The 221,454-nt window shown below is 43.0% G+C and overlaps 3 protein-coding genes, 1 long non-coding RNA gene and 1 pseudogene across 15 annotated transcripts; 3 read left to right on the top strand and 2 right to left on the bottom strand.

The window, feature by feature from the left end:
• The first annotated feature begins 269 nt into the window (after positions 1 to 269).
• On the top strand, positions 270 to 5,055 carry LOC149124927 (uncharacterized). The gene is made up of 3 exons (XM_089301757.1): positions 270 to 584; positions 2,099 to 2,168; positions 4,788 to 5,055. Exons 1-3 carry the CDS (start codon positions 326 to 328, stop codon positions 5,053 to 5,055), a joined length of 597 nt encoding a protein of 198 aa, XP_089157883.1. The 5' UTR covers positions 270 to 325.
• Positions 5,056 to 5,187: 132 nt separating this feature from the next.
• Positions 5,188 to 85,442, top strand: LOC103346717 (putative ATP-dependent RNA helicase DDX60). Its single transcript, XM_089301756.1, is given in 35 exon segments — positions 5,188 to 5,226; positions 5,313 to 5,654; positions 7,197 to 7,313; positions 9,227 to 9,397; positions 10,812 to 10,970; positions 13,531 to 13,672; positions 16,023 to 16,178; positions 17,628 to 17,730; positions 24,645 to 24,760; positions 27,612 to 27,778; positions 30,232 to 30,484; positions 31,505 to 31,668; positions 35,215 to 35,370; positions 36,476 to 36,625; positions 37,738 to 37,857; positions 38,740 to 38,835; positions 45,814 to 45,929; positions 47,357 to 47,496; positions 50,831 to 50,940; positions 51,036 to 51,140; positions 52,689 to 52,814; positions 54,077 to 54,204; positions 56,437 to 56,589; positions 58,504 to 58,648; positions 61,287 to 61,439; positions 64,486 to 64,590; positions 65,911 to 66,111; positions 66,682 to 66,786; positions 66,926 to 67,070; positions 69,743 to 69,864; positions 74,526 to 74,673; positions 78,442 to 78,584; positions 80,586 to 80,737; positions 83,413 to 83,475; positions 83,573 to 85,442. Coding segments are annotated over 35 exon segments (4,914 nt in total). The 3' UTR covers positions 83,676 to 85,442.
• A 995-nt stretch (positions 85,443 to 86,437) lies between these two features.
• LOC103346716 (annexin A10) lies at positions 86,438 to 161,188 on the bottom strand. The gene is made up of 12 exons (XM_089302166.1): positions 160,981 to 161,188; positions 138,212 to 138,293; positions 129,628 to 129,722; positions 110,317 to 110,430; positions 108,388 to 108,478; positions 106,993 to 107,072; positions 101,214 to 101,267; positions 101,027 to 101,120; positions 95,971 to 96,066; positions 92,772 to 92,830; positions 90,042 to 90,164; positions 86,438 to 87,911 (listed from the first exon to the last, which is right to left on the bottom strand). Exons 1-12 carry the CDS (start codon positions 160,996 to 160,998, stop codon positions 87,843 to 87,845), a joined length of 975 nt encoding a protein of 324 aa, XP_089158292.1. The 5' UTR covers positions 160,999 to 161,188; the 3' UTR covers positions 86,438 to 87,842.
• A 16,940-nt stretch (positions 161,189 to 178,128) lies between these two features.
• Positions 178,129 to 179,464, bottom strand: LOC149124926 (protein phosphatase 1 regulatory subunit 14B pseudogene; annotated as a pseudogene). Its single transcript, XR_016211733.1, has one exon. The product of XR_016211733.1 is annotated as a protein phosphatase 1 regulatory subunit 14B pseudogene (transcript).
• An 8,505-nt stretch (positions 179,465 to 187,969) lies between these two features.
• On the top strand, positions 187,970 to 221,001 carry LOC149124925 (uncharacterized). 11 transcript variants are annotated; one of them, XR_016211724.1, is made up of 5 exons: positions 187,997 to 188,108; positions 197,833 to 199,784; positions 217,414 to 217,602; positions 218,968 to 219,120; positions 220,867 to 221,001. It is a non-coding gene; the product is annotated as an uncharacterized LOC149124925 (long non-coding RNA). The 11 variants fall into 11 exon arrangements; XR_016211728.1 differs by lacking the exon at positions 197,833 to 199,784 and having other exon boundaries at positions 187,970 to 188,108; positions 217,491 to 217,602; XR_016211731.1 differs by lacking the exon at positions 197,833 to 199,784 and having other exon boundaries at positions 187,988 to 188,006; positions 217,491 to 217,602.
• Positions 221,002 to 221,454: the final 453 nt, after the last annotated feature.

The following is a 221,454-nucleotide window of genomic DNA, read 5'->3' as shown; positions in this document are numbered from 1 at the left end:
ACTGCTTTCCCAGGCCATAGCAGAGAGCTGGATCAGAAGTGGAGCAGCTGGGGCTTGAACCAGCACCCATATGGGATGCTGGCACTGCAGGCGGCAGCTTAACTTGCTATGCCACAGTGCCTTCCCCACACCATTTTCTTTTGAATGACTTGCAGCAAACATATTTGGGGGAAGGATTGTGAAAAATATACTCTTGGGTAAATACGAACTGGGAAGATTTAGAGAGAGAAGTAATAAAGCAGATGTTACTGTTGAATGAGTGAACTATCGTGATATCTTATTTTTAAAAAATGGGTAATGCTTAATAGGTTTGCTTTTATAGATCATGGCTACTGCACCTGCTGTGGCAGGTGAAAAGTCAAGCTCCAGTGACAGTGACAGTGACACTGAAAATGATAGCTCTGAAGCCAGTGAGACCACGGAGAGCGTGTCCTCTTTTGATCAATTTGAAGAAGAAGATGACCTGAGCGCAGAAGGCATCGTAGAAGAGCCAACTTCCATGCAACTGCAGTTTGAAATCAATGAAGAGACACCTCCAGGAGCTGAAGCTACAGTTGAGAACAGCTGTCAGTTGGGAGAATCAGGTGAGGGATTACCCATGCATGTGAGTTTCTTTCATGCTTCTCCTCTTCTTTGGGAAAAGATTTATTTATTTATTTATTTCCAAGGTAGAATGACACAACAGAGAAGAAGAGATACAGAGGGTGGAAGATGGGGAAAAGGAGAGGGGAGAGAGAGAGATTGATCAATCTTTCTTTCGCTAGTTCACTCCCCAAATGGCCTCAATAGGCAGGACTAAGCCAGGAGTCAGGAACTCCCTCTGGGTCTCCCACGTGGGTGCAGGGGGCCTAAGCACTTGGACCACCCTCTGCTGCTTTCCCAGGAGCATTGTCAGGGAGCTGGATGGGAAGTGGAGCAGCCGGGACTCGAACTGATGCCTAGATGGCATGCTAGTGTTGCAGGCTGGGACTTTAGCCCACTGCGTCACAGCGCGGCACCGTGGCAGAACTTTTGAAGGTAGATGTAGATATTTAGAAATTTATTTTATTTATTTATTATTATTATATTAGATATATTATTATATTTTTATATATATTATATTATTATATATATATATAATATATATAATATATATAAAATATATATATTATATATATTATATTATATATAATATATAATATATAATATATATTATATATTATTTATATTTAGAAATTTATTTATTTATTTATGCTGGGAGCTGGGAACTTAGTGTGGGTCTCCCGTGTGGGTGGCAGGGAGCCAGCTACTTGAGCCATCACCACTGCCTCCCAGGGTGTGCTTTAGCAGGAAGCTAGAATTGGTAGCTGAAACCAGGACTCAAATCCAGGCACTCGCATGTAGGTTATAGGCATCCTAACAGGCCAAATGCTTTCCTTTAATTAAAAGATGTTTATTTAACATCTCTCTCTCTCTCTCTCTCTCTGTGTCTCTCCATATAAAATATTCACATGAATTAACTTTGGAAGTGGCACATTGCTCAAGTTTTGTTTACATTTGTATTTTGCAGATTTCTTAAAGATTTATGTATATCATAAAATTCATTTGTGACTGAGAATTTATGAAAAAGCTAATTTCAAAACTGTATGATTTGGCTGCCCTGGCCCACAATCATTCTGTTTAGTGAGTGGGGTAGGCAGGCTGTCATTATGGAGACAGCGATGTGTCTTTCACATTCTTAGGAACGTTCCATTGATGTGTTTGCAGCTTTGCATAAAATACAAATTTAGTCAAAGTCATCAGCAGAAGTTGTCTTTTAAAACTGAATATGAGAGGGTGGTGTTGTGTCACAGCAGGTTAAGCTGCTGCCTGCAATGCCAGCATCCCCTGTGAGCACCAGTTCGAGTCCTGGCTGCTCCACTTCCAATCCAGCTCCCTGCAAATGTGCCGGGGAAAGCAATGGAAGATGGCCCAGATGTTTGGGCCCCTGCTATCATGTGGGAGACCTAAGCAGAGTTCTGGGCTCCTGGGTCGATCTCTCCCTCCCTCTCTGTTGCTCTGCCTTACAAATAAATCTTTAAAAAAATGAATATTAAACCTCTGTTATTTATTTTGAAAGGATTAACTGAATGTGGGGAAATTCTAAAGAAACTCTCCAGGTACCTTTGGGCCCACCTGTCAAAATCCGAGTAAGTATAACACAAATAGTTCAAAGTCACACATCACGACATGTTATTTCCCTCTGCATGGCATATTTTTTTTTAAATTTTCTTCCTGCTAAGTTGTTTTGTATAACCTTCCAATGGGGTAAAAAGTTAATGTTATTAAAAATAGAGAAATCTTTCCTTGGGAAATGTTATGGTCTAAGTCATTCGGTAGCCAGGAGTAAGTTATTGAAGAATTTGAAGAGGGGTATAAGTGGAGAAAAGACTCAATTTTCTTTTAATACTGCACAATAATAAAGTAGCTGTTTAACTAACATTGTATTCCATTTAAAACATTGCGCAAGTTTCATGAAACTGACTTTGGCACAAGTTGACCACTGGTTAAACATTCTATAATATCAGCAACGATGACTGCACCACGCCAGTGTGTTGTGTTGTTTTCCTGACAACCATTTGTGTGTGCTTGCTAATGTGCTAGGGACTTTGCACACCACAGTGAAGAGAGTAAAAATGTTCCTGCCACTGGTGGTTTATTGAGTCTAATCTTGGCATTTGGTGCCTCATTCCAATTTTCTCAATTAATTTACAATAGAATAAGTTTAGAATCAAAATGGAATTTATAATACTACAATACCAATTGTATTCAACTACAAAGTAAAATAAAAACTCAAAACATTCTTTATAACAAGCATATTTTAAGTATAGATTATGGCCTAAGCATATTTTGGTTCTAACCACTCATGTTTATCTCATTAATCCTCACAGCAATTGTTTGAAGGATTAGCTGTTCTGAATTCTTTTTTTTTTTTTTTTGCAAGTCAAGAAACTGTAGCACAGGATAGACAAGCAATTTGTCTAAAGTCACGTAGGAGCAGGCTTAGAATCCAGAGCATTTGGTCTTAGCCAAAACATTATGTGTTGAAATTTGCGGAAAGTGAATTCTGAAAGAATACATAGAGTTAACATTTTCCTACTGTGTTTGAGTTTTTAGTTTGAGAGGAGCAGGATGGAAAAGAGAGGGAGAGAGGGAGAGAAGGAGAGAGGGAGGGGGAAGGGGAGAGAGAGAGAGTTAGTTTCCACCTGCTGGTTCAGTCTTCAAATGCCTGGGACTGCCGGGCTGGGCTTGGTCAATGCTGGGAGCTGGGAACTTAGTGTGGGTCTCCCGTGTGGGTGGCAGGGAGCCAGCTACTTGAGCCATCACCACTGCCTCCCAGGGTGTGCTTTAGCAGGAAGCTGGAATTGGTAGCTGAAACCAGGACTCAAATCCAGGCACTCGCATGTAGGTTATAGGCATCCTAACAGGCCAAATGCTTTCCTTTAATTAAAAGGAATTATATCTAGTAACAACTCACGTCCTAGCAGTTCTTGTTTTTATACACCACCAGATGTAGCTGGAATAACTTCTGATACCTGCTAAGGCCTGTGTAGCTCTATGATGACTTTGGAAACTGCTTGGTGCTACCCTATAACTTGCAACTCAGTAATTCCATTTGCCTGAGTTCAGTCGAGTGGGCATTGAGGAAACCTGTGTTTCAGGAAGCTACAAGAATAGTCCTTGCAGCACAGTTTGCAGTATCAAAAAATGCATAGAAACAAGTCAGATGCCCATGGGAAGGAGGACACAGAATCAGTTATGATGTACACATCACAGTGCAGTAGTTCAAGCATAGCATCCTATAACCACATGCGGGATTTTAATCGTAATTAGTACTTGAGTTAAACAAAGAAATTTCAGAAAAGGCGTGGGATGCCTTTCTGATAAAAATTACAAATTAGGCATAATATACATCGTAAGAACTTAAAAAGTGAAGTGAGACTGAGTAAAATTGAATTCAAGGCAGTGGCAGCCTCTGAGGGGAGAGGCTGGGTAATGAGCTTTGGAAATGACTCACTGGGAAGATATAAGTTATGAAAAATCTTGGGCACCGGGTTCTAGTCCTGATTGCCTCTCTTCCAGTCCAGCTCTCTGCTGTAGCCCGGGAGTGCAGTGGAGGATGGCCCAAGTGCTTGGGCCCTGCACCCGCATGGGAGACCAGGAAGAAGCACCTGGCTCCTGGCTTCGGATCAGCGCAGCACCGGCCGTAGTGGCCATTTGGGGAGTGAACCAACGGAAGGAGGACCTTTCTCTTTGTCTCTCTCTCTCTCACTAACTCTACCTGTCAAAAAAATTTAAAAAAAAAAAAAAAGAAAAATCTTTTTGTTGCTGGGTTGAGTGAAGACGTCACAGATGTTGATTGTACATTAGCTTAAAAAGCAAATAACTGAACTGAATAAATAAACAGCATATAACTGAACAAGGATAATGACTGATTTAGTGTTTCACATTTGAAGTACATAACAGTAAGCCTGTCAATCTAAAATGTATGTGGAGATGAATTTTTTTTGCATAAATTTAAGCATACGCGTACACTGAAGTGAGTTGCAGTTCCACTCTTAGGATGTCAGGCTCCAACCAGGGGCTTATTCTATTATCAAAATCATGGCAATGCCCTGGAAAACTGTTAAAGATAACAGAAATCTGTGCTTAGTTTTTTCTTTAAATTTCTTAGACTGGAAGAAGAGTTGCCCACCCAATCAAACTGTAGGTTTTCTCTGAGGCTGCTGCTCTGTCCACAGTCTCCGCCTGTTCTGTATTTTATTCAGGAGGGTCAGCTTGCTGAAAGACTTCATTGAATCTGAATTTTTTTTGATTGATGGAGATTCCTTACTCCTCACTTGTGCTCTCCATGTGAACCTCAAGATGGGGCAAACCCTCCACTTCTTCTACATTATGGAGCGGTTTCTGCATGATTTCATTCAAAAGGAAGCCAGATTTGTAATCGTCTTTTTTAAGGTAACAGATATTTCGTTCTCCGTTCTCATCTTGGAAAATAGAGTCAATCATTTCGAAACGTGGCCCATCATTACTTAACTATTAGCTATATTGCTTCTTCAGTCTGTAACTAGAGGCTCTGCTGAAAGGGCTAATAGTAAATGTTGTACAGAGGAGAATGGCCACTGAGTGTGTTCTTATCTACTTACACTTGTAGAGGCTGCGTAGAACATGTTTAATCATCTTAGCTCTTTCTATCATGTTAGCACAGTAACTCCCATAAGCTTCACAAAAATAACTAGACACTCATTTTTTATCTCTAATACTAACACTTGTTTCCTTTTTTTTTTTTACAGGATGCAGAAAATATATATTTTAACTGCCCTCATTTTCTGGCCCTTCGTACTGCCCTGATTCAACATTTAGAATACAATACTGATGTCACTGTTCATACCGAGTTTTCCAATTGTTTGTCTCCAGAATGGAACACATTTCTTGAGGAATGCTACCCGCATTTCTTGGTCGTCTCAGACGAAGGAATCACCGCTCGACAAACAGATTTTTTAAACATTTTTATCATTCATGCTCTTCAGAAGAAAATCAATATAGTACAGCCCTTGGGGCTAGAGTCGGATGTCCTTAGAATTTATGGATATCATACCTCAAGTCGCTTTGAGCACAGACAATTCTTTGAAATGGTAAGTCAAGTTGAACTGCCTAAGAAGAAGTGAGCTGTGTAAATATGGAAGAAACAACCCTGATAATGTGAGTCCTTGTTCAAGAGGTTGGGCCTAGGAAGGCTCTGAAGGAATCTTTTAACGTGGAAAGCAGGAAGGTTTTGCTCTGGCTTTACAAGTCAGGTTAGTAGAAGTGAGTTCTGAGTTTTGGCAAAGAGAGGAATTGTTGTTGGGGATGAAGCCTTTGGGTGATTCGGTGAGATGAGGAAGAAGGGTGTGGGCCAAGTTCAAGGGCAAGAGGCAATGGAGGCCAGCGCCACAGCTCACTAGGCTAATCCTCTGCCTGCGGTGCTGGCACCCCACGTTCTAGTCCCGGTCAGGGCCCCGCATTCTGTCCCGATTGCCCCTCTTCCGGGCCAGCTCTCTGCTGTGGCCCCGAGTGCAGTGGAGGATGACCCAAGTGCTTGGGCCCTGCACCGGCACGGGAGACCAGGAGAAGCACCTGGCTCCTGGCTTTGGATCAGTGCAGTGCGCCGGCCGCAGTGGCCATTGTGGGGTGAACCAATGGAAAAGGAAGACCTTTCTCAGTGGACAGTGAGAGAGAGAGAGAGAAAAAAAGAAAGAAGAAATGGAGGGGAGGAACCCAGAGAAACCAGACATGAGAGCACCAAGGTGGGAAATTCTGTTTCTTCTGCATAAATTATACAAATATGTGTGCACGTGACAGCTCATAGGGACACACACTCAGATGTGTACTTGTTTGAATATGTATTACCTAGGAGAGTTCTTAAAAATGTTCGTGGAAAATGGAATTAAAGATGCTAAGTTTGGTGCAAAAAATCGAACATGCATAGTTTTTTTTAATAATTTTTTTGTTTTTGTAATATGGACAAATTTTATCTATACAGTTTTAGAGTATAGTGATACTTCCCACCCTCTCCTCCCTCATGCCCATGCTCCCACACCCCCCCTTCCTTTGTTATTTTTTTTTCTTTTAAAGATTTTTATTTATTTATTTGACAGAGTCAGAGAGAGCAGACAGAGAGGGAGAAACAGAGGGAAAGATCTTCCATCCACCAGTTCTCTTTCCAATTGGCTGCAGCTGCTGGAGCTGAGCTGATCTGAAGCTAGAATGCAATCCAGATCTCCCACATGGGAGGTGGGAGCCCAGTTCCCTGAGCTGTCGCTGGTTTCCCAGGGTGTGCATTAGCAGGAAGCTGGAGTTAGGAACTGGAGCTGGGAATCAGATCCAAGCATTCCCGTGTGGGATGTGGGTGTCAGTCTCAAGGCTCAGTGCTCATACCATTTGGTACTTTTTAAATAGTTGCTTTTATGGAACTAGGTAGAAGTGTTTTTTTTTGTTGTTGTTGTTGTTGTTAGATTGCAATGTCCTCAGCATTAGTTCAAGAAGACATAATGGAAGTTTATTTGATTTGAATTGATGGCTTTCTTTTTGTTTTCCTGTAGCCAAATAAACATGACTTTCCACCTTGTATTTAGTTTAACTAGAGGTTTGTGATGTGTACACATACGTGTTTTTTTTTTTTGTATCTGTGTGTGTAGCATGAGAAACAGCTGCGACATGCCTTACATGCCCATGTGGTTTTCCAAAAGTCACAGGAAGCAAGAATATCTGTGTGTGGTCATTTGAAACTAAATGTGGAAGACCTGCAGAAAGAGGTAATGACTATGCTCCTAAAACTAAAGTTCAGCGTGTAGGAAATATACCTTTGATGGCTATTGCTTCTAGCAAACAGCCCTGTCCTACACTCACCTTCACGCCCCCTGACTCCCTAGCCTTCCATCTCTGGGAAGTGTTCTCTTGCAAGCCGCATTCCTCTGAGGCAGAAAGGGTCTTGCTAAATTGTTATCAAAACATCCTGAAGTTGGTTAAAAATATTTTCTACAAAATACTTTGTATGCAATGTGTGGTGATACTGGCCAGAGGCCAGTGCTGTGATAATGTTAACGATCCCAGGGCTTACTCTTGTGATGGGTGAGGTGGCTCTTGTGGGTGCTGGTTTCCTGGAAGACGGGAATTGTTCAGATCTTGAAAGGAAAGGGATCTTTGAGGTTAGCAAATGCAAGGAAGCCATTGGCCTTTGGGAACGTCTCCGGAAGGTAACCTAAGCCAGTGGTTACTCTGTACTTCTGATTTCCTGAATCATGCCATCTCACGTGGTTCCACAGTCCATAGAACAGTGTTTTTGGAAGACTAGGCATGACGTGGTGATGAGACGGGGTTCACCTGACTGTGGAGTCAGTACACGTATGAGCATCCAGATATTTAGTGTCCCCTATTCTAAGGTGAACTAAAAGTCCCCACCTCATTGGAATCTTCTCTCCATTCTCCCTGCATTCGCTCTCTCACTTAACCATACAGCAATATTTGTGACACGGATGCATCGTTCCACATGTCGTGCTAGGTGCTGGACTTACAGTGGCGGACAAGACCGAAAGGGGTCTTGTTTTCATAGGAATTTTAACCTATGTGAGCCAAGTAACCAACTGTAACGTTGCACGGAGAAAGATGCAGGTGATTCCTTGAGCAGCTGTGAGAAGGGGAGGGACTCTTAAGCTGCAGCGGAGCGTTCACTGTGGCTCTAGCTATGGTTTTTATTCATGTCCTCACTCTCATTCCTGTTTTACATAGGTGGGGTTTTTTAACAGCCTGTGCTCAAGCGTTACCCTGTCCTTCTCTCCTTCCCAAACCTGTAGCCCTTCCTGGGGCTCAGTGGCCCTCCCCCACTCCTTAGGCCCCCAGGAGCACACAGAGAAGAAATAGGGCTGCCAGTTTCATCCTCTGAGTTCCTCTGATTTCAAAGGGCAGCCTATGTGTGCTGATGCTCTCGGGCTCGGAACTCCCTGGGGGTGCTCTTTTCAGTCTTAGTGTAAAGCCTCTGTGAGACCCGACATAGCATGTAGACACTGAACTGACGTCTTTAAGTGAAAGAATTGAGACCAGGTGACTTGTTCAATGACTGTTTCAAGCTTTTAGGAGGTGTTGCGTCTCCTGGTTCAAATCCTGATGCCTCACCACGGACTCAGATAAACGTCTTCAGTCTCCATCGCCCCCGTCTGCTCCTGTCCGCATCTCTTGCTGAGCGCTATGATTTATCGCGCCTTTGCAACTTTCCCCAAAATACAAGGGTTCTCGTGATCACGCCTTTGGTAGCAGTCGTTCGTATCAGTTTATGGGAGTAGAGCTGTTGATCGTTAGCAGTGTGTATGCCATGCATCTCAGTGTCTTCACTGGCCCCTGGGAAGTGTCTGGGCTGACAACACTGAAGAATCCACAGGTTAATCATACAGAGACCTGTGGATTTGCCATGGCCTGTAGATCAGCAGGAGAAAGTTGTTCATATTAAAATGGCACTTAGGGCCTTATGAAATACCGGCTCAGCATCATTTTCCAAATTCCGCAGGCCTATCTTATATGTTTTTCTTTAAGTTTTTGAAAGATAAAATTTCAGTATTTTTCTAGAATTAATTACTATGTCAGCTTTGAATCTTGTTTCTTGGAATCACTGTTTTTTTTGTTTTGTTTTGTTTTTTTGTTTTTTTTTTTTTTTTGACAAAGTGTTCTATTTCAGGTGCATCAAACCCTGTCCTTGCTTCAGGACCTGTGGCCACAAGGAGCTGAAATCCGAGGTGTTGTCTGCTCCGTTTCATGCTCGGTGGCACTAAAGCTCTACAAAAAAATGTTACTAGATTTAGAAGACCGTGGAAACCCAAACACATACACAGAAAACTGTGATACACAGGTGAGACTCCTTCAAAACCAATGAGCCCGTCTCATGCCACTTTTGATGATGTGACAGCGCTTGTGGGTGGTGGCCCTATGCATAAGCTCAAGGTCAAACAGAAAATACGACGTGTGGATCACATGTTTGCTGGCTAAGCATGGAGATATCATTATGATCTCATTCTTATGAAAGCTGGCAAGATTCTTTATAAGATAGTTGAGATGAATCTGTCACTTCTTTCATCTCTGATCACAGGACAAATATCTTCTGTCCCCTGGCTCAGAGCTGGTCATCATTGCTGCTTGCAATCTCCTGGGCCAGTTTCAACACATACGTGGTGACATTGCACAGAAGTTAGCATTTGTCAAAGCGATAGGCAGTGGGACCTGACGATGAGCCCACTGTCCACTTTGTGGCTCAGCATCACGTTTTCTGTAATGATAAGGTTGCTCCTATTTGTAACAGTAGTGAGCTAGTAGAGTCTGAATTACTTGTCAATCCTTGCTGTAGTGGGCATACAGTCACCGACTTTTTACTGTTCTTGGTGGTCTACTACATGGTAAGTAAAAGTCAAGCAGCTACTCGGGGGCAGAGCTGGGATGCAACCCATTTTTTCCTTTTCTGTTCTGCTACGTTGCTTTACCGTATAGAGCACAGCCGTGCTCAGCCCTGGTTCTACATAGGAACAGGTGTGACAAGAAGCAGCTTTTCTGCAACCCCTGGTACTTCTGCTCTTGAGGACATGAATAACTGGCTGCTGGACATGTCCTTAAACAGAGGCCATCCCCTACCATTTTATCAAATGCAAGGTTTAGATACAGTGAATTTCGGAACTCCATGTATTAGGCAAAGCTTTCACTCCTAGGCAACACAGCTAGTTGTGTTGTTTTTCATCCATCACATGCTTAGTAGAATTTTTCTAGAGATAAAATTACCCCCAAAAGAATTAAATTGTCACATGGGAGAATTTTGGGTAAGGTGCCTTAAAATACTGTTACTGCATGTCTGAATTTTTTCAAGAAAATTTGACTTCTTGTTTGTATTTTTCTCTTTAAAATTTTTTCTTTCTTTGTTTTTATTTATTTGAAAGGGAGAGCAGAGAGAGAACAAGAACAAGTGCAAGCGAGCCCATCTGCCAATTAATTTCTCAAATGCCCACCACAGCAGGACTGGGCCAGGCTGAAGCCAGGGCTCTGATCTCAGTGTGGTTCTCCCAGCTGAGTGGCAGTCATCACCTGGGGTCTTAACGTTAGGAGGTTGGGCGTTAGCAGGAAGTTGGTCTTGGAAGCAAAGCTGGGACTCCATCCTAGACACCTGTTATGGGATGTAGGTGTCCAAGCAGACTCAACCCGTGCACCAAAGGCCCACCTTTGTATCTGAGTTTTTATGTTGCCTGTGCAAGTGGACATTTTAAAAATTCATGTTTTTCCAGGATTTGAAGGAGGCACCCACACTCAGTGAAGCAGCAGACCTGTGCCGAATGTACTGTCTCAGTGTGATTTTCCTTCAGCATTTACCTCTGATCCAAAGAGCTAAGAGTAGAATCATTACTCATAAATGGGATGCAACACTTTCTCCATTTCTAAGAATGGTAAGTGAACCACCTGGAAATTCATAAGCGCTCAAAATTCAATAAGGCAAAACTTGGACGGTGCAATCCTGTGTCTCTACTGATACTGTTTTGCTTTCTATAGTCATCTTTTTTTTTTTTATTTTATTTTTTTATTTTTTGACAGGCAGAGTGGACAGTGAGAGAGAGAGACAGAGAGAAAGGTCTTCCTTTTTTGCCGTTGGTTCACCCTCCAATGGCTGCCACGGCCGGCGCGCTGCAGCCGGTGCACCACGCTGATCCGATGGCAGGAGCCAGGAGCCAGGTGCTTTTCCTGGTCTCCCATGGGGTGCAGGGCCCAAGCACCTGGGCCATCCTCCACTGCACTCCCTGGCCACAGCAGAGAGCTGGCCTGGAAGAGGGGCAACCGGGACAGAATCCGGCGCCCCGACCAGGACTAGAACCCGGTGTACCGGCGCCGCAAGGCGGAGGATTAGCCTAGTGAGCCTCGGCGCCGGCCCTTTATAGTCATCTTAAAAGGTTCTTTGTTTCCTGTATCCAGCTTCAACATGGCTACCAACAAACAATGCATGTTTCCTTGAAAAACTGAGTCCTAGATAAAAGCACTCCATACAAAAATGTAGTCCTCCCTAGTATAAAACAACCCCCACACTGAAGAAAACAACTCTAATGAGTATTATATAAATAGTGAAGTAATGAATAAAGAGTTTACATTCATTGCGTTTCACACTTTGTAGCCAGTTGAAACAGAGACGACAGGAATACAAAAGTCCTTTGTAAGTTCTTAGGAAATTTAGGAAAATTTGAAAACCTTGGTTTTTTGTACTTAGCACAGTTTGATGCTTTTATGTAGTTAGTTGTGATCTCACTTCTTTTTTTTTATTTTTATTTTTATTTTTTATTTTTATTTTTTGACAGGCAGAGTGGACAGTGAGAGAGAGAGACAGAGAGAAAGGTCTTCCTTTGCCGTTGGTTCACCCTCCAATGGCCGCCGTGGCTGGCGCACTGCGGCCGGTGCACCGCGCTGATCCAAAGGCAGGAGCCAGGTGCTTCTCCTGGTCTCCCATGGGGTGCAGGGCCCAAGCACCTGGGCCATCCTCCACTGCCTTCCCGGGCCACAGCAGAGAGCTGGCCTGGAAGAGGGGCAACCGGGACTAGAACCCGGTGTGCTGGCGCCGCTAGGCAGAGGATTAGCCTAGTGAGCCGCGGTGCCGGCCGATCTCGCTTCTTTTTTAAGATTTATTTTATTTCTTTGAAAGACAGAATTACAGAGAGAGGTAGAGACACAGAGAGAGGTCTTCTATCCACTGGTTCACTCCCCAAATGGCCGCAGAGAGAGAGAGAGAGAGAGAGAGAGAGAGATCTTTCTTCTACAGGCTCACTCCCCAAATGGTTACAATGGTGGGGGCTGGCCCAGACTGAAGCCAGGAGCTTCTTCTGGGTCTCCCACGTGGGTTCAAGGGCCAAAGACTTGGGCCATCTTCTACTGCTTTCCCAGGCCATAACAAAGAGCTGGATTGGAAGAGCAGCAACCGGGACTCGAACAGGTGCCCATATGGGATGCCGGTGCTTCAAGCCAGGGCTTTAACCCACTGCGCCACAGTGTGTCGGCCCTTAAGCCATCTTCCACTGCTTTCCCAGGTGCATCAGCAGGGAACTGGATTGGAGAAAGAGTGTCTGAGACTTCAACCAGCACCCATATGGGATGCCTAGTAAAGGCCCCATAGACCTAACTCTTGAAATGATACCATAAACAACTTTTAATTGTAAATCTGTAGTAAAGCAGTTAAATGCCCACTACTTTTATATATTTATTAGTTCTAATCAATGAGGAAGTATTTATTGAAATTATGATTGGGATGAGTTCAGAAGAAAAAATTAATGTTAGCACTGAAAAATACCTCAAAGGTTATACACGGTTATTTCAAAAAGTTCATGGAAAGGGGCTGGCACTGTGGTGTAGCAGGTAAAGCTGCCACCTGCAGTGCCAGCATCCCATATGGATGCCGGTTCAAGTCCTGGCTGCTCCACTTCCAATCCAGCTCTCTGCTGTGGCCTGGGAAAGCAGTAGAAGATGACCCAAGTCCTTGGGCCCCTGCACCCACGTGGGAGACCTGAAAGAAGTTCCTGGCTCCTGGATTGGTGCAGCTCCAGCCATTGTGACCATCTGGGGAGTGACCCAGTGGATGGAAGACCTCTCTCTCTCTCTCTCTCTCTCTCTGCTTCTGCCTCTCTGTAACTCTGCCTTTCAAATAAATAAATAAATATTTTAGTATATGTGCTGCTGAAGCGAGCACAATAAATAAATATTTTTTAAAAATTTCATGGAACTACAAGGTATCGTGAATTTCCACAAACTTTTTGCAGACCCCTTGGATATTGCCCTTGTTATTTTGCAATGGGATGGACCGGAAGAAGGTAACTGGCTCTAAGCTCTTGGTCTTCACTGTATGTCCTTTGTCTTTGTACAAGGAGTAGATGATGCTCAGGGAAACTTAATTGACACAGTCACATTTTTGGAAGATTTTATATCATTAACACCTGTTCCTCTCTCTCTTTTGTCCTTTTGTATTTTTTCCAGCTAAAACAATGTGAATTTCTCATCCTAAAACAATTAAAAGTTACAAATAATTGGAGTGTGGATTTCACCGGCCTCCCTGACTTAACTGATAATATTTTATGGAAAAATATTGCTTATTATTATGAAATTGAGTATCACAGAGGTATGTTTTAAATAGCTGTTCATTAAATAGTTTTTTAAATTCATTGTCCATGCCTGAATGAGAATTGTATCTAATAAATAATGACAGTGGGTTAGTCATGCATCAATTAGGTTGAATTACATAAAAAGTTTCTCTGAAGATATGTTTTTTTTAAAAAGATGTATTTATTTGAAAGTCAGAGTTATAGAGGGAGAGAAAGAGGGAGAGAGAGAAAGAGAACATTTTCTATCCACTGGTTCCCTGGTTCCCTCCCCAGATGCCTGCAATGGCCAGGTCTGGGCCAGGCTGAAGCCCAGAGCAAGGAGCTTCTTCTGGATCTCCCGTGTGGGTGGAAGGGGCCCAAGGACTTGGGTCATCTTATATTGCTTCTCCCAGGCCAGTATCAGGGAGCTGGATTGGCAGTGGAGCAGCTGGGGCTTGAACTGGCGCCCATATGGGATGCTGGCCAACCACCCTGAAGATATTTTCTGTGGGATGCTGGCCAACCACCCTGAAGATATTTTCTGTGGAAAGTCTGTATTTTCTTTCTTTCTTTCTTTCTTTCTTTCTTTCTTTCTTTCTTTCTTTCTTTCTTTCTTTCTTTCTTTCTTTCTTTTTTTTTCTTTTTTCTTTTTGACAGGCAGAGTGGATAGTGAGAGAGAGAGACAGGTCTTCCTTTGCTATTGGTTCACCCTCCAATGGCTGCCACGGCTGGCGCTGTGGCCGGCACACCGCACTAATCCGAAGGCAGGATCCAGGTGCTTCTCCTGGTCTCCCATGGGGTGCAGAGCCCAAGCACTTGGTCCATCCTCCACTGCCTTCCCTGGCCACAGGCAGAGAGCTGGCCTGGAAGAGGGGCAACCGGGAAAGAATCCGGCGCCCCGACCAGGACTAGAACCCGGTGTGCCGGCGCCACTAGGTGGAGGATTAGCCTAGTGAGCTGCGGGCGCCGGCCTGGAAAGTCTGTATTTTCACAAGGTTCAGTTGAGAGGTCTTTATAAGAGGTTTTTTTTTTTTTTTTTTTTTTTTTTTTTTTTTTTTTTTTTGAATAATTATGGGGTAATTGATTAGTTACTTGGGGAAAAAAAGGAAGATAAATGGAAAGGAACTACGGAGTTGTAATTTATTCTGTGTCTTCCATATGAGGTGCTTCAAAGTGTTCATGGATAATGGAATTAAATGCCACATCTTCTTTCTTATGTGGAAGGAAAAGAAAAAAGAGACTATCTGAACTTAGAATAGTGACCAGTAGTGCTTGGAGGGGATGGAGGGAGGGAATTAGAGGGAGGTTGGCTATAGGGTCTAAAACCCCACTAGACAGAAGTAACTGGTCCTAGTGTTGCACAGCACAGGGAGAGACCGTAGCCCATAATAATGCATTGCACAGTGTGGAGAGGAGCTGGAGGTGGGCATGCTGATTTCCCGATTTGATTAGCTTTCACTGTTGAAATATTGCACCATGCACCATAATGGTGTGCAAGTATTGCATGTTAATTAAAAATGCAAGAAGTAAAGTATAATAAAATAAGTTGATTTTGGTATAAAAATTTCTGGAATCTCCAAAAACTTTGTGGAAAATGAGTATGAAGAACACCTTATGCATAGATTTCAATTTTTTTTGCACCAGAATCAAATTTTAATTCCATTTTTCCATGCAGTTTTTGAAGAACCCTCCTACACCAGATTTTGTGTATGTGTTGGAAAATGACAATGTAGCTTTGCTGCTGGCTGCTTCAGATAAGATGTTGTTCCCATGGAAACTGAAGTGGCGTACCAGCTTGGAGCATTTTCTGAAGGATGCTCACTCATGTGTGCATGTGAGAGCGAGAGCGAGAGAGAGAGAGAGTGTGTGTGTGTCTTCCATATGCTGGATCACTCTCCAAATAGCCACAATGGTTAGGGCTGGGCCCAGCCAAAGTCAGGAGCTTGGAGCTCCACCTGGATCTCCCATGCAGGTGGCAGGGGCCCAAGCACTTGGACCATCATCTGCTCTTTCTCAGGAGTGTTAGCAGGAGGCTGGATGGGAAGCAGAGCAGCCGGAACTCCTACTAGTGCTCCAATATGGGATGCCAGTATCACAGGTGTCCAGGATGGGATGCCAGTATTACAAGTGGCAGCTTGACCCACTGTGCCACAATGCTGCTCCCTGCTTTTTTTTGTGGCAGAAAAATATAACAATAGCAGTATCAATTTTATTTTTGCTCTAGCAGTCTTCAAATATTGAGTACGTAATGAAAACATCATATTCTGTCCTGCATTAAGCATCTAACATTAGAAGCTAGTAACTATAAACTTGAATAACTCAGACACCTGTAACACATAAATTCAGACTTTGATTATGAATTGGAATCTGTTACCTTCTCCTCCCTAGGACTGGACTTGGAATTGGGTGACGCTCTGATGCACGCATATCACAAGCTGTGGAACACAACGTTAGCTTTGTCAGAGGGTGGTGACTTTGGAGACTCCATGCCCGTGAGGACAACTTCCAGACTGTTCCTTACACAGAAGGAAACATTGCCTAAAGGTGCTGGCAGTTTGCTAGAAAAGATTTGCTTGTTATTTGAAAGACAAAATGGCACAGAGAGAGAGAGAGGGAGAGGAGAGAGATCTTCCATCTGCTTTTTCACTTTCCAAATGGCTGCAACCACTGGGCTGGTCCAGGCTGAAGCGAGGAGTCAGAAACTCCATCCAGGTCTCCAACTGAGGTGACAGGGACCAAGCACTTGGGACATCTTCTGTTACTTTTCCAAGAGCATTAGCAGGGAGCTGGATCAGAAGTGGAGCAGCTGGAACAGCACTCATGAGATGCTGATGTTGCAAACAGCTTTAACTTGTTGCACCACAGTGCCAGCCCCAGTAGTTTTTTAAAAGTGAATCTCATTCCAGATGGAAAGAGATTAGCAGTGCAATCCTTGTTTAGAAAATAGGTCTGGTCTTTATAAGTTTTGCCTTTTGGCTGGGATAGTCATACTGAATAGCTTCTACTCCTCTAGCAACTCCTTTGCCTTGCGATTGTTTTTATTTATTTTTCTAGTTGGTTTCCCAATCAACCTTGCTGGTGGTATTATCAATCTCATTTTAGAGGTAAGATCTTGGGAAGGTTGTTGTAGATCACACAGCAAATTCATGGAAGAGAGAGGATTTGAATCCGTGTCTGTCTGTCTCCGTAGTCAGGTACAGAAAACGTTGTCATAGCTTTACTACTTTTTTTTACCAAAGGCAACTTTTTCCCTAAAGCTCTATGAAGAAGTAGCTTAAATTTAAATAGGTCTTAAGGTGTTGTGATTGACACATCAGATGAGTCCATTCATGCAGAAAAAGGTTTGGGAGTTGAATGAAATATACAAGAGTTCTTTTGAATTTTCGCTAGCCCAAGATGTGGAAATAAATTAATGCATTTTGTTGGTACCGATGTTTAAATTTAAAACATTTTTATTAAACAAATTTATTTCTCTTGGTTTGACCTATGGAAAAATAAGCAGAGATCTTTCTGTGGTCTAGAATAAATATTTGTCTTTTCTAGGTTACATAGTGATTCTTTGACTCTTAAAATAAATTCTACCTAACTCCATTCAGATATGAGGAGCTTTCAAAAAAATTAATGGAAAATGAGTATTAGGGAAAAACTATGTGGGATTTCAAACAACTTTGCACCAAAATGAACTTATCTTTTAGTATCCTCACACTTTAAATAGTTAATGGAAAATGGAATTTTAAAACAAACTTACATTTTGCAAGATTTTGAAATCTACACCTATGAGTATTTACATTTGTGGCTTAATATGTGGAACAGAAATGTGATTTGAACGTCTACTTTGTAGAAATTCTATTCAGTTTCTATTTATTTGGTAATGAGAGATTACTTAGATTACTTAGGCTTAGTTTTGCTATTGCAGAAATGCCTGCATCAGAATGGTGAATTTTAATTAGAGTTTAGTGTTCAAATATCAATTGTATTTCTGAATATTGCCAGGATCAAATCAAGAAATTCCCAAGCTTGGACTAATTCCTCTGAAATCCGAGGTTATAGAAGATTACGCTGGAGATATTTGGTCCGAACTACCTTTTGTAAGCAGGTATTTATCTTGCTTGTAATAGCTCTGTGGCTGTAACCAAATATCTTTTTTTTAAACTTTTATTTAATGAATATAAATTTCCAAAGTACAGCTTATGGATTACAATGCCAAATATCTTTGAGTATGGTGGACTGCATCTATTGTATGTGGTGAAAATTCACATTGAGAGATACTTTTTTTTCAACTTGATTGATTGGTATGATTTTAAAAACATTTATGTGTTTGCTTTAAATGACTCTACACCGCTTACATATCTTTACCTTTTTCTCCATAATAATGTCAGCATAATTAATAGTATAATGAAAGCAGTGGGTTGTTGAGGTGTGGCTGTAGCAAGACCATAAAAATTCAAGGCCTGATGTTGGATACATCATCTATGTGGATCTTAAAGTCAGCAAAAATGATCAGTGAGAACAAGGAGGTGACAAAGAGAATTGTTGGGTGGCTGGGTTCAGGTTCTTATCTGTAATGCAAGAAAGAATTTGATCTTTAGATGTGAGTAAAGGTTGGCAGAGGAATAAGATTGATTATCCATAAAGTGAAAGTACACACTCAACAGGAAGCGCAGGTGTACCTGAGAGTGAGCTGCACCCAGCCAGGTTTGAGTTACCTCTTTTAGATGAACTTGAGAGATGGGAAGGATAGAATATTCTTAGGAGGTGTTATGTGGGGCAGGGTTTTCCAGGGGTAGGGGGAGAGTCAATATTTGGGCACCTCCCATTTACTTGCCTTTTTAGGAAGTCTTGGAAGAGTCTGGTGTCAGGCACGTGGAGGGAGTGAAGTGTCAGCAGTGATGTCATTGTAACTGGTTGTGGGTATGGTCAGCAGTCATAGGTTCCGGGCAGTTCTGTGGTGATTGTGATTTTGGTTACGTTAGCCGCAGCACAAAAGGGGAGGGATTTGGGGAGTAGGTGAGGTCCTGGGGGAGGGGCTGGTGGCGCCTGTGACAAGGTGATTCAGCAGAGAAGGTTGTTGGAGTTTTTTTAAATTAATTTATTTATTTGAAAGGCAGAGTTACAGAGAGGCAGAGGCAGAGGGGAAGAGAGAGAGAGAGAGAGAGAGAGAGAGAGAGAGAGGTCTTCCATCTGCTGGTTCCCTCCCCAGATGACTGCAATGGGTGGAATTTCACCAATCTGAAGCCAGAAGCCAGGAGTTTCTTCCAGGTCTCCCACGCGGGTACAGGGACCCAAGCACTTGAGCCATCCTCCACTGCTTTCCCAGGCCACAGCAGAGAGCTGGATCAGAAGTGGAGCTGGGAATGGAACCAGCGCCCTTATGGGATGCCGGTGCTGCAGATGGTGGCTTTACCTGCTATGCCACAGCGCTGGCCAGGATTATTGGAGTTAACATAAAGTAAGGTTGCTCCACACCTTTATTTGCTAGAATTGTCAGTGTCACATTGGAGGCATAGGTTTCCGTGTTGTAGAAGTGGGGACGGTGTTCTTGAGACAGCAGTTAAGTGTACTAAAGGCTCGAGAGTAAGAGGATAATTGGTTGAAAAATTAGCCAAACTAGGCCGGCGCCGCAGCTCACTAGGCTAATCCTCTGCCTAGCGGCGCCGGCACACCGGGTTCTAGTCCCGGTCAGGGCGCCGGATTCTGTCCCGGTTGCCCCTCTTCCAGGCCAGCTCTCTGCTGTGGCCAGGGAGTGCAGTGGAGGATGGCCCAAGTGCTTGGGCCCTGCACCCTATGGGAGACCAGGAAAAGCACCTGGCTCCTGGCTCCTACCATCGGATCAGCGCGGTGCGCCGGCCGCGGCGGCCATTGGAGGGTGAACCAACGGCAAAAGGAAGACCTTTCTCTCTGTCTCTCTCTCTCACTGTCCACTCTACCTGTCAAAAAAAAAAAAATTAGCCAAACTGAAGAGATAACAAAGGAAGCAGAAAAAATTCCAAATGTAAATGTGTATATGGCAGACAGAATAAAGCAAATCCTTGTGAAAGTAGCAAATTACTTTGCAAATGGTATGTTTTAAAATATCTATATTTATAAAAAATCAAACTCTCTCTGTACATAACACCATGCCATAAGTCAAATCTTGGTGGTCAGAAATCTAAATGTGAAAGACAACAGTCACATTTTCAGAAGACAATACAGGAAAATATCTTTATGGTGCCAGAGTAGAGACGTCATGGCCTTCAAAGACAGTATAAAACTCCAAGTCATTAGGAAAATAAGGATACATATGACATTATAAAAATCAATAATAACAAAACAGATTTTGGAAGTCATTTAGAAGGTATATAAGCATCACAGGGTTAGCATAAAAGATTTAGGATAAAGATGTCCTAGAACTCACGAGAAAGACAGGAATGAGACAGTAGAGAAATAGGAATAGGGAGAAATAGGTCATTAATAGAGAAGCTAGTGGGGAATGGCCCGTAAAACTGTAAAAAGATATCTAAAGGTCCTTGTGCATCTAAGAAATGAAAATTAAAGCTACAGCGAGGCCCTATTCAACACTCTTCCTTTTGATAAAATTTATGACTAAGTAAGGCCAAAGTTGTGAGGCAGTGGGCACGCTGGTGGCAGAAACAGAACCAGTAAAAGCTACACAGGTTCAAGATGTGCTGTGTCCGCAACCTGCAGCTTCCCTGGAGAAACTCTGATGTTTGAGTGAGGTGAGTTTGCATCAGTGTCACTGCAGGATTGTTTATATAGATGCAAGCCATCTGTAGGACAAGGAAAAGAATATTGTGGAACAGAATATAAACTAAAAAATATTTGTTGAGAGGCGGACACAGACACACAGAGAAAGAAACAGAGAGAGACTCTCTCTCTCTCTCTCTCACACACATACACACACACACACACACACACACACAGCTCTCCTCTATTGAGTCACTCCCCAGATGCCTGCAATAACTGGGTTTGGACTGGGCTGCTGCCCATCCAGTGTCTGCATTTACAGGAAGCCAGAGTCAGGAGCTGGAGCCAGGAATCGAATCCGGGTATTTCCAATGTGGGTGTTTTAACCGCTGGGCTAAATGCCTGCCCCAGTAGTGGGATATTCTTACAATGCAGTACTCCACAGTAAAAATAAATAACTGCATACACATACATATACACACAGCCATGCACACATCCACACGGGTGAATTTCCAAACCACACTGCTTATGCAACTAAGTAAGTTAGAGAGTGTTGTGACTCTCATATCATTTATGGGCACGCTACTTGTTTTTTTTTTGTTGTTTGTTTTTTTTTTTTTTTTTTTTTTTTGACAGGCAGAGTGGATAGTGAGAGAGAGAGACAGAGAGAAAGGTCTTTTCTTCCTTTTGCCATTGGTTCACCCTCCAATGGCCACCACAGCTGGCGTGCTGCGGCCAGCGCACCGCGCTGATCCGAAGGCAGGAGCCAGGTGCTTCTCCTGGTCTCCCATGGGGTGCAGAGCCCAAGCACTTGGGCCATCCTCCACTGCCTTCCCAGGCCACAGCAGAGAGCTGGCCTGGAAGAGGGGCAACCGGGAAAGAACCCGGCGCCCTGACCGGACTGGAACCTGGTGTGCTGGCGCCACTAGGCAGAGGATTAGCCTATTGAGCCGCGGTGCCGGCCAGGGGCACACTACTTGTAATGTATGCACATTTATATCGTGCATGGGCATGATATACATATAAGGAAGAAGCTGCTTCTTAGAAGAGAGAATGAGGGGTAGTCTTTGATGCAGCAGCTTAACACACCACTTGGGATGCCTGCAATCAGAGTGCCTGGTTCAAGGGTCAGCCACGGCACTTCCAATCCTGCTTCCTGCTACTGTGCATCCTGGGAGACCGCAGATGATGGTTAAGGTCCATGAGTCCCTGCCACCCACTTGGGAGACCTGGATGGAGTTCTGGCTCCTTGCTTTGGCCTGGCCCAGCCCTGGCTGTGTGGGCATTTGAGGAGCAAACCAGTGGATAGAAGATTGTTTTCTATCTCTGTCTCTTGTCTCTGTCTCTCGCTCTCTGATTCTTTCAAGGCAAAAAAAAAAAAAAAAAGACAAACATAAAAAAAGAGAAGAATGGAATTTCTGAGAAATATATAGGGGGCTTCAAATATATCTACAGTGGTTTATTTTTTCTTTCTTCATTTGACAGATAGGGTTAGACAATGAGAGAGAGAGACAGAGAGAAAGGTCTTCCTTCCGTTGTTTCTCTCCCCAAATGGCCGCTATGGCCAGAGCTGTGCCCGATCCGAAGCCAGGAGCCAGGTGCTTCCTCCTGGTCTCCCACGCGGGTGCAGGGGCCCAAACACTTGGGCCATCCTCCACTGCCTTCCTGCGCCACAGCAGAGAGCTGGACTGGAAGAGGAGCAACTGAGACTAGAACCTGGCGCCCATATTGGATGCCGGTGCCACATGCGGAGGATTAACTAAGTGAGCCACAGCGCCAACCCTTATTTTTTTTTAAATCAATGAAATCTGAAACAAACCTGGAAAAAAATTATCAGTTATCAAAATGAGTTGCCATTTCCTTGGTCAACCAATCTCATGACTTGAGGATGAACTGTCACAAGTATCAAATTCTTAACTCCAGCTACCAGATAAGAATTGGCTGAAAATACTGTGACTCATGTATTTTTTTTTAAGATTTATTTATTTATTTGAATGGCAGAATTACAGAGAGGCAGAGGCAGAGAGAGAGAGAGAGAGAGAGAGAGAGGTCTTCCGTCCACTGGTTCACTCCCTAGATGGCTGCAAATGGCCAGAGCTGGGCTGATCTGATGCCAGGAGCCAGAAGCTTCTTCCAGGTCTCCCATGCAGGTGCAGGGGCCCAAGCACTTGGGCCATCTTCCACTGCTTTCCAGGGCCACAGCAGAGAGCTGGGTCGGAAGTGGAGCAGCTGGGTCTCACACCGGCGCCATTATGGGATGCTGGCCCTGCAGGCGGCGGCTTTACCCGCTGCCCCACGGCACTGACCCCGTGACTCGTATCTTGAATCTGCTCTCAGTTGCTGTCTCCTGGGCCCTGTAAACTCACTGTGTGCAATGCCAGTGCCCACTCACCTCACAGGCACCTGGAGGTCTCTCCGTGCATCTCCATCATTCTCTCTTCTCTTCCCATGTTTTTCTCATCATCCTTGGCGATGTCCTTGACTTCCCTTTCTGTTTCTCATCTAATCTGGCAGCGAAATCTGTTCCTGTTCCTGCAAGATGCTTCCAGAGCCTGGCCTTCCTTGCTCACCCTGTAGCTGTGCGATCGGCCCCCCATCACCCCAAGTGATCTCTTCACAGTGGTGTCCAAACATGCACTGCGGGGAGAGATCAGTTTGTTTCTCCCTGCTCAAACCTACTAAGGAGCCTGACTCCCTCAGATGGAAAGGACTCCAGGATCTGATGCTCTGTCCTCTGTCTTACTCTCCCTGCCCCCTTAACCTCATTTGAGCCTAATCTGTCCCCCTCTGAGTACTCCTCCAGGCTGGCCTCCCGCTGTTTCTTGTACACAATTGCTCTCCCAGCTCACAGCCTTTCTATTTTTTTTTAAGATTTATTTTATTTATATGAAAGACAGAGTCACAGAGAGGTAGAGCCAGAGAGAAAGAGAGGGAGGGAGGGAGGGAGGGAGAGAGAGAGAGAGAGGCCCTCCATCTGATGGTTCACCTCCAAAGGACTGCAACAGCCAGAGCTGAGCTGATGTGGAGGCAGGAGCCAGGAGCCTCCCATGGGTCTCCCATGCAGGCACAGGGGCCCAAGCACCTGGGCCATCCTCCACTGCTCTCCCAGGCCACAGCAGAGAAGTGGATCGGAAGTGGAGCAGCCAGGACTTGAACCGGCCCCCATATGGGATGCTGGCACTGCGCCACTGCGTTGGCCCCCTCACAGCCTTTCTGCCTGTGTTTCTGTTGGTTGGCAATGTTCTGAGCCAGACAACTTTGTACCCTCTGCTCCCATAGCTTCTCAGCCAGGCATTCTTCACCACTCTGCTTAAAGTGGCACCTTCTCCTCCTCCTCCTCCTCTGTCTCTCTGTGTGATTTTTAATCTGTATCATGCACCATCTACCATAGTGTGTATTTTACCTTTGTATTTCTTTATTGTCTGTCAGTCTCTGTGAATATATGAACTCTGTAAAGGACTCATGTGTGGCCTAGTGTTTAACATGCTCCTGTGCTTCTAGGAGCACCTAGATTCACTTCCTGGCTCTGTTCCCGATTCTGGTGCCATGTTCCCGTGCACCCTGAAAGACAGCAGTGATGGTTCAGGTAGTTGAATTCCTGATACCCATGTGGGAGGCTGGATTAAATTCCTGGCTCCCAGCTTTAGCCCAGGCCAGCCCCAGCCAGTAGGGAGTAACCAGCGGTGGGCACATTGTCTGTCTGTCTCTCTGCCTTTCAAATAAAATAAATAAATAAACACTCATTGAAGAGATTTTTATTCTATTTTGTACGCCGATATGTTCTTAGCATCCATAAGAGTTTCTGGCATATAATTAGGACTTAATGGATGTCTTATGAATGAATGCATGGTAGATTCATGGTTATCATTTATTCTCTAATATTTTCTCTATGTTTGAAATATTACACAAATACACATACATACACACAAATAAAAGCGCTGCTTTTTTAAAAAAGATTTATTTATTTATTTGAAAGTTAGAGAGGGAGACACACACACACACACACAGAGAAAGAGAGAGAGAGAGAGAGGTCTTCCTTCTGCTAATTCACCCCCCAAATGCCTGCAACACCAGGGGTTGGCCAGGTGGAAGCAAGGCGTCTGGAATCCAATCCAGGTCTCCCACATGGTTGCAGATATCCAAGTATACTTGACCCATCATCAGCTGCCTTCCATTGTGGGTTAGCAGGAAATTGCAATCAGAATGGGAGCTGGGACACAAACCGAGGTGCCTGGGTATGGGATACAAGCATCTCAAGTGGGGTCTTAATTGAACACTGACCTACACATGTGTTTTCTAAATTATACTCCCTCCCTCCCACCGCAGTGATGACCCAGCTATCACCTGTCTTTCTAAGAAGAGAGAGTTTGATGAGCTCATACATTGGCATTCCTCTCGACCTCTAAGTGATGATTTTGAAAGGACAAGAAGCAGCGATAGTGGTGAGTATAATTCATACTAGGGAATGTTTCCAGCAGTTTTCTTATTTAAACAAGCATCATGTGTAGAAGGGAAAAATTACTCATCTGGGGATAGTGACGTCTCACTTACAGTCTCCTCTCTCTCTACCACTGTATGCACTCCCAGTGGCTTGCAGATACAGAAATGGGCAAAAGCTAGTTTCTGTAGGATGAACAATTCTCATAAATCCATTGAGGGGAAAAAAGTCATTGTGTGCAGCCAAGTCATTGTGCCTAGCTTTCTAATTTTCTTAGATTGTTACAACAGTTACTTTATATGTTATTGTTGAAATTCCTTTTGTTCTTTGCTGGTTTGCATAAAAGTCCCCACTATATTGTTTCACAGGACCTGGTGTTTATACTAATCAGGCACATAGTGTTGTAATTGCCAAAATTAATAATTGTATTTATTACTTGTTATAAAACAATGGTTCATAATTGTATTCATTAATAAAAAATATTTAAATCACCAAAGAATTATTTCGGGTGGTAAGACACCATGAACCAATATAGTTTGTAAACTTGTCTTCTTGGATTTCAAACTGGTGAGGAAAATGGATAGAGGTGTGTATACACAGATACATACAGAGAAAAAGACCAATGACGCATAAGTACGATTCCTCAGGGCGTGGACACTAGCGGCCTGACTGGTGCTGCCAATCTCTGGATGTATTCAGTGTCTGAATTCAGGCGTGCCCTGTCCCTGTCCTTGGCTCTGTGCTGGGCTCTGGACTTGGTCTTGTAGCACTCCTAGGGCAGAGGGAGAGGCGGGATGAGAGCAGCCATGAGAGAGGTCCTTACTGAAAATTCTAGGGAGTGGTACAGTCGGGAGCAAAAGGCAGGGAGGGAGGTGTCCAGGTGTCCGCCGGGAGGACTGGGGGCGACTCTAGCCACACCGGAACCATGCGGAGAGTCCTGCTGGAAGTGGGGCAGGCTGTGACCGGAAGTGAGGCGGGCTGTGACCGGAAGTGGGAAGGGCTGGTGACCGAAGCAGCCCGAGAGCCCCAGTGACCTCAGACAAGTCGGTGAGGCGCTAGGGGTTTCGTCTTTCCCAGAACCAAAGAGCAAGGGGAGGCTGCTTAAACGTCTGCCCGGGTGAGCCCGGCGCTCAGGTACGTGTTTAAGGGGAAGGATTTTTGCTTCCACCTTCGTCGTGCGCTCCGTGGCTGGGTGGCCCGCTGGGGCCTTGAGCAGCTGGAACTGCGTTCCTGGCTTCTGGCATCTTCCGTTCAGTTCTCGTAGCGCGGTCCCAGGAACGGCCTCAGAGCAGTCGGGGAGTTAGAGGGAGAGCGGAGCTGGGGTTTGAACTGGACGTGCCCGCTTAATGCAGTGATGATGCTGAGGGCGTGGGGCTGCCTTCCGACGGTGGTTCTCAGCGGGGTTGGTTGCTGGGGCCCGGTTGGACCCCCGTTGCTCTGTAGCTTCCTGGCTCAGCTGCCCTGCAGCCCTCCTCCACCTGAGCTCCGTTCCCTGCCTCGACCCTCAGCACGGCCTGAACCATGGGGCTGCCCAATCTGGGCGTGATGCAGAGTAAACCTTTTTTCTTCCTGAAGTTAGTTTTCTTTTTAAAGATTTATTTATGTATTTGAAAGGCAGAGTTGGAGCGAGGAGAGGCAGAGAGAGAGAGAGAGAGAGAGAGAGAGAGAGGGAGAGGGGTCTTCCGTCCGCTGGTTCACTCCCCAGGTGACTGCAGTGGCTGGAGCTGCACGGATCCGAAGCCGGGAGCCAGGAGCTTCTTCCAGGGCTCCCACGTGGGTGCAGAGGCCCTCTGAAGTTAGTTTTCTCAGGTATTTTGTTCTAATGATAAAAAGCTGGTGAAAACACCTGGTCAGGCCTCTAATTTTCTTCAGGACGTGGTATATGTAGTAGGTGTGGATGGGTGAGTTGCTGACACTCACCCTGAGGCCATGGGTGTTGCCAGCGATAAACGCCTTTGAGTTCAGCGCTGCCGCAGGCTTAGAGTGGTCTGGGAACTGGTGACATCTTGTTTCCAGAGTCCATTCTCTCCTAGAGCAAGAATCTGGCTGAGTGGTTGTAGCCAAATGTTTCTGGCCAAATTTGGGTATAGTTTTTAGAAACTCTGTTTCCGAGTTCATGCAGTGCTCATGTGCTTCGTTTTTGATCCTGTGTCCAGAGACAGCAACCATGTCCAAGAGCAGGTGTTTTCTTTTGTGGCTTTGATGCGCTGTAGGATGAGCAGGTCATATCTCACCCTCGACTTACTCTATGGGATGCACCCATAATGCTTAGTAGTTGTAATAAAATGAATAAGTAAATAACTGATGTGATTTTTAAAAAGATGTGTTTTATTGTTTTGAAAGCAGAGTTACTGGGGGGGGGGGGTGGGTGGGATCTTCCATCTGCTGTTTTTTTCTGCGAATGGCCACAACGGCTGGGCTGGGGCAGGCCAAAGCCAGGAGCCTGCAACTCCACCAGGATCTCCCTCATGGGTGGCAGGGGCCCAAGTACTTGGACTGTCTTCAGCTGCCTTCCCAGGTGTATTAGCAGGAAGCGGGATCAGAAGTGGAACTGCCAGGACTTGTACTGGTGCTCATATGGGATGCTGGTGTTGCAAGCAGTGGATTAACTAACTCTGAGTCACAATGCCAGCCCCAAGAACAGATGTTAATTTGGATCATCTCATGATATTTAAATATGGTTCAATAATTTTACATTTCCACATCTCAATCTCTGTAATAGTAATAGCCTCTAATTAGAATATTATGAATTTCTCAGGGGATTTGTCAAAGCCTTTCTCATGAATGCTCTAGGAATGCAACTTTTATATATCAACAGTAGAGTCATGATATTTTAATAACTTTATTTCCCTCAGCTAAATCCAAAGATGCCAAAGAAAGAAGAGATACACAGAAACTGTATCATTTTTATCATGTGTTTGGAAGGTCTTTGGTAGGAAGTAACAGATCAGTAAGGATTACAAAAGTGGGCTCGCTGCCATCTCCAGCAAATTCTTCTGGGCAGAAGAAAAGACAACATCAGGTGCGTTCTTGGGCTAGCGGAGCTCATTGCTGTGGGGGCTTGAGACTCTACTCCCACCCTGTGAGACCTGCGTTAACTTTACTCAGCATGGCAACACTGGTAATCTCATGTTATTGGAGAAAAAAAATTATTTTGTTTAAAAAGTACTCCCAAGTACTAACCATGAATTATAACAGATAAAGGACCTTATTCTCCTTTTAGAACACTGGGAAAATGAAGGGAGGTGTAACGAAGAAAACAAAATCCTAATGGGACCATCATAGAATTGAGCACTGGGAATGCTTTGGTGAATTCCCTCAGTCACACTTCTCTCCAGTGTTATTAAACATCTTTTGCAACATAATTTTGTGGATGGATACTCCTCCATAATATGGCAATGTCGTGGTTTGTTTAGTTACTTCTTTGTTGGAATATAGAAAAACAAGTAAGGAAAAGAAAAGAAAAATCCACATTCTCACGTCCCACAAGTAACTGTATGACTATTTTGGCATAAACCTGTGCAGTCCTATATTGTCTGTTGTTTTTTCTATATGTATTCCACATCTACTAATAGTATAGCTGACTTCTTTCTGTATCATTAAATATACAATAAATTCACAATAGTATGTTATTTCCCAAATTTTAAGCAACTTTAATAGAAAAATCCAGCACACACACACACACAGCTAATTCAGGCTATTCAGAAAGGTACTTAAAGTGTGAAAAATAACTAACATTTTACCTTCTTCAAAGACCTGGTCCTATTAACTTTGGTGAACATCCTTCCAAATACTTACAGTCTATACACACTTACTAACATGCACAGTTTTACAGTTTACATATGGCTTTATACTTTTTTTCCCCATTAAACAGTGTGCTTTCTAAAACTTTTTATTGCAATGAGTGAACAATAAACTTTCCCTTTTAATATTTGCATAATATTCCATGTTTATTTTTCTTTGTTTCCTTTTTAATCTTTAATATGTGTGCATTATTTTATTGTTATAACCCTGGTGCTCTTTTCTGTTTAACCACAGAGATACCCAGTATCATTCTGTGAGTGTGCCTGCTTTTTTGTTTAACATCATCTCAACAAGAGATTTTGATTGCAAATTCAAATACCAGTGATATGAGTATTAGTCTATTTGTGTTTCTTCCCCTGTGACTTTCTGTTTTATCTCCTTTACTATTTGCCATTGTTATTATTATTTTGCTTATTGACTGCTAAACCCTATGATGAGGGAACTTCAGAAAGTCCGTGGGAGAGTGGGCCTTTGGCACAGTACTAAAGTTGCTGCTTGGGATGCCTGCATCCCATGTTGGAGTGCTTGGTTCAAGTTCTGACTTCTCTGCTCCTCATCCAGCTTCCTGATAGCGCACACCCTGGGAAGCAGCAGAGGATGACTCAAACACTGGGGTCCATGCCACTCAAATAGAAGACCCCAGCCCAGCCCAGCCCAGCCCTGACTATTGTGGGCATTTGGGGAGTGGACCAGCAGATGGGAGATCTCTTTTCATCTTTCTATCTTTCTATCTTTCTGCCTTTCAAATAAAGTTTGAATTAATAGATATTGAAAAGTTTATGTTCAAATAAAATTAGATAACTTTATTTCAGTGCAAAAATTTTGAAATCCAAGCATTTTTTAAAAAATAATATACATTTTGGTGCATTTCTGAAGCCCCCTCTGTATTTGCTTAAAAAATTTTTCTTAGTGCTCATTTTTGGTGCTTTAGGAAGTGCAGTCGTCGGGCTGTTATCCTGTAGACCGTACTCTGCAAGCATACTTTCTCCTCTTGCGTAGGGTGTGCACTCCCCTGAGGAGCTGGTGTCATTTGCTAGTGCTCAGATATTCTTAGATGGCCTGTATTTCCATACTGGGGGTGGAAGGCTGGGCTAAGTAAAGATGTGCCCGGAGAACTGGACAAGAGAGTTAGCCAGAGAATGGCCATGGTGGCATTTTCCATTGCAAGCAGTATTCCAGCTATTGCAATTTTAGGTCTGATTTTTATCTATTCATAACTGCTTTTATCATATCCTGTTCTCTTGGCTACCACTGCACAAGAGTTGTATTTGATTTCTATACAGTGCAATGTGTCACACCCCAGGGAGTTTTTGTAATTTTACCAGTTGGTCTGGTCATATAAAAGATACTTATCCTAATTGGACCTTTGCTGGGTGTTTCTTGGACTCAGCACAGATCTGGACTGCCTAAACACTGGCTTTCAGTATAATGGACTAAGGGGTTAGCAGCTGAGAAGATAGAGAAAAGGAATAGCCAATTACCATCTTTGTGTATAAAAAAAGATATTTACATTTAATTCTTTGTAACACCAAAGGTCCAATTTGATGTCCTTAAGTGCTCTGAATGCTAAACTAATAGTCCGAGATATTAAATATTTCCTTCCAAATATAAAAAGTATTAATCTGGAAACAATTGCTTTTATGTTTATTTAATTTTATTTCTATTTTTTAGAAGAAAAATGCAGAAAAACTTATTGAAGAAAATCAAAAGAGACAACTAGCTAAACTAGAGAAAAAGGAGGAAGAGAGATGGAATAATTTGTCTCTCTCTATTGAAAAAGAAATTCAAGAGAATCTTCACTCTGGAATCAAAAGACTAGAAGATTTTCTCCAGATATGTGCTGTTAAATCTGTAAAATTTATTGCAGAAATGGTTGGATTGGATGCCTGTTTCAAATTATGGAAAGAATGCTGTCTAAAACCAGGTATATAAGGACATCAATTCTAGAAGTTTCTTGAAATCAGAGATTAATAAGGACAGCAAAAGAGCTGGCATTGATTCTTCTGTGATTATGGAACTCTTGTGAAGTCTTAGAAGGATTTCCTCTTGTTGGATCCACAGTTGTTTGTGTGTGAAAGGCATTGGTGGAAAGAGTCAATTCAAAAGTCAATGCAGCAGACAGTTCTTCATAGCCAGCTATTGGCCAAATACCACACACACACACACACACACACACACACACACAAAATTGTTAAATTCTCACAATTCTTTGGGATAGGCTTCCTATCTTGATATAATACGTAAAGCCCTAGGAGAACCAATTATGTGCCTGAATGTCAGTGACACAGCAACATTTTTAATGAAAAGTTTACTTCAATCTATATGCACAAATTGAATAAGTAATAAATTGGGATATAATCACAGTGTCATGGCTGAAGGCCCAAGAATGAGCAATTTTGATTGGAGATAAGATAAAAAATATTTATCTCTTAATTGTGGTCACAGAAAAGTAATTATTAGAAGAGTAATAAAAGAGTATAGAATGGTCATGTTCTTAGGAAATTATTGTATCATTTTATGTAGATTATTTTGTTTAATCTTGATAATAGCCATGTGAGGTGAGCCCTGTGGTTAATATCTCCATTATACAGAGAAAGAAAACAAGGCTGAGAGAAGTAATTTGCCATGTTTCTATGTCAGAAAAGGCACGTTAAGTTTGCATTTAAGGTATGTGATGAATTTTGTGAATATGTGCCCTGTAGTTTTTGTCAAAGCAGGCTTCCTGTTTTTCGCTTGCTAAGTCTAGCAGCACTTTTAGAATCTAGGAGCCCACACTTTTAATTGTCATGCAGAACTGGGAGTTGTGAGTTCTTTGATTATTGTGAGTGGTTCATGTGAATATGCTTTCTTTAAAATCTTAAAATTAAGTCAGCGCTGGGGTAGAGTGTGGGTTGTTATCACTCTCTTGCTTCACTTAGGTCGTGCAATTATTTTACTTCAACAGAAGCAGAATCCAAAGATATAAATGTGGTAATTCAGATGATGAAGAGAATTCACATACTGCACGAGAAGTACTCAGAATTGTTACAGAATACACACAGGCAAAAATTAGCCAAATATCTAAAATATATCGGGTTTGACAACTTGGCACACACGTTATGTCCTCAGGTAAATGCCACGGAAGATACTACTTGACATTTGTGTGAGTGTGTGTGTGTGTATGTGTGTGTCTGTGAAATATTTTATGGGATATATTGAGAATCAATACCTGTCACCAGAACTGTATATTCTGAATATATTGAGAATCAGTATACATTAGATTAAGCTAATAGTTCACAGTTAACCATGCATTATACTGTATAGACACAGGTCTAATGTTTATGACTGTGTATTTTTCTAGGATTCATAGTTATCCACACAGCCGACTTCCCATCTTACCCAGGATGCCAGGGCTATACGTGTCAGGTCCCTAGTTACCTCTGTTACTAGTTCCAACAGATTCTGTTGAGTACAGAGAACTACATTTGCTGCGGAGTTTTGCGGCAGCTGTTTTCGGTAGTTCATCCCCTCAGCTCATAGCCGGGCTGCTGCTTTTCCCTGTGCCTGTGCCAGATGAATGCAACGCTGTGGCGAGTCTTCACTGGAGACCATCTAGTATTGTGTAGCCTTTCTTCCACTCTTCTCCCTACCCAGGAAGCCACTAAGACATGTCCTTATTTCTCTCCTTTTTTTAAATTTTAATGTATACAAATTTTGTGTATTTCATATATACGGATTAGGAACATGGTGATACTATACCCTCCTTCCCACCCATGCTCCAACTGTTCTTCCTCCTCCCTCTCCTGTTCCCACTCTCAACTTTTACAATGATATATTTTCAGTTTACTTGAAACTCCTAAGATTAACCCTGCTACACTAAATAGTTCAACAAATAGTATGAAAGAAAAAAAAAAAAACCACCATCCCTTAACAGTAGAGACAAGGGCTGTAAACAGTCATCAAATCTCAAAATGTCAATTTAATTCTAATACATTACATTTTAAGTACTCTGTTAGTTACTACAGATCAGGAAAAACATATGGTATCTGTCTTTTTGGGACTGGCTTACTTCACCAAGTATAATGGTTTCCAGTTGCATCCATTTTGTTGCAAAAGTCAAGATTTCATTTTTTTTTATCACTAAGTGGTACTCCATAGTGTATATAAACCATAATTTCTTTATCTAGTCATCAGTTGTTGGACATCTGGGTTGATTCTGTATCTTGGCTATTGTGAATTGAGCTGCAAAGAACTGGGGTTACAGATAACTCTTACACATATGTCATTGTCTGAATTTTTTTGTTTGTATTTTATTCATATGTTCATTGTTTCAAAACTTTGTGTGCAAATTTCATAGGAGTGGAACACTTTTTGGTCATGGTTCTTGTCATGCCTTATCTTTAGTTAACTTTTAGAAGAGAATAAATCTTCCATACACTGATTCACTCCCATAATGGTTGTAATAGCTAGGCCTGGGCTAAGGTGAAGCCAGGAGCCAGGAACTCTATTCTGGTTTCCAATGTGGATCACAGATCCCTAAATACTTAGATCATCTTATGCTGCTTTCCCAGGTGCATTAGCAGAGAGATGGGACTGGAATATGGATGTTGACCTTGCAGGTGGAAGATTAACCCCTTGAGCCACAATGCTGGCCCCAGAGAAAAATTGTAGGTCAAAATATCTCTTCAAGGGTCCAGTGCTGTGGTATAGAGGATTAAGCCACCACCTGCAGTGCCAGCATCCCATACGGGTGCTGGTTCAAGACCCAGCTGCTCCACTTCCAATCCAGCTCTCTGCTATGGCCTGGGAAAGCAATGGAAGATGGCCCAAGCTCCTGGGTCCTGGCTTCGGATAAGCACAGCTCTAGCCAGGGTGCCCAGTTGGGGAGTGAACCAGCGGATGGAACACCTCTCTCTCTCTCTCTACTTCTGCCTTTCTCTCTCTGTAAGTCTGCCTTTCAACTAAATAAATTTTTTAAAAAAATCTTCAAGTAATGCCTTTAAAATAGTGTATTTAGAAATTATGAAGACATGCTTGGGGTACTGCATGGTCTTAGAGTGGAGATATTTCTGTAAGTAGAGAAATATAAGGGATGTGGGGAGAGATACCAGCTCAGGGTGAGAAGCCAAAAAGAGGAGATATAGGTAGCTCTCTACTTCCTGTGCCAAATCTCCCCATTTTAGGCTTTCTGACTTTCCTTACGCTTCACTGGGACCCCCGTCTTTGCTAGGTTAGCCTTGCTGGGAATCTCAGCAGGGCCTGTGGCCCCTTCCTTGGTGTATCTCGCTCTGCTCATCTCAGGAATACTTTCAACCAGTCTTTGGTGATTCTGTAGATTCACTAAGAGTCTGAGGTCAGGTTTCCTATCATGCAAACATGGAAGGAGCCCTACATCTCTGTTCCCCAAGTGCCACAGACAAAATTTAACTATCCCATCTAATAAGCCTTCTATCAGGAAGACTGACATATTTAAGAAGGCCTTTGAAGCCATGAGGATAGAGAAACTAATTTCATTGGAAAGAATTATCTTAATGCAGGATGTGAACATCAAGAGTGGAAATTATGAGTCTTCACACAAATCCCTTCCTTTGGTTGTTCTATGCCTACCTTATGTTGCACAGGTTTAGGGTTTGTCTGAAGGGAGGAGAGCTGTTCCTCACTCCTTTAAGAGACTTGGAGACCTATAAGCTCTAGGAAAGCAACTCTCTCTCTAAAAAAATAAAACAAGAAAACCTTGATGGTGATGATCAGAACGGGAATCTAGCTATTTCCAACAGCTGTAGATTTGAAATAGGATATTTGCTTAAACATTGCATGACCAAAACTGCTATTACTTTTTAATTTCTTAAATGAGAAAGTAAATAAATTTTAAAAAGCTTGTTTTTAAACATTTTCCATTAATATTTTTGGCAATTTTTAAATGAAGTCTTCTCTGCTCCAAGCCATCATTGTGTCCAAACATGTCTTGGTGTTGATTGACAGTGAGAACACTTTGGCACAGAAGTTTATGTTTTCCATGCATGGCTAATATGATCATAATCCAGTTTTGTCAGAACTCTGAGAATGGAGGCTCAGCCAAGCACGTGAATTTCCTGTGATGTTGAGGCCCTGTAGTAAGAGCTGTTGACCCATTGGGTGGAATTCTCTGAGTAAAATAGTTTGACTTGTAAGATGATAGGTATTTGTTATATAGATCTTTACAGAGATATTTATTTTTACCAAAGATGCCTTTTTAAGGTCAGAAAAAATTTCCTTAAAGGAAATACAGTTTTAGTGTGTGTATGTGTGTGTGTGTGAGTGTGTGTGTAATAATTGTGGAACAGTTATCAAAGATTTTACTAATTTGTAACAAAAGATCAATTTCATATTGTCTTTTACTTATATGCCATGGAAAATGATCTTGCCATAAAAATGATATTTAAAAAATTATACTGAATATAGCCTCAATGTTCCCTGTGCTATTGTAATGATATATTAAGTTGAGTGGCACTTTTACCCTCTGGTAACTCCAAAATTGGGTTATCCAGTTTTAAGAGTTGCAGCTTATTGAAAGAACATGAAAAAATAATCTCACTGAGGCAAAGCAAACTACAACAGGATTGGGAATAATTCCTGCATGCCCAGGTTAGGAATTGTAAAGTTGTACAGAGGTCTAATGCACCATACTTATTTTAGGGGAAGGAGTCAGGTGCTGGGAAGGATATTTCTAAATACTCAGTTCACATGGGAGCCGCTCGGTTTCAGTTAACGCACATGGGCCCTTACTTGTTCCGAGAAGAAAGAAGTGATCCAGATCCCCGGGTGCATCATTTTATACCGGACACGTGGCAGGTATTTCTCTAAAAGATCTGTCGTATGGAAAGGCAAAGACGCTTTGGTGAAACTGTGTGTTCAGACCTCATTGTGTGCGACAAATTTTGAAAATGCCTGTTGTTCTAGAAAGCGACTTAATGACAAGAAAAGTAAATCATGTCTTGGCCCAAGAGATAAAGCAATGCAGTGACGAGTCAGCTGAGTGACAGATACACTGGTTCTCTTAAATGGAGTGTGGGAAGCAATGCATTGAGAAGCAGCAGTTTGACCTGGTTGTGAAGCCATTGGTCAGGACGCCGCGTCCCAAACCATAGTGCTTGGGTGTCACATGCAGCTCCTGACTCCAGCTCTTGCTAATGCACACTAGGAGGCAGCAGTGAAAGCTCAAGTGATTGGGATCCTGCCATTCCCAGGGGAGACCTGGATTGAGTTCCCAGTTTCTAGGCATTTGGGGAGTGAACCAGCAGATGGGACCTGTCTTTGTCTATCTGTGTCTTTGCCCCTCAAATAAAAACAAAAGCAAAAACAAAACAAACAAGAACCCAACTATACACTCCAATTCTGTGCAGCCACTTAATTCACATAACAAAATAGGTGCCTGATGTATATTTGGCAAAATATACTTTTTTTTTTTTTTTTAAAGTAGTGTTGCTTTTGGGTTGTCCAATTGTTCAACCACAGTCACTCATAATACATCATGATGTGTCACGGATCCTATTATGTATTTGCATACATTTTTTGAAAAACTTCTTTTCTACACCTTAATCATTCAGTGACCATAATTAATGAAACATGGAAATGAAAAGAGCAACAGGTTTTGGTAATTCCGTCTCAGCATGAGGTTTCCCTAATCTGAACTAAAAAGAACTCCAAGAGCCAGGCTACAGACCCGTGGCACTGTCCTCTGCTGTATTAGAGGGTTTTTAAATCTAAGTTTAAGTAAGGACTTTCCTGTCTCCAGTGATTTGGGTTATTTGCACATAGCTGGAAGTGGTGATTCCTGCCATCTTGAGCACTAGCAGGTCTCAGAACTGTAAACACTAGTCTAAGAGCTAGTTGAAGCTAACTTAAAAATGACAGTAAAGATGCATTTTCCAATGAAAGGTGATTTTTTTTCCCTCAGAGGGAACTCCTGGATGTCGTAGATAACAATGAGTCGGCTGTGATTGTTGCTCCAACCTCATCAGGGAAAACCTACGCCTCCTACTACTGCATGGGGAAAGTCCTGCGGGAGAGCGATGACGGAGTGGCCGTGTACGTTGCGCCCACAAAGGTATCGTGCCCTGTGACCCTGCGCTGTTCTAGGGGTGTTCCTCTGCCATAGCCGTGTGTCCCACCTGGTAGTGCCCAGCCTCCAGTGTCACACAGTCGTGGGCTTGGTGCTCATGTGCTGTGTGCCCTTGGCCAGTTTCCTGGCATGTTTTCCACCTGCAAGGAGACACGGCACCGCTTACTTTATGCTGTTGTTCCGAGCGTGACCTGAGACGAGGCACACCAGGCATCCAGTGTACTGTCTGGGCATGAATAATGATGGGTAAATGTGCCATTCACAAGCATTTGTTTATTAGTGTTCTCTCATAAATCTCCCTAGGGCCAGCACTTGTGAAAAGACAGGGCTGGACACTTCTGAGAGTCTTGCCAATGGGAATGATTTGGTGTTGGTGCCAGGCTTGTGTACTTAAGAGAGGACAGACAAGTTCAAGAGAGAGAGAGAGAGAGAGGCGCTTCTCCCCTCAGTTTTACCAGCTCTGGGGTTGGGCAGGTGCCTGATGGAAGAGCCTTGGATTCTTACAGGGGCCATGGGTTTCTTCCTTTGCAGCAACCTGGGTGAAGTAGAGTTAAAGGGCACATGCGAAATAAATATTCTTTTTCTCTCAAAAGGGGTTTTGGGATACACTCCTTCCTTTCACTTTCCCTAGCAAAATACTTAATTCCCAGGCTTACAGCTGCACTGCGAGGAGCCAGTGTGGGGAGGGGCCCTGCGTCCCACGAGCCACATCCTTCACTGATGAGGACGCGGGAGCTTAGTGAGCTTCAGTGCTGTGCCCATTACTGTTCAGCGTTGTAAAATACAGGCGCCATCTAATATTACCTGTATCAGCACATATTACACTGACGGGACGAGGAACCACTGTTTGTGTTTTTGTTGCTGGCCATCCCATCAACAGGCACTGCATTGTATTATATAACATTTAGAAAACTTAAATGGAATTGGTGGAAGGATTTGCTGTGAGGTATTGCCTTATTAGGGCAGAATTGTTACCAGTTCGGTACTGCATTGTTGCGTATCAGTGGTTCCAGACGTGGGTTTGCTTGAACCAGTTTTTTTGCAGCATTGTTGATAGTTTACTGAGTAGCTGCTCACTCTGTCTTTTGTGACTGCAGGCTCTGGTTAACCAGGTGGTGGGAACTGTCTACAATTTGTTTACTAAAGCACTGCCGAAAGGCTCAGTGGTGTGTGGAGTTTTCACAAGGGATTACCGCCACGACACCTTGAACTGTCAGGTACATCACAGCTGTCCGCGTGATGAGTTGTAGTGTGAATGTGGCACTCTGGGAGACACGTAGGGTTTTAATGGGGTAACATGAAACCCACAGCTACCCTGATAGATGTATTTATATTGGGCTAGATGGTTTGTATAATTTTTCTTATCTAAGAATTTGATTACTGATGATATTTTAATTCTATATTAATTATTAAATGTTTACATTACATAAATGTTACGTAAAGAGAATGCATTACTTTTCTGAAATTTTAGCCTGAGGAAGCAACTTCCTCTTTAGTAGAGATGGTTTCAGGACATGGTGACTTTTGTATTCCCAGAATACTGTGCCAGAGAATATTTCTTTTTTTTTAAAAAGATTTATTTATTTATTTGAAAGAGTTCTACAGAGAGAGGAGAGGCAAAGAGAGAGAGAGGTCTTCCATCTGCTGGTTCGCTCCCCAACTGACCATAATGGCTGGAGCTGTGGTGATCCGAAGCCAGGAGCCAGGAGCTTCTTCCTGGTCTCCCACATGGGTACAGGGGCCCAAGCACTTGGGCCATCCTCTACTGCTTCCCCAAGCCATAGCAGAGAGCTGAATCAGAAGTGGAGCAGCCGAGACTAGAACTGGTGCCCATATGGGATGCTGGCACTGCAGGCAGCGGCTTTACCTGCTACATCACAGCACCAGCCCCAAGAGAATGTTTCTTAATGAAACAAACTTAACTGCTTTTGAGTGTATCAGTGGCAGCATATGTGGGGATCAGTTGTACATATTCATTTTACTTTCACATTAATGAAATATTTTTTTGAACATGGAAATGTCAAGATGGATATAGTGTGTCATAAAATTTCTTATTAATGTTTGGAAATTAAAACAGCTTTTTTTTTTAAAAAAAACAGATATTAGTAACAGTGCCTCAGTGTTTGGAATTACTCTTGCTATCACCTCATTATCAGAAATGCACAGAAAGAATGCGCTATGTCATATTTGATGAGGTATGTGCTTTTTATTCCTTTTATCTCAACAGAATATTTTATGTCAACCAAGACCACATGTACCATATGTACTTTAATAAAGATGGCATTCATATGGTTAGTTACTAAAATAAATATAAGTTGTTTATAGAAGGGTTTACCAATAAGTTCTGGGAGAGTTGTTTCCTGTTAACACTGCTTTTGCTGTATCCCACAAATTTTGGTATGTTGTATTGTTGTCTTCATTTGTTTCCAGAAATTTTCTGATTTCTCTTTTGATTTCTTCTATGACCCACTGTGCATTCAGGAACATGTTGTTCATTCTCCATGTGTTTTCATATAATGTAGAGATTCTTGAGTTGTTGATTTTCAGTTTCCTTGCATTGTGGTCCGAGAAGATGCATGGCATGATTTGATTTGCTTGAATTTGCTTAGACTTGCTTTATGGCCTAGTATGTGGTCAATCCTATAGAAAGTTCCATGTACCAAGTAGAATAAGATGTACCCTGTGGCTGTAGGGTGGAAGGCTCTATAGATAGCTAATAGGCTAATAGGTCTATTTTGTCTATGGTATTGATTAACTCTGTTATTTCTTTTTTGATATTCTGCCTCATTGATCTGTCCATTGCTGAAAGTGGGGTATTGAAGTCCCCCATTACTATTGTATTTGAATCTATATCTCCCTTTACATTTCTTTTAAATAACCAGGTTCCCTGTTATTATGTGCATATACATTTATAATAGTCACATTTTCCTGTTGAATTGATCCTTTAATCATTGTATAGTGCCCTTCTTTATCTCTTTTAATAGTTTTTGTGTTAAAGTTTATTTTGTCTGATTTAGGATGGCCACACCAGCTCTTTTTTGGTTTCTGTTAGCGTGGAATATCTTGTTTCATCCTTTCACTTTCAGTCTGCATGCATCTTTGTTGGAAAGATATGTTTCTTGTAGGCAGCAAATAGATGGATTTTCTTTTTTAATCCATTCAGCTAGTCTGTGTCTTTTAACTGGTGAGTTCAGGCCATTTGCATTCACCATGCGTATTGTTAAGTGCCGACTTTGCCCTGCCATGTTTCTGTAAATAGTTCTGTTTTTGAATTTTGTTTGTACTTTTGCTGGGTCATTTTCTGCATTCAACTACTTTTGTAGGGATGTTCCTGTTTCTGTGTTTTTGTGTGTAGCACATCCTTGAACATCTTTTTAGGGCTGTGCAGGTAGTTAGAAATTCTTTCAATTTCTGTTTGTTGTGGAAGATCCTTATTTTTCCTTCATTCATAAATGAGAGCTTTGCAGGGTACAGTATTCTGGGTTGACAATTTTTTTCCCTTAGGACTTGGAGTATGTCTTCCATTCTCTCCTTGTCTTTAGGGTTTGTGATGAGAAGTTGGAAGTGAATCTAATTGGGTTTTCTGAGTGTGATTTGTCTTTCTCTCCTGCAGGTTTTAAGATCTTTTCTTTATGCGTTATGGAGGAGAGCTATGCTACAATGTGTCAAGGTGCAGATCTTTTCTCTTCCTGTCTTTTGGGAATTCTGTGTACTTCCTGTACTTGGATGTCTCTTTCTCCAGATTGCAGAAGTTTTCTGTTATTATTGCATTAAGAAGGCCTTCTAATTCTTTCTCTCCATGCCTTCTGGCAGTCTAGGATCTGTGTGTTGGGTCATTTGATAGAATCTTGTAGATCTCCTACCATGTTTTTCAGTTTCCTAATTTCTTCTTCTTGTGTTTGGTCTGACCTTATTATTTCCAGAAAATTGTCTTCTAGTCTGATATTCTTTTTTCTGTCTCACTTATTCTATTGTTAAGGCTTTCCACTGTATTTTTTATTTGAACTATGGAATTCTTCATTTCTAGTATTTCATTCTGACTTCTCTTTTTTTAACTTTTATTTAATAAACATAAATTTCCAAAGTACAGCTTTTGGATTACAGTGCCCCCCCCCCGTAACTTCCCTCCCACCTGCAACCCTCCCATTTCCAGCTCCCTCTCCCATTCCATTCACATCAAGGTTCATTTTCAATTATCATTATATACAGAAGATCAATTTAGTATATATTAAGTAAAGATTTCAACAGTTTGCACCCACACAGAAACACAAAGTGTAAAGTACTGTTTGAGTACTAGTTATAGCATTAATTTGCATAGTATAACACATTAAGGACAGAGATCCTACATGGGGAGTAAGTGCACAATGACTCCTGTTGTTGACTTAACAATTGACACTCTTGTTTATGGCATCAGTAATCACCCTAGGCTCTTATCATGGGTTGCCAAGGCTATGGAAGCCTTTTGAGTTCACCAACTCCAATCTTATTTAGACAAGGTCATACTGACTTCTCTTTAATATCTCAATTTCTTGGGAACATGTTTCATTTAGATTGTGAGTTTATTTCTGATTGCTTCTAAGTAATCTGATGATTAATTTTCTGAATTCCATTTCTGGCATAACCTCAGCCTCTTCTTCAGCTTCTATTATTGAAGAGTTGTAGTATTCCTTTGGGAGGGACTCATACTGTCTTTCTTATCCTTATTAAGGTTTTTTCCTTTGTTTTTTGGCATTTCCGGTTGCTTTTCTCTTAAATATGTGTCTTGGTGCTTGTGGTGATGTTACTGTGAATGGCAGAGTTCTTGTCTTTGCAAGAAAGAATTCAGGCGTGAGACAGAGTAGTAGAAGAGTAAAATAGCAAAGTTTATTAGGGAAGGGACATTCGTAAGAACGGATGGGCACCTCTCCAGATAGGACCTGAGAGAGAGTGCGCAGTCACTTGGACTGGGGCGGGCGGGGGGGGGGGGGACGAGGTTACATGGTTGAATGGAGAGATTACACCTGGCCAGGCAGGCAGGCAGCTCAGCAGAGAGGCAGAGCGCACTGTCCGGTGGAGGCTGGGGGTTTTTAAGGAGATGAGTATTTGTCTTCACACATCTCCTGAAACAAAGGATTTTATGGATGCAAATAGTAAGAAGCTCCTATCTGGGTTTTCCTCTGAAGGTATCAGACAGGAGGAAGCCTAGCTGGCACCATCCTAACCCAGGATCTGGAGCAGGGTATTTTAAATGCAGATACTGGGCTGCGATTGTGGAAGATTGTCAGGCAGAAGGGGCAGGGACCCCACCTGGCAGATTATGGGGTAGGAAGGGGCAGTGCAGGATGTGAACACTGGGCTGCCCCTGAAACGTTATTGGGATGACTTTGAGATGCAGATGCATATGCTGGACATAGACGTCTTCTCTTTAAGCCTTTATGTCATACACACATAAGCTCATATCTGACTTCCTACCTAACAGTGAGATTTCCCACTGCTATGAGCTGCTATGTGTCTGTGTGTTGCAAATGGAAGCACGCAGGGCCGCCTCCAGGAGTCGTCCTGTTCACTTCTTGATCTTGATGGGGCAGGTACGAGAGCTCTGATGCACTAAGCCCTGCCTTTTGGGGTTGGGCTTGCTTCTCGCTTGTGCATGGAACCAGCTCGAGATTTCGATATTTAGTACTTCTCCTTGTTGTACAGCTTGCTGCTGGTGGTGGGGAAATTACTCTGGAATGTTGTGATCCTATTTCTGGGGTCTTGTGAAGTGGCCCCCCCAATTGACGGACATGAGCATGAGCAGCAAAGCAGTCGCCCCCTGCTTACATTTGAAGATGTAAACAAATAATATGGCTTCTCCCAGCAGGCTGCAGGTCTGATTGTGGGGAGGGGGAGACATGGATGGTAGGAGGTGCCCAACCTCTCCATTTGTTCCCCTGTTCTTCCAGCTTGGAACTTCAAACACAGTTCACCAGGCTCCCCCGCCCACTTCTACCCACAACTCCGTGGACTTGAGACCTCGTGTCTCGCCTGGTCTGCCGGGGGTGGGGGTGGTGTCAGTCTCGAGGTTCGGTTTCTCCACTGCTCTTCCACCACTTTTTGCTCCCTCAGTGTGGGCCTGCTCAGTCTCTGTTGGACTCCTGGGCTTCTCTGCATGAAATTCTCATGGCTCTGTCACTGCTGGCTTATATACCCCTTCCTTATTAGCTATTTTGCCCTGTGAGACTGGTCCTGTTGCCTTGGTCTGACCTCCCTCCACCCCATTACTATTGTATTTGAGTCCTATCTCCCTTTAGATCCATTAACATTTCTTTAAATAACCAGGTGACTGTAACTAGGTGCATGCACGTTTACAATAGTCACTTCTTCCTGTTGAATTGATCCCTTAATCATTACATGGTGCCCTTCTTTGTCTTTTTCAGCAGTTTTCAAGTTGAAGTTTATTTTGTCTGATATTAGGATCGTATACCAGTTCTTTTTGGTTTCTGTTGGCATGGAGTATCTTTTTCCATCCGTTCACTTTCAATCTGTTTGTATCTTTGTTGATGAGAGGTGTTTCTTGTAGGCAGCAAATAGATGAGTCTTGTTTTTTAATCCATTCAGCCAGTCTGGTTTTTACTGGAGAGGTGAAGCCATTTACATTCAACATGACTATTGATAAGTAACAACTTGGCTCTGCCATTTTCCCATAATATTCCCATTGTTTACTTTGAATTTCTTTTGTACTTTTACTGGGGGATTTTCTGCCTTTACATTCTTTCATAATGATGGCTATCTCTCTGTGTTTCTGTGTGTAGCACATCCTTAAGGGGGAAGAGAGAGAGAGAGCGAGCGAGCGAGAGCGCGATATCTTCCATGTACTGGTTCACTCCCCAAATGGTCACAACAGCCAGGGCTGGGTCAGGCCAAAGCCAGAAGCTAGGAACTCCATCTGGGTCTCCCACTTGAGTGGCAGGGGCCCAAACACTTGGGATATCTTCTGCTACCTTTCCCAGGTGCATTAGCAGGGAACTGGACCAGAAATGAAGCAGCTGGGACTCAAACAGGGGCTCATTGGGATGCTGGACCGGCTGTGCCACAATGCCAGCCCCTCCACAAATAACTTTTTCATAGCATACATTTTCTGTGAACTTTTTGAAGACCCTTGATACACTTCTGAAAAGTAAGTCAAGTGAAATACAAGTTGATGTCACACTGAGAGGCAGGCGTTTGCCCAGATCCCATATTGAAGAGCCTGGGTTCCATTCCCAACTCAGACTCTCGACTCCAGCTGCTTGTGAATGTGCACCCAGGGAGGCAGCAGGTGATACCTCAAGTAATTGGGCTCCTATCATGCATGTGGGAGACCCAGGTTGAGTTCCCAGCTCCTGGCTTTGGCTTGGCCCAGGACATTGTGGATATTTGGGGAGTGAGTCAGTAGGTACAGTCTTTGTCCCTTTCTGCCTTTCTCTCTGTTTTTCTTCTCAAATAAAGAACTAAATTAATTGAAAGTAACCTCACATTGAGTCTTACCCATCACAGTGTTGACAATTAGAGTGTCAGGTGTTGCAGAGGAGGAGGAGCAACGGGAAGGCACGGACATTGTGCTGCTTTGGAAATTGTCTCAACAAAACTAGTGATGGTGACAGTACTTCAGGAACAAGGAATTCCACTTGTATATATTCTGAAATAGAAAAACAGGAGTCACGTTTTCAAGAGTAAGACTGAATCAGGCTAGGATACCTGTACAAAATGTTCATAGTCGCATCATTGGTGGTGTTATCAAACTATAAACAACTGAAATGTCCTCCAGAGTAGAAAAAAATAGAAGGTGGCACAGGCATTTGATAAAATACATAGAGTGAGGAAAGTCAATGAAGTGCAGATTAATTTTTTTTTTTAAATTTTTTGCCAGGCAGAGTTAGACAGAGAGAGAGAAAGAGAGGTCTTCCTTCCATTGATTCACCCCCCAAATGGCCGCTACGGCTGGTGCTGTGCCAACCCGAAGCCAGGAGCTGGGTACTTCCTCCGGGTCTCCCATGTGGGTGTAGGGACCCAAGCACTTGGGCCATCCTCCATTGCCCTCCTGGGCCACAGCAGAGAGCTGGACTGGAAGAGGAGCAACTGGGACTAGAACCCAGGGTGCCAGTGCTGCAGGCGGAGGATTAGCCTAGTGAGCCACGTGCCGGCTGAAATGCAGATTAATTTAAAAATCATGTTGGGCAAAGGAAGTTAGATACAAAGAACACAAGTTAAATAATTCCAGTTATACAATGTTTTAAATGGGCAAAATAAATTTCTATGCTTTATATATAAACATACAAGTACATATATACACATGGACATGTGAAGAAGTAGAATGACCAATGGAATCATAATTTTTTCAAAAATTGATATAGTAACTTCCAAAGAGGGAAGCTGTTATAATCTGGGCTTCTGAAATGCTAGAGGCATTATTTATCTTGATTTACAGGTGCAGTGACAATGACATTTGCTTTACTTCATTTCCATGGATAATACTTTGTGATCTGAAAAATCAAGCTTTATGTAATTTATTGAATCTTATGTTTCACAACAAAATAAAGGTTAGGAAAAGAATACAAGCATTGTGTTAATTAATAATTAAGTATATTGTAACTTATGCATTGCTATACAAAATATAATTGGCATCATTATTTTAATGTTTACTGTGATTGGCATATATTCTAAATAATTTCTAGGAAATTGTATTTCCTCTTTATAAAATGCCTTTGAAGATAGATACTGTTATCTATCAAGACTGTTTAAAGGTGTTGAGATTAGTGATGCATAAGCAAATGTGGGTTTGTATCAAGATTTATCTTAGTATCTGTTTAGGACAATCTCTGTCATTCAACCAGTGTTTCTTTTGTAAATAACACTTAACATGTGTCCTTTTGTTCATGGTGTGCTTGATGCGCTTTCACTACCACGGCAGGCAATAGTACTTGCTTATGGGTCAGTCATCACAATGTGTTACAGAGCAAGTCATTCCTAAATACATTATTGTTAAAGTCTGGAACATACTGTGATTCTGCAAAACATATTGGCTTCTTTCACAAGCTTTGTCAGTGGGTAAATGAATGTTACTGAAATGGAGAGTAGAAGGGAAAAGTAGGTCTGGTAGCAAGGTAGTTTATTAACATTAAAAAATAAAACCCCTGTCCCCATTCTGACATTGAGTCTGTTTACACTGACAGGTTCACTGCCTTGGGGGAGAAGTTGGAGCGGAAGTGTGGGAACATCTCCTTGTTATGATTCGTTGTCCCTTTTTGGCCCTTTCTGCTACTATCAGTAACCCTGAGCATCTCACTGAGTGAGTCTGAGATTTATATTCATTCTTTTTTTTTTTTGAAAATTAAAGCTTTTCTTGTTTAAAAAATTTTATTTAATTTAAAGTATACAAATTTCATCCATTTCCTGTATGCAGATTCGGGAACGTGTGCAGAGCTCTCTGTGTGCACGGGTCCAGCTGCAGTGGTCTGCCCTGGCAACCTAGGAGTTCTGAAAGTGTGGCTCTGCACCCAGAACTTACCCAGCACCCGCTACACCCTGCCCCCTCTCACAGTCACAGTGTTTTCACAGTCTCAGCACCCTGGGCTCCCACAGACAAGGACTGCAAGAGAGTACACTCTGCCCCGCTAGGCTGTCCTGTCCACAGGGAGGCTGTGTGTTTCACCCTGAGCAGACTCAAAGTCCACAGGGATTTTTCGCCTTGGTAGAATCCCTGGGTTGCAAGCAAGCACAGTACTTGCCATCTGCAGCCCTGCTGCTTTCAGAACTGTGCTGGGTGGGTACAAGAGCCCTGAGGGTGGCGCTTCCCTTTGGTGGGGATGGCTCCCCCTCCCCGCCCTTTGCCATAAGGGTACAGAGGAGCTGGTGTTGTTGGCCTGATGACAGGTGGGGACAGACCCCACCAGTTGATTCGAACTGCTCTGGTTGCCCCTGCCAACAGTTCCCACTAGCTACTGGGTGCGCTCGGAGAAGCTGGAGCCGCTGCTCCGATCATGTGGAATGACGCCAGCTGTCTCCCAGCCTGTTAGCTGCAGGGCGCTGGTGTGGTAGCGGGAGCCGTGGTGAGGGAGGTGCTCGGCTTTTCTTCCCCCACTCTGGGTGAGCAGTCGCCCCAGCTCCCCTGAGGGTTCTGGGCTGGACTCAGATACTGCACAGTCTACTAGATTCTTCTTCCAGCTGCACCAGCCATGGTGTGGCAAGGGCCGGTGCAGTCTGACCCCACCTGGCTATCCAGGTGGGCTGCTGGTTCCTTTGTTGTGTTCCTGCTCCACGCTCCGAGCTCCTTGCTGTGTGCCTGTGCCTTCCCCTTAGGTCCAGGCCGTTTCCACTGCTTTTGCAAGATCTCCCACTGCAGTTTTCCCGGAGAGTGTGACTTCACTTGTTTTTCTGCTAAGTTCGTGGAGCCTATAGAAGACTTCCCTGTCACTGTTCCACCATCGTGCCTCCCTCCAGTCATATCTGCTTTTTAACATCTTAAGAACAATTTTAAATTTGCAGACAAATTATGAGATACAAAGAGTTACCATATTCCCCTTCACCCAAGTTCTGCTATTACGCTTTATGCTGATATCTTTGTCAAAGTTAATGAACCACACCCATCATTTCCAATTTTTCATTTTATCTTTTTAAAATTTTTTTATTTAAGGTAAACAAATTTCATGTGATTCATATATACAGACTTAGGAACACGTTTTTCTGCAACAATGATTGTTCTCTTTTTGTAACTAGGTGGTTGGCGTTAGTTAAAGGATATTGGCAACGTGTTGAAAGCACAATGGAAAATGCTGATCCATCAAGAAATGCCTTAAAAAGCTCAAAGAGACAACAATGAACAAGAGTAGGAAAGCCATCGTACAAAGTTAGACTGGGTATGGATTTCTTCACTCGGGAGAGGGGAGTGCAGAAGTAGCAAGCATACCCCGTGTGCTCGTCACATTTGAGGGTGTTCTACATACGCAGAGCAACTTGTTCTTATTGTAACCGTGAAAGGCAGTGCATCTTACTTTCACTTACAGAGGAAATGAAATAGATAGGAAACAGCTCTAGGAGGTGATATTCCATGTTTACGTCCACAGAGCTGACTGACTGAACTTGGAGATCAGATTCTTTCCAAATATTGTCTATTTTGGTGTTGTGCGAATTCCTTCATGATTTAATGTGATTGATATGGAGTCATAGCCAAGATAAGCATTTCACTCCTGTTCTGTGAGAAAAGACTCAAACAAACCTAGAGGACAGTTCTGGCTCACTGAACAATGTGTTTCAAAATTTCCAATTCACCTGTGGTCCCAGCTTCTGTGCTATCCCCTGTTTCATCTAAGAAATCTTCTCCTTTCAGGACTTTCTTGATAGTTTGGATTATTAATTGTGCTCTGAAATCTGCCTTTGAGTTTCAGGTTTTCTTCTAGAACGCTCTCCCTGGGTCACTTTCCTCTGTACTTGGCCAAGTCCTGTCTACTCTTTATTGGAAAGATTCTGCCTTGCGGCACATCCCGAACACCACCTTGATTGTTCTAGGTCAGGGCCCATAGGGTGTCCTATGTTACGCAATTTCCTACCACCTGTGGTAGTTATTTTTGTATGTGCCCCTCTTTTCCTTGGAAAATACTGGATATTTGAAATCATATGCTTTTATCCATATCATAATTGTTTTATTATGCACATACTCTAAATGTTTTACTATTGAATTGAGTATTCCTTACCGCATGCATTTGGGACTATTTCGTGAGAATTCTCTGAAGTAGTATAGAATCATGTTTATCTGACTACTTTTTTATTTTTCTTTGTATAACGAGAACAGATTTCAGATATACAATTTGCAGGACATAATGATACTTCCCACTCTCCCTACTACCCTCCTCCATCCTTTCTTTTTTTCCCTTTTAATTTTTGCAATAACATACTTTCAACTTCTTTCATCACAGGGCTAGTCCTCCACTAAATAAAGGATTCCACCCATAGGAAGACCACTGTTCTACAGGGGTGTTGACAAGGGCTATAAGCAATAATCAAATCTCAGGATGTCAGTGTCACTCATATACATGACTTTTTGTGTACTCTATATCTTACTTACCACAAATCAGAAAACCTACTATTGTCTTTTTGGTTCTGGCTTATTTCACTAAGTAAATTGGTTTCCAGTTGCATCCATTTTATTGTAAAAGACAGGATTTCATTCTCTCTCTGTTTTGTTTTTTGTTTTTTGTTTTTTTTGGCTGAATAAATTCCATCATGTATGTATACCACATTTTCTTTATCTAGTAATCAGTTGATGGACATCTAGGTTAATTCCATCTCTTAGCTACTGTGAATTTCAGATTCCTATATGTGACATTCATGCTGTTTTATTTCATTTTTGTTTTAATTTTAAGAATCAATATGCTTATAGATACAAGTCTAAGAACATAATGGTATTCCCTTCCTCCCTCCCAGTCTCCTTCCTGCTACCTTTCTTTTTTTTAAGTTTTGAGATAGCGTATTTTAAATTTCCAGTACTGTAAAAAGGCTGAATACTAAAAAAAGGTTAATACCTTACCTAATAAGAAGTTTAACATGTAAAAAGCAAGACGACCCTAGTTTAGTGGGAATATACACAGCGGCTATCAATAATTGAAGAGAAAAAGTGACCATTTCACCCATACATTTTTTAAAATGAAATAGAAGCGATGACAATGTAACATTTAAATATTTCCTGTGTGGTTACAGGATAATGATTAAGTTCATTTAGACTTTAAGCCATTTTACACAGAAGAATAATTTTTGCAGATTGCAATGCAAATAATTATACATTACTTTTTGATACTCTTCATTACCACAGATCAGGGAAAACATATGGTATTTGTTTTTTGGAACTGGCTTATTTCACTAAGTATAATGGTTTCCAGGTACATCCAATTTATTGTGAAAGACAGAATTCCATTTTTTACAGCTGAGTAATATTCCAAAGTGTATGTATTCCACATTTTCTTTGTCCAGTCACCACTTGATGGACACCTGGGTTGATTCCATATCTGAGCTGTTGGAAATTGAGCTGTAATAAACTTGGATGTACAGATAACTCTTTCATATGCTGATTTTACTTTGTTTGGGTAAATTCCCAGGGGTGGGATAACTGGGTCATATGACATATCTTTTTTCAGCTGTCTGAGGAATCGCCATACTGTCTTCCACAATGGCTGTATTAGTTTGCATTCCCACCAACAGTAGATTAGAGAACCTTAAAAAAAAAAGGTTAATTTATTTGAAAGCAGAGTGACACAGAAAGGGAGAGATTGTCCATTTGCTGGTACATTCTCTCAATGACCATAATAGCTGAGAATGGGCCAGGCTGAAGCCAGGAGCCAGGAGCTCCATCTGACTCTCGTACGTGGTTGGCAGGGGCTGAAGTACTTGGGCCATCATCTGCTTTCTCAGTACAATATCAGGGTGTTGGTGGATGGAAGTGGAGCAGCCGGGACCTGACCTGTCACTCTATGGGATGGCAAGGTTGCAAACAGAAGCTCAACCAGGTGTGCCACACAGGCCCCATATACATGTTTTCACTTGACAATGTCAAAGTACCTCATCTGTGCCAGATCCCACTCAAGTCCCCAGAGATAGAGCAGAAAACAACTCCTTGCTTTCCTAGAGCTTAATTTTTATGGAGATGCAGGGTTAAACAATGCGTAAGTAAAATAGATAACATGTTAGGTAGGTAAATGCTAAATTGTCCTAATTTTAAGTGACATATTAACAAAGCCCTGTGGCATACTGGATTCCTGGATTTAAAAAATGAGTGAATGACAGAAGAAGGCTCGTTTTCTCTGGGAGATGGTGATACTGTTCTCCAAGACAGGGAGATGATCCAGTAACACCCGTGTTTCCTATTGAAATAGTTGAATGGGTTGCAGGCCTTTTTATTCAAACCATGCTCCTTATGCAAAAGCATGCTTTCCAAGAATATTTAGAAAAATATACACTAGGAATTACAAGAAGCAAGGATGGACTGTGACTGAAGATCCAGGCCAGGAGGGCAGGTAAAACATCTGTGTGCGGTATAGGCACATAAGTTCCTCCTCCACTGCATGGCCCTGTTGTCGTTTTGTCGACAGAGGCTTCCAGCACAGCTCTCCCTAGGCCTAGCTGTCTTTAGAAAATCGGAATTACATCATTGCTGAGAGACACAAACCCATCTTAATCCGCATTTTAATTCCACTTTCACAGTGTGTTACAAAGAACGATACAACGATCTAGAAAAGTATGTGTGTTCTCTAAAGGATAACGATTTTGTCATTGCACACTACCACCCGTGCGCTGCACTCACAGTCAACCATGTAAGTACAAAAGCACTTTGGAAAAGGAGGCGTCAAGGTGGTTAAAATCTGCATATGGGACGGAGATCAATGGTTTTGCATTTTCTGCTTTTCAGATAGAGAAGTATGGAGTCCCTGCAGACCTTCAGTTTTCTCCTCGGGAAAGCATACTTCTGTATGATGCTATGGTACACATTTGGCCAGAACGGTCAAGAATGCAGGTGTGTGTATGAAAGTAAACACTAGGAACTGTTTCTCTCTCTGTGTGTGCGTAAATACGTATAATACACTTACATATGTATATATATTTCAAAAATTAGAGGAAATGGAGTTGTAAGTTTGTTTTGGTGCAAAGTAATTTTGAAATTCATGCAGTTTGTTTCACAATACACATTTCCATGAACTTTTAGGAGATTTCTCGTGTGTGTGTGTGTGTGCATTTCGTGTATGTCTGTGTATGTGGTGTTTGTGTGCATGCATATTTGCATGTGATGTGTGTATGTGTGTGTGTGAATGTGGTATATGTATGTGTGTGAACGTGATGTATGTGTATGTGTGAATGTGGTGTATGTGCATGTGTGTGTGTACGTGGTGTGTGTGTTCATGGAATGTGTGTATCTGTATGTTGTGTGTGGTGTATGCGTGTATGTGCATGTGGTGTATGTATGTGTATGGTGATATGCGTGTTTGCATGTGTGTTGTGCTTGTGGTGTATGTGTGTATGTTGTATATGTGTGCATATGTGTCTGTGAATGGTATGTGTGTGTGTGTGTGTCTGTGCATGTGGGGTGTGTGTGTGTGTGTTTGTGGGTATTCCTTAGCTGATATTTCTAGTCCTGTGGCATGATAGTCCGTTAAGAATGAACAAACTAGATAATGGTGTTACTCTGATGTAGATGAAGGCGTAGTATTCCATAGTTCAAAGCAGAAACTTCAGAGACTCATTTCTCTAGATTTAGAAAAATTAGTTAAAAGAGCTAATAATGCCTATTTTGTAGCATTGTTATTAACATAAGCCAAATAATTAAAAGTTCTTAGAATAATGCTTTGCTACAGTAAGAATGATATGTCTTTTTTTTTTTTTTGATGGGTTTTGTCCCTGCCTGTAACTGAATGTCAAGCTGAGAAGTATTTTTCCTCCCCCAAAACTGTGCTTAAAAACTCCAGTGCCACGGGCCCCTTCTGGTTTGCCTCTCTTGGGGCCCCCTCCATGCCACTCTGGCTCTAATAAACCTTGCTTTTTTTTTTTTTTTTTTTTTTTTGACAGGCAGAGTGGACAGTGAGAGAGAGAGACAGAGAGAAAGGTCTTCCTTTGCCGTTGGTTCACCCTCCAATGGCCTCCGTGGCTGGCGCACTGTGGCTGGCGCACTGCGCTGATCCGATGGCAGGAGCCAGGTACTTATCCTGGTCTCCCATGGGGTGCAGGGCCCAAGGACTTGGGCCATCCTCCGCTGCACTCCCTGGCCACAGCAGAGAGCTGGCCTGGAAGAGGAGCAACCGGGACAGAATCTAGCACCCCAACCGGGACTAGAACCCGGTGTGCCGGCGCCCCAAGGCGGAGGATAGCCTAGTGAGCCGCGGCGCCGGCCTTAAATCTTGCTTTTTAAATACTTAAAAACATTATGTGTTCAACTCCTCATGTAGTTAACGCTGTTCATAAACATGGATGCAGTGAACTGAGAGACTTGCCTCATAACTGTGCATGTGGCAAACTTTAGACCAGGTGATAACTGTATTTTCTTTGGTATTTGTGCTTCTTCATTTTCAAGGAGTTAGAACCTGAAGAATTCAGCTGCTTCAAAAATAAAGTAGTCATCATGAGGACAGATGCCAAGAAATATGAAGAGGAACTGAAAAAGGAACTGCTTAGTTGGATGCAGCTGGACCCAGGCAAGGTTGTGACAGACATTTAGGATTTTTTATTTAATATAAAATGAATCTGATTTATTCAGTTATGGTAAAGAAAATCCCCATAGGGCTCTTTAGTATTTGAATATGGAAATCCTATTACTGTACTTTGCCATTCTACCTTAAATTTAGCCAGCTAGGTAAAGAAAGATGTAGAGAATCATTACTTTAGTTCCATCCGGGACAGCCCACACCTGCTACTACTATATCCTCTTTGAATGTGCACCTCAGTCAGTAAAACTCACTGGGACAGGCCACACTGATCTGCAAATGTGAAAACCACCTAATGTCCCAAATCATTATTAAATTCATGAGGGGTTCAACCCTGGCTGCTTATCAGGAATCATCTAGGAAGCCCAATCTCATCTAGAGATTCTGAGCTGATTGACCTCCAGTGGACTGGGGCACTGGAATTTTAAAACAACCTCCTATGTAATTTTTAGAAAAAGATTTATTTATTTATTTGAAAGAGTTAAGCAGACAGAGGAGAGAGAGAGAGAGAGAGAGAGAGAGAGAGAGAAAGAAATATCTTCCATCTGCTGTTTCAATCCCCGCAACTGCCGTAATGGCAGGAGCTGGCTGATCTGAAGCCAGGAGCCAGGGTCTCCCATGTGGGCACAGGGGCCCATGCACTTGGGCCATCTTCCAGTGCTTTCCCAGGCCGTAAACAAAACAGCCAGGACACGGACCTGCACCTGTATTGGATGCTGGTGCCATAGGAGGAGGCTTAACCTTCTATGCCACAGTGCCAGCGCCCACCCTACTGAATCTATTACCTTTTCTCTGGTAACTTATACCACGTAAAAATTGTAGCTTAAAAAATAATGAAATATCCTATTAAAATACTATTTGTAGACCATACGTGTATATGTGATATCTATAGATAAGAAAAACTATTTCAGATATTCTTGCCATTAAATGTTGAAGTCATCCTTCTGTAGCCTATATTTACTGATAATGATCAGCATTAAGTCATGATAATCCTTTCAGTAAGCACAACACCACAGTATTACATAAACTTGATCACAGTAGTGTAGAACCATGTCATTCAAGTTTTCTGAGGTTTTCATTGTATTTAAATGCTTAGTATATGACTGGTTGAAATCCTAACTTTGTACTTACATTGTCATTCTGAATATACTGTTCAACAGCAACTTGCTTTTCACCCTCAAATATCTGCGCATTCTGTTGCCTTCCTTTGCGGTCGTCAGTACCTTATCTGCCTTTTATTTGTGGTAACTTTATTCAGGTGAACCAGTTACTGCAGTACCTTAAGCCTCAAACTTTTGACAGTGCAAGAATTGAAAAGGAACGAATGCTTCCTTGTTTTGTGGAAAAACTTAAAGAAATGGATAGGCTACCAGCAATATTTTTTTCGTAAGTAATTATTTTCTGTGGAAAGCATTATACATTGATTTATATGAATTTGCAGACTATGGAAAAGGAAGAACTTATAATCTGACATATCTTAGAATTTGAGAAATTTGTGAGCATATTGAAGTTATATTTTCTTTTTAAATTTTTAGAATATAGGGAACAGATTTCATGCATTTTATAGTTGTACTTTTTTTTTTTTTTTGACAGGCAGAGTGGGCAGTGAGAGAGAGAGACAGAGAGAAAGGTCTTCCTTTTGCCATTGGTTCACCCTCCAATGGCCGCTGGGGCTGGCACACTGCGGCTGGCGCACCGCGGCCGGCGCACCGCGCTGATCCGATGGCAGGAGCCAGGTACTTATCCTGGTCTCCCATGGGGTGCAGGGCCCAAGCACTTGGGCCATCCTCCACTGCACTCCCTGGCCACAGCAGAGAGCTGGCCTGGAAGAAGGGCAACCGGGACAGAATCCAGCGCCCCGACCGGGACTAGAACCCGGTGTGCCGGCGCCGCAAGGCAGAGGATTAGCCTAGTGAGCCGCGGCACCGGCTATAGATGTACTTCTAAGATAAGCACAGTTCCCTCTCTACCTCCCTCAATCCACCTTTCTCCTTTCCTTAATTTTCCTTTAATTTTTGCAATAACATATTTTCTGTTTTAAAAAAGATTTATTTTATTTATTTGAAAGACAGAGTTACAGAGAGAGGTAGAGACACAGAGAGAAGTCTTCTATCCACTGGTTCACTCCCCAGATGGCCACAATGGCCAGAGCTGCACTGATCCGAAGCCAGGAGCCAGGAGTTTCCTCCAGGTCTCCCAGGTGGGCGCAGGGGCCCAAGAGCTTGGGCCATCTTATACTGCTTTCCTAGGCCACAGCAGAGAGCTGGATGGAAGAGGAGCAGCCGGGACTCGAACTGGCACCCATATGGGATGCCAACACTTCAGGCCAGGGCTTTAACCTGCTGTGCCACGGCGTCAGCCCCTGCAATAACATATTTTCAATCTATTTTATGACCACAGGATTAACACACCACTAACCATGATGTTCAACAAGTAAAAAGTAGGAAGACCAGAGTTCCACAGGAATATAGAAAAGGGTTATAAACAATAATCAAATCATAAGGTATCAGTTTCATTCTGATATGTTATTTTTGTATCTATATCAACTAGCACATATAAGAGATATTTTCTATAGCAACTTGGATATAATACAACAGAAACAAACACTCTCCTACTGAATTTTATTTGAAAATCTAATTGTATGGCTTGGTAGAGTGGAATTTCCTGGGCCATAAGTTAATAGAAAGTTCAACATATTTGTAGAATCAGATATGGTAAAAAGAGTAATGTGTATTTGGCAAAACAGAGTACATACATTAACATACACCTATATACACATATGATGGCATATTGAGTGTTTAGTCTGCCATTTTTCTTTTGTGAAGTTTTATTATATATAAGCTCTCTTTAAGTGGAAAGAAAAGACCTTGAAGAATATTTATGACAATCACTTCAAAGAATTAAAAGAAAAATTAGATAGGGCCTGGTAGCAAGATGATTTAATTAGCAATCATGTTTTCATCAGCTCTTTGTGGGAGGTTTAATTTATGCATATTGTGTATATGTGGGCACTCACCGACATAGAGTATATATATACATATATACTATATATATAAAACTTCAAAATTGGAAGGAAAATATGAGGCCAAATTGTCAATTCTTTACATGTCTGTATAGGAATGTGCATTGATCTTGTAATAAGTCTGAAAATTTTTGAGAAAAGTGAAGAGAAAAAGGTTAAGCCAAATATGAGGAAGTACAAAAGTACTCCTAGAAATCCAATTCCTAACTCAAACTTCATGTCACAGGTGAAAAGGAACTAACTAGTAACAATGACAAGTAGGTGCTGGTCTGTTCTTTACAAAGATTCAGCAGTCTTAATATGGGAACTGTGTCAAATGAGAAAAGAGCAGTTTTTTTTTTTTTCCCTAGTAAAGAGCCTTTACCTAACTACTCTTACCATAGTATCAAAATTCACCTTTGTAACTAACTCTGATCTTCCCTTCCATTCACATGAACTCTGATTTAGGAGTTAAATGGGCAAAAATGAATGAATGACAGAGATTGATGTTACCCAAACAAAGGTTCCTACATCCAAAAATTGTCTTTATTAATGAATGCAGGGCTGGACTGGAATGAGCATGCAGTTATCCAGTGTTCTCACATACTTTACTTTAGATTCAGCATTCACTCAGTGGAAAGGTCAGCTTCACACCTTCTTACTAATATGTTGATGAGACAATATACTCATAGTCACAACTCTGAAGGAGAGAAGAATTTAAACAGGAAACTGGAGAAAGCAATTAAGTCTCAAAGGAGAATGTACGCTGCGTGAGTATTTCTACTGGAATTGTGGAATTCATTGTGAACTGAAACCTTTAAGTGTGCAATTATTTATATAATTAAAATCATATTTCACTGCTTTATGTTTTTATGATACACCAACTTAATTTAATTAGAACATCATTTTGGGGGACTTATGTGGGAGAAGATTATTGAGTATTTCAGTAATTGTACAATGTTTTACAGTAACTTTCTTCAGTTGATTAGCTGATTTCTAACATTTTCTTAGGTCCACAAAGTTTAAGTTTGTGATTAACAACCTAATCATATATTTAAAGTCCCACAACACTCAGTACCATTATAGGGATCAAGCTTCATTATGAGTTCTGGGACAAAATATATTCAAATGATAGCAGATCCAAAAGCTTCCTACTCACTTATTATTTCATTCTTTTTGTTGGTGTTTCTTTAACTAGATAATTGAAATGGTCTGTCTTTGAATTAGTTGATTCTTTCTTTCACTGGATTAAGTTTGCTATGGAAACTCTTGAATTTTTTGTTTCGATGATTTTGTTCTTCAGCTTCAGAATTCTTGTTTATCTATCTTTGTTGAACCCTCATTTTGTTCATGTATTATTTTGCTGATTTTTAAAATATTTTCTTTCTATGTTCTCTTATATATTGCTCACTAAACTTCTTTAGGATGATTATCTTGAATTCTTTGTTAGGCAGTTCATAGATCTCCATTTCTTCTGTTTTAAAAAGATCTATTTATTTATTTGAAAGACAAAATTGGGGGGGTGGAGAGAATCTTTCATCTGCTGGTTTATTCCACAAAGAGCTGCAACAGTTGTAGCTGGGCCAGTCTGAAATCAGGAGCCGGAAGATTCTTCGGGGTCTCCCATGGGTGTGCAGGGGCTCAAGAACTTGGGCCATCTTCCACTGCTTTCCCAGGTGTGTTAGGGAGCTGGAGTGGAAGTGGAGCAGCCGGGACTTAAACCGGTGTCCATATGGGATGCTGGTACTACAGGCAGTGGCTTTACCCACTGTGCCATAGTGCCAGCCCTAGATCTCCATTTCTTTCTTTTTTTAAAAGATTTATTTATTTATTTGAAAGTCAGAGTTACACAGAAGAGAGGCAGAGAGAGAGAGAGAGAGGGAGAGGGGCCCTCCATCCGATGTTCACTCCTCGATCGGCCACAATGGCCAGAGCTGCACTGATCCAGAGCCAGGAGCCCCCTCAGGGTCTTCCACACACATGTAGGGGCCCAAGGCCTTGTGCCATCCTCCACTGCTTTCTCAGGCATAGCAGGATTGGAAATAGAGCAGCCGGGCCTCGAACTGGCTCCCACATGGGATGCCGGCACTTTAGGCCAGGGCGTTAACCCGCTGAGCCACAGTGCCAGCCCCTAGATCTCCATTTCTTTAAGCTTCGTTATTGGAATCTTATTTTATTCCTTTGGTGATGTCATGTTTCCCTGATTCTTTGATTCTGGTACCTGCATGTTGCTCTCTGTGCATTTGAAGAAGCAATCATTTCTTCCAATCTTTATAAACTGGCTTTGGCAGTTTTACCAGTTGGCTTGAATGGAGGTTTTAGATGGGCCAGTTAGTGGAGCTTATGGGCTTACTGGCTTGCCAAGTCTGGCGACAGACCTGTTGCTGGAATCCACAGGTGAGCAGGCCTCATACCAGAATCTGTAGTCAAGCAGGACCAAGAATGGTTTTTCTGTTTTCTGTTAAGTAGGTGTCAATGCATATGTTAAAAATAACAGATGGTAAGCAATGAGAATTGAAGTAATTAAGGCCTGGTGAATATCCTTTAATAAGGGCAATCATATTTTGGGTTCAAATTACCAGGCATTCTTTTATGCTGGCACTTACAGACACAATTTCAAATGTTGAAAAGAAGAGGGCATGTTATAATCAATATTCACGACGTTCCTGATTTTTTATATTCAGTTATTTACATTCAAATTCAACTGCTCGAATTCAGAGATTGATTTTATGGGACGCTGAAATAAAGGAAATAAAGAAGAGTCTTAAAAAGAGTAAAGAAGTTCCTCCGGACTGTACTTATGTTGATCGAGCAGGTGTGGATAGCAAGGTAAGAGACGAGAACAGGGGGCATGCCTAGGTGGATGGATTCATTTGCTAAGGCTTCTGCACCAGGGTACCACGTGTTAGGAATTTATTTCTTAACAGTTATGCCTGCTGGAAGTCTGGCACCCAGTAGGATTACTTCCTACTGAGGCTTCAGAGGGCAGGGTCTGCTCCAGGTCTCTCTCCAGGGCTTACATGCATTACTTTAGAGGGCTCATGAAAAACAGAATTAAAAAATAAGTTTATTTTATGCAAAAGAATTTTGAAATCTGCCCACACGAGGCATCTTCCCAGAGGCCATGGAGAATACATGTTATGAGAAAGCTCTGCGTGAATTTCTAAAGTTTTTTGCACTAGAATAAACTTAGTTTTTCGATTTGATTTTTCCATGAACTTGTTGCAGTCCTCTTGTATAATTGGGTACCTTCTCCCTGCTGTCTGTTACCACTACATCGTGTTTCCTCTGTATGTGTCTGTCCGAAATTCCTCTTACAAAGGTAGTAGTCATATTGGATTGCAGCTCACTGTAATGATTTTACTTTTAACTTAATTGTATCAAGTACTTCAAAGTTCAGTTTTGGTGGTGCACAATCTGGCGCATAACCTTATATGTGTGTGTGTGTGTCTATACTGTACTATGCAGTTTATAAAACACAACCTATTTCATCTAAATTGATCTTAATGTATGGGAAACTGGAGTTGGAGGCTGAAGAAGTTAAGATTATATATGTAAGCTTACACAGCTATTAAAAGTGGTTCAAAGATTCATGACGAGGTATAGCAAGTGCAGGCTTTTTCTTTGTGCAGTCGACTGCATCTGTTAAAGTTAATGATAATCTTTTATGTAATAGAAATAGAAATAGAAAAGGTAAAAGTAATCACCAAGAGTCACCCTCCAGTAAGTAAAGAATTCAACAAGCAGTCAGCAAAAAACCCCACTGTTCCTGAAGAGTATAGACAAGGGCCATGAGCAATAATCGAATCTTGTGACTATAAAGTGAATTCAAAGTATATCATTGTAGAAATTAAAAGAAAATAAGAAAGGAAGGAGGAAGTAGATGGGAGCAAGGGAGGGAACAAAGGAGGGTGGGAAGTATCATCATGATATTTTAAAAAAATATTTATTATTTTGAAAGGCAGAATTACACGGATATACACACACACACACACACACACACATCTTCCATCTGCTGGTTCACTCCCCAAGTTGCCACATTGGCCAAGACTGGGCCAGGCTGAAGCCAGGAGCCAGGAGCCAGGAGCTTCTCCTAGGTTTCCCACATGGTTGCAGAGATCCAAGCACTTTGGCCATCCTCCACTGCTTTCCCAGGCACATTAGTAGAGGACTGGATAGAAAGTGGAGCAGCTGGGACTCGAACTGGTGTCCATATAGGATGCTGGCACTACAGGCAGTAGCTTTACCCGCTGTACCACAGTGGCGGCCCCATAATTATGTTCTTAAAACTGTATATATAAAATACATGAGATTTGTTCTCCTTATAGCAAATAAAAAATTTAAGAAAAAGAAAAGGTAAATGTTAAATCTCTTTTCTGAGCTAATGCAGTGACTTGCTACCAAGAAATCAAAATCAGATTTGTCTTTCATTTGAAAACTTCTCCCGTTTTCTGTGCTTCATGTCACCAAATCATCCACCACATGCCCAGTTTTACAAACTAGAAACGGTTGCCTTCTCCTCCACTGCTGTGTGTCTCACTCAGAAACTAAGCCCAGAACACTGAGAGATATGCCAGATAACGGGTGTGCATCTGTTGGTTGGTTGACCTACTAGACCATGTAGTCAGATCAATGGTTATTACTTGTGTATGTTTGCTTTTTTCTTTTAGTGATGGTGCAGGTTGGAAAGGGGGAGGGAAGCAGAATAAAAGTAAAAAAGAGGGTGGGAAAGAGAAGAAAGAAAGAAAAAGAGCAATAGTGACTGACAGAGGTAGAAACTGTTCAGGAGCAGACAGGGAGTTTCAGAGAAGGGGCTGCAGGACAGAGATGGGGAGAGAGTGTGGAGAGAGAGACAGGAAGTGAGAAACACAAAGGTGCCAGCCTGGAAGCACAGGGAGACACAGACAGACACGGGCAGACAGTGGTCAGATGTGATTGGAGTGAACAGCGGTTAGTTAGTTTCAAGTCAGCAGCAAAAATAGAGCACAAGGCAGTTGATCATCAGACTCCGCTGAGAGCTGTGTCGGGGCCAGGGATGGATTTTGCTACTTGCCTGGAGGGACGCCGGGCCTGCATGGAGCATCTTCCTCTTGGAATTCTTACTGTGTTGCTTCAGTGTTTCCTCATTACCCCAGGATGAGCTGGAGCTGCCTCCAGCATTGTGGGAATGATGTCAGCAGGTGTATGAGGGAAAATTGGGCACATGGCTGCTGTGAGGAAGGCATGTGAAGAAAGGATCAGTGCATTTGAGGTTGGGCTGCATTCTACTTTCTCAGGTCTTATGCATGAATGCCACTTAGGACAGAACTGCTCTGTTTATGAACTTGAGGTTCTAGCCTAAAACACAACTGCTCTTCCCAGAAATGCATCTAACTCTGCCTGCTAAAGCCTTCTAACACATAAAATCAGGCTTCAGTCAAAGGACATATGCCTTCATTTGATTTTGCAAACTGTGTGTGTGTTTCAGACTTTCAGGAAGATTGTATCCAGGCTGAGATGGACAAGAGGAGGCTCTGGTCTGATCAGGCTGTTACAGCGGGGCATTGGCTACCATCATGGTTTAATGGAGTACAAACAGAGACAAGTTGTTGAGACCCTTTTCAGACTGAAGCACGTCAAGGTAGATGAACTCACTACAAAGCACAGCTTTCACTTTAATTAGGTAGCTGCAGTGGCTATGGGACAGAAGATGCTCTATCTAGCTCTCTCTCTCAATCCCTGCACCTGGGGAGATGCGCCACCTACATTTATCATATTTCCTTCCATACATTTTACATAGTTAATATGATAATGTGTACCCAATTTGGGATCTTGTCTGCCTTGCCTAATATTATTTTAATAATTAGCATGAGGTAATAAACATGTGTGCAACAGAAAATACACATATTTAATTTACTTAAGCATTATACTGTTAATTTTCTTTCAACATAGACAATCATTTTTTAAAAGATTTATTTATGTATTTGAAAGAGTTACAGAGAGAGAGAGAGAGAGAGAGATCTTCCATCTGCTGGTTCACTCCCCAAGTGGCTGTAATGGCTGGAGTTGGGACGATCTGAAGCCAGGAGCCCGGAGCTTCTTCCAGGTCTCCCACTGTGGTGGGTGCAGGAGCCCAAGTGCTTGGGCCATTTTCTGCTGCTTTCCGAGGCCATAGCAGAGTTGGATTGGAAGTGGAGCAGCCAGGACTTGAACTGGCGCCCATATGGGATGCTAGCACTGCAGGCAGTGGCTTTACCCACTGCACCACAGTATTGGCCCCATCAATCATCATTTTAATTATTTATTTGGAATTGATTGATTCTGCTAAGTGAAAGAAATGTCTCAGAAGGAAAAGGTAGCAGGCTCTGGAAATACATAGCCAAATTTCTTTCCAGGATGACTCTTTTTAACTTCATTTAGATTTTGAGTATTAGGGTTAAAAACTGAAGTTGTTATGATGGTACAGAGAATATCTCATGCCACCCAATTTCTCCTTTTATTAACATCTTACACTATTACAACATATTATTGCCACAGATGAATCCATATTGTTACATTTTTATTAAATAAAATCCATTCTTTTTTTGAAGATGTATTTACTTATTTTAAAGACAGTTACACACACACACACACACACACAGGGGGGGTGGAATCTTCCCTCTATTGATTCGCTCCCCAAATGACCACAATGGCCACAGTGGGCCAGAATGAAGCCCGGAACCAGGAACTCCATCTGGTCTCCCACATGGGTGTCAAGGGCCCAAGTACTTGGCCATTTTCCACTGTTTTCCCAGGCACTTTAGCAGGGGGCTGGGTAGGCAATGAAACAGCCAGAGCTCAAACTTGCTCTCCTATGGGATGCAGGACCTCAGGTGGCAGCTTAACCTGCTGAGCTACAGTCCCAGCCCCGAAAGTCCATTCTTTGTTCAGATAGCCCAATCATTCCCCAGTGATCCAGAAAGATAACTGTATAAACTGCAGTGTGAAAATTAAGAGTAAATTAACGGGGTAAAGGAGAACTAATAATGGAAATAAGAAAGTTTATTTATTTATTTATTTTTAAAGAATTATTTATTCATTTGAAAGTCGGGGTTACACAGAGAGAGAAGGAGAGGCAGAGAGAGAGAGGTCTTCCATCTGCTGGTTCACTCCCCAGTTGGCCGCACTGGCTGGAGCTTCGCTTATTGAAGCCAGGAGCCAGGAGCTTCTTCCTGGTCTCTCACATGGGTGCAGGGGCCCAAGTGCTTGGGCCATCTTGTACTGCTTTCCCAGGCCATAGCAGAGAGCTGGATTGGAAGAGGAGCAGCCGGGACTCGAACCGGCGCCCATATGGGGTGCCAGCACTGCAGGCGGCAGCTTTATCCGCTATGCCACAGCGCCAGCCCCAGAAAATTTATTTATTTGCTAGGTAAATAAAATGCTGTATAGACAAACTTCTGTGATGCAGCTAAGCTAGTAGTTGGAGGAAAATGTATAACCTAACTATGTTTATTTTCAAGAGAAGAAAAGGCTACATGAGAAACAAAAATGTATCTGAGCAACCTTAGGTAGGTTTGAGATAAGACAGTTTCCAGCAGTAGATTGACCTTTCTCTAAGAAATGTGAACCCCTCGGTATCTGCAGGGGACTGATTCTAGGACTTGCACAGATACCAAAATCCATCAGTGCTCTAGTCTTTTATATAAGACAGCATAGCTTTGGCATAGAACCAATGCATATCCTCTGTGTCTCTAGGTTACTTACATTACTTAGTGCAGTGTATTGTATGTAAGTAGTTGCTACAGTATATTATTTAGAAAATAATGACAGGAAAAAAAAAAGACTGTAAGTGTTCAGTACACTTTTTTGTCCAAATATTTCCAGTCTTTGGTTGGTTGAATTCACAGATACAGAACTCAGGGACATGGAACCCAGTGCTTTTTCCTTCCACATTAAAACAGCCAGAATACGTCAGCAAGTGCTTATCAACTCTCTCTCTCTCTCTCACACACACACATGCACGCACACACACACGTGCACACACATGCATGTACAGCCCACATCTCTCCACTAGGAATATTTCCTGTTCAATTATGTCATAATATGTTGTCTAGAATAATCTAAAAGCATTCTGTCAGACTTCTACTTTTGGTAATCACCTCCTACAATTATTTCCTCCCAGAGCTGCCAAATCGATCTTGTAAATATTAATTATATCATATTACCTTTCTTTCTTTTTACAATCTACGTCTTAGAATGGTTTTGTCATGCTTATTATGACTTGCTTCCTGCTTAGTCTGACTTTGTATCATTTACTATTTTCTGTTCTTGGAAATCTTTTAACGTGAAAATAAACTCCTTGTATAACATATTGCTCTTATTCATGCCAAACACACACAGACAGTAACACTGAAGGCTTACTGAATGGCTTTGATTTTGTATCATTTTGTTACCTGGAAAATGCTGTATAATTGTAATGTTCAGCAAGAATATGAGAATGAATGAACATCCAAGTGGGATGTAGAGCTGTCTATTCCAAAAGCAAGCATAGAGTTTGATGTTTTGCAATACTGTCTTAACACTGCACTTTTACTCAAGAAAAATAATGTAAGGGGATTTAATTTGGTCAATACTTACTACGTATGCATCTGTGTATGCTACATTAAATATGTTTTCCCAATTTTTAATTTTTTTGCTTTCCATCATAGGTAGTGACAGCTACATCATCCCTTGCTTTGGGAATTAATATGCCCTGTAAAACCGTTGTTTTTACAGAAGACTCTGTTTATTTGGATGCTCTGAACTTTCGACAGGTATTTATAATACATGACTTCTGTTACGGTTCTATATACAGGTATCTGAAATGCTCCTTCAGTAGGCCAGGAAAAGCCATTTGTTCTGAAATATTTGGTGGCCATAAAAATATTTGAAACTGAGTTTTTATATATGTATATTAATGAATATGATTACACTTAAAAAACTTGTAAAATATATTGTCAGTAGCTTAGTTTTCCTGAAGATATTCTCAATTTGATAAATATTCTTGAACATAAACAAAAATAATATTGGAGGGAAGTAACTACATCTTTGAGCACCCAATTCATGCCAACCACCAATAATTATATGTTAAGTGTCTATAAGGTTTTGATTTTAGGCTCGTTTCTGGAACTACGTTGGTAAATCAGAAATTGTGCCTGCTTTAAAGGCCATGATTTTAATTTAATTTTATAGGCAGAGAGAGAGAAACGAGAGAGGAAGGAAAAAAGAGACAAAGAGGTTTCCTACCCACTGGTTCATTCCTCAGACACCTATGGTGGCTAGGGTTAGGCCAGGCTGAAGTCAGGAGTCAGTAACTCAGTCCGGATTTCCAGTGTGAGTGATAGGAACCTGACTACTTGAGCTGCCACCTGCTGCCTTCCAGGAAGCTGGGAAGGGGACCAGAGCTGGTGTTTGAACCCAGGCGTTCCAATCTAGGTGTCAGGCATCCCAAGCATCCTACACCAAATGCCTTCCCTAAGGTCATGATCTTTATTTGTTTATTTAAAGATTTATTTACTTATTTGAAAGACAGAGTTATAGACAGAGAGAGGTGGGGAGGGTCTTTCATCGTTTGGTTCACTCCCCAAATGGACCCAAAGGCTGGAGCTAGGCCAATCTGAAGCCAGGCGCTAGGAGCTTCTTCCACATTTCCAACATGGGTGCAGGGACCCCAGCACTTGAGCCATCTTCCAGTGCCTTCTCAGGCCATGAGCAGGGAGCTGGATCTGAAGGGAAGCAGCCGGGACTCCAAGTGGTGCCCATATGGGATGCTGGCACTGCAGGTGGCCCAACCTAGTTAAACCACAGCACCGACCCCAGATCATGATCTCTAAACACAGGAGCTGGTACTCCATTTATTTTTTTAAAAAAGAGGCAATACTGTCTTAACACTGGACTTTAAAATGTATCTATAAAAATATATCTATAAAATAAAATAATTCTGCAAGATTTGACAACATCAATATACCAAGAAACAAAAAACTCATTGAAGATTTATTTTCAAATGTTTAATGTTCCACATGGTATAGGTAAGTGAGACATTATTTACAGTGCCAGGATTTGAACTTGCATAAGTTTTGTGGTCATCTCTTTAGATGTCTGGGCGTGCAGGAAGGCGTGGAGAAGATCTTATAGGAAGTGTGATCTTCTATGATATTCCATTACCCAAGATAGACCGGCTCTTGAAGTCTGATGTGCCCAAGCTGAAGGGTCAGTTTCCCCTAAACATCACCTTGGTTCTCAGACTCATGCTGTTGGTTGCCAAAGCAGATGACAAAGAGGATGCCAAAGCAAAGGTACAGTCTCTACCCTCTCTAACAGACATAATCATCTTAGCTCAAGTCTAAAGTAAGCCTCGCCTGTTAGGTATCTTGGAGGGAATAAAATCACAATGTGCAGTTCGCAAACTCTTAGCAACATTTGATTCTTGTCTTAGTGCCTTTCCTTCACACAAGAACATGGTGGTAACTTCTGTACACGTGACAAATTAAGTCCATGATTATAAATACACTCTGCATATATGAGAAATTTTTTTCAATAAATATATCTAGCCTAGAACATTTAAAAGTAAATTTTCAAAGAATTAATGGTTGAAAATGTACTAAATACTGGAATGTTCCTAACTCTTACTTTTATATATTCATAAGTTTACATTTATTTCTCAGTGGTTATGAGTGAAGTTGTCATTGTTCATCTCTCCCAGTAAATTTTTCATCCTATTATGTTTTATTCATACATAGAGAATGTAAAACTTATGGCATATCTGTAATAATTATTTAGAGTATATAATATAACAAAGTCATTAGTGATATCTCAAACTTTATAGCTAGCCTGTCTAACTTTGGTGTTTTGACATGTGTGCATAGGCATTGTCGCTGCTCCAGTATTCCTTGATGTCCTTCAAGCGACCAAAGGTCAAGTGCATGTTAAAATTTTACTTCATATATTCTTTGCAATTCTTGGTCAGAGAGGTAAGATTTAAACCTGTTTTCACTAAAGTGTTCGTACATGTATTTAACTTTACTACTGAAATCTCCTTACTTGATGACTTACCTGTTGGGTATTTCTGAGATCTAGGGACTGAGGCTAAATTGTTAAATTGATTCACAGGGATACCTGAATCAAGAATGTGTTCCCGTTGGATATGCTGGCCTTGTGTCCCACCTGCACTACCACGAACCTTCAAACTTTGCTTTAGTAAGCATGCTGGTGAAAGGTCTGTTTCACAAGCTGTGTGTTCCAGTCATCGTAGATGGTGAGCAGCTATCCTTTTCCCAACTCCTACCCCTTACACTGTACATGTACACACACTGACATCCCGTACGACTGCTTCACATATACCTGCACATTCCCCAGAACTACATTTGCTTTTGATGGTGTGTCATCTTTAAAAGATTGAGAGGGAGGGAGGGACAGGGGGAAGAAGGGGGAGAGACAGGGAAGGAGGGAAGAAGGGAAAGATGGGGAGAGAGGGGGGGAGGAGGGAAAAGAGAGAGAGAGGATGAATGAATGAATGAATGAGCGAGTAGACCAAGAGAAATCTTCCACTGATTTGCTTTCCGATGTCCACAGTAGCTGGTCCTGGGCCAGGTCAAAGTTGGGAGCTGGAAACTCAATCCATGTCTCTCATGTGGGTGGGAAGAACCCAGTCAATCACTTGCGCCATCATCTGCATTAGCAGGAAGTAAGAGCTGGATCTGAGTTTTAAACCTGGGTACCCCATATGAGATGTAGGCATCTTAACTGCTAGGCTAAGCATGCATCTTGGTAGGCCATTTTCTGATTGCCCATTCTCCTAATGTATCTTGAAGGTTTTTCTTCTCATTTTACAAAATTAAATATGTTTATAAAATATTATTAGCATCTGAATTTTGTATGTTTAATCATAATATAAATATGATTCTTAATGATTATTTAATATACTTTTAAATTTTAAGAAATTATAACCTTTAGCTTTGTTAAAGACAATAAGCATTATTCTACTGAAAAATTTTTGGAAGTTATTTACATAAAACATTGTCATCTGTAATGATTTCCTTTACTATAATTTTAAATTAGTTTTTCCCTTTTCTATAACTGAAACACAATGCTGTAAGGTAAAGAGGGAAATAGAACGGTGTGATCCAAACACAAATGCAGGCAGCTAAGGCTAGAATATACAGTTAGAGACCCATTGTTCTATTTTATTTTTGGAAACATCAACTTTTATCAAAATAGTACAGAAATAATTAAGATGATATAGTAGTATATATCTTTTTAAAAATATTTATTTATTTATTTGAAAGTCAGAGTAACACAGAGAGAGGAGAGGCAAAGAGAGAGAGAGAGAGGTCTTCCATCTGCTGGTTCACTCCCCAATTGGCTGCAATGGCCAGAGCTGGGACGATCTGAAGCCAGGAGCCAGGAGCTTCTTCCAGTTCTCCCACATGGGTGCAGGGGCCGAAGGACCTGGGTCATCTTCTACTGCTTTCCCAGGCCATAACAGAGAGCTGGATCAGAAGTGGAGCAGCCAGGACTCGAACCGGTGCCCATATGGGATGCCAGCACTGCAGGCCAGGTGTTAACCCACTGTGCCACAGTGCTGGCCCATGATATCTTAACACTAATAATAAATCAAATCATAAAGCCTTTGATCCATGTGAACCTGTTTTTTTTTTTTTTTCAAGAAAGAGTCATGAATTTTACTTATGATATAAATATTGCGTAGAGGGTCTCAGAATTCTAAAGCAATTTGAAAGCTGGGCACAATTTTCACATGATGCTAACAATGTATAGAAATCAAGTTCGAGCTGGCGCCACAGCTCACTAGGCTAATCCTCCACCTAGCGGCGCCGGCACACCGGGTTCTAGTCCCGGTCGGGGCGCCGGATTCTGTCCCAGTTGCCCCTCTTCCAGGCCAGCTCTCTGCTGTGGCCCGGGAGTGCAGTGGAGGATGGCCCAGGTGCTTGGGCCCTGCACCCCATGGGAGACCAGGAAAAGCACCTGGCTCCTGGCTCCTGCCATCGGATCAGCGCGGTGCGCCGGCCGCAGCGCGCCGGCCGCAGTGGCCATTGGAGGGTGAACCAATGGCAAAGGAAGACCTTTCTCTCTGTCTCTCTCTCTCACTGTCCACTCTGTCTGTCAAAAAAAAAAAACAAAAACAAAAACAAAAAAAAAAAAAAAAGAAATCGAGTTTGAAAGCCTCACTCTGCATGGCATTTCTCTGATACTGCAGGTAGTTGTAGCCTGTTTCCTAGTCTCTCATGAGTGCCTGTCATTCAGCTCCTTCATCCATCATGCTCCCAGTGGTCTGGACCCTGGCCCTTTGCAAAATGCTGGAGCAGATCAAATATCGGGAATTTCACATAGCTTTCCCTCTAGGAGATTTAGTCCCTAGTGTATTGCGAGGGTTTGGGCATAAGAAAATATGGGGAATAAATATTCCAGGGAAAAAGCAATATTGGCAGCAAAGGCCTGTCAAGAGGAGCAGGTGCGAGTTCTTTCTGTAACGTGCACCAAAGAGAGAGTGGGCGCAGATTCACGTCACACAGGGCCTGGAAGGGCAGACGAGGAGTTTAGCAAGCAGCTTCGGGCCTTTGTTCCTTGGCAGGGGTTGCACCAAGGTAGAAAAAAATGAGTAGAATGGAGACAGAGGAGCAAAGGGCAGACTTGGAGCCAGTGAGGGAATCCCAGGGCAGTTACAGAGTAGGGGCAACCATCACTCATTGACCACCAGGCTTCTACAGGTAAGAGGGGTTAGGAGGATGCAAAGCGTTTTGTAGCAAGATGCCATCAGTTAGCCTGCAATATTGTGAAATGCTGGTGTAGTTTGTTAAAAAAAAGTCACCAAATTCATAGGAAGTAAGTTTTCAGCTGTGTCTTACACATTACATTTGTTCTCTAAGGTTTTGAAAAATTAAACTTTTTTTTTTAAATAACAAAATACAGGCAAAAAGACATTTTCTGAAGATGTGATGGAAACCTTGGTGGTGGTTTTAGCACATCTTTTTGGAAAGAGATACCTTCCTCCCTGTGCGAAAAAGTTTAAGAAGGTGTTTTCTCATTCAATGGTAAGAAAATAAAATACTGCAATACTCGTACTTTGATGTAACCTCTTTCTGCTTTAATAATAATGAAGTGCAACAGCATTTTCCCAGTAACAAGATTTTGCCATCATTCACTCGAGTTACTTCTTCATGCTCCAGTTAGTCTTTGGGATGCATGAGTGCAGATTTGTATATGAATGCTTTGTTTTTTACTAATATGCGTTCTCCATGAACTTTTTGAAGATCCCTTGTATGAATAGATGTCAGTTTGTTTTGCAGTCAAACTTACCTTTTAATTACAGTTTCCATGAACTTTCTGAAGTGTCATAGTGTAGTAATTGCAGATGAATGGAACTTATTCCTAACAGAGATGAATAGCCAGCTAGTCATTTAATATTAATATTAATAAAGAAGAAGATAAGAAGATCAATTTAACACCTATCTGGAAATAGTGTTCTGGGAATTCTAATCCTTGCCAAATGGAAAGAAAGGAAAATTGGATGGTTTTCATCCGATGCAAAGGTGGGCAAGGTGAACAGCAAAATACTACAGCGTATGATGGAGTAATGTGCTGGGTCACCCGCCCAGCCCTGCCACTGAACTGATGGCACATTTCTGTACCAGACCTGTTTTCTTATCTGAAAACTGGCAATTGGAATAGCACCCACTTTGAAGAGTTGCCATGAGGATTAAATGAGTGAATACCTGCAAAGTGGGGCCAGCATTGTGGCTCAGCAGGTTAAGCCACCACTTGCAATGCAGGAATCCCCTATCAAATGCTGGCTTGAGTCTCAGCTCCTCTGCTTCTGACCCAGCTTCTTGCTAATTGCCTAGGAAGGCAGTGGAAGGTGACATAAATACTTGGGTCCCTGCCACCTACATGGGAGAGACCACGATGGAGGTCCTGGCTCCTGGTTTTGCCCTGGCCTAGACCTGGCTGTTGTGGCCATTTGGGGAGTGAACCAGCAGATGGAAGATCTCTGTCTGTCTGTCTCTCTCTCTCTCTCTCTCTCTGTCTCTTCCCCTTTCTCTGTTGCTCTGCCTTTCAAATCAATCAATCAATCTTTAAAAATACATGCAAAATGCTTAAAACAATGTTTGGCATATAAAAACACTCAGTAATGTTGGCTCTTATTTTTGTAATTGTTATTTACAGATAAAATCTCTGGCTATGTAAAAAGCCAAGAAAATCAACAGAAAAATGTTTATAATTTGCCAAAATAATCTATTGAAATGTATAACTTTCCCTATACTAAAGTTACAAAGAAAACAAAATGTAAAATCTCAGCTGTAATTAAAGGTAGAAAGTAATAAAATGCTATGGCTCATCTGAAAATGTGGCAAAGATCTCAATGAACAGTTACACTGATCTCATAGATCCTTTAACAACATGCTTTAAGGCGGGCATTTGACTGAGTGGTTCAGACTGCCAGTTAAGATGCCCATGTTTCATGTTGGAATATCTGGATCAGTGCCTGGTGACAGCTCCAGCTCTCTGTTAATATGCACTTTGGGAGACGGTAGGTGATACTCGAGTATTTTGGTCCCTGCCACCTATGTGGGAGGCCTGGATCACCTTCCTGCTTCCCAGCCCTGATGGTTATTGGCATTTGGGACACAAACCAGCAGATGGGAGCTCTCTGTCTCTCCATTTCTCTGTCTCTCAAATAAATAAATAAAAATTTAAAACATAACAATTGCAAGAGAAAGTGATTATTAAAAAGGAAAACTTTACATACATTTCAAGACTGTTTTGCACCACAATAAGCTTATCTTTTAATTGCATTTTCCCTGAATTCTTTGAAGTTTCTCATAGTTAAAATTGTATGCACTTTCTAGTAAATGTTCCAAAAAAGGGAGGTTGGGTACCTCTTACCAGCTGTGCATTGGCTAGAACAAATAGGAAATTTCTGCTGGCCACTATCACTTTAAGGGTTGCAGGGCTAGAATCATCTAGAAATCCAGCCTCAGGCTGCTGGAAGCCTTGTTAGAGTCTGGTCATGTCTCTTAGTGTGGGATTCGGATGGAGCTGTCCTGTGCCCAGAGTTCTGCAGCATTGGGAGAGAGGAGCTGGCAGGCTGCAAATATAAAGAAAAGGTAAGGAGGGGTCACTGCTGTGGCATAGTGGGTAAACGCTCCGCCGGCAATGCTGGCGTCCCATGTGTGCACTAGTTTGTGTCCCAGCTGCTCCACTACCAATCTAGCTCCCTGCTAAAGGTGTTGGGAAAACAGTGGAAGATTGCCCAAGTGCTTTAGGCCCTGCAACCCACATGGAAGAGCTGATGAAGCTCCTGGCTCCTGGCTTTCACCTGGCTCAGCCTTGGCCATTGCAGCCATTTAGGGAGTGAACCAGTGGATGGAGAGAATCTCTCTCTCCCTCTGTATTCTGACTTCCAAATAAAGAAATCTTTTTTTTTAAAGGTAAGGAAATGGAAAGGCTAATTACCTCATTGATCTGCTTACATGTGATGAAACAGTATACTGTACCCCAGAGAAACGAACAAGTCTTATATGTTCTTCTAAATTTTTTTTTTCTTTAGTATTTGAAGTTCTCAGTAGAAATGCGTGATGACCAAGGATTAGTTTCTTAAAGCTGCTCTAATGAAGTGGTACAAACCAGGTAGCTTACATGGCAGAAATGAATTGTCTCAGCTGGCACCATGGCTCACTAGGCTAATCCTCCGTCTGCGGTACTGGCACCCCAGGTTCTAGTCCCGGTTGGGGCGCCAGATTCTGTCCCGGTTGCTCCTCTTCCAGTCCAGCTCTCTGCTGTGGCCTGGGAGTGCAGTGGAGGATGGCCCAGGTGCTTGAGCCCTGCACCCGCATGGGAGACCAGGAGAAGCACCTGGCTCCTGCCTTCAGATAGGCGCAGTGTGCTGGTCATAGCAGCCATTTGGTTTCTCTCTGTCTCTCTTTCACTGTCGAACTCTGCCTGTCACAAAAAAAAAAAAAAAAAAAAAGAAAAAGAAATGCATTGTCTCGCAGCCCTGGAGATGCAGAAGCATGGCAGAGGTGTCCTTGCTGAGGGCCTTGAGGGAGACTCTGGTCCAGACCTCTCTTCTAGCTTCTGGTGTTGCTGTTGATTTTTGGTGCTCCTTGACTTGTAGAAGCAGCCTTCGGGTCTCTGCCTTTGTGTACACATGGTGTGTGTGTACCTGTGTGCAGACTTCTGTCCCCCCCCTTTAAAGATTTATTTATTTGAAAAGCAGAGTTACAGAGAAGCAGAGAGATCTTCATCCATTGGTTCCCTCCCCAAATGGCCGCAACAGCTGGAGCTTGGCCATTCTGAAGCCAGGAGCTGGGACTGGAACCAGCACTCATGTGGGCTGTCAGTGCTGCAGGTGGCAGCTTCACCTGCTACGCCACAGCACTGGACTCACCCCCTCATTTTTTTTTTTTTTTTTTTTTGGACAGGCAGAGCTAGACAGAGAGAGAGAGAGAAAGGTCTTCCTTTTTCCGTTTGTTCACTCCCCAAATGGCTGCTACGGCCGGCGTGCTGCGCTGATCTGAATGATCTGAAGCCAGGAGCCAGGTGCTTCCTCCTGGTCTCCCACGCGGGTGCAGGGCCCAAGCACTTGGGCCATCTTCCACTGCCCTCCCGGGCCACAGCAGAGAGCTGGACTGGAAGAGGAGCAACCGGGACAGAATCTGGTGCCCCAACCGGTTCTAGAACCCCGTGTGCTGGCGCCGCAGATGGAGGATTAGCCTAGTGAGCCACGGCACTGGCTCACCCCCTCCTTTAAAAAAAATTATTTACTTATTTGAAAGGCAGAGTTACACACACACATACACACACACACACACAAACCAACCAACATTTGCTGCTTGGCTTCCCAAATAGCTGCAGCAGCTAGGGCTGCCCCAGGCAAAAGCCAGGAGCCTGGAACTCTATCCAGATCTTGCAGGTGGGTACAGGGGTCCAAGGGACATCTTCCACTGCCTTCCCTGGCACATTAACAGGGGCCTGGATTGGAAGTGGAGCAGCTGGGACATGAGCTGGTGCCCATATGGGATGCCAGCATTGCAGGTGGTGGCTTTATCTGCTTGCAATGCTGACTGCTAAAATTCTTCTTTTTAAATGAAGTCCATGACATGGGAAAATGCACCAAATACAATGCTGAGTATGAACATTCTGTTGTGAAGCTGCATACTGCACCCTAGTTTGAAGGTGATTCTAATCACCAAAATCTTTATAACCTATATCCCTGAATGGTAGGATTAGACATTAGTTTTTACTTCAGTTTATGTATTTGTGTGTCCATGAGTAAAAGAGTTTATATTTAGAAGTACATTTCCATCTATATTTTTAAAATATACATTTTAAATATGCATTTATTTCATCTACTTGCAAAGCAGAGAGCAAGTGGAGGCGGGGAAAGAGAGCACGCACACACGAATGAAAATTCTTCCATTTGCTGGTTCATTCTCCAAATGCCCATAGCAATAGGGGCTGGACCAGGAGCCTCAATCCCAGTCTCTCACATAGCTGGCAGAGGTCCAAGTACTTGTGCCATCATCGGCTGCCTCCCAGGATGCACTGGCAGGCAGCTGATATGGGATGAGGATATCCCAGGCAGCAGCTTAATCGCTGTCCCTAAGAAGATTTTGGCCCCGTGTCTCCCAGACCTTGGCCATGCTCTGCTCCTGGTTTGAGCGGTCAGGCCCATCTGACTCCTTGTTCACAGGTGTTCCTCCGCCATCTTCCAGAGGACTTCCCTGCTGCAGTGAAGGAGTACAATGCCAGGATTCGGAAGAGCTTTGGTTCCTTCCTCCTGACCGTTTCTAAGCTGGCTGATGGGAGCCAGGAATACCGACGCCCTCTTTCAGAAATAGGTAAGAGGAACAGAAGGCCCATAAAGTAAAACATATCTAACTATGCTGAGATAAAACGGAAGTTTGGAAGATAAAGACGTAACTATTGCAAGAGAATATACAAAAAAAAAACCCTAAAAGTCCTTCAGTTTATGCTGTGGAAATTTTACCCTGATAAAAATCTTTTATTGTCTGGAATTAGGTAAGTCACTGTAGATTTCATTTAACACTAAATGCTTAAAATAGTTCTATTTTCTTCTGGCACAATCATGAAGAAGCACCCCCTTGCCTAGTCTGAATTTATTATAGAATATTTCTTTACCTATTGATATTATTTGTCCTTTAGTGGATATTGACACTCTCCACTTAGTTCAACTTTTCAATGTGAATAGCTTTGAAACTATGAGAAGAGGCATGTTGGCATATTTCTTTAGGACCATCAGTGCGTTGTGACTCCCTCAGTACAAAGTGGGCGGTGAGGGAGATAAGGCATCGCCCATCTGATTCAGGAAGGGAGAAAACTGCACGAGAAAGAAAATGACAAAAATATAAAGAAAAATAATGAATCTATGACAAATAAAGGTTCTGGAAGCAGGTCATGCACTCAGTGTCCTTAGCAGGGAGACAGAGAGAGCTAAGAAGATATGGGAATGTGGCAGGATTCTGTTTTCATCCACTTCCTGTAGAAACAAGGAGAAAACCGTGGTTCTGGTGGGCTGCTTTGACTTCTTCCTATTTCAGGATCCATGATTATATTGGAATATGGAAGGCGTGTGAGGGACAAGGCAAAATGTTGGCCTTTTCAGCCAGGGAGTGAGAAGTTCACCAGTCATGGGTCAGTTTCGTGGGAAAGAACCCAGTGTCTCCGAGCCATGGCTGTCATCCAGAATTGGAGGGGTGTGGTGCAGTGGGGCGGTGATCTCCTTTTCCTCTGGGGTGACTTCTGGGGTTGGCAGGGTGAGACCCTTCCCCGCCTCCATGGATGTCCGGATCCTCATCTGAGGAGCCTGAATGTTTTGTGGCAAAGGGAGGATGAAGCCTGCAGATCGAATCACATCTTCTGATCTGCTGCTCTTGGCTTGGGGAGACACGCAGACTGGGTGGAGCATCAGAGTGAGAGGACATGGCATGGGAAGAGTTAACCGACCAGCTGGCTCTGAAGGTGGGAGGAACCAGAGAGGCAGCTTCTAGGAGCCCTCCCAGGACGCCCAAAAAGAACAAGCAGAGAGCCCTGCTTATGACTTGCTTTAGCCCAATGACACCAATTTCCGCCTTCTGACAGATTTGGCTTACGTTACGCCACAAAGGTGGTGTCCGTTTCTTACATCAGCATTAGGAAACTAATAGAACTTCCAAGAAGAGCCATGTGAACAAGAGATGACAAGTAACAGGCAGCATGTTTTTGCTGTTGTTGAGGTGAAATTCATGTGGCATACATTAACTTCTTTAAGATGTACAAGCCAGAGGCATTTGATACAGTCAGATTGTGCAACCCCTCCCTCAGGTTGCTGTGTGTGGCTACGGGATTGGCTTGGTCCAGCTTCTTGCCCCATCACAGGAAGGAATTCAAGGAAGAGACGTAGGTAGAGGCCAACAGACAAGCAAGATTTATTTACGTGAGAAGTGAAAGTATACAGGAAGGAGTGCAGGCAAAGCCAGGAGAGAGAGTTGCAATCAACATGGCTTGGGGGCTGTCTTTTTATACCATTTGGAGGCATAGGGCCTGTGGGCCTTAATCAGACATTCAAATTCGTGGAGTTTGGAGTTTGGAGTGCCACATGCTTCCTTGCCCTTTGCAATCAGAAGTGTCATGCTCTCAGGTGTGTGATGGGAACAGGCGTGTCACCCATGGTAATATTAGTGACCCTGTGTTGAGCTGAAGATCATCATGGGGGCACAGCCTGCAGCCATATTGAGTATTTCTAGCTGGCACTGGTTCTAAGTTGCAGCACTGCAGAACCTGCAGTCCTCTGCTACACAGAAGGGGTGGGGGGCTGTGCATGGAAAGGGGATTTGAGTGGTGTGGGGGCAGGCAGTTTGGTAAGTGTGGGCCAGATCATCACAAGGGCTGGGGCCAGCAATTCCTCTCTGCTCTTGCTATCTCCCTGCCTCCGTCAAGATGATCATAAAGGTTAAATGTCAAAGGATTATTCTTTATAGGAAAAATAAATCCAAGTTATACATTTAATTGTGGAGGCTTAAGGGTCAGGCATTAAACCTTGGTATTCATAGTCCCCTCCTAAACTTGGAATCGAATGAGCAATTAATGTGGGAGTCCTAGGGATGAGACTGAGTAAGAGAACATGGTTTTCACGTTCAGTGAAATAAAGCAAAGCCCTGAGTAGAACACTTGCCCGTCCCCCAGGTAGAACTACAGTGCCTGTCTCTTTTAGATGAACGGAGAAGACAGTAGAATCTATCTCCCTAGTGGTCACATGGACCTGAAATACAGAAAGATCAAAGAAAGGCACAGACTGATGGGGGAAGACACAGAGAAGTGTGTGTTAAAAAAGTAAAGAAAAAAGAGACAAAAGCGATGTAGAGACAATCGGAGAGAGAGAGATGAGAAACAAACACAGGAAGATTGTCAGACAGATGGAAATGGAGATGTAAATAGATAAATGCATCGATAGAAAGACAGGAGAGAGACAGGAACACAAAGTACAGAGAAAGCTGTGAGGGAAAGAGGAACAGAGGATGGGGTGGGCTTTCGGTGCAGCCGTAAAGTCACTGTTGGGACACCTGATCCCACATCTGAGTGCCTGGTTCAAGTCCCAGCTACTCCACTTCCCATCCAGCTTCCTGCTAATGCACAAGCTGGGAGGCAACAGATGATGGCTCAAGCACTTGGGTCCCCGCCACCCACGAGGGAGACCTGATGCAGCTCCAGGCTCCTGGCTTTGGCCCCGTGCCAACTGTTACAGGCCTTTGGGGTGTGACTCAGTAGATGGAAGATTCACGTCTGTCTCTCCACCTTTCAAATAAAATAAAAAGAAAGCTTTTAAAAAGAGGAAGAAATGGGGCAAGGAGGAGCAGAAAGACGGAGAGGAAACAGAAGAGAGCGAATCATTCACAGAGGGAGAGCAGGACACATGGGATCCAAGAAATCAGCACACTAGAAGCACGGAAGGAAGACATGGGGACGGTGGAGAGAGAGAGAGAATGATTTGATTGGACGTTGAGTATCTCCCTCTACCAGACCCACTGTTCAGGCCTGCAGTGAGATGGGTGAGCTGCACAGGGACCGGAAGTGTCCCTCCCCACTTTTGCCTCCTGGTGAGGGAAGTGGGACTTCCTTGCCATCTGCGGGTGTATGCACAGTAGAGTTAACACAGGAGAGTAGGTGGTGAAGCCAGCTTTAACTCCATTATGCGAAACTTTGCAGCTGTAACACTCCCTTGCATCTTGAGAGGAATCTGAATATGAAGCCGTTGTAGAGGGCAGGTAGGTGACCCCGGTTTTTGAGCTCAGGTCCTTGGATCCAATAGGGCTCGATGAAGCATCTGCATCCCCCTTAGTAAACAGTGTCCACATAAGTTCGCAGTGGGTGGACGCACGGAGCCACCACGTGGGACCACCGAGTGGTAGAGCCACTAGCAGATGCTAGAATGAGTTTGGTTTAGGGAGAAGAAAGTCTTCACAGTGGTGATCCAGCAATACAATCCCCAGAGTGTTTGCTTAAAAAAAACCTCCAATAAATTTTCTGGGAATAATGGTATAAATGAGTTTGATTAGTTTCAAATGGTTTATGTTTCATAGGAGAATGGTTTTCCATTTGCTTTTTCCTAGACTTTTCGGGTAAAGAGTGTGAAGACTCTGAGCTGGTGTCTCATCTGATGCCCGGGACTGAGAGCAGATCTGCTGTCTCCCCATTTGCTTGCCTGTCCAATATCACGGATCAGGATTTGTTTGGTGTTCACCTGACAAATGACGTAAGTCCGTTTTGTTGTGACAAGTTCTTTCATTCTGTTTATTCATCAATGAGAAATAGCCTTTATCTGATTAGAACACTAGGTCAGTGTCCATGTCTGAATAGTGATGCTTCCCAGTGGCATGGGAAAATACTTTTAAAATAAAAAATACCAGGAAAACAGGGAGGTTTCTCAGTCACCATGGCATTAGTCAGCTTTTCGATACTACAGTGAAATACCAGAGGCAACTCACTCTGTTAAGGAAAAAAGTTTGTTTAGCTCACAGGTTTGGAGGTTCAAGTCTGGGGACCTGGTGCAGACCCTGGTGAGGCTCTGTATTGTGTGTGCAGGAAAGATCACGTGGTGAGCCAGGAAGCAGAGAGCCTGGGCCCGAGCTCAGGTGTTTGGAACAACCCGCATCACCTGAAGGCCTCCCACTCAGCCCCACCTCCTAAAGGTTTCCCCTCCTCCTAATGCCACCACCTTAGGGAACAGGCTTCTACCACGGGGGCCTTTTGGGGACCTGCGACATCCAAAGCCATATCCAGACCACAGCAGCTGTATGCACTGCCTCTCATAAGCCCCTGCTACTCCAGGTGTGAGCCAAGGAGACCTGGCCGTCCACGTTACCTGCCAGCAGTGCAGTCTCGGGAGCGTCTCTGGGTGTTACGTCCAGAGTGCACACTGGAGTTAGATCCTGCTGTCAGTCATTCGAGGACAATGTGTTTTGTTTCTGTTTTTATTTTTATTTTTTATGTCTGAACGCATAGAGTGGTGTGTGGTGCAGCATGGAGATGTGAATGATTCAGTATGAGCCAAAGCGGTCACTGTGGCATGGTCAGACTCCCAGTCCTGACTGTCCCTGGACAGTTTATTCAGGTAGCAAGTTGAGAGGAAATGAGCCCTGATGACTGGGACTGTGTCACTTGCCACGATCTGGTCATTGTGTCCTGGAAAGCAGTATAAGAACAGATATTGTGGAGTGTGGGGAAGAACAACACTCTCACTGTGTGTTGTTGCCAAGATAAAGCTTGGACATTCAGAAATATTTTCTTCAGGGAGAATTAATCTAAGAAATATTTGTAATATGTTTCTGAAGTTGTAAAAGTGGCCGTGTAAATTCTTTTACTTATTGAAAGGCAAAGTTACAGAAAGAGAAATAGAGAAATATATAGAGAGAAAATCTCCCATCTGCTGATTACTCCCCAAGTGGCCGCAATGGCTGGGGCTGGGCCAGGCCAAAGCCAGGAGCCCAGAACCTTCCCCAGGTCTCCCACATGTGTGCAGGGGCCCAAGTACTTGGGCCATCCTCCACCACCTTCCCAGGCGCTCTAGCAGGGAGCTGGTTTGGAAGCAGAGCAGCTGGACCGCGAACAGGTGCCCATATTGGATGCAGGCACTGAAGGCAGTGGCCCAACCTGCTACACCACAACAAAGGCCTGACCATGTAAAATTAATTCTAAATAAATTGGAGCCATCATTTCCATGCTTTTAAAAGCAGTTTTGATATTTTATCTGGTCAGTCATATTATAGTTTTGGGAAATTTGGTACACTGTTTACTGTCTGATACTAGTACTAAACATGTATTGAGTTATTGTTTTATTTTAAATGATTTATTTATTTATCTGTGAGGCAGAGTGACAGTGGGGTGGGGTGAGAGATGCTGGCTCATTCTCCAAAAGGCCATAGAAGCTGGGGATGGGCCAGTCAATAGCCAGGAGCCAGGAGCTTCTTCTGGGTCTCCCATGTGGGTGCAGGGGCCCAAGCTCCTGGGCCGTCCTCCACTGCTTTCCCAGGCACATCAGCAGGGATCTGGATGGGAAGCAGAGCAGGTGGTCTAGAAAAAGCACTTCGATGTGGTGAGCCTTTATTGCAGGTGAGACTTAACCTGCTGTACAACGCTGCCTCCTGGGTTACTGCTTTAACTAGCTACCGACAATGAACCATGGTGACCAGATTTTATAATAAAGGTCACTTTAAGAGAAAAATGTGAGTAACCTGAGGCCTCTGTGTACCCTCAGGCTATCTTACGAACACTCAGTGTGGATGTCAGCAATGTTCCTCTCCTTTGCTTGTACAAACGGGATCAAAGTGGCCGGAAGTATTTTTTGAATGCCTATGCACTGGACTTCTACAAGCATGGTTCCTTGTTCTCACTGGCTTCAGACAACTGGTATGACTGCTCCTACTTTAACATGCTCCAGATACATCTGTGTGTTTGTGTAATGGAGGTTAAGGGGGCTGATGCATTGCTATGGTTTCTGTGGCATTAATTTTAAGATGCAGTGTTTAAGAAGGGTAATTAAGAGGCAGTTTGTTTTGAACAATTACAAGGTTTTTTTTTCCTAGAGATGAAGTCCACATGACATAAAATTAACCATTTTTAAGTGAGTAGTACAGTGGCTTTAGGTATATTTGCAGCATTGTGCATGCACTGCTGCTATCTAGTGACAAAACATGTTCATACCCCAAGGGTAAGTCCCTGACCTTCAAGGAATAGTTCCTGTCCTCTCTCTGACACTGCCAGTCTGCCCTCTGGCTCCGTGGGTTTGCCTTGGTCTGGGTGTTTACTATGAAGGGAATCACGTGGCTGTGTAACCTTGCGTGTCTGGCTTCTTTCGCTGTAATACTCCAGTGTCCATGCTGGTGCAGGTTTCAGTACTTTGGTCCGTTGTAGGAGGGGTCTTCCAAATGTTCTTGGCAGATGCATATTATGAAAAGAATGCCTGCCTGGATTTCAAAATATTTTTTGAATGAAAGTAAACATTTTGTTTTATTTCATTTTTTTCCCCAAACACTTTATATTTGTCTTTTATTTGAGAGGCAGAGAGAAGAGACAGAGAGGGATTTTTCATTCACTGATTTACTCCTCAAATGCCAAATATGGCCGTGGCTGGGATCTTAGTCCAGGTCTCTCATGTGGGTGACAGGGACCCAATAACTTGAGCCATTACTGGTGCCTCCCAGGGTACACGTTAGCAGGCAACAGGAATCAGGAATCAGCCAGAACTCAAACCCAGGCACTCTGAGATGGGATAAGACCATCCCAAGCAGCATTTTCACTGCTGCGCCAAATGCGTATCACTGTGTTTTATTTTTGCAGACTTCTTGAAGTGTCCTCATGTGTACATACACAGTTCTTTTATGTAGTTGAACATTTGGGTTGTTTCCACCTTTGGCAGTTGTGAGCACTGGTGCTATGAACATGCATGCACACGCGTTGCTTTGCATTCCTGTTCTCAATTCTTTTGGATCTGTATGTAGGGATAGAATTGCTGAGTCATATGTTAACTCAATGTGTACCATTTTGAGAGACTGAAAATTGTTTTCCACAAAAGTAAACCAGGTTCCATGAAAGTAAACATTGCCCCAGCAATGTACAAGGATTTAAATTTCTCCACCATCTACCATGCTTGTTATTTCATTTTTCCCCTTTATTATAACCATGGTGGTAGGTATCAAGGGGTATCTCATGGTTCTGATCTAAATTTTTCTAAATACTAACAATGCTGAGCATGTGTTCATACACTTGCATGTCATTTGCACCATGGTGTTAAAATTATCCCCTGTGTTAACCTTCTCCAGAGAAAGAGTATCTGTCTAGCAAGTCCCTTTGTATCTATCATCCATCTATCATTTAATTTTTTATTTAAGGAGTTGGCTCAAATGATTATGGAGACTACGAAGACCCAGCCAGAGACCCAGGGAAGTCAGTGCTGTAAATTCTAGCTTGAGTCCCAAAGCCTGAGAACCATGAACTCCTGATAGTTCAGGTTCGAGTTCAAGAGTGGATCAGCGTCTCAGGCAGTCAGGCCGAGAGAGAACGCATTCTGCCTTCCTCTGCCTTTTGTCTGTTGAGACGTTGTCATGGAGTATTGAAAACTGATGAGGAATTGCTGGAAGAAAGTTTATTTGAGAATAAAGAGTATACTAAAGCAGTGTGTGTTGGGGGAATTAAAAAACTACGACGACCATGGTGACAAGGTCAACAACATGTACATGCCTAAGGCAGAAGGTTCGCTCAGGGAAAGCGTGAGATGAGCCTACGCTTTCACCTCTCGCAGGTCTCTAGGAACAGTGCAAGAAGGGAGTGAATTTAAGACAAAGATCAAAAATGGAAACAGACAGACGGCAGCAGGTTGTTAGATTGCCTTGCCGTGTTTTCAAGGAGTGCCTGCTGCTTCTCTCTCTCTGAGTGCCGACGCAGGCTCCGCAAGGGCAAGTGCCTCACCCCTCCTTCAGGCGGCCCCTGGACAGCTCAGAACTGACAGGGCGGCTCCACTCCCCCTGCAACCAGGGAACAAGGGCCCCCGCAGCGAGCATGGGCTGCTGTCTTCAACAGTGCCCCTGAGCTCAAGGGGAGGATGGAGGAGGGGGAGTAAAGATGTCACAGTTTTCCCACCTTTTTCTTGATTCAGAGTTAAGCCTTTGTTTCCCAGAGTCTGATAAAGCTGACTGATAGTTTTTGCCTGCTCTCTATTTTATGCTTTTACTAGGGGATGTGTCCTTACAGCAGCCCACTCTGTCTCTCACTGACTCTCCCGTACTGGACACTGTAATATTAATTCTGGTAATATCAATGCGCTAATATACAAGAGCATGGAAAGTTGTGTCTTTTTTTTAGCCAAATGATGAGCCTGTTTACCAGGCTACCTGGAGCTGAACGCAGAAGCAAAGCACTGGCCCTGCCGAGGGCAAGCCAGAGACTGCGCGCTCCCAGAGCTGCGTTGACAGTGTCTCTGGACAGGCCGACAGTGCAGCATCCATGGATTACTCCCCCTGCTTCGGGGGGCACACCAGAACCCACTTCATTCCCTCACGTGTCATTTTACTCTTGTTTATCTGTAGGTTGAACATGGGCGATGCTTTTCACTTAATCAGAGACTTCATACTGACCATTCAGTCCATCAGGTACCGTACACTTCTCAGTGTTGGAAGCCCATAGAACCAGTTAAACATCTCTAGGCACACATCACAGTGCTAATAAACACTGTATGTTTTTATACAGAATTTCACTAAGTGAGCTGTGCGGTGATGAGGATGACAATGTTGTGTTAGCGTTTCAACAACTGAGTGATGCCTTCAGTAAGAAACTTTGGAAACGAAGATGACGCTGTCTGTGTTAAACCGGGCCCTAGGACCTTCCTGGAAGATGAAGACGGCTAAGAGCTCCCTGCGCCTCAGCGCTTCAGGAAAGAGGCTTGCAAATGGCTGTGCAGGAACCACCCTTTCCCATAAGACTCTGATAAGACACCCAGCATTCCCTCGCTTCCCTGTGCCAATGCTTGATTCTCCCTCCAAATTCCCATTCATGTCTCCCAAAAAAGCCAGCTGATGTGTTTTCTTCCCTAAGCAATCTGGACATAATAGCAGTTACCTTGACCTGCTCCTGCTTGACCTTGACCTGCTCCAACTTTACTCAGGATTCTTCCCTCCTCACAGGGGTCCTGAACCGTGGCCCACCCTCAGACTAAGCCCCGCTGAGTGGCCTCTCCTTAAACAGCTCCCCAGTGACATCTCAGATGATTGTCCCCGAGCGGCTGTGCTTGCACACATCAGCTGTGACTGGCAGTGTCAGCCCAGGATGTTCCCCGAGCCACTGTTCACCTCACTCTCCCACAGCTGATTCTAGAAGTAAAATACGTTGCCTAGCTAAAGTATAGGTTGAGTAATTATTGAAAGACATCATAGCAAAGAAACCCTTTTTTTAAATACCTGAATTCTCAACAGAAACTAACATTTTCCTTCTATGAGCATTTTAGCATGCAAAAGTAATATATGCTAAATAGCTCAAACAGTTGCTATTTTCAAATTATTTTAATTGTACTTACTTGTGGGCTGCAGTGTGATAATTTGATAGATGTATGCAATGACTATTTTGGCCTTGAAATGTTCAGATCATGAGAATTTAAAACTAGAAGTCAAGCTTGATTTAAAATTATGTGATAACAGCCCTTAGAAGGGAGTTGGAATCTTGACATTGACTTCAGAAGTCTAATTATTGCTGAGAGTTCATGTTGTCCCCAAGTCCTGTAATGTGAGTGCTCCATTTCATTCCTCCTATCAGACACTTAGGCTCTGGGTACGTTCCTCCATCCCCCCCGAGACCAGCAGGAGCAAACACACAGGGACTGGACCATATGCTGTTGAAAAAGTCCCATGTGGGATAAGCACAGTAGAACCCTCACCAGGCCATCTGGCTGGATCGCCTTGCTCAGCCTCACCCACCACCGCTCCCGACCACCCTGGTGTGTTGTCTGCTCTGGCTGAGCCCGGGAGTCTTCTGAGCTAAACTCACCTGTCCCTGCCTCTGCTTTCCTTCGTGGCTGGATTGTGGCATCAGTTTGTGTTCTCTCCCAAATCTGAGCTGAGTGTGTTGCTGACCTGCTGAATTGTGGGAGACAGAGGGAATCGGGCTTTACTGATGGCACAAAGCATTTGAGAGTCTTTGATGCCGATCTGAAGAAGTGAAGACAAAAACGTGGAGCGATGGATTTCCTCACATTGCTTGGGCAACTGATTGGCATTACGCTTGGTTGTTAAGATGCCTGGCGTTGTGGCATAGCAGGTAAAGCTGCTGCCTGCAGTGCCAGCACCCCATATGGATGCTGGTTCAAGTCCTGGCTGCTCCACTTCCAATCCAGCTCTCTGCTATGGCCTGGGAAAGCCGTAGAAGATAGCTCAGGTCCTTGGATGCCTGTACCTGCGTGGGAAACCTGGAAGAAAATCCTGGCTCCTGGCTTCGGATCAGCACAGCTCTGGCCATTGTGGCCAACTGGGGAGTGAACAGCAGATGGAAGACCTCTCTCTCTCTCTTTGCCTCTCCTCTCTCTGTGTAACTCTGACTTCCAAATAAATAAATACATCTTTGAAAAAAAGCCTGTGTCCCACCTAGTAGTGCTTTTGTTCAGTGCCTGGCTCTGGCTCCTGATTCCAGCTTCCTGCTAATGTGGACCCCTGGTGGTGGGGGTGTGGGTGGTTGGTGATTGCTTAGGTAGTTAGATCTCTGCCATTCACATGGAGAACCAACTTTGGTTCCTGTCTCTTGGTTTTTGTCACAGATGGGAGGTCTCAGCCTGTCAGTTTCTCTGCTTCTCAAAATAAAAATTAGCAGGAGATAAGTTGCCTTTAACAGAGTATTGTCAAATATGCATATCTTATTAGGACATCCAAGTCTCTTGTGAACTTGATATGCATATGTCTGGCTGCATTTTGCTGCTTTATATGCATTTTATTTTATTTATGTATTTTTTTTATTTAGTAAATATAAATTTCCAAAGTACAGTTTATGGATTGCATTGGCTCCCCCCCATAATTTCCCTCCCACTCGCACCCCTCCCATCTTCTGCTCCCTCTCCCATTCCATTCCCATCAAGATTCATTTTCAATTATCTTTATATACAGAAGATCAATTCAGTATATATTAAGTAAAGATTTCATCAGTTTGCACCCACACAGAAACACAAAGTGTAAAAATACTATTTCAGTACTAGTTATAGCATTACTTCACATTGGACAACACATTAAGGACAGATCCCACATGAGAATTAAGTACACAGTGACTCCTGTTGTTGACTTAACAATTTGACACTCTTGTTTATGGCATCAGTAATCTCCCTAGGCCCTAGTCATGAGTTGTCAAGGCTATGGAAGCCTTTTGGGTTCGCCGACTTTGATCTTATTCTGACAGGGTCATAGTCAAAGTGGAAGTTCTCTCCTCCCTTCAGAGAAAGGTACCTCCTTCTTTGATGGCCCTGTTCTTTCCACTGGGATCTCACTCGCAGATCTCACTTGCAGAGATCTTTCATTTAGTGTTGTTGTTGTGTTGTTGTTTTTTTTTTTTTTTTTTCCAGAGTGTCTTGGCTTTCCATGCCTAAAATACTCTCATGGGCTCTTCAGCCAGATCTGAATGTCTTAAGGGATGATTCTGAGGCCAGAGTGCTATTTAGGACATCTGCCATTCTATGAGTCTGCTGTGTATCCCGCTTCCCATGTTGGATCGTTCTCTCCCTTTTTGATTCTGTCAGCTAGTATTACTAGTATTAGCAGACACTAGTCTTGTTTGTGTGATCCCTTTGACTCTAAGTCCTATCAGTGTGATCAATTGTGAACTGAAATTGATCACTTGGACTAGTGAGATGGCATTGGTACATGCCACCTTGATGGGATTGTATTGGAATCCCCTGGCACATTTCTAACTCCACCATTTGGGGCAAGTCCGATTGAGCATGTCCCAAATTGTACGTATCCTTCCTCTCTTATTGCCACTCTTATATTTAACAGGGATCACTTTTCAGTTAAATTTAAACACCTAAGAATAATTGTGTGTTAATTACAGAGTTCAAACAATAGTACTAGAACAAAAAAATACTAAAATGGTTATGGGACATGTACTCTATAGAATACTATACAGCAGTCAAAAACAATGAAACCCGGTCATTTGCAACAAGATAGAGGAATCTGGAAAACATTATGCTGAGTGAATTAAGCCAGTCCCAAAGGGACAAATATCATATGTTCTCCCTGATTGGCGACAACTAACTGAGCATTTTATTTTAAAGACTGCCATAGGAGTTCATTTGAACTTTATTGTATTTTTACAGAAGTTTGAAAATTCCTCTAAATAGGATGATCACACAATGCATTTTCCTTGCTGTCCCAAAATACACTAAGGAAAGTCTTGAGTAGATTCCCTGTCGGGTACAGATAATTCTCATTTAAATAAAACCTATTCTGGGGCCGGCACAGTGGATTAAGCTGCCACCTGTGACATTAGTATCCCATAAGAACACCCAGCTGCTCTACCTCTGATCCAGTTCCCTGCCAGTGTACCTGGGAAAGCAGACAAAGATGGTTCAAGTGCTTGGGTCCTTGTACCCACATGGAGGACTTGGATGGAGTTCTAGGTTCCTGGCTGCTTGTGGCCATTTGGGTAGTGAACCACAGATGGAGGATCTCTCTCTTTCATTCTCTATCTCTCCCTCTCTGTTAACTCTGCCTTTCAAATGATTAAGTCTTGAAGAAAAACCAAAACACCGTATTCCATGGCAATATTGTTATTATTCCATCATATACAAATTAATTCTTTGATGATCAAATAACAGGTGCAAATCCTTGATCACAGATTTTCATTCATAGATTTTGGAATAATTTTACAGACAGAAGAGAAAATTTGATCTTGTAGTTTGGTGGTGGTGTGAGTGACAACGCATGTGTCACACTCTGTGCTCTGATGTGTCTGTGAAGAGTGCCCGGCGCTCCCCATCCTCCCCTCTGTGTCAGCAGTCCTCCATGTCACCAGCACAGATGGCCAGCAGTGCCTTCTTATAGTGCCCTGAAGCAAAGTGCTGAAAAGGAAAGAAAAAAAAAATACAACGTATATGAAATAAAATTGTCGGAGAAACACAGTGTTTCTGAAGTGCAAAATTAGCCTTCCCAAAATTATTCACTTTTTTTTAATCTAAAGATTTAATGTTTCTGAGAATGGTTCCCAGTGAAACCACTGAAACATAATGCTGTGGGGATAGTCAGCAGTGTGTGGGTGAAAGCGCGTTGATTGACGTCTGCTTAGCACAACAGTGACTTGCAGTAGAATTCAATCTCCTCAGCTGTAGAAAGAGCTGTCTTACATTATTATTGGTATAAATCAGGGCGGAGCCTGGGGAAAAATTGTTGCTGCATCTCCAAAGATTTAAAAATGCTCATATGCATGAATGCAGTAATCCTATCTCAGGAAATAGATTTGAAATTATTAGTTATGCTGTGTATAATAGTGAAAAACTGAAAAGTGGTGTAAAATCATGTGAGGTAGCTTAAGTATGTTACAGTTTATAGAGTGGGATACCATGATTCAGTAGAAGGATTCCTTTTATTAATGAGACATATCAGTAGTTATTTATTTTTAAAAGACAACCCAAAGCAGCCATCTATTTGGGTTGCTATAACAAAATACCATCAAGCTGGAATGTTATAAATGACAAGAACTTATTTCTCTTGGATCTGGGTGCTGGAATGGCCAAGATCAAGTTGCTGGCAGATCCGGTGTCTACCCAGGGTCCGTGCTCATATGGACAGCCGCCTTCTCACTCTAACCTCATGTGGTGAACCCCATTCTATGAAGACATTAATCCCATACAGAGGATTAGGAGACTAGGATTTCCCCATCTGAATTTTGTGGGGTCCTCCAACATTCAGACCATAGCAGCACCTACAACAAAATTTTATTCTGCGGTGGAGAATTAGGGAAGTTTTTATTTTTACTTTTTATGCTCTTCTGTAGTTTCTAAATTTCCCCAAACAATGATAGTAATAAATAAAATATGATAAAAATTTATCTTTGTTAAAAAATCAGCTATCGTATTAATGTTCTCTTGCACAATGTTGTCATGTAATTCTCATTCACTGCTTTGAATGCATCCTGAAGTTGTTCTAATTATGTGAACTCTTAGCAGACTTTGAGGTGGCTGAGATTCATTATGCTAAGCAGCTAAGACCTAGCCATTCATGTGGAGAAGGAGTTATGACCTGCATTGCTCCATGGGAAATGTTTAGTGTCCCAAGCGAGTTGAAGGTTTCGGAGGTTTTAGAGGTGGATGTAAGGAGAGCTTTAGCAAAGATAAAGGAATTGGATTCCCTTAACTGCTCCACCTGGGCTGCAAAGGGCCTGCAAAGTCTTCTGGATTTATGATCTCTGGGTCTTTGGGTTGTTGAATTGCTTCTGGATCACTCTTCCAATAAACTAAAGAGCTGTTTCCAGAAGTTGAAAATTTCCATTGAAAACACATGAACAAGGATACAGCCCTTAGCTCTGTGCAGATGCAAACTATGACATGTTCTCAGTGCCCCAATGCCAGCATCTTTAGAATTAGTTTGAACAAGAGGCCAAGGAGTGTTTATTTTTCACTGGGTCCTAAAAATTACATAGCTGATCTTATGTATTCTGATAGCTTTTATCAAAACCCACAGTAGAGGTTAGAGGTATCAGGATGAAGAGCTGACTTGTTTCCTTCTGATGTGTAGAGTGTTCTACAACCAGTAGTGCCAAACTTCACAGTGGCCGGTTGACAGCGTCTGGCTGGCTGCTTGCTTTCCATGGCTTGTGAGAGCCCAGCTGGACTGGTTTTAGAATCTCTTCACCATTAATATGATCTTGCTGCAAAAACGTGTTTTTCCTCATCCTGATCACACTTCAGAATTTAGCTCATAAGGTGCAATTCTAGGGCATGGATGTCTTATTTGGTTACATCTGTGATTTACCTTAGACTAAGAGGAGTCAGCTCTGTCAATTCAGGTGAAGGGGTTGTCTGCGGCTGCAACCTGTTGTACTCAAAGGCAACAGTAGTAGTTGCTCGAGTAGTAACCCAGACTGCCCCTATTAAGATTCTACCAAGAAAGCATTCAAATCAAAGCGTTTAGCACAGTCACAGTTTCAGAAACGATGAGAAGGGGGTCACGTTGCTCACACTCAGTAGACTTACTCTGATATCATGAAACAGGGATTTCCCATATCTCTCTTTGTACCGTGTTCTTATGGTCATCAAGTCTATTTCACTTCTAGCAATGAGGATCCGGATCACGGTTTTATTATGGAAACCAAAGTCCTAAAAGATACAGAAGGGGAGGGAGGTGGGTTGAGGAAATCGTACTTGAGCATCAAGAGAGATTGAGCCCTTGGCTGGAGCGACTGCTGTTCTCCTAGTCCTCAAATGCAGGCACTGCTGTCCCATCCCATGGTGCTCAGCCTGACCCTGAGAGCTGCCTCTGTGACTTCTGCTCACTTCAAGCGCACTTAGGGTGAGTTATTCTGTTCCACCTGACGTCTCGCCTGCCCTGGGTCATGGCCTTGACTCTGACCCCTGTCCTTTCTCCCTGACTCTGTAATAGTTTCTCCCTTTTCCATCCTGGCCAACCTTCATATTGTCTCTGTCACATTTCATGCTGTAAATGGCAAATCTCATTATGTGTTCTTTCTAGATAAATATCCTGGGGAGGAGAGATTCCAACCTTTATTAGTAGAGCATGGATATAAGACATTACATTGTCATTACATTGTCATTCTGTAATCTGGTGATTGTTGAAAAGTTGTAAAAATAAGAGCCCCAGGTGCTTGAAGTACTTTCTGATTTAAATACTCCAGAATACAAGATCAATGGCCATGTACTTCTCGCAGATATACTGCTTGACAAATGGTTCCAACTCTTTCCAGATGAGGGAATGGTGATCTCTAGTGGCCAGCAAGCATAATGCAATTTTTGATAATTGGGATAATAGATCTCACAATTTGAGGTGATTAAAATGAATGATCCAACCAAGTTCCCAAATGTAGATTGTAGGTCATTAACTTAGAGTGCCCTGGGGAGAGCACAGGAAGATGCTTTGGTGTGTGAATGGGGAAATGGCCTTTTTGACAAATATTTGGCATCTGAGGTCCTCATATATCAGACATTTGATTACCTGACTATGCAGCCCTCCCCCTCGCCTCCCAACCACTTGTGAGTGCACACGCCTTCCTGCTCCCATACAACCTATGGACATATGCGATACTTAGACTAAGTAGCTCTGAATTTAGGCATCAGTGGGATCAGGGTAGCTGAGGTGATTTTCCATGGTCATGGACTAGTGAAGCTTTCTCTGTTGCGCAGTGGTTAGCTCTTTGGAGCAAAGACTTGAATCACCCCATAGCTTTGCCCAACACACTGCTCTACTTCAAATACAACTTCAATCAAATCAATCTTTTCTCCTTGGAAGGGTTACTTCCTTTCTATAACTGGAACTTACTTAGGTTCTTGTGCGTAAATAAATACTCAACTCAGAAGAGGCACAATAAAGTACCCTTGACTATAAGTATTTTCTTGGCATGCTGGCTGCATTTAAGAAGTTGGTGTATAAAAATTACTTTGAAGATAAAGCTACTAAAATTACTGTGTCATTAGATTTTTTTAAGTTTTCAAGGTTCTCTCTCTCTACACACACACACACACATGTATATACAATCTTCAAATATATTTCATGCACATTATGGATAAAGTGTACATGAGAGGACTTCAGAAAGTTTGTGGAAAAATAGAATTAAAAAATAAGTATTTTGGTGCAAAAAAGTTTAAAATCTATGTCTAGTTTTGTTTTTATAATATGAATTTTATATTCTTTTTTTTTTTTTTTTTGACAGGCAGAGTGGACAGTGAGAGAGAGACAGAGAGGAAGGTCTTCCTTTTGCCATTGGTTCACCCTCCAATGGCCGCTGCGGCCAATGTGCTGCGACCGGCGCACCACGCTGATCCAATGGCAGGAGCCAGGTGCTTCTCCTGGTCTCCCATGGGGTGCAGGGCCCAAGCACTTGGGCCATCCTCCACTGTACTCCCTGGCCACAGCAGAGAGCTGGCCTGGAAGAGGGGCAACCGGGACAGAATCCGGTGCCCCGACCAGGACTAGAACTCTGTGTGCCGGTGCCGCAAGGCAGAGGATTAGCCTAGTGAGCTGCGGCGCCGGGTGAATTTTATTTTCTTAAAGACTGTATAAATGCATGGATTTCAAAATTTGGGCACCAAAACAAATTTATCTTTTAAATCCATTTCCATGAACTTTTTGAAGTCCCCTCATATTATCTGGTGTACCTGTTTGTTTCCCTAAACACAAATGCTCCAAAGAATGTGATTATCATAATAAAATGTGAAAAAAAATGTCAATTATAAAATAGCTTAGAATTTAGCACTGTCTAGCCATTACTTTAAGTATGTTTGGAAAACAACACCTCATGTTTAAAAATAACCATTAGCATTATTTTGTGTTTTTAAACTTTAGGAAAGTAGCAATTCCTTGCCAAGAGTATAATTTTTTGACATGTTCTTCTTGGTGCCACATATTTTGTGTTTGCATAAGATGATGTGTGCTCTTTGGAAATAAAAAGCATTTGAATTTGCCATTTCTGTGGCTGCTGAGACTCCAAAGGACATGGGGGACAGGACCACAAAGAACCACACTTCTTAGGTACCTACATCTGTACAGAGAGCAGAGCACTACTTTTCTTTGATGAGTCTTATTTCCGTTGCATAACATGATTTTTTTCCCCACTTGGACATATATTTTTTGTACCTGTTTACATACATGTTCAAGAATGGAAATCAATATTTAAATAATCGAAATAAAAATAGCTATTGGAGAAAACAGATTCCATTTCTGAAGAAAGTTTGAAAACGTGTGGGTCTTACATGGATGGCACTGTGCAGTCGATAAGCAAAGTAGGCTGGTTTATCTCGAACACAGAGCACTAGGAGAAATCAGAATGAAAAGGAGGAGCGCTGGGTGTGATAATGTTTGAGAAACAACGAGATGCTTTTTTCCTGCTGTTACAATCCTCATGTTGAATGGTGATTTCAACATGTAGAGCAATGATCACACTTGTGACAGTTTATGACACCAAGGTGAGATCATTCCTGTCATCTCTAGACAGAATTCGGGCTGGGGCCGGCGCCGCGGCTCACTAGGCTAATCCTCTGCCTAGCGGCACTGGCACACCGGGTTCTAGTCCCGGTCGGGGCGCCGGATTCTGTCCCGGTTGCCCCTCTTCCAGGCCAGCTCTCTGCTGTGGCCAGGGAGTGCAGTGGAGGATGGCCCAGGTGCTTGGGCCCTGCACCCCATGGGAGACCAGGAAAAGCACCTGGCTCCTGGCTCCTGCCATCGGATCAGCGCGGTGTGCCGGCCGCAGCACGCCGGCCGCGGTGGCCATTGGAGGGTGAACCAACGGCAAAAGGAAGACCTTTCTCTCTGTCTCTCTCTCTCACTGTCCACTCTGCCTGTCAAAAAAATAAAAAAAAAAAAAAGAATTCGGGCTGGGAAGTATTGCAGGAATGGCTCATGTCTGTCTGTCCGGGATAACAACTTTCTTGAGATCCCAAAGCGATTCTTTCTCTTCTACAAGCACTCCATGCTTTGTACTACTCACACCTGCAGGTATCCACAGATTTCGGGAACAAGGTTGATCTTGAACACTGTTTACGATTGCAGCTTATTCAGACAAAACGCTCTAGAGAGAACGCTTGTCCAGCAATGGACCAACACCCATGAACTGATGTCAACTGCTGCCTTGGTTTTCCAAGAACAAAGAACTTCGTATCCAAGTCCTTGCATAAATTTCTTCCCTTTGCCTAAATAAACCTCCTTGAACCCTCCCATAGTTTACTAAAACACTCATATCCCCTTCACAATGCTCTGTCATTGTCAAATCCATGTCTTCATTCTTTAGAGACTCTCTTCTCTGATTGTTATTTAGACTGATACACCACAACTCTTAGAAAACACATGAAGCAGTAGTGTTGTAATGATTCATTCAGAATTTCATTTAATCTCTGTCTTTCTCTTGGAACTCTGTTGGTTCCTGGAAAAGCAAAGTTTGTCATCTTTGAAAAGGAACTAAGTAGGGCTTCCAAAAGGCCCAGTTTATCAGCATTGTTACTGAAGCTTTGCTAATGTGGGATTCACCAAGACATAGCCCCCATGCAGTTCCTTCATCTTCCCAAATGCTACTTTTAGTCCCTTATAAACTTGTGGGTAGATCTGAAGTCACTTAAGCAGAACGTGTAAGGGCCATAACTAGTCTAGGCCAGTTTTAGGAGTCATCCAATCAAAACTGCCATAGCATTAGAACAGCATAGAGCCTTGGTCAACAACTATCCTGGATGGAATTCAGTTGATGACTGTAGCACTCAACAGAGTAAGTGGATGAATGCGTGACTGAGTGATTAATGTGTGAGAGGTTATGACATAGAATAACCGTAGAATAAGTGCATCGCAACAGCATTTTCTCTGTCGTTCAAGTAATTGCTTTAGGTTGTGAGCCCACATCTTCCTCCCTCTCCTGAACAGTGAACTCAGTGATCGCCCTTGAGTCCCTTCTGGGATGTGAGCTCCTTGAAGGAGGAGGACTTTCGCTGTGTCTGTTGATGCTTTCCTCTTCCGTCTGCAGTGCCTACATCAAAGGTCAGTAGCGCTCACTGAGTGAGTTAATGACTCAAGGTAAGATGTTTTATGGTGTTTCTGATACCCACTGTGGCCTGTCTTATGTCCACGCTTTGTGCCAATGATCTACATTGGAAAGAGAGCTGGCAAGGTTCAGATGACATGAGCTCCACTCGTAACTTTGTTGCTCATTAGCTCATAGACTTTGGAAGTCACTTAACCTCCTTTGGCCTTGTTTGTAAATGGCAGGGTTTTGATGTGATGTATGGTTACTAGATTTTGTTGAGAATTTTCTAGAACATATGTACCTTATTGTCAGAAAAATACAAAGATGTAAGCAGTCATATACTCTTTCAGGGTTTTGTAAACTCCACCAGACCATTTTCATAGAAACTGCACCCCATGGGAGACCAGGAGCAGCACCTGGCTCCCGCCTTTGGATCAGCGTGGTGCACCGGTCGCAGCGCGCAGGCCGTGGCAGCCATTGGAGGGTGAACCAACGGCAAAAAGGAAGACCTTTCTCTCTCTCTCTCTCTCTCACTGTCCACTCTGCCTGTCCAAAAAAAAAAAAAAAAAAAAAAAAAAAACAACAACAAAAAAAAACAACTCCTTTACTAGATAAACTATGAGAATACTGTTCTCAGCTCCATGTTCATGCAGGTATATGCTATTCTATGCATGGAAAATCAAAATGCTCATTGATTTTGCTCATATCCAAGTAATTCCTGCGTACCTACTATGGGGATATTTCACAATGACCTGTCTTTTATAGTCATTGAACTGTCACAACCCAGGACAAGAAAAGCAAGGGTGACTTATGGTTGATTTTGTAGATAACTATCACTGTTTCTCTGCATGGAAGGTAGTGTTTTTCTACCTAGGAAGCAGGGGGAAGTGTGTGTCTCACAATTGTCTGCAGAAATCACGACTAAATAACAACTCAGTGAATCTCTTTTAGGTAGGATTTACTCTTTTTTTTTTTTTTTTTTTTTTTTTTACTCTTAAACTTTTTGGAGAAGGTGACCAACTCTTCTCCACCTCCCTACCAACCCAAACAAAAAACTAAAACCCCTTTTCTTCTTGGAGGAAAAGAAGCCACATGGCTGGCCTTGATCTGCTCTTGAACAGGGGATCAGGAATCAGAAAATGTGACATGGATTTAACAGAGTGAGAACCGTTCCTGAGAGACAGCATCCGAGAATGCTGTTTGTTAGTCAGAAAGTTGACGCAGATGTTAGAAGAGCGCTCAGTTCTTCAGTAAAGTCATCAGCCTGGCCGTATCGTACGTTCTGTCTCCTGATGTCCTTTCTCTATGTAGGGTTTATATCCCCTTTAAATAATTATTCAGTGGAGAACAGCCAGGCCAGCCAAGAGCTCACTCATGCACCTGTAATTCACTAATTCACTCTGGCACACACAGGTCCGCTGAACCTCATATTTATGATCACTCACCAATGGCAACCAGCAGCTGCTGGAAGTATCCGTCGTAACAATCATTGATGGCATCTACTATGTCTTGCCCAGAGATATTTTGAAATTCCTGGAAAACTTCAACAAATTGGTAGAATTCAAAGGAGATTTTTTTGTATCATAACAATTGCTGATTGCCGTACATAATGAAGGTGAACATTTTATGTAAAGCAATGGACAATACTGCTATTGGTTGTGTAAGTGGAGTCAGCATAGATCTTGGACTTCAAGGATCTACTATTCTCTTCTGGGGAATGATCACTACTTCCTGGGGATCACTGCTGATTTAAATTGACAGGAGGCACATGTCTAGCTGTTATTTATGGGCCTTTTGTTTAGGACATACACTCAGCTGTACTTAGATCTATAGCAAACTTCTTCTAGAGCTTAGATATTAGAATAAATAAGTGTTAAAATTCTTTGAGTCAGGGCTGGCGCTGTGGCGCAGTGAATTAAGGCCCTGGCCTGAAGCACCGGCATCCCACAAGGGCACCGGTTCTAGTCCCGGCCGCTCCGCTTCTAATCCAGCTCTCTGCTGTGGCCTGGGAAAGCAGTAGAAGATGGCCCAAGTCCTTGGGCCCCTGCACCCGTGTGGGAGACCTGGAAGAAGCTCCTGGCTCCTGGCTTTGGATAGCTGCAGCTCCAGCCATTGCGGCCAATTGGGGAGTGAACCATCAGATGGAAGACCTCTCTCTCTGCCTCTTCTCTCTCTATGTAACTCTGCCTTTCAAATAAATAAATAAATCTTAAAAAAAATTCTTTTAGTGATGATTAAATTGTGATCATACAATCTAGGAAGAGGTGCAGGTGTTCAGCCTAGCAGTTAAGATGCCATGTTTCATCCCAAATCAGAGTGCCTGGGGTTGATTCACAGCTCTGCTCCCAATACCAGCTTCCTGATAATAAAAACTTTGGGAGGCAGCAGGTGATGGCTCATGTAATTGGGTTGCTGCTACTCAAGTTGGGAGACCTGGATTGAGTTACCGGCTCCCCACTCTGACCTTGGCCTAGTCGTTGAGGATATTTGGGGAGTGAACCAATGGATGGGAGTTCTCTGTCTCTCTCCCTATTAAGTAAAAGGTAATATGTTAAAAAGAAGCTATGGGCCGGCGCCACGGCTCACTAGGCTAATCCTCCACCTGTGGTGCTGGCACCCCGGGTTCTAGTCCCGGTTGGGGTGCCAGTTCTGTCCCGGTTGCTCCTCTTCCAGTCCAGCTCTCTGCTGTGGCCCGGGAGGGCAGTGGAGGATGGTCCAAGTGCTTGGGCCCTGCACCCGCATGGGAGACCAGGAGGAAGCCCCTGGCTCCTGGCTTCAGATTGGCACAGCGCCAGCCATAGCGGCCATTTGGGTGGTGAACCAACGGAAGGAAGACCTTTTTCTCTGTGTCTCTCTCTCACTGTCTAACTCTGCCTTGTCCCAAAGGGACAAATACCATATGTTCTCCCTGATCGGTGACGACTGACTGAACACCAAGAGGGAAACCTGTTGGAGTGAGGTGGACACTATGGGAAATGGTGGCTTGATCAGCATAGCCCTGACTGTTAATGAACAACTAAATACATTATCCCTCTTAGTAGTTTTTTTATCTGTTCTACTTAATATGACTGGTTTAGATCTGAAATTGATGCACAGTTATTCTTAAGTGTTGAAAATTAACTGAAATGTGATCCCTGTTGAACATGGTGGTGGGAATGGGAGAGGGAAGAGATGTATAATTTGGGACATGCTCAGGCTGACTTGCCCCAAGTGGTGGAGTTGGAAGCATACCAGGGGATTCCAATTCAATCCCATCGAGGTGGCATGTACCAATGCCATCTCACTGTTCCAGGTGATCAGTTTCAGTTCACAGTTGGTCATGGTGAAGGGACTGGGAGTCAAAGGGAGCACATAGACAAGTCTAGTACCTGCTAACGCTAACTGATGGAGTAAATAAAGGGGAGAGTGATCCAACATGGGAAGTGAGAATCTCAGCAGACTCATAGAATGGCAGATGTCCTAAATAGCACTCTGGCCTCAGAATCAGCCCTAAAGGCATTCGGAGCTGGCTGAAAAGCTCATGAGAGTATTTCAGGCATGGAAAGCCAAGACACTCTGGCAAAAGATCTCTGCGAGTGAGATCCCAGTGGAAAGAACAGGCCATCAAAGAAGGAGGTACCTTTCTCTGAAGGGAGGAGAGAACCTCCACTTTGACTATGAGCTTGTCTAAACAAGATAAGAATCGGAGAACTCAGAGGGCTTCCATAGCCTTGGAAACTCATGACTGGAGCATAGGGAGATTACTGATGCCATAGACAAGAGTGTCAATTGGTAAAGTCAACAACAGGAGTCACTGTGCACTTACTCCTCATGTAGGATCCCTATCCTTAATGTGCTGTACATTGAGATTTAATGCTATAACGAGTACTCAAACAATATATTTCACTTTGTGTTTCTATGGGGGTGCAAACTGTTGAAATCCTTACTTAATGCATACTAAACTGATCCTCTGTAAAAAAAAAAAAAAAAAAGAAAAAAAAAAAAGAAATTATCAATTCCCAACTTGACTCTCACTGGGATTAAACATGACAATAGGTCTGCTCTGATTTCATCATCATTTTAAAAAATCATCTATTATTTTTCACTTTATGTTTCTGTGTGGGAGCAAATTGTTGAAATCCATACTTAATGTATACTAAGCTGATCTTCTGTATATTAAGATAATCGAAAATGAATCTTGATGTGAATGGAAGGGGAGAGGGAGTGGGAAAGGGGAGGGTTGTGGGTGGGAGGGACGGTATGGGGGGAAAGCCATTGTAATCCATAAGTCATACTTTGGAAATTTATATGCATTAAATAAAAGTTTAAAAAAAAAAAAAACACACACACGCAAAAACAAGAAGCAGCAGCAGCAGCAGCAGCAGCTATGGGGGCTGGCATTGTAGTGTAGCAGGTAAAGCTACTGCCTGTGATGCTGGCAGCCCCTGTGGGCATCAGTCTGAGACCTGGCTGCTCCACTTCCACTGTCCCACTGCTAATGCATCTGGGAAAACAGTGAAAGATGGCCCAAGTGTAGGCCATTGCCACCCACTTCAGAGACCTGGAAGAAGCTCCTGGACCCTAGGTTTGGCCTGGTCCTGTCCTGACCATTGTGGCCATTTAAGGAGTGAACCAGTGAACGAAGCTCTCTCTTTTTGTATCTCTACCTCTCTCTCTGTAATTATGCCTTTCAAATAAATAAGTAAATCTTAATCTATGAGGAGTTTTATGAGGACTATGAAATCTCTATTAGGGGCATAGGGTGGCGTTTACTCAGCCAATTTTGCTAAATTAAGCTTCCTATTTCAAGAACTTACTTATCTGGCTTTAACACAGGAAACTAAGTTTTCATTCATTCTTACAGCAAATTGGAAGTGAGGAGGTTCTTTTTACTATGATTTCTAATTAACATATAGAGTAGTGGGGAGTAGGTCTCTCAAAAAATTCTTATCGACTTTGGTGCTTTATATAGAAAAAAACAGTTTTTTTTTTTCAACTTTTAACATTTTAAAAACTAAGTACTGTACAGGATTAAGTGGTACCATGTGGTGGTTCACGGTGTTCAAATCAGGGTAAACATCTCTATCTCCTCAAACACTTATCATGATGAAAACATTCAAAATCCTTTCTTCCAGCTTATTTTGAGAAAAATACAAAGGTCGTTATCTTATCTGTGTTCTCCCTGTTGTGCAGGAGAACTTCAGAGCTGCCTGCTCCTATCCAGTGTAACTTAAGCACCTGTTAGCCAGCCTTTTCCCAGCCTCCCCCCACCCCTTCTCTCCCCAGCCTCTGGATTCGACTCTCAACTTCTATGAGGTCAACTTACAAAGTCGATGCTTTCGTTTCTAAGTAAGGGAACAAGGCACTGACATTTGGGGAAAGTCAGACTAATGTCAGCGTCCTTCTGAGACCACTGAGACACTCCTGCTGTCACACAGATTGTGTCAGGAGCAGTGACCCTGGCTGTTACGGACTCATGGAACCATGCTCCTCAGCCAGTTTTCAAGGAAACATACAGTGTAATTGACAGGAAATAGCTAATTTTTGGAGTAAGTTCTTCATCAAAAAATAGATATCAATTTTAAAAGGTTCAGTATTTGGAAGTTTACGCAATTTAGTAAACGCAAATAATAAAAGTATAGAGAAAACTGTATTCCTTGGTAATGCCCTGAGATGAAGCAAATCCGTACCAACAGGATTCAAAAAGTAGCTTTGAAGTAAATGGACTTTCCTTTGTTGCACCTTTTTTACTACTTAGCTACTTGCTTTTTTTTTTTTTTTTTTTTTTTTTTTTTTTGGCAGGCAGAGTGGACAGTGAGAGAGAGAGACAGAGAGAAAGGTCTTCCTTTTGCCGTTGGTTCACCCTCCAATGGCCGCCGCAGCCGGCGCGCTGCGGCCGGCGCACCGCGCTGATCCGGTGGCAGGAGCCAGGAGCCAGGTGCTTTTCCTGGTCTCCCATGGGGTGCAGGGTCCAAGCACCTGGGCCATCCTCCACTGCACTCCCTGGCCACAGCAGGGAGCTGGCCTGGAAGAGGGGCAACCGGGACAGAATCCGGCGCCCCGACCGGGACTAGAACCCGGTGTGCCGGCGCCGCTAGGCGGAGGATTAGCCTAGTGAGCCGCGGTGCCGGCCTAGCTACTTGCTTTTTTAAAAAGTTATATTTGTTTGAAAGGAAGAGTTGTGGTGGTGGGGGGAGTGAGAGAGGGATTGATCTTCAGTTCTCTGGTTACTTCCCAATGGGCCAGCTCGAAGCCAGGAGTCAGGAGCTCCATCAGGGCCTCCCGCATGGGCGGCAGGGACTCAGCTATGGGCCATCACCTGCTCCCCAGGTGCATTAGCAGGGAGCTGGAACACAAGCAGAGGACACGGGACTCCAGCTGGTGCTTGGTATGGCATGTGATATGGGATGTGGGAGTCACAGGTGGTGGCTTAACCCGTGTCCCAGCCCCAGCCCCATGAATGTTCTGTTTTCTGTGTCATAATCAGTGGAGGAGCTGGAAAGAGCCCGCGCTCATCCTCACCCAGCCACAGCTGCTGGTAGCTCTTGTTGCACAGGATCATCTGGAGCATGGTTTTGTGCGCCCCGGTCTTCTGCTGGCAGGCCTCCCACAGCACCTGGAACAGTACACAGCCCACAGGTGCATCAGACCCACCCAGCCGCTCCCACACAGGCTGTACACAGTCAGGGCCAGCGCGGGCTCTAGTTACCATTGCGTCCTGGGTGGCCATGGCGGGGTCCGTGTAGCCCTCCTGTCTGGTTGCCTGTAGAATAAGCACAACTTTTCCTTGTAAGTGACTCAGTAGACGTTGACAAAAATCCTGGAACCATCACATGCTCAGGTCATTCCTGAGCAAATTCTTTTCTTTCTTTTTTTTTTTTTTTTTTTTGACAGGCAGAGTGGACAGTGAGAGAGAGAGACAGAGAGAAAGGTCTTCCTTTGCTGTTGGTTCACCCTCCAATGGCCGCCACAGCTGGCGCGCTGCGGCCAGTGCACCACGCTGATCCGAAGGCAGGAGCCAGGTGCTTCTCCTGGTCTCCCATGGGGTGCAAGCCCAAGGACTTGGGCCATCCTCCACTGTACTCCCTGGCCACAGCAGAGAGCTGGCCTGGAAGAGGGGAAACCGGGAAAGAATCCGGTGCCCTGACCGGGACTAGAACCCGGTGTGCTGGCACTGCTAGGTGGAGGATTAGCCTAGTGAGCCGCTGCACCGGCCCTGAGCAAATTCTATCACTGTTTGGAGTAAGTCTCTATTTCTTGACTACTTCGTCTTCATCCTGTGTGATCCACGGTAGCAGGATCTGGGGCAACCACGCTGTGCTCTGTGCTCTCCTTGCTGCGTGCCCCTTGCTCAGCTCACAGGATTGGGCTCTCTCTCTGTTTTTTCTTCTTTCTCACTGGTTACGCCTCCTCCCCTGAATTGGTTCCTCTTACTTTCCGGTAAGTCCCTGTACTTAGTCACTGACCGTCTTCTCTGTATTTACACTGCTTCTCTTGGTACTCTTATCTATACCTGTGGCTCTGGATCCCATCTGTGTAGTCTCACCCGAATAGTGTGCTGGTACCCAGATTTACATCTGTCATCTGAACCTCTGATGTGTCTATTCCAGTTGCCAACTCAACTTCTCCACTTGATTCTCCTTTATATATACCAAATTCCTTGTTCAAAATCCAACTCTTGGCCTCGCATCACCACAGGCACTCCTTAAACTCCCGTCTTCCACATCTCTGTTGCTTGCCACTCCGCACCCCCTGCTCAGACTGAAAAACTGAGAGTCACATTTGGGTGCTTCTTTCCCTCGTATCCCACGTCCAGTTTCTCAGGAAACACCAACAGACTTTACCTCCACAGTCCATCCAGAATCTGGGCACCTTTCACTCCTGCCGCTGCTCCCATAAGGGGCCGCGTAGATGCTCTGTCATGGCTTTACTAAAGATACAGCCCTCTGCAGGCTGCTGTTTGACTCCTGTCTCCCTCTAGTATTCTCACAAGGCGGCATCTACTGTGAGCATTTGTAAAGCTAAAGATCACATCGTTCCTTTCCTCAAACTCCAGCGTGGAGGGACTTCTCCCCCATTTCACTCAAATAAGAGGTGCGGTCCTTCCAGTGACTGCAGGATCAGGGATCATCTCACCACTTGCAACGTCTCTGACTCCCTCTATTCACCCACCACTCCCATGCATTTCGCTGGCTGTCCTATATGGCACCAACTGGCCTCCTTGCTACACCTCAAACCCATCGACTATTTTCTTAGACGTTTTCTAGAGTTGTACACTTTGCTGCGACAGCCTGCCATGTCTGTTCATTTGTTGACTGACTCTTTCATGCACCTCTTTCCTCACATTTCACCTTCTCAGTGGGACCTACTCTGATCAACCTATATCATATTGCAACCTGCCTACAACACCTGTCTCTCTCACCCTGCTCTGCTGTGTCTTTCGTCAACTTCTAAAATTCTATGTAAGCTGCCTGTTTTGTAGACTTACGTTGAGTTGTGCATTCCCCCTTGCTAGAACGTAAACAACTTAAGGGGCTGGGAACTCTGTTTCTGTTGTTCACTGATAATTCCCCGAGTGTCTCAAATTATGCTCGGCACACACTGCGGGCCTTCCAGAAACTGTCGTTGGAAAGGTCAGAAACTTCAAAGATCGGTTGGTAGACGTGGGGAGATTTTTCTGGATCATTGACATTTCCTTGGTGACCTCCAGTGTCCCTAGACAGCTTAGTACATTCCGACCCTGGCAAAATTGGTGAGAAAAACAAGAATTCCCTGAAGTTCTACATCTCTGACACATCGTTTGCAAAGATGGTATTTTTGGACATTTAACTTGAAATGGTGCCCATCTGCTTACTTTCCTGTGCAGTCAATTGCCAAAGACACTTAGATATGATGGACTGAGAAATGTGAATAACTAAGTTTGTGATTTTACTCTTTCCATAAAGTCAGACAAGGGTGACTTGGTCGTGTAAAGATCCCAAGATAGTCACTTGATATATTTAATAGGTGCCAGAGAAATGGCAAAAAAAGAGTACAGGACTTAAAGAAGGGTCAAGATAAAAATGTGGAGGGGAGAAACTGAGGGGAGTAACATTTGGCTGAGAATATTTGGGGCTAATAATTCATAGATGAAAGCTCCTGGCAATAGCATCTCTGGAGGCCTCACTGCCAAGTTTGAGAGGTGATAACATGCACAGTCCTGGGAGCCAGAGGGGAGTAAGCATGCAACTTGAGAGCTTCCATTACTTTCTCTCCTCATGTTCTTTTCTCAGCATTGGCTTTCCTTTTTATTTTTTATTTCGGTATTCCCAATTCAAAATTAACAGCACACATGTGCACACAGACACACGCACACAGAATAAAGAATTAAATCCATGTGGCTTGGCACTATGACTTCGTATTCTAGTCTGACATGCATATTTATTAATTCTTCAACTGAATCCTATAAACATATGTGAACTGCAATATGAAGTTGTAGCCATGATTAGATACACATTAAAGGAGACCACAGCCTCTGTGTTGGACGTGTTCGTCTGCCCCAAATGAGGAAAATGGAAGGATGATGGAAGAAAAGAAAGTAATATTGAAGAGTAGGTTCCTTGAGATGTCTTAAGGGAAATGATTACCTCCCTCCCTCCTAGCCTCTTTGAAATTTGCTTGTTTTGTTCCTTATTGAAACTCATCAAAATAAACAAAAATAATACAAACACACATGGGACTAAATTGTGTTTGCGCATACTGTATGGCAAAAATAAAATAGAAGGAATAAAAGACTACAAGTTAGCTTCATCTTTGGCTTTTTATTCATCTCAAAGAAACTATTCCTGGTAGGATCAATTACATGGAAAAATATATCTGATATATTCAGATTAAAATGAGATACTTATGCCCTTTATATGATATTTCCTCTTTGATGATATGATAAATATCATTAATCTACATGAAAGATGGAAAGCAGGACCAAGAAACTTATATGCTGGGTCTCCTAAAAGGTAATTTGAAAGCATGTGCAAAAAAACATAAAGCATGGATAAAAATGCAAAGATATTTTCCTTTTAAAAGTACTTTTAGGAGAGAATGCTCAGCATTTTTGTTTGGTTATACACACTACCCTTTTAGAACTTCTTGTGCCTAAGGTAGTCACCTGTATGAGTTTTCTCTGATTGGCATATTCTTCTCCACTTTACCGTCTTCTGGGGCCCGTTTGCCTTTCCTGGTTGTAGAGTTCATTTCTCTTTACAGCTTTCATGCATGCTGGAGGCTGATCGCCAAACGTGTTTCACTTTCCTTCAAGACCAACAGCTGCACTGTGTTTTGCCCCCTTGATAGAACACAGGGCTTACTTGAGGCTTGGCCAGTGAAACTTAGGCAAGACTACATGCATCACAGTGAAGCTCGTAAAAGCTGCCATTGCCTTTCTACTCTGCGTGTTGGCCTTTCTACTCTGCGTGTTGATGACACGCTTGGGACGCTTGCAAAGCAGGTGCTGCAGTGGGTGGAGACTGAGACTGGAGGTTGCTTTGTGGGGGAGAGCTCCTCCATGATCATAGCAACCTGGTCTGGTCCTCATGTGAGCTTTGCAAATGACATTTACTTTATGATTTTAACTGTGTATTGCAAGAAAGAGATGAGCTCATGGAATAAGGGACTGGCTTGCAAGCAGAAATAAAAGTGAAGAGAAAGTTTAGACATTTGGTGCCTCTAAGAGACTATGAAACACTGATTTCAAGCTGTTCCAGCTGAAACTCAAAGAGGCTTTGAAAGGCAAAGTGCCTGTTTAGGCGGCCCCAAAGCAATGCCAGCCAATTTTCCTGTCTGACAGAGCCTTCAAGGAATTGTCTTCAGATTGTGAAAAAATAAAAAAGAGGTGTGGTAGTGGAGTTGCCGGCTGCAAAGATACCAACAAGTAAGCCATATTTGAGAACTAGATCATGGGAAGAGCTTTGGCTAAGTGGTATGCAGAACTCCCTAGAAGCAGGTGGATCACAGCTCAGCCGGGCACTCTGATGTGGGATGTGAACAACCCACGTGGTCCCTCACAAATGCCTGCCCCTGTTCCTCCATGAAAGCAATGGAATCTTTTCTTAATTTCCCATTCTCATGTACAAAAATTCTGTCTCTCTGTGGCTTTTAGTGCAGTTCTTGGCTAACTACTCAGTCATGTTTTTGATATAGAAAGGAAAGGTTTGGATATTTATATACCTTTGTGTCATTTCAAGTATACACATGTGCATACATACACACACCCTTACACACAAAACAAAAAACCTAAATCCTGGCTTGAAAGACATTTTTATTTTTCCCAACTGTGGGCTTCATGTGTTTGCTAAATCAGGCGACAAGCACATTCGAGAAACTACATAAAACAAATGATAATTGTATCTTTAAAATAGTATTCTGACTATAAAGCTAGTAAGATGAACGTCTTAAGAAATATTATATGAGGGCCAGCGCCGCGGCTCACTAGGCTAATCCTCCACCTGCAGTGCCGGCACCCCAGGTTCTAGTCTCGGTTGGGGTGCCAGATTCTGTCCCAGTTGCTCCTCTTCCAGTCCATCTCTCTGCTATGGCCTGGGAGTGCAGTGGAGGATGGCCAAGGTCCTTGGGCCCTGCACCCGCATGGGAGACCAGGAGGAAGCACCTGGCTCCTGGCTTTGGATTGGCACAGTGTGCCAGCCGCAGCATGCCAGCCGTAGTGGCCACTTGTGGGGTGAACCAACGGAAAAAGGAAGACCTTTCTCTCTCTCCCTCTCTCTCTCTGTCTGTCTAACTCTGCCTGTCAAAAAAAGAAAGAAAGAAAAAAAAAAGAAATATCTGAATGGAAGCAATTACATACAATTTAGTTGATATAGAAAAATAAAGTAAATGACAAAATCTAACTTAAAGTTGAAGTCATCTTGCTTTCATGATAGGATTTTTTTGTAGGTAGCTCTGGGCGTGCTACACAGTCACATGGGGTCTGTTGGATTCAATTAAACAATAGATGTCCATCTATTAACTCCGTAGACCATCAATGGATAGAAGCTTATACTTTTTTATTCTGTTTCATCATTTCTAATGTGCTTATGGGAATATCCATGTTGTAATGCTTTGATGTGATGAATCAAATAGGTTTCTCATTTACTATGTGTCTGAGGCTCGGAAAAGTTTATAAGCCCTCCATTCAGTTAGCAGTCTTAAAAATGAAATTAATTTCTAATAGAATTATGAATTTTCACTGTAATATTTCTAATCTTTTCTATTTTCTTAGAATGTATCAGATGTGTGTGTGTGTGTATTCCTTGTAAGTATGATGAATTTTAATTATTTGTGCTTGTCTCTCTACCAAGTCAAGTTTCTGAGTGCCCTGAACACAGCTGATACTCAGGAAGGGCTATTGCATAGTATTAACTGTTGACTTCTAGTGTACCACGGCTCTCTGACCTGGTTTTTGGAAATAGCACATGTCTGTCACAGGGCAGAGTGGTGTGAATTGTGCAATGCCATACCTGGACCAGGTTCATGAGGGTGTCTCTGAAGTGTCCCGAGGTCTCTGACTGAATGTCCTCTTGGAGGTTGTTGTTGTATTCTGACAAGAGCCACATTACAGTACACCTGTCTATAGCACCACACATCAGTCTGCTCTGAGCTACTTCCTGCTACTGCCCAAGCTGTGATTGAAAGTCCTAGAAAGACAATCAACCTGCCAACATTTCTCTGTCAATAAACTGCCCACCACTAAAATCAGTCACCCAATGACTACAAAGCTATAGGCTTCTTGTCTTAAAAAATTATCTTTATGGGGGCGGTGCTTTGCTGTAGTAGGTTAAGCTTCTGCCTGCAGTGCCGGCATCCCGTATGGGTTCTGGTTCGAGTCCTGGCTGCTTCAGTTCCAATCCAGCTCCCTGCTAATGTGCCTGGCAAAGCAGCAGAAGATGGCCCAAGTACTCGGGCCCCTGCACCCATGTGGGAGACCTGGAAGAAGCTCCTGGCTCCTGGCTTCGGCCTGGCCCAGCCCTGGCAATTGAGGCCATTTAGGAAGTGAACCAGTGGATGGAAGACCTCTCTCTCTCACTCTAACTCTGTCTTTCAAATAAATAAAATAAATCTTAAAAAAAAAATCTTTATTCCTAAAGTGAGAAACAGCATTGAGAGTCACTTCATTCTCTTATTCTCAAAATGTAGAATTACACATTCCATTTCTATAGACTGCTGCCCACTCTAGTACTTTTCCTAAGTGCTGCCATGACTCATTTTACTATTTTCAGTAAAGATTTTTATATCATTGCCCTGAGGAAAGTCTTGTCATTCAAATGCATTGGAGGTGACTGGGACATTTTCTTGACATTCAATGTTACATACTACATAATACGTGGGAGCTTAAGAAATTAAACCCTTTCGAAAACAAAACTAGCTACTCCTTCTACTTTTGAAAGGTACAAAAATCTGATTTTGGGATAGATTACAGGAATTAAGAAATGTGCATAAAGCATAGCAAATATATTTGTAGAACTCAAAAATGTCTCCCCAGATGTGGAATTCTGGACAGTTCGACAACCACTGCACTTCGCTGTGTTTTGCCTGTTGAGCAGGTCTCTGCTGTCAGAGACAACTGCCCTCTGACCTGCTGGGACTTTTCTGTCGGGATGAAAACATTCATCTCACAGCAGCTGGTAGCTCTTCAGGGAGGATGTGCTGAGCTGGATTGTCTAGGGAATGGTTTTATTTTTAGCACAGCAGTCATCCATTGCACTTGATGAGTTAGAATCTTGAGTGAGTGATATTTCACATGTAAAAGTATCTTAGAGAGTTCTGTAGAATTCATAGGCTGAAGTGTTTCATCTACTGAGAAATATGAAGTTCACGTATGTGTACAACACATGGACACAGACGCATTTCCTTACGCAAACTGTAGGCTTCCCGCATCTGGAAAATTTCTCCATTGGTTCTCGAAGCTAATATGTCAATGAGGCAGTTCTCATCGGTGCCTGCTCCCTAGAATGAGAAAGGAGAGAGATCCATAGGCACTTTTGTTGGGAATAGCAGTGTGCCTTATGTACTGTACAGGGGGACACAGCATTCCTGGTGGTGTGAGGAGTGGCAGGAGGCAAGGACATGTGTTTGGGATAAAGACAGACCCAGCTTCAGTTCCGGCTCTGACACTGGGTAGCCGCTTCACCCTGAGAAGATGCTATTATCCAAAGGAAACCCAGTTTATTCATTTATAATAAAAAGCATGGGCATGCCTCTAGCATTTCCATTTGCTACTGGAACATCCATTCCATAGCAAGCTGAAGTACAAACATAGATTTTCTGGAGCCAGTGTCGCCATGCAGCAGGTTAAACCACTGCCTGTGACACCAGCATCCACTATGGGCACCATTCAAGTCCTGGCTATTCCAATCCAGTAACTACTCATGCATCTGGGAAGGCAGCAGAATATGGCTTAAGGGCTTGGGCCCCAGAGGCCCAGATGGAGTTCCAGGCTACTGACTTTGGCTTGGCCCAACCCTGGCTGTTGGAGCCATTTGAAAAATGAACTAGCAGATGGAATATCTCTCTTTGTCTCTCTCACTCTCTCCTCTCTTTCTTTCTCTGTAATCTGCCCTTCAAATAAATAAAGCTTCAAGTTAAAAAAAAAAGCACAGATCTTTTAATTTCCCAAAGGAAATTAGGGCTCTTCATCTCCCTAAATGTGGAATTTTGTACAATTTGCCTAAACATTTGGACTGAGCACTTCCTGTGCTCCCTATTTAGACAGGTGCACTTGTATTTGTCTATGATAGTGATTTTCAGGGGCAGTGTGACTTTTTCAGGGAAGCCACAGAAAGCCTTATTGTTCTGTGAAATTTTGATAAAAATATCCATTTATACAGCAACATATGACTTTATTCTTACATTTTTAATCACAGAACTTTGCAAGAAGCTAGGAACTGTATGCAACATTTAAGAAAAGTTGAGTAGTCTAAATAAATAGTGAATTTTATACACTGTCTATTCTGATCTGTACATATGATGACCCAAATCCACATTTCTGTCATTGTTTTTCTTTCTTCTTCCTGTCACACATGGTTCACAGATTGTGGTAATCTGGCCACTGGCAAGCATCCTCCTGGAACAGGTACTTAATGTCAGTCTCTGGAAAGAAGTTAAATTCACTCTTGTCTCTGTCTCTGGGCAACAAAATCTGTAACAAGCTTGTAGTTGATTTGGTTTACTGAAATGACTTTTTGGAAGAAAGAATTATTATTCCAATCCTTGCAAAGTAAACTTCTGATATATTTGAGCAATTGTTTTTATAAAGGACCAACCTAAGGTCACAAAAATAAAGCTAGATCACTTCTGTATTTTAACTCTATCGCTTCTTGGCCTTTTGGCTAAGATCAAGTGTATTTTGACTCTAGCTCTCCATCCCATTCTGGCTTAATGAACCAGGTCTTTAGAGATAATTTTAAAAGGTTCACATGAGTTTTAATGCATCCCCTTCAATATACAAATACACATTGAGGAGAGGCAAACATGAATGGCCCTGGGCTCATCTCTGGCGTGCCTTTTGGTAGCTCATCTTGCAGCTGACTTGTTAGTCTGGGTTTGTCTAACCACAGAGCAGGCTGACCCCAGCCATGGGCTCTGGAGGCCCCGTCTTCCTGCCCAGTTCCTTCCCTTGGCTGCAGCATTTCCACGGTCACATCACTGCTCATGTAGTCCCTCCTCCCTCCCTGCAGGGTCATACAAGTATGTCGGAGCATCCTGGGGCAGTCCACCCGTCTACAGAAATGCCGGAAATGCCAGCCTGCACCTGCCACAGGTATGTTTCTGGGCTAGATTGCTACCTTCATGGCGTGCCAGAGTTCGTGTGCATCATAGGATGGTGGCGGGTACATGAGGCCAACCATGACGTCCTTGAAGTGATCAGAAAGCTGCTCCTTCAGCATGCCAATCAGGTCCTGTGGAGGCAAAAATAAAGGTTTTCACCATCAGTCAGCAAAGCAATGGGAGGAATGGGCTCAATGTAGGAAGGTTTCTAGTAGGACTTCCTTTTCCAGGCCATTCCACGTCACAACCAGGCTAGTTTTGATTACATGTACAAGCATATCTGTGGGTCACACACAGTGATGGACCTGAAGGTTTAAAGATGACTGATTTTTTTTAAAGATTTATTTGAAAGGGAAGGAGGGAGGGGTGAGAGAGAGAGATTATGATGGCAGAAGGCAGGGAGACTGCCTGGTGAGGGCTAGCTGAGGTCATGAGAGCTTGGATTAAGGTAGGTGAAGCAGAAAGGATGGGAGAAAAACAGTACATGTATAAGGAAGGCACATTGTGGTGTATTGACTGAGCCTGAAGCTAAAATCCTCTATCTGACAAAAGTCCCTAACCTTCCCCCTTTTCTTATATGTGATTTGATAGAAAAGCAAATCACATCAGACAAATAACTTTAGAGCTAAAGTATGCAGGTTGTTTACTGATTGGCCGATTCAGTAACTCATTGGTGCACTGTGCAGATACTTTGTGTGCCAGGCTAGTCCAGGAACTGGGAGTCCAGTGTTGACTTTTGTTAAATGTGCCCCCTACTGTTATTAAGCTTATATCACAAAAAGGCAGTGAGCTTAGATTCAGTGAGGACTAATGACTTTATAACAGGTTAATTTTAATGGTCTCTGGTGCTTTTATCCATCTATATTAAGTGGAAATCATTGCAACCTATTTCATTAACAATTGACTATAAGAATTAAGGAAATGAAAGCTTCATTGTTCTTATAAAATATTTTCTGTTTTGATCTGTGTTTCCAGATAGAAGGTATTGGGATTTGTGGAATGGAGTTTTGTACAACTTTCTATGGTTCAGTGACCCTTGAGAAAGCCATCAAGACAGGACAAAAGAGATCCCTGTTAGAGAAGGTGGCACATCTTTTATGTTCACCTGACCCTGGAAGGTCATGAATTTGTCCTCTGCAGGGGCCTACAAACCAAGAGTTAAACTAACCAAGGTGGCGGGAGCGGCACAGGCAGATGGTTACTCGCATGATGCCTTTAATGATAGATACCTGGGAAGTACCAGCTGCCTACCTGGGCCAGCACATTCAACAAATGCTAAGTGCTCTAACCAACAGTAACTACAGTGATCCTGGATAATCCCCTGAGGCTGGCTCCATCGTTCCTGTTCTAATAAGGGAACTGGAGGTGAGCAAAGTTCAATTGCCCAAGCTTGTATCTCTGAAGTGGCAGTGCCAACACTTGGCTCTGACTGTTTCCCAGTGAAGAACTCCGGGCTCTGTTTACCTGCTCTGACCACTAGTAGTATAAATTAAAGGCAGTGGAGTCCGTGAGCCTGAGGCTGTAAACCTTCTCCAGGAGCAGTCAGAGGGCCTTGGCCATGCCCCTTCACAGAGGCAGTGCACAGCCAGGCGTTTCTCCCACTCTGTTCTTCTCCATTGTGCACAGGCTGGTTCTTAGACTTCTAGAGATGGATTGAACACTTGGTTTGGAGACTTCTCAAATCTCTTCCTAAAGCACATCGCTTAAATCGCAGTATCTTTCATTTGCAAATCCAGTGTTTAACTCAATGTCTTTTATAAAATATTTGAGAGAGATAAACAAGGTGGGGGTGGGGAGAGTGAGAGAGAAATAAATAGAGATTCTATCCATTGGATCCCATCCAACTGCCTACAATGACCAGGGTTGGGCTGGGACTGAAGCTGGGAGCTAGAAACTCAGTCTGAGTCCCTACATGGGAACCCAGCTACTTGAGCCGTTCCTGGGAGAACATTAGCCGGAAGCTAGAATCACGAGCAGAGCTCTTATTGGACCTAAGCATTCTGATATGGGGTGCGGATATGCCAACCTGTGTCTTAACCAGGAGGTCAACCAAATGCCTGCCCCTAAATCTTTTGACTCTACCTTCTACTAAGAAAAGTTCTCATTTTTAATTTTTAGTCATTTTTTTCTGTGTTCTGCTAATTCACCAGATGATTATAATGATTTTTGTTATGTGCATTATTGAGAGATTTATAAATATTCCTGATTGATTTTTAAAAATATCTTCTTTATTTATTTGAAAGGCAGAGTTACAGAGAGGCAGAGGCAGAGGCAGAGGGAGGGAAGGAGGGAGGGAGGGAGAGAGACAGAGAGAGGTGGGGAGGAAGGGAGGAAGGGAGAGAAAGAGAGAGAGAGAGAGGTCCTCTATCCATTGGTTTATGCCCCAGTTGGCTGCAACAACTGGAGCTATGCTGATCCAAAGCCAGGAGCCAGGAACTTCTTTCAGGTTTCCCATGCAGGTGCAGGGGCCCAAGGATTTGGGCCATTTTCTATTGCTTTTCCAGGTCGTAGCAGAGAGCTGGATTGGAAGTTGAGCATCTGGGACTCGAACCAGCACCCATATGGGACGCCGGCACTGCAGGTGGCAGCTTTACCTGCTACGCCACAGTACTAGCCTCCTGATTAATTTTAAAATACAATACTACCTCCTATACAAGAGACTTTTCCTTACACCTTTTACTTGATTTAATCCTTAAAATACCCAGGCAGGATCAAACTGGTTTATAGATGAGGGAGTTAACAATTTTAGTGGTTGAAATTTGCCTGTGTTCACACTGTAAGCAGGTTGCAGGGATGGGGTGAGATGCAGATTCAGGTCAGTGTGACTCCAAGACCGTGGAATTGATCTTGACTTCTACTACATCTGGACATAACCTTTGGTTGGTAGATTCGATGAAGCCCCTGCTGGCCTCAGGCTAATTGACTTTTTTTTCAGTTGTATTTGTTTATTTGAAAGGCAAAGTTGCTGAGAGAGAGAGAGAGAAAGACAAAGAGAGGGTGAGATCTTCCATCTGCTGGGTCACTACCTAGATGGCCACAATGGTGGGGGTTGAGCCGGGCTGAAGCCAGGAGCCTGGAACCCCACTTCCCACGAAGCTGCATCTCCCAACGCTGCTGGGCCGGGAATCAAGCGTGCATGTGGGATTTTGAGGGAACAAGTCACCCCCAGACCCTGGCCACATGGATCCCTAGGGCGTGGCCCCTAACTGTCCGGACTGCAGTCTCTGGTTTCTCAGTCTTGCTAATTCGCTCTTCCATGATCGCCTACAGCTGCTCCCTGAATGTGGCTGCCACACAGTTGGAGACGCACCTGATTGAGGCATTTCCTTCGATATGGCCTGCAGTGTATCTCTGTGAAGTGCAGAAAGATAATTTATATCTCCAAGTTATGGAGAATTAAAACAAAATAATGACAGCCTATAAATCCCCCTGTTCTAAGATTTTTCTGAAAGGAAAACATCAAACATTTCTGAAAAATATTTACTCATTAAACAAAGATTCATAAAAACATTGAGAAAATAGCTTAAAATAGAAAGCCAACTTGAATTCCTGAAGAAACCACGCATAATAGTCACAGAATTCTGTTTAGATCCATTTAACAGCTACAAAGTCATACCAGGACAGTAAATTGATTCATGAACATGTTTTAGGACTGACAACATGCCTGTGCAAATGGTTTAATAACATGAATTAGGAATATTTGGTTCACATGATTTTCTATGAAATAAATTCAAGAAGAAATTCTGGATATAGCTCATGTCACAATTTTGTAAAAAGAAACAAATGGAGTTGTTTGAATATTTATCTATTTCATCTCTCATATTCTCAAATTGGTGTTCATGCAAAGACAGTTTAGAGTTGTTTCAAGGTTTAACTTGCAAGGGAACTGGTGGCTATTGAAGTTTTATTTGTTGATATATTCTGCTAGATGATTTGCATGATTGTCCATTTAAGTCTTATAAGAAGTTCATTATAGAAAGGACTAAGAGTCAAAGGGAGCACATAAGCAAGTCTAGTACCTGCTAACACTAACCGATAGAATAAATAAAGGGGAGAGTGATCCAACATGGGAAGTGAGATACTCAGCAGACTCATAGAATGGCAGATGTCCTAAATAGCACTCTGGCCTCAGAATCAGCCCTAAAGGCATTCGGATCTGGCTGAAAAGCCCATGAGAGTATTTCAGGCATGGAAAGCCAAGACACTCTGGCAAAAGATCTCTGTGAGTGAGATCTCAGTGGAAAGAACAGGTCTTCAAAGAAGGAGGTACCTTTCTCTGAAGGGAGGAGAGAACCTCCACTTTGACTATGACCTTGTCTAAACAAGATAAGAGTCGGAGAACTCAAGGGGCTTCCATAGCCTTGGAAACTCATGACTGGAGCATAGGGGGATTGCTGATGCCATAGACAGGAGTGTCAATTGGTAAAGTCAACAACAGGAGTCACTGTGCACTTACTCCTCATGTAGGATCTCTGTCCTTAATGTGCTGTGCATTGAGATTTAATGCTATAACGAGTACTCAAACAATATATTTCACTTTGTGTTTCTATGGGGGTGCAAACTGTTGAAATCTTTATGCATACTAAACTGATCCTCTGTAAAAAAAAAAAAAAAAAAAAGGAAAAGAAAAGAAACTATCAACTCCCAACTTGACTCTCACTGGGATTAAACATGACAATAGGTCTGATCTGATTTCATCATCATTTTAAAAAAATCATCTATTATTTTTCACTTTATGTTTCTGTGTGGGAGCAAACTGTTGAAATCCTTACTTAAGGTATACTAAGCTGATCTTCTGTATACTAAGATAATCGAAAATGAATCTTGATGTGAATGGAAGGGGAGAGGGAGGGGGAAAGGAGAGGGTTGTGGGTGGGAGGGACGGTATGGGGGGGAAGCCATAGTAATCCATTATTCGTACTTTGGAAACTTATATTCATTAAATAAAAGTTAAAAAAAAAAAAAGAAGTTCATTATAGGGGCCAGTGCTGTGGTGCAATGGGTTAACACCCTGGCCTGAAGCCTTGGCATCCCATATGGGTGCCGGTTTGAGACCCAGCTGCTCCACTTCCAATCCAGCTCTCTGCTATGGCCTGGGAAAGCAGCAGAAGATGGCCCAAGTCCTTGGGTCCCTACACCTGGGTGGGAGACCTGAAGGAGGCTCCTGATTTCTGGCTTCAGATCAGCACAGCTCCGGCTGTTGGGGCCAGTTTGGGAGTGGGCCATGTGAACCACTGGACGGAAGACCGGAAGACCTCTCTCTCTCTCTCTCTCTCTCTGCTTCTCCTCTCTCTGTGTAGCTCTGACTTTCAAATAAATAAATAAATCTTTAAAAAAGAGTTCATTATGGAGATCTTAAGATCTCAAACATGAAGGTGAGAAATTGGAATTCCTGGTTAAGTCCATTGCCAAAGGCTCCACAGAAAATAAAGAGTGATGTCAGGGTTAGGACCAAGACCGATGAATCTGAAGCCTGTTGTCTTGCCAGTGCGCCACAATTCTTGCAGCTATACTTTTATTTATGCCTTTTATCTTTTTATCAGCCATCAACTTCTTATTCTGAAAACATGCTTGCATTCCCTCATGGTCTATGTAACTTGTCAACAAAGAGAATACAGATAGCATTAGAATTCTTTGTCATCTAGTAGGCATCCCTATGTCTTCTAGTTGTATATATTTTATTAAGTTAAACATGTTTCAATTTATTGAGGTATAATTTATGTACCACAAAAACAGCTAATATGATAACAATGAAAAATCAAATGTTTTCCCTTTAATGAGAACAGGGAAGGAATTACCAATTCTGCTTAAAATTGTTCTACAGGTATATCCCCAAAACAATAAGCTAAATCTCTCAATCTTGTAGAAGAAAGAACAGGACAAGTCTTTGCAACTTGATATAGGTAAAAAAAATTCTTAGATAATACTTGAAAATGCAAATCAAAATAAAAAAAAATAGGGGCCAGGGGGTGGTGCTGTGGTGCAGTGGGTTAACGCCCTGGCCTGAAGCACCGGCATCCCATATGGGCACCGATTCAAGACCCAGCTGCTCCACTCCCGATCCAGCTCTCTGCTGTGGCCTGGGAAAGCAGTAGAAGATGGCCCAAGTCCTTGGGCCCCTGCATCTGCTTGGGAGACTCAGAGGAAGCTCCTGGCTCTTGGTTTCAGATTGGTACAACTCCACCATTGTGGCCAGTTGGGAGTGAACCAACGGATGGAAGACTGTCTCTCTCTCTCTCTTTCTCTCTCTCTCTCTGCCTCTCCTTCTCTTTCTGTGTAACTCTGACTTTCCAAGTAAATAAGTAAATCTTAAAAAAAAAAAAAAATTGGGGCCAGTGCTATGACCTAGTGGGTAAAGCCGCTGCCTGCAGTGCTAGCATCCCATATGAGTGCCAGTTCTAGTCCCTGCTGCTCTACTTCTGATCCAGCTCTCTGCTATGGCTTGGGAAGGCAGTAGAATATGGCCCAAGGTCATTGTGGCTAACTCGGGAGTGAACCAGTGGATGGAAGACCTCTGTGTGTGTGTGTGTGTGTGTGTGTGTGTGTGTAGAGCTGTGACTTTTAAATAAATAAATAAATAAATAAATCTTTTTTAAAAATGAAAAAATAATGAATTTGACTTTATGGAAAGGAAAACCTTAACTTGTTGAAAGGAACTTTTAAGGAAATAAAAGAGAAACTACAGATTGTCACTTTACATGTGGACAAAAGACTTGTCTTACACCTCTTGAGGTGTAAGAAGCTCTTTTTTTTTTTTTTTTTTTTTGACAGGCAGAGTGGACAGTGAGAGAGAGACAGAGAGAAAGGTCTTCCTTTGCCGTTGGTTCACCCCCCAATGGCCGCCGCGGCCGGCGCACCGCGCTGATCCGATGGCAGGAGCCAGGAGCCAGGTGCTTTTCCTGGTCTCCCATGGGGTGCAGGGCCCAAGCACTTGGGCCATCCTCCACTGCACTCCCTGCAGAGAGCTGGCCTGGAAGAGGGGCAACCGGGACAGAATCCGGCGCCCCGACCGGGACTAGAACCCGGTGTGCCAGCGCCACAAGGTGGAGGATTAGCCTAGTGAGCCGCGGCGCCGGCCGATAAGCTCTTAAAACTCAATAAGTACAGGGGCCAGTGCCATTGCTCGCTTGGTTAATCTTCCGCCTGCAGCGCCAGCTTCTCATATGGGCACCGGCTTCTAGTCCCAGTTGCTCCTCTTCCAGTCCAACTCTCTGCTGTGACCTGGGAGGGCAGTGGAGGATGGCCCATGTGCTTGGGCGCCTGCACCCGCATCAGAGACCAGGAAGAAGTACCTGGCTCCTGGCTTCGGATAGGTTAGCTCTGGCCATGGCGGCCATTTGGGAGGTGAACCAACGGAAGGAAGACCTTTCTCTCTGTCTCTCTCTCTCACTGTCTATAACTCTGTCAAATTTAAAAAATTAAATTAAATCAAATTAAAAAATAAAACCCTCAATAAGAACAGTCTGGTGAAAACATGGACCAGAGATTTGAGCTGATATTTTACCAAAGCAAACATGCCAGTCAGAAATCAGCCCTGAAATGACTCTGAACATTTAGACTTTCGGGAACTAAAACCATCACCAGGGGCAGGCAGCAGTTAGGATGCCAGGTGGGATGCCCACATTCCATGTTGGAGCATCTGGATCTGAGCCCTGCTCCGACTGCACATTCCCTAATGGGAAGCAGCAGTGGTCCTTCCTACCCAAGTGGGATACCTGGATTGAGTTCCCAAGCTCCCAGTTCAACCTGCCCCAGCCCTGGGTCTTATAGGCATTTGGAGTGTGAACCAGCAGACTGGGGCTCTGCCTGTCTGCTTGCTCTGCTTCTCAAATAAATGGAATAAACAGAAATGTACAAAGGTAAAGCCATCGTAAGATACCGCTGCACATTCTCTGGAGTTGGTAGAGTGCTGGAGACGATGTGAGGCATCTGGACCTGTCATTCTAACAGTAGCTCACAAGACTCTGTTTTGCTGAACAAAAGCTAACCGCTACCCTCTGCCACCAATCAGACCTGCGTTTACCTTAGTAGACAAGTAATGCTTAATAGACAAATAATGTTTACCTTAATAGACAAGTAATAGACAAATAAAGTTCTGCATACTGGCAGGGGAAGACTTGCGTATGCGCAAGGAGAGAGCAGGAAGTATTGGCAATGGCCAAGTCATCTGGCCTGGCCAAGCAGCATGACCAGAGGGTTGGGTTTATGACTGCAGGCTGGAAGTGGCCACTGTGACTCTGACCTTATTACTTGGCCAGAGGTCATCAGGCACTTGGCTCTGTCTTTTATTCTCCCTCCTTTAAGGGCATCTGGGGAATGAATCAGTGTATAGGAGATCTCTGTCTCTCTGTCTCTTGTCTTGCTTTCTGATTCTCAAACTAAATAAAGAAAAAATTATAATATCCCGTCTGGAGTTGGGATGTTTGTTCCCTTACTGTAGCAGAATGCCACTGAAATGGAAAGACCAGGACAGATGCATCAATAGCAATTCTGTAATCTATTATAATACTAAGGGGAAAAGGAGTTTGCATTTCTACTTACAGAACTGTAAGAATTCAGAAATGAGAGAGAATATCAATAAAACTAAAGTCCGTGGGAAGTGTACTTTGGATTCACACCTTGAACAGGTGGGATTTGGCCAGGCAAAAGGTGAAGAGACAGTGGCACTAGACGGTGTGCAGAGGCAGAGTAGGCACAGTATGGGGACAGGAGGGTGTGCACATCAAGTGCATAAGCCAGCTTTAAATGGGTGTCGAGTGGACTGGAAATCCAAGTGTCTGCAAGAGACTCTGGGGGTCAGTTATTCCAGCCTCCCTTCAAATGCAGAGGAAACACCTGTGGCAATGTGAGATCAGGCAGAACAGTGTGCTGGTTATTACCATGATTCACTAGTACTGAGCACCTCCTCTCTGCCAGATTCATCCCAGCAGCTGTGTGCGCTAAGAGCTGCAGTCATCCCAGCACACAGATGAGCAAACTGCACGCACAATTACATAGTTCACGCCACCCAGTTCAACAAGTAAGTGGTCCCTTTTGTTTTACAAGGCTACTCCAAAAAGTTTCTAGAATAGGGAATGAAAAGGTAAATTTACCGTGGCATAAAAATTCTTGGAATCCATGCAAACCAGCGGCATTCAAAACGTTCATGGGATTTTTGTATTTGAAAGAAGCTGGGCATGGGTTTCAAAATTTTTCACACCCAAACAAACATGTTTTCCTTGAGCTTTGTGGGGCCTCTTCATAGTGTGGAGGCTACAGAAGCCACTGTGAGGTCTGAACAAGGTGATCAATGAGGCGGATAGGTGGTGAGTGCAGCATTTTGGGACACTTAAGTCTGGCAAGAGTGCACGGAAGGTCTGAATGGAAATGGACCAGTTCCATGCACTTTTGTTATGAGAGCAGAGCAGTAGTTGGCAGTGTATGGAAGGGTGAGAGCAGTTACCCTGTCTTTTCTGAACCTTCCCCTAAGCCCCAAGTGAGGCAGATCGTTCCTTCCCCAGCACTGCTCTGTCTTTGAATTTACTGAACTGTGTTTTAATGATCATGTTCCAGGAGTATGATGAACATGTTATATCTGAGTATTTTTCCCCAAAGTCTATCAGAATATGGACTGTAATGTCTTGTAATGTCTCTGAAATTCAGCGTCTAGCCCTAGTGCATTGCTGAGCATCCAAAATATGTAGGGGGAGCTTGTGCTGTGGTGTAGTAGGTAAAGGCAGTGCCTGTGGAGCCAGCATCCCATATGGGCACTGGTTCAAGTCCCGGCTGTTCCATTTCCAATTCAGCTCCCTGCTAATGTGCCTGGAGAGCAGCAGAGGATGGCCCAAGTGCCTGGGCCCCTGCCACCCACTTGGTGACCAAGGTGAAGCTCTTGGCACCTGACTTTGGACTGGCACAGCTCCGGCTGTTGTAGCCATTCAGGGTGTGAACCAGTGGATGGAAGATCTCTCTATGTCTCTCTCTCCCTCTCTCTCTGTAACGCTACCTTTCAAATAAACAAATCTTTTTAAAAATGTATAATGCATATATAATATGTAAATGAATGTGAAAATAATGTAAATATAGGCAAATGAAAGAATGTGGAAAGGGAAAAAACTTAGTTTACTGATTTTGTATAAAGGACAAAGGCCATGTTCAGGATTCAAATGATTTGGGCCTGCATCAGTTTTTAAATTAATGTTTAGTCACATTTTTTTATCACTAACATTTTGTCTATTATATTATTTTTTACAAGAGCTATATTAGGGACATTAAAAAGTTCTTGGAGAATTAATATTATGAAAAACATATGCATGGGTTTCAACAATTTTCTGGGCTAAAATTTTCAATTTCATTTTCCCATGAATTTTTAAAGTCCTAGCCTATGTATTCCACTGTAAACCACCACTAGGTGTTGCTGTTTATCTTGTTTTGTCACTCGGTGTGTGTGTGTGTGTGTGTGTGTGTGTGCAGATAGAGTAAACTGATTTTGTAAAAATTTCATTGCAGTAATAGAGTTTCAGTGAAGAGAACAGCATCAGGGGGCCTCTAACATCCTTAGAATGTACAGTTTCTGGAGGGAGAGTGTCAGGCTTGAATCCTGGCTGGGGAAAGCACAGCGAGGAGACCAGTGTGTAACTTAGCCTTTTTCTGTCTGCTTCCTTATCCGCAAAGGAAAAATAACAGCACCCACCTCACAGGGTTGGTATAAATGTTAAGATATAACTCAGGTGAAACCCTTATTTTCTGGCACAAAAGAGCCACTCAAAAACATCTTTTCTTCCCCCCAAATAGTAATCAATTTGTTGCAAATCATTCATGATTCATTATGGGCGATGCCAGTACTCAGTTGTCTCCCTCTGACTTCCATCCCCACAGTGTCTTTCTTGCTATCCTTCCATTGTGGTTTTGTGTATTTAGGTGTATTTCTTGCAATTTTTTACTATATTCAATTGTCAGGAAATTCTTTCGCCTCTAACTTAACCAATATATCTAGAAACCGGTGAACCTGTACCACGTTTGCTGCTACAACCCTTGTCAGGTCACCATCTTCCCTCGCCTGTATGACAGTAGCAACCTTCAAGTGAGGTTTCCACCTGTTCTTGCTCCCTCATCCTTTCTCAGCACACCTCAAGGTGTGACCCTGTTAACAAACGAATCCAGCCCGTGTTGAGACACGTATATACAGCCATGTGCCACATGACATTATTCCAGGCACTGATGGGCTGCGTGGATGACAGTGGTCCACAGGACCATGCTGGGGTGGGACATTTCTACCCCCTGGTGACATCATGCTGTCCTAATATGCCACAAGGCACACCCCATACATGCGTGGTATGTGCCTTTGGCATAAACAAACCTGGTGCATGGCCCCTTCTGTGAAAGATTAGCACACGTAATACTTGATCAGAGGCAACTATGCTGCTGGCTTGTGGTTTATTATACCTTCTTTCATCATTTTAGAGTGGACTCCTTTATTTATAGAAGATAATCGATGGTCAGACTCTGTGTGTTGTTTGTCTCTTGAGCGTATCAAGAGGCTACACTGAGTGACTGACCCACAGCATCTGGGTTTGTGTGAGCCACTCCAGGATGTCCTCACAACAATGACATCACCAAGCAATGCATTGCTCAGAACCCAACCCCTCATCCAGCGATGCATGACTCTAATATTCTTAGAGTTCATCTCAGGACAATGCAAACACTCCAAGTTTTTTATTCCATGTAAATGCCAGTCCTTACAGTGGTCCACAAGACACATGATGCATGTTCTGCCACTTCTCTGCCCTCATCTCCTGCATTTCTCCTTGTTCCTAGCTTCGATCTGCTCCAGCAATGTGGTCTTTGCTTTTGCCCTTCTCTCTCATATTCTCCCCACTGCGATTCACGTAGCCTGCCCCTCCTGGTCACCCTGTTTAAATTAGATCCAGCCCTCCAACTCATAGTAGGTTATTTATTTATTTTATTCGAAAGGCAGAGAGATAGAGACAGTAAAGAGAGAGCTCCCTTCTGCTGATCCTCTCCCCAAAATGCTATCTGCAGTCAGGGCAGGACCAGGCTGAAGCCAGGCAATGGGTTTCCCATGTGGGTGGCCAGCAACCAATCACTTCAGCCATCACTTGCTGCCTCCCAGGGTGTCCTGGAATCAAAAGCAGAGCCAAGGGGCTGGCGCTGTGGTGTAGCAGGTTAACCTGTTGCCTATAGTGCTGGCATCTCATATGGTTGCCGGGTTGTGTCTTGGCTGCTCCATTTCTGATCCAGCTCTCTTCTAATGTGCCTGGGAAGGCAGCAGAAGATGGCCCAAGTCCTTGGGCTCCTGTCACCCATGTGGGAGACCTCAAAGAAGCTCCTTGTTCCTGGCTTTGGTCTGGCCCAACCCCGGCTGTTGCAACCATTTGGGGAGTGAAACAGTGGATGGAAGATTCTCTCTCTCACTCATTCTCTCTCCTTTTCTATCTCTGCCCTTCAAATAAATAAATAAATCTTTAAAAAAAGCAGAGCCAAGAGTTGGACCCAGGCACTTAGATATGGAATGCGGGTGTCACAGGAGGCATCTTAGCTACCGTGTCAAATGCTGACTCCTCTTTGACACTTTCTTACCTGGTTTCCCTTTTTAACCATAGCACTTGTTGATTCCTAACATGCCACATTTTAGTAAAGCATTATCTGTCTCAACCAGGGAGCTCCAGCACAGCAGAGCTGTGGTCTGTTTACTCTTGACCATTTCACCAACCCATGGAGATGCACCTGCTAAGTATTTGAGCCCTTAAAACATAGGCGCTAAGTAAACAAATGAATAGTACGACTTGCAAGTCAACAGTTACTCATTTAGAGCCATTCCCAGTAATTCGACAATCCAGAAGCAAAGGTCCCTATCTTCAAACAGTTTCCACTGGTGCAAGGGGCAGAAATAGGGGCATCATAATGACCTTCCAGTGAGGAAGTGGCAAATACTTAGGGTGGGAGGCATAACATCAGGAGGCTGAGAAGGGAGACCACGGCTCTCAGTTGAGAACCTAAACATTGAATAATATGTTTAGGTAGCTAAACTTTGAAGTTCAAAGAGGAACCTTCAAATAGGTTCTCCAATTAGAAGAATTCCCACTTGGAGCTGTATAAAACTGCTCAGATGTAATCCTTGGAGTGTGAGTGCCTGACTTTGCTGTCTTCCACAGGCTTACCCTATAGGGAGAGTGTCACTGCCTGGTTTTCCATTAAGCTAACGAGCACTTGCTTTTATAAATTGAGCCATTTCAGATTGCTGAAAAACCTGCACATTACCCACCTTGCAGCTATCCTGCCCATTCCATCTGAATTGAAACAGCAGCTCCTATCTCTTATTCCTCTTACTTTATCCAGGGCTGGAAGTACTAGGAACATCTTGCTAGTCTGAATATGCGCAGGGCGACCACTTCATATGCTTTTCACTTGTATGTTTTTTTCCATTTTGATAAAAAAATGACACTTGCTATTTAAACACTCAGTAATGCAAACCTACAGAAAGTGGAACTAAGAATTTGTCTTAATTCCACCCACCCTGGCAGTCACTGTGTAAATCCTTGCACAATTTTATATTATATTATAAAGGCGTTTGTGTGAGTTGTTTTGTTACTTCACAGTGGTAAGAGACTATTCTTTCAAACAATTCCATACCCATATTTTCAGAGCTGGATCAATTGTTTGATTTTCAATGGAAATTTGCTAATTCATTTTTGTTTGATAACAATCATACTACGTTGGTCTTCTTTTTAGAGAAGCATGGTATATTGAGGCTATTGATTCTGTAGTTGTTGTTAGTTCCTAGTTGTTAAGTTCCCAGTTTCACCAAAATGAGTATATCTAATCAAATATGTATGTGAGTGATAAAGTAATTGTGCCATTTTAAATTATATTTAATTTATGCTTACACAATTGATTTGTGATAAACTGTGCAGTGGATTTCAGCTTCCCAGGCTCTAACTGCATCCACTGCGCTGTCCCCACACTACAAGTGGAAAGTAGAGAGTAGGATGCAAGACCTGCCACCAGGGCTGATGATGCGGCAGTTGCACCTACGAGGTAGGTGAGGTCCTCTCACAGTAGCCATTTCCAAGTTATTTTAATACCTCACTGTCAGTATTTTTAATCGTAGAGCTGAGAGGTGATAGGGAAACTCTGTAGTAGGAGAGCACAATGGGTTTGAAGAGGGAACACTTCATACATTCCCATCTATTTGTTAATTCACATCAATTGTTTTAATTAGGTCAAATCGCCATAAGAGGATAGCACCTATCGGCAGGATTAAGCAACAGAAATCTATTTTCTCACAGTCCTGGAGGCTGGAAGTTCAAGGCCTTGGTCTTGGTAGGGTTGGTGGTGGGGGCTTTGTCCTGGCTGGCAGGTGGCAGGGGGCTACCTCTTCTGTGTCCTTGGGTGCCCTTTCCCTGTGTTTACACAGCCCTACAGTCTCTTCTTCTAAGGGACAGGAGCCCTACTGGATTAGGAGCCACCCCTGTGACCTCACTTAACCTTAATCACTCCCTTAAGTCCCTGTCTCCAAATACAGTTATGTTGGGGATTGCAGCTTCAACACATGGGCTTTTAGGGGAACACAGTTCAGTTCATAAAGCCAACTCTGTGGCTGCCACTGTTGTTGGGGACACATTTGGGAACAAAACAGACTACACCCTTCACGGGGCTTGTATTTTAGAAGGAAGTGACAAATAATAATTCAAACAGGTAAATATACTACATAGGTTAGGAGGTGATGAGCGTTGTGGACAAAAATAAGAACAGGTAAGGGGCTGTGGGGGCCAGCCCAGGCCTTGCAGTGGGTGCTAATTTTAGATAGATCTTGCCCTCTTGAGTAGTTGACATTTAAACAAGACCTTGCAGGATATTAGAGAATTAGAAACACAGATGTCTGCCCTATGAAGTCTATTGTTTATTCAACTGAGAACCATGGGCGTGACCGAGAAGCTATGGAAGACATGACTTAGAGTCGGATAACCTTGGCTCAAGTTTTCCCTTTGTGCAAATTAGCCTCTGCAGTAAATTACCTAACCAACAACGTGGGTTAAATGAATGATAGAAATCAGCGCGATGCATCCCCATTCCAGATGAAAATGAGAAAATAAATTGCTTCAGTGCTGCATTTGAACTCCTTTGGGGATCACTGTCTGATTATAAACCTTGAGTTTGGCTCATCCTTCTCCCTGTCTCAAAGGTATTTTCTTGTTCCCTTGGTCTCCTTACACTGTCAGTGGACCAGCCCTTGTATGGTGTGGAAGATCCATAGCAACCATATTAATGGTGTTGCGAAATATGCCAATCAGCAGCCTTTCAAATGGCTTTGCAGCTGAGTCTGGGGATTGGTTTCTGCTGTGGGTGAGGCAGAGTTGTTGGTGCAACTCGGCAGCTCTGCACTCCTGTGGAATATCAAGTCACAAGCATTTATGGAGCACGCCTGTGTGCTTTACTCAGCAGCCAAGAGCATCATTCTGTCAACTCTTGACTACCCATGTTAACAGGAAATAAAAATATCTGTGATTAACATGGAAGATAATCTATACACTCTCACCCCAGGAAGGGGAAAGCAGCAAATGGAAAATGGGAGAAGTAACTGTGCATGTGAGTAGTGGGGGAGAACAAGGAAGCCTAGTGGAAGGTCAGGCAGATTCAGCGGTAGTGGCTACGTAAAGGCATGAGGAGAAGAGAAATCCAGATCGCCCATGAGCAGTTACCTTAACTGCAGAGTGGGTACAAGAGGAGGCCTTCCTTTTATTGGGTTTTTAAATAAAAAAAAAAAAACATAAAAAGGCAGAATATAATTTCTTATAATCCCTTTTTATATGAATGAAGCACCTCTTCTATGTCAGACCTTCGTTGAGCTCTTGGAGGGATAGCAGCAAATGATCCAATCCCTGCTGTCCCAGGAGGCTGGGGGCAGCAAGGTGTGGAAGTAAAGTAACACAGACCAACAGGGCATGCAGCCCAGAGCAGAAGGTGAGGGCAACAGGCTGGGAAGGTTTCTGCGAGCTTCCAGAGCCCAATTGCCTCTTATTGGAGGCACTGTAGCTCTGTGCCTTCATAGCATCATTCAACAAATGTTCATTAAGCCATCTGATGTTAGACATTGGTGCTGAACTCTAGGATGAGCAGGAGCCATTTCAACTTTCAAGACTTCCTGCTAGAGTGAAACGGACTTAACCACACTGAAGATGTGATGTGAGGAAGTGGTGAAGAGGACGCCTTAGCAGCTCAAGACTCACCACTCTGTTTGCGGGGAGGGTATGAGGCATGGCGTTTAGGATGAAGACAGGTGGGTAGTTTGTGGCAATGAGAGGCCACCGCAGACAGATGGAGTGCCTTGAATAAAGGTGAGGGGCAGGCAGGTTGGTCTGGAGACCTACAAGCAGTTCCATTTGGCCACAGCTGAGTGTGAGAGGAGGGGAGGAGTGTTAAGATGGAGACCAGAGGGGCTGGTGTTGTGGCACAGTTGCTTTGCCAGCATCCAGTACTGGATGCTTGTTTGAGTCCTGGCTGCCCTATTTCAGATTCTGCTCCCTGCTAATGCACCTAGAAAATCAGCAGAAGATGGTCCAAATGCCTGGGCCCCTGCCACCCATGTGGGAGACCTAGATGGAGCTCCAGGGTTCTGGCACTGACCTGGCCCAGCCTTGGTTGTTGGGGCCATTTGGTGAGTTAACCAGTGGATGGAAGATCTCTCTGGCTGTCTCTCTCTCTCTTTCTCTCTGTCACTCTGCCTTTCAAATAAATAAATCATCTTTAATAAAAAAAAGATGGAGACCAGAAACAAAGCCAGCAAGGTTCTGTGTGCCCTGGGAAGGTATTTGGGTTCATTCCATGAACATCTGGGTATACCTGGTGGGATTACTGGGATAAACACTCAGGGATTAAAGTGGGCAACGCGTTCTGTGAAAAGTTTAGACTTTGAGTCATTCTGGCTTCTTTGGATGGTGGACATGAGTGGGAAGGGCATGAGGGCAGCAGGGAAATTTGGCTTAGTGGGGGCGCAGAACAAAGGTCCAACTGAGGACTGTGTAAGTGAGGAAGAGAGAAATGCGAAGTGCTAAAGAATTTGCAGGACGTGGTGATTGGCTGTGTGACACTGGTGTTTCAGAGGAAAGGGGCAGTGTGGTTCCGTGTCTTTCAGTGTGGGCAGTTTAGTCAGTCAGCCAAGATGTGCAGAAGTAGGGGTGGGGCTATTCAGCAAAGTGAAGTCTTCACCCTGAGACCTCCTACAAGGAGTCTCTACAGTCATGGGAAACCACCATGCTTGGGGGCCAGCATTGGGGCACAGTGGGTAAGATGCCGCCTGCGATTGTGGCATCCCATATGGGCGCTGTTTCCAGCCCTGGCTGCCCCACTTCCAATCTGGCTCCCTGCTAGTTTGCCTGGGAAGGCAGCAGAAGGTGGCCCCAAGTGCTTGGGCCTCTACACTTACTTGGGAGATCTGGATGAACTCCTTAGCTTCCGCCTGACCCAGCCCTGGCTGTTGTGGCCATTTGGGGAGTGAACCAGTGGATGGAAGAGTCCCCCCAACCTCACCATAATTCTGACTTTGAATTAAATAAATAAATAAATCTTTAAAGAAAAGAAGCCATGCTTGGGTTTCAAAACATTTTTGTGCCAAAAAAAGTGTCTTTTAAATCTCTCCCTATCTAACATCTGTCCATCCATCCATCTGAAGGGCAGAGAGACAGAAACAGAAAGGGGGAGGGTCATGTGGGAGGAGCACCTCCCACTTGGGTGGCAAGGGTCCTGACTACTTGAGCCATCACTGGCTGCCAGAAGTCAGAAGTGGATCCAGCACTGGAATCCAGTACTATGATATGAGATGCCAGTGTCCCAACAGCTATTATAACCATTGCAGCAAATACCTGCCCCTAGACATCTTTCAATTCCATTTTCCACAAACATTTTGAAGTAGCCTTGCATGCATAGTGGAAAGTGCTTAATTATAGCATAACATTTTAAATGCAACTCATTTCTTCATTATTTTAATTTGTGTCATTACAGTTTGATAAAGTAATGCTTTAGCCTAGATTAACTTGTTATATCAAAAGCAAAGAGGAATATAAACCTTTAGGGAGTTACTGAAAAATGGCAACCCTTATAGCACTTTGTATAGAAACCGATTTAGATTGCCCATGATGCAACTTTGACATTCTCTTTCCAAAAATCTAGCTGTGGTGTCATGGGAGCAGAAGGTCAGGGAAGAGTCTTATGTTAAAAAAAAAAAAAATAAGTACCTGTTCTCCTTTGAAAAAATGCAACTAATGTCACTGTTCGTAGTGGCTTTTTGGATTATTTATTCATTCTAAAATGGAGGGCTACCTTTTATTTCATGAACTTAATAAAATTCATGGAAAAATGGAGTTCAAAGATAAGCTGGTTTTGCTGCAAAAGATTTTGAAATACATGCATGGTTGTTTCCTAACATGCATTTCTGTGAACTTTTTTGAACATCCTCGTGTTATAGTTGTTCAAAGACTGAGGGTTGGAGATGGAGTTTCCGTGGACTGGCTCTAAAGAGAAAGTTTTATGATAGTGTTTCATCCAGAGTGCTCAGTTGACAAAGTAATTGCTATTCCAGGCCCTGTGGGCCAGAAGAGTTTTTGTTCTCAATCTGTGGTTTAAATGCATAACAAAAGCAAGGGCTCTTTAATGGCTCTTGCTTTGAAATTAGAATGTGATTACTTCACAAACACCACGGATGGTTTCCTGGCCTTAAAACTATTTTTAAACTGCCATTCTTTTGTAATGGTCTCTCTAACCCCATGCTGTGGAGAAGAAAAGCCTTGGAGAATTTGCTTTGGTGGAGAGGGAGGCAGGGGCCTGAGCAGAATTGCAGGGCGAGTTGTTATTTTTTGACCTGGTGGTCATTAGTTCTTTTTGTCCCTTCTGAAAGTGCCACACCGGGGCATTCCCAGCACACTTTTAGCCTTAATGGACAAACCAGCAGCATAAGGTCACCAAAACTCACTCTGGGTGTGCTTGCATGAGTTTTGGGAAAGAGCTGTGATCACCATGAGTGTGAGCACACACACACACACACACACACACGAGGGCACTGCAGAAAGTCATGGGAAATGTGAATTATGAAAAAAAAAAATGCCTGGCTTTCAAAATTTCCCATACCAACCCAAACTTAGCTTCTCATTTTTTTTTCCATGCAGTATTGCAAGTGCGCCCGTGTACATTTCACGATACAGCTTAGGAATACAAACTATTTCTGACACACAGTGAGGTCTGAAATCTTTGTGATCTGTGAGAATGACAGACGTGACAGACGTGGCCACGTCTCAGGAGCCCGCCCCCAGCAAAGGTCAAGGAAGAGGCCTCACCCGGCCGTACATGCTCTGGTAGGCCTCTGCAATCATCAGCCTCTGGGCATTGCAGCGCTGAGTCAGGATGTCAATCAGCAGGTCTTTGTCACACTCTGGGGAGGAACAGTATTTGCAGATTAGTCAGGTTTGGGAAGAACCCATTATCTCAGGATCCAAACCAATATGCCAGCATTACTAGCCCTGAAGGCGCATTCAAGCCAAGAAGAATTTTCTCGCAGACGAGAAATTGCACAGCAACCCCACATGAAACCCAGATTCTTCCTAGCTCTCATTTTAGTGCTGTTACTACAGCGGCAGCTCCCACCCCTGAAAAAGACCTCACAACAAACACTGGGAGTAAAGGAAATACTGGCTTTCTCCCACCACCTCTCATGCCTCTGCCACCTGGCTCTCCAGCCCTCATGCTGATGCGGGTTTCAGTGGCCAGCGCATAGAGACACGACTTGCAGCTGACATGCATCAAGACAAAGCTTTCTGCTCACGTGCAGAACCTCCAGAGGAGGCAGATGTCGTGGAGAAAGAGATTGTTCCGTTTCAAGGCAACTGTATGTCTCTGAGGGGTCGTGTGAACCCATCACCCTTGCATTAAATTCTGTAGAGACCAAAGATCCCTGAAATGTAAAAGGTTTGTCTGAGCTATGACAGATGCTATCCAAAATAAAAGGATTGGTCTTGGGAAAAGCTACCCAAGCCACCACCAGCATGGTAGCTACCACGTACACTGACTAAAGTGTCAGGGTATTTTAGAAAACAAATTTTGGAAGGAGAAAACATGAAACACTTGCTGGGAACCAGCAGTAGCTAGAGCCAAGGGGATGGGACAATGCACAGTGGGCCGAGGCCTGAGCTAGGAGCACGCATAAAGAAAAATGCTGGCTGCTTCCAGCTTGGTCAGTTCTGCACGCAGGTGGTGCTGTCGCCTGATGGTTAATCTTCCACATACAGGCAAATCCTCTTTTTGTCTTGTCTTTGTTGGTTTAGCCCCAACCTGTCAGTTGGATATAACTCCTCTTATCTCTTATGCTTATTTAACTCCTTCTGTTTGCAAGAAGAGATGTTAACCATGAACTATGAGGCTGTATGTGAAGCAAACCATCATTTCAAAATTGAAGCCATCCTGGATGGTGTTAGGGTCTTAGGAAGACTATGGGTCAGGTACTGGACTATAGAATGAATGAGGGCAGGTGACTCGGGTTTACAGAGGTGCAGGGTGCCAAGGAGAAGTCAGGTAGGAAGGCGTCACATGGAGGTGCCAAGGAGAAGCAGGAGGCAGAGCTGGGTGTTTCATGCAGGCGGGAGAAATGATCTGAGAGTTGTAATAGGGAAGCAGGAAGATCTAGAATTAGCCCCAAAGACTGAAATTAGTGGCTTCTGAGAGAAGAGGCGTCGAGCCACGTGGTGTGGGGCTAGCCCAGTTATGACTCTGGACTCACAAGAAAACAAGTGGCTGTGGAGGAGTCTTTTATCAGCATGAGGGGAACTCCAAAATGAAGGTATTTCTCACAGTAGAATATTTTTCGATGACTTCCATTGCCTTGTGATTTTGCTACCATCACAGTGATGCAATTACTATAGAATTCTCTTTTTTTGTTCTTGGCCTATTGAGATCCTCTACAGTCTATCTCTCTGAGTTATTTTTCAATTTTGAAAGGTTTCATAGCAATTCTTCTTCATTTTTCCTTCCAGAGCATCTCAGAATAATTTTATGTTTATCTAAACTTTTATTAAAATTTAAAGTAACTGTAAACTTTAAGAGTCAATTTTGAGAGTTGTCTTTGTGTCATCAATGGTATATTTGCCAACTGATTGAAATTATTTTCTAAAAAACTTAGTAAAAATTTGTAGATTTTACAAAGGGCAATAAGTATTACTTGACTAAAATTATTCTTGCTTATATTTCTGCAGGTATTTGAAGTTGTTGTATTTTTATTTTATTTCTCAACACATAATTGGTTAACTGAAGAAGTGATATTGAATTTATATTCACTTTATATCCAGAACAACAATTGAATTCTTTATAATTTTTAATAACTAATTGTTTGGTTACCTTGGATTTCTAGTTAAATAAGCATTCTTTAAAAAGTTCATGGAGAATGGGACTTATGAAAAAACTTTGCATGGATTTCATTATTTTTTGCAAAAAAGCAAACATCTGATTTCATTTTTAATGAACTTTTTGAAGTATCCTTCCAGAATATTTTCTTCAAATAATACCAGCTTTGATTTTTTCTTTAGAATTTTTGTATATTTCCCTCTTTCTTTTCCCATTGTATTAGGACAGGGATACCTAGATAATTCTTATTTTCTGGTTTTAATGGAAACTTGGGGCATAATGAATCATAGCAGTTTGGTAGGCTTTCAAGTTGTGTAGTCAACTCTTGTTACTCCTGGTATTTATTCTCTACAAAGTTGCCATGAATATTGAATTACTGAAAGCTGCAGTTCTCTGGTTGGGTTTTTTTTTGTTTTGTTTTGTTTTTTTTGTTTTTTTTTTGTTTTTTGTTTTTTTTTTGGTCAAAACTGAAGTGCTGGATTGGCATTGTGATGCAGCAGGTTAAGCCACTGCCTGTGACAGACACCCGCATCTCTTACCTGAGTGCTGCTTCCAGTCCTGGCTGCTCTGCTTCAGGTCCAGCTCCCTGCTAATGCACCTGGGAAAGCAGCTCTAGAAGGTGGCCCAAGTCCCTGGGCCCCTTCCTTCCCACCCTGGTGACCCAGATAGATTCCAGGCTCCTGGCTTTGGTCTGCATCAGGCCTGACTGTTGTGTCCACTTGAGAAGTGAATCAGTGGATGGAATCATTCTTTCTCTCTCTCTCACTCTCGTGCTCTCTTCCCCATCCCTGTCATTCTGCCTTTCAGTTTGATAAATATTTAAGAAAAACCCGAGTATAATTCGTATTATAGATTTGTTTGCCAATGTCCTTGGGAAGTAACCCTAACTCTAACGCTAACCCTAAACCTATTTAGGTTGGGGTTAGGGTTTCAGCATTGAAAACCTATTCTTCTATATATTCTTTTCCTGTAACGCCGAGGAGGGTTTTAAACATTGCTCTGCTCCCCGTGATCTGCAGTTGTCTCCTCTGTCAGCCAGCACTACTCTCAGGAGAGAGCTGGCCACTCTGCTGCTCTCTCAACTTTCTGTTGTTATCAGCTATCACCTGATGAACCGCACAGCTGCTGTTTTCATCCTTGGCATCGCTTCACCCCATAGAGTGGATGTGGCTTGAACATTTTCCAGGCAGCCCCCTGCACACATCAATGGATGCTCTGTTCTTTCTGATGTGCTGTATTATTAATTTATTAACATAAATCTCCTGGCCAGCAACAGTGCAGCCCATGCTTATCTAGCACACATATTTTCTCCAAAAACTTCATTTTGCATTTGTGTACTTTTTGTGTGTGTGTGCATAGGAAACCAATCAGTATTTTACCATTATTCTTGGGGCCATTTTTACTTTTTTAGAAGTCTGAGGCTTCTGGTTTTGAAAAACACTTTATTTATTTGAAAGGCAGAGTTATGGAGCCAGGGGAGAGGGAGAGACAGAGAGAGAAAGAGAGAGAGAGAGAATCTTCCATTTGCTGGTTCATTCCAAATGGCTACAGCATTTTCTCCCCCTCCCCCCTTTTTTTTTGCTTGGGGGCATTTTAAATAGTAAAATCCCCAACAAACACCATCAAAATTGCAAAAACAATGGCACTTATAATAGACAACAAAAAGAACATATATTTAATGTTTGAGTACTAAAAGAAGAAGGCGTTTTGTGAAATTCTATGATCTCTATTAGGATTATACATCCTAGTGATTCTGATTTTTTTTCTTTCTGCACATGTCTGCAAAACACCATAAAAGCACTACAAGTATTGATTTTGGGGCTATAAACGATTTTAGCAAATAGACATATTTGTAAATACAGAATCCATGAATAATGAGGATTGGCGGTATGGTAAGATAGTTAAAAGTTGTCTACCAGGGAAGAAACTAATCTTGAATAAAATTTCCAATATTTTTAAACAGCACTGGGTGGTTCGTGGTCACTTAATTTTAAATGTAAATTTATTTTTTTTTTATTTTTTGACAGAGTGGACAGTGAGAGAGAGAGAGAGAAAGTTCTTCCTTTTTCCTTTGGTTCACCACCCCCAATGGCTGCTGTGGCCGGCGCGCTTCGGCCGGCGCACCACACTGACCCGAAGCCAGGAGCCAGGAGCCTGGTCTCCCATGCGGGTGCAGGGCCCAAGGACGTGGGCCATCCTCCACTACACTTCCAGGCCACAGCAGAGAGCTGGCCTGGAAGAGGGGCAACCGGGACAGAATCCGGCACCCTGACCAGGACTATAACCCCAGGTGCCAGCGCCGCAGGCGGAGGATTAGCCTAGTGAGCCACGGTGCAGGCCTATCCAATTTCTAAGGAAGAAATATCACTCTGTACAATCTTTTCCAGAAAACTGAAGCAGGGAGAGTACTTCTATCTTATTCTTCAGACCAAATACTGAAACTCTAACACCAGAACCAGATAAAGCAATTACAAGAAAACTATTAATAGTATCTCTTATGTGTAATTTTTATGACGTAAAAATTCTCAAAAATATTAGTAAATTGAATATAACAACGTGTATGAAAAACTACGCTTCTTGACCAAGTGGGATTTATTCCACATGGTTCAATATTTGAAAATCAGTTCATGTAATCCATCACTATAATAGGTTGAAGATGGGGGTCGGCACTGCAGCGTGGTGAGTTAAAGCCCTGGCCTGAAGCACTGGCATCCCATATGGGCGCTGGTTTGTGTCCCGGCTGCTCCTCTTCCAGTCCAGCTCTCTGCTGTGGCCTGGGAAAGCAGTGGAAGATGGCCCAGGTGCTTGGGCCCCTACACCCGCATGGGAGACCTGGAAGAAGTTCCTGGCTCCTGGCTTCGGATCAGCATAGCTCTGGCCATTGCGGCCATCTGGGGAGTGAACCAGCAGTTGGAAGACCTCTCTCTCTCTCTCTGTCTCTACCTCTCTATGTAACTTTGTCTTTCAAATAAATAAAATAAATGTTAAAAAAAAAATAGGTTGAAGATGAAACATCATATGAGTACTCCCTAAAGTGCAGAAAAAACATTTGACCTAATGTAATGCCTAGTCAGGATTTAAAATTTTCAGTAAACTACAAACAGAAAGGAATTTCTTCAACTTGATAAAGAATATCTTCAAAAAACCTACAGCTAGCATCACAGTGGTGAGAAAGATTAGGAAAGGGAGATGTCTACTCAAAATAGTACTGTTTCAAAAAAGTTTAATTTTGACTTATGGGCTCCTTTGTTAAGATTTAGCAACATATGAGGGGACTTCAAAAAATTCGTGGAAAGTGAAATTAAAAGATAAAAAGATAAGCGCTTTTTTTGCCACATTGTCTTGGCTTTCCATGCCTGAAATACTCTCATGGGCTTTTTAGCCAGATCTGAATGCCTTAAGGGCTGATTCGGAGGCCAGAGTGCTGTTAAGGACATCTGCCATTCTGAGTCTGCTGTGTGTCCCACTTCCTATGTTGGATTGTTCTCTCCTTTTTAATTATTAATTAATTATTTTTAATTATTTTGTAGTCAAATTAAAAAATCCATGCAGTTTTTTCAAATTACACGTTTATTTCATGAGCTTTTTTTTTTTTTTAAAGTGTTTGTTTATTTGAAAGGCAGAGTGGCAAAGAGAGGGAAAGACAGACAGAGAGCTCTTTCATCTGCCAGTTCCCTTCCTAAATGCCTGCAACAGATGCAGCGGGGCCAGGCCTGAGCCAGGAGATGGGGGAAGCGGACTGAGCTTTTAGGAAGAAGAGTGTCCCTTTTTAGATTGAGTCATATGAGACAAGTTGTGTTACAGCTGCTCATTTTGATTTGTTTCAAACACATTTTTCCTTCTTTATTTTCACCTTATTTGCAAAGGGAGGGGGGGAGATGTTCCACACACCGGTTCAGTCCTCAAATGCCCATAAAGCCAGGCCTGGTCCAGCCCAGAGCCGGGAAGTGCCAGAGACTTAGGTATCTGAACCATCTCCTGCTGTCTCCCAGGTTGGGCATGAGCAGGGAGGGGAGACCAGGACTGGAACCAGGTACTCCACTGCGGGATGTGGGCACCATAAACTGCGGCTTAACTCTTAATGCCAAACAGCTGCCCCTCAGCTTTCTCTAAATAAACTCCAAAAGCCAGGGAGAATAGTATTATCTTTTCCAGTGGCGCTTGGCCAGGGTCGTCAGCACGGATGGGCTTTTCAAGCATTTCCACCATGATCCTGCTCTGCCATGCTGCAGGGGGCACTGTGCAATCAAAAACCAAAGCCTGCTGAAATCCTCCAGGCTGAAACATGGACAGGCAGAGAATTAGGATGGTTGGAATGCATCCACATTCTGCCCCTAAAGCTGCCATGAGACGGGGCATGGAGAGTGGGGGCAGAGAAAATGCTTGGGTAGTAGAGTGCACGAATTGCACTCCTGAAGAAGTTCGTCTCGAACTTTTCCTTCTCTTGTCTCCGTGTTTTCTGGTGATCATGGATACTTGAAAAGGCTTGAAAGCGTTCACTGCAAATTACCGAACTCAGCTTTAGAGAGCACATTTGAAGTCCTCTATTGTTTTCCTGTGGGATGTTGCTAGTGAATAAAACACATGGATTTACAGATGCACACACACACAAGCAAACACTCAAGGAAGTCTTGTAAGGCAACCTTGTCTTTACAGTTAAGAGCTTGCTTTCTTACGAAAGGTTTTGTAGGTCTTGTGCAAACATTTTTTTTAACATTTTTATTTATTTATTTGAAAGGTAGAATTATAGACAGTGAGAGAGACAGAGACAGAGAGAGACAGAAAGAAAACTCTTCCTTCCATTGATTAGCTCCCCAAATGGCCGCAACAGATGGAGCTGCGCCAATCCTAAGCCAGGAGCCAGGTGCTTCTTCCTGGTCTCCCATGCGGGTGCAGGGCCCAAGCACCTGGGCCATCCTCCACTGCCTTCCCGGGCCACAGCAGAGAGCTGGACTGGGAGAGGAGCAGCTGGGACTAGAACCGGCGCCCATATGGGATGCTGGCACTGCAGGTGGAGGATTAGCTTAGTGTACCACAGTACCGGCCCCACAAACATTTCTTTTATGTTGTCTATGTCTATCTTTGGGCACACCAAAATTTTTCTTTACATATTTTTCGTTTTTTAAAGGATGATACATGTATGTTTAATACCTCCATATTATTTCTTAAAGATTAAATCTTTTGGGGCTGGTGCTGTGGCACAGTGGGTTAAGGCCCCGGCCTGCAGTGCCAGCATCCCAAATGGGTGCCAGTTTGAGTCCCGGCTGCTCCACTTCTGATCCAGCTCTCTGCTATGGCCTGGGAAAGCAGTAGAAGATGGCCCAAGTCCTTGGGCCCCTGCACCCACGTGGGAGACCAGGAAGAAGCTCCTGGTTTTGGATCAGCTCTGGCTGCTGAGGTCATTCGGAGAGAGAACCAGCAGAATGGAAGACCTCTCTCTCTCTGGCTCTACCTCTCTCTGTAACTCTTTCAAATAAGTAAAATAATTCATTAAAAAAAATAAAAGAAATCTTTTAAAAAAAGAATTTCAACTTTTTTCTTCTTCCTTTTTCTTTAAAAAATTGCAAATTTTTCATATTTTTAAAATATTTCTTTTTCTTCATTTGAAAGAGTAACAGAGAGAGGGAGAGACAGAGAAGGAGATCTTCCATTTGCTCATTCACTCCCCAAATGGCCGCAACAGCCAGGACTGGGCTGGGCTGAAGGCAGGAGCCTGGGACTCCACTGGGGTCTCCCAGGTGGGTGGCGGGGGCCTAAGCACTTGAGCCATCTTCCTCTGCTCTCCCAGGTGTGTTCACAGGGAGCTGGCACAGAAGCACAGCAACTGGGACTTGACTTGGCTCCTGTAGAAGCAGTAGCTTAGCCCTCTGTGTCACAGTGCCGGCCCCTCCTTTCTTCCCTCTAAGTCCCTTTTATAAACTATTAGTCTCATTCATTGAGCATCCATTTATTAAACACCTGTAGCCAAACTCCAGTGTCTAGGAAGTTGCAGTCGGGAGAGAAAACTCAATAACCATGCAAATGAGATCGAGGAAGCCAGGGCGCCTGGGGCTGCCGTACCTGGTTGAGTTTGGAGGACTCAGAGAGAAAGTCTGGAAGAGGAAGGCTCATTTTTTACAGAGTGTTGAAGGAAGGGAATTTGGATAAAAACTAGGAGAAAATGGGCTTCCAGGTAGGGGGATGATTTGGGCTAATAGAGATACGAACAAGCGGAGCCATTTGGCAAAATAGGAAGGCATCTGATTTGACTGAAATAGAAATGAAACAGGGCAGGCAGCAATCCAAGGCAGAGGCCAAGAAAGGTGCTCCATTGAGTCCGCGGGGTTTAGTAGTTAGCAGTGAGGCCCTGGAGGGTTTTGGACAAACATGCTGAGCTCACATCTGTCCGTTGCTGTTGTCCATTTTGGTGACTTTTCTTGTCATTCTGCTTGTTAGCCTCATTACAACAAATCTGCTATTTTACAAACACAGGAGAGTCTTAAAACAAGGGGAAGCCAAAAAACATTTTAGTAAAATGGTTAGACTTACCAAATCCCTGGAGTGCACCCCCCAGCATTTGGGCATCCATCACGGGGTTGAAGTTAGGAGCTGGGAAGATGGTCCCTTGCACCTGGTGGGAGAGTCCATAAGAAAGCAAGTGTGATAAGTTGAATGAAAGGTTTCAACATTTTTTTTTGCCAGATAAATAACAGTGAAAATCTACTCTTTTTAAAAATTTTTTAAAAATTTATTTAAGTTATATAAGTTAAGTTATGAATGTCTGTCGCTCCCCCTCTTCATGGAGGAACGACACTAAACCCTGCCTAGGCTTCATATCCGAGTCACGGCACCATTATGTCGCTCCCCGTCTTCGTGGAGGAACGACACAGGACCCTGCCTAGGTTTCATATCTGAGTCACGGCACCATTATGTCGCTCCCCGTCTTCGTGGAGGAACAACACAGGACCCTGCGCTGTTCTTTGGTCTGCTCGGCCCTCCCCGGGTTTGCTGCTGGTTCTTCCCGGGTTGGCTACCGTCCCTTCCACCTCCGTGGAAGGGCGGTTCCCCCTGCCACTTTCCCCACTTCCGCGGGGGAGCGGCACACCACCGGCTGGCTCTCTCGGGGGCTGCACAGGTGTTCCTTCAGATAGATGTTCCTGGTGCATGTTGTCTCTCTCCTCCTTTATAGTCCTCTTCCTCCAATCCCAACTCTGCTACCCACACGCCGAGTATGCTGCTCTACTCCAATCAGGAGCAGCTCCTGCTGTTTATTGGTTGAACTGGAGGCAGCTGTGTAGAAGCTGTTTCCTCCTCTCCCAGCGCCATATTGTGGGAGAGCAGATGCATAGAATAAGTCTTAATTCCAGTAACAGTCTAGTCCGAGTTGCTCCCAGTTGCTCCCCACAGATCCCCCTTTCTTATTTTTTGGCGTTGATATGCGCCTGTCTTCAGTGCCCCGCGGCACACACTCTGCTCTGCTTGCTGGAGTTGCCCACAGGTGCTTACAAGCCCTACCAGTCAGGCAAACCGAATCCGGGTCCTCTCTTTGCCATGTTGTGAGGAGGTTTTTAGGCGCTGATGCGTGCCTGTGTTCGGTGCCCTGCAGCGCATGCTCTGCTCTGCTAGAACTGCCTGCAGGTGCTTACAAGCCCTATCAATCAGGCAAACCGAATCCAAGCCCTCTCATTGCCGTCTTGTGGGAAGACTTATTGGTGTTGATAACGTGCCTGTCTTTGGTGACCTGCGGCGCATAAGCTGCAAGCCGCCTGCAGGTGCTTATCGTCTTACTGATCAGGCAGACCGAATCCAAGCCCTCTCATTGCCATGTTGTGGGGAGGCCTTATTTTTCTCTATTTCTCTATCTCCGGGCATTCCTATTTCTCCTATTTTACTTCTTTCTGCCAGCATTCCTATTTCTCTCATTTTACTTCTAAACTTCTGTTTCTCTTATCCCCGCGGTTTCCCGGCACCCGCCCCGAGGCTGCTTCTCGGTGCCTCACCCGCGGCGGCTTCCAGGCTCTGCTCACTCCGCGGTCTCCATGCCCTTTGTGCCCGTACCACGGCCTTCGCGCTAGCCCCGCGTTTCCTACTACTTGCGCCTCGGGCGCTCTCCCCATTCATGCCCCGCGCGCTCTCTCTGCGCACGGAGGCTTCCGCGAGTCACACAGCCTAGCTCACGTTTCCGCCACTGGTATTCAGTCTAAGTTCCCCGGGCTAACCTGGCGAATTCAACCTAGCTCACGTCTGCACCTTTCGGTTTGGCTTCCCATCTTTTGCTCCCCGGGCTAATCTGATGGATTCCAACCTGGCCCACGTCTCCGCCTCTGGTTCCAGATTTTTGCCTTTTGTTCCCCGGGCTGACTTGACAATCCCAAGATAGCTTACGTCTCCACCTCGGCCTGCCCCCATGGCTTCATCCTCCCTAACATTTTTTTTCTCTACCCGGTATGTTTCCTAACTTTTCTTCCAACAATATTCCCCTCTCATTTCTCCTGGCTTCTCCCCACAGTCCGTATCCGAGTCTAAGTTTCTTGTAGGTTTCACTTTCGCTTTCAACCTTAGAGATTTCTCCCAGCTTCCCCCCGTAGTCCGTATCCGAGTCTATGCCTAGGCTTTTGATAGCTTCTTCCGGCACCTTTTCCATCCGGCTTTTCCCTAGGCTCTTTGCTAGTCTCTCTCTCCGGTATTTTCCCACTTCTTCCCGCTTCTTCCCTCCTAGGTTTCCTATCTGAATCATGGCACCATTATGTCGCTCCCCCTCTTCGTGGGGGAACGACAAATGTCATAGTTACGGACAATCTATTCTTTTTAATGAAACATTTAAAAATATTTTGACTTGTATTTTAAAAGCAGAGAGGCAGGAGAACTTCCATGCATAAGTTTAGCCTCCAAATGCCTGCAACATCCAGGATTGGGCCAGGCAGCAGCTGGAGTTGGAACTAAATTCGAGCCTCTCATGTGGATGGCAGGAATCCAAGTACCTGACCCGTTACCTGCTGCCTCCCAGAGCATATTGGCTTCAGTCTGGATTGGAAGTGGAAGAACCAGGACTCAAACCAGGCCCTCAGGTGTGGAATGCAGGTGTTCAAATGAAGTTTTAACCAATGTGCCAAACACCAGTCCCTTATTTTTTTTAATTACTCTAAGACACACACAAGTCTATTAAATGAAGGCCCTAATTGTATGTTAATCGTAGACCGCTAATTTGGTTGTGTTTATTTCACCTATCGGCTTTCATAATGTTGACATCTACTATTTTAGACAGGAAACTGATGCACCCGAAACCAAGAGTAGAAAAATATAGGAAACAAATGAAAAACACGTGTCTTGTTAACAGCAGGAAGCGTTTTCTTAGGAGTTGGAGAGTACTTCACAGAAAGTGAAAAGGAAACTTTTGGGGGGAGAGTTCATGCCATTCACACAAATTATAAGCAGCACAGTCTGTTTTTGCACATAAAGGACCCTAGAATCACATTGGAGGAAACTGAAAACGTTTGAATTTGGGTTATGAGATTTATACACATGTGGGTCATCCAGGTGGGCAGAGATTATTTAGCTTGCATTCATAGCTGCAGGGGCAAGCCAAAACCAGAGTGACAGGCCATGGAAATTCTCCCTCTTGCCAGCAATAAAATGGCAGAGCAGTGAGGGCAGGCTTTGGGTCCACATGGCCCATTTATTTTAGACAGAGCTGGCCCAGGCTGGGCACCATAGGATCACAGTCAGACCAGCAGAGCTTTCTGTTCAGCAGTATCATCTTAGCTGGAGACAAAGCTCTCAGACAGTAGAAGGTTGGTTAATTAACGAGAAAGGAGTAGACCATAATTTCTACTTAAACATACACACGCCAACACCCAAGTGCTCATGGGAGGATTAAGAACAGTGTTCGCTAGCTCGGAATTAAATTCGTTTCAAACTCGATTTCGCGGATGCTAAGAAACATGGAGTTCGCTGTTTGAAGAAGACCAAAAGCCTCATGATGATTGTGAGATGGCCATGTTTTCAGTGAACTTCTTAAACGCCTGTTTGAAAGGTACCTGTAATTAAGGGAAAAGCACAGTCTGCATCTTACAGAGTTCAAGTTCATTCCTGTACAAGTGCTTCTGAGTCCCATGACAAAGCTAATCTGCCTTGAGCTCTTCTCTCCCTAACATCCTCGCACTCACAATGGTGCTGTTTGTAGTTAGTACCTTCTATTTTCCCAGTTTGGCACCCGTTCCTCAAATTGGGAATTTAGCTGTGCCACAGAGTGTATTGTTTTATAATGCATTGTTGTGCCAAGTAATTGCTCTAGGGCTTCATTCTTTTATCTTTCAAATTGTATTTTATATTCTTTGCATAAGTTGTGTCAGATCTTGACCAAGATTGTCTATGTACTGAATCTTCTTTTTAAACTATTCCATTTTATTAGTGATGTCACTTGTATTAAATGGTTGATTTAAAAATTATTTAGTGAAAATTTTGGCTGAATAAACTGGCTTTACATATGAGATAATAGAAGTTTTTAAAATTTTTTTTGCAAATACAGAGCATATATGAATTAAGTTGATTCTTTCCATCATTATATTTATCATATTGGAGAAACAATAATAAGTAAATAAGAGAGAAAAATTAGCCTGAAAAAGAAGGTTGGGGAACAGCTGTTCATAGTTGACAGAGCAGCAATTTCTCCCTTATAGGTGTGTGAACAAGCAAGTGATCTGGAAAGTGAGGGCACAGGCATGATATGCTAGTTGTATATGAGTAGAAAATAGAGTTAGGGGTGGCAGGTACAAGATTACTATGGGATGTTAAAAGTCTTGAGCAAGAGGCTGGCACCGCGGCTCACTAGGCTAATCCCCGGCCTGCGGCACCGGCACACCAGGTTCTAGTCCCGGTCAGGGTGCCGGATTCTGGCCCAGTTGCCCCTCTTCCAGGCCAGCTCTCTGCTGTGGCCAGGGAGTGCAGTGGAGGATGGCCCAAGTGCTTAGGCCCTGCACCCCATGGGAGACCAGGAGAAGCACCTGGCTCCTGGCCTCGGATCAGCACAGTGCACCAGCTGCAGTGGCCATTGTGGGGTGAACCAACGGAAATGGAAGACCTTTCTCTCTGTCTCTCACTGTCCACTCTGCCTGTCAAAAAAAAAAAAAAAAGAAAAAAGAAAAAAAGAAAAAGAAAAAAGAAAAAAAAAGAAAAGCCTTAAGCAAGATATTGATAGCTGATTTGAGTTCCAGAGGTGACGCTGGAGCAAGGGAAAGAATGAAAGGAAAAAAACTGCAGTTGGCAGGGCGACTCGTTGAGAGCCCCAGCGGACATGTAACGCGGACCTGGACCCGGCCAAACAGCGCGCGCTCCACGAGGGCAGCTGCTCCGCTGACTGCATCTAATCTGACCTGCTGGTTCTCCTGAGACACAGCTGAACGTCCCCCAGTGAAACTGAAAGAGCCACAGGCTGTTGCTTCAGGTGTGTTTTCAGAATGTAACACCGCCAAAGCAGCGCCCTGTCCATTGAAGGATCTTACATTTTTGTGGCCACAGGGCCAACTGGAAAATTGGAAGAACAAGTACACTGTTCAGCATGACAGTGAAAAATGCTATGTGCATGTGTATGCGAAGATGATTTTATTTTCCTTGCTTTGAAAATGGACAGGGTTGGAAGTAGTATCACTCCTCTAAGGCAAAGTAGGATCTAATGCCTGTCGTTTCAATTTGAATTCTTATTGATTTATTTAATTTATATAAGGTGAAGAGATTTCATGTATTTCTTATATATGGATTTAGGAGCTTAGTGAAACTTCCCACCCTATTCTCCCTCCTGCCCATGCTCCTACCCTCTCTCTTCCTTCCTTTCTTATAATTCCTTTTAATTTTCACAATGACATATTTTCAGTTAATTTTATAGTTGTAAGCTTAACTCTCTACTAAAGAATTCAACAAGTAGCAAGAAAAAAAAACACTGTTCCTTCACAGTAGAGACAAGGACTGTAAGCAATAATTCTCAAAATGTCCATTTTGCTTTATATACATTACATTTTTTATGTTATGTTATTAGTTAGGACAGATCAGGTAAACATATGGTATTTGTCTTTTGGGGACTGGCTTATTTCACTAAGTATAATGGTTTCCAGTTGCATCCATTTTGTGCAAAAGACAGGAGTTGATTCTTTGTTATGGCTGAGTAGTATTCCATAGTGTACATATACCACAATTTCTATATCTAGTCATCGGTTGGTAGACATCTGGACTGATTCCATATCATACCTGTTATGACTATAAATGTAATCCAAATACAAGTTCTGCTCCTAGTCATATATAAATTTGAGTTGTCATAAGACGTTGCTCCAGATAGGATCACTCTGACTTACTACTTGGTGATTCACCTTTCCATATGACCTGCAGGGTCCTCGGTGAAGTCTGTTGTGCTATTTTCTTTTCTTTTCTTTTTTTTTTTTTTTTTTGACAGGCAGAGTGGACACTGAGAGAGAGAGAGACAGAGAGAAAGGTCTTCCTTTACCGTTGGTTCACCCTCCAATGGCCGCCGCGTCCGGCGCGCTGCGTCCGGCGCACCGCGCTGATCCAATGGCAGGAGCCAGGAGCCAGGAGCCAGGTGCTTTTCCTGGTCTCCCATCGGGTGCAGGGCCCAAGCACCTGGGCCATCCTCCACTGCACTCCCTGGCCACAGCAGAGAGTTGGCCTGGAAGAGGGGCAACCGGGACAGAATCCGGCGCCCCGACTGGGACTAGAACCCGGTGTGCCGGCGTCGCTAGGTTGAGGATTAGCCTAGTGAGCCACGGTGCCAGCCCTGTTGTGCTATTTTCTTATCTTTAAAGGTAAATGCAAGGTGTCGGGCGCATAACAATGTCGTGAGCAGATCTAAACTACTGCTCAGCTTTCCTTACAAACGATCTGATTAATACTAAGATGCTGTTACTCCCTTTTTATTTCATCAGTAGTATATTATTTATAAATAACTGTCATGACATTTAAATATAATAAGCATAAATGCATTATTTAATAATTGATATGACATTTGAGCCTAATGAGCGCATTTAAGTACCAACTAAAATAGTGTGTAAAATTTGCAAATCATGTTTTTTGAGGTGAGGGAAACTACTATGATTTGAATAGCACCTTTATACACTTTATCTCATTTGGTGGTATCAACAAGACTGTGTCAGACAAGGTAACTTTTCCTGGTTCTCTATTATATATGAAAAATGATGCCTCAATATTTATACAAAGCTACTGGCTTAATAATTGGCCGCCCAGGATAACAGTGTTATTCTGACTTTAAACCTAGGACTCCACTGGTGTAGCTGTTAGTCTGTTGAAAATATTCTTTGTTTGCTATTATTCTCATATTTCAAAAAATTAAGGAAACTTTATATTCGTATATGAGCTAATAACCTTTTAAGCTGTTGAAAGGCCCACTACACATGAATTAATCCAGAGGTGATAAAACATATAAAGACTTAAAATTTTGAAAAGGTTAGATGTGAGGCAGCTTCAGTACAGGCTCTCAGTGAGTTCTCCTGTTTGGGAAATGCACCCGGCCCCGCGTTTCACACGTGAGGCAGAGGTTATGCTTCATTTAAAAAATGTATTGGCTGCAATGATGGACAGAGTAACAGTTAAATTTTGGTAATTTAACAAAAAATGAGATCATATGCCTAAGAGATGAAAACTCATCAAAATTCATATGGTACTTTATATTAAAATGAAAATTTCTGCCATGTCAGTATGCTTTGTTGAATGGGAAGCAGTTATGGATTGGTGCGCACACATACAAACTCACACACACATACACATGTACACATTAGGATACATGGTTTACATTCTATAAAGTGAGCATTAGAAATGTTCATTTATAAACAGTAGAAAGAAAGTGGTTAATGATCAAGAGGGTTATATAACAATTAGAAAATGAAATTGTTAATGTGCAGAGAGGTATTCACTAGAAAAAAAAACTATAAACACTTAAATTGTTCCATTTCCTTCACTAAAACTGATGCTTTTGCTTCACTCTAATACTCTCCCATCACTGATTTTTCTGTGTATGTTCATTTCACCCCCAAAGATCTCTTTAACAGATTTATAATCAAGCAAATCAGCCTTTTCTCTTTTTGCTAGATGTGCTTATACTGTTGTCAACAGAGTCCACGTGAAAGGCATCTCAACAAGGTGATGGTTTTCCAGCACCCTTGATCTTTGAAGAGGCTCTCTTCTTTCTTTTTCTTTTGTGACTTGGGGGATGCTCCCTCTCAAAACTCCATAAAAGTGTCAATGCTTAAATGTGACTAGCTTCAGTTCCTCCACCTCATGGGAAATACATCTGCAAATAACAGCCACTTCTATGCACAATGCATCTTTGTTCTGTGTGGTTGGCCATATTCTGACTAGGAGAGGAAGGGTAGGAAAAAAGCATGCATCTAATCAAGTGAGAGAAAGTTGGAGGGAACAGCATGTGACCAGGAATGGTCTGTGCTTGCCCGCTTCCAGCGCTGTGATAAACAAGGGGCTGGCAGGGAAGACTCCTCCTCCTCTCCTTTCTGCCCCTTCTCTCCAGATGAGGAGCACATCTCACTAGCACACGGCAGGCCTGATTTCAATTCATTTTTGTTCCTCGCTGGACATTGTAGAAAGTCACCTAGAGTCTGCCGCTTCATACTTTGTGAGTTAATTATTTATTGATATGTTGCAAGCTTGAGTTATTATGAGATGCATTCAAGTCCTGGCTCCACTCCCGATTCCAGCTTCCTGCTCATGCCTACCCTGGGAGACAGCAGGTGATGAATCAAGTACTGGAATCCCTGCTACCCATGGGGAAGACCCAGATTGAGTTTCTGGCTTCTGGCTTTGTCCTGTTCCAGTCCCAGCTGTTGTGGGCATTTGAAGAGTGAAGCAGTGGATGAGAGTTCCACCTTTATTGTCTCTGTTTTTCATATATATATATGTGTGTGTGTGTGTGTGTGTATATATATATATATATATATAATATCTGTCTGCAAACTTGGAATCTGGAACAAACCCAGTTGGGGATCTCATTGCCCACAACAGTAGAACTGAATGCATTCATCTCCCTGCTCCCCTGCCGCAGCCTGCCCTAAATTGGGAACAAGGCAAGAATGGCCCCTCTCAGAACTTCCTTAGTGTCTTCCTGAAAATCCTAAGCAGTGAAACAGGAGAATCAAAAGAATTAGAAAGCATACATATTGGAAAAGAAGAAGCAAAATCATGCTGACAGTAATTAAAGAAGGCCCGTAGAAATGAAGCCATATTATTTCTATGCCTGGAAGGCTTTATATTGTTATGATGTCGAGTCTCCATAAATTGGTTGATGGTTTCTGCAAAATTGCAGTCACAATTCCACTTTGTAGATCTTGATAATTTTATCTTAGTTTTTTTTTTTTTGTGGAAATATAAAGTACTTTGAATAGCTGAAACAAATTTTAAGAAGGAAAAAACTAAAGGAATAATGCTAATTGATCTTAAGAAGGATTATAAAGCCATGATGCTAACAAAAGTGTGGTATTGGTTGGAAATCTATAAAAATAGATTGGCGGAACAGAATAGGAAATTCACAATGGACTCATATACAGATAAGAAATTTTTGGCAAAGTTTGCAATGACAATTCAATGGAGAAATAATAGTTTCCCCCCAACTTACACTAGAATAGTTGTCATCACATTCAAAAATTAAGCTCGACAGTATCTTATACCTTACACAAAATTTAACGTAGCTATCATTGACCATATAAGTAGAAATGCAAGTTTAGAACTTCTAGAAGAAAATATAGGAGAAATTCTGATATGTGTGATTTGGGCTAGACAAAGAATGTTTAGACATAACAACAAAATATGAGGTATAAGGCAAAATAAATAAATTGGGCTTTGTAAAAATTAGAAACTTCTGCTCAGTTCTGCTAAGGTAATGAAAAGTTACAGAATGGGAATAAATATTTGTAAATTACATTTCTTGTGGACAAATTCATCTAGAATATGTAAAAGACAATAATTATTAAAAATTTCAAGCTTTATAGACACATCTCCCAAAAAGGTATGACAAATGAGCATATAAAAAAGATGACCAATTTCATTATCCATAAATAAATGTGAAGTGAAACTACAATGATATACTACTTTAATACATTGGTTGTAAGAATATAAAATTATACAGCCACTTTAGAAAAATTGTTGGTTTCTTTTTTTTTTAAAGATTTATTTATTTGAAAGGCATAGTGACAGAGGGAGGTTGCTGGTTTCTTATAAGCATACTGTTGCCTTAGTATGAGTATGTTACTGTTAAGTATTTACTCAAAAGAAAAGGAAGCTTCTCTTTATTCAGAATTTTTCTTATGAATATTTATAGGAGCTTTATTCTTGATCACTAAAATCAGGAAACAACCAAGATATCTTTCAGACAAAATAGATAAATTATATTACATCCATAGAACAGATAACTGCTTAACAATAAAAAGAATTATGGGCTAATACAGCAACATGGGTAAGTGTTAAATGCATTCTACTAAGTTAAAGAAGCCCAATTCAAAAGTTTTCGTTGTCTCTGATTTCATTTAGATGACATTCTGGAAAAGCTGGCCCTACAGGAAATGAAAATAGTTCAACATTTGCTAGAGTTTAGAGTCTGGGCACAGTAGGTGAGTGCAAATGTGGGATGTGAAAGAGTTTCTGGATGATGAAAGTCTTCTATAAGAGAATGTATTGGACACATGACTCAAAATTCAAAATTGTATACTACAGGTAATCTATTTTATTACTAGGAACTTTAACAAAATCATCTTGAATGTGAGGGGAACCCAACAGGGCATGAAGTTTGAAGCAAATTATACTATGCTAGAAAATTACATATTGAAAATGAATATCATAACCACAATAAAGTAATTGAAGGTAAAGGACAGGTTGTAGTATTTTGGTAGACGATTGTAAAATTAGAAAAGAAAAGCATCCAGAAAATGTGCTCTTCTGGGTGAAGGTGTTTCTCATGGGGCAATATCTTAGTGAATTTTAAACTACTTGAATGGTAGCATTGAAAAAATAAGAAGGTGTATTTCACATATTGATAGTTATGGTTTTATTATTCAAGAGAGAAGTTATAAATAATGAGGAAGTTGCTGGAATTGTGATGTCCATTAGGTCAGAGTTATTGGAATGAAGCTAGAGGATAGTGATAGAAAGATATAGTTACATACATTTATATGACAAGAAATACATATAGATGGGTAAAGATAATTGGGTTAGTGTATAAAAAAAATTACTTTGCTTTGTACTCTGAAGGGACTTAGGAGCAATGACATCCCAGTAACAAGGAGTATACCTAACATTCAAATCTTGATCTTAACTTTCATTCGAAGGAATCAGAGATCCTTTAAGAAGCAGTTAATTCCAGGGTTGGGATAGGAAAAAATACTGGATGAGACTAGTGTATCTTGTTCCAGCTCAAAGTTAGGAAAAGCTTACACTAAAGGCAATGCTAAAAATAAGAGTCAAGGTGGAAGTGTTCCCAGTGGCCAAAGATAGAAACTTTTGAGCTACTCAACTATTAATCATGATAATGGATTATAAATCAAGAATGAAATACATACCCTCTTGTCTTTGCTGTACGGATAAATGTATCAGTAAAATGGTTTAAAAAGACATCTCTTCCAAAAAGAATAATTTTTGGAAATCAGTAAGAGAAAATTTAGAAAGAATAACAGAATTAGAAAAATATCATCATACAACACCACAGGAATAATCCTGCAGGTAAAATCCACTGTAGATATTCAAATCGTGATAGAAAATTTAAAGAGCAACAGGATGACTGGATGTCCTCAGAGTGTTTGCACTCAGTAAATATTTGTTAATTGCAAAGAGAGTCATAGCATCTTCACGGTGAAGAAATCTGCAAAACACAAGTGAGCTAAGTGCATGGTGACTAAGTGACTCTCACCCTCACCAGGAATGACATGTCCACATCATGTCTCCTCTCCTAGGGTGCACGTTAGAGGGGTACATTGCACACATGTTGTCCCTCCTAACAAGATCCATTCTGAACCTATTCAAGAAAAATATACAGTTCCGTATTGAGGGACATTCTACATACAATTGATGTGATTCTTCATCAGTCTCAAGATCTTAAATAAAGACTAAGCAACCATCACCGATTAGAAGAGATTAAAAGACTTGGAAAATAAATGCAGTGTAGAATCCTACATTAGTTCTTGGAAGAGGAAAACAAAAGAATACTTCCAGAAAACCTGGTATAATCCCAATAGTGATTCAGGAATAGCGTTATGATTAGTATCCTTGTGATAACTTCAGTATTATCTTATAAAATGTAAACTGGGAAAGCTGGGGAAAAAGCCAGTGGGAATTTGACTTATTTTTGTAACATGTCTGTAATCTTTTTTTTTTTTTTTTTTTTTGACAGGCAGAGTGGACAGTGAGAGAGAGAGACAGAGAGAAAGGTCTTCCTTTGCCGTTGGTTCACCCTCTGGCCATGCATGTTGGAGACCTGGATGGAGTTCCTGGCTCCTGGCTTCAGCTCAGTCCAGCCCCAGTGGTTGTGGACATTTGAGTTCACACCCAGGCCCACTGGTTAGGGCCATTTTGGGAGTGAACCAGTGGATATAAGATTTCTCCTTCTCTCTTTTTCTCTTTGTCTCTTTCTCTCTTTGTCATTTTGCTTTTCAAACAAGCAAATATGTTTAAAAAGTTAAAAATGTGTTATTTATAGGTGCAAATCAAGTCTCATGAAACCAAACATTGGAAACTTTAAATCAGAAATTATTACATTGGCTTCCATTTAGCTCTAAGCAGTAAACAGGATACCACAAGAAACAAAGCTGGAGGGTTAAGATACAGGTTCAAACATGAGACTAATAAGGGGGTGTAACAGCAAACACATCCCCTTTGTGGTTTTTTTTTTAAGATTTATTTATTTATTTGGAAGAGTTACAGAGGGAAAGAGGGGAGGGGAGAGAGAGAGACAGAGAGAGATGTCATCTATCTGCTGGTTCACTCCCTCAAACATCCACAAGGAACCAGTGTGCTTGTGTGGGGTGCCAGGGTTGCAGGCCATGGTTTTATCCACTTTGCCACAACGCCAGTGCCTCCCATAAGTTCTTTTTTTTTTTTTTTTTTTTTGACAGGCAGAGTTAGACAGTGAGAGAGAGAGACAGAAAGTTCTTCCTTCCATTGGTTCACTCCCCAAATGGCCTCCATGGCCGGCGCGCTGCGCTGATCCGAAGCTAGGAGCCAGGTGCTTCCTCCTGGTCTCCCATGCAGGTGCAGGGCCCAAGCACTTGGGCCATCCTCCGCTGCTTTTCCAGGCCACAGCAAAGAGCTGGACTGGAAGAGGAGCAACCAAGACAGAATCCGGCGCCTCAACCGGTACTAGAACCCAGGGTGCGGGTGCCACAGGCGGAGGATTAGCCTAGTGAGCCGCAGTGCCGGCCCTCCCATAAGTTTTTAACTGTACTTGGAAGAGCACCTGTTACAAGGGGGAAAAGCAAAGCTCTCAGAGCTACAAATGAGTTAAACTGTAGGGGTCTTAAAAAGGGACGGCGTTTGTGAGTAGAGGTTCACGGTCATGATGGCTTTGTGGAGTGGGTCTCACACGTTGACACACTCAAGTGTTACAAGGTCTCACCAAGCATGTGATCCTGTAGGACAGTCTTCTGTCCCACTCTGAGCCAAGAAGTTTCTTGCAAATCCAAATGGGGTACGAGGAAAATAAACTGCCACATAGCTGAGGAGCTGAGGACCTTGGATTTATCCTTTCTACCTGTCTGTCTAAACCACAGAGAAAAAGAATCTCAAGTGGGAAGTGAAATTGACACTTTAGATGTGTTGACTTTGAACAGCCCTTGTCTCGACTGTTGACGAACAGTTTTTTTCCATACTATTTGTTGAACTGTTTACATTTTCATGCATATAAAGAGTCTTCAAAACATTTGTGAAAATTGCAAATTACCAAAAAAAACTATGTATGGATTGCGAATGTTTTTGTACTGAATAAACATATCTTCTAATTCCATTTTCCTGTGAACTTTTATGAAGTATTTCACATATAAGAAAAAGACCATGTTCATCAAATCACGAAATTAGAAGTCCTTCAGGATCTTGAGGGAAAATCCGGCATAGTCACAGTCATCCTGGCATTCACAATACTCAGAATCAAATAAGACCAGAACTGTAGAGGCGTGAGATGCTGAAGATGTTCTACTGGCTGTCTAAGCTGTGACAGGTTCAGTTGTGACTCCCCATTTCAAAGCTAGTAATTCACACTTCACTAAGCATTGGAGTCGAACCCTTTTTGCTGAGAAGAGATTACTCTATCGGCTGTGAATATTTACTCTTCTATGTCTGAGCTGCATGCCTGATTAAACACCAGAAGTCAGAACAGCAGGTGAGGAAAGGTACACAAAAGGTGTGCCTGCCCCCAGGCACGAATGCCTCTACCTTTTACCACCTGTGTCTGTTTCCCTACTTACCCTTTATAACAATGATATTTTGAGCCTGGTATCTAAGTGATTGCCCCAGGAGCATGAATGAATATTCAAAATCTCTGAAAAACTGAATGATAATTCAAGAAGATGCAGTTGTGACCGGGTGACCACAGAAGAATGATGCAGCTTTAATTACAGTATGATCTATGTGTCTTTAAAAACCATTAGTAGCAGATATGTGTCTGCTAGGGTTAACATGCTTTCTTTTTTATAATTTGAAAAATATTATTACATTGCTTTTAATTCTGGCCTATTTAAAAATAAAATAGCACAAATGTTTCAATGAAAGGCTAGCATGATAAAATATACTGAGGCACCCTGTTACTTTATTATCTATTGCCACACAATAAAGAGGAAAAGTCAATCCACTGTAGTTGTGAGTGAAGTTGATCCAACTTTATCCATAATAGGAGTGCAGAGAACACATTATCTTGTCTACAAATTACTTTTATGTTTTGTACATGAGACTTGTCATGGACTGTTAATTTTTTTCTGGGTCCATCTGGTACAATTACCCGAATGTCTGAGGACATAAATAAAAGAGTAATTGAGAAAGAATGTATTCAAAGCTATGTGTTGTGCTTACGTGTGAAGCTGGTCAAGAAAATGGGCCCTAAGAAGCACTTTGTACTCCTCCTGGGATGAAAAATACTATAATCTATCAGCAAAGCTTTATGAATCATTGGAGATTATTCAGAAGGGACTGAGACTGGGAGACTGACAGCACAAACCCTAAAAAACCTTTAAAAATTCAGTAATGCCTTCCTTTTAGATGATTCAGGCTGAGCTACTTCTGACTGCAAAGAATTTCTGCTGATGGAAGAATTCCACAGGAGAGAGAAGTTCTGTTGGCCAAGGAGGGTGACCTCCAGAATGAGACATCCTGAGTAACTCTGTAAATGGATTCTTTTCTGCATTTTCCACGCCACCTAATTACAGAAACACATGACTTGTTAAAAAAAGTGTGACTCATTGCTCAAACACAATTTCTCTTATCTTATGATTTAATGAAAGATGTATAGTTTTTGAACTTGATAAACTGATCATTTAATGACTTCCTTTCTATAGGGTTTGTTAAATGCATTGACTAATTAGGATAAATAATATAAAAATACACGTAACTACCATTTCTTTATTCATTGAGGATTTTAAAACTCCCATGCTGTTTAAATTCAAAGAGAATTCTAGGTTGACATTTATGATTATTTGAAAGAATATAATGTATTAATGTTACTGATAGAGGTGAAACAACAAAAACAGTTTTCCAGATAGTTTTATAATCATCTAGAAAATTCTAGCATTCCAAAGAAACTAGTAAGTCTAGAGAGATGTCTTATCATCTACAATATCTCTGATCTGCATTCTGAAAGCACGTGGGAAAATACACAATTCTCCTAATTTATTTCTTACTACTGTTCTTGCTATTTCTCAAAGAAATGGTCTTGTCAAAACCTCCTCTTGGGTGATTTTACTTCCTAGTCCATTACTTTATCCAACTTCAAATTTATGATGGTTCCTGTACATCAGTGGAAGGCGGGTCTCAAGAGGGCACCATTTTTGACAGTCATCTTCACAGCTGCATTCCCAGTGCTTTAAGGGCAGCAAAGCGTGAATCAGCAAGACCAGGCAGAAGCTACTGCATAAATTCGGTGGGTGATGACTATGTAAGGTGTGAGAGAAAAAGGAGAGTCAGGGAAGCTGTGCACTATTGTCTTCCATCCTCCCCCCAACCCTACTAATAAGAATGAAGTTTCCACTCACAGAGTATGTAAGTACTTAGTTAAAGGCATCTGGGCGTCAGGAACAAGTGCCAGGTTCAGATACAGATTCAACAAAGATTATAATTAAAACCATTATACCAGATGCTGTGACCCAAAGAGTGAGTGTGAGCTGGGAGGAGATGAGTTTCAAAATTGTAGTTCTGTATCTAGTAGTTTATGTGTCCAGTAAGATGAGCAGTGAGATTTGGGTATGGAATTCTGCCATGTGGAGATCACCACCTACCATAGTAAGAGGACTTTAGGGATTTAGGGAGAGAACTGGAGGAAACAAATTGGATATAATGAATGCAATACACTTTTGAGGGTTTTTTTTTTTTTTGCCAAAAAAAAGCAAAACTGGCAGTACATTGATGAAGGAAGTGAGTTTATAAAAATTTTTACCATGTTAGAGTCTATTTACAAATAAAGATGATGCTGAGTTTAAGAGAAAATAAATTTACATTCATGAACTTTTGATATTCAAATTTATTCATGAAATTTGGGATAATTATAGAATAAATTTATAATCAATTTATTCAAATTTATTTGTGAAATTTGGGATAATTATACAACCACTCACACACATGCACACACACACGTATGTATAGTCATTTGTAATCAGTGGAAATTTTGCCCCCTCTCTGAAGAGCAGTTGTCCTGGGCTGTGAAGCCGAAGTTAGAGTTGAATTCAAGTTTTGGCACTGGTGCTTCATAAAACTGAATAACACCTCACTTTTAGGGGCTGTTTTCTAAGCCCCTATTTCTGTTCTTAGTGATTTATCTGCCAATTAATTCTCAAGAGACCCTCAAATGGCAGGAGCTGTTATCACACCCTCTTAATAGGTAGGAAAATTGAGATGCAGAAAGATTAAGTCGCTTGTGCTTGGTCAGGTGGATCCTGCATGCTGAGTGTAGGGCTGACTGTCTGGGTCACCTCTGCTCCACAGTCATGCTGCCCAGATCCTACATTAAAAGCCGTAGTGGTCATTGTAATGGGAGTTTTGAAAAGATTCCAGACCAGAGCATGCCCATATGTCATTTCAGTGAAGAGCAAACACCTTTCATTTTCCAGTCCAATACTAGTTAAGCGTCACAAAGCTTCCGTAAAGGTTGAAGCCATGGCCAGTGTGATTCATCACTTCTGTTGAATCAGTGTGTAAAGTTCAGAAAATGTGGTCTTGTGATAGTGAAAAGCAGTCCGAAGAGTGAATAATAACCTTTTAATAATGTTTGTTCAGTAAGTCATATTGCAGATAAACAATCAAAGTTAGATTTCTTGGATGGAACTTTTCCTCCCAGGAATACTTGGCCATAGAAAAAGTCTGCTTGGAAAATAATCCGGCTTTCTCAGCAGCCTCTGTGCCCAGGCGAGTTTCCTCTCAGCCTACAATCACTGCGGGGTAGTACTAGAGGTCTTGAAAAAGTTCATGGAAAATGGGCATTATGAAAAAAAAAAAAAACCCTATGCATGGATTTCAAAATTATTTTTGCAATAAAATAAATATATCTTTTAATTCTTTTTGCCATGAACTTTTTGAATTGCTCTCATATGCCCTGAATTTGTTTCTTTCCTTAAAGAATTGTTTGTTTAGGGGCCGGCTCTGCGGCACAGTAGATGAAGCCTCTGCCTACAGTGCTGGAATCCCACTTAGGCGCTGGTTCGAGTCCCAGCTGCTTCTCTCCCAATCCAGCTCTCAGCTAATGGCCTGGGGAAGCAGTAGACTATGGCCCAAGTGGGAGGCCTAGAAGAAGCTCCTGGCTCCTGGCTTTGGTCAGTCCAGCTCTGACTGTTGAGGCCATTTGGGGAGTGAACCAACGGATGGAAGACTTCTCTGTCTCTCCCTCTCTGTTGGTAACTCTGCCTCTCAAATAAATAAATAAATCTATAAAAATTGTTTACTTAAGATTGAGACAAAAGGAGAGCAGGAGTGAGAGCAAGAGAAAACTCCAGTGCCCTGGCTCACTCTGCAAATGCCTTCAAGTGTCTGGGACAGGGCTTAAGTTGTGAGTGGTGAGTCCAATCCAGGTCTCCCATGTGGATGGAAGGAATCCTATGATTTGACCCATCACTGCTGCCTGCCAAGGTCTACACCAGCAAGAAGCTGGGTTAAGGAGCCAGAACACTGTACTGAACCCAGGTGTGCCAGTGTAGGACCTGGGAGTCTCCTGCAGCAGGCCAAATGCCTGCCCTGTTTCTGATTCATGGAGTGTTTTTCCATCACTACATGAAATTAAAATTCATTGTTGAAAACCAAGGCATGTATCCATCCTAATTGGGCCTAAATGTCTTGAGCCATTCTGGGGGCAAACTCATGAGTAGGAGCATCTTTGTAAAGATACTGCTGCTAATATGACATCTCTGATTTGTGTTCACAAAGAATCTACTCTGCTTCCAACATGAAGCTGGAAATTACGTAGCGTGAAAATATTTAGGTGTTTCTCTCTCTCTGTCTAGTGCTTGACATGGATGGTTTTGGAGTTTGACAAAATTCTATATCTGCCACTTTCTGGCTTTTTGCCATTGGGAAGAGTATTTAACCCCTTCAAGTCTCAGGGTTTTCATCTGGAAAATGGGGATGACAGTACTTTCTCGGAAGGCTTTGAATACTAAAAATTATACAGGTAGAAGCACCGAGTAGAATTTCTAGAACCTCCTAAAAAAACTTCAAAACCTTTGTGTGTTAAATGGTCTTCTTGCACAACAATTTTCTGTGAGTATCATGTTACTAAGGCAGGCAAAACCCCAGTTGTCTAGTGAGCGCTCAAGAAATCCTAGTAATGATTTTTCCTCATGTAAAACATAATGCAATTTCAGGTGTGGAATATGGTCAAAACGTTAGCTTGCTTTTAACACTACTATGACTATCATTTTTCTGTCGGTTAGTGAATAAGAGAGCAGGCCTTGTGGCACAGCAGGTGAAGCCACTGTGTGGGACATCCCCCTCCCATGTTGGAGAGCCAGTTCCAGTCTGGGCTGCGCTGTTTCCCATCCGGCTTCCTGCTAATTCACATTCTGGGAGGCAGCAGATGATGGCTCATGTACTTGAGCCTCTGCTATCCACATGGGAGACCTGGGTGGAGTTCAGGTCTCCTGGCTCTGGCCTGGGCCAGCCCCAGCTGTTGCAGGCTTTTGGTGAGTGAACCAACAGATGGAAGAGTCTTTCTCTCTCTTTGTCTCTGCCCCACCCAACCTCCATCATTCTTCTCTTTTAAATGATAAATAAATAGAGGACTTTTGTCCTAAATTGTATAACACAGGCATAAAGGTAATTTAATATGTAAAAATTGGCAGAAGTAGGAAAAGGCACAAAAGAATAGAGGAGTAAATAGTATTAAAGTTGATTTAGAGGATAAAATGATTTCATTACATTAATAATTGTACAGTAAGTAAAATGCTAATATTCCAAAAAGAGGGTCTCTGTTGATAATGAAACAGGACAAAATTAGTTAAAATTTCTCTAGAAGAAACACATAATATTGCTAATGAGGCAGTGTGTTTTAGTAAAATACAGTCTGAATTCTAGGGACCTATGGATGCCTGGATTTGGATGTTGGCTTGGGCCAGTTTCTTTCTTTTTTTTTTTAACACACTTTAATGACATCTTCTCCTTTCTAAGATGGAAAGATGGATATTGCAATAACATCTTCCTGAAATGTAATTTATATCTGACTAATTAATGAACCAAAATAGTTCCATGTTTGCAGAAATCATTTAAAATCTTGCTTTTCATAAGATGGTTTTACATTCCAGCAAATAAAGTAAGTCCTTATATATAATAATAAATGTATATTTCATGGGGCCAGCACTGTGGCGTAGTGGGTGAAGCTGCCACCTGCAGTCCCAGCATCCCACATGGGCGGTGGTTCGAGTCCTGGCTGCTCCGCTTCCTGTCCGGCTCTCTGCTGTGGCCTGGGAAAGCAGTAGAAGATGTCCCAAGCCCTTGGGCCTCTGTACCCACGTGGGAGATCTGGAGGAGGATCCTGGCTTCAGATCGGCACAGCTCTGGCCATTGTGGCCAGTTGGAGAGCGAGCCGGTAGGTGGAAGACCTCTCTCTCTCTCTGCCTCTCCTTCTCTGTGTAACTCTGACTTGCAAGTAAAATAAATAAATCTATAAAAAATAATAAATATATTTCTTAAGTAAATAATAATCTATAAATAATTTGTATTTATATAGAATGTATAATAATAAAGTAAATTTACCTTCTTTTTGAAGATTTATTTTATTTATTTGAAATGCAGAGTGATAGAATGAGAGGGAGAGACAGAGAAAGAGAGATCTTCCATCTACAGGTTCACTCCCCCAAAATGGCTGCACCAGCTGGGCCCAGGCCAGGCTGAAGCCAGGACCTGGAACTCCATATGTGTCTCCCACGTGGATGGTAGGACACTAGGCATTTGGACCATCTTCTGCTGTTTCTCCCAGGCACGTAGCAGGCAGCTGGATTGGCAGCAGAGCAGCTGGGACTTGAACGAGTGCTGATATGGGATGCCAGCAGAGAAAGCGGCGGCTTAACCTGCTGCACCACAGCTCTGGCCTCTCTATTTACCTTCTTAATGTCAGAAGCTCCCTTAAACTTCCTTAATCATTGGTGACCATCTGACCCCATCACTGCAGAAAGTAATTCTAAATATTAGTTATGCATATTTCTAACAGAAATGTAACAACTTTCTGTGGTTCTCACCTCTTGATTATATTGAAATTTTCTGTATTTTGCAACAGACAGTAAAGAAATACCGGGTGACTCTCAGAAGTGGTAGCGTTTATATCAAGTGTGTACATTCAGATGTCATGTATACTGAGTTAGAACAGCTCAGCAGGGGTCTAACAAACAACACAGCTAGTGGTTATCTGCTGTGAGACATTTCTCTCCAGCGAGGAGTTGTCTCTTGCTGAGAACACCAGATCCCAAATGGAGATGAAATAGATGAACATGGCCTTAGACACAGATCTCCTTAATACCAAACTCCAATCACTTAGACCTTATGTTTTAGATAGAAAATGCTTTATAATTAATTATATTGATGATGTGAGACTGTTGTACCATACACAGTTGCTGAGACAATACACAAAACGTAATATTTATGCAAATATAGACAGCCAAGAAGACTTAAATTTTTAGGAATGCTCAAATCCAACTCTTCAATCCTCAGTTTCCTGTATGTGTTCTAGAATAATAGCAAATCATTACAACTGTTAAAAAATTTTATATCATAATCTGTAATAATCCTGGAAATATAATTTAAAAATTCTTTAAGTATTTATTTTAATACATAGACATAAATAGTAATATTAGGCTATCCAGCACACAGAATAATATGAATTTGCCCTAAATTATTTTACTTGAATAAATGGAAACAGAAAACTATACGCGTTTACAAATTTCATCATTTACTACACTGACATTTCTTTGTAGTAAAATACAACTGTCTTGTAATTAATAAAACAAAAATGGGAACTTTCCACTGCAAAATGAGATCTAGCAATCTGAAGATGAAATTAGTATTGCTAAAACAGTGGAAATGTAGCCACTTTTGAAGCCTTCATTTCAACATTTAATTTGAAGCAAAATAAATAAATAAAATTTTGTAAGAATTAATACTTTGTGAACGAGTGAATTGTATAATACACATACACACACATAATTTTTTTGCCAAAGCTTAATTAAATAATAATGTGTTTTTTTTATATAAAAATTTCCTGGAGGGGCCAGCACTGTGTCATAGTAGGCTAAGTAGGCATCCCATATGACTGCCTATTTGGTCCAGGCTACTGCTCTTCCAATCCAGCTCTGTGCTTATGGCCTGGGAAAGCACTAGAAGATGGGCTAAGTTATTGGGCTCCTGCACCCACGTGGGAGACCTGGAAGAAGCTCCTGGCTCCTGGCTTCAGATTGGCTCAGCTCTGGTGCTGTGGCCATTTAGGGGAGAACCAGAGGATGGAAGACTTGTCTCTCTATTTCGCCCTCTCTGTCTGTAACTCTACCTCGCAAATAAAGAAATAAATCTTTAAAAAAAAGTTTCCTGCAAAGCCTTTTTCTATAATATAGATTAAAAATCAACATATAGATTTATATTTAGTTTTTGAGATCATATTAAAAGGATACATTTTCAGGTAATATATATTTAGATAAGTCTTTTTCAATTCTTAACAAGTTTGCACACTGTTAGAGTAGTTGTATGAACTGATTTAGGAAAGGGGAAATATGAAATTATTAAACTGAGGTAACCATCACTCATATTCAATAGGTGATTATTCAAACTCAACCCAGATAATTAATCTTAAGAGAACTTTGGGTTAAAATAAAAAATATGAGAATTAGTCTAATTTCTTAATTTTTGTTAAAATGTTCTAAATAAAAATATCCTTATTTATGGGGTACTATGTGATGTTTCTATATTTGTCTACATTGTGTAATGTCAAATTAGGATAAATATGTCATCTCAAACATTTAATATTTCTTTATGATCAAAAAATCAAAAATTTTGTTAGTTTTTTGTTTTGTTTTGTTTTTTGACAGGCAGAGTGGACAGTGAGAGAGAGAGACAGAGAGAAAGGTCTTCTTTTGCCATTGGTTCACCCTCCAATGGCCGCTGCGGCCGGCGCACTGTGCCGATCCGATGGCAGGAACCAGGTACTTATCCTGGTCTCCCATGGGGTGCAGGACCCAAGTACTTGGGGCATCCTCCACTGCACTCCCTGGCCACAGCAGAGAGCTGGCCTGAAAGAGGGGCAACCGGGTTGGCTAGTTTTTTTGAAATAATAATCTTATATAGCGAAATTAAACTGGAGACAAAAATCTTAAAACCTTTGTTTGAAATCTGAGTCAAGCTAAGTAGGAGAGTACACACAACCAAATTGCTTCCATGGGATAATATACTAGTACAGAACTGAAATTTAGTAATAGTAACTCCATTTAATCATCACATTAAATACCTCCTGATTAAAAAGTTAATGAAAACGTCAATATTTTCTGTAGAAAATATCAAGTAACACAAGTGAAATTTTATAGGTAAAGATCAGATCTTGAAAGATTAGAAATTTTTACAGAAATAACCAGTATACTTACATAGTCCCCACAAAACATTTTGATGACAGTGGCTAATTTCAAGGCAGATAACAGGACTCAGCAAGTGTTCAGTTGCGTAGACAAGTCTCACTGTGAAGCCAGAAAGAACTGAGGGTCAGGACTCCCTCTGATTTATATATGTCAGGCAAGACAATGGAGGCATGGCTACGGATAGAGCGTGACTCAAGATAACAGTGCTCTGGTCAGCCATCAGTTGTGAGCAGGCAGAATTGCACAAAATAAATAGAACCATTAGCCTAATCCCTGGTTGTGTGTTGATTTAAGAAATACAAATTAGCCAAACAGTGAAGGAAGGGTAACCCTTGGAGAAAGCCGATGACTCATGGAAAGGCAAGCTGATTAACCACAAAGTTAATGATTTATTTTCTGCTCGGTCGTTGTTAACACCCAGACTCTTTTAGGGGTTCTGGCCCTCCATTCATATTATAGCTTGCTGGATATCATGTGCATCTATACTATTTTTTCCCCTAAATATTTATTTTTACTAATTTGAAAGAGTTACAGAGAGAGGTAGAGACCGAGAGAGAGGTCTTCAATCTGCTGGTTCACTCCCCAGATGGCCGCAATGGCTGGAGTATCTGAAGCCAGGAGCCAGGAGCTTCTTCTGGGTCTCCCACATGGGTGCAGGGGCCCAAGGACTTGGGCCATCTTCTGCTGCTTTCCCAGGCCATAGAAGAGAGCTGGATCAGAAGAGGAGCAGCCGAGACTAGAACTGGCCCCCATATGGGATGCTGGAGCTTCAGGCCACGGCTGGCTTTAACCCACTGTGCCATAGCGCTGGCCCCTCTGTACTATTTTTTTTTATTTTATTTTTATTTGATAAGACACTTTACTGTTCTTTTATAAAGATTTATATGTTTATTTGAAGGGCAGAGTTACAGAGAATCAGAGAGAGAGAGAGAGAGGTCCTCCATCTACTGGTCCACTCCCCAAATGGTCTCAATAACAGGAGTTGGGCTGATCTGAAGTCAGGAGCCAGGAGCCTCTTCTGAGTCTGCCACCCTGGCACAGGGGCCCAAGCCCTTGGGCCATCTTCCACTGCTTACCTAGACCATAGCAGAGAGCTGAATCGGAAGAGGAGCAGCCGGGACTCAAACTGGTGTCCATATGAGATGCTGACACCACAGGCGGAGGCTTAGCCTCCTGGCCCCTAGCTTCAGATCAGTGTATCTCTGGCCGTTGCAGCCATTTGGGGAATGAACCAGCAGACAGAAGACCTCCCTCTGCCTCTGCCTCTCTGTGACTCTGCCCTTCAAACAAAATAAACAAACCTTTTTTTTTTTTATCTTTTATTTAATGAATATAAATTTCCAAAGTACGACTCATGGGTTACAATGGCTTCACCCCCCATACCGTCCCTCCCACCCACAACCCTCCCCTTTCCCACTCCCTCTCCCCTTCCATTCACATCAAGATTCATTTTCGATTATCTTAATATACAGAAGATCAGCTTAGTATACCTTAAGTAAGGATTTCAACAGTTTGCTCCCACACAGAAACATAAAGTGAAAAATAATAGATGATTTTTTTAAAATGATGATGAAATCAGATCAGACCTATTGTCATGTTTAATCCCAGTGAGAGTCAAGTTGGGAATTGATAATTTCTTTTTTTTTTCTTTTTTTTACAGAAGATCAGTTTAGTGTACATTAAGTAAAGATTTCAATCGTTTGCACCCCCATTGAAACACAAAGTGAAATATACTGTTTGAGTACTTGTTATAGCATTAAGCCTCAATGTACAGCACATTAAGGACAGAGATCCTACATGAGGAGTAAGTGCACAGTGACTCCTGTTGTTGACTTTACAAATTGACACTCCTGTTTATGGCATCAGTAATCTCCCTATGCACCAGTCATGAGTTTCCAAGGCTATGGAAGCCCCTTGAGTTCTCCGACTCTTATCTTGTTTAGACACGGTCATAGTCAAAGTGGAGGTTCTCTCCTCCCTTCAGAGAAAGGCACCTCCCTCTTTGAAGACCTGTTCTTTCCACTGGGATCTCACTCACAGAGATCTTTTTGCCAGAGTGTCTTGGTTTTCCATGCCTGAAATACTCTCATGGGCTTTTCAGCCAGATCCGAGTGCCTTTAGGGCTGATTCTGACCTCTGTACTATTTTTAAACATTTCAACTACTGTGGATTTGGCCTTATGTTTACCAGCAATGTATTTAGGACAGAAGTGCTTGCCCAGGAATAAAAATCTTGGAGAAGTATATTCACTACTGTTTTTCACATTTAACTTTCAAATGTATTATTTTCATGTTTAACTTTATTGTTTTAAGGAAAAAAACTAAAAGAACACTTTCAAAGTCCAATATAATGTTGGGATTCGCTTGTCCTCCTGAATTACATGCATCATTCCAAAAATAATAAAAAGTGTGTTACATTGCTATGGTTTGAACAAGATTTGGCTCCTGAACTCATGAGATCTTTAAACTTCCAAATTGTAAGTTAATGATATGAAGAAGGTGGAGCTTAATCCACTTATACTGTTAATCCAGGGTGGAGGTGGCTCGTGGGAGACCCAAGGTTGCAGGGATAGACCCTGGGGAGGTAGCTGTCATGAGAACCTTTGTTGGAAAAGCAGAATTGGGCTGAGCCACTGCCTCTGCCTTCTGACTCACCACACTGTGCTGTCATTGCCATCTCAAGTATTTCATCATAGTAATCGAAAACTTACTGATTATCTGTCTATCTATGTCACTGAAGTGCCACTTAATGAATAATGTAATACTCAGTCTATATAAATTCTTAAAGATTTTGAAGAAGATTTAAATAAATATTGGTTAAAATAACAGAATATTGCAAGATAAGTATCAATTGATGAGCATCCATAATTCTAGAACTATTTTACCCAAATGGTGTTAGTTTATGGATAAAAATCTTTAAGCAAGATATATTCACACACCTATACACCTGTATCCTTTATACAGACACAGATACACACACATACTTACACACATAGTGATAAAATATCTAAGTTCTGCAGCATCCATTTCATAATAGCAGATTGGGTAAGCACAGACTGCTCAGAGGCACTTGGTGTCTAGCCAGGCTTATTGGAGTTAATAAGGTTATGTAATGTAGGAACATAAGACTTCAGGGTTTAATATGCCTGCATGAGTTTGAGGAGCCAAATAATCTTTAATCCATAACAACCATTAGGGACGATTATATGCCAGTGGATTGGATAATCTAGAAGAAACAGCTAAATTCCTCAACATATCCAACATACTAAGGCTGAATCACAAAGAAATACATTACACTCCTTACCTCAGTGAGAAATTTGACTATTCTTTTGAAATCCTGTCATGTGAATCATGTATCTTCATTTTACTAGGCTCAGCTTCTAGAGAGCTATGTGGTTCCTTTATGGGAACATTTCCTCTTGTTTCTTTGTCTCCCTTGTAGCTCTGTGTTGATTTCTGAACATTAAGACAACCAACTCTCTCAGTCTTGTCAGATCTGTCTCATGTAGGACTTATTTCTCCCCAGTCAACCTGGCTAGAGATTCTAAGTACCTCTGTGCGATTTGCTATCATCTAACTCAGTGGTTTTTATTCCTGGTTGCCTGCAAGAGACTAGAGAGTATCTGGTATGTTATTAACTTGAGAGGTGAGATAGAAGCCAGTCTTTGGGTTGCATTTGGAGAGACTGGGTTATTAGATGTGTGTTCCAGTTCCTCCTTTCTTCGTGGAGTGCCTGAGAGCCAGAGCTTATTTCCCACCTGTTCTTGCTGATACATGTACTCTTGTTTAGGCTGCTTACCGTGGACCTAGGAAGACAGCCACTGAGCCCTTACAAGTTTAAAGATCACAGTTCTGTTCTCTGTGGTCTAGGAGACTCGGGAGCGTGCAGCGCTCTCACTTCCTTCAACTCCTCAAGCTAGGTGATTTAGGGGCCAGTCCCCCGCACAGGAGCTATAGCAGTTGAGGTGCTCTGTGTGTGCTGAAAGTACTTTAGGGGGGATCTGCATGGAGTAAGACATTCAACCAAGCCCCAGTCTCCTGCTGCGTTGCTTGGGGAGACTTCTGATCTGGAGTTTCAGGTTGGAGCAAGCTAAGAGAGAAGGTGTAGGGAGCGCCTATTTTCTTATTCAGGCAGGAGGAAGCATTCTAACTTCCTTCCAATGTGAGATTGCCTGGATTTATCACTGCAGATTGCTGAAGTGAAAGGTCTATTGAGCATTATTGCTTTTTTGTGTTTAGGCTAAAGGAAGTTTATTCTTTATTTGTTGTGTTCGCTTGTTAGAGGCCAGAACCCCAGGGAGCACCTGGAAAACTGTGCAGACAAATCCTTTGCGGGGGAAACTTGGCAACTGGATTGATCCTAGGGGCTACGTCTGCTGGGAGTAGTCACACAGTTTATTTATCTCCTCCTCAACTCCCTGCTCCAATGCCTTTGTTCATTGTGCTCAAAGGAAATGTTCCAATGCCAGGTCCTGCCAGTCTTCAAGCAATGTGATGTGAGAGAAAACTCTGCAATAAGCAGTGCATAAGGTGGTCGTTGTATGTGCGGTACAGGCCCTGTCCACTCGAGATCCAGGTGGATGTTGGGGACTCCTTGATCATAAGGTGCAGTGTTGCCGGTAGACTTCACACTCCAGTTTGTCTTTGCTTTCCCTACCCATATAGCTGTGGACACCTGCTCGTTGTCTGGTGTGTAGAACTCTTTCAAATAGAGTCTGGCTTTCTCCTAGAGAAATGGATTTTCTTAGCGAGTTGATACATGTTTAGATGTTTACTTGGTGTGAAAGAGGGACCCTCAGGAGCCTTCTGTTCTGCCACATGACTGATACCAGCTTCTAGGTTAAACTCGAATTCCCGTGTGGTGTGCTATAGCAAATAAGCATTGGATCCTCCCAGGAGTCACATTCCTTATCTCTCCCTCAATTTATTAGCAAATATTTATAAGACAACTTGTATGCGTGTGGCAGTGTAACAGGTGGTTTGGACACTTAATTGAGCAATACAGACAGAAATCTCAGCCTGTAGTTCTTATGTTGATTAATGGATGATTTGGAGTTTTTTAAAATACATGATGAAAAATATAATTAATATGTATATGTCATTAACACGAGCACTGCAAAAGACTAAATTAATAATCCGTAGGAGGCTGTAAGTGGAACAAAATCCTTCCAATGAGAAATTTACGTCTTCCAAATAGACACATCTTGTGATAATATTCCCCAAATGATTTAGAAAAGCTATATACCTCTCTGTTCTTTTCAAAGGGGTCATATAAAATATTTTCATTCAAATTTTGGTTGTTGCAATTATTTTATTCTTTTAAAATCATCCAATGGGATCCAAAAACTGTAGCAATTCCATGTCCAAAATCACTCATTTAAAGCCTTTAAAATAAGCCCTTATTTAATTGTTGAATATTTTGTATCATTTTTCATCTTTCTGGATCCTATTTCCGTTCTATTTCTGAGATAGTGTTTGTTATAAGGTGATTTATGTTTGAATATCTTTTGGGGATCACCTTATCTTATATTTATAATTTTTTTTCTCTAATCTTGCTTATAAAGATTTCCATTTTCATTTAAATCTGAAAGCCACAGGCTCTTCATATTAACCTGTTATTTTTATAAACAACTTTAATTAAGCACAAACTGTCTACAGGGAACTGTATCCCTTCAAGTGTACTGTTTGGTACAGTTTGAAGTATGTACATCTGTGAAGCTAAGACCAGTCAAGGGCCACAACATTTCCATCACAAAGGATTTTCCATTGCTCTTTGTAGTTTAATCCTCCCTTCACTTCTTACCCCGGGGAATCGCTCACCTGTAGAACTGGGAGTAGAGATGGGACTGGAACTCAGATGCAGGACGTGGATGTACCAAGCAGGTATGCCAAACACCTACCCCATTTATTCCTTCCTGATAGAGCTTTAGATTGATTGTGCACAATCTGCTAGAATACCACAAATGTCTTTCAAATGTAAGTACAGCAGAATGTCTAAAACACTTCCTCAGTATATGAGTGCATGCATGACTGCAATGAATGGACAGCACACATTCTTGCCTTTACTTTTCTATCAGGTGTAAACTCTGAGCAGTATTTCAGTTCATTCTTTGGGCAAATACATTTAATACATAAAGGTTTGTTATTCAGTTGTTATACATAATCATCATCTCAATTTGAAAAAAAAAAAACAAAAAAGCAAGACCTTCCAATGGCTATTAATTTTGCTGTTATTCTATTCTTAGCTATATCTTGTTGTTGAAGTTAAATAGACACAAGTGGAGAAAAGCAATCCTATAGGGAAATTACTAATCCAGTTGTTCCTGTCACTTGATAACAAGAACCCATATAATAATGGCAATGTTTACCTTTCTTGTTTATGTTGAAGCCCCTGAAAAGAGTTGACAAGTGGACACCTTAGAAATCTTTTTGAGGCCGGCGCCGCGGCTCACTAGGCTAATCCTCCGCCTTGTGGCGCCGGCACACCGGGTTCTAGTCCCGGTCGGGGCGCCAGATTCTGTCCCGGTTGCCCCTCTTCCAGGCCAGCTCTCTGCTGTGGCCAGGGAGTGCAGTGGAGGATGGCCCAAGTGCTTGGGCCCTGCACCCCATGGGAGACCAGGAAAAGCACCTGGCTCCTGGCTCCTGGCTCCTGCCATCGGATCAGCGCGGTGCGCCGGCCGCAGCACGCCGGCAGCGGCGGCCATTGGAGTGTGAACCAACGGCAAAGGAAGACCTTTCTCTCTGTCTCTCTCTCACTGTCCACTCTGCCTGTCAAAAAAAAAAAAAAAAAAAAAAAAAAAAAGAAATCTTTTTGAGATACGTGAATGATTTTGTATTTTGGTTGAAAATACTTACGTTTATAATTTTGGTTCAAGGGAGTGCCACATCAACATCTGGGAGAATGTAGTAAATTCTAACTGAATGAAGATGATTTTTCCTAAATCCTAGGTGATTGTGTCCTATGAAATACTATGACATTTTTTCCTGGACCCATACACATTGCTGTTCTTGGAATGCAGGCTTCTCTACTTTGTGGATATTAACAACAATGAAGTGAGTAATTTTAGGCCATTAAATAGGCTTGTGAGTTACATTGATAATTTTTGCATGGATAATTGTTTACTGGGAAAAAAAAGAAATCTCCTGTTACTATTGTATTAGTCTATGTCTACCTTTAGATCCCTTAACATTTCTTTTTTTTTTAATTATTTGACGGGTAGAGTTATAAACAGTGAGAGAGAGAGACAGAAAGGTCTTCCTTCCGTTGGTTCACCCCCCAAATGGCTGCTATGGCTGGCGCTGCGCTGATCTGAAGCCAGGAGCCAGGTGCTTCCTCCTGGTCTCCCATGCAGGTGCAGGGGCCCAAGCACTTGGGCTATCCTCCACTGCCCTCTAGGGCCACAGCAGAGAGTTAGACTGGAAGAGGAGCAACTGGGACTAGAACCTGGCACCCATATGGGTTGCTGGTGCCGCAGGTGGAGGATTAACCAAGTGAGCCATGGTGCCGGCCCGTTAATATTTCTTTTCTTTTTTGGTCTTACCTAAATTTTTTAAAAAGATTTTATTTATTTATTTAAAAGGCAGAGTTACAGATAGGCAGAGGCACAGGGAGAAACAGAGAGAGAGAAGTCTTCCATCCTCTCGTTCACTCCCCAGATGGCTGCAATAGCCGGAGCTGGGTTGATCCGAAGCCAGGAGCCAGGAGCCTCTTCTGGGTCTCCCACGCAGGTGCAGGGGCTCAAGCACTTGAGCCATTTTCTACTGCTTTCCCAGGCCATAGCAGAGAGCTGTATTGGAGTGGAGCAGCTGAGAACTGAACTGGTGCCCATATGGGATGCCAGCACTGCAGGTGGCAGCTTTACCCGCTAGGCCACAGTGCTGGTCCCACCTAGGTATTATTAATAATCAGATGAAATTAATATAAAAAGCAAAGTCTATGAAAAATCTTATTATTGTAAAATAATATATACTGGAAGTATATATTGTAAAAATTAAAAAAAAAAAGAATAAGAAAGGGAGGAGGAAGGCACATAGGAGTGTGGGTGGGAGAGAGGGTAGGGTAGGAAGTATCACTGTGCCCCTAAATCTCCATATATATGAAATACATGGAATTTGGTCACCTTTTATAAATATTTAAAAAGCAGTGCAAAGTGTTTCTGGATCATATTGGCCTTTTGGATTATGAATACTTTTGCTCTGAAACATGACATATATTTTACTTATCTCTAGTGTGATTACCCTGGTAATAGAGAAGAGTATGTTCTCTTGTAGCAACCGTGGCTATGAGTAGAATCTTAAACCTGTTGAACTTTTCTTGGATCAATTAATTGAAGGTCACATCATTGTGTAAAAAATATTGTTTTCAACATGGGGCACTTCAAAAAAGTTCACAGAAAATACATATTATGGGCGGCCAGCGCTGCGGCTCACTAAGCTAATCCTCTACCTGTGGCGTCAGCACACCAGTTTCTAGTCCTGGTTGGGGCACTGGATTCTGTCCTGGTTGCTCCTCTTCCAGTCCAGCTCTTTGCTGTGGCCCGGAAAGGCAGTGGAGGATGGCCCAAGTGTTTGGGCCCTGCACCCGCATGGGAGATCAGGAGGAAGCACCTGGCTCCTGGCTTCAGATAGGCGCAGCATGCCGACCATAGCAGCCATTTTGGGGGTGAACCAATGGAAGGAAGACCTTTCTCTCTGTGTCTCTCACTGTCTAACTCTGCCTGTCCAAAAAAAAAAAAAAAAAAAGAAAAAGCATGCATGAACTTCAATTTTTTTTTTGCAGGATGAAACTTATGTGTATTTAGTTATTCATTTTTATTTGAGGGAGAAGGGAAGGGAAGGGAAGTAGATACAGAGAGAGAGAGTGTGTGCGCTCTTTTCCACTGGTTCACTCCTCAAATCCCCACACTAGCTAGGGCTGGGCTAGGAGCTGTGAACGCAGTCCAGGTCTCCCCCATGAGTGACAGGAACCCGAGGATTTGAACCATCATTGCAGCCTCCCAGGACCTACATTAACAGAAGCTGAGATCAGGAGCCAGGAATCAGACCAGGGAACTCTGATGTGGGGTGTGGGCATTTTAACCAGCATCTTAATTGGTAGGCAAAATGCTTGCCTCTAATTTTACCTTTTAATTCTACTTTCCATGAGGTTGTTGAAGTACTCTCTTACCTGTGCTAATCTTACCCACAAAGCAAGAAATCTGTTCTCTGAAAACATGAGGATTACATCTTATGTGTGACTGTAAAGTAATAAAAGAAACCTAGAATTTCTATGTCCAAGTATATGGTGCTCTTTATCCTGGAAGACTACATGCAAACTACTGTAATGATCGCATTGCTCCAGGGATAAAATATAATGTGCGTAAGCTCTGAATGTGCCAGCTCCATTGTAGGCATCTCAAGACATTTATTCCTCAAAACAACCATATGAAGTAGAATTATTACTACTCTATAATACAGAAGAACATTGCTACAGATTGAAAATTAGATCCAGGTAATTGAAAGGGCTCACAAGACTCTACATCTATAAAGACAGGGAATCGGCGAAGTAGGAGAAGAGTTCAGGCAAACGTGGCAGCTTGCTTGTCAGAATCCTCACTCAGTTTGTTACAATGCATTCACAATCAGTGTTGCTCCCCCTCTTCATGGAGGAACGACACTAAACCCTGCCTAGGCTTCATATCCGAGTCATGGCACCATTATGTCGCTCCCCCTCTTCGTGGAGGAACGACACAGGACCCTGCGCTGTTCTTTCGTCTGCTCGGCCCTCCCCGGGTTTGCTGCTGGTTCTTCCCGGGTTGGCTACCGTCCCTTCCACCTCCGTGGAAGGGCGGTTCCCCCTGCCACTTTCCCCACTTCCGCGGGGGAGCGGCACACCGCCAGCCGGCTCTCTCGGGGGCTGCACAGGTGTTCCTTCAGATAGATGTTCCTGGTGCATGTTGTCTCTCTCCTCCTTTATAGTCCTCTTCCTCCAATCCCAACTCTGCTACCCACACGCCGAGTACGCTGCTCTACTCCAATCAGGAGCAGCTCCTGCTGTTTATTGGTTGAACTGGAGGCAGCTGTGTAGAAGCTGTTTCCTCCTCTCCCAGCGCCATATTGTGGGAGAGCAGATGCATAGAATAAGTCTTAATTCCAGTAACAGTCTAGTCCGAGTTGCTCCCAGTTGCTCCCCACAATCAGAATGAGCAAAAACAAGCAAAGGGAATGCATGAAAAGAATATCAAAAATAGCTAGAAGGAAATTATCTGAGCACCAACTGCTGGTGATGTAGCAAACACTGTGTACCCTCCCAGGGTTTTCCAAATGGTCCAGGACACACACACCTTCAAGGTAAGGCTCCAGGGTTCCAGATGCCATCAAACCCTCAATGAAGCCAGAGACTTCACTGTTGCAGGGACCTCTATTGACTGATGCCTTTGCAGAGTGAATTCTTACAGGGAGTGAAGTCATAGTGAGGGAGTCTCAAATGGCAGTTGGAAGGCACCAGTATATATATATCCTAACAGTGTATGATCTTAACTTCCAAATGTCAGCTTTGGAAGGAAAAGCCCCAGACCCAAACTATCTCATCTGCATCTTGGCACATAGTTGCCAATGTGGTTCTCATTCAGCCAGAGTGAAGTAAGAGGCCTCCTTGCTATCAGCTACCCACACCTGCCTGTGTTGTAAGAAAAAGCTGAGAATGGAGTTAGTGCCATCAAACCAGAGCCCCCCCCCCCATTATATATGTATGTAGACACACACACACTCACACAGAGCTATATTTATTTATTTATTTGAAAGAGTGACACGGCGAGACAGAGAAAGAGATCTTTCTTTTTGAGATCTTTCATATGCTAGTTCAACTCCCTAAATGGCCACAGTAGCCAGGGCTGGGCCAAGCTGAAGCCAGGAGCCAGGAACTTTATCTGGGTCTCCCATGTGGGTGTCAGCGTCCCAAATACTTGGGCCATCGTCCACTGCCTTCCCAGGCGCATTATAGAGAGCTGGGTAGGAAATGGATCATCTGGGACTCAAACTTCAATATGGGATTATGGCATGGCAGGCTGCAGCTTAACCTCCTGTGTCACAATGCTGGCCCCAAAGCATAGCCAAATTAATAATCATAATTATAATATCCATTTATGTAACTTCTCAAGAATCATAGCATTAAAACAATGAAAAAAAAAGAATCATAGTATAGGAAAACACATGTCACAACATTATTACGTGTTTCCTATGATGCTACAAGGAACTGATTCAATCCTGTTTGTTGAGTAGATTTATATATATATATATTTAAAGATTTATTTTTATTTATTTGAAAGGCAGAGTTACAGAGAGGTAGAGAAAGAGAGAGGTCTTCCATCTGCTGATTCACTTCCCTGATGGCCACAATGGCTGGAGCTGTGCCAATCCAAAGCCAGGAGCCAGGAGCTTCTTCCAGGTCTCCCACATGCGTGCAGGAGCCCAAGGATTTGGGCCATCTGCTGCTGCTTTCCCAGGCCATAGCAGAGAGCTGAATTGAAAGAGGAGCAGCCAAGACCAGAACCGGCGCCCACATGGGATGCCGGTGCTTCATGCCAGGGCTTTAACCCGCTAGGCCACAGCGCCAGCCCCGAGTGGATTTATATTTAATCTCTGGTTAAATTAGTGCCATCAACCCTTCCACAATACGACTGCTTTCTCAAATGAATGCTTATTGGCTTCGTCTTCCACCTTTGAGAACTATTTAAAAATCACACTGCTTGTTTGGCGTCCCTTCATAACACAGCATAGGGAGAAAACCAGTCAGCTGTGTGCTCACATAATCCCACTGGAAGATGTAACGCACATTGTATCGAAAGGGAATTCTTGTCTTCTTCTCCCTGGGCACAGGTATGCTGAGATGGTCTAACTCAGGACAACGAGTATCTCACATCTCAAAGTCAATGTCTGCACTTGTGTCATGGAAACAATTTCAGCTGAAACTCTAATAACAATAGCAAGCTGAGAAGTGTTTTCACATGGTGCTTACCTTGAAGTTTCATTAGTGTACACATTCTAGTCCAAAATACCAGCAGTTACCACTGGGTGTCAGGCATGGGCCATTGCCAAATGCTCCAGCCCAGGTGGCTGCTTGCCGGGACACTCAAAATCATTAGAGCGTGGGGATCTTAAGGTGAGCAGAAAGCTAGTAAGATCACAGAGATATTTATTGTGCAATGGTTCTGAAGAAGGAAAATCCTCCAGTTGTTTAAGCCCCACTTAATATTTTTTTTCTGGGCAATTTTGTGAATAGGGGCTAATACAGTTCTTAGATATTATGATTTCTCCAGAAACCAACAACCTGATCAACTTTTCTGCTGCTTGCTTTGATGTTGGTGTGAACAGAAAAAGAATTTATTTTTGGTTGTTAGAGAGAGGCCCTCCTGGCCAGGGGCTGTCCTAGAATTTCACTGATTTCCCGAGCTTTGGCCGTCAGTTGGGTTAACCAGGCATCCTCTGGGATCAGATGGTTAACAGGCATTGTAATTCAGCCTTAGCTTAGTGTCCAGATTGATTTCTGAACATTATATCATAATATACTGAGTAACAGTACTTCCCAATGAGAGAGTTGAAATCTCATCAGGTGTGGTATTAATATCTAACCCTAACCTTAACCTTAACCTTAACCCTAACCCTAACCCTAGGGTTAGGTTAGGTTAGGGTTTAACTATTTCTGTGAGAGCACAGAGAAAGTGTATTTTTCCATCCATCTCACATGAATAGAAATTGCCTTTGATTTTTATCATAAGTAGAAGTGAAAAAGAAAGCATTAGCTAAATTGGTTGCAGAATAACATTCTCTCTGAGCTCGTTGCATAGCTTGAAGAGTTAATATAATATTGTGCACTATTGTGTCACGGGAGCTATTATTTATTAATATTCCTATAATCTACAGTGAATCTCAAGGACTCATCAGCTTCTCTCACAGGCCATTAAACAAGGACTTTGTAGGTATTGATTTACCTGCATCTAAAAGATCTTTAATTAAAACCTAAATTTCTTTATGCACCTCAGGTATCCTACCCTGGTCTATTCTAATTGTTTTATATTAGCCAGTTGAGTGGGCTGGGATAATTTTAAAATTTCCCATCTACCATGCTCCATTAAAAGAGAATGAAGAGCAAAGCGAATCTGAAGGACAAGGTGTTCCTCCATTATCTGAGGGAGGTGAGAGGTTTCCTCATTTGAACCTCAGATCCTGTGCAATAATGCATTCTGGCGGGTGAGACAACAGGCAGATGTCACTCCATGAATTCCTACCTTTTAGGTGATGTCGCTTGCTGTCCTTTACAGTCGCTCATCCTATCTCTCTAATTCAATCATGTCACCAGTCTTTGTGTGAGTTACACTGGGCACCGGTGTCCAGAAATCCAGCTAACATTCCCTCCTTGCCCTTCAGCCATTGCACCTGTCCTTAGACCCCTTTACTGTGGTTTGAGCCAACTGGCACTGCCTTCCCTGTCATCTAGAGCCATAATCTTCCTCTCTGCCTCCTATGATTTCAATGGACATTGACTTCAAGTGGGTTATAAATTCTACTGATTTTCTAAAGATCATAAAATCTCGGGTAAATAGAGCCAATCTGTCCTAGGTTCTTTACAGTTTGGAGAGGTGGTGGGGCAGCCAGACCTCCACAGCTTTATTTAGGGATTCACTATACGTCTAGCAGCCACCATCTGTCTTTTCCTTTTGAAACCAAACTCCGGAAGACTCACAGAGTTTAGATTTTTTGAGGTTGCATTTTTCACTCCTTTTATTCATGTTCCCTTCCTTTCGAGTCCTCCTGGCTCTTTTCCATCCCTGGCCTCACTTAAGTAGCTGGCTGGGAGGCTCCATAGTTTCTCTTACCTCATCTGTCCCTCCAACAGTCTTCTATGGAAGGCTGCCAGAGGTTAGCACTGTGGCTCACTTGGCTAAGCTGCCACTTGTGACATGGGCATCCCATATTGGAAAAGTGATTTGAGTCCCAGATGCTCTGCCTTTGATCCTGCTGCTTGCTAATGCACTCAGGAAGCAGTGGATGTTGGACCTCTGCCATCCACTTGGGAGACCTGGATGGAGTTCCAGATTCCTGGCTTTGATCTGGCTCAGCCTAGGCTATTGTGGCCATCTGGAGAATGAACCAGCTGATGGAAGAGCTCTCTGTCTCTCCCCCTCCTTCTCTGTCATTCTGCTTTCAAATAAAGAATTATTATTTTTTTTTTTTAAAGAAGGGAGCCACACATTTGGAGTTTTTTTATATCACAGCACAGGGGAAACTCTCCACCTGGAAATGGTAGCCTAGTGAACACCTGGTGGAAGGGGAGATTCAATGAGAAAATGACTTTTGGGTAATGACTTACAGGAGGTGGCAGAACATCCCATAAAGCTATTTTGGAGAAATACGTTTAGTGCTTTGGAAAGAGCCAGACCAATGTTTCCAAACTTAAAGTGTTCCTGGTGCGTTCAAGATATTAGCAGGAGCCTAGTGTCTATGTAGTTGAGTAGACAGAAGAAAGTGGTAGACAGGAAGATCAGAGGGTGGCAAGTGCAGGCCCATCACGAGATCCGTAGGTGACAGTGAAGCCGTCTGCTCTCCCTCCAGGAGGGGTCAGAAGCTCATAGCCGGAGTGATGTGATAGGACTTGGGTTTTATTTGAATGGATCTCGTTATCGGGTGAATGGTAGTACACAGGACAGCCAGGGAGAAGGCAAGTAGAGAAGTTAGGAGACTGAACTACGCCACAATCAGAGCCAAGGAAACAGTAGTGAGGGTGGCAAGAGATGTTTAGATTCTGAAGGCAGAGGTAACTCAATTTATAGGGAAATTGAATGTGGGATACAGACAAAAAGATGGATCAGAGGTGAACACTCAATTTTCCAGTTAAATCTGGAAAGAGCTGATTACTAATGGGAGTGTGGTGGGGGGGAGTTGAGGGAGTGGATTTTGGGGAGAAACTCTGTCTTTCCCTCTGTGTGTGTCTCCCCCTGCTTCTCTATTACACTACCCTTCAAATAAATAAAAAATAAACTTTGCAAAAGCGAAAAATAAAAAAAAACATTTTATTTGAAAAAAGAAGAGAGGGACATGCACGCGTGCACACACACACAGAGAAAGAGAGAAAGAGAGAGAGAGAGAGAGAGAGAGAGATCTTTCTTCCATCAACTGGTTCAGTCTCCAAATGCCAGGTACCTAGAACTGTATCCAGTGTCTCTCACATGGGAGACTCAGCCTCTGGAGCCATCACCTGCTGCCTCCCAGGGTCAAATTAGCAGGAATCTGGAATCAGAAGCAGAGCTGGGGCTGACATCCAGGCACTCTAGTATGGCATGCGGGTATCTTAACTCCTGCAGCAAACGCATGATCCTAGAAATTAGATTTTAAATGAGTCCCTAATTTGATTTATTTTTATTAGCTTGTTGTCACTGCATCTCAATTTTAAGTGAGATTTGGTCAGGTCATTGCTATGAGTGAAACACATAGCATTTCATTGGAATTCTCTGTGCTTTCTTAGCATAATGTGCAGAAAAAGGCAGACTGAATCTGGAAGGAGAAACACTGAGTGAGGTTTGTAGGTGTGGTCTCCATGCGGTCGGATCATCCCTCATGGCCTCATCCCTGGGCAGAGCCTCCTTTGATCCATGAGGACTCACTCACCCCTAGTAGCCGCTTTTCTGATGAAATCTTGTCCGTGCTTCACTTGAGGCATCATTTTTAACTCCTGCTGTACCGTGATAGATCCTGCTATACTTGTTTCTAGTCTCTGTCAAATCATGTGCCTTTAAAATGGGCCCTGCCATCCGTGGTTCTAGGGTGAGAGAATAAAATAATGAGATGACTGTGGATTCCATGGTGAAGACCTGGCATTTTGTCCCACTCTGTGTAGTGGGTAGTTATCTGATTTAGAGAAGTTTCCTGGATCCTGCTCACTCTATTTCCCATTGTGAATGAAAGGGTTTGACCTTGACCCTGTAGTGTGTTTATCACAGCCCAGTGATAAACCCCACTTCCATGCAACACCAAAAAAATATTAAGAATGAACCTAGGACTGCAATAACTAGCACTCAAATAGTAGTTTACACTTTATGTTCTGTGTGGGTGCAAACTGTTGAAATCTTTACTTAATATATACTAAATTGATCTTCTGTATATAAAGATAATTGAAAATGAATCTTGATGTGAATGGAATGGGAGAGGGAGCAGGAGTTGGGAGGGTTGCGGGTGGGAGGAAAGCCAGGACTTTGCACCAGCAGCCAGGAGTGGAACCGGCATTCTGATGCAGAATGCCAGTGTCCCAAGTGGTGGCTTAACCCATTGTGCCACAATGCTGACCCCAAACACCAGATATTCTACATCTTGTGATTCTAACACAAGTGATTTAATGTGGGGATGGCAGTTGTCAATGTAGTAAAATGCTTGGAGTGTTCACTTCATCTAATGTATTTCCCTTTACTTTACTGGCTGCTCAAGTAAGACACACTATTGATAGGACAAAATGTATGATCAAAGGCTTATTGGCTATTTGATATATTTTAAAAATAATATTGGGAAATGCAAAGTCCTGGCTGCCCTGCTATCAGTTCAGATTCCTACTAATGCGCCTAGGAAGACTGAGGATAATGCTCTAAGTAATGGGTTCCTGCCACCCAAGTGAGAGACCTGGATGGAGTTCTGGGCTCCTGGCTTGTCCTTGCACCTTCCCTGGCCAGTGTGGCCATTTGGGGAGTGAACCAGTAGATGGAAAATAGCTTCTCTCTCTCTCTCTCTCTCTCTCTTTCTCTTCTCCCTCCCTCCTTGCTTGTGAAATAAACAAATAGATAATTAAAAAAAAAAAAAGATTCCAGTGTTCATACAAGCTCCCTCTATGGATCATTTCTTTTAGGAAAACCCTAACAGATATGTTTGTGTGTGAGGGGAGAGGGTATGTGTGCATTTAATTTAGCTTCTAAAACTTCATGAGATCATGGATAAAATACCAAATAGATTTCCAATATATTATTTCAGATGTCATCTATTTGTCCTCTGATAGTCTGTCAGTGAACCTGTTAGTTTCTGAGACTGTAACAAACATCAACATTGAACATTTTCTCTCATTTCCATTAAAACACAGGTGCATATTCCACGTTTGGGTAAATCAGATGCAAGAGTAACAAAAAAGAAATGCAGACATATTAAACAAAAATTTAAGAATTTTATCGGATTAATTACATAAACAATAAAAGCGTAACAGGAAATATGATACCCAGATTATAAAACTAAGAATAGACTTAATTATCATATCTGTAAAACAGTGTGTATCATCTAGTGAATACCAGAAATTCGAGGGAATAAAATCTGAAAGATAAAGTTATTATTTGATCATTTCACCTGAAGGCACAATATGAGATGATTGCTAGTAACTGAAAAAATAGATTCAGGATTGCTTTAATATGTAATGATTTATTTTACCTTGAAATTCATAGCTAAAAGTTGGTTTTAGCAACCCATCTAAAGTTTTGGAATATGTGCAGGTACACATGTTCTCCCGCTTCTCTTTTTAAAAATAATTTAACTATAAACAATATTTTCTGAATTTATCATCGGAAAATGATGCTAATTCATTCCATTACATTTTTTAAAAAATAAAAAAAATCACTACACACAGAATTTCTTTTTTTTTTTTTAAAGGCTTACCCTAGCTTTATTAAAGGGCCCGCGCCGCAGCGTCGATATAAAAACACAAAAAGTCCCGTCAGCATAATAACAATAAAAAACCCCCAAAATGGAAAACCCAGGGGTTGGGAGGAGGCCCCTGAGCCAGGGGCACGGGGAGCCCTGCTCATGGCGCCAGGCCTGGCCACAGGGTCCCGGTATTGCTGTTGCTACGAGGTCGGGGGCAGCGATTGTCGCGGGAGCCACCGTTCGCCCGGGTCGGGGAGCGTCACTTCTTCTGGGGTGTGCTCAGCTTCTGCATGCCCCGGATCTTGTCCAGCAGGCCAGAGATGAAGGCCTCGGTGGGTTTGTAACAGTCGACCAGCAGCTCCTTGACCCTGGCCGCCCGGGTCTCGTCACTCTCCATGTCCAGGAGCTCGTCCACGTCGATCTCCAGCTCTGGGATCTCCTCCTCCTGGCAGTCGTAGAGCCGCGTGAGCTGCTCCAGGATCCACTCCTCCAGGTTGAGGCGCTTGCGGAGCTCCTTGCGGTCGTACTTCACGGTGACCTTTCCTTGGCGCCGCCCGGGCCCTCGCCGGCGGCCCCAGGGGGGCTCTGGAAGTAGACGCGGGGCCCTGGGCCGCCGCTGCCCGGTCCGGGGGCCGGAGCCGCCACCGCCGCGCCCCCCGCGGGGCCGCTGTCCGCCATGGCGGCGGCCGGGGCCACGTGCGCGCGCGCCGGGCCCCTCCCTGCGCCGCCGCCTCCGGGACGCCCGCCGGCTGGCTCCGGGCCACTGGCTCGGGTTAGCTCGCGGGCTCGGCTCCGCGCGGCTCCGCGGCTCGGGCGGCGGCGGGGGCGCCCGGGGGCAGCTGCAGCATGCGGAGCCCCCGGGCCTGGCCTGGCCGCGCGCCCCGCCCCCTCCCCGCCGATCCGCCCGCCCTTTGTCCCCCGCGGCCGCCGCTACACACAGAATTTCATCATAACTTCTCAAAATGTAACATATTCATGTAATAAAAAAAGTGTCATACTTCACCACTGAATCCAACTTAATTAAGTTGTACACACATAGTCAACCCTTGCTGTTTATATGACCAACACAGTCTTAAAAAGTGGAGTGAAACATCACCACACCATCAAACTGAAAACAATCATATATGATATAAAAGCAAATAATCTTTATTACGAAACTGAACACAATAATGAAAACTCTAATACAATTGTCTAAAAAAGCCTCCCTGGGGTGTCCTGCATGGGTACGGGGGCCCAGGGATTTGGGCCCTCTTCTGCTGCCTTCCCAGACCACGGCAGAGAGCGGCACTGGAAGTGGAGCAGCCGGGACTCGAACCGGCGCCCATGTGGATGCGGGCGCTGCGGGTGGTGGCTTTTCCCGCTCCCCCACAGCGCCGGCCCCTCCTGGGAGCCTTTCCCCGTGGGATCCAGCTGTCTGCTGCCATGCCTGGGAAAGCAGAGGGAGACGGCCCAAGGACTCAGGCCCCTGAACCCAGAGTGGAGCACCGGATACAGTCCCCGGCTTCTGCTTCAGCCCGGCCTGGCCCCGGCCTTAGTAGCCACCTGGGGGTTGAACCCCCAGAGGGACGATCCGTGAGAGAGAGCAAGACGCAAGAGGGCTCGCGATGCCCGGTGCTCTGCTTCTCTCTGCAAGCGGCTCCAACGGCCAGCGCCGGGCCAGGCAGAAGCCAGGAGGCTTGACCTCCATTCAGGGCGCCCAGGAGGCCGGGAGGCGTGGTCCCTGGGTCACAGGCTGCAGAGGCCGCACTGCCAGTGGCCCTGGGGCGTCGGACGCTGGACGCGGCAGGCAGCGCGGAGGTGCGTCCCGTGGCGCCACGGCGGCCGCCCGTGGGGAGTGCGCCTGCGCCCGGCGCTGTGCCCCGGAAGTGGCCCCTTGTGCCCCGGAAGTGGCCCCTTGTGGCCCGCGGCGCTCAGGTAGGAGTCCTCGCGGGTCCCGTCCGCTGCTGCCGGAGAGCCCGCGCGAGCCGTCGGGAGCCGTCCTGGACGCTGCCGGCGGAGCCTGCGGGAGACCCAGCGCCCCCGGGGTCAGGCCGGGCTCAGAGAGGCTGCGGCCCGAGGCTGCCGCGCCGTTTCCCGGGCGCGGTTCTCTTCTTCGGCCCTTCGTGGAAGCAGCGGCCTTCGCGGGCCTCTGTGCCGCCAGCAGACCGGGCCCCCTTGGCGGTGAGTGATGCGGGGGCTGTTGGGGTTTCCCGCTGCGAGTCTTCGCTGCCGGCGTGCCTGTTGCTCTCGGGTCCCGAAGGCGCGGGTGGAGTCGCGGTCTTGCTGTGCGGACGGTCGGTCTGGAACTTTCCCCAGTGTGCGAGCAGCTGTGCCAGAGCAGAGGGGGCTCCGTCTCCTCCCGGAGCGGCTCCGCGTTCCCGTCTGTTTGCGTTTTGATGGCCCAGCCGCCCTGCTCGAGACCCCCGAGACTGCTGACGGGGAGGAATAAGAGCGAAAACGCTCGTCTGTTTCCTGGTCTAGGAGGACAGTTTCCGGTTAACTGGCATTTGGTGTGATGTTAGCGCTCTGTGGGTTTTCAGTGAGAGGCCATTGTCAAGCCGAGGTTTAGCTTCTGTTCCTGATTTGATGATTCCTTTTTATTTTGATATGGCCAAAGTGGTGGGAGTTTTTGTGAACTAGGTTTTCTGTGTCTATAGGGATACTTTGTGGGCTTCCCCATGTTTATTCTGTTCTGTGAGATATTGATTGTGTATGGTAGCCATCCTTGCATTCCTGGAGTACCTCTCAGTTGCACCCAGCGTGCTAAGCTTTGGTTGTGCTTCAGGAGCGCGTTTGGTAATATTTTGTTGAGGAATGTGACAGCGCAGTCATGACAGATACGTATGTGCCGTTTTCTTTATGATGCATTTGTTTTGCATGTTGGGAAAATGTTGGTCCGAAGGGATGAGATGGAAGATTTTTCCCCTTTGTCTCCTTTTTGGAAGGGTTTGCAAATCACGGGTTTTAACTATCCTTCCCACAGGAGTTCTGTGTTAATAGGCCAGGTGATGCATATAGTATCAAGTTCGATATAAACTCTAGTAGTTGGCCGTGATGTAGTATTTTATTTATAGCTATGTCTTCCCCCCCCTTTTTTTTATATATAAAGTTCTTATTTGTTTATTTGAAATTCAGAGTTATATGCAGAGAGAGAGAGAGAGAGAGAGAGAGAGAGAGAAAGAGAAAGTAAGTCTTTCATCTGCTGGTCCTCTGCAAATTGGCGCAATGATGGGGGCTGAGCAGATCCGGAGCCAGTATTCAGGAGCCAGGGGCCCGGTGGCAGGTTCTCAGGATGGGGCACCAGATAAAGTCCCTGGCTTCTGTTTCAGCCTGGCCCAGCCCTGGCCTTTGTAGCCACCTGGGAGGGGGGCGAACCACCAGATGGGCAATCACTGAGAGAGAGCAAGAGTGCTTGCGATGCCCCATGCACTGCTTCTCTCCCCAGGCGGCTTCAAAGGCCAGTGCTGGGCCAGGCAGAAGCCAGGAGGCAAGGACTCCATTCAGGACTCCCAGGAGGGAAGGAGGCAGGATCCAAGTACCTGGGCCATCAGCGGCTGCCTCCCTGGTTCCCAACCTGGAGTAGCGGGACTGGAATCGGCTCTTGGGCGCCCCACACTGGACGTAGCAGCATGCAGATGTGTCCCATGGCGCCATGGCAGCTGCCTGTGGGGAGTGAATTTGCGCCCTGCGCTGTGACCAGGAATTGTACCCGTAGGTACATCTCCTGCTCAGCCATCCTCAGATGGAAGTCTGCTCCTCATCTGTTCCTGCCCAAAAGCCTGTTCAAGTCTTGAGGAGCCGTCCTCGATGCTGCTGGCAGAGCCTGAGTGAGACCCAGTGCCTCCGGGGTCAGGCCTGAATCAGAGACACTGCAGCCCGAGACAGCCGCGGCAGGTACCTTGCCCTTCTGGAAATGTGTAGGCGCGGTCCTCTTCTTGGGCAGCTTCCGGACGACTACCCCTCGGGCCTCGGCTCCTGTTCCAGAGGAGCAGAAACACTCTTTGTTTGGTGAGTTGGGCGCGATGGCCTTCCCGTCATCGCGGGGTAGGTGGGGCCTGGGGTGCAGGTAGCGGGCAAGGGGTGTGCATGTGAGGGGTGGAGGGGAGAGGAGGAGGAGAGAGGCGGCCAAGGGAGATTCGGGAGGAGAGAGGAAGGGGGGAGAAGGAAAAGGTGGCGTGAAGGTGGGGTGGCGTGGAAGGAAGGGGAAGGAAGGCGTGTGGGGCAGCGTCGAGGGAGGGCGAGTGTGACAGGAGTGCCGGTGGGCGGGTGGAGGCGGGGGTTGGGAGAGGAAGAACTTTTCCCACGGCCCGGGTTCCGTTTTGGGGGTTTCCTGGCCCTGGCCGGAATCAGTCTTGGCCGCGTCCGTGAGAAGCGGCCTTGACTCCCGGCCTCTCTTCTCTGGGTGGTTCTGAACCGTAATGTGTGTGCGGGAACACTGGCCTGGGGCACTCGAATCAACTCGAGGTGATCGTACTGCTGTGGCTTGAACCGACGTCTCTATGAGACTACCTGCCAAAGCAGTGTCTCCATCCTCAGCCTCTACCATGGGATCTACATCTCCGTTTGCATTGCCTCTTAGACACACACTTGAGTGTCCTGCAGGTACCGCAGACTTCCTGTTCCATTCAAACCTGCTCCACACATTGCACTGATCTCTGTATTGGCGGCTCCATCTGACTTGCCTTCCAAGTTGGCAAGCTTGGCAGCACCCTCTTTACCAGCATCTGTGTCCTAGTAGTCACCGAATCTATGTCAGTGGTGGCTCAGGTCCTACACAAGCCCTCAGGCCGAGGCTGCCTGCTGCCAAGTCTCATTGCTCTCCGGATTCTTTCTTCCAGGCTTTTCTGCTTCAGGCCTGCATACCACCTGCATTTCCCTAGAAAACACAGGGGACTGTCTGATCTTTTCTCATCTCCTCTTGCATACTTTCAAAAGCCCTAATCCCTTAGGGGGGCATTCCAAGGCCTTGTTCTCAGGTCTGTTCACAGCTTCCTTTTCCAAGCTGCACAGCCCCTGCTTCTGTCATGCCAGACTTGCCACTGCTCTGCAGATAGGCAGCCACTACTTGATGTTCCTCAGTGTTTTCAGCTTGAGAAAGTCGTAGCCATGTTTCAAAATATCCAACTCAAGGGTCTTCCTTCTCTGTGATACTTTTCTCTCATCCTCCCAGGCAGGGATACGTTTCCAGAACTTGCATAACACACTGCTTATCTTCGTAAAGCGCTTAACCCATTTTATCAGCATGTATTTGCTAAATACCTGTATCTCATAGAAGACTGTGAGCTTGTCCAGGGCAGGCCTTTTCTCTCTGCTTTCATTCCTGTAGTCCCTGGTACACAGTTGGTATTCAGCCTATGCAGAACTAACAATACACTCACTGGTGGGTCTTGGGACAGGAACTGATGGTTTATGAAGGGTCTGGTCTCAAGAACAAGGGCACGAGGGCCAAGGAAGGAGACAGCAACAGAATCAGCATTCTTGAAGCACTTTCACTTGTCAGGGTTCTTAGTGTACCATCGTCTCATTTCTAAATAACAGCACAAGGAGGGAAAGCAAGAGTTTTACTTAATTATACCACATTGTACTGTTTAATCCTCTTCAAAGCTCTGTGAGGAAGGCACTGCTGATCCCCTTTGAAATAGGAGGCTAAAGGAGGTGGGGACCTGCCCTAGGCCATATATCAAAAACAGTAAAGCCCCAGTTTAAAACCTGCTCTGCTGTGTCCCTCCTGGGGTTGGAACCCCAGGTTCCAGTAGTTCTAGAGGTGGCGTATCAGAGAGGTGTAGCTCATAAAAACCAGTGGTACTTTTCTTTTGGGCTTGTCTTTGTATGGAGCAGAACCACAGGCACTTGTCCTATGTTACTAAGGACCCTTCTTAATAACTCTGTGGCCTCATGCTGTGATTTGTTAATATAGGTCCTGTGTCCTGGTTCCCACCAGTGGTCATCTTTCTTTGAGCTATCGGAGGAGTCTGAGGTGGGCATCTTGCCACCCGGGGACTGGAACTGACTTTTGAGAGGGACCCTTAGGTATGAAAGGAGATTTGCTGGTAGGGTTAAGACCAGAGGGTTTGAGGGGTCCACAAGGTCCCTGGCGATTAGTCTTTGTTTCTTATTTCTTTATTTCAAAGGAAGAGAGAAATATTTCATCCCTTAGTTTCCTTCCCTAGTGCCCACAACAGCTGGAACTGTATCTGAAGCCAGGGCCTGGGAACTCAATCCAAGTCTCCTATGTGAGTGGCAGGGATGGAAGTACTTGAGCCTTCACCTGCTGCCTCCCAGGGTGGATTAGCAGGAAGCTGGAATCAGGACTTCAGCCAGGACTTGATCCTGGGCACTCTAACATGGGCTGTGGGGATTCCAGCAGTGGCTTAGCCACTATACCAGAAGCCATTCCTTGATTAGTCTTCCGTTCCCTCCTTCACAGGGTGGCTGGCTGCTTGGGAGGGGTTTGCATCACCACTGCTAACAGGGCCTGCTGCATAATTTTGTGAGCGCCTTGTTCCTAAGGCAGGGATAAAGTGCCACTAAAGGTACTAAGTCATAAAGCTCTTTCCTTTCTCCCGCATACCTCCTTGGCTCAGCCTCATGTTCTTTGGACTCGCTTACAAACCGAGGATTTTGAGTCACCACCAGCAGAGGTTTACACCCAGTGAAGGCCCTTCTGAGTACCAGCGCTGTGTGATGGCTCCTTTGTGACCATGTAGGCTGCGCCCGTGAGGTTGGCCTTGGCTGCTGAGTATAACCCATTGGCTGTGACTGTATAAGATTACATTGTATTCCAACATAAGCGGTTGCTATTTTGTATGATAATTCTGATATTTCACCATTAAAGCAATGCTGCAGGGAGCAACGTGGATTATCCATACCAGAGCATTCCTGGAACTGTTTTGATGACTTGTGTTAGTTCAGAATCACTAGGTCTTTGCTAGCATTCTGCAGTAGGCAATGGCATTGCAGGCCAGCTCTCTCCCTAGCACAAGGCTGACCGCGTTGAAATTTACACAGGTGTTGAACAGATCTCCGCACCTGCAGTGTGGAAAAGACTAGAGCAGTGCCCTCTTGTGCCTGACTGCCCTTCTTTCTGCCTCTTTGCTTTGTACATTATTAAATGTGCTCTCAAACCTCTAGGACTCACAGCTGAAAATAAAGTAGGTTGGTGGACAGTCACAGACAGCACTGTCCACTCACCAGGCCCCGGTTGTTTCTCCTTAAGCACTGTACCAGATGCCCTACTCCACCCATTAATAACTCTTGTCCTTTCCGAGTTGTTAGCTGTGTCATAAAATTTCTAGATTTCTGAGGGGTTTTGTAAACCTTAAAGTAGAAGATAAGAACTTTTGCTGCCAGTGTTTTGGCTTAGCTGGTAAAGCCGCCCCCCATGATACCAGCGTCCCATATGGATGCTGATTCAGATTCCCAGATCCACTTCCAATCCAGCTCTCTGCTAATGCACTTGGGAGGGCAGCACAAGATAGCCCCAGTGCTTGGGCTCCTGCACCCACGTGGGAAAGCCAGAAGAGGCTCCTGGCCATTGTGGCCATCTGGGGAGTGAACTAGTGTATGGAAGACCTCTCTCTTTCTCTTTCCCTTTCTCTTTCTCTTTCTCTTTCTCTCCCTCTCTTTCTGTAACTGTGCCTTTAAAATAAATAAAATGTTTTTTTTTTTTTTAAAAAGAACCTTTAACCATTCAAAGAAAGCCTCAAGTAGAAAGAAGAAGAATCTTGCAGACCCACAGTACTCACTGACCTAAAATCTTGCCTGAAATTCTTGTTGAAGTTTGCTGATAAAGTGATCATCAGAAATGACACATACTGACTTGTGTGAAGTGAGCTAGTAGATATTCTTGGCCTGTGTAAAAGTCACGTCTGCTAGTTTTTACAAGATGTAACTGCTACGCTCCTGAGCTACTCGAGAGCTGTTGGGTAGAGATGTTATTACTGGCAGAGTCGTCACACTGCACAGCCCCCGTGGGCATCGTTACGCCCTGTGACTGGCATTTCCAGGGCTAGTGCTGTGCACACTGGGGAGGCCTTACCCACAGGTGGTGTGGTGTCTGCACAATGTCTGCATGATGGTTCTCCCTTCATTTGGATGGCTGGTAGGGTTCTGTTAGTACACAGCCCCTCAACTTGTGACTTTTCAAAATTGCTCAAGCACGCGTTTTTGAGTCACCTCGGAGGGGAACAGTTGGGGCCCTGGGGGATTGATTGCCCACTGTTCTAGAGACTAGAACAGACCTACCCTTGCCTCCTGGAACTTTCTCTGAGTTAGAAACCTCTTAGAGTTATTATAAATCCTTGAAATATTTTATTTCATGGTGTATCTTTAAGCAGAGGTATCTTACAATTAGTGCAGCAATCATAGACTTATTTTTATTATATTTTTATTAAGTAGGAGGGAGGAAAGCATTGTTGGTCAGCGCACATGGTGCTTAACGTGGAATCCGGAGGTGGAGATGGTGTTTTCTTACTTACAGAGTTTGTGATTTCCAACTCTCGCCAAGGGTAAACACTAGAATTAGGTCTAGGCTGTGGTTCTAGCTGGTATGCCTCTGTTTCAAATTTCATCTCGCTTCTGCTTGGCATCAAGATTTCCAGCTTTCCAAGGCTGGCCGCAAATTTAAATCAAGTGTCTAAACCAGTAGTTAGAGGAAAAGATCCCGCAGTGGTAACGGTACTGCTAAATGAATCATTTGTTGTATATCAGACTCCTCATCACCTAGTTGAAATATCTTTGTGTTTTCTTGTTTTCTGCAATAAAAGTCATTCAGACTTACCGAAACTATACATTTGCATTCCTTCCACATGTGAGACAGTCTTTTTCTAAATCATTGGGCTTCTAAATTCCTGTGGGTAGGGGCTAGTGTTGTGCAGTGGGTCAAGCCACCACCCGTAATGCCAGCATCCCATACTTGTTTTCTTTCTGTAATCCAGTCGTTGAAAAACAAAACCACTCCCAATGCATGAGTCCTATAAAAGCAGTTTCACTTTATTTGAACACTCTAGGGAGACAATCAGAGGAGTATGTACTGTACCTAAAGAGAAAAACTGTCAAATTTTAAATCGAATGGTGGAATAAATTCCATGGCAAAAGTGAAGCAAACAGCTGACCCGCGGCCCCACCGCACTGGAGCCTGGCCTCGCTGTCTACTTGGTACAGACAGCAGGAGCTCCGGAGAAGCCTGGAGCCACATCCCGTGTGCAAGCCTGTGTGGGCTTGGTCTTTGTTTTCTGATTGGTTGGTGCCTGAAGGGAATCCAATCAGAATTGACGCATGCTGTCGAATACCGAGTTTATAAAAAGGGTGCTCAGTGTTGCTGTTTCCCTTTTCTCTTCTTAGCATCCAGCGTCGTGGAGTTCTTTGTTGGAACATGTGCTGAGCACTGGCGCCAAGCCTTCGAACAAGGAGGTGAGCAGCCAAGAGCAACACCTGCACGAAGGGCTGGGCTGCTGGTGTCGGAGGAGTGGCAGTAGGTTCAACAGGACCCTCAGGTTTGTCCCTCCTCGCCTGGTGAGTCTTCTTGAAATGTTTGTGCGTATCATATGCCGGCCCTGGCCACAGGCAGGGGACACTCGGGCCTTCAGGAGCCAGGGGAAAGGAAGGATAAATTGTGTATTATATTGTATGTTGTAAATTGAATGCTGTATATTCAATTTGTATTATATATTATAAATTTCATGTCACATGTTCTAAATAGGCTTTACATTGTATATCGTAAAATGTGTATGTGCTCGGAGGTATCACATATGGTTCCAGAAGGAATGGGCCTACCTGGCTGAATTGTCATGCCAGGATGGGTGAACCAGCAGGTGAGTCATCTTCTGTCGGGTGGGCACTTACGATGCCCAGCGACTGCGTTAATTTCCAGGTTTCTTGTGTTATTTTCTGGATTTATAGTTCTGCTTGGTGGATAGGAGCTGAGAAAACGGATCTAGTCATCCAGAAAGGAAGTTCCTGCTCACAGGCTTTGACTCCTGTTTTTCCTAATTTGCTAAGCTAGTTTATCTCAGTTTACATGGAAGGTTCTGCAACACAGCAGTGATAGCATTGACTGGGAAACCCCCCAAAATGGTTGTATATCGATGTCATTGCCCCACTGAATTCTAATTCTGCCTCTGTGATATCCAGTGTTGCCCTAATTTTATGAAAAAGTTCTTTAGCAAGATATTGTTAGATCGTCTTAACGAATGCGGCTATATGGGGAGACATACGATGTAAACTTCACATATCCCAGTCATATTATTACATTAGCTAGGACTGTGGGGACTCTGTTTATCATCAGAGGCAAGTAGATCAGAGGATGGCACCGAAAGTTTGAGAAGGAAGCATTATTCCCTAAGTATATTTGTTGCAGGTATAAAACTATAAGGTTCTGAATAACTCAATACTGGTTCTTTTTATTTCTAAGTTAGATTTTGAAATATTGAAATTGTGGGGAGCAGCCCGGACTGGACTGAGTTACTGGAATTAAGACTTATTCTATGCATCTGCTCTCCCACAATATGGCGCTGGGAGAGAAGTAAACAGCTTCCGCACAGCTGCCTCCAGTTCAACCAATTAACTGTAGGACTTGCTCCTGATTGGAGAGCAGCGTACTCGGCGTGTGGGCAGCCGAGTTGGGATTGGCGGAGGAGGACTATAAAGGAGGAGAGAAACGGCATGCACCGGGAACATCTATGGGGAACATCTAAGGGAACCCGTGCAGCCCCCGAGAGAACCGGCCGGCGGTGTGCCGCTCCCCTGCGGAAGTGGGGAATGCGGCCAGGGGGAACTGCCCTTCCACGGAGGTGGAAGGGACAGTAGCCAACCCGGGAAGAACCAGCAGCAAACCCGGGGAGGGCCGAGCAGACAGAAAGAACAGTGCAGGGTCCTGTGTTGCTCCTCCATGAAGAGGGGGAGCGACAGAAATCACTTGGATTATGATATTTTTAGGTCAGAGAGGAGAGGGGTATTGTTTCTGCACAGTATCCACAATGGATGCCATGCCATTGGTTGTGAAACTTTGGTTGACGAAACGAAATCCCTGTTAGTCCGTGTGTTTAAACAACACAGAATTTCAGAATCCCTAGGTATTGTGTTTTGTGGTTTGGTTCTTATAGTATGTGGAGAATCGAGTCTTCCTTCCTGCTGGTTAGCATTCACTAGTGTTGACATCCAAGGATCATTCCTTGGTTTTCATTTTAGGAGATGCTGAGCAGGGACTAATCGGTAACAACCCCTTGAGGCGAGTCATCATGGATGTTCCAGTTTCCTCATTATCCACTCTTGGTGTTCCTCTTAGTCCTGATTATTCAAATCCAGATGTTGAAATGACCCCATGTTCAGTCTAAGTGTTTGTTCTCACTGGTCTTCTCATCCTAGACAGCCTCATCTCTGTACCGTGTTTCAGGAGGGTCTTGGCTTTTTCTCCCATCATTAGCTAGACCTGTTTATGTTGCCCACGGTTTTCTCATTTTGGCTATTTTCAAACTTGATTCCTTGATTCCATAATTCTTTTCCCTCACACACAACAAACCCGGAAAAATCTGTTCTCTTGTTTTCTCATGCTCCCAGTCCACACATGTTCTCTGATAACGTTCACCAGGCATCTCAAAGGCTGGCTGGTCCCCACACCCTTCTGGAAGCCACATGAATACGTGATTCTTTGGCTTTTCGCTTTTGTGTCTCAATTCCTTTTCCACAACCTCTGCTCCTGTGACCACCATAAAACTTTATCATCTCCCATAAGCCTAGCCTCTCCCTAGGCTAGCAACTACTAGTGTACTACTAACAGGAAGTTAAAATTTAGAAACTTTCTGGGGAAATTCCAAAATTAAAGTGGTTTACGCCAAACGTCTTAAGATGATTTCCCTGTGTTTGACTAGAATCGTATCTATGGGGGGGGGAACTAGATGGAGTGTTCACCTCACACAATGCCTTTGTTTTGTTTGTGAGTTATGTACACCTCAGTAATTATGAATGGGAAAACTAAAACTGACTTGCAGTTCAGTGTTGCAAATATTTGGGAGTTCTGTAGTGAGAGAACAGGCATGGAGTCCAGGAAATCCTTCAATGAATTGGTATATCTGTGGTTTTCAGAGTGCTACTTTAAAGACATTTAAATTATGTTAACATTTTCTTGCAGTGTCACTGGTCGCCTACTGATGAAGCAGGCCCTGCATTTTCCATTCCATAGTTTAATTGGGCTAATTCACAACCTGCCTATAATAGTAGCTATGTTAAATGCACATAGGAATGTGCACACATTGGTGGGAGAATAGCACATAGTAATTTAGGATTCTCGTTTCACTTTTCACTTTCCTGGTTTCCTTCAGATACATTTCCTTTCATGTTGTATTTCTGAGTTTTCAGTTTGAGGGAGGTGGGGTGGGGCGACAATGCATTATGTTACTTGGATATTGTCTTAAATATTCTCTTGATGGAATTCCCGAATCTTTATTTTCAAGATATGAATCTCCTGAAATTTAGTTTAGTCAAGTTGTGAATGTTCTTTTTAAGGATTTATGTATTTGAAAGTCAGACTTCCACAGAGATAGAAGGAGAGGCAGAGAGAGAGAGAGGTCTTCCACCTGCTGGTTCACTCCCCAGTTGGCTGCAAGGGCCGGAACTGTGCCAGTGTGAAGCCAGGAGCCAGGAACCTCTTCTGGGTCTCCCACGTGGGTTCAGGGGCCCAAGGACTTGGGCCGTCTTTCACTGCTTTCCCAGGCCATAGCAGAGAGCTGGATTGGAAGTGGAGCAGCCGGGACTTGAACTGGTGCCCGTGTAGGATGCCAGCACTGCATTTGGTGGCCTCACCCGCTATGCCACAGTGCCAGCCCCAATCATGAATGTTTTAGCATCATTTCTGTCCCATGAAGCCTACCAAAACCCCACAATATTAACCTAAGTTCCTTAACTTTTATGATGCATTTTAAGTATAGGAACCTATTTTTGAATGCTTTATTTTTTCCAGCCTTTTCACAGTGTAACTGAGAAACAAAAATTCTATCTATTCAAGGCACGTTCTCTGTGTTTCGATGTGAGTCTGATCTGCATATTGCATTTTCACACAGACCGTTCAACTCTCCTGATACTTACAGTACACTATGAAAGGATTAGTACAATGAGGCCACTTAACAAATTTATCACTTTTACCGTGTTTTGTAACTTTTTCAAATTTTATTTCTTTATGTATTTTCCCAGACAACTTTTATTTAAGGTATACATACTTTATGCATTCAATAATTGCAGCTTTAGCAGCTGTATTTATTGGTAGCAGTAATTCTTCTACCGTACCTGCCCTCTCATTGACACTCCTATGCTTTTTTTTTTTTTTTTTTGACAGGCAGAGTGGACAGTGACAGAGAGAGAGAGAGAGAGAGAGAGAGAGGTCTTCCTTTTGCCGTTGGTTCACCCTCCAATGGCCGCCGCGGCTGGCGTGCTGCGCTGATCCAATGGCAGGAGCCAGGTACTTCTCCTGGTCTCCCGTGGGGTACAGGGCCCAAGCACTTGGGCCATCCTCCACTGCACTCCCTGGCCACAGCAGAGAGCTGGACTGGAAGAGGGGCAACCGGGACTAGAACCGGTGCCCATATGGGATGCCGGGCGTCGCAGGTGGAGGATTAACCTAGTGAGCCACGGTGCCGACCCCTGTACATTTCTTTTGAAAGGCAGGGAACAGAGAAAAGGGGAGAGAGGGATAAAGAGAGTAAGGCAGAGACAGACAGGGTGAGCGAGAGGATGACGGATATCTCATCTCATGCATTATTTCCCTCCTCAGATGTCCTCAGTGGCAGGGCTCTGCCCCAGGTCTCCCACTTTGGCACTGGGGCCCATGTCCTTGGGTCATCTTCTAGTGCTTTCCCAGGCACGTTAGCGGGGAGGGGAATGGTAAGTGGAGCACTTGGGACCTGGTCTGGTGCTTACACGCGATGCTGGCAGTGCCGGTGGAGGCTCAGGCTTTTTTTTACACCCCAGCTCCAGCCCCATCACCATATGTTTGTATCGTTTGACTGCCCTCTCTTCAGTTTCATGCTCCCAGTTCATCACAGACACCATCCTGCTCTCTGACTGTGTTAGTTGGACTTTGTATATTCCACATGGAAGTGTGATCGTGTCGTAGTGCTCATTTCTGTGTGTCTTGTTTCCCTCATGGTCATGTCCTATAGTTCCATACTTTTGGATCCATCTGTGACAAGTAGTAATATTTCCTTTCTTTTTAAGGTTTGGCGAGGATGCCACTGTGTGTGTATCCCATTTTTCCTTATGGGTCCATCAGCAAACATTTGGATTATTTCCATATCGTGGAATTGTGAATGATGCTGAAGTGATGTGGGGGTGCAGACAGTGCATTGAGATGGTGATTTTCTTTTGGATTCATGGTCAATAAAGGTTGTTCCTTTTTAAATTGTATTTGAGGAACTTCCATATTGTTTTTCATAATGGACGGTACAGTGTACCTTCCCTCCAATAATGTGTGTTCGTTTTCTCTACGTTGTGCCCAATACTTGTTATCTCTTAGCTTTTTAACAGTAGCCATTTAACAGATAGGAGATAATAACCATTGTCAACTTGGTTTGCATTTTGCTGATGTTAGCAATGTTCAGAACTTTTTCACATACCCACTGGGTACATTGTATGTCTTTGCTGGAAAACATTGATTCAGTCCTTTGTCCCTTTTTAATTGTATTCTTTGCTTCTTAGTGGTGCCCATTCCTTGTATTACTCCCTTGATCGCACATCTGGTTTGCTAACATTCTCTCCTATTCATTGGTTTGCCTTTTCATTTCATTGATCCTTGCTTTACTAGTTTGTTGTAGTTTCATTTCCTTATATTTGCTTTTGCTCTGTGTGCTTAATTGTTAACACATGAGCAACCACTCTTGAGGCTAATGTCAAGGATTTTTCTATTTTATAAGTTGTAAGGGTTCAGATCTTCTGTGTGGACTCTCAGTTCATTTTGAGTTGATTTTAATATGTGGTGTGACAGTGCCATGCCACAGTTTCAGTTTTGGACATGTGGATAGCTAGGTTGCTTCTGCCTCAGATGTGGGCCCTTACGTCCAGTGACTGCATGTTTGGCAGCCCTGGTGGGCCAGGGTTCCCAGTGTCTTCCGTTGGATCCGTTTAACCAGATGCTGTGGCTGGAGTTGAGCAGGAGCTTGGCAGAAGCTGGCAGAAGCCAGGTTGGCCCTTACTGCTGGCTCGTGGTCCGAGTCCCGTACCGCCGTCCTAGCTTCAGTGCTCTGATGTTCTGTTCTATCTGTGGTACTAGGTCCCCAGGTGACACTGGGCCTCATTGCACACTGGGGTTGTTAAGTGTACACTCAGCAGACCCGGGTACCCATATCTCAGGCAGAACCAAACTGAGTATCCACATACAGATATCTGAAGCTGTATTATGATGTGGCCCTTATGCCAGAGAAGACAGTGGGCTGGTTGAAGTTAGGGAGGTTGTGGGAGGCACACATGGGGGCATGTGTGGTGATTGGGGAGTAGGAGACCATGCAGTGATGGGGTCAAGACAGGGGACTGTGGCCTCCTTCTCTGGAAGCCAGGGCTATATGAGGCTATGTCAGAGTTTTTTGAAGGATGGATGTTTGGCCTAGTGGGAAAGACAATGCTCAGGATACCAGTGGCAGCAGTGATGGTTTAAGTAGTGGGATTCTTGCTACCACATTGGAGACCATCTCCCAGCTCAGCCTGGGTCAGATCAGCCCTTGTGGGCATTTGGGTAATGAACTGCTAGACGGGTGGGTATCTTTCTCTCTTTGTCTCTCCCCCTCTCCCCTTTATTGTTTCTCTGTGCTTTGCTTTTGAAACCAGTTGCGATATTAAAACGAGGTGGAAAAAAGGGTTTACGGATGATGCTGTATCCTAGTGGCAGTAGATCATTGAGTCATTTCCTAAAGTCACACAGTGGGCTGTGTGTAGCTCACAGTAATCTCTGTTAGATCTTTTATTAGCAAACCAAGTACACGAGCTCAAGGCTCTAAGCGTAAAATAATGTCCAAAGAGAAATGTAGATTTGATCAGTACAAATTTTATATAAGTATTGAAATGTCACACTAGCCCATACATATGTACAACTCTTGTGGATAAAATGTAAGTAAAAATACCAACATGTTACTTGGTGTATAAGGTTAAGGGGTTTTAAATGATTAATGTCACAACTAATATTATGGTATTTGAAAAAGGTTAATCAATACAAAAACATAGCCTGTAAATGACTGAATGGTTCTTTCTTGACGTGCTCAGTCAAAAGGCTATTATGCTGCATTTTAAGTTGGTGATGAATATTTATTTTAGATTGTTTCCTTTAATTAAGAAAATGGTAGTATGTTTTCACGTGTATGTGAAATTGAATAGCATCAGAGCAATACAATGAATACGAGATAAGCTTTTTTTCATAATTGAGATTTTATTGGATTTTGAGAATCCCTACAGAGACATTGCAGTTTGTATACTATTCTTAACAAACCAAAAATTTAGAAAGTAAGGGCTTGTCATTCTCTTTAAATCTTTTATTATTTTTGAAATAGTGTATATTTTTTTTAACTTGCCTCCTAAGAGCTTTATATTTCACTCATAAAGAGTTCAGCTAGTAAGGAAGAATATAGGCAAGGGCCATAAAAATTATCAAACAAACGAAGTCCCATCTTTAGGATCAGTTGTATACTCGAATTGATCACTTTAACTAGTAAGATGGCATTAAGTGTCAAAGGGATCACATAAATAAGACCAAGTGTCTGCTAATAGTAATAGAATTAAAAAGGAGAGAATGATCCAACATGGGAAGCAGGCCACACAGCAGACTCATAGAATGACAAATACCCTGAACAGCACTCTAGCTCAGAGTCAGCCGTTAAGGCATTCGGATCTGGCTAAAAAGCCCATGAGAGCATTCCAGGCATGGAAAGCTGAGACACTGTGGCAAAAAGTCACCCACATGAAAGATCTCTGGGAGTAAGATCCCAGGAGAAAGGAAGGGCTGTCAGAGCGGTCAGTACCTATCTCTGAAGGAAGGAGAGAACTTCCACTTTGATTATGGCCTTGTCTAAATCATGTTGGAGTTTGTGGACTCAAGAGGCTTCCATAGCCTTGGCAGCTCATGACCAAGAGCCTAGGGTGCTCACTGATGTCAAATATAAGAGTGTCAGTTGTTACATCAACAACAGGTGTCGCTGTGCACGTGCTCCCCATGTAGGACCTGTGTCCTTAAGGTGTTGTACTATGAGAATTAACGGTAAAACTAGTCCTCAAACAGTACTTTCAACTTTGTGTGTCTATGTGGGTGCAGTCTGTTGAAATCTTTACTTTGTATAGAGTTGATCTTCTGTATGTAAAGATAATTAAAAATGAATCTCAATGAAGAATGGGATGGAAGAGGGAGTAGGAGTTGGGATGGTTTGTGGGTGGGAGGGAGGGTATGGGGGGAAGAATGACTATAATCCAAAAGGTGTGCTTACGAGATTTATATTTATTAAATCAGAGGTTTGTATAAAAATGTCAGCTACGCTCATACACAGTAAATTTTAAAACGATCATGAATTATTAAAATTATAGTAGCATATCATTCTTTTCTCTCTCTCTCTTTTTTTTTTTTTTTTTTTTTTTTGACAGGCAGAGTGGATAGAGAGAGAGGAGAGAGAAAGGTCTTTCTTTTTGCTGTTGGTTCACCCTCCAGTGGCCGCCACGGCCGTCGCGCTGTGGCCGGTGCATCACGCTGATCCTGATCCGAAGCCAGGAGCCAGGTGCTTCTCCTGGTCTCCCATGCGGGTGCAGGGCCCAAGCACCCGGGCCATCCTCCACTGCACTCCTGGGCCATAGCAGAGAGCTGGCCTGGAAGAGGGGCAACCGGGACAGAATCCGGCGCCCGGACCGGGACTAGAACCCACGGTGTGCTGGCGCCTCAGGTGGAGGATTAGCCTATTGAGCCACGGCACCGGCCAGCATATCATTCTTAAGAATTTGTTTGACAAAGATATAAAAGAAAGTGTGACAAAACTGTATTTGCAGCAATACTGATACACACAGGCATTATTTTCTTTTTTGTATTTTTTGTTGTTTTCTCATTTTTTAAAAGAAAATTTTAGCTCCCATATATAAAGGAGAACATCTAATATTTGTCTTACTGTGTCTGGATAATTTCACTGAGCGTGAAGTCCTTCAGTTGCAACGATTTTGATAGAAATAACAGCGTTTTAATTTTTTTATGGTTCTGTAATATTCAGTTCTACATATATGCATCCAGTTTTGCCAGCACCATTTACTGAATAGATTGTACTTTTTTCCAATGTATAGTCTGGGCACTTTCATGAAAAATCAGTTGGCTCTCCCTGTGTGGATTAATTAATTAATTAATTAATTTTCCATGATCATGCTGCTTTGATTGCTATAGCTTTGTAGTAAGCTTTGAAGTCTGGTATTCTGACGTGTCCAAGTTGATTTTTTTATTTTGCTAAGGATCATTTTGGCTGTTATTGATATTTTGTGATTTCTTATGGAATTTAGGATTATTTTCTCATTCTGTAAAAAAAATGTCATTGGTGTTTGATAGGAATTTCATTTAACTTGTAGGTTGCTTTATAGGTATTTTAATTATACTAATTCTTGCAATCCATGAGCAAGTTCTATTTTTTTCCATTTTGGGAGTCCTTGATGATTTATTTCTTCAATGTTTTAGAATTTTCATTGTAGATATTTTTTTACTTATTTGGGTACATTTATTCCTAAATGTTTTATTTTTGTCCCTATTATGTATGGGATTAATTTTTAAATTTCATTTTTGGCAAGTTGGTTATTAGAATATAAAGAAGCTACAGTATTTTGTATGTTGATTATGTAACCTGTGACTTTACTGAATTGGTTTTTCATCTTGAAGCATTTTTTGGTGGAGTGTTTAGATTTTTCCATGCACAACATCATGTATTCTACAATGTTGTTGAATTCAGTTATTGTTAATAGTTGTGTTGAGGAATATTTCATGTTATGAATATAAGAGCATGTCATAGAGGCTTAAAAGTTTACCTGTGGAAAATTTCTCTGTTGTTTGCCATGGGGGAATTAGAGTAGTACCTGGCAGACTTGTGGACTGACATTGCTGATGAAGTGCATGGGTTCACCCATTGGTTTATCACTGCTTTCTGTGCCCCCCCCCGACTCCCAGTGAGACAGTGAGGCTTCTTACAAGGTTGTGTGCTGAGTGTTGCTGTCCGCAGCATATAAGTAACATGATCTCATGGGATCATTTCAGACATTTGTACCTGCACCTGGGTGATGCAGAGTCTTGTGTGCTGTGAGATGGTGAGTCTGGATGCACCAGATGACTGCCGGCTGCCCCTCACATGCTGCCAGGCACCACCCAGGACATGTAAGAAAGTAGTTGCCTCCTCTGCAGCTGTCTCAGATGGTGAAGTGCCGTATCTCAGACACCAAGGAAGTCCACATAGAGGTACACACCTTGCTGTGGATGGAGACACAAAGCCTGCTCAAAGACTGGACAGGGACGCGTTGAGAAGGGCAACCTTGCCGTGTTCCTGACAGGAAGTAGTCTATAAATCACCGGGCAACAGAGTTGGCAGCTGGCAGCTCTCACGGAACTACATCAAGATCCTGTCCGACTTGTCTGGAAAGCACAAACAGATGGCGTCATGTTTGCACAGAGGGTGACCATAAACTGTCCCTTTTTCTACTGCAGTGGGTGTCCAGAGCATGTTAAACACCACACTACAGAAGGAGCCTCTATATTTCTGTGTATGGCGTACAATTAAGAAAAAAAGAGAGCTACTGAGGCTGTTAGGCATTCTTCAGCGACTATGTGCAGCCCCCACTCCTGAATGGCAAAGCTGCCCATAGGACAGTCCCATACAAGGTACCTTGGACCCAGTGGAATTATTCATTCACTTGCTTAAGCGTTATTCATTGTTTCATTGAAAGACAAGAAGACAAATTTCCCATTGGCTGGATCACTCCACTTGAGTGGCAAGGGCCCAAATATCTGAGCCATCCTCTGTTGTTTCCCAGGGTATGCTTAAGCAGGAACCTGGATTTGAATGCACGACCAGGTGTTGATCCTCTGTAATTACTCTGTAATGGGATGCTGGCACCAAAGATGATGTCTTTAATTGCCATGCCAAATACAATGTATTGATGCGTTTATATTCTAATTTATTAGAATGGCAGTGTGAGATAGAGAAAAATGTTTCCATCTATTGGCCTCAACCCCGGAGCCTGCAAACATTATGGAAGGGCTAGGCCAAAGTCGGAAGCCAAGAGCTCCATCCACTTCTCTCACGGGGGTGGAGGAGACCTAAGTATCTGACCCAGTGCCTGCTACCCATCAGAGTGTACATTAGCAGGAAACTGGACTGCAAGAAGATTGTACGGAAATCCAGGCACTCTGATATGGGGCGTTGATAACCCAAATGGCATCTTAACAACTCTATCTCAGTTCCTTGGCTATTGTTATATTGTAATGATTTTTTATTTGGAAAAAAAAAAAAACATTACGGAGGGAGAGATATCGGGATATTGTCCAATCCACTACCTCGCTCTCCAAATGGCTGCGTCAGCTACAGATTAGCCAAGGTGAAGCCAGGAGCAGGAACTCCATCTTCTTCTCCTACATGGGTTGCAGAGGCCTGAGATCTTCAGACATGATCCACTGTCTTTCCTTGCACCTTAGGAGGAAGCTGGAGTGGAAGCATAGCAGCTGGGGCATGACCCAGCACTACAATATGAAATGGAAGCTTTGTTAGCTGACGCCTTACCTGCAGTTCCACAATGTCAGCATTCCCGTCGTTATTTGTAAGAGCGGTCCCACCACAGGACCAAGCAAAATTTCTGGCCCTGTTGGTGTCCACTTCAGAAGTTCATCAAGCTATGCAAACGCTGCGCATCCTGGGAAATAGCAAGGTGGACACGTAGAGTGTTCACAGCCAGAGTTTCCTTCAACATCTCCCTGCAGTCCAGTGCTATGTAATCGAATGTGGTGCTCTCTGACTTGCTCTGATCCATTGTGCACATGATGGGACCTATTGTGAGCATCAACAACAAAGTCAGTGGCTTTGCAGGCTGCACTGCTGCCTACTGGCTCACTTCAGGCAAGTCTCATGAGTTTCTCCAGACCCTCTGGACACCACGGATGCCTTCTAGACAGAAGACCACCAGAGATTCAACAATGGTAGGCTTCTTCTGCACACGAAGGTAAGCTGTCATCACCAGGCAACTTTATGGATGGCAACCACCGTGTAGCAGGGTCACATTATAGAGCCTTGTGGATCATTGGGCACTAACTCCTACGGCATTGTGATCTTTCCCAGTAGAGTGCATCTGCCCAGCAATATTCATTGACAGACTATGGAGAGGACATGCCCTTGGGTCGACTGCCATGGCCATCATTAAGACAGGACCCAACCTCTTCCCATGAGTCCTTGTGTTGCTTCTGCCCACTGCTCAGCTGTCATTTCTGTTCCTTGGTATGGACAGCCTAACACTTCTGTTCTTCACCTAGATCAAGCCCAAGTCTTTTGTACTGATGTGGCATGCTTGCCTAGAGCCTGGACATTTACCACACACCTCCCTATATTGTCAGCACCCTAAAATAGCCACTCAGGCAAGACAAGTGGGGAATTGGCATAGCTGTCCCTGACGTAGTAGAAGTATTGTCTGAAATACGCTGAGTCATCTATTAACCCACTCATCAAGCACCTTCTCAAAGCTGGAGGATAGGATTGGAGGCATCCTGCAGATTACCACGACCTCAAGAAGGTCATGCCTCGCTTTGAATTCGCCTTACTTGACATTACCAGGCTGCCCCTGAGAATTTTGCCATTATTGGTGTGGCAAGCATTTTATTGTGTCCCGTGGAGATTTGGGACCATTTACTTTTTAACTTGAAGGCCAACACTGCACCTTTCTGAGACTTCTGTGGGCTGCCTCTGGTCCCCCAGGGCTCGTGGTCTGTGTTAACAGGCTCTGGCTGGCCTTCAGTTGTCATCTAGCATCCACCTGTGACACTATGTTGAGGACATTGTTTCAACTGGTAATCAAGAGGAGGAGGAAAAATGGGCCTCAAACATCAGCATCTGACGCCTTGTGCCAGTCAGTGTGGACCTTAGTCCCATAGGAGGTGAGAGCTTGCAACCTCAAATTTTTGGTCTACGTTTTGAAAAAGGAATTCAGAAAAATTCCTCAGCAAATCCCCATATAACTCCTTCTCCTCAGTGACTCGGTTTCAACCAAGGAAGCCCAGCACATTTTCACTTTGTGATAACACCAACATCCTCACCTCTAGTGAACCCTAAGACCCACCTATCTCACCAGTCACCCACAAGCATGCACCTTGGCGGATAGTTTGTGGTTCTGAGGCTCACATGGGTAAAGGACTTGAACTTAGCTGTGAGCTTTTAGTGACACTACTGTTTGACTCACAGAGAGTTTGGACTACCTCACTCAGCATCATGAGCTGTGTCCTGGCCTCCAGCCACTGGGAATCTCTAGTTAGATGGAAGTGGGCAGAACGTGTGATCATCCTACTGGTCCTTGAGCAGCCCACCCTCACTCAAGGCCATCTTGAAATTCACATGTCCACCAATTCTTGGGACATCACCAATTGCTAGTGGCCTTTGTGTGGCCTCAAACTGGATAGTCCATACTCTTACATTGGAGTACCCCCTTTGGTGGGACACTGTTGATATCTGTGCTATGGGCCTAACCTCACTGACCAACTCTCAGCTATTTTGATTGCCAAAATTCTACTGTCTTTTAATGTAGCAAAACCGCACTATGTATTATCTGCATCCTTGCTTTCATAGTGGAGTCTCCCTGGCTTATATTATTTGGGACATCATAGGCCTGTCGACTTGGATTTCAGCTTGTAGCTTTCCTATTGTATCCAAGTCAGTTGTGGAAGTCCCCAAGGAATGCCTGCTGTGTAGACAAAACTGTCATTCCTCTTTGTTGCACGGTTGCACTTGGAGTGGTGATTATTCACATGCTACCTGGCAAGTGGATTTTATTGACCTGCTGTAGCAAATGGCACGTGCTTCCTGTTATGTAAGCCAACACCAGACTTCTCCTTGCTGCTTTCTTCATGGCTGAAAATGTCATCAGAGTCTAAGTACGTCATCCCTGGTGCATTACACATGGGACCAAAAGTATCTGAAATACTTAGTTCCTGTCCATTTGGTGTATACACAGCAATGGAGTTTCTAGTTCATGTGAAGGTTATGTTTTTTTTTTTTTTTTAATTTTGAAGTTAACAATAATTGTACCTACTTAAGGGCTGCTGTATGATGTTTTGGTACATGTCTGTAATGTGTCCTGATTAAAAATGGGGTGATCAGTATTTCCCTTTGTTTCTCAGTACTTATGATTGAAGTCTTGGGATTTCTTCTGTATGTTCATACAACACATACTCCGTTATTGTGAGCTATCCTCTCCATTATTCTGTGTAACATTAGGAAGTTATTTCTTTGATCTTACTCTGACTTGGTACCCATCATCCAAACTCCTTGCATTTTCCCTCCAACCTCTTACATCCTTTATTAATTATTATATATTCAGATTGGTGTATTTTAAAGATTTATTTATTTTTATTTGAAAGGCAGAGCTGCAGAGAGAGGGAGAGACAGAGAGATGTTTTCCTTCTGCTCCTTCACTACCCAAATGGCTGCAACAGCTGCAGCAGAGCAAATTCAAAGCCAGGAGCCAGGAGCTTTTTGTGGGTCTCCCAAAGTGGATGTAGGGGCCCAAGCACTAGGGCCACCTTCCATTGCTTTCTCAACCCATAACCAGAGAGCTGGTTCAGAAGAGGAGCAGCAGGGGTAAGAACCGGTGCCCACATGGGATTCTGGCACCACAGGCAGAGCCTTAACCTACCGTGCCACAGCACTGGCCCCCGATTGTTTTTAGCTTGTGTTTGTGAGGGAGTGGGTACAGTATTTGTCTTTCTGTGTCTGGATTGTTTTCACTTACTTCCAGTTCCATACTTCTTGCTTCAAGTGACAGGACTTCATTCTTTTCAAATGGCTGGATAGTATTCCATTTTGCATATATACAACAAACTCCTGACCACTTCGTCTGATGAACTCTCCGCTCATTTTGTTTGCCAAGATACTATTCCCTTTTAGTGAGACAGAAATGCAGTCTACTTTATCTGCATCCTTGCCCTCCTAGTGGGGACTGTGGTATGAGAATGAGTTTCTGCTCCCGAGCATATCTGATTTGGGGACATCTTATGCCTGTCAATTTGGAGTTCTGATTGTGGTTTTCCTATTCCATCCAACCCAGTTGGAAAAGTCCCCCAGGAATGTCTGCTTTGCAGACAAAACTTAAATCATTCCTTTTTCTCCCACGGTGGCATTTGGAGAAGTGGTTACTCTCACATGCCGTTTGGCAGGTGGGTTTTATTGGTCTGCTGTTTCAAGAGGCAAGTGATTATCGTTGTTGATGGGCACACCAGATGCTCCTTGCTTTTTCCTTCATGGCTGAAAATGTGCTTCAAACATGGGACTGTAGATGTATGAACTGCTCCCTGGTGCTTCAGACACGGAGCTATAGATACACAGAACTACTTACACTTAGTTCCTTTCTGTGGGACATGTACCCAGTGGTGGTGTTGCTGGTGCACGGTATGGTTCTGTTTTCTGAAAATTTTGACATTAGCAATAATTTCACATACCTAGGGTCTACAGGATGATGTCTCGGTGCATGTCTGCACTGTGTCCTGTTGAAAAATGGGATAATCAGCATTTCCCTTTCTTTGTCACTATTTTATGACAGAAGGCCTGGAATTTCTTCTGTGTGTTCATGTAACATATACTAGGTTATTGTGAGCTAGTCTCCTCACTGTGCTGTGTAACGATAGGAACTTATTCCATTGGTCCGACTCTGATATTGTGCCCCTCGTCGAAACTCCCTTCATCCGCCGCAGTGCCTGCCATCCTTTATTCATCATTATGCAGTCAGGTTCTTAGCTTGCGTATGTGAAGCCGTGCACGTGTTATTTGTCTTTCTGTGTCTGGCCTTTTTCACTTAACATGATATCCTCCAGTTGCATACATTTTGCTGCAAAGGACAGGATTTCATTTTTAAATGGCTGAATAGTATTCCATTTGGTAGATACACAACAAATTCTTGATCTCTTTATCAGATGATGGATTCGTTGGTTGATTCCATAATTTGGCCGTTGTTAACAGTGCTGCAGTAATCATGGTGGAGCAGGTGTCTCTTAGATCCAGTGATTTCATGTCTTTTGGATGTATACAGAGTATTGAGATTGTCGAGTCATATGGCAGTGCTATTCTTAGTTTTTAAGAGATCTCCACGGTGTTTTCCTCAGTGCTTGTACTCATTTGGATTCCCACACTCAGTATAGGAGAGTTCTCCTTTCTCCATATCCTTGCTAGAATTTTTTACTTTTTCTTTTTGATAGGCATTCTAGCGTTATGAGGTGATATCTTTTTGGGGTTTTGATTTGCATTTCTTCTTTAAAAAAAAAAAAGATTTACTTGAGAGGCAGAGTTACAGACAGAGAGGTAGGCACACAAAGGTCTTCCATACACTGGTTCAGTCCCCAGATGGCCACATTGGTGAGAGCTGAGCCCATCCAAAACCAGGAGCCAGGAGCTTCTTCCCAGGTGGTTGCAGGGACGCAAGCACTTTGGCCATCTTCCACTGCTTTCCAAGGCCATATGCAGAGAGCTGGATCAGAAGAACAGCCAGGACATGAACCAGTGCTCACATGGAACGCCAGCCCTGTGGGCGTAGGCTTAGCCTAGAATGCTGCAGTGTGGGCCCCTATTTTCATTTCTCTGATGGCTCGTAATAGTTTTTTTCATATATTTGTTGGTCATTTCCTTTTTTTTTTTTCTTTTGAGAATTGTCTTTTTAGGCCCCTTGTGCCCATTTCTTAACTGTATTGGATGCTTGATTTTGAATTTGTTGAGTTCCTGATATTCTGGCTATTAATCCTTTGTTGGATAAGTAAGTAGTTTGCAAGTATTTTATCCCTTTCCATTGGTGGTTTATTCACTCTGTTACTGTTTTCTTTGCTGTACAGAAGCTTCAGAGTTTGATCTAGTTTTACTTTTGCTACCTGAACTTCTGGGGTTTTAAACAAAAAGTCATTGCCTCTGCCTCTTTTAAGAGGTGTCTCCCTATGTTGTATTCCAGCAATTTCGTATTTTCGGGTCTTTGATCCATCTGAGTTGATTTTTATATGTTGTGAAAGACAGGCATTTAATTTCATTCTTCTATATATGTCTATCTAGTATTGTCAGCACCACTTATTGAAAAGACTTTGGGATTTTCATCAAAAAATCAGGTAGCTGTTATGTATGTATGTTTGTATTTATATATTTTTTTCTCTTTTCATTGATCTTTGTATCTATTTTCATGCCAGTTTCATCCTATTTTAGTTACTATAACTTTGTGAAATCAAGTATTGTTACGCCCCCAGGTGTGTATAGGATCACTTTGACTTCTCTGGGCCTTCTCTGGTTCCATATGAATGTTAGAAGCTTTTTTTCTGACGGTTTAAAGAATGTCATTGGTATTTGGATAGGACTTGCATTGAATCTGTAGATTTCCTAGGGAATATGAAGATTTAAATGTTAATTCTTCTAATTCATGAACAGGGGATGTCTTCACATTTTCATGTGTCTGACGATTTATTTCAGCAGTGCTTTATAATTTTATTGTGATCTTTCACTTATTTGGTTGTATTTATTACTAAATATTTAATTTTTGTAGCTATTATAAATTTAGGTTTCTTTTTTCCTGTTTCCTACTTTTTATTTAAAATATACAAATTTCATATACTTCATATATAGAGGTTCAGGAAGATGGTGATACTTTCCATTCAACTCTCCATCCCACCTCCACCCTCCTTCCTTTTCCCTCTCCTCTTCCCATGCTTACTTTTTACAAAGATCTTAAACTAACCTTTTCAGAGGATCATTATTGGTGTGTAAGAATGCAACTTTTTTTTTTTTAACATTGATTTGGTATCCTGTGACTTATTGGTTTATCACTTCCAACATATTTTGACTGCGGTGTTTTAAGTTTTTCCGTCTAAAATCAGGTCTTCTGAAAAAACAGGTATTTTGATTTCCTCCTTCCCAATTTTCATCCTTTATTTCTTTACTTTACCTGAGTACTCTGGTGAGTACTTGAGATACTGTATTGACTAAGAATGGTCTATGTGGAGTTCTTATCTTGCTCCAAAACTCTGGTGAAATATTTTCAGCTTTTTCCCATTCAGTATGATATTGGCTATTGTTTATCATTTAGCTTTGATAATTTTGAGCTATATTTCTCCTGTACCTTGTTAGTAGAATTTTTTTTTATCATTAAGGGATTTTGACGGGAGCATTCCCTTAATTTGTTGAGATGTTCATTTATTTTTTGTTGTTCGTTCTGCTGATGTGATTTCATTGATTTTTTTTTTTATAGATGCTGAACCACACTTGCATTCCTGTGATTAAACATACTTCGTCACATTACATGTTGTGTGTGTGTTTGTATATATGCATATATCATACATATGTGTATATATGCATATATCATACATATGTGTATATATATATCATGCGTGTGTGTGTGTGTGTGTGTGTATATATATGGTATCTTTTTGATGCATTGTTGCATTCATCACGTTTGCAAAGACTCACAGCCTAGAAAGTGGTTGAAATAAGAAAGCTTGAAATCACTACCCATGCTTTTTCAATCCCAGAAAATCCAAAACATTTTCCCTAGGCCACAGAGTGACAGACTATACTAAAGAAAATATTCAAAACCTAATTCCAGGGACTGGCACCGTGGTGTAGTAGGCTAAACCTCCACGTGCAGCACTGACATCCCATATGGGTACCAGTGCATGTCCTTCCTACTCCTGTTCCATTCGAGCTCTCTGCTATGGCCTGGGAAAGCAGTAGAAGATGGCCCAAGTGCTTGAGCCCCTGCACCCATGTGGGAGACCCGGAGGAAGCTCCTGGATCCTGGATTCAATTCGGCCCACCTTTGGCAGTTGTGGCCATTTGTGGAGGGAAGCAGTGGATTTAAAACCTTTCTCTCTGTCTTTCCCACTCTTTGTCTATAACTCTCTCAATTAACTACATAAATCTTCCCCCCCACCAAAAAAAAAAAAAAACTGCTTCCAATGGCAGTAAAGCTTTCTGTATAGATAGAACAATGTGAAATTCCTTCTGTATGGATAAGAATAAGTTGCATGGTCTAGTTTTGTATTCATTCAATAAATGTTTCTTCATATATTTCAAACTGAACCATTAAAAATTCATAAATTGGGAATTTAAGTCAAATGAATACAGTCTCATATAAATTTCAGCCTGTCAATGGACTTCCTTGGATGCTGGAGACTGCCCCTCTGCACCTGGATTCTGGAATCCTTCGGGCGGGTACCCATCCTTCTCTTCTCTGACTTCTCTTTCTATTTACACTCCCCAGATCATTGAGATGATAAATAGCATAGGACTCAGGGGAGATTCTCTATCTCTCTGAATTTCAGATGTCTCATCTGTAGAATTATTTTTAAGTGTTTTTTTTTTTAAGGTGGAAGTAATTTAAAGTATAATACCATGATGTACACACTAGGTGCTCCAGAAATTAAAAAAAGTATGTTTACCTCAGGAAAATAAAATTAGGTTTAACTAGGAACTGAACGTCAAAGAAGGAAAACAAATCATCACTGAACAACAGAACAGCCATTGTAGTTTTTTTGTTTATAAGCTGGGTCCCCTTTTTGTTTTTGAAATCCTTCTTGTGATTCAGCTGACCTTTCCTTTTTTTATTTTAAGGGTTTTATTTTATTTTCAGTTAGTCTTAACAGATTCAATATAGTTCATAGATACAGTTCTTGGGAATAATAGAGGAAGGAGGAGAATGGGTGGGAGAGTGGATGGGAAGAAGGGTAGGGTGGGAGGTATCACTATGTTCCTAAATTTGTATGTGTGAAATACATGAATTTTGTTTACCTTAAATGAAATCTAATGAAAATGTTAAGTGAACAAATGTCATGTATTTAATATATATGCAGACTTAGGAGCATAGTAATGTTTCTTCCTGGTCTCCCACATGGTGGGCATAGGGGCCAAAAAACCTGGGCCATTCTTTTCTGCTTTCCAAGGCACATTAGGAAGGAGCTGGATCAGAAGTGGAACAACTGCTACTCGAACCAGCATTCATATGGGGTGCCAGTGCTGCAAGTGGCAGCTTAACTCCCTACACCACAAAGCCAGGCCCAGTTCCCCTTTCATAGCAGCTGTCACAGTTAGAATTTTACATTTTTAGTGGGGTGATTGCATGAATAACCATCTCCGGTGCTCTTCTCTAGCATCAGGGTGTTCATAATGCACCCGTCATCCAGTATTTTGTGTGGTATGAACACTGTGAGTTTTTTAAGAAAGATTTTGTTTAATGAATACAAATTTCATAGGTACATCTTTAGGAATATAGCAGTTCTTGCCCCCCTACCCACCCTCCCACCCCCCCCCCAGTCTCATCCCACCTCCTGCTCCTTCGCCCATGCCGTTCTTCATTAATACTAACTTTTACTTATCTTTATATACAGAAGCCCAACTCTATATTAAGTAAAGATTTCAACAGTTTACCCTAATGCACACACACGAAGTATAAAGTACTGTTTGAAGACAAGTTTTACAGTTAATTCTCATAGTACAACTCATTAAGGACAGAGGTCCTACATGGGGAGTAAGTGCACAGTGACTCCTGTAATGTTGATTTAACAGTTGACACTCGTATTGATGACATCAGTAATCACCCGAGGCTCTTGACATGAGCTGCCAAGGCTATGGAGGCATTTTGAGTCCACAAACTCTGGCAGTATTTAGACAAGGCCATAAGCAAAGTGGAAGTTCTCTCCTCCCTTCAAAGAAAAGCTCATCCTTCTTTGATGGCCTCTTCTTTACCCTGGAACCTCATTCACAGACATCCTTCATGGTGATCTTTTTTTTTTTTTTTTTTTTTGCCACAGTATCTTGGTTTTCCATGCCTGAAATGCTCTCATGGGCCTTTCAGTCAGATCCAAATGCCTTAAGGGCTGATTCTGAGGTCAGAGTGCTGTTTAGGGCATTTGTCATTATGTGAGTCTGCTGTGTGGACTACTTTCCATGTTGGATCATTCTCTCCTTTTTAATTCTCTCTATTGTCATTAGCAGACACTTGGTCTTGTTTATGTGATTCCTTTGACACTTCATCCTATCTATATGATCAGTTACACACCTAATATGATCACTTTGATTAGTAAGGTGGCATTAGTACCACCCAGCTTCATGTGATTTGGTGTCCCATGGCAAGTTTTTAGCTTTACCCTCAGGGGTAAGTCCATGGGAACTTTTTGCTGAACTGTACATCTCTTCTCTTTCTTATTCCATTTCTTATTTTTTTTAACTGGGATCTATTTTCAAATGGATTTAAACATCTATGATTAATTCTATGTTAAGTAAAGAGCTCAACCAGTGGCATTAAGTAGAAAAAGAGCATAGTGAAAACAATAAAAGCATAAACTGTTTCTCGACAGTCAAGACAAGGGCTGTTCAAGTCATTGCTTCTCTTAGTGTCAATTTCACTTCTAGAGGTTTCCTTTTAGGTGTCACAGATCAGGGAGAAAGTGATATTTGTCCCTTTGGGACTGGCTTATTTCACTAAGTATGGTGTTTTCAAGATTCCTCCATTTTGTTTCAAATGATGGGATTTTTTTTTTTTTTACTGCAATGTAGTATTCCATAGAGTACATATCCCTTAATTTCTCTATGCAGTTTTCCATTGATTGGCATTTAGGTTAATTCCATGTCTTAGCTATTGTGAATTGAGCTGCAATAAACATGGAGATACAGATAGCTCTTTTGTGTGATGATTTCATTTCTCTTTGGTAACTTACAAGGAGTGGGATGGCTGGGTCATATGGTAGGAATATATTCAGACTTCTGAGGTTTCTCCAAAGTGTCTTCTATAGTGGTTTTCACCAGTTTGCATTCCCACCAACAGTGGATTAGGGTACCTTTTCCCCCACATCCTCACCAGCATTTGTTGTTTGCTGATTTCTTTATGTGAGCCATTCTAACCGGGGTGAGGCGAAACCTCATTGTGGTTTTGATTTGCAGTTCCCTGATGGTTAGTGATCCTAAACATTTTTTCATGTGTCTGTTAGCCATTTGGATTTCCTCTTTTGCAAAATGTTTGTTTAAGTCCTTGGCCCATCTCTTAACTGGGTTGTTTTTTGTTGTTATGGAGTTTCTTGACCTCTTTGTAGATTCTGGTTATTAATCCTTCTTAAGTTATATAGTTTGCAAATAATTTCTCCCATTCCTTTGGTTGCCTCTACACTTTCCTGACTGTTTCTTTCGCCATACAGAAAGTTCTCAATTTGAAGTAATCTTATGTTTAATTTTGGCTTTGACTGCATGCACCTCTGGGGTATTTTCCAAGTACTCTTTGCTTGTGCCAATGTCTTGCAGGGTTTTTCCACTGTTCTCTAATAATTTGATGGTGTTGGGTCATAGATTTACGTCTCCAATCCATGTTGAGTGGATTTTTGTGTAAGGGGATAAGGTAGGGGCCTTGCTTCAAACTTCTGTGTATGGAAGTCGAGTTTTTCCAGCACCATTTCAGGAAGAGACTGTCCTTGCTCCTGGGATCAGTTTTTTGGCTCCTTAATCAAATATAAACTGGTTGTAGATGTGCAGATTGATTTCTGGTGTGTCTAGTCTGTGTGTTTCATTGTTCTATCCATCTGTTTTTGTACCAGTACCAGACTATTTTGATTATAACTGCCTTGGAGTATGTCTGGAAAACTGGTATCGTGCTGCCTCTGGCTTTATTTTTGTTGTATAAGCTGACTTGAGCTATTCGAGGTCTCCTGTGTCTTCATATGCATTTCAGCATCATTTTTCTAGATCTGAGAAGATTGTCTTTGGTGTTTTGATCAGAATTGCACTGAATTTTTAAATTGATTTCAGAAGAATGGACATTTTGATGATATTGCCTCCACCAAACCATGAACATGGAAGGTTTTTCCATTTTTTGGTATCTTCTTCTATTTCTTTCTGTAATGTTTTGTTATTCTCATTGGAGAGATCTGTGACATCCTTGCTTATATTTATTCCAAAGTATTTGACTTTTTGTAGCTATTATGAATGGGTTCGATCTTAGAAGTTCTTTCTCAGCTGGCATTGTTTGTGTATACAAAGGCTGTTGATTTTTGTGTGTTGAATTTATATCCTGCTACTTTACCAAACTCTCCTATAAGTTCCAGTAGAGTCTTGGTGGCATTTTTTTGAATCCCCTACGTATAGAATCATGTCATCTGTAGCTAGGAAATTTTGATTTCCTCTTTTCTAATTGGTATCCGTTTGATTTCTTTTTCTTGCCTTAAGGCTCTGGCTGAAACTTCCAGGACTATATTGAGTAGCAGTGGTGAGAGTGGCCATCCCTGTCTGGTACTGTATCTCAGTGGGAATGCTTCCAAGTTTTGCCCAATTTGCTTAGAGTTTTCATCATGAATGGCTGTTGTATTTTATGAGATGCTTTCTCTGCATCTATTGAGATAGTCATACGGTTTTTGTCAGCATTTTTCTAATGTGATGTATCACATGGATTGATTTGTGAATGTTAAGCCATCCCTGCATACCAGGGATAAATCCCAGTTGTTCTGGGTGAGTGATCTTTCTGATGTTGGATTCAATTGGCTAGAAGTTGTTGAGGATTTTTGCATGTATGTTTTTCAGGGAAGTTGGCCTGTAATTCTCTTTCTCTGTTGCATCTTTTTCAGGTTTAGGAATTAAGGTGGTGCTGGTTTTGTAGAATGAATTTGGGAGGATTCCCTCTCAACTGTTTTGAATAGCTTCAGAAGAATTGCAGTGAATTCTTCTTTAAATGTCTGGTAGTTTTATTCAGCAGTGCAGCCATCCAGTCCTGGGCTTTTCTTTGTGGGGAGGGCCTTTATTAATGATTCAACTTCTGTCTTGGTTACGAGTCTGTTTAAGTTTCCTATGTCTTCATGCCTCAATTTAGGTAGCTTATATGTGTCTAGGAATTTCTTCTACATTTCCCAGTTTGTTGGTATACAGCTCTTTGTAGTCATTTCTGAGGATTTTGTTTTATTTCTGTGGTGTGTGTTGTCCATTTCCTTTTTCATCTCTAATTTTATTGAATTGGGTCTTTTTTTTTTTGGTTAGTTGGGCAATGGTGTGTCAGTTTTGTTTATTTTTTTTTAAAGAAATTAGCTCTTCGTTTTGCTGATCTTTTATATTTTTTAATTCAATTTTGTTGATTTCTCCTCTAATTTTTTTCTTGTTTCCTACTAGTTTTGGGTTTGGTTTACTGTTGTTTTTTCCAGATCCTTGAGATGCACGTAGCTCATTTATTTGGTGCTTTTCCAGTTTTGTGATTTCGGCAGCTATTGCTATAAACTTTGTTTTTAACACTGTTTTGCTATATCCCATAAGTTTTGATATGTTATGTTGTTGTCTTCCTTTGTTTCCAGAAATTTTTTGATTTCTCTGTTGACTTGTTGTTTGACCCACTGTTCATTCAGGAGCATGTTGTTCAGTCTCCATGTTTGTATATGCTCTAGAGATTCCTGAGTTGCTGATTTCCAGCTTCATTCCATTGTGGTCTTAGAAGACGCATGGTATGATTTTGATTTTTTTGGAATTTGCTAAAACTTCCTTTATGGCCTCATATGTGGTCAGTCCTAGAGAAAGTTTCATGCACTGCTGATAAGAATGTGTATTCTGCGACTGTAGGGCGAAAAGTTTTCTAGATCTCTGTTAGGTCCATTTGGTGTATAGCGTCGATTAAATCTGCTCTTCTCCTGTTGATGTTCTTTCTGGTTGATCTGTCCATTGCTTAAAGTGGAGTAGTGAAGTTCCCCATTACTATTGCACTGGAGTCTAAGTCTCCCTTTAAATCCTTTAACATTTCTTTTAAATAGCCAGTTGCCCTGTGATTAGGTGCATATATATTTATAGTAGTTACATGTTCCTGTTGAATTGATTCCCCTAATCATTACACAGTGCCCCCCCCTTAAAGATTTATTTATTTGATAAAAGATCTGTCTGCACTTCAGTGTTTATTGCAGCTCAATTCACAATAGCTAAAACATGGAATCATCCTAAATGCCCATCAACAGTAGACTGGCTAAAGAAATATGGAATATGTACTCTATAGAATACTATACAGCAGTAAAAAATGAAATTTGGTCATTTGAAACAGAATGGAGGAATCTGGAAAACACCATACTTAGTGAAATAAGCCAGTCCCAAAGGGACAAATATCATATGTTCTCCCTGAGCAGTGACAACTAACTTAGCATCTAAAAGGAAATCTGTAGAAGTGAAATGGACACTATGAGAAACAATGACTCGATCAGTGCTTGTCCTGACTGTCAAGGAAAAACTTACTGTTTTATTCCCTTTAGTATTTTTTTTCTACTTAATACTATTGGTTGAACTCTTTCATTTACACACGAATATTCTTAGGTGTTTAAATTTAACTGAAAAGTGATCCCTGTTAAATATAAGAGTGGGAATAAGAGAGGGAAGAGATGTATAGTTTGGCACATGTTCTCTCGGACTTACCCCAATGGTAGAGCTAGAAATGTTCCATGGGATTCCAAATCAGTCCCATCAAGGTGGCATGTACCAATGCCATCTTACTAGCCAAAGTGATCAGTTGCAGTTCATAATTGATCAAAAAGATAGGATTAAATGTCAAAGGGACCACATAAACAAGACTAGTGTCATAAATAAGAGTGTCAATTGTTATATCAACAACAGGAGTCACTGTACACTTGCTCCCCATGTAGGATCTCTGTCCCTAATATGTTGTACTATGCAAATTAATGGTAAAACTAATCTTCAAACAGTACTATATACATTGTGTATCTGTGTAGGTGCAAACTGTTGAAATCTTAGTATATACCAAGTTGACCTTCTGTACATAAAAATAATTGAAAATGAATCTTGATGAAGAATGGGATAGGAGAGGGAGTGGGAGATGGGAGGAAGGTTATGGGGGGGAAAGCCGCTATAATCCAAAAGTTGTGCTTTCAGAATTTATATTTATATTTAAAAATAAAAGTTTTTAAAAAAGAAAAAAGATTGATTTATTTGAAAGAGTTACATAGAGAGAGGCAGAGGCAGAGAGAGAGAGATCGGGAGAGAGAGAGAGAGAGAGATCGGGAGAGAGCGGTCAGTCAGTCTTCCATCTGCTGGTTCACTCCCCAATTGGCTACAATGACTGGAGCTGCGCTGATGGACTTGGGCCACCTTTCTCCTGCTTTCCCAGGCCATAGCAGAGAGCTGGATTGGAAGTGGAGCAGCGAGGTTTCAAACCGGTGTCCATATGGGATGCTGGCGCTTCAGACCAGGGTGTTAACCCACTGTGCCACAGCACCAAGCCTATCCTTTGTCTCTTTCAACAGTTTTTGTGTTAAAGTCTATTTTGTCTAATATTAGGATGGCTACACTACCTCCTTTTGGATTCTGTTGGCATGGCATATCTTTTTCCACCCTTACACTTTCAGTCTGCATGCATCTTTCTTGATGAGATGTGAATCTTGTAGGCAGCAAATAGATGTTTTTTTTAAATCCATTCAGCCAGTCTGTGCCTTTTAATGGGGGAGTTGAGGCCATTTATATTCAAGGTGACTATTGATATGTAATCACTTTTTCCTGCCGTTTTTCCAAAAACATTCCCATTTTTTAGTTTGAATTTTCTTTGAGCTTTCACTGATTGATTTCCTTCCTTCACCTTCTTTCATAGTGATGACAGTGTTTCTGTGTGCGACTCATCCTTAAGCATTTTTTGTTGGGCTGGACAGGTGGCAACAGATTGTTTTAATTTCTCTTTGTTAGGGAAGGTCTTTATTTCATTTTCATTCATAAATGAGATCTTTTTGCAGGGTATAATATTCTGGGATGACAGTTTTTTTCTCTTAAGACTTGGACTAAGTTTCACCATTCTCTCCTAGCTTGTAGGGTTTCTGATGAGATGTCTGCTGTGAGTCTAACTGGAGATTCTCTGAAAGTAATCTGGCGTTTCTCTCATGCATGTTTTAGAATCTTCTCTTTAGGTTTTACTGTGGTGAGTTTGATTACAGTGTGTTGTGGTGAGGGTATTTTTTGGCCATGTCTATTAGATTTCCTGTGTGTTCCCTGTACTTGGATGTCTTTTTATCTCTCCAGACTAGGGAGGTTTCTGTTAATATTTCCCTAAAAAGGCTTTCTAATCCTTTCTCTCTCTCCATGCCTTCAGGAACTCCTAGAACCCAAATGTGTGTGTGTGTGTGTGTGTGTGTGTGTGTGTGTGTGTTTATAGTATCCTGTATATTCCCAACCGTGTTTTTTAGGTTTCTAATTTCCTCTTCTTGTCTTTGGTTTGACTGTATTCTTTCCTGTGCTTTGTCTTCTAAGTCTTATAGTCTTTCTTCTGCTTCACCAATTCTATTGTTAAGGCTCTCAGTTGCATTTTTGTATTTGTTCTGTTGAATTCTTCATTTCGTTTGGATTTCTCCTTCTGATCTCAATTTCATGGGAGAAATTTCCTTTCATATGCTGTATGGATTTCAGTAGTTTGTGCGTTTGCTTCTGATTATTTCTGTGTAATCTTATGATCAATTTTTTGAGCTCCGTTTCTTGCATTTCTTCCATCTCATCATCTTCACAATCTAGCATGGAAGCATTGTGTTCTTTTGGGGACTTCATGTTGTCTTCCTCCTTCTTGTTTCTTGAATTGCTGCATTTGTTGTTTGGCATTTGTGGAGATACTCATTGTTCTTTTTTTTTTTTTTTCCTTTTTTGCTCTGGTGTGTTTTATATTTGTACTGTGACTGTGTAGATAAGTGGAATGTCTGCTTTTGAATCTCTATAGAGGCTTGTAGTGGATGTGGCCGGAGAGCTCTGTTCAGTTCTCCAGGGTTGAGGGCATGCCTATGTTGACACACCCAGGTTGGGCATGATAAATCTCGCTCTCTCTTTTTTATCAGAAGGGAAAGTTTTTCTGCTCAGGTGAGCTCCTCTCCTTAATGGAGTCCAGTACCTCAGCGCTAGCCCCAGTGGCTATAATATTCATCCACTCTGTCCCAAGGAGCACACAAAGGATCTGTGCAGTCCTCAGTGTAAGTTCAGATTCTCCAGCGATGTCTCTCTCCAGGTAACCAGGAAGCCCTGAGCGTGTGGAGTCTCCCAGTGTGAGTGCCCAGAGTCCCAGCCATGCTCCCTCCCACACTCCCTCAGTTTTTTTCACAGTCCCAGTACAGAAGCCTCACATAGTCACAGGCTCCTATCCCCCTGTTAGTTCTCCCCACCAGTCAGGGTCTGCACTCAACTAGTTGCTGGGCATGGACACAAGCTGGCACAGCTGTTATAAATGTCCCTAATGGCACCTGCTCTATTAGCTTGTTACAGGATGCCATTGTAAAGTGATTGTCCTTTTTCATTTCCCTCCTCTAGTTTAGCCGGTACACTATCCCCCATGGGGTTCCAAGCTGGGTTCCCTCTAGGTTCTTCTTGCAGCTATTTTTGCCACTGGCTTGGGCTGCTGCAGTCTGGTCTCACCCCCACCCCCTTTCCAATGCTGGTGTGTAGGCTCTGCTGCTGGAGACCTGAGCCTGGGCACCCACACCATCTATGTATGTCCACCATGTCCCTTTAATTTTGGTAGTGTTTCCTTTGCTGTTTTCTCCCTAACTCGTCTCTGAGACTATACTCTGTCCACTTTTTTTAAAGCCATCTTCTCCTGGGCTACTCCGCCATCTTGGAACCCAAGACCAAGTACTGTGAATGTGAAAACCAGAGCTTGACCATGTATGGGGCAAGTTCTCTTGCTTTTGAAAGGAGATACAAAATAACAGTGGTGGAAATGTGCTGATGGTGGAATGTGGGGCATGAGAAGAGTGAACACAGAGTACCTGTGTTCAGTCCTGCCTCTGCCTCTGCTTCTAATGCAGTTTGCTGCTAATGCGCATTCTGAGAGGCATCCATTGTTGATTCAAATACTTGGACTCTGCCACCCTCCCAGGAGACTTGGCTGGAGATCCAGGCTTCTGAACTTGGCCAAGTGTAGCCACAGCTGCTGTGGGCATTTGGAGAGTGATCCTGCAGATGGAAAACCACTTTCTTTCCCTATAGATTTCAAAAATTAGAGATAATTGAACAATGTAAAGGAATATGTTGCTGTGTGTTATGGATTGGTTATCAAAGTATTTGGCTCAGGAACTGGTGGGAGTCACCTCATATATTAAAAGTGGTTGGGGTCAGGCTGGTGCCATGGCTCACTATCTAATCCTCTGCCTGCAGCACCAGCACCCGGGTTCTAGTCCTGGTTGGGGCGCCAGTCCAGTCCAACTCTCTGCTGTGGCCCGGGAAGGCAGTGGAGGATGGCCCAAGTGCTTGGGCCCTGCACCCACGTGGGAGACCAGGAGGAAGCACCTGATCCTGGCTTCGGATCGACGCGGCGCACCAGCCGTAGCAGCCATTTGGGGGGTGAACCAACAGTAAAGGAAGACCTTTCTCTGTGTCTCTTTGACTGTTTAACTCTGCCTGTCCAAAAAAAAAGTGGTTGGGGTCCTTGAAAGATGGCACTTTGATATTGAGTGTGATCAGACTATGATGATGAACGGTTTGGCAGGAATAAGAGTATCCTACTTTGGTAATTTCCTCCTAAATTTCCTTTTATTACCACATGAGTCCTAATTATTTGGAATTAGATTCATATGAAGTACCATTTGTTTCTCAGGTATGTTTTATGAGATATGAATTTTCTTCTGTAAACATTGCTTTGTCTCCTTTAGACTGGCAGAGGACAGTGCAGCAGCCAACACACAAAACTACAATTTGCACATGGCTAAAGTCCGTGGTTATCTTACAGCATCCTGGGCACTTGACATCCGTGAAGTGGGAATTGGGTCTCTGCAGCAGGTGCTGCTTCTTGCATTTCCTGTTCATTTCTGTAGAGAGATGGAGGAGCTCCTTTGCTTGAGGTGAGTTCACCTGGAGAGTCATCATGGCTAGAAAGGCTAGTGAGTCTGTCATTTATTTATCTAGGTAGGATACTTTTAACATAATTGCTTTTAGTCTATAGCATTGGATTTTGAACTTAACTATTCATATACACGTGGTATACTAGATGGCCCATTTAATCAATTGTTCAGACACATTTTTACCTATAAAGGATGATTGCAGATGCTTTCCTAGATTGACATGTATCGTTATGATACTCATACTTCATTTAAATGTATGAAATTCCCAATATATTGTGTAAACTTCTGAAGGTCTCAGTCACCCTGGGTGGAGAATGCTCATGCTTCTATGAACATTATACTGTTGAGCATCATTCTAGACATACTTTGCTATGAAATCAGATGCTTTCCTAGATTGACATGTATCGTTATGATACTCATACTTCATTTAAATGTATGAAATTCCCAATATATTGTGTAAACTTCTGAAGGTCTCAGTCACCCTGGGTGGAGAATGCTCATGCTTCTATGAACATTATACTGTTGAGCATCATTCTAGACATACTTTGCTATGAAATCAGAGCATTCCTCTTAGTTACTTCGGGAGTCTTTGAATAACTCCGAAGATACTTTCAGTTGATTAGATAAGTGTTAATTTACATCCCCCTTCCTCTCCTAACAACAGTTTTAAAGTATGCATTATTTTGAAATAAAAAATGTTATTTGGGTTTTGCTTAACAAATGTTGGATTGCAGTGCTATTATACACCTTTAGTCTTTATGTATTTAAACACCATGCTTAATACATTGCCTTCATCAATAGTGTCATAAGGTGTATTCTTTCTGTTATCACCTATTTTTTCCAAGGTCACTTTAAAATAAATTTTAGAATGTCTATTCTAATCTCTATTCTAAATCTTATCCATTTGATAATATTTTACTATAATTTTTTTTATATTTTATTTTTTCAATTTTTTTTTAACAGGCAGAGTGGACAGTGAGAGGGAGAGAGAGAGAGAGAGAGAAGGGTTTTCCTTTACTGTTGGTTCACCCTCCAGTGGCTGCTGCGGCCGCTGCACTGCGCTGATCCGAAGCCAGGAGCCAGGTGCTTCTCCTGGTCTCCCATGCGGGTGCAGGGCCCAAGCACCCGGGCCATCCTCCACTGCCTTCCTGGGCCACAGCAGAGAGCTGGCCTGGAAGAGGAGCAACCGGGACAGAATCCAGCGCCCAGACTGGGACTAGAACCTGGTGTGCCGGCACCGCAGGCGGAGGATTAGCCTTTTGAGCCATAGCGCCGGCCAATATTTTACTATATTAATGTCTTAATAATAGATGTTGTCCTAAGGTCTTCATGTATGTAACTCATTTAATCTTCACCTTTATTAAGCAAATGCACATCCATTCATCAAAAATGACTTATTGAGCATCTGTGAGTGTGCAGAATACTGTGTGCCAAGTGCCAGGACGAATTCAGCAAGGTCCTGGCCTCTCTGGAACTTGAGATCTGAAAAGAGGAAAATACGTGACTGAGGATCATGCAGTAAGCAAACTGGTTCATTTAATTATGCATCTTTTTCTGTTTGTAATTATGCAAGATTGTGGTTTAACCGTAATTATAGCCAAATAATTATGGTATTAACCAAGATTACGGTTCTAATCCAATTGTGTGCTTTTTAAGAATAGAGGGGAATCTCTTGCATTCCTTCATCTCATAGTGCTAAACAAATAGATATCAATATGTAATGATGGTTACAGGAATGCTTTTATGAAACACCATAACCTGAGAGTTGTTGGAATTACCTAGTGGGATTTCAGGGGGCTAGAACTGATCACCCAACAAATGGAGTTTGCTGATAAGGGAATTACTCATACACAAATGGAAGTAGCGTTGATTAGGAGCAGTCAGACATCTAGGTTTCCAAATAGCCTCAGTGAGCTCTGTTAAGACTGAAACATTCAGTTGAACTCTAGGGCTGTTCAGTACCTCTAACACTTGAAACGTGGATTCAGAAGGAAAGCAGGCATGGTGTTTTAGTAAAACATGGAGATAAAAATTCTGGTAGTCTTTTTATGAAATATGTTAAAAAATTCTTCTAGAAAGCAGAGACTGCCTGAAACATTATATGTCAATTTGGTAAACAATGGCAATAATGAGATCTTCCCCAAAACACTCCATGACACTTTAAATGTCAGTCTTTCCTGTCTATATTTGGCAAAGCAATGATCTTATTATTACTACATATATGATTAATTATAGTAGTGCATCTAGAAGTGAAGTCCAGAAAGTAATGCCCTAGAATGAAATGTTGGTCTCAGTAGTCGGAGATGCCAACCAGTCTGTTGTTTCCAGCTCCTTCTGTAGCACCGGTTTTGCTTTAGCTGAGCCATTCACCTTTAAAACAGCCCAAACTGGGTTCAGAAAGGTAGCAAAAGGAATGACAGGAAAGGCTGAAAACCTGAGAGCAAGGGCAGCTTCTGGGTTCTCATTGCAAATGTGTGGACCCTGAAAATCATTATGAAGTAAGGGAGCTATTGACGTTAGTGAGCTTGATCATTTCAGGAAAAGTGGCAATGAAAGCTCTGTATGCCTTTTCACATCATGAGGTGTTTCACTAGGCATTCTGTGAAATGACATTTTTAAAGGTTGACATGCATTTTGTTCATTCCCTGTCAGCTAGCATCTTTAGCACAAATTCTTAGAGCTTTATATCATCTATGTGTTGCTGTACACTCTTGTGGGGTTTTCAATGTCCTATTTTATTTATTTAGTTGAAATTTAGAATGACTAAGGACAGAGGGAGAGAGAGGGATGGAGAGAGAGAGAGAGAGAGAGAGAGAGAGAGAGAGATATGTATACCTCAAAACCAGTGGTTCACTACCCAAATATCTACAATAGACAGCACTGGACCAAGTCAGATCAAGATCCTAGAACTACGGCAGGGCTTCCCACGTAAGTAGCTAGGGGCCCAAGTCCTTGGACCATAGTCCATTGCTTTTCTAGGTTCTCTAGTAAGGGGCTAGATAGAAGGGCAGCTGGATCTCAAATCAGCATTCCAATATGGAGTGTGGCATCACAAGTGGTGGTGGACTAATCCACTGCAACATCAAGCAAACTTGTCTCAACCTCCTGTGCTGGGAGGCTTCCCTTATGTAGAAGACATTTAAACCAAAAGCTGAGGAGTCACGGCTGACATCCACACATTGCTCTACACAGAAAATGCAGCATTCTAAGAGTGTGGTGGGCCACTGGTCTGGATTAGCTATCACTCAGTTTTTCTTATCATAGGTAGAGGAATGAACACCTGTTGCAGTTGAGCCCATCAACATCAGAAGTTGAGACTTAAACCACACCTGAACTTTGAGTGAGATGCTTTTCCTAGTGTTGTCAATCTGAGAAGCCAGCCTCTATGGGAAAGCTTAAGCAGAGTATACTCACCCATGAAATTTGGATTTTGCTACATTCAAACAGAGAGTATCAACAGTAAGTATTTTTTGTTCTGTCTGTTTACTTTTTGAAAGTCCGAGTGATGCACATATGCATACATATACACATATATGCACACACGGAGGGGATAGAGAAAGAGAGGTAGGTAGATAGGTAGATAGATAGAGATATCAAAAATCTGTTCCCTCCTCCAAATGCCTGCAACAGCTAGGTCTGGGCCAGGCTGAAAAAAAGGATCATGGATCTACCCCCGGGTCTCCCACATGGGTAGCAATGAGCCCAAGAGCTTGGGGCATGATCCATCAGTCTCACAGGTACGTTTGCAGGGAGCTGGATTGGAAGCAGAGCAGCTGGGACTTGTACCACCATTTTGACTTGGGCATCACAAATGGTGGCTTAACCCACTGTGACACCAGGCTGACTCAATGA

Source organism: Oryctolagus cuniculus, chromosome 8 (assembly GCF_051225735.1).
Source record: "Oryctolagus cuniculus isolate XC-2025 breed Fujian yellow rabbit chromosome 8, ASM5122573v1, whole genome shotgun sequence".
NCBI classification, from domain to species: Eukaryota; Metazoa; Chordata; class Mammalia; order Lagomorpha; family Leporidae; genus Oryctolagus; species Oryctolagus cuniculus.
Note: the sequence above shows the minus strand (reverse complement) of the source record. Positions and strands in the feature narration are given on the sequence as shown.

Coding starts and splice junctions, on each gene's coding strand:
- LOC149124927 (XM_089301757.1), top strand. CDS start 326: ATGGCTACTGCACCTGCTGTGGCAGGTGAAAAGTCAAGCTCCAGTGAC. Junction 585..2,098: donor CTGTCAGTTGGGAGAATCAG/GTGAGGGATTAC, acceptor TTATTTTGAAAG/GATTAACTGAATGTGGGGAA. Junction 2,169..4,787: donor GCCCACCTGTCAAAATCCGA/GTAAGTATAACA, acceptor TATTTTATTCAG/GAGGGTCAGCTTGCTGAAAG.
- LOC103346716 (XM_089302166.1), bottom strand. Junction 101,268..106,992: donor CCCTCATGAACCTGGTCCAG/GTATGGCATTGC, acceptor CTTATTCTACAG/GCAACCAGACAGGAGGGCTA. Junction 96,067..101,026: donor CTACCAGCAGCTGTGGCTGG/GTGAGGATGAGC, acceptor AATTTGTTGAAG/TTTTCCAGGAATTTCAAAAT.